Source organism: Mesoplodon densirostris, chromosome 9, assembly GCF_025265405.1.
Source record: "Mesoplodon densirostris isolate mMesDen1 chromosome 9, mMesDen1 primary haplotype, whole genome shotgun sequence".
NCBI classification, from domain to species: Eukaryota; Metazoa; Chordata; class Mammalia; order Artiodactyla; family Ziphiidae; genus Mesoplodon; species Mesoplodon densirostris.
Window position 1 is genome coordinate 98,853,313 of NC_082669.1, and position 287,659 is coordinate 99,140,971.

At 40.5% G+C, this 287,659-nt stretch overlaps 5 protein-coding genes across 6 annotated transcripts; 2 read left to right on the forward strand and 3 right to left on the reverse strand.

The window, feature by feature from the left end:
* Positions 1-22,268: 22,268 nt before the first annotated feature.
* Positions 22,269-118,762, forward strand: TRIM24 (tripartite motif containing 24). Of its 2 annotated transcripts, none has more exons than XM_060108160.1 (19): positions 22,269-22,869; positions 63,418-63,536; positions 66,872-67,019; positions 70,615-70,747; positions 76,723-76,839; positions 79,975-80,089; positions 82,552-82,698; positions 89,451-89,568; positions 92,088-92,356; positions 97,240-97,413; positions 101,008-101,181; positions 104,791-104,926; positions 106,414-106,486; positions 107,816-107,984; positions 110,054-110,382; positions 111,433-111,565; positions 112,550-112,624; positions 114,208-114,357; positions 115,108-118,762. In XM_060108160.1, the coding sequence occupies exons 1-19, from the start codon at positions 22,506-22,508 to the stop codon at positions 115,315-115,317; spliced, it is 3,153 nt and encodes a 1,050-aa protein (XP_059964143.1). In that variant the 5' UTR covers positions 22,269-22,505; the 3' UTR covers positions 115,318-118,762. The 2 variants fall into 2 exon arrangements, with proteins under 2 accessions (XP_059964143.1, XP_059964144.1); XM_060108161.1 differs by having other exon boundaries at positions 92,088-92,254.
* A 10,864-nt stretch (positions 118,763-129,626) lies between these two features.
* On the reverse strand, positions 129,627-180,085 carry SVOPL (SVOP like). The gene is given in 15 exon segments (XM_060107743.1): positions 129,627-129,680; positions 130,091-130,204; positions 159,931-160,020; positions 161,939-162,020; positions 162,739-162,850; positions 163,519-163,569; positions 163,572-163,624; positions 163,626-163,721; positions 165,063-165,228; positions 169,729-169,798; positions 171,988-172,110; positions 173,702-173,773; positions 178,134-178,232; positions 179,735-179,826; positions 180,004-180,085. Coding segments are annotated over 15 exon segments (1,356 nt in total).
* LOC132496431 (nucleolar protein 56-like) lies at positions 133,861-136,929 on the reverse strand. The gene is made up of 3 exons (XM_060108811.1): positions 136,921-136,929; positions 136,236-136,298; positions 133,861-134,346 (listed from the first exon to the last, which is right to left on the reverse strand). Exons 1-3 carry the CDS (start codon positions 136,927-136,929, stop codon positions 133,861-133,863), a joined length of 558 nt encoding a protein of 185 aa, XP_059964794.1.
* A 10,723-nt stretch (positions 180,086-190,808) lies between the features above and the next one.
* On the reverse strand, positions 190,809-237,900 carry ATP6V0A4 (ATPase H+ transporting V0 subunit a4). The gene is made up of 20 exons (XM_060107499.1): positions 237,784-237,900; positions 235,910-235,988; positions 235,537-235,631; positions 227,919-228,044; positions 227,298-227,392; positions 225,965-226,091; positions 223,470-223,552; positions 223,170-223,263; positions 220,742-220,954; positions 217,570-217,720; positions 216,538-216,677; positions 214,937-215,094; positions 211,525-211,618; positions 208,027-208,145; positions 205,804-206,020; positions 202,593-202,694; positions 198,137-198,265; positions 194,411-194,528; positions 192,666-192,837; positions 190,809-190,902 (listed from the first exon to the last, which is right to left on the reverse strand). Exons 1-20 carry the CDS (start codon positions 237,898-237,900, stop codon positions 190,809-190,811), a joined length of 2,523 nt encoding a protein of 840 aa, XP_059963482.1.
* Positions 237,901-260,084: 22,184 nt separating this feature from the next.
* Positions 260,085-264,756, forward strand: TMEM213 (transmembrane protein 213). Its single transcript, XM_060108956.1, has 3 exons — positions 260,085-260,229; positions 263,642-263,713; positions 264,587-264,756. Exons 1-3 carry the CDS (start codon positions 260,085-260,087, stop codon positions 264,754-264,756), a joined length of 387 nt encoding a protein of 128 aa, XP_059964939.1.
* Positions 264,757-287,659: the final 22,903 nt, after the last annotated feature.

The following is a 287,659-nucleotide window of genomic DNA, read 5'->3' on the forward strand; positions in this document are numbered from 1 at the left end:
CTGCCGAGGGCCTGGGTTCAATCCCTGGTCGGGGAGCTAAGATGCCGCAAGACACACAGCAAAAAGAAAAAAAAAAAAAGAATTATTGCTGTGAAATTTGGAAGAGAATCTGGTTGCCTTGATTGTGAAGTGGTTTTTTTCATTTCTTGCTGAAGCTCACCCTTTCTTGGCCCTTTCTTTTGTAAATTGAACTAAGCTATTACTATGCTTCTATTCTGTTTCCCTCCAGCTTATAGAGGTCTAGTGTCAGAGTGCTGACCTAACGGATACTGTGAACAATCAGTATTTGTTGATAGATTGAAAGCTCTGTTATTGTTATCTTTATAGTAATGCATGTTTTAGTCTTCCCAAGTTAAAAAGAGCTCCCTGAGAAAGCCTACTCACAGCCCACATGCATCATTTCATTCTCCTATGTGCTACTTAATGAATTTGGCTTTGCCAAATTAAGTGGTGTGTTAGCTTCCCTTTGGGTTATGATTTTACTCATGACTGTAAAACTGTAAACACAGAACAAAGGGTGTTGCTCGCTACCCAGTTATACAAAGATTAACTCACTGCAGTCGCTGACCAACAGTACACTCAGTGCTCCAGACAGAGGCAATGAAGATGATAACACGATGCTCTGTGCTTTGGACAAGCACTCCCCTTAGATAGTTAGATGTATATCTCAGGAAGAATTTTTGTGAACCCAGAGTCTTGCATCTTCCCACACATAGAAAAGCACTGAAATCATTAACTTGAGATACCTGTTCTTTATGACTAGTAGCATCCTTTCCTTTACCAAGATGTGTACCTGACTGCACATATTCCCCAGCCAAAACACATATAAACAAGCTTCTCTCCCTACCTCTTTGAAACAGCTTCCTCAGAGTTACTGAGTGGCTGTTTCCTGGGTTATAGTCCTCAGTAAGTTCCCTGAATAAAACTTAAACTCACAATCCTTATGTTGTGCAGTTTCCTTTAAATCAACATGACTTTAGTTACAACTACCATTATCCTGACCCACAGGGCTACCGTGCTTCCACGTTAACTTGCTGGAGCAAGAATGGACAAAAGCCTTTTTCCCTTCAGATAGAATTGAAACAGATGGAAATATTTTAGGTAACTCACAAAATGAAAATGAGCACAGAGTACAAGGAACATCAGTGGTCTTGCTGACAAAGAAGAGATATCATATTTTGCAAGCCAGGGTTTTACATTCCTTTCACATCCAGTCTGAGAGATTTACTGTATTTCCCCCTAATTGAATAGCATTAAGTGTCTTAAAATAGCCTCTCATACATAAGGTGATCTTCTTATAGTAAAGCTCTAGTAGTGTGATATTATAATGCAATAATCATATATCAGAATGATCCACAAAGAAAGGAAGAAGATATAGCACTTCAGCTGAGTATTACATGACCTGGATTGTACTAATCTTTCTTCCAATTATTCAGGTAGAACTCTCTGACTTTGGGAAAGTCAACTTTTCTGAATCTCAAATTTCCTTATCTAAAGAATGGGCATGCTAATATTTACACTACCTATCTCTCCAGGTTGTCCAAATAATTGTCAAGGCAACAATTTATTGCAAGCATAGTCAAAGTTTCTTTCAATCTTGTTCAAGGGAGCTTGAAGAAAGTCATTTCATAGATTTCTTGCATAGGCAATTTTTCTAACAAGAATACATAGCTAGATAACATTTTTAGGAAAAATAAATACAAGGAAAAATGTCTGGGTACAGTTTATCAGGCTCCTCATATGCAAGTTACTCCTCACAAAACTGGGTGGGGAGATCTAGTATGTATATAGGCTCTTTATTTTAAAACATTTTATTGTAGTTCAAATATACAGCTGATCCTTGAACAGCTCAGGGTTAGGGGCACTGACCCTCCACACGGTTGAAAATTTGTGTACAGCTTTACAGTTGGCCCTCCCTATCTGTGGCTCTACATCCTCAGATTCAACCAACTGCAAATCTCACAGTACAGAACATATTTATTGCAAAAAAGTCATGTATAAGTGGACCCATGCAGTTCAAACTTGTGTTGTTCAAGAGTCAACTGTATACAAAATTAAGGAGAATAGTACAAATCACCTTACTTTAGTGGGTATCAACACACAGTCAATCTTATTCATGTACACTCCTATCTACTCCCCTCCCAAACTGGATAATTTTAACGTGAATTCCAGATTTCACCTATAGATGTATAGGAGATCAGAACATGTCACCCCAAAATATGCCACTCTGGCATAAGGATTATTTTGAGCTGAAGACTCAAATGAGCTCTCAGCCATCCTCCTATGTTCCTGAAAACAACATAAATTCCCCTTTTTGGAGGTGCCTTCCCCGACTTCCCATATGAGGAAGAGAATAACAACCTTATCACCCAAGACAAGATGGCGCTGAAAAACAGTCTGCATAAGCAAATCTTACTAACTAGCCTTTATCTACCACTAGTTTCCTCATATATTTGCCTTCTTACAATTTGCCACCTCTTGAAGCTCCAAGTCCCTTTCCTTTGTCTTGTCACTTCTCCTTAAATGTAACCTCTTTTGGAGAATGGTATAAATGCTTCCAAGCCTAGCTGTTTCTTTAGGGGTTTTCTCTTTTTATGAAGTCCCTTCATGCCACATAATACTTTTATTTTATTTTATTTTATCTATTTATTTATTATTATTATTTTTTGCGGTATGCGGGCCTCTCACTGTTGTGGCCTCTCCCGTTGCAGAGCACAGGCTCCGGACGCGCAGGCTCAGCAGCCATGGCTCACAGGCCCAGCCACTCCATGGCATGTGGGATCTTCCCGGACCGGGGCATGAACCCGCATCCTCTGCATCGGCAGGCGGACTCTCAACCACTGCGCCACCAGGGAAGCCCCACATAATACTTTTAGCATCAAATAAATGTGTATGACTTTTCTCCTGTTAATCTGTTGTCAGTTACTTATGCAAAGCCTGCTGGAGAACCTATGAGAATAGAGGAACATTTTCCTCCACAACAGAAACCTGTCTGATGTTCTAAGATAGTCTCTCCCTTTCTCTTTCTTTTTCTCTTTCTCTGTCTCTCTCTCTTCTTCTTCTGCTTCTTCTCTCCATCTCTCTGTCTCTTCATTTTCTTGTCGATGTTGAAGAACCCAAGTTGTTTGTATTTGCACAGAATTTCCCATGTTCTGGATTTGGCCAGTTCCCTCTCCACGTTTGTTCCCCTGACATGTTCTTCAATTCTCTGAATTTCCTGTAAACTGGTAGTTAGAGGTAGGGGCTTGATCAGATTCAAGTCCGATTTTTTTCCTCAAAATAGTTTACTGGTCATACTATACATTCTCTATTGCATTACATCAAGAGGCATATAATAATTAATGTTCTCTCTTTTTGTGATGTTAAGACTGATCTTTGGTTTCTGTTGATACTGGCCTAATCTATTCATTATAAAGCTTCCCACCAACTTTCCACCTAATGGTTTTAGCAGCTATTGACAATCATTTCCTAGATCCATTACTTCATTAAGGGATGAGTGGTAATATCATAATTTTTTCAATTCTTCTATATTTATAATCTAGAATTCTTCTATAAGGAAGATTTTTCCCACATAATTTCCCTGAGGGGGGTGATAACTTTTTATTAGCTGTATAAAATATAAACTTATTATAATTAGGCATATTTCCAATATTTTAAAGAAGATGCAATTAAGAGAGTAGATGAATAAGAAGAGAGAAGCATTAGAAAAGTGATTAACAAAATCTGGAGATTAGTTACTAGATCTATTAGTTTGCCCAGCACAATACTAAAGCTTTAACTTTTCCCCCTTTAGTCTTTTCTATTTATTTATTTATTTCTATTCATTTTAATAGACTTTCATTTTTAGAGCAGTTTTACATTCGCAGCAAAATTGAGAAGGTACAAGAGTCCCCATATACCCCAAACTCCCCACACAGGTATAGCCTCTCCCGTTATTAACATCCTCTGATGAACCTGCATTGACACATCTTTATCTTCCGAAGTCCAGAGTTTACATTAGGGCTTGCTCTTGGTTGCTTTGACATTTTATTTATTAAAATCTGCTGCCTGAATTTTTAAAAGCTTGTTTTCGTCTAAGATCTTGGAAAAGCAGAAAAACACATATAAGAAAATAAAAATCACCTGCACCCTCACTCAGGAAAAGACCACAGAAATATTTTGATATACGGATTTCCAGGTCTTTCTGTTCTTCCTCCCTTCTCCCTTCTTTCCTTATTTCTACCTCTCCTTCTCCCGTTCTTTCTTTCTTTCTTTCCTTCCTTCCTTCCGTCTTTCTTTTTTCTTTCTTCCTTCCTTCCTTCTTTCTGTCTTTTGTAACAGTTTTTCACCTATTTTCATTTTCCTATGTTGTTTTCTGACAGGAGTATTTTTAGTGGCTATATAGCATTTCATCACATAGATACAATACAGTTTAGTTAAGCATACTCAGTACTGGTTTGTGGGTTGTTTCTGCTTTTTTGGCTGTTATAACTATTGCTGTGACTTGTTAAAAACTGTACCTATGCAATCATTTAAGTTTGTGCATGCTTTTCTCTGTAGCATAAAGTCCTAAGAGTAGAATTTTGGGGTCAAATGTATATAAATGTACATATTTCAAATTGAACTGATTTATACTTCCACCAGTGCACTATACATAATGAGATTATGTTTTTAGGGCTTCCCTGGTGACACAGTGGTTGAGAGTCCGCCTGCCGACACAGGGGACGCGGGTTCGTGCCCTGGTCCGGGAAGATCCCACATGCCGCGGAGCGGCTGGGCCCGTGAGCCATGGCCGCTGAGCCTGCACGTCCGGAGCCTGTGCTCCGCAACGGGAGAGGCCACAACAGTGAGAGGCCCGCGTATGCCCGCCCCCCAAAAAAAAAAAGATTATGTTTTTATAAAAAGAAATAGGAAAAAGCAACTACCAGTCATGCAGCTGACGGCTTGTAGAGGAGCTAAATCGATATTGCTTTCCATTTCCAAGGAATGGGTGGTCACCAGTGTAAGGGATAAACTGGATTCATTCATTGTACAATTTAGAACAAAAGGTATACTTGAAGCTCTAAGAAGTTCTGAAATCAAGTATTCCAATAGAAAGCGAGAGTCCGTATTGCAGTTTTTATTACCAAATCTCATCTGGAGTGATTCAATTCAAATATTTATGAGCAATGAATAATGAATCGAGTGTAATAACTAGTTATTTTTCTTAATGATTGATACTTATGTGAAAGAAGGCAAATATTCTCAGGGGATGAAGTGAGACTGGACCTCATGATTTCAACATGAATTTTTGTTTCCTATGCAACAAATTATGGTTTTGCAAGAACTTTTACTGTATTCTTATGTACTACAATACCTAGCACATAGAAAACACACTAAATATTTCTTGAATAGATTAAATAAATAAATAAACGATGTTTGGAGAAATAAAAAAGCAAGACCACATCTATGACTGAGGATGGGGATTCCTCTGAAGGTCATGGAATCTATAGTCTGTTAGGAAGAAGTCTGTCCTGGGAGAGAGAACAAGAATATAGGATATGGATGAAGGGAAACTGAAATCTACTCTGAGCTTCAAAGCATTTGATGTCTGGACTGTAGGCACTAGCGTGTTAGAGCTGGCTTGTACTGGCTAGCAAGAACCAATTACTAAAATTTTCAGGAATCTTGTGAGCTTGTGGTTAAATTGTTAGTAGCTTAAAATTGGCCATGGTCAGACTATTTACACCATGGAAATCAGTAAACACATAAATGGATACACTCCCTATTCCCCCAACCCCCAAGCCAGTTAGACCTGTACTAGCACATCACTGACTCCAGGTAAATGAGACAGACTCACAGTACAGTGACACCCTAGACATCCCTCATCTGCCTGGGGCAGTCTCACTGGACACCAATTTTCCTGAGGTTATTATTAGTAGCTCCCCTTTCACTGTTGAAAGTATCTAGTTTGGACAGTAAATATTTGGGTATTCTAGCTCAAGGGTATTCCCTTAAGGAGAGGTAGGCTGGCCCTGCAGGCCAGGTTCAGGGACTCCCAGTTCAAGACCCCAACTAGGACTTGGACCTATGGAGTTTGAGGAACACCATCTACAATTATCCTTTTGTTTAACATCTTTAATTCATTTCTCCAAACACTGGTGTTAATTAAAAATTCATTTTCAGAAACTTTATTTCTTTAATTTTAATGGGAAAAATTATGATGCCTTAAATCTCAACCCAAGGGCCCATATAATTTTGGCAGAAAAATGTAATAATTAAGTAATACAAATAATTGTATATAAGCAATAAACAACAATTTGAAAATATATACACATGATTTGTATATAAAATGAAATGTAATGAAAGTTTCTTGTACTTGCCAAAGGACGAATTAAAGACCTGGTGGTAGATGGTGGAGGAAGAAGAGGAGTCCTTCTGGGAAGGTAGTGAAGAGGATACAAACGGACGTTCATATGTTCAAGACCAGAGTCAGATGCACAGCACAATTACCTCTTCTTTCTTGAGACTGATGCTGGAAGCAGCTCCTTGATCAACTTTCCAGCATGTACGACTGATTCAGAGTTTTTCTTCATCTTCTCACCATTTACGAAAATTCTTACACACAGTATGGTGAGCTCCCCTTAAAAACGTTTTAAGCATTTTATTTTTTCTACCTTTTCATTCTGTTTACCACACACCTCTTTGTTCAATGGTTAGTATTCTTTTTTCTTCTTTCTGTACCATTTTCTTCCCACCAGTATTTGAACCATTTGGAGGCTTATACTACTTTGCACTTGAGATGCTCTTAAAAATAAAGTTATGACACAGAAAAAACCCTTTAGGACAAAATTAAGGCTAAACAGAAAAGCCCTTCAAAACAGACCAAAGAGTCTCTCTCCCTTAATGCACGTGAAATCATATGCAATACAAAAATCAAACATAGCACACAATTCAGATTTGTTCCACATGATGTTCTTTAACTAGAAACTGTTGTGTCAAGAATATTGGTGATTGGGTCTTTGTCTGAAATCGTAATGTCAAGGTACTGCTGCTTATAGAATATTGCTTTAGGAGGTTTTTGAGTGAAAAAAACAGTATACTGGAAGAATGAGTTGTCAGAAAAAATGACATTATGACTATTGTGGTGAAAAGCTGTAGACTAAAGAGTTACTGTGGGTTAAGAATGATAACTAAAGGGCTTCCCTGGTGGCGCGGTGGTTGAGAGTCTGCCTGCCGATGCAGGGGACACGTGCCCAGTCTGGGAAGATCCCACATGCTGCGGAGCGGCTGGGCCCATCAGCCATGGCCGCTGAGCCTGTGCGTCTGGAGCCTGTGCTCTGCAACGGGAGAGGCCACAGCAGTGAGAGGCCCGCGTACCACACACACACAAAAAAGAATGATAACTACAAAAAATTTAGCCTTGTACACAACAATAGTAATGATGTGCTGCAATTCCCTTCCGAAATCTTTGAAGTATTTAGTAAAGTCTTGTTAAATGCGCCAGCCAAGTCTTGGCGCTCATCATTGGGAACAGAAGGAAGTGTGAGTGCCCATGCTTCAGATCAAACAAGAGAGAAGGGAGAGGGAGTCTACTTAGAACATGCAAGTGATGAGACATCCTATAAACTTCTAAAGAAAAACAAAATCAGACTTCTCAACAGCCACACAGGAAGCTCAAAGACAATGGGGAAAAGCCTTTAGAATTATGACGAAAAATTATTACCAATCCTGAAAAGTTTTCTATGTTATTTTGATTTTTAAAAAGATAACATGAGTTCATAGCTTTCTGCTTACATGTATTCCTAACCACTCTCCACCCTGAAAAGGGATCTCATGGGAACAACGTCTCTGTCCTATTTTTTTTTTTTTTTTAATTATGATGAGATGATTTTTTTTTTTTTTAGATGTTGGGGGTAGGAGTTTATTAATTAATTTATTTATTTTTGCTGTGTTGGGTCTTCGTTTCTGTGCAAGGGCTTTCTCTAGTTGTGGCAAGCGGGGGCCACTCTTCATTGTGGTGCGCGGGCCTCTCACTATCGCGGCCTCTCTTGTTGTGGAGCACAGGCTCCAGACTCGCAGGCTCAGTAGTTGTGGCTCACGGGCCTAGCCGCTCCGCGGCATGTGGGATCTTCCCAGACCAGGGCTCGAACCCGTGTCCCCTGCATTAGCAGGCAGATTCCCAACGACTGCGCCACCAGGGAAGCCCCCTCTCTGTCCTATTTTTAATGTTATAATCATAATAATGTGTTACATGTTAAGAATTGAATGACTGGTTGCCCTAGAAAGTTCTGAGGTCTTCCTTGAGCAGCCCTACCCCCCTCGTACCTGCCTTCCAAGAAGAGTTTTTTCCCCTTTCCAGAACTCCAATGTCTTTTATTTTGTATCATGATTAATTGTCTCCTCATTGGAGTATGAGGGTTAGGAGCTCAGCTTAACTGTCTTGCTACAATTGCCGACACAGGACCTTGCCGTCACAGGACCTTGAACCTGGGAGGTGCTGAAGAGCTCTGTGTTGAATGTTTCTACATCTTGAGTAACCTTATATCTTTGGAAATCTTTCTAAAAACTTTTCCAGTATTTCAGACTCCCTCCCCAACACCATTCCTACTTCAAAGTAAAAAAAAAGGAAACGTTTTTGTAAAACCATAATTTGCTGCATAGGAAACAAAAATTCATGTTGAAATCATGAGGTCCAGTCACACTTCATCACCTGAGAATATGTGCCTTCTTTCACATAAGTATCAATCATTAAGAGAAATAACTAGTTATTACACTCGATTCATTATTCATTGCTCATAAATATTTGAATTGAATCACTCCAGATGAGATTTCGTAATAAAAACTGCAATACGGGGCTTCCCTGGTGGCGCAGTGGTTGGGAGTCCGCCTGCCGATGGAGGGGACACGGGTTCGTGCCCCGGTCCGGGAAGATCCCACATGCCATGGAGCGGCTGGGCCCGTGAGCCATGGCCGCTGGGCCTGCACGTCCGGAGGCTGTGCTCCGCAACGGGAGAGGCCACAACAGTGAGAGGCCCACGTACCGAAAAAAAAAAAAAGAAAATACTGCAATACGGACTCTTGCTTTCTATTGGAATACTTGATTCCAGAACTTCTTAGAGCTTCAAGTATACCTTTTTTTCTAAATTGTACAATGAATGAATCCAGTTTATCCCTTACACTGGTGACCACCATTCCTTGGAAATGGAAAGCAATATAGATTTAGCTCCTCTAGAAGCAATCAGCTGCATGACTGGTAGTTGCTTTTTCCTATTTCTTTTTATAAAAACATAATCTTTTTTTTTTTTTTTTTTGGTGGGGGGCGTACACGGGCCTCTCACTGTTGTGGCCTCTCCTGTTGCGGAGCACAGGCTCCGGACGTGCAGGCTCAGCGGCCATGGCTCATGGACCCAGCCGCTCCATGGCATGTGGGATCTTCCCGGACCGGGGCACGAACCCGCGTCCCCTGCGTCGGCAGGCGGACTCTCAACCACTGCGTCACCAGGGAAGCCCTAAAAACATAATCTTATTATGTATTAGTGCACTGGTGGACGTATAAATCAGTTCAATTTGAAATATATACATTTATATACATTTGACCCCAAAATTCTACTCTTAGGACTTTATGCTACAGAGAAAAGCATGCACAAACTTAAATGATTGCATAGGTACAGTTTTTAAAAAGTCACAGCAATAGTTATAACAGCCAAAAAAGCAGAAACAACCCATAAACCAGTACTGAGTATACTTAACTAAACTGCATTGTATCTATGTGATGAAATGCTATATAGCCACTAAAAATACTCCTGTCAGAAAACAACACAGGAAAATGAAAATAGGTGAAAAACTGTTACAAAAGACAGAAAGAAGGAAGGAAGGAAGAAAGAAAAAAGAAAGACGGAAGGAAGGGAGAAAGGAAGGAAGGAAGGAAGGAAGGAGAAAGAAAGAAAGAATGGGAGAAGGAGAGGTAGAAATAAGGAAAGAAGGGAGAAGGGAGGAAGAACAGAAAGACCTGGAAATCCGTATATCAAAATATTTCTGTGGTCTTTTCCTGAGTGAGGGTGCAGGTGATTTTTATTTTCTTATATGTGTTTTTCTGCTTTTCCAAGATCTTAGACGAAAACAAGCTTTTAAAAATTCAGGCAGCAGATTTTAATAAATAAAATGTCAAAGCAACCAAGATCAAGCCCTAATGTAAACTCTGGACTTCGGAAGATAAAGATGTGTCAATGCAGGTTCATCAGAGGATGTTAATAACGGGAGAGGCTATACCTGTGTGGGGAGTTTGGGGTATATGGGAACTCTTGTACCTTCTGCTCAATTTTGCTGCAAATGTAAAACTGCTCTAAAAATGAAAGTCTATTAAAATGAATAGAAATAAATAAATAAATAGAAAAGACTAAAGGGGGAAAAGTCAAAGCTTTAGTATTGTGTTGGGCAAACTAATAGATCTAGTAACTAATCTCCAGATTTTGTTAATCACTTTTCTAATGCTTCTCTCTTCTTATTCATCTACTCCCTAAATTGCATCTTCTTTAAAATATTAGTAGTGTTATCAAAGTCCAGAATATTCAGTCTTGAATAAAACCATGTCCTATCAACAGTCTAGTCTATGTCAAATAGCACCAAGATCAGTGTAGTTCCTTGGACAGTTTTTCCTCGCACATGAAGGGATGACCAGGCCTGCATATTGTTTCAGCAGTCTCCAGGGTTTATGTGATTTCCTGTGGGCAAATAACAACATAAATGATATAACTACAGATATGGCCCAAGAATACGCAGAAGTGATTGCATGGGACAACTGGAAGCTAGGAAATGAACATTTCTCTAAATGAGAATCTAAAGGAAACAGACTACACAATTCTGCCCAGCATTAAGATAAATGTTATAAAATTATGAGGAGCATATTAGCTCCTAGACCACAGCTCCATTCCAAAAAGGTCTTTACTTTGCATTTGCACAAATAAAGCAAAATTAGAATGGTTTTCCTGGAACTCAGGGATGATTGACCTTAATGTAAATCGAGTCTCTCCCTCTAGGAGGCAGATGATTGTTTACATATTTTAAGTGACAATTGTTTTCAGTGTCTACTCCTGCTGTTCCCTGTATTAATATAACTCACCTTCCTACATATCAAAACCAATTACTTTTCTCTTTCCTTAATGCCATCCCAAGGCTCTGGGCTATGTACTTGGCACTAGACTACAAAGAGAAGTCAACACAAATGCTGCCCCTGGGAAGCCCACACTTCTTTTGGGGAGAGAGATACAATTATATATATAATTAACTATAATCAAAATAAGATTGAGAAAAATAGAGGTACAAACCAAAGACAGAATTAATGGTTATGACACAAACTAAGGACATAAGAGTTATAAATTAATTTTCTGCTAGCCATTAGCATCTACATGCCATCTGCTATGACTGCTTTCGAAAATGCACATATACACTTTGAATTTTGCATCAGGCCTATGTATTTTCTGTTCAAAACTAGATAATTGCATTTTTTAAATCACAATTAGATTTTTTATAGAACTTGATAAGCTGATTATAAAATGTATGTGGATAATGATGTGATACCTTTTAAAAACTGCTTCCTGATTGTTTAAAGTTTCTGTGATAGGTCTTGACTAGAATATACACGAAAGTGCAAAAAAAAAAAAGTCTTTGTATTCTTATTCAGATTGCTTCTGAGAAGCAAAATTCCTTAAATACATTATGGAAGATAATAAAGGTACTTCTTTTTCTTGTGAAAAAAATGTATATGGAATAGTAGACATAGAATAGTCTAAACAAGGGGAGTGGGAGTGAGGGCAAAACAGGTGAAGGGAATTAAGAGATATAACCCTCCAGCTATAAAATAAATAAGTCACAGGGATATAATACACAGCATAAGGAATATGATCAGTAATATTGTAATAACTTAGTATGGGGACAGACGGTTGCTAGACTCATTGGGGTGATTGTCTCACAAAGTATGCAAATATCAAATCACTATGTAGTACACCTGAAACTAACATAATATTGTATATCAACCATATTTACAAATTAAAAATTTTTTTTAATAAATAAAAACTATGATCATATATGAGAAAAAAAGAAACTATGAATATATCTACTCAATAAGTTATAGTCATATAAAAGAAACAAAAGTATAAACAATTTAAAAAGAGAAATAAAAGGGAGAGTGGGCTTACCCTCTTAGATAGCAATATATATTATAAAGATACAGAAATTAAAATAGTATTCAGGGGCTTCCCTGGTGGCACAGTGGTTAAGAATCCATCTGCCAATGTAGGGGACACGGGTTTGATCCCTGGTCCAGGAAGATCCCACATGCCGCGGAGCAATTAAGCCTGTGTGCCACAACTACTGAGCCTGCGCTCTAGAGCCTGCGAGCCACAACTGCTGAGCCCATGTCCCACAACTACTGAAGCCCGCACGCCTGGAGCCTGTGCTGCACAACAAGAGAAGCCAACTCAGTGAGAAGCCCCTGCTCGCCACAACTAGAGAAAGCCCACGCGCAGCAATGAAGACCCAAGGCAGCCAAAAATAAAATAAATAAATAAATAATTAATTTAAAAAATAGTATTCAGGAACAATCAACAAAACGGTATCTGAAGCACACCCATGCATATGTGGAAATCTGATCTAAGCTACAGGTGGCATATCAAATGAGGAGGAAATGGATGAATCATTTAATGAACATGATTAGTACCACTGGTAATCCACATGGAAACAAGAATGAATTTGGTTTTCCCTCCTCTCATCCCCCCAACTAATAAAATGTTCATGTCACGGAGTTGTTACTATATTATGTGGTTGTTAAAAAGAATGAAGTACATTCATATGTAAAAATATGAAAAGATCTTCAGGCTGTAAAGTAAAAAGAGCAAGTTACAGAAAAAACATCTCTACAGCACAGTCCTATATATGTGTGCTTGGGTGCAGGGGAGGACAAACCTGAAGCCCCAAATACACATCTGTATATGAATACACATTTGTAGAAAAAGGGTGTAGAAGTATATACAACAAATTGCTACCTCTGTTACCATGAGGAGTCACGTTAGTGCTGGGTTTCTTATACATGGGAGGCATTACCCTTTATTCCAGACTTCCATAATTGCTTAATTTAAAAATAAATAATACTATGAAACAGTCACTTGGAAAAGCTTGTAAAAATTATAAATTACTAAAGAAGTATGTAATTATTTAGTAAATTAATCTGTTCAGCAAGCTTTTATGAAAAGTCTTTTAGCTGCTAGTATCGGGCTGTCACAGTGGTTCTCAAAATGTGGTCTGAGAACTCTGAAAGCTCTCTGATGCCCTTTCAAGGGAGCCATGAGGTCAAAACAATTTTTACAATACACTAATATGTTACTTGCCTTTTTTGCTCTCATTCTCTCATGAGTTTACGGTGAATTTTCCAGAGGAGGAGGGGGGTCATGAGGTTAATGAGACAGAAGAGGTTGGGTGTAATAGCAAGATTTTTTCACTATGTAGCTTTATTTTATTTTTATTTTTTAACTATATGAATATGTACCTCTTAAAATTATACCTTAGAAAGTAATATAGGTGAATACTTGTATAATCTTGAGATGGAAGGCATTTCTGAACATGTCACAAAATCAAAAGCCATAAAGAAAAAAGATGATAAATTTGACCATAAAAAGTCAACAATTCTGTCTAGAAGGAAAAAAAATCCACAAGATTAAAATACAAATGATGCATGGTAAAAAAAAATTGCAACATATGGTGTGAGATAAACAATGATTCTTTCAAAACAATAGAAAAAAAGATGAGCATGCCATAGAAAAAATAGGCCAAGGCCATGATCAGGCAATCACAAATGAAAAAGATACAAATGCTCCCTAAATATATGAAGATATGTTCTGTCTCAGCACTAATCAAAGAAATGAAGATAAAATTAATAATAACTTACCTTTTTTAGACATTCAGATTGCAAAGATTAACTAGAATAATGGCAAAAATGCAGGGAAATTGGTATTCACATATAACATCAGTAGGAATGTAATAGAAATTATTTCTGAAGGGCAGTGTGGCGATACGTTTAAAGATATTAATTGTGCAACACTTGATCTAAAAATTCCACTTCAAAAATTTAATCTAAGGCCACAGAGATAAATGAAATGCAGCAAAAAATCCTAAGTCAGATTACTAATTTCTGCCACATCCAACCTTCCTTTATCCTTTTATCCTGTTAGTAATAGAATCTCCACTCCCCTAAGTTTTAGGATACATGACTACTCCACTGAAGAGGACATTTCCCAGCTGACCTTGAAGTTTCCTGTGGCCCTGTAACAACATAATGGAAGTAAATGGTCGGTTTCTGTGTCACCTGATGAAAATTGCCAGTTCCTCTTTTTTTCCCAAGTGAAAACATGATGTTTGTCAGTCAGATCTAGCCATGTAGACAAGGACAACATTTTAAGGGATGGAAGAATAACAAACTAGAAGGAATCTGCTGTCTTGAATGAGCACAGAGCAGTGGTACATGTTATACGAAAGAGAAATAAACTTGCTATTGTTTGAGCCGCAGAAATTTCCACACCAGCTTAGCCCATAACTTAACTAATATGAGTTTAAATGTCTGTCAGTATAGTTTTTTCCCATAAATTTTGTTATAATGGAATCATAGGCAGTCATTAAAAGTGGCTTTATAAATCTATAGATGTCTACATGTATTGTTGGGTTTCTTAGTCTGCTTGAGTTGCTATAACAAAATACCATAGACTGGATGGCTTATACAACAAAAATTTATTTCTCACAGTTCAGGAGGCTGGAAAGTCCAAGATCAAGTTTCTGGTCAATTAAGTTTCCAGTGAGAGCTCTCTTCCTGGCTTGCAGATGGCCACCTTGCTAGGTCTTCACATGGCCTTTCCTTGGTGTACATGCTCCAGTAAAGAGAGAAGGAGAAAGCAGGATGGCATGCACTGCACTCTGGTCTCTCTTCTTATAAGCCCGCCAATTAGATCAGATTAGGGCTCTACTCTTATAATCTTATTTAACCTTAATTTACTCCTAAAGACCCTATCTCCAAATACAGTCACATCCAGGTATAAGGCTTCAATGTGTGAATTTGAAGGGAGACACAAATCAGTCCATAGCATTGCGTTTAAAAAAATTACTAAAATCATGTATATTGTGATTTCGATTATGTAAAATTACATATGTGTGGGTGTGTACATATAGAGTATGTTTACCTAGATAGAGTCTGAAAAGATGCTCCCCAGTAGCAATGAAATCTGTAGGTGGCAATGACAGGCATCTTTAGGCTGCATTAAGAACAAATTGTAGAACAGAAAAGCAGGCATAACTAATAGTGGTTAATTATATCACCACCATAAAAGCAAACAAAAGCTATGTAACAAATTAAGATTTGTTTCAAATAAATAGAGTTAAATTTTTTTTAATAACCCAAAAGAATGACACTTTTCAGAAGTAGAAATCTGTACAATGAATTATACTATCAAGTGAAATATTTCTTGAAAAGTAGAAATTTCCTGTGCTACTGCTGTGCTTTATGTTGAGTTGTGCCAGGATAAATGTTTTAGAAATTTTTTCTTAAGAATAAACCAGGGCTTCCCTGGTGGCACAGTGGTTGAGAGTCCGCAGGGCACACGGGTTCGTTCCCTGGTCCGAGAAGATCCCACGTGCCGCGGAGCGGCTGGGCCCGTGAGCCATGGCTGCTGAGCCTGCGCGTCCGGAGCCTGTGCTCCACAACGGGAGAGGCCACAACAGTGAGAGGCCCGCGTACTGCAAAAAAAAAAAAAAGAGCTTGACAAAAAAAGAATAAACCATGTCATCATCTTCAGAGTCCTTTCCATCTCCTGCTTTGGTCCAATCACTCATCTTTCACTATTTGCCCCTTCTTCACAGAGGGTCACAGATCTCCTCATTCTCCTTATAGCTCCTAGTTACTACACTTTTCCTTTTCTTCTCTTCTTATGTTACCTGTGACAGTTGTTGCTTTTTCCCTTTATTCTGTTTGTTTTCCTTCATTTGTTCCTTTATTATCTTCCTTGTTCTCACCCTCTTTTCTTTTTCTTTTTCTTGGTCCTCTTATTGACCTACAGTTTTTCATTGCTTTTTTCTTCTTTTCCCCCTCTGCAATCCCTAACCTCATAATAAAACCCAATACAGAAAAACAGACACATAGGTCAATAGAACAGAAATAAAACCATGCACTTATGGTCAACTAATCTACGACAAAGGAGGCAGAAATATACCATGGAGAAAAGACAGTCTCTTCAATAAGTGGTGCTGAGAAAACTGGACACCTACATGTAAAACACGAAATTAGAACATTCTCTAACTCCATATACAAAATAAACTCAAAATGGATTAAAGACCTAAATGTAAGACCAGATACTATAAAACTATAAAACTCCTAGAGGAAAACATAGGCAGAACACTCTTTGACATAAATTGCAGCAATATTTTTTGGATCCATCTCCTAGAGTAATGAAAATAAAAGCAAAAATAAACAGATGGGACCTAACTAAACTTAAAAGATTTTGCACAGCAAAGGAAGCCATAAACAAAATGAAAAGACAACCTATGGAGTGGGAGAAAATATTACAAACAATGCGACTGACAAGGGATTAATTTCCAAAATACGCAAACAGCTCATACAGCTCAACGTCCAAAAAAAAAACCCAATCAAAAAATGGGCAGAAAACCTAAATAGACATTTCTCCCAAGAAGACATACAGATGGCCAACAGACACATGAAAAGATACTCAACATTGCTAATTATCAGAGAAATGCAAATCAAAACCACAATGAGGAATCACCTCACACTGGTCAGAATGGCCATCATCAAAGAGTCTATAAATAATAAATGCTGGAGAGGATGTGGTGAAAAGGGAACCCTCCTACACTGTTGGTGGGAATGTAAATTGGTGTAGCCACTATGGAGAACAGTATGGAGGCTCCTTAAAAAACTAAATATTTATTTATTTATTTATTATCATATGATCCAGCAACCCCACCCCGGGCATATATGACGTCATTTATATGTGGAATCTAAAAAAAATGATACAGGGCTTCCCTGGTGGTACAGTGGTTGAGAGTCCACCTGCCGATGCAGGGGACACGGGTTCGTGCCCCGGTCCGGGAGGATCCCACGTGCCGTGGAGCAGCTGGGCCTGTGAGCCATGGCTGCTGAGCCTGCGCGTCCGGAGCCTGTGCTCCACGATGGGAGAGGCCACAACAGTGAGAGGCCCGCGTACCGCCAAAAAAAAAAAAAAAAAAAAGATACAGATGAACTTATTTACAAAACAGAAATAGACTCACAGACATAGAAAACAAACTTATGGTTACCAAAGGGGAAAGGGGGGGTGGGGGGCAGGGATAAATTAGGTGTTTGGGATTAACAGATACTTACTACTATATATAAAATAGATAACCAACAACAGCCTACTGTATAGCACAGGGAACTATATTCAATATCTTGTAATAACATAATGGAAAAGAATCTGAAAAAGAATATACATATATATACACATATGTCTGTGTATGTATATATATATATATATATCTGAATTACTTTGCTGTACAGCTGAGACTAACACAACATTGTAAGTCAACTATACTTCAATTAAAAAAAAAAAGTGCCTTCAGAGAGCAGGCAGACTATTAACATGTGGAGCTTCTCTCTGCCCCCAGATAGTCCCAGAACAGTTTGCTCAGGTATTGTTTCCAGTTCTTCTTTTTTTAAAAAAAAATATGTATATATTTATTTATTTGGCTGTGCTGGGTCTTAGTTGCAGCACACAGGATCTTCACTGCAGCATGCAAACTCTTAGTTGCAGCATGTGGGATCTAGTTCCCTGACCAGGGATCGAACCCGGGCCCCCTGCATTGGGAGCACAGAGTTTTAGCTGGACTACCAGTGAAGTCCCTGTTTCCAGTCCTTAAGCTGATTCACTCCAACTATTCAGAAAGGTAGTAAGTTGACTAGAGCCTCATGAGTGAATATTCAGTTTACAGCCCTCTGTGTTTCACATGTTCTTCAAACAAGGGGATGAATATACCCCTTCTCCTATTACTCTCTAGCCCGTACCCAACTTCTTTTCTTCTGCAGGTAACATTCTGAAAACATGATTTACCTGGAAGAAAAAAAACATTGGGGAGGGGAGGTGTTCAGGGAAATGGAAAATCACCTGCAAATATCTGTCATGGACCTTACTTACTCTTTTGCAGATGGCTCACAAGAGCGAAAAATTTGAGGAAAGGAACCATAATCAAGGCAAATAGTTGGAAAGGAGGAGAGAATGAGAGGACTAAAGCAAGGGGAAGCAAGCTCTAGATTTTTGGCCTCCATGAAATATGTGAGATATTAAGGGAATACAGAAGAGAAGAAATGGTTCTTAGCCTCAAGGAATTATAATCTAGTAGGAGAAATAACATGCCTTTTGTGTTGGGTGTCCCCAAGATCACCCTCAGTTTCAGTGATTTGCTGGATGGACTTTCAAGATTCAGAAAGTTTCTATACTCCCAGTTGCAGTTTATTACAGCAAAAGGATACAGCTTAGAATCAGCAAAGGGGAAAGGTGCATAGGCAAAGTCCAGGAGAAACCAGGAGCAAGATTCCAATTGTCCTCTCCCAGTGGCATCCCACAAGTAGCCTTAATTCTCCAATCAACTACATAATAACCGGTGCAAAATGTTGCTAACCAGGGAAATTCACTCAAGCCCTGATATCCAGGATTTTAATTGGGGGTAAGTCGTGAAGTCACGCAGCACCTGTGTGAATTATCTTAACTACTTAGTCTCCAGCCCCTCAGAGGTCAAACTGACACAGCATGGCCCAGGGCCTCAGGTATGCAAAAACTGGTGTTAGCCTTGTTAGTATAAACTATCAGATCAAACTGATAGAGTATGGCCCAAAACTTCAAGCTTACAAACATACTCTTATTAGGTAAGATAACAGTTCAGAGATCATCTCCCAGGAGGTATTCAAGGGCCAGTTCTTTCTCTGGAATATGTAGGATGATTGTGTAACCCACCCTCACTGAGTTAACCCTTTACTGCATCACCAAGTAGTATGCAGACTATAAACTTTTTCAATTAAAAAATTATTTATTTATTTATTTATTTATTTTATTTTGGCCTCACCTTGTGGCTTGTGGAATCTTAGTTCTCCAAACAGGGATCGAACCCAGCCCTCGGCAGTGAGAGTGCAGAGTCCTAACCACTGGACCACCAGGGAATTCCCTATAAAGATTTTTTTAAAAATAACAGAATTTAACATTTTTCTGATAGCAGAAAACTTAATCTAGTCATATTCTCAGTTACTTTAGGTTTTGTTTCTATTTTGGTTTTGGTCATCATTTCAGATTTTAAGTCAGTCAATACAATATTCATTCTCCCTTCTATCTAGGGCCAATTTGAAGATCCGAGGCCGTAATAGGGCCATGGCATATGTGGGAGAGACACTGGGTCCTTGGGCATCCTTGGTTTACAGTGGCATACATAGAATGTGCCTTGCCTCCATTGGTTCTCGACAGCTGACATCTCTCCGGAAGCCGCTGAGGTAATGCAGGACAGTCTTTGGTCCCTGCACACTGCATCCTCCTTGTCCTAACAATGAAGCCTCAAGTCATCCAAGCCTTTGGACTACTACTGAAGGGACAGCAATCTTTACTTTGTTCCTTTAAAGCTATAGGAGATTGAGCGAAGGGGTAATCTCAGACTCTTCTTGTCCAGACCTGTGTCACAACCTCTGAGAGTTCTACTCAAAAATAATTTTGTTAAACTTCCTTGGAAGTTCAAGAATTTCCATCCACCTTTTAAGGGGTGGGTGTGAGAAATCCTCACCAGCATCTAATGCTCTTGCTGTCCTTGCAGACTCCCTTCTCTTCCAGCACAGGCAACCTGTATCTCCTCTCTCAGAAGTGGTGATAGAAGTGGTGCTGGTGAAGTTTAGAAAATGACAAGCCATCCAATTAGGCTGAAGTTTAGAATGGGTATGGGAAAGCAGTAAGGATCAGGCAGGAAGATCGAATGAGGCTATCAGGCAGGGATGAAATTGTGGAGAGCCTTGGGTGCAGTGGGGAGCCAAAGAAATTATAGAAAAAGAGAGGGCAATAGAGAGAGGTGTAATTAAGGAAGAATAAGAGTGTGGATCTCTGTGAAATATTTTTGCAAGACATTTGGGAGGACAATATAGAGATAAGATAATTGTGATTAAAAAACCTAAAACAATAAATCCATTTTCTGGACTTAAAAAACCCCAGAAGCCGTATATATTTGAACAAAGTAAAACATGATTGTTTTAATTACATGAGACTAGGAAGTCTAAGAATATGGAAAATAGTTTTCTCTAAAACTGATTATCCATGATGATTTGAGAAACTGAACTATGGGTTGTATTAAATTGCATGGAATTCTCTCCAAACAAGCCTCCCCAATTTACCTTTTATTCTTTTCTTCTCCACTGCCATCATCTGAAGGAATACAAGGCACTTGTCTTTCGTCTGCTTGAATCCTGTATACCATCTCTACAATGAGTTATTAGCATATTAAAAGCATTACTTTTAATACAGAATTTGCTTTCCTACTATATGAAGATTTTCAAGGTACAGCTACAAAAACATAGGGTACAGAGGGAAGGGCATTTCAAAACAAAGGGAAAAGCTTGTGCAAAGCAGGGAAGAGTTAAAATTGCTGGAGCATAAAGTAGTGAGAGCTTCAGCTTGAGAGGTGTATGGGGATGAAATTTGGAGGGATAACAGGTGGGATAAGAAACTTGTTGCTCTGGGCTTCCCTGGTGGCGCAGTGGTTGAGAATCTGTCTGCCAATGCAGGGGACTCGGGTTCGAGCTCTGGTCCGGAAAGATCCCACATGCCGCGGAGCAACTAAGCTTACTGTGAGCCACAGCTACTGAGCCTGCGCGTCTGGAGCCTGTGCTCCGCAACAAGAGAAGCCGGATAGTGAGAGGCCCGCGCACCGCGATGAAGAGTGGCCCCTGCTTGCCACAACTAGAGAAAGCCCTCGCACAGAAACCAAGACCCAACACAGCCAAAAATTAATTAATTAATTAATTTAAAAAAATTGTTGCTCTAAAGCTTTTCCTGGACCATCCACATCACAATCAGGAGATGCTGCTAAAATTGAATATAGGGAGGGGTCCAAGGATCAATGTCTAAGTAAATTTGCCAGGTGATTCTTACGCAAACTAAGGTTTAAGAAACTACTACTATACAAAATAAATAGCCCTTGAATATCATTAAGAAGGAAAACTTCACTCTGGAGGCCTATGGAAATTGGATTTAAGGATCTGTTTGGGAAAGAGGCTGCTAGGAGAGGAATAATTTGGGAAAGGTAAGGTCTTGAGGGAGAGCTAGGATGCCTAGAGTTTGCCCTTTGGCCATTTTTAGAGTGAAAATATGTGTAACTTCTGATATAAGTGTGGGGTGGGGTTGGGGGGGATGAAAAAGAATATTTTAGAATTATTTGGCTATCAGTATTGACATTTATTTCTATTTCTTGTAATGATGCCATGTTTATGCAATAAAACACTTTCAAACAATCTTTATATATTAACTCCTTGGAAAATGAACCATTTTTATTCACTTAAAAAGCAAATCACTGACTTTAAAAATTAATTTCCCCTTTTTCATTGGGGAAACCCTTTAAAAATTCCCGACTTGCAAGAGAACCTCCCCTCTTACTCTTCATGCTCGCAATTCATCAGAGAAGAGTAAATTCAGGTGGCAAAATCCATGCCTCCTCCACAACATCTTTTCTACACAACATTCTCCCGTTTTTTATAATTCTTTCCTTTGCTTTTTACTCTCTCCACTTCGTCATCCTTCTACCCTCCCACCATATCTATTCCTCCTACAGGACCCCTGTCTGCAGTAGTAAAATGAGTTTTTCGTAGCAGTTGCTTAATTTACAGTGTCGGTTAGACACAGTGAAACCCCGCCCCATAGGAGGAGCTAACACAGGCGGACCGAATTAGGTGGTCGATCGTTAACAAATGAACCCTTAATCTTTTTAGAGGAGCCAAACACACACAAAGGCCCAATCAGAGGCCGCGGTTCCAGGAGCTCGGTGGGCGGGGCTGGGCAAGCTACCTCCCACCTCCCAGCCTTCCACAGCGGCCGTCCGAGCCTCGCGGGCTTCCGCACGCCCCGCCCCCCGACCAGGCGCGGCGGCTATTGGGCGGCGCACTCCTTGCAGTCGCCTCGGTTGCTGGGAGAGGGAGGGAGGGAGGGGGCGGGGCCTGAGGTGGGTCCGGGGGCCCGAGAGAAAGGCGGTTGGCGAAGCGGACGGGGCGCAGCCTCTCCGGTGCGAAGAGCAGTCCCCACTGACAGATCCCCTTCTTCCGGCCGCGCCACCCGGGAGGCGGATCCCCGGGGCCTGAGGAAGCTTCCTTGGCCCGGGCCTCCCTCCCTCTCCTACGAGTCACCCGGGCGGCCTGGGAGGAGAAGGAGGAGAAGGAAGTCGTCGGGGGTGGCGGCGGGCAGAGAACCTGCTCCTCCTTTCCCGGCAGCGGCGGCGGGGGCAGGACAATGGAGGTGGCTGTAGAGAAGGCGGCGACGGCGGCCGCGGCGGCTTCGGCGGCGGCCGCCGGGGGGCCCTCGGTTCAGCCGAGCGGGGAGAACGAGGCCGAGAGTCGGCAGGGCCCCGACTCGGAGCGCGGAGGCGAGGCGGCCCGGCTCAACCTGTTGGACACTTGCGCCGTGTGCCACCAGAACATCCAGAGCCGGGCGCCCAAGCTGCTGCCCTGCCTGCACTCCTTCTGCCAGCGCTGCCTGCCCGCGCCCCAGCGCTACCTCATGCTGCCCGCCCCCATGCTGGGCTCGGCCGAGACCCCGCCGCCCGTCCCCGCCCCCGGCTCGCCGGTCAGCGGCTCCTCGCCGTTCGCTACCCAAGGTGAGAGGAGGGTGCGGGCGCGGTAGGGGGTGGGGAGCCCGGGCAGGCCGGCGCCCTGGAGCGGCGCAGCGACCCGCTGTCATGTCGCCGCCGCCCGGGGTGCGCGGCGGGGGAGGGGCGAGGAGGGTCTGTGCTGCCGGCGGTGACATGGAGGGCCCGCGCGTTGTGCGGCGTACCGCGCGCCCCGCGAGCAACTTCCACCGGCGCTGTAGACTTGGCTGCGCTACTGCTGCTGCTCCCCAGCATTCTCCCCCCGGGTGCGTGGCCCATGCAACCCGCACTTTTGAAAACCTCTGTCGGAGTCTGCTGTAGTCTGTATCTCGGGTCCTTTGACGACTGCATCTAGTTAACCGCTGCCCTCTGCCTCCCCAAAGCTTTGTCCAGGTCCATATGATCCTAATCATCTTGTATGTACCCATGTTATTTGAGCTGGAGAGGGGGAGGGAGGGATAAAGATGAAGTGATGGTGACTTTCTTTGATGATTGATTACAGATTGGATGCCGTCTATTTTTCGTCTTGCATGTTTTGGGTTATTTACCTTGATGAGCCCCCAGTTCTCTCCTCTCCGATGCGGACAAAGGAACTAAGAGACGGTGTTTTGTTGTCCTTCTCTTTCGGAGATTTTATTTTGAGACTGTAAATGGTAAAGAGAAACAGAACAAAGTGATTTGGGGTGCCGCATTTTCTTGTATTTTGTGGACAGCAGCTGGAAATGTTGAAGTTACTGTTCTCTTTGTGGTGTTTGTTACTGTATAATGAGACTTTTGACAGGTAGTTCCCATTGCTAACGTTAACAGGTTTGAAACACTTAAAGTAAGCACAGTAAATTGTTTCTAGTAGAATAATTGAGGTTTTAAATGTTTATACTGCAAATATTTGAGCACCTCCGTTTAAAAAATACAAAGTAAGTGGAAGTAATTCGTTTTTAATATATACTGCCTTTTTTAAAGGGACTGGTTGATTTAATTAGAGATAAAATGCAGATTAAACAGTTGAGCTAGGTCAAAGAACATATGAAATTGATGCTTTTAAATAGGTTGTAGTGTTAGATTCTTGATTTAATTATATGTTAGGAACAGTGTCTAGTTGACAGAGACAGTTTTCCGTGGGTTTCTCTGTTTCTGCAGGTCTTACCAGGGGAGGTACTGACTGCCCTTTGTTTCTGTTTTTAAAGGATGTTTATATAAGGAAGAGCCTTGGAAGGTAGAGATAGTGTCTTCCACCAGAGCAAAGAATAGCCATGCATGTGGTGCAGTATAATAAAGATAGATGTCTCCTTCTGGAGTGAAAGGCAGGCATGCTTATTGCCCGTCATAAAAGATGAGGGTTCCCTAGGCTTAGGTTTCCTCTTGTGCAACACAACCCATTGCCTGTGCAAGCATCAACTGCCCCTCTTCACCTTGCCAGGTGGGAACTGGGCCTCTGGAAACCAGTGCAAAAATGTTGACACTTTGGCTTATATTATTACTGGAAGTAACAAACTGCCCTTTGTATCTGACCCACAAGTCTCCTGTCTTCAACCAGCATCCATGGTAAGCTACTTTGTTAGCTTACAAGTTGGGTAAAATCTTCACGCTGATTTGCTCTGACATGGCCCACCTGTTGGCAAGTTAGTACAGGTGAAACTTAAATTTTAGTTCTTAATTTTTAGACACGTTTAAGGGTTTCTTTTATTTATATTTTAAATGATTAAATGGACCAGTAGCCAATTAGGAACTAAATTTTGCATAATTCTAGAATTAAGATGTATTGTGTGCCACGTCATGACATTTAGATCTGAATGAATGAGAACGTGGGTAAAAAAGCTCTGATCCTCAACTCTGAGGCAAGTTTGCAATTATATAGAGTTCTCAAAATGTTCCAGTCTCCAAATATTTTTTATCTTTGTGTTTGTATTGTAAGCAAGTGTTCAGGAAAGCATTTAAATTGGAAGATAATGTTTTTGTTTTTATACTAAGAAAGAAGAAGCCTTTGTTAAATGATACTTTCACATACATCTCTAAAAAATAGTTAGGGCTATCTTCAATAAATTAAAAATACTATCCTGAGTCTTAATAACTTGAATATTTTCTCCCTTCCTCTCTCCTTGCAAACTTATTTTAATACTAGCTGTAACAAAAGTTTAGGCAATATATTTCAGAACTACACTTGACCCTTGAACAACACAGTTTGAACTGCAAGGGTGCACTTATACACAGATTTTTTTTCAATAGCAAATACTAGAGTAGTACAAGATTTGCAGTGGGTTGAATCTGAGGATGCGGAACTGGTGATAGGGAGGGCCGACTGTAAGTTATATTCGAAATTTCAGCTGCGGAAGCGTCAGCACTCCTAACCCCAAACTTGTTTAAGGATCAACTGTAAATAAATAGGGTTCATTTGATTATCTCTGTTCTTCATTCTCCTAATGAACTTGTGGGTACAGGCATCATAGGTCAAACTACAGTACCTTCAGGAGCTAAGCAAGTAATTGAGATGGAGAACTAAGAGCCTGGGGTAAAATAATAGGGAATGGTGGGGAGTGAAAGGAAAGGGGAGCAAACTGTACGCAGCTCCAGCAGATGGTCCTGTGATAGCGCAGGGCCAGGGTTGGAGGATCTTTTATTTATTTATTTTTTAACGAGAAGTCTGAAGTCTGGATTTTATGTAAGGTTTCTCTAGTATTAGATATTGGCAAGTAATTAAACACACACACACACACACCCCCCACACACACACACCCCACACCCCACACACCCCACACCCCACCCCCGTTCTGTAGGCCAAACAAAACAAGTTTTGTTGAAGCCACATGTGTTGCAATTATACTCTTTTAGATTTAGATAGGGGTTTTCAAATTTTAGCTCTACTAGAATCACCTGGTATGCTTGTTGAGAATCTAGATTTCTAGGCCTCTCACCCCAGACAGCCCAATATGTCATAGTTGTAGAGTTCTAGAGTATAATCATAAACCCTAGTTTTTTTTTGGGGGGGGTGAGTTTTTTTTAGCTCAAGCTGTATTATATTCCAAAGTACAGTTGATCAGAGAGGATTCTTTAGAAAATTAAAAATTCAAGGTGTAATGTTCTCCACAGTATCAGACCTAGTTTCCTTTTCTCTTAAGTACTTTTTGCTGCTCCCTTTGTTATATCCTAAATGAACTTTATAGAAAGCAAGTCTTTTTCTAACACGTATTTTTTACAAAATCAACATAATGGTTTGCCTGTTTTAAAGAAGAAACAAAGCTAACTTATAGCAACAAACATATAATTTGTAAATGCGTAGACACAATTACACTGGCCACCAAGCCTCCATTGAGAACATTGGTTTAAACTTTTGTAAGGCTACCAGTTGGAAGGAATGAGGGTGAGTGACCACAAGCTAAAGTTGGTTTACTACCTCAGTCCTGACTTTCATTTTCTAGTATGCAGTAATGTCCAGGAAAGGGGGAAGAGCTTAGAAAACATTTTCTTTAGGTACATATTGGTACATGAAGTGAGGAGACAAACTGATCTTGGAGAAATGTTACAACATTGTGCACTATTTTGTAGTGTGGATGTACTGTTCAGCCAAAGAGTAGCAAGCTCTAAGAGCTATTTTTAAAGAATACTGAGAGCACACTTTTGAAAGGGGTCAAGGGAGAGTAAAATATGAGTCCATCAGTTCTCTTTATTAACTGGCAGTCTGTAAGATATAACTATCAATTCTGGGAGCTGATTTCTTTTGGTTCTTGGAGAAGGGTATTAATCACATTTCGAGTACAATATATAATGACAAAGGATTTAAGATTTAAGATCTGTATACAATATTCACCTGTTGATGGAAGTTACTATTGATTTCAGTTTGGGGTTGTTATGAATAAAACAGTTATAAATATTTGTAGACAAGTTGTTATGTGAATGTTTTCATTTCCTTGGGTAAATACTTAGAATTGGAATTCCTTGTCTGTGTCATAAGTGTATGTTTACCCTGGTGTACCATTTTGCGTTCCCTCCAGCAATGTATGAGAGTTCCCATTAATGTCCTCACTAATTTGGGTGGTAGTCTTTAATTTTAGCCATTCTAATATGTTTGAAGAGGTATCTCATGATTTTAATTTTCATTTCCCTGACGCATAATAATGGGCATCTTTTCTTGTGCTTATTGGCTATTCTTACTTATTTTTGGTAAAATTTCAGTTTAAGGCTTTTGTAGATTTTTAAAACTAGGTGATTTGGCCTGTTACTGAAAAGTAAAAATTTTTTATATATGTCCAGTTTCCTGGCGCTCGTCTACATACATATAGTGCAGGTATTTTCTTCCACTCCTTTTGCTTGCTTGTTCATCTTCTTTTTTTCTTTTTTGTTTTTTTGCTGCACCATGCGGCATGTGGGATCTTAGTTCCCCGACCAAGGATCATACCTGCGCCCCCTGCATTGGAAGTGTGGAGTCTTAACCACTGGGCCACCAGGGAAGTCCCTCATTTTCCTTTTCTTTTTTTTTTAAACTTTCTATTTTATTTCAGAGTATAGCCAATTAACAGTGTGATTGTTTCAGGTGCACAGCAAAGGGACTCAACCATACATATGCACGTATCCATTCTCCCCCAAACTCCCCTCCCATCCAGGCTGCCACATAACATTGATGAGTTCCCTGTACTGTACAGTAGGTCCTTGTTGGTTATCCATTTTAAATATAGCAGTGTGTACATGTCCATCCTAAACTCCTTGACTATACCTTCTTATTGATGGTGTCTTTTGAAAAGCTGAAGTTTTAAATTTTATCTAGTTTATAATTTCTTTTTCTTTTATGGTTAGTGATTTTAGTGTTCTAACAATTCTGTGCCTACTCCAAGTTTACTTAGATTTTTCTCCTGTCTTTTCTTTCAGTACTTTTATAGTTTTAGCTTTTATATTTAGACCTGTAATATATTTTGGGTAATTTTAGTGCTAGGTAAGGATTGAGGTTCATGTTTTTAACCGTATGTTAAAGCACCATTTATTGAAAAGAGTACTTTCCCCATTATATTACTTTTGGCATTTTTGTAAAAAGTCAGTTGAACATATATGTATGGTTCTGTTTCTCTACTCTCTATTCTATTCTATTGATCTATTCATTCAGTACTAATAATTTTTTTTTTAATTTAGCTTTTTAAGCAGATTTTGAAATTGGACAATTTTGTTCTTTTTCAGAATTGTTTTGACTCTTTAAAGTCATTGCATTTCTTTACAAGTTTTTAGAATCGAATTATCAATTTCTACACAAAAGTCTGCTATAATTTTGATTGGAATTGCATTGAATCTAGATATCAATTTGGGGAGAATGATCTTAACGATATTGACTGTTGCTATCCATGAACATGTTTTATTTCCCATTTATTTAGATCTTTAATTTCAGTACTCTTATAGTGGTCTTGGGCAATTTTTGTTAAGTTTATTCTAAAATATTTTATGATAATGTTCTTTAACAATATTGAAATTGGTGTTTTAAAATTTTTCATTTCCAATTACTTGTTGCTAATATATTGAAATACAATTGGCTTTTGTATATTGATTGTATGCTACTCTCTTGCTAAATTCAGTTATTAAATCTAGTAGTTTTTTGTAGATTCCTTAGGAATTTCTACATAGACTATCATGTTACTTGCAGGTAGTTTTACTTGTTTCTTTTCATCCTTTATAATTTGTGACATTTTCTTCCCTTATTACACTAGCTAGGACTTCTGGTAGCATATTGAATAGAAGTTTAATTTCAGTATTAAACGAGAGGTGACATCCTTTTTCTTATTCCTGATCTTAGGGGTAAAACATTGAGTCATTCACCACTAATATGTTAGCTTGTTTGTTTTTTATAAGTGCCCATTGCCAAAATTAAGAGGTTCCCTTCTATTCCAAGTGTACTGAAGGTTTTTTTTAATCATGAATGAATGATAAATTTTGGTCAAATGCATTTTCTCTATCTATTAAAATGATCATATGGTTTTTCTCTTTTTTTTTTTCTGTTGCTGTGGTGAATTACATTGATTTTCAGATGTTAAACCAGTCTTGAATTCTTGGTGTATACCCCCCTTGGTCATGATGTATTATCCTTTCTGTGTACTTCTGGATTTGAATTGCTAACACTTCAAGGGTTTTTTTTGGGGGGGGTTGTTTTTCTTCATGGGGAACATTGGTGATTTGGTTTTCTTGTGTTTTTATCTGATTTTGGTATCAAGGTAATACCTCAAAATGTGGTGTGAGGTTTTCCCTCCATCTCTATTCTCTAAAAGAGTTTTTGTAAAATTGCTATTAATGCTTCCTTAAATACTTGACAGAATTCACCAGTGAATCCACCTGGACTTGGAGTTTTCTTTACGGGGAACGTTTTGATTAGGAATTCAGTGTCTTTAATAGAGATAGGGCTATCAGATTTTTTGTTTCTTCTCAAATCCATTTTGGTAAATTGTTTGAAGAAAATTATATGATTCAGCTAGTTTGTACATTTACTGGCATGAGTTTGTTCACAATATTTCCTTATCCTTTTAGTGGTTTCAGGAATTGAATGATGTCCCCTCTTTTGTTTCTATATGTAATTCATATTTATTCTTTTTCTTGCTTACTATTACTAAGGGCTTATCAACTAACTTTTGGCTTTGTTAATTTTATTTATTGTCTCTGCTTTAAAGGTACAATTTTTTCTCTAAGCAAGTGTTAGCCACCTCAAACAAATTTTGTGTCATGTTTTTATTAACATTCCATTAAAAATTTTTTAAATTTCTCTTGTGATTTCTTCTATGACCAATGGGTTGCTTAGAAGTGTGTTAATTTATAGGTATAAGGGGGATTTTCTAGATAGCTTATTTCATTGTAGTAAAAAAATGCTCTGTAGGGTTTAAATCTTTTGAAGTTTATTGAGACATTTTATATTCTAACATATCATCTATTTTGGTGAATGTGCACTTAAAGAATTTAAATTCTACCGTTGTTGGGAGTAGTGTTCTGTAAATGTCAATTAGGTCAAGTTGGTTGATAGTGTTGTAAAAAAATTATATTTTTATTGTTTTTGTTGTTGCTAGGTTTGGTTTTTTGTTTGTTTTAAAGCTGTACATATTTTAAATTTATCTATTTATTTTAGGCTGCATTGGGTCTTTGTTGCTGCGTGCAGGGGCCACTCTTCATCGTGGTGCGTGGGCTTCTCATTGCAGTGGCTTCTCTTGTTGCAGAGCACGGGCTCTAGGTGCACGGGCTTCAGTAGCTGCGGCACGCAGGCTCAGTAGTTGTGGTTCACAGGCTCTAGAGCACAGGCTCAGTAGTTGTGGCGCATGGGCTTAGTTGCTCTGCGGCATGTGGGATCTTCCAGGACCAGCACGTGTCCCCTGCATTGGCAGGCGGATTCTTAACCACTGCACCACCAGGGAAGTCCCTTTGTTGTTGTTTTTGTTTTTGTCTGCTTGTTCTATCAGCTATAGAAAGAAGAATGTTTAAATCTTCAATCATGATTGCTGATTTCTCTCTTTCTTGCTTTAATCCAGTTAGTTTCTGCTATAAGTATTTCGAAGCTTTGTCTTACTGATGAATTGCCTGCCCTTTTTAACACTACGAAATGTTCTTCTCTATCATTCATACTACTATTTCATGACCTATGCATTGTCTTATATTAATATAGCTACCAGTTTTCTTATCTTTGCATTTAAATTGTTTATTTTTCCATCCTTTTACTTTTTTTTTTTATTAGTTTCTGCTTTATAACAAAGTGAATCAGTCATACATATACATCTGTTCCCACATCCCTTCCCTCTTGCGTCTCCCTCCCTCCCACCCTCCCTATCCCACCCCTCCAGGCAGTCACCAAGCACCGAGCTGATCTCCCTGTGAGCTGATCTCCCTGTGCTATGCGGCCGCTTCCCACTATCTATCTACCTTACGTTTGGTAGTGTATATATGTCCATGCCTCTCTCTCGCTTTGTCACAGCTTACCCTTCCCCCTCCCCATATCCTCAAGTCCATTCTCAAGTAGGTCTGTGTCTTTATTCCTGTTTTATCCCTAGGTTCTTCATGACATTTTTTTCCTCAAATTCCATATATATGTGTTAGCATACGGTATTTGTCTTTCTCTTTCTGACTTACTTCACTCTGTATGACAGACTCTAGGTCTATCCAACTCATTACAAATAGCTCAGTTTCATTTCTTTTTATGGCTGAGTAATATTCCATTGTATATATGTGCCACATCTTCTTTATCCATTCATCCGATGATGGACACTTAGGTTGTTTCCATCTCCGGGCTATTGTGAATAGAGCTGCAATGAACATTTTGGTACATGTCTCTTTTTGAATTATGGTTTTCTCAGGGTATATGCCTAGTAGTGGGATTGCTGGGTCATATGGTAGTTCTATTTGTAGTTTTTTAAGGAACCTCCATACTCTCCATAGTGGCTGTACCAATTCACATTCCCACCAGCAGTGCAAGAGTGTTCCCTTTTTTCCACACCCTCTCCAGCATTTATTGTTTCTAGATTTTTTGATGATGGCCATTCTGACTGGTGTGAGATGATATCTCATTGTAGTTTTGATTTGTATTTCTCTAATGATTAATGATGTTGAGCATTCTTTCATGTGTTTGTTGGCAGTCTGTATATCTTCTTTGGAGAAATGCCTATTTAAGCCTTCTGCCCATTTTTGGATTGGCTTGTTTGTTTTTTTGCTATTGCGCTGCATGAGCTGCTTATAAATTTTGGAGATTAATCCTTTGTCAGTTGCTTCATTTGCAAATATTTTCTTCCATTCTGAGGGTTGTCTTTTGGTCTTGTTTATGGTTTCCTTTGCTGTGCAAAAGCTTTTAAGTTTCATTAGGTCCCATTTGTTTATCTTTGTTTTTATTTCCATTTCTCTAGGAGGTGGGTCCAAAAGGATCTTGCTGTGATTTATGTCATAGAGTGTTCTGCCTATGTTTTCCTCTAAGAGTTTGATAGTTTCTGGCCTTACATTTAGGTCTTTAATCCATTTTGAGCTTATTTTTGTGTATGGTGTCAGGGAATGATCTAATCTCATTCTTTTACATGTCCCTGTCCTGTTTTCCCAGCACCACTTATTGAAGAGGCTGTCCTTTCTCCACTGTACATTCCTGCCTCCTTTATCAAAGATAAGTTGACCATATGTGCGTAGGTTTATCTCTGGGCTTTCTATCCTGTTCCATTGATCTATCTTTCTGTTTTTGTGCCAGTACCACACTGTCTTGATTACTGTAGCTTTGTAGTATAGTCTGAAGTCAGGGAGCCTGATTCCTCCAGCTCCGTTTTTTGTTCTCAAGATTGCTTTGGCTATTCGGGGTCTTTTGTTTTTCCAAACAAATTTTGAAATTTTTTGTTCTAGTTCTGTGAAAAATGCTAGATGTAGTTTGATAGGGATTGCATTGAATCTGTAGATTGCTTTGGGTAGTAGAGTCATTTTCACAATATTGATTCTTCCAATCCAGGAGCATGGTATACCTCTCCATCTATTTGTATCATCTTTAATTTCTTTCATCAGTGTCTTATAATTTTCTGTATACAGGTCTTTTGTCTCCTTAGGTAGGTTTAGTCCTAGATATTTTATTCTTTTTGTTGCAATGGTAAATGGGAGTGTTTTCTTGATTTCACTTTCAGATTTTTCATCATTAGTGTACAGGAATGCCAGAGATTTCTGTGCATTAATTTTGTATCCTGCTACTTTACCAAATTCATTGATTAGCTCTAGTAGTTTTCTGGTAGCATCTTTAGGATTCTCTATGTATAGTATCATGTCATCTGCAAACAGTGACAGCTTTACTTCTTCTTTTCCAATTTGGATTCCTTTTATTTCCTTTCTTCTCTGATTGCTGTGGCTAAAACTTCCAAAACTAAGTTGAATAAGAGTGGTGAGAGTGGGCAGCCTTGTCTTGTTCCTGATCTTAGTGGAAATGGTTTCAGTTTTTCACCATTGAGGACGATGTCGGCTGTGGGGTTGTCATATATGGCCTTTATTATGTTGAGGAAAGTTCCCTCTATGCCTACTCATCTTTTACTTTTAACCTTTATATTTAAAGTGTGTTTCTTGTAGAAAGTGTATGGTTGTGTGTTGCTTATTTATCCAAGTTGTAAAATTTTGCTTTTAATTGTTTAATTCACTTACATTTTAAGTAATTTATTAGTATGGTTCAGTTTAAGATTACCATCTTTTTATTTATTTTCTCTTTGTTCCTGCTGGGCCTCTAGTATCTTTGCTACTCTCTCAATCCCTTAGCAGCTGCTCTCTTGTAGACTTCTGGTAAGTCTCACTCTGCACATGCATGGTAGACTTCAGCCAAGAATTTGGGGAAACCCTACATAGACTATTGGCACCCTTCCTCTGTGCAGTTCCCTTCTCTCCAGTGCTTATCTGTTTCACAGCCCAAATTTTCCTCTGGCTCCTAAGCTGTGTTCTGCTGAGCCTCTAGTTCCCTGTACCATGGTCAGGATATAGTCCCCAGGCAAAGAATCAAGATATTATAGGGGCTCGCTTCCTGAGTTTATTCTTCCCAGTTGCATATAGTTATTCATGTCAGGCAAGCTTGTCTTGGTATTAGTTTCTCTGTCCTGGTGAAAAGTTTATGTCCGAAGACCATTTTTTAATCACACTGCACTTTTGTCATATACTCAAATGTGGGTAATCAGCAAACTTTGGTTCTTAGATCCTTAGATTTGTCCCTTTAATTTTTCTTAGAGACCGCACCAATTTATCACCTAGATGCACACATCTCTCGTGGCTTCCTGTTACCTTGACCCCTTTCTCAAATTTTACATGCATTTTCAAGTATGCACTAGACCTAGTCTCTAAAATGGGATGTGTGCTGCATTATGAAATAAAATTCTAGTGAGGTGAGGGAAAACATTAGAACTTATTTGCATAAATTAAGCTGGAAAGTACTTGATGTGTAGATTGTTGTGGTCACATGAATAAGCATGTTAACTGGCTACACTGCACATATTGTACACAAAGTATCCTGAGGGAGGAGTCAGGGCTGCTGCAAGTCCAAAAGGTACCTTTGTGTGTGTTAGAAATAAGCGTGGCATATGTAGCCCCGGGGAATACATGGCTTAGCAAATGGAATGCGAATAATCCTCATTTGCCCTCTAAAATTAGGCAGTCCCTTGTGCTGTATCTGAATGGGTCTCCCCTCATCTACCCACCAAGTTTAAGTGTGCTTAGAGCCCTGGAAAATTGGGACCTAGAACTAGGAATAAATCTTCTCATAAAAGAAAAGAACAAAACTATACACAGCTGCCCTGGAGGTGATGGGATTTCTCTACTGCAGACTCCGTTGTGGTTTTTTTTCTCCCACAAATTGTAGCACAATTTGGATAAGTAAGTTTATGGATTTTCACATCTGTTTTTAACTAAAATGACAGTCACAAGATTGAAGATCATGGTAGGCCATTACCAGGACCCTAAGTGAAGTTAGGGTCTAATCTCCATTCCTAGAGAAGTTCCATATGGATGCCACTCAAAAAATCCCCTCGAGGGGGCTTCCCTGGTGGTGCAGTGGTTGAGAGTCCACCTGCCGATGCAGGGGACACAGGTTCGTGTCCCGGTCCGGGAAGATCCCACGTGCCACGGAGAAGCTGGGCCCGTGAGCCATGGCTGCTGAGCCTGCGCGTCCGGAACCTGTGCTCTGCAACAGGAGAGGCCACAACAGTGAGAGGCCCGCGTACTGCAAAAAAAAAAAAAAAAAAAAAAAAAAAATCCCCTCGGTTTCAGCAGTCTGGAAAGTCCCTAAATTATAAGATGTAGGGCACATGTGCAATAGCCATAAAAAATGATCACCCCCCACATCTATGGTCAATTAATATTCCACAAAAGAGTCAAGAATATACAGTGGAGAAAAAGTCTCTTCAATAAGTGGTGCTGGGAAAACTGTACAGCTGCATGTAAAAAAAAATGAAATTAGAACATTCTCTTAATGCCATATACAAAAATAAATTCAAAATGGATTAAAGACCTAAACATAAGACTGGATACTGTAAAACTCCTAGAGGAAAACATAGGCTGAACACTCTGACATAAATCGTAGCGATATTTTTTGGATCTGTCTGCTAGAGTAATGGAAAAAAAGCAAAAATAAACAAATGGGATCTAATTAAACTTAAAAGCTTTTGCACAGCAAACGAAACCATAAACAAAATGAAAGCACAACCTACAGAATGGGAGAAAATATTTGCAAATGATGTGACCGACAAGGGATTAATTTCCAAAATACACAAATAGCTCATACAGCTCAATATCAAAAAAACAAACAACCTGATCAAAAAATGGGCAGAAGACCTAAATAGACATTTCTCCAAAGAAGACATACAGATGGCCAAGAAGCACATGAAAAGCTGCTCAACATCACTAATTATCAGAGAAATGCAAATCAAAACCACAATGAGGAATCACCTCACACTGGTCAGAATGGCCATCATCAAAGAGTCTACAAATAATAAATGCTGGAGAGGATGTGGTGAAAAGGGAACCCTCCTACACTGTTGGTGGAAATGTAAATTGGTACAGCCACAGAACAGTATGGAGGTTCCTTAGAAAACTAAAAATAGAGTTTTACCATATGATCCAGCAATCCCACTCCTAGGCATATATCTGGAAAAGACGAAAACTCTAATTTGAAAAGATACATGCACCCCAATGTTCATAGCAGCACTATTTACAATAGCCAAGACATGGAAGCAACCTAAGTGTCCATTGACAGATGACTGGATGAAGAAGATGTACATATATACAATGGAATATTACTCAACCATAAAAAAGAATGAAATAATGCCATTTACAGCAACATGGATGGACCTAGAGATTATCATACTAAGCAAAGTAAGTCAGAGAAAGACAAATACCATATATCACTGATATGTGGAATCTAAAACATGATACAAGTGAACTTATTTACAAACAGAAATATACTCACAGACATAGAAAACAAACTTATGGTTACCAAAGGGGGAAAAGGTGGGGGGATAAATTAGGTGTTTGGGATTAACACATACACACTTCTATATGTAAACTAGATAAACAGCAGTGTCCTACTGTATAGCACAAGGAACTATACTCAGTATTGTGTAATAACCTATAATGGAAAAGAATCTGAAAAAGAATATATATATATTTTATATATATATATAAAACACTGAATCACTTTGGTGTATACCTGAAACTAACACAACATTGTAAATCAACTATACTTCATTCAATTAAAAAATTATAAATTAATTCTTTTTAAAAAAGTGATCCCAATTCTAATTAGAAGTGTAGAGATAGTTCCATTTAAGTCTGTAATCAGGGTTGGGTACTGTTGGCTTGGTTCTTACCCAGTTTAGGAAAATACAGAAAACTGAGCCCAGAGAAATCAGGGCTGCTCATATTTAATGACTTCTTCAGTGTTTTGTAGGGGGATAGATACTTGCATTCTTGACACCTGAATATGCAGTCAATGGTGGATTAGCACGCAAGGAGATCCATGTTCTATAGAAAGCTTGTAACCTTTGCTGCCTCATTTTGTGTTTAATTTTATCAGGTGTATGAGTTGATGGAGTTGTGATTTTTCCCACCAGGCTTAAATTACTTGAATCTTTGAAGTCTCATATTCAGCTGTGATAAAGATAATGCTAATTTTGCAAGCATAGCAGCATAGAATGGCAGAACTGATCCTTTATAGGCTCTTCATCAGTCTTATTATGAAGTTCAGCAATGATTAACTAGGTCTAACAAGAATTGGGCCTAAAAGTTTCAAAACTAATAAGAAGACTCTTTGAAATTGATTGACGTCCTCTATGTTAATGAACTGTGCCGTAAGTGTATATCACATCTTGGACCATTAGCCAGTAACGGTATGAAGTTTTCATGATTAACAATACATCTAAAAGCATGTATTTCATTCTTTACAAATATATTTATGTGATTTACTATGTACAAGACACACTAGTACTTTAGCACATGTACATAATAAATATATATGTAGGGTGCATGTTCAGATATTTGTTTAAAACAACACGTGAACATATAAATATCAGCTGAATTGCCTCAGTGTTTTTGCATGTTTACCTAGTCTTTAAAAACATGTTTCAAATTCTCTTCTTTGAAGTTGCAAAACAACCCTATTCCTCAAAGAACTACCGGAAGATCTTTGGTTATGGATAAATAGTCTCCCTGGGATCTCTTGACTATATATATTCAGCCTTAAGCATAACCAGGAAGAGAGCCTATGGCACATGAGATTCCTAGTGTCTGTCTGTCTCTGTACTGGTATATGTTGATTTACGTTTCTTCCTGTCCTCATCAATCTTCTAGACGTGCTGTTCAAGTTCTCCCACTTCCCTCACCCTTCCTTTTTGGTCTCCTTGTTGTCTTCCCTCTGTTTCCTTCCCTTCTACTCTTGGAAAGTAGAGTGTGGAGATCACCTAGGACAAACCTTTAGGAATTTTTTTTTTTTTTTGGCTGCGTTGGGTCTTCGTTGCTGTGCACGGGCTTCTCATTGCAGTGGCTTCTCTTGTTGCAGAGCACGGGCTCTAGGCACGCGGGCTCAGTAGTTGTGGCTCGCAGGCCACAACTCTTTGGGTAGAGAGATAGAAGGGAAAACCATATTGGGGTGGGTGGGAGGTAAAGAGATATAGATGGAAAAGTTTACCAACTCTGTTAAAAAAAAACAAAAAACAAAAAACAAAAAAGTTTGCTTCTGAAGGGAGGGAGGAAAGGGATAAGGCAGTACCTGGGGAGAAAAAAATAGGAGTTGAGGAATATTTCTTGTTTATTTTTTTGTGAATAGGAAAGGCTTAAGCATGTTTATTATTTATACAATTTTTAAAGGTCACTCTTCATTTACAGTTATTACAAAATATTGGCTATATTCCCTGTATTGTACAATACATCCTTGTAATACTATCTTACACTCAGTAGTTTGTACCTCCCACTTCCCTATCCCTATATTGTCCCCGACCCCAAGTGGTAACCACTAGTTTGTTCTCTATATCTGTGAGTCTGCTTCTTTTTTGTTTTTTCACTAGTTTGTTGTATTTTTTTAGATTCCACATATAAGTGATATCATACAGTATTTGTCTTTTTTTTTTTTTTTTCATGCTCAAAATACTTTTACTGATATGTACACAACCAAATGAGTTTTGAGATTGCTACTAGAGATGATGGGTCACCACTGAAAATTTTGGCCAGGGAAATGACATGATGAAAGGAGAATTTGGGGAAAAACAATCTAAAAGCAGTATAGGGGTTAGACTGGAAAGAGTAGATGTTGAAGTTAGAAAGACTAGTTAGGAGGCTATTGCAAGAATCTAAATATCAGCTAGGGTGGTGACATGGGGGAAGCAGAAAACCATACAGATGTTGTAAAAGAAGAATCTTAAATATTACGAATGAACAAATGTCAAAGAATAAGTGGAAATTTTGAGCTAGGCTGGCTGGGAATAAACAAGGGGAATCAGTTATGAGACGTGAACCACACTGTAATTGCCACTGACAAAAAGGCCCACATAAATAATGTAGAATCTACAGTATTATCTTCTTGAACAGGAGAGTTAAGATCCTGAAAAAGTCCATAGTAGGAGATACATAGTTGAATAACTTAAGACCTTATAGGAAAAAAACAGAATTGTGGGGCAAGGATTGTACCCAAACTTGTGAAAGCTGTATGAATTTTTTTTTCTTTTTTTTTTTTTACAGCTTACCCTTCCCCCTCCCCATATCCTCAAGTCCATTCTCTAGTAGGTCTGTGTCTTTATTCCTGTCTTACCCCTATGTTCTTCATGACATTTTTTTTTCTTAAATTCCATATATATGTGTTAGCATACAGTATTTGTCTTTCTCTTTCTGACTTACTTCACTCTGTATGACAGACTCTAGGTCCATCCACCTCATTACAAATAGCTCAATTTCATTTCCTTTTATGGCTGAGTAATATTCCATTGTATATATGTGCCACATCTTCTTTATCCATTCATCCGATGATGGACACTTAGGTTGTTTCCATCTCCGGGCTATTGTAAATAGGGCTGCTATGAACATTTTGGTACATGTCTCTTTTTGAATTATGGTTTTCTCAGGGTATATGCCCAGTAGTGGGATTGCTGGGTCATATGGTAGTTCTATTTGTAGTTTTTTAAGGAACCTCCATACCGTTCTCCATAGTGGCTGTACCAATTCACATTCCCACCAGCAGTGCGAGAGTGTTCCCTTTTTTCCACACCCTCTCCAGCATTTATTGTTTCTAGATTTTTTGATGATGGCCATTCTGACTGGTGTGAGATGATATCTCATTGTAGTTTTGATTTGCATTTCTCTAATGAGTAAAGATGTTGAGCATCCTTTCATGTGTTTGTTGGCAGTCTGTATATCTTCTGTGGAGAAGTGTCTATTTAGGTCTTCTGCCCATTTTTGGATTGGGTTGTTTGTTTTTTTGTTATTGCGCTGCATGAGCTGCTTATAAATTTTGGAGATTAATCCTTTGTCAGTTGCTTCATTTGCAAATATTTTCTCCCATTCTGAGGGTTGTCTTTTGGTCTTGTTTATGGTTTCCTTTGCTGTGCAAAAGCTTTTAAGTTTCATTAGGTCCCATGTGTTTATTTTTGTCTTTATTTCCATTTCTCTAGGAGGTGGGTCAAAAAGGATCTTGCTGTGATTTATGTCATAGAGTGTTCTGCCTATGTTTTCCTCTAAGAGTTTGATAGTGTCTGGCCTTACATTTAGGTCTTTAATCCATTTTGAGCTTATTTTTGTGTATGGTGTTAGGGAGTGATCTAATCTCATACTTTTACATGTCCCTATCCAGTTTTCCCAGCACCACTTATTGAAGAGACTGTCCTTTCTCCACTGTATATTCCTGCCTCCTTTATCAAAAATAAGGTGACCATATGTCCGTGGGTTTATCTCTGGGCTTTCTATCCTGTTCCATTGATCTATCTTTGTTTAGTATTTGTCTTTCTCTATCTGACTTATTTCACTTAGCATAATGCCTTCCAAGTCCATCCATGATGCTGCCAATGGCAAAATTTTGTCCTTTTTTATGGCTGACTAGTATTCCAGTGTGTGTGTGTGTGTGTGTGTGTGTGTGTGTGTGTGCGTGTGTGTGTGTATGTGTATACACACACACACACACACGCACACACACACACCCCACATCTTCTTTATCCACTCATCTGTTGAAGGGCACTTAGGTTGTTTCTGTATCTTGGCGATTATAAACAATGCTGCTATAAACATTGGGGTGCATATATCTTTTTGAATTAGTGTTTTTTTTTTTTCAGATCTATACCCAGGAGTGGAATTGCTGGGTCATATAGTAGATCTGTTTTGGGATCCAGTCAAGTGAACTATTGAATATACAAAAGAAGAGATTTGTGAGTGTGTGAGCTTCTGAGAAGGCAGGGTAGGATTGATCCAAGGCATGGTGGAGAGCTTAGTGACTGGATAGGAGAAGAAACGTTTTCTTTATTGTGAACAGGAGAGAAGGCAAGAAAAGGCATAAATATAGAAGGTTTCTTCTCTGTGTGTCCTCAAAGTGGGTGGCATTTCCCAGTAAAACGTAGTATGATTACAGACCATGTTTGCTGCTAGAGGTCAGAATTTATAGTGATACCTGTATGCATTCTCTGAAGCAGCAGAGTGTTTCAGGGTAGTGCTACTCAATGTGTGGCCCACAGACTATTAACATGGGTCTGAAATGAAGCAGAGTTTGCCACAGGAAAGTCTGGGGGAGCTAGGACAGCCTGGTACCTGAGGTTCTTGGAAATATTCAGTGAAAAGAACAGAGCCCCACGCTGAGAAGAAACTGCTGCAAATAAACACAAGTTGACTAGGATAGGAATTTAGGGGTTAAGAAGAGAGAAGTTTCAGATACATGTGGGAAGGGGGACTGGAGGAGGCAGATTTCAGAAAATATTAGAGAAGTGGTTACACTAAGGTACCATAGGTTTGAATACTTTGTGGTAAAAATGTAAGAGGAAACCTTAGAACTCTGAATCTAGGAAACAACCTCTACATAGGAAACTTCTCTTATAAATACAGGAAAATCCCTTAATATGAATTATGGAATCTACTGTGGTTTTACACCATTCAAAGATATTACATAAGAAAAAAGGACAATAGCCCTCAATAATAGATCTAAAGAAACTGAGATAGCATTGTACCTAGGTCTTAAAGTAGAGATATAATGAAACCTATTTCTACAAATAAAACAGTATGTTATGTAAAAACAACATAAGCCATAATTACAAAAGTTTAGAAATGAGTTGGCTGTGCTATAGGATGTCATGAAAAGAAAAACTGACAGTTAAGGAATAAAATTAGAAGTATTTCAGAAATGAAAATAAACCAGAAAGTTCTTGAATGAATAGACACTCTAGAAACTACCATAAAAGAAGTAAAGGATGGGGGCTTCCTTGGTGGTGCAGTGGTTAAGAATCCACCTGCCGACGCAGGGGACATGGGTTCAAGTCCTGGTCCGGGTAGATCCCACATGCCGCGGAGCAACTAAACCCGTGCGCCACAACTACTGAGCCTGCGCTCTAGAGCTCGTGTGCCACGACTACTGAGCCTGTGTGCCACGACTACTGAAGCCTGTGTGCCTAGAGCCCGTGCTCCGCAACAAGAGAAGCCACTGCAATGAGAAGCCCGTGCACAGCAACGAAAAGTAGCCCTTGCTCGCCTCAACCAGAGAAAGCCCATACACAGCAATGGACACCCAACACAGCCAAAAATAAAAAATAAAAGTAAATGAATTTTTTTTAAAAAGTAAAGGATGGAAAAAGACAGATAAAAACAAATCAAACAAGTAGAGAAGGAGATCAAAGAAATTCATAGAGAAAGTGACAAGATCTTATATTCACATACCCATAAATAAATGGATGTTTATAATATGAAGAGTGCTAAAACAACAGAACAGAAGAAATATTACAATCCGAGAAAATGTTGAAAGGATGATAAACATCTATATTAAAAGGGCTTAGCATGTGCCTAGTAAAATTGAAACAGAACAGGCACCACTGAAACGTGTTCTAGGGCTTTAAAGAAAAAGAAAACACTTTGGACAGCTATACAAAAAGACTACATCACTTATAATGGACAGAATGTCAGGTTATCATTAGACTCCAACATCAGCATTAGGGTCCAGAAGACCGTGGAGTAAAGATTTTAAGATTTTCACAGAAAGAAAATGTGAGTTGAGACTATCCAACCAACTGATTTTCAAGCATAAAGACCACGTGTAAGAACTTAGCAAGTATCGTTCTTATGTACCCTTACTAAGGATACCAGATTTGCTATATTTTCTTTAAATTTCTCATGTTAGTAAACTTAGTTTTTTTTTTTCTGACCCATATGAGTAAATTGTAAATACCATGACCCTTCAGCCCTGAACATGTCAATGTGTCTCTGAAGAATAGAGATTCTCTATCTCTTTCTAAACACTTAAAAGTGCTTTTAAGCTTTATTGAGATAAGATTAAACATACAGTAAGCCTCACGTATTTAAAATATACAAGTTGATGAGTTTTGACATATGCAAAGATAATCTTGTATGTAAGCACAGTATAGTTACCAAATTTAGGAAATTTGACAATGATACAACACTGTTATCTAATACGTAATACATATTCAGATTTTACCAATAGTCCCAATATTGCCTTTCAACAACAACAAAAAAAAACCCAGTTGTGGGTTTTTTTGTTTGTTTGTTTTTGTTTTTGGGTGGAGGGGATGTTGTGAGGATCCAAGATACAGATTGCCAGCACATTCCATAGAATACATTTGTGGACGAGTTCCAAAGACTGGATCTCCAACAAATCCCTCTGGTGCAGCACCAAAGTTCAAGCCTTCGCTGTGCCTTCTCCACCAAAGTCTAATATCAGCCCTGGAGGGAAAATACTTCCTCGGGCATTCTGTCTCAGCCTTAGAGGTAGTGGCTATTATGCCATATCGTATCATATCATGTCTGATATTATACCTGTATTCTTTAGAGTTCTCTCTGTGTCTTACTGACCAGTTCTTGTTAACCCAATTCCTTCATGTGGTTAACAATTATGTATATTAAACTTATTTTTTCAAACTCAATGTATGGTTCCTCTCTCCTTATTGTAACCAGACTGAAGCAGCATTTTGGGCATAAATGATGTGTCCTTTTCAGTGCTTTACCTTAGGAAGCTATGATCTCATTCTGTCCCATTATTATTGGTGTTGGCTTTGATCACTTGTTTAAGGGGGTGAATGCCAGATTTCTCCACCTTAAAGATGTCTTTTCTCCCCTTTGTAATTAATACGTAACATCCTGAGAGGTACTTTGGGGTCTGTGTGAATATTCTGTTCCCAAAAACTTTTTTGATGGGCATCCACTGCTGATTCATGCTTTCATCAGTTATTACTGTGATGTTGCAAAATGGTGATTTTTATATCATTCCATGCTTATCGGTTGATCATTTACTGTTTCAGTGACATTTTCCTTTTCCATTTATTTATCATTATGGGCTTATGAATTTTTTAATTTAATATGTTATAATCCATTTCTTTAGTTTTTTATTTTGATAATCAAATTGTTCCCATTTGGGTAGTACAAATCCTTCAAGTTGACATCTTGTCCTTTGACACACCCCTGTTGATTTTTGAACACTTCTTACTTTCTGGCAAAACAAAGAGTTTTTAGATTCATCTCATGTTGTTTGTATACCAGCCTTAGTTGTTCCTTCAAGTATCCCCAATTTCTTATTTTGATAAAGTCCAATTTATCTTATTTTAATTTTCCTTTTGTGCTGTATCTAAGAGATCTTTACCTAACACAAATGTTTTCTCACTGAAGTTTCATAATTTTAAGTTTTACTTTTAGGTCAATGATCTATTTTCAGTTAATTTTTATATGTGGTATAAAGCATGGATCCAAGTTCATTTTACATGTGGATATTTTAATTTTTCCACCACTGCTGCTGAGAACGCTATTCTTTTTGTACCACACTGCCTTTGTCAAGCGTCAATTTAATTGTCCATGTATGTCTGGATTTCTGGCCTCTCTGTTCTGTTCCATTGATCTATTTGTCTTTATGCCAATACCATGCTGTTGAGTCTGTATATTAATGTCTTATGCCAAGAAAACAACAGGGAAGATGTTCTGCAGGGAATTCTTATGTCTAACTGTAGAACTGAATTTAATAAGTGGGAGAAAGGGTGACAAAGTAGTATGTTCTTGTTATATGCTCTGACAATGTAGATATATTACAGTTATTCAAGAACTTAAGGAATATAGTTCACATAAATCTTTCCTGAGAAAGCTATTAGAGAATAAATTTCAGACAACCAAGAAATGATTTAATAGACTCATTGATTGCCTTATAGAAATTCACCAGGGCATCAAAGAATATTATTACTTTAAATAGATGCCGGGGGTTGCAGTGCAGAGATGGTATGAGAGGAAGAAAAGAGCTAATTTCTATATTGTTTATACTAGGGAATCAATAGACAGTATTTAAGAGAGAACTAAGGTTATATATAAGTATTCACATAAAAAGGGACCATTAGGACAAAAACCAAAACCTTTCTAGATACCAAAAGAAATATGGAAGGGGAAAAAACGAACAAAGGAAATAAACACAGTGAGATCATTTATATATTCTCTCTGACAGAATTGAGACCATATCAGGCATATCATTAAATGAGCTTAACTGGCTTCTTAAGAGAAAAAAGTATTTTCGGGTTAATTAACATAGCGAAAGCCACCTCTGTGCTCTATGCAAAAGATATAACCACAAAACTGAAAGACTCAGAAAAGTTAAGAATAAGAGGTTAGGCAAAGATATGCCAGACAAATGAAATAAGAAAACAGAGGTCACTATTTTGATGTTGCACAAGGTAGAACTCAAGCTAGAAATCATTAAAGAGGTAACATTATAAGGTTACAAGCTGCAAGTCTTAATGAAGATGTATTATTGGATACATGGATATTAATGACAACTTGATTTTTTTAAAACAGTTTCAGGAGAGTCAATAAGAATTAGTAAAAGAAGACTTAAAATCTCAGTTGAAGATAGGTCAAGTGGACAGAAATTTTATAAGGCTATTTAAGACCTAAATAGCACAACCAAAAGGAGGATCTCGTGGCTGTATATTGCATATGGGAGAATACACCATCTTTGAAAAAGCGTGTGGAGCATTGATGAAAAAATGATTTTTTGTTGACATATAAAGAAAACTCTCCAAAATTTCCCCCCCAAATAGATACAGCATTTTTGGACTAAAAATCAGTACAAAAAATTGAAAAAAAGGCCCTTCCACCTGGAAACTAACAAACATACTGCCAAACCGCTCTTGGCTTAAAGTGAAAATTCAAGTAGAATTGTTAGGTTACTTGACATGACACATCAGAATCAATACATTATAGCAGGGGTCAGTAAACTGTTTTTTTTTTCCTCTTTTTACAGAAGGATGGATAGTAAATACTTTAAAGTTTGCAGATCATATGATCTCTTGCAGCTTTCAGACTCTTCCATTGTAGTGTGAAAGTGGTCGTAGACAATATATAAACAAGTTTATCTGGCTGTTCCAACAAAACTTTATAAAAACAGGTGACAGACTGGATATGCCACATGAGCATCTGTGTTATAGCCAAAGCTTTTATCATAAGAAAATTCTTAGCATCAAACGTTTACATCAATGAAAATGAAAATAAGTGAATACTCAAAAAGGTAGAAAGACAACAAAAGAAAAGAATGCAGAAGGAAAGATTTAATAATGATAAAGAGTAGGTTTTAGATAACAGAAAAGGAGTAGAAGTAATACATTAAACATGACAATATGCTTATAATAGTAGAAGTACAATTTAAAACTGTACTGAAACACCATGTTTTCACTTAATAGAATGGCAACCCCCCCCCCCCCCAATATTTGGCATTATACTTTTTGGGTGAAACTGTGGAGAAAGTAAGACACTCAGTGGTATTGTTGGCGGGAATGAAAAATGGTAAAACTCCTAAGGAATGGAATTTGTCAACATCCAGCAAAATGGGAAATGCATTTCCTCACTGACCCAGCAATATTCACTTTTAGGAATACATCACAACGGTAGAATTGCAAAAGTATAAAATTATGTATGTGCAGGGTTGTAGCAGCCGTGCTTGCAAAAATGAAAAATTGGAGTGACTAGCAGTAGGTAACTGGTGGAATACACTCTGATGTATTACTGTGCAGACGTAAAAGAGGAGGGGAGAAGATCTCCATAGGCTGCTATGGAGTGAATTCCAGGATGTATGGTTGAGTAAAAAATGGCAAGATGCAGAAGACTGTAATGCTGACTTTGAAGAAGTGGAGTGAAGTTGTGTCAGTGTGCGTTTCTTACCCCTGTCCACTAAAATGGCCTAAAAGCAATATCTCAGTAACAATAAGAAATAAGAGAGAGGGAGAAAGAGAAAAAATTGCACTGGCCAGAAAGTTCTTTTGGGCTTTTCCATAATGAACTTTTTGGCCAACCCAATACATGCTTATATTTTTTAAAAAAATAATAAAAATCTGAAAAATGACTACCAGTGGAGGCAAGAGGGAATGGAGAAGGGATAGGCATGAAAGCAGACCCATTTATGTAACTTGCATTGCAGTATTGATTTTTGGAACAGTGTAAGAGTGTTATATAATAAAAACTAAAGTATTAGCCCCCTCCTCCCCCAAAACCACCCCGAAACAAATGAACACATGAATATAATCAACCAGGTACTTTTACTAACATAGTAAAGGATTTTTTTTCAACTGATTTTAAATTACAACATTGACTGTGCATCTCTAGTATGCTATTTCCCTAAACAGAAAAATTAATTTTATATTTCATTCTGTGGCTTATTTTTAGTTATTATCCTGGTATAGTTACTTGGAAACTTTCTATTTCATTGGCATAAAGCAAATAGATAATTATGTTAATGTCATCAGGCAAAAGAATTTGCAGGATAATGGTGAAGGAAAGTCCAGGATAGCAGCTTGCAGCATGCTTGAGGAAGACTGGAGCTGGAGTAAGGACTTCTCAGAGAAGGACACATCTGAGTAAACGAAAGTAAAGTTCATAGACCACTTGATACACTTGAACACATTGAAAGGGATTTGTTGGAAAGCGTGGGGCTGATTTAGTGATGAATACCTAAAAACTAAGCGAATTGTAAAATGTAGGAACTGTTCATTACTATGAACAAAATTGTTTGAGAAAGGAAATATAAATGTAATATGTTCTGTGGCTCAGTTGTGAATATTAGTAAAGGCTCATAATGGTTTGATTTAATGGAAAACTAACAAATAAATGTTAGGATGATAAAGAGGGAGTTTTGGATGGGGGCTTATCCATCATCTTCCATTGTACAGTTGGACAGGGGACTCCTGTTTTTTATAATAACTCTTATACAGTAATTTAAAAAGTACTTGGTGTCATGTATTAGTAGAATTAAAGAAAAAACTGGGAAGCATGATGATAAGTCAGGGCAAATTACATTATTTTAAAAGTAGAAAAAATTCTCTTAAAATCATACCTGTGGCAGTATTTAGTTAGTAGAAGTCAACTTGTTTAAATAATATTTAATTTGATTGTGGAAATGTCCATTATTTATATGTTCTTTTCCTATATATTCAATATGTGTTTAAAAGTACTAAGCTAAAAGTTAAAGCTTCTTCCTTGACTTTTTAAAGCTACCCTCCCAGACAAATTCTGTCAACTTTCCTTTTTACATCTGTCAAAAATCTTGTTCCCTTCTTTTTATCTTCTTAGTTCAGGCCTTCTCTGTTTCTTAGGGTCATTTCAGCTACTTCCTAACTGTTCTTGCTGCTTTCTCAGTTTTGTTGAATAGGTTCCACCCCCGCCCAAATTAGGACTTTTAAACTTTTTAAAGTTGTGAAGAAAACACATGTGCAGTTAACAGATTAAGTGAACACTCATGTAACTACCACCCAGATCAAGAAATGAGCATTGCCAGTACCCCGGAAGTTCCTTGTGTGTCCCTTTTTCATCACCCCTTCCTGTCCCATAGATGGAGTCGATTTGCCCGTTTATGTTAATCACTTCCTTCATTTACTTTATGGTAAATATAATTTAGCCTGTTGGGGACTTTGTGTAAAAAGAACAATTTTGTTATATTTCATTTCATTTCTTGCTATTTTCATTAAACATTGGACAAGTCATACATGTTACTGCATATAGCTATATAGCTCATTCATTTTTAATGCTGTGTAATAATACATTATACAAATATACCACAACTTATCTATTGTTGCTGGGCATTTGAAATGTTGCCCATTTTGGACTTTTTAAAGCAATGCAGCTATTAACATTCTTGTTAATGTATCCTGCTGTTCATATATAGGAGTCCTGAGTTTTGTTTTGTTTTACTGAAAAGCAGAATTCTGGGTCATGGAGTATGTAAATAGTCAATTTAACTTTTACCAACTTTCATATACCCACCAGCAGCTAACCTGTGTTCCTGTTGGCTGAGATGTGGATGCTCACCAGCGTTTGGTGTTATCCTTTTTATTTTTTGGCAATCTGATGGATGTTTCTTGTTAACTTCTCTGGATCTGATACGCATATTGACCATTTGGATTTCAGCTATTGTGAAGTGCTTGTTCAAGTCTCTGTCCCATCTTTATATTGAGTTGTTTATCTTAATTTTTTTTTTTTTTTTTTTTTTTTTTTGTGGTACGTGGGCCTCTCACTGTTGTGGCCTCTCCCATTGCGGAGCACAGGCTTCGGACGCACAGGCTCAGTGGCCATGGCTCATGGGCCTAGCCACTCCGCGGCACGCGGGATCTTCCCAGACTGGGGCACGAACCCGTGTCCCCTGCATCGGCAGGCAGACCCTCAACCACTGCGTCACCAGGGAAGCCCTAATAGCCTATTCTTTATTCCATTGGTGAGGGCAGGACTCCCATCATAAGAATGGCCCTAACCCTAGACAAATGAGATGGACAGTAGTGTATTAGTCACATATACTCACAGCCCTAGGGAGGAGGCCACTGCATGCCATTCAAGGCCACACAGGGACAGAGTGAACAACTAGGTACTGTGGGAGGCAGGCTTTGTATGCACTATTATGAAAGTAGGGTGCCCCCTGGTTCCCACAGGAGGATGTGATTGGCGTGTTTGAATAATTCTGTAAGCTGGCAAGGAACTGAAACCCGCTATTTAAGGGTAAGCAGAAACTGGTCCCTTTGATAAAAGAGTAATTGTTTGTTAGGGGATCTTATCTGTGGTAGTAGAATGGGGAGGGATACTTGCAGTTAGGCTCTCCCAATTCTGCCAGAATTGAGACGGAACAATATATAGGCCTTACACCACCTCATTTATTCCTAATATCCACAAAAGGTTTTCGGTTTTTGTTTTTTCCTTAATTGTGAATAAATTTTTTTTAATCAAACACTTCATCTAGTGAGGATAATTTTTTTCTTTATTATGTGGTGAATTCTAAGATTTAATTTTCTAATAATAGAATAACTTGCATTCCCAAGCAGAAGGCTACTTAGTGATGTTATATTATCCTTTTATGCATTGCAGAACTTGGTTAGCTGATATGTTATGATTTTTGCTTCTACATTTATGAGAGAGGTGGCCTATGATTTTCCTTTTTTATATTACTTGTATGAAGTTTTCTTTAGAGTTATGCACACTTCTCTAGGTGTCAGTTCCTCCACTGAAACAATTTTAAAAAAATACTGGAAAAAATTACCAGAATGAACTATTTCAGACTCTGGACCTTGCTCAAACACTTGAAAGAACCAGGGGAGTGCTTGATGAAGGGAGAGGCTGCTGCTCTTTGATAAGAGGGCTCCAAAACTTGGGGGTTGTATGTTTTGGTCAGTCTCACAGATCCTTTAGGGCTAGAGGGCTGGACTCTGTCATTTGCTGAGATATAGAGATGGTAACTCTCTCCCCTTTTGGATCCAGACATTTAAGGACATCTTAGTCAGGTTACTGGCTGGCTGCCAGATAGTATGGAACAGAAACTTCAATGACCACACTCACTAGGAATTCATACACACTTTACAAAATAGTTTGGAAAAGTCACAAATGGACTGCTCCGGCAATCAATGAGCAAAATTCAGCAATCCCTGAGGAGTGGGAAAATTAGAGTTCTAGAGTTACCATAATAAACAAGATCTTTTTGAGTTTATCTTGCTCGGAGTTTGTTGAGTTTCTTAGACATGTATATTCATGTTTTTCATCAAATTTAGGAAGTTTTTAGTCATTATTTCTTCAAATATTTTTTTCCCTGCCCTTTTCTCTCTCTCTTCTTCTGGGACTGCCATGATTTGTATGTTGGTACGTTTGACGGTATCTCACAGGTCCCTCAAGTTCTGTTCATTTTTCTTCGAAACTACTTTTGCAAAGCCTTCCTTCTTATGTGTGTTACTGACCTGTTATCTCAGCCTACAACCTCTTAGAGATTTCTTTAAATGTGTAGATTTATTTATTTATTTATCTTTGGCTGCGTTGGGTCTTCATTGCTGCACGCGGGCTTTCTCTAGTTGTGGCAAGCTAGGGCTACTCTTTGTTGCGGTGCGCTGGCTTCTCATTGCGGTGGCTTCTCTTGTTGCAGAGTACAGGCTCTAGGTGCGCAGGCTTCAGTAGTTGTGGCACGTGGGCTCAGTAGTTGTGGCTCGTGGGCTCTAGAGCGCAGGCTCAGTAGTTGTGGCGCACGGGCTTAGTTGTTCCACGGCATGTGGGATCTTCCCGGACCAGGGCTCAAACCTGTGTCCCCTGCATTGGCAGGTGGATTCTTAACCACTGCGCCACCAGGGAAGCCCCAAATGTGTAGATTTTAAAGTGTGTATACCTCTTTAAATGTTCTGATATGTGCTGCCAGAGAAGCAACTGCAGCCCAGGGGAGCTGAATAAAGCCAAGCATCTCAGCTGACCCTCAGAGAACCCCCATGCTAACTAAATCACGTAATCCCCTAATTTTTGAGTTCAAGATCCTGTCCACCTGGCACTAGCCAGCCACTTCAGGGATGTGGGCTGCTGTCCCCACTTTGCAGCAGAATTAAGGAATTGGGCATGGTAGCTGGTTCAAGCAAGCAGCCCTCTTACCAAAGTACAGCAGCCCCTTCCTTCATTAAGTTCTTCCCTGATTGCTGTAAACGTCTGAACCAGTTTCAAAATTCTGGAATAGTTGATTCTGATAGTTTTTTCCAGCTTAATGGTTGTTTTGGTAGAGAAACCAACCCCCCAAGCTGCCATTTTTTTAATGACATCCTTTGCTGCCATTTTTGCTACTTTAAAGTAAATCACAGATTTGGCATTTCATCCTTAAATAGTTTAACTTGCATCTCCAAAAAATAAGGAAAGTAACCTTGATAATCCCAATATCATTATTAGCATGGACAACTAAAATAGCTATTATTTCCTAGTGTTCTAGTACAAGTCCATCCTCACATTTACCCCCCAAAAATGTCCTTTAAGCTGTTTTTTTTGTTTGTTTTTGCGGTACGCGGGCCTCTCACCGTTGTGGCCTCTCCCGTTGCAGAGCACGGGCTCTGGACGCGCAGGCTCAGCGGCCATGGCACACGGGCCCAGCCGCTTCGCGGCATGTGGGATCCTCCCGGACCGGGGCATGAACCCGTGTCCCCTGCATCGGCAGGCGGACTCTCAACCACTGTGCCACCAGGGAAGCCCCCTTTAAGCTGTTTTGTTCAAACCAGAATCCAGTCAAGGATTAGCTATACAGCATGATTTTGGATATCATGTTTCTTAAGTCTTTCTTAATCTAGAATAGTTCCCTCTTCTATCTTCATTTCTATAATTTGTACTTGGTGGAGAGAACCAGTCAGTTAGATTATAAAATATTTTGCATTCTGGATTTGTGTGGTGTTCCCTCATAGGCTTTTTAAGTCATTCCTCTCAACTAGTAGTTTAGTTGATTAAATTCATGTTAAACCTTGTTAGGTAAGAATACTCCATAGAAGATGCTATATACTTTGTATATAGTAGTTTGCTAGTTTTTGTATTTGAAAAAAAGTATTTTTTCAAAAAGAACTTTTGTGGATAGAAAAACAGAGTTACTTAGAAGGATAAACCACAAACATGGTTTAATAAAAATGGTTACCTGTAGGAAGTGGGGTAGATGGAATGAAATGGATAAGAGGGATAGGGATGGGAGTGAAATCTGGTATACTTTCTAATATAGTTTTTGACTTTTGAACCATGTAAATATTTTACATATTCAAAAATAATTATATTCCAAAATAAAAAAGTAAACTTTTAAAACTGAAAATATTATTTCTTTATCTAAAGAAACAAAACAGCTTGGAATAGAAGTTGTGAGAGTGGATACCCTTGCCTTCTTCCAAATCACACCAGAAAGCATTTCATCATTAAATATGTTAGGTGTAGGATTTTCATACATGGTCTTTATCAGGTTGAGGAAGTTTCATTCTATTTCTAGGTTGCTGAGAGGTTTTTTTTTTTAATCTTGCATGAGTGTTGAAATTTTCAAAGATGATCATATGGCTTTTCTCCTTTATTTTGTTAATATAGTGAATTACTTCAATTGATTTGAATGCTCAGCCAACCCTTCACTTCTGTAATAAACTCTACTTAACTGATGTATTATCAATTTTATGTGTTCTGAATTTGATTTTCTGATATTTCATTGATGAGATATTGGTCTGTACTTTTCTTTCCTTGATTTTAATATCAGGGTAATATTGGCCTTATAAAATGAGATTGGAAGTGTCCCTCCTCTATTTTCTAAAAGAATTGTTTAGAGTTAGTATTATCTTTAAATATTTGATGGGATCCAGTGGTCCCTTTTAGGTCTAGACTTTTCTTTATGGGACAGGTTTTAAGTATGCATTCAGTTGCTTTAATTGATATATTCAGGTTTTCTGTTTCTACTTGAGAAGATTCTGATAACTGTTTCTTTTAAAGAATCAACACATTTAGTCAAGTTGACAATATTCCCATACTTTTTTAAGCTCCATGGAATCTGTAGAAATGGACTCTTTTACTTTTGATTTTGGTCGTTTTTTTTTCTTTTTCCTTGATCAGTCTAGCTAGAGGTTTATTAATTTTTCCCACACCCCCAAGAACTGGCTTTGGTTTCATTGATTTTTTTTTCTTTATTGCCATTTTCTTTCTTCTTCATTGTATTCTGCTCCTTATAATTTCCTTCCTTCTACTTTTTTTTTTTTGGTGGATTAATTTGCTCTTCTGGCTTCTGGAGGAGAATGTTTAGACCATTGGTTTTTAGACCTTTCTTCATTAATACATAGGTTGGTTGGAAGTAAGTTGTTCAGTTTCCAAATATTCGGGGGTTTTCCAGTTCTCTCTGTTACTGATTTCTAAGTTTACCTCATTGTACTCATGGAACATATTTTGTGTGTTTTTAGGTCTTTTAACCCATACTTGGTTTATTGCCCAACGTATGTTATATCTTGGTGAATATTCCATTCACACTTTAAGAATATGTATTCTGCTAACATTAGGTGTGCTTTAAACATCAATTGGATCAAGTTATTTGATTCTTTTGTTCAAGTCTTTTATGTGTTTACTGATTTTCTATCTATTGCTCTATTGATTACTGAGAGGAGAGTTGAAATCTCCAACTATCATGTGGGTTTGTCTGTTTCTCTTTAGAGCTGTATCAGTTTTTACATGATGTGTTCTGACATGTTAATTAGGTAATTGAGCATTTAGGATTATATGTCTTGGTGAGGAATCAAGCTCTTTATCATTATACACTGTCCTCACTTTATATCTGGTAATAGTTCTAGTTCCGTAGTCTGCTCTGTCTGATACTATTATAAAGTCCTCAGGGTTTCATATGCTTATTATTTGAATGTGTATCTATTTCCATCCTTTCATTTTTTTAAACCTGTGTGTGCATTTAAATTGAGTTTCTTGTAGGTAGCATCTAATTGGGTCTTTTGTTATATTCACACCCATATGCTTAAGTAGCAAGCCGTCAATGGTATTGACAGGACCACGGACAGAGCACTATTTTGCATTACATAGATCCTCTCCTTTTTCTCCCATGGATGTTGAAATATAGTTGCCTGACTGGTGGTGCTCCATCTCATGGTCCTATCCTTCAACTCACTTACGTCTGTGATCCACAGTGTGTAATAAGAGGCTTTGAAGCCACATACGTCTCTTTTATGGAGATGGGCAAAGAGTTGCCAGCCATTCCTAGTACTTAATTTCAAAGCATAAGCCCTGCATTATGCTTAGGTTTAGACACTAAAACTTCACAAAGGAGATAACAAATCATATTTACATCTCAAAGCCCCAAAACTGTAAATATTTAATTCGTAGAATAAAAAGAATAAAACCAGATCCTAGTAAGTTTAAGTCCAGCTACTTTTATAAATGTGTAATTTATGATCTATCATTAATCTCTTATATCAGTCATGTTTTTATGACCTTATAATTAAACATCTTTCATGATTTCATTTGGCAAGCACAGAAACTTACATATAACTTTCAGCAGTCCTTTTCCTTTAAAATACAGATAAATATAATACTGAATTGTTAGTTCTTTCAACTTGATTAATAAATAGTTGATATCCTTGTTTAGCTTGTTCCCAGCACATATTCTGGCAACAGCAAAGAGAAGCAATTTGTAGCATTTGTACTAGTCTGTTTGCTTTACTTTTCTCTTGAATTAAAGTTGACTCCCTGCTTGCCTTTCCGATTTCAAATTTTCCCTTTTCAAAAATGGGAATTTTATTATGTTTCTGAAGTATCCCCACCCTTTCCAGGATAGTGTGTCAAAGAATCACTTTCTTCATATAGGCATTCAGGTATTTACTGTATAATATGCAGTGCCTTATTTTTTCTTCTACTGACAAGGTACATCTTGAGCTTGGGAATGAAGTATGGGTAAAGTTGCAAATTTGAGATTTACCAACATTTGGCCTCACTGTTCCTTGTTAGGCTGAGGTACCTCTATGACTCAGAGTTCATTTGTGTAAGTCTTAGTAGATGATTTGAAGGAATGAGGTAGGTGAGGTTGTGCTGGTCCTTTCAGAAGGAGTCAGCTGTTACCTGATTTTAATTGGGGGCATAGAGTATGATGTACAGGTTTACCAGGTACCAGCCCAGCATCGTTAGGCCCTTTTTATACATTTATTAATATAATCCTTATAACAGTTCTGCCTCAAATTTGTTCTGTTGAGCATGGAATATTTAGCACTATAACCTGAGCACAGTAAGTTCTCAATATGGTAACCATTATCATGATTATCATGTACTGTTACTTTACAGAAGAGGAAATAGAGGCTCAGAAAGATTGTTTAGGGGATATAGAACAGTCAATAAAGAGGAATAATATAGGTCTATATAGCTTTAAAATCCATGCTATATCCTCTTTATTTAAATAGTTTCCATGTAGAATGTACGTAAGATGTGTACACAGAATTCAAATTCCAGAGTTGCCAGTTAGTAGTTGAATGACCACAGGCAAGTCATGGTGCTCAGTTTCCTGATCTGTAAAATGGGGATAATACTTAATGCACTAGAACTGAGTAGCTGCTTACTAGTCCTCAGGCTCTCTTTTAACCTTAGACTGGGCATGAGATTTCATTGGCTTGCATCCTATTTATCTCCATGTGCTCTTAGGCCTTCGAAATGGTTTGGTTCAGGAAAGATAGATGGGCTTGAAATTAGTATTGGAGGGGAGCTGCTTATTCTTTCCTCCATCCTAGGCATAGCCTAGCCACTATCCAGAATTTTGTGTTAATCATTCCCTTGTTTTTCTTTACAGTTTATCAGCTATATATGCTTTCTTATATATTATTTTTCAACTTTGATAGAGTATAATACATATTCTTCTGGGACTTTCTTCACTTAACATATTTTTGAGGATTCAGCCATCTGTAGTTTACATGCATTGATTTTATTGCTGGATAGTGTTCTATTATTTGAATATACCACAGTGTTTTTGTTCTGTTGATGGACATTTGGATTGTTTCTATTTGTGGACTTTTCTGAAAAATGGTGCTATGAACATTGTTGAGCATGTTTCCTGATGCTGAAGAGTTTCTCCATGGTGAAACTGTGGATCACAAGGTGTGTGCATCACTAAGGGAGTTCATTCACTCATTCACCAAATATTTATTGAGTACTGCTATGTGCCAGGTACATGTTTAGGTGCTTTGGAATATCTGTGAACTAACCAGACAATTTACATTTTACTTGGGATAGTCAGACAATAAACAATAAATATAAATAAATGAAACTGAAGGATAACTAGCAGAGAGAAAAGAATTAGAGCAGGATTAGGGGAATCTGTTGTGCAGGAAGGTGGATGGGGGTGCAGGCATCATCAAAGGTAACATTTGAAAACAGACTTAAAGGAGGCTATGCACCATTTAAAATTTTTTCAACCCACTAAATAACAGAAAAAAACAACCATGGCCATTAAGTACACAGTGATGAATGATTGAAGAAAATATCTACACACTTCTCACAGAATTATTTTTCTTTAATCAGATTTTAATCACTCTAATTTCTAGAAGGATATATTCCAGATGCTGATCTCCACCAGTCTGTATAGAGGAACTTTAAATGTGCTCAGACTGGAACAGAAATTACATTTTCCCACTAACTTTTTATGGGTAACAAAGTATTGTTGAGCTAGCATTTGTTTGGGTTTAAATTCATTTAGGTCAAACTCATCACCATACATAAACGGGATTCTTTCTTCTTTTTTTAATGTCTTTATTAGAGTATAATTGCTTTACAATGTTGTGTTAGTTTCTGCTGTACAACAAAGTGAATCAGCTGTATGTATACATATATCCCCATATCCCCTCCCTCTTGAGCCTCCCTCCCACCCTCCCTATCCCACCCCCTAGGCTTCACAAAGCATCCAGATGATCTCCCTGTGCTATGCAGCAGCTTCCCACTAGCCATCCATTTTACAGCAAATGGGATCCTTAATTCGTGGACTAATATCCTATCTGTCAAAATGGTGCAATCTGTGAACCCATGGCTTTCTAAGACATTTTTGTAAAGTGTGGTAGTACACTGCACTCTGGGGTCAGTCAGCCGTGGGTTCAAATCACAGCTCCACTAGTGTGTGACCTTGGTCAAGTTAATCAGATTCTCTGATCTCCATTTCCTCATTTGTATGAGGATAAAGCAGTACATATAAGGAGAGCACTAAATAGATGTTCTTTTTAGGGGTTTTTTTTGACTTTTTATTTTGAAATAATAATAGATTCATGGGAAGTTACAGAGAGAGCCTTTGTACCCAGTTTTTTCCATTGATTACTTCTTATATAATTACAATGCAATATCAAAACCAGGAAATTAACATTGTTACAATAGTGAGTATAGGTTTAATGCAACTTTAGCACATGTGTAGATTCATATAACGTCACAATCAAGACGCAGAACTATTCCAACAACAAAGCTTTCCCTCTTGTTACCCCTTTATAGTCAAACCTACCCTCTCTCCCCACACCCCATTGTCCCTAATTTCAGGGAAAGTAGTAGTCTGTTTCCCATCTCTATAATCTTGTCATTTTGAGAATGTTATGTAAGTGGATCATTCATAAGACCTTTGGAAATCAGCTTTTTAAAAAACTCACACTAATGCCCTTAAGATCCATCCAGTTTGTTGCATATATCAATAATTAGTTCCCTTTGATTGGTGACTGTTATCCCATGGTACGGATGTACCACAGTTTATTTAACCATTAACTTATTTACAGAGATTTAGGTTGTTTCAAGTTTTGGGCTAATATGAATAACACTGAATTACAATATTTGTGTTCAGATTTTTGTGTGAACCTAAATTTATTTCTGCCCAGGATTGAGATTGCTGATTCATATGATAAATGTTATGTTTAGCTTTTTTAAGAAACTGCCAAACTGTTTTCCACAGTGGCTCTATTATTTTACATTCCCAGTGGGAATATATAAGAGATCTAATATCTCTACATTTTTTGTCAGCATTTGGCATTGTCACTACTTTTTATTTTACCTGTTTTAATAGCTTTGTGCTGGTATCCCATCATGATCTTAATTTGCATTTATTTACCTGATGGCTAGTGATGTGGAACATCTTATCATGTGCTTATTTGCCATGTGCATATCCTTATTGATGAAATGTCTCTTCATGTCTTTTGCCCATTTTCTTTTTTTTCTTTTTTTTTTTGTGGTATGCGGGCCTCTCACTGTTGTGGCCTCCCCCGTCGCGGAGCACAGGCTCCGGACGCGCAGGCTCAGCGGCCATGGCTCACGGGCCCAGCCGCTCCGCGGCATATGGGATCCTCCCAGACCGGGGCACGAACCCGCATCCCCTGCATCGGCAGGCGGACTCTCAACCACTTGCGCCACCAGGGAGGCCCATTTGCCCATTTTCTAATTGGGTTTTTGTTTTTTTGAGTTTTGAGAGTTCTTTCTATATTGTAGATATGAATCCTTCGTCAGATCTGTGGTTTGCACTTATTTTCTCCCAGTGTGTAGCTTGTTTTTCCATCTTCTTTATAGGTCTTTTGCAGAGCAAAAGTCTTAAATTTTGATGAAATAAAATTCATCCATATTTTTCTTTTATGGATTGTCTTTGATATGTCTAAGACCTTCAGCAAGTCCTACATCCTTAAAATTTTCTCCTGTTTTCTCCTGTTTTCTTCCAAAGATTTTATAGTTTTATGTTTTATATTTAAATCTGATCCACTTTGAGTTAATTTTTATATAAAATGTGAAGGTTAGTTTGAAGTCCAGTTTTTGCCTATGAATATCCTGTTGTTTCAACAATTTGTTGAAAAGTCTTTCCTTCCTCCAATGAATTGTTCTCATACTTTTTGTCCAAAATCAGTTGCGCTTACTTGTGTGGGGTTTGATCCTTGGTCCAGGAAGATCCCACATGCTGCGGAGCAACTAAGCCTATGTGCCCACAGGTCACAACTACTGAAGCCTGCACGCTCTAGGCCCTCATGCCGCAACTACTGAGCCCACATGCCTAGAGCACGTGCTCCACAACAAGAGAAGCTGTATTCTGTTCCATTCATCTGTGCATGTATACTGCCAATACTACCCTGTCTAACTCACTATATGTAAGTCTTAAGTTTGGATAGTGAGTCTTCTCACGATATTTTTCTTTTTTCAGACTTGCTTTAGCTATGCTAGTTCCTTTCCTTTTCCACATAAATCTTGGAATAATCTTGTGTATATTTACAAAGAGATCTAGCTAGGATTTTGATAGGAATACACTAGCCTATAGATCAATTTGAGGAGAATTGACATCTTTATTGTGAAGAGTCTTCCAGTCCATGAACACAGTATATCTCTCATCAGCATTTTGGACTTAATCAGTATAAAGATGCTTTTGCACCTCTGTCAAAAATCAGTTGGCCCTACTTGTATAGGTCTGTTTCAGGTCTCCATTCTATTTCATTCATCTGTGTGTCTCTTCTTTGGTCAATAACAGGCATTCCTGATTACTGTTGCTATATAAGTCTTGAAATTGGATAGAGTGATTCCTCCACTTTATTCTTCTTTCCATTATCGATTCAGCTATTATAATGCATTTGCCATTTATTTATTTATTTGTTTGTTTACTTATGGCTGCGTTGGGTCTTAGTTGCTGCACATGGGCTTTCTCTAGTTACAGCGAGCAGGTGCTACTCTTCATTGTGTGCGGGCTTCTCATTACAGTGGCTTCTCTTGTTGTGGAGCACGTGCTCTAGGCATGTGGGCTCAGTAGTTGCGGCATGAGGGCCTAGAGCGTGCAGGCTTCAGTAGTTGTGACCTGTGGGCACAGAGGCTTAGTTGCTCTGCGGCATGTGGGATCTTCCTGGACCAAGGATCAAACCCGTGTCCCCTGCATTGGCAGGCAGATTCTTAACCACTGCGCCAACAGGGAAGTCCTTCATTTGCCTTTTAATATAAATATTAAAACAATATTGTCTATATCTATACAAAAATATTGTTGGGTTTGTATTAGGAATTCTGTTAAACTAGTAGATCACATTAAGGATAATTGACCTCTTTACTACATTAGTTATCTCTATCCATGAATGTTGTCTCTCCATATATTTAGATCTTTTTTGGTTTCTTAATTTTGTAGTTTTCAGCATACAAGTAATATACATGTTTGTTAGTATTTCATTTTGTTTAGAGCCGATTTCCATGTAGTTAAAAGGCTGTTCAAATTATTTCATATTTGTTTGTGCCTTTTGAGGAATTGGTCCATTTTACTTATGTTGTCATTTTGTGTGAGTAGTGTTAATATTTCTCTGTCATTCTTTTGCTGTCTGTGTGGTCTATAGTGATATCCCCATTTTTATTCTTTATGTTTGGTAAATTGTGTCTTCTCCTTTGTCTTTGTCAGTCTTGCAGGAGGTTTGTTAATTTTATTGACCTTTTTGAATAATGAGCTTTTTGTTGAATTGACTTTTCAGTTTTCAGTTTCGTTCACTTCTGCTCTTATATTTATTATTTCCTGCCTCCTGTGAGGTAAAGGTTGAAGTCTAAGTTCCCCTTGCTGCATCCTTTGATATCCTGAGAGGGAGGCCCTCCTCCTTACTGGTCAATGGTGTGGAAGTTGATGCTCCCACCAGGCCTCTGTTGATACCTCCGTGGCTAGTAGGGGTATGGGTGCCTACTTACTGCTTCCCATGTGTTCTTCATTGACACATCTAAGGAGTGGGGATATAGGGGCGAGGGAGGTTACTGGTAAATAGTGATAAAAGTCCAGACTTTCCACTACCCTTCAGCATGGAGGTGGAGGGGTACCTCATTACTGTCCTGGAGTTACAAGCTCAGGCTCCTCACATAGTCTCCACTGACACTGCTGGGGGCCTCATTACCACCCAGTGAGGACCAAAGCCCTAACTCCCCACCAGGCTTCTCTGACACAGCCAGCAGGAGATGGTTGGGGCACCTGGTTTCTGCTTGGCCAGGGTAGAAGTCTAGGCTTCCCACTGGGTCTTTGTTGGTGGGAGAGGAAGCACATTTTTTTCTGTGGTGTTTTGCTGGAGTAGTTTTCTTTCTTGCCAGGCTGCCCTTTTCCTGTCCTCTGGATAGAGGGAGCAGGCTTTTGTGGACTTTTTTTTTGTTGACACCTGTTGATATTTCTGATATGGTAGCTTCATGAGCACCTACTTTGGCATATATGAGGCTAAAAGAAGACCCAGTGAACTCACCATTGTCATTCCTTGGGTTCTGAGGTCTCTAGACAGTCTGCCTCCTGTCTACCTTTCTCAGTTTTATGTAGAATGTCTAGAGTCTTTAGCTGTACTTATCTGGAATAAGGAAAAACATGTTTACTCAATCTTTCTATTTTGTGAAATGCATTGTCACATTTTTACAGATTTTAATTACTAATTTCTTGTCAGTGCTATGTGTCAGGTATATCTTCTCCCAATCAGGGGCTTATCTTCTCACTTTCTTCATGGTAATCTTTTGTCTAACTGTAGTTCTTAACTTCTTTTTTTTTTGCTGTACGCGGGACCGGGGCACGAACCTGTGTCCCCTGCACTGGCAGGCGGACTCTCAACCACTGTGCCACCAGCGAAGCCCATTGCTCTTTGTTTCTTGATTGAGAAATTTATTCCACCTCTAAGGTTACACAGATACTCTCCTGTATTTCCTCTTGAAAGTTTTAAAGTTCTTAATCTATCCTATCCAAAATAATTTTTTTTGAATTTTATTTTATTTTTTTATACAACAGGTTCGTACTAGTTATCTATATTATACATATTAGTGTATGTATGTCCATCCCAATCTCCCAGTTCATCCCACCACCCCACCCACCCCCGCTTTCCCCCCTTGGAGAATTATTTTTTGAATTAAGGAGAGATCTGATTTCATCCTCCTCCCACTGTAGCGAACTGTAGCACCCCTTTTCCACCAGTTTCTAGTGCCACATCTGTCTTGTGTTTCTGGTACATATATTCTGTTCCATTTTTGTTTATCCTTTCATAAATATCACACCATCTTAATTACCATAGCTTTAAATATTTACTGTGTTATTTGTTAGACATGTTCCCCCAGCTTGTCAAAACTCTATTGCAATCCCTGTTGGTATTATTATTAAAAACTGCATTGAATGTATAGACATGTCTGGGGAGAACTGGCATCTTTACCATCAAGAACATGGTGTTTTCATTACTTAGATTTTTTTTTAATGATTCTAAATATAGCTTAACATTTTTCTACACAATGGCCTTATACATTTTTTTTTTTTTTGCGCTATGCGGGCCTCTCACTGTTGTGGCCTCTCCCGTTGCGGAGCACAGGCTCCGGACGCGCAGGCTCAGCGGCCATGGCTCACGGGCCCAGCCGCTCCTCGGCATGTGGGATCTTCCCGGACCAGGGCACGAACCCGTGTCCCCTGCATCGGCAGGTGGACTCTCAACCACTGCGTCACCAGGGAAGCCCGCCTTATACATTTTTAAAAATTTACTACTAAGTACTTTTTTTTGTTGCTATTGTAAAATAGTTTTTTTAATTAAAATTTTTGTTTATTTCTTGTATATACAAATGAAATTGACCTTTGGATTACTTTGTGTTCATTCTTATGCATTTCATTTTGAAAAAAATGTATCTGGGAACCTCATTGCAGTCTCCTTGGTACAAATTGCTGCATCAAGTTTATATTAAATTTTTAATTTAATTAAAAATTTAGATTTTAATTCATTCACAATTATTAATTATTTATTGTTTTACCAAGCACTATGAAAGATTCACGCTCCCCCCACCCAAAAGGAACACTATTTGCACTTGTTAACAGAAGGAGATTGGTGTTTCTGAATCGAGATTCAGAACAAAAACAAACATAAACAAGATGGGTATGTCTGCATTCCACTTTCAGAAATCCTGATTCCATAGGTGCAGAGAGAACCAGACTCTCATTCTTTTCAAGTCTCCGTATGACTCTGCACATCTCTATTTGAAAAACACTGTGAGCGAAGTTGCTAAACAATAAAAAGAATAGTCAGAAGGATATTTATTTGGAAGGGTATCTCATTTAAAATTATGAGCATTTATTCATCATTTAATAGACTACTGTGGGACATATACACATACACACCACATGTATACACACACGTGTGGGTGCACACACGCATCTAAAACCCCTATATATACATAAATTGAATTGCTTTGTGTTAAGTAATAGGTATGAATTTGAAGAGAGTGGACATTCACAGAATCCATTCACAGTTTGGATGAGATGTGTTGGGTTAGGACTCAGTATGTTTGTATTAAAACTTAGGATGTGAGCTCATGGATATAAAGAACAGAATTGGTGGTTGCCTGAAGTGGGGGGGGGGCAAAATGGGTGAAAAGGGTCAAAAGGTAGAAATTTCCAGTTATAAAATGAGTAAGTCATGGGGATGTAATGTACAGCATGGTGACTATAGTTAGGAATACTGTATTGTATATTTGAAAGTAGCTGAAGGAGTGGATCTTAAAAGTTCTCACCACCAGAAAAAAAAAGTTGTAATTGTTCATGGTGACAGATGTTAACTGAATTTTTGTGGTGATCATTTTGTGATATATACAAATATCAAATCATTACGTTGTACACCTTAAGCTAATTTTAATGTTATGTCAATTATACTTGAATTTAACCAAAAAAAACTTAGAACACAATTTTTTCTTTCCCAGTGGGAGTCATTCGATGTCCAGTTTGCAGCCAAGAATGTGCTGAGAGACACATCATAGATAATTTTTTTGTGAAGGACACTACTGAGGTTCCCAGCAGTACAGTAGAAAAGTCTAATCAGGTAAGTGTATTAAGTCTTGAATCTTTTGCCTCCTCTTAATGAGGCAGCCTGAAATGCTGGAGAACTTACCATGCATTTGGTTGGTTTGTCTCAAACATATCTTTTAATTAATTTCAGATGCCCCCTTCACCTTGCTTGGCTTTCTTTTTCCTTCCTTTTAACATATTTGCTGGATAAACTGGGTTGTTAGTCCAGTAGAGTTAGCCTTATTCTGAATTTTGCTGACCTCTCCTTAAGTCATTTAACATGCTTCCCTGTCTCCTGTATTTTGTGTAAACTGGTGATAAAAATGTAGAGGCTGTTTCATAAGAATACTTTCATCCATATGTCTGTGTGTATTTCAAGCAGGAAGCCTATGATGTCTGGTGGTCTTTTTCCTGATGTTTGTGGTGTTAATGAGCACTGCCAAGATTCCATATTTCATTAGGACTTTGAAAAATGGTGACATTTTCATTCTATCATTCCCCTTTATTTCTCAACTGGAAGAGAAAGAAAAAAGCTTCCTCCTTCTATTCTTAGGTTATACAGGAAAGGTGGTTAAATGCTTGATTCTTTCCCTTTAGTTGCTAATTATTAGAGTAGTGACTTAGTTTCTTAGCATTCTTCAGAGGTGGCTAATGAGTGGTGTGTATGTGTGTTTATTGTTATGAACTCATGGATTTTTAACATAAAATGTGTTGTAGTTATTCTTATTGGTCCTCAATTTGTGCCATCTTGGCAGTGAGGATTCCTGAGCCCTTCTGATACAATCACAGTGTCACTGTTATCTCCCTTGCTTTCTATTTTGACAAGATATTGTTCATTTTCTGTTCTACACCTGGAACCAGCAGGTAGTTGGTTCTCCTAGGAGCCTTGGTTCCTTTTAGTCTGAAATGGTATTTAGAGAGCACAATACGGATACTAGGGGTGCTCATCACCATTGAGTTGGTCATTTTTCTAGGGCTTTCAGGAGAATGATTTAACAGATACTTTCTATTTTTAAAAAGAGAGAAAGGGAAAATATAACAAGTATATATTGACATTTTGAAGTTGAATCTAGCATTGTAGATGTTCACAGAAAACTCAAGCAAATAGGAAGCCAACTAAGACGATCAAGTCCCTTTTTCCTCTGGCATTGCAGTCTTCCTCCAGCACCACCTATTGCTAGAATCTAATGTGGAACCAGCTCATTAGGCATAATTGAGCCTTGCAGAGTAAGAGTATAGAAGAATAGAGTTAGTACTGAAAGTGGAAATTATAGCATTATCTCTGTCAAAACAGAAAACAAGAAGACAATAATTACTATATGTGTGTTCTGGAGATATTCATCAAATCATCATGTTTTAAAGTTACTTGAAATAAGTAATTCTTCTCTGTATGGTTAAGCCACCCACTTGATAGGCAGGTTCATTAGTTTCATTTTGCTTTTGTTTAGGGCTTTAGTTTTTTTTTTTTTTTATTTGAAATTTGTTTAACTACATATAGAACATTCATATACTGGTTCTGAAATAAAATCTATGAAACAGAGTATATTCAGATAACTCAGACTTCTATCTCCATCTCACCTGCCCCTCTACCTTATTTTTTCTCTACCTTATAGCTAACCATTTAATTTCTTTTATGTTTTATCCTTACACTTTTAATATTATTTTATAATCTAAGTGATTTTATGTTATTTTTAAGATTTAAGCAAATAAGTCATCCCATCCCATCCCATCCTCATCTTTCCTAGGTAAGCAGTGGTATGATATGCTTTAACACTTGCCTTTTTCCTTTTACTTTTTATACTAGAGGTCCTTCCTTAACATTATGTATAGAAATCCCATACTCCTTTTGCTGCATAATGTGGAGATTAAGTTTTAGGTGACATACTTATAGAGGTGATAGTTGAAGCCGAGGGAGTATGTGAGACCAATCCCTAGACCTAACAAAAATCTACAGAATCAGAGGAGAAAGAGTAGTGGTGGGGTCCAGAGAGGCAATCTGGGAGATAAGAGAATCTGGAAGGGTTAAGGAATCCAAATGATTTCTAGGAAGTAAGAGTCAGTGGCATCAAATGATGTTAGAAAGGTAGAAGACAAGAACTGAGAAAGGGCAGGTTTTTGTTTATGGAAATATCATCCAGGTATTTGGAATTTGGCTAATGTAAACCACTGACTGAGGGGAAAATTTTTTTTCCCAACCACAAATGATATCATGAGGACTGCTTATGTGTTGTGTAACCTTAATACCTGTTCTCAGAGAATAGTGCCACCATCTACACAGTTATATAAGCTGGAAAAAAAGGTGCTATCTCTTTTTCATTTCATATCCAGTGCATCCTCCAAACCAGTCAGTTTTACTTCCCAAATCTCCTTCATTCATCTCCACTTCTACCACTGCAAAGGGCTCCTACCTATCTGTGTGCAGAAGCACTTGCCCTTTTTCTAATCTCTTCTCTACATTGCAGGGACAGTGATTTTAAAAATGCACATCTGGCCATGTCACTTACTTACTTAAAAGCTTTTAGGAGACTTCTGGAGACAAAGACCAAAATTGTCATCTGATCCTTCTTGATCTGGCCCTTGCCTTGCCACCAGCTCCTTCTGTTGCCAGTTTTCCCCTTGATCTCTCCGCTTGAGTCCTACTGGCTTTCTGTCACTTCTTTGAACCTGCCATGTTCTTGCTGGAGGCTTTGGTACATGCTGTTCTCTCTGCCTAGAAAGCTTTCATCAGTAATTGATGACTCAACTTTCTTATCTTGGTGCAAATATGATCTCTTTAGAGAAAGCCTTGCCTGGGTAATCTCTCCTCTCATTTTCCCCAACCATTCAACCCCACTAAAAACAGATCACTTTCCCCCATCATATGTTCTTCTAGCTTCTCATACTTTTTCCTTTATGGCACTTCTCAATTTGTAGTTATGTATTAGTATTATTGTTTCAATAATGTTTGACTTCCTCACAACCACTCAGTAAAATTTATGTTATTACCCTTATTTTAAAGATGAGCATTCTAAGTAACCTGTCCAAGACTACTCATCCAGTAAGTAGGGGAACTGGGATTTGAACCTACACTTCATCTAGGAGACTGGGTGTCATAAGGGCAAGGATTGTGTTTGCTTTTTCTGATGGTTATATCCTCAGCAGTTAGCATAGTGCCTAGAATATTTGATATATTGAACTAAGGGCAATGTCCTTATATTTCCATTTCATATGTTTATAATCTAAAACATAGTGTCAGTTTAAATTTATGAACAGTTAAGAAGATAACTGATAGAGTCAAGTATAGTTGGTATATCATTTATGTAGGATTAGTCATGTGACCGACCACCTTTTCTTTATTCTCAAAAATTGATGTGACGTTTCTTTTATTAGGTATGTACAAGCTGTGAGGACAATGCAGAAGCTAATGGGTTTTGTGTAGAGTGTGTTGAATGGCTCTGCAAGACATGCATCAGAGCTCATCAAAGGGTGAAATTCACAAAAGACCACACTGTGAGACAGAAAGAGGAAGTATCTCCAGGTAATAAATTAATTTTTAAATTTCGTTTTTCTCTATCTCTCCCAAGTCATTCTTTCTTTCCCATGCTAACTTGTTTTGATACACTCATAAGCATTAAATATACTCTTGTCTTTTACTACAAGGAAGTCTGTATTATGGCTGAATTTGAATACTTGTAAATGTTGGTCAGTATGAATAGATACAGAATTCTGCTTTATATTTATACTCACAACCCTCCTTCTCCTATAAATGCCTTAATTTGGTATGAATGTACAACATGTGAAAAAGTTGCCTTTAAAACTTATTTTTGGGGCTTCCTTGGTGGCACAGTGGTTGAGAGTCCGCCTGCCGATGCAGGGGACACGGGTTCGTGCCCCGGTCCGGGAAGATCCCACATGCCGCGGAGCAGCTAGGCCCGTGAGCCATGGCCGCTGAGCCTGCGCGTCCGGAGCCTGTGCTCCGCAACGGGAGAGGCCACAACAGTGAGAGGCTCGCGTAACGCAAAAAGAAAACAAAAACAAAAACTTATTTTCTATATACACTATTGATACTATGTATAAAATAGGCAACCAATGAGAACATACTGTATAGCACAGGGAACTCTACTTAATGCACTATAGTGACCTAAATGGGAAGGAAATCCAAAAAAGAGGGGATATATGTATACCTGACTCATTTTGCTGTACAGTAGAAACTAACACAACATTGTAAAGCAACTATATTCCAATAAAAATTTAAAAAATTTTAAAAACTTATATTCTCTCTTATCTCTTATTTTTAAGATGATAAGGGGTGGGCTTAAAAAAAGTTTTACAACTCTTTTCTCTCTGATATTCTTGTAGTAAACCTGTTTCATGATATTTGTTATGTAGATAACCAAAGAAGCTTTGCTTTTTATGTATTTAATTATGGTTTCTGGGTTCTTATTGTGTTGCTTATAATGTAAAGCTCACTAATAACATTTTTTGTATAGTAAAATATGTGTAACTTAAAATCTGACATTCTAACCATTTTTAAGTGTACAAATCATTGGCACTAATTGTATTCAAAGTATTAGGCAACCATCACCACCATTTCCAAAACTTTTTTAGCCCTTCCAAAAGAAACTGTACCCAATAAATAATAATCGCCCATTCTCCTCTCCTCACCATTCCCTGCTAACCTCTAATCTACTATCTGTCTCAATGAATTTGCTTATTCTAGATATTTCATACAAGTGGAATCATATGGTATTTATCCCTCAATGTCTGGCTTATTTCACTTACCACAGTAGTGTTTTCAGGTTTTATCCATGTTGTAATATTTATCAGCATTTTGTTGATTTTTATGGCTCGTTAGTATATTTCTGTTTAAAAATGAATCCACTGCTTTTTATTCATTGAGTCAACCAGTGTTTGTATGCCTATTCTATATTCCAGGAACTTTGCTAGATTAAAGAGATGAAAAAGTGAATAAGATAGGTACTTCCTACCCTCCAGGAGTTATTAGTATGATGAAGACTATGAACAAATTAGCAATCATAGTTTAGCCTCATAAGTTCTGTAGGAGCACATGAAAGGAGTACCAAACTCAGATTTGGGGATTTACATTGAAGGCCACATCTGGGACTTCAAGGATGAATGGAAGTTCATCACATAAATGAGAAGGGTGGGGAAAACTGAAGCACACGCACAAATTTTCAGAGGGGGAATGTTGAGTGTAGCTGGAGAGAAGATGCAAGAAGAGGAGAAGTAAGAGATGAGGCCAGGAAAAGGGGGATATAATTTCTGAGAACACTGATGAAGAAGAGACACAAAAGAGAAAAGGCCAGGTATATACTCAGGTAAATTTAATAGATTAGTTCTAGAAAGACTTCTGTTTTTCTTTAAAGTCAGCCATCTATTGAAAAAGAGAACAGAGGAAATAGGACTGAAAGGTAAGAAATATGGAGGATATTTGAAATAACTCCAGTTGAAAGAGAGCTCTAGCTTTGGAAATAGGATTGCTTGGTAGCATCAAGGTTACATTTGGTATAGTCCTTAAAACTTCCTCTATCAGTCCTCGGCAGTCTGATATAGTTATAGAGAAGAATTGAACTATTTAGGGTTGGGGTTTAGCCGGATCAACATTCTAGAAGTTCCACAGGATAAGAGATGTGGATATAGGCATGTGTTGACATGAAGAATTTGGGGATTTTAACTGTATAAAGAAAGTGAAGTTGACAGTGTCAGTTGACAGGGCGAAAGAAATGGTTACGGACTAGAAATATCAGTGAGGTACAGTGAGAGTAGTTTAACTAAGAATTGGGAAGTTAGAAAGTAGAAGTTATTAGAGTGGGATATTTGAATTTATGATTAGAGAAATGGAACAGTAATGGACAATAAATCTAGGGTGGGACCATGGTGTGTATGAAATGGAATAAGTAGCTAAAATGAAGTACAGGTCTCTAGAGATGAAAAGGTCTGAAGTCTTTATGTGGTACTCTCTGTGGACCTCTGAATCATCCAGGATGATGATGAGACTAAGGGCTAGGAGGATGACTATGATTCAGGATTGAAGTTCTTCATGAATAGAGGAAGTCTATAAAGGGATGACATGATGTCATAATTATCTAAATCAGAAGCTCTATAAATAATTATTCCTGAAGAGCAGGTACAAACCAGGATGTCCCAAGCCAACTAAGGATGTATGGTCACCCATCATCTGTGATGCCCAGATGATATGAACCTCAAGGAGAAGGGTGCAAGGAGCTATGACAATAGTAATATTGAACCATTTTTGCTTTGCTGGAATTAATTCCATTTGGTCTTGATGTGTTGTGCTTTTAGTATTCTTTTAATACATTGCTAATTTTCTCTATCTGGTTGTTTTCCTATTTTTGTTCAGAATTTTATATAATTTTCCCTTTTTGATATGACTAAATAGTAGTTTACCTTTTTGTTTTTATCCCTAAATTTATCTAATTACCCTCGATATATTTTTTAGTTCATTAATTTTATTTTTAATTCCTCTCAGCTTACCTTGGTATTGTTTAATCAGTCATTGTATTTATTTGTATTCTAATTTTTCTATTTAACATTGTAACATAAGCATTGCCCAGTTTTATCTCCACTCTAGATAACTATTAAGAAGTTATGTGGATGACTACAGTGTAATAGTGTAAACTTTATGATTATCTCTGTGTTAATGGGTATCCTCTGTTAGGAATTTTGCAAAAGTGGGGAAATAATTGTTCTACCACCTCTTTTATACATTTTTATTAGATTTTTCTGCATTGCATTAAAAAAAAAAACTTTCACATTTGGAATACAAAACATTCCAGTTGGTTCCGTTCACTTATCTGGGCTATTAAGATTTTTTAATTTCATAAAACATCTTTTTAGCTACACACTTTCTTTTTCTCCTGAATTAATTTTAATTTTTACACTGAAAAGTGGAAAGCTCATTTATCTTTTCCTCCAGAAATGCAAAAAATACTTAATATTTTATTATCTGTAAAACCTGCTGGGAATGGTGGTATCAGTGAAACTGTAGCTCCTTTATATCTCAGTGGACTTGAATTTAAATGAACAATCTAATAATTATTTACTATTCCGTTATGTTAACTTTCTTCTTTTGCCTCCCATTGTCTCTACAGAGGCAGTTGGTGTGACCAGTCAGCGACCAGTGTTTTGTCCTTTTCATAAGAAGGAGCAGCTGAAACTTTACTGTGAAACATGTGACAAACTGACATGTCGGGACTGCCAGTTATTAGAACATAAAGAGCACAGGTACCTGCATCTTTCCTACATACATAGATTTATAATACAGCTTTATGAGGACTAGACGACTGCTGGCACCTCAGCCAAATGGCCATCTGCAAATAATGTTTTGTTTGGCCATCAGTATGTTGGCCTAGTTCAAGACTTTTCAACTTTGGTGCTGCTGCCTTTGTTGTGGGGGCTATCTGGTACATTGTATGGTGTTTAACTGCACCTTTGACCTCCGTTTACTAGATTTCAGTAGCATTCTCCCAGTTGTGACAACCAAAAAATGTCTCTAGACGTTGCCAACTGCCCTAGGCAGCAAAATCACCCTAGCTGAGAACCACTGGCTGACGCACTTTTTAAGACTATATGGAATTAGGGCCTCCCTGGTGGCGCAGTGGTTAAGAGTCCGCCTGCCGATGCAGGGGATACGGGTTCGTGCCCCGGTCTGGGAGGATCCCATATGCCGCGGAGCGGCTGGGCCCGTGAGCCATGGCCGCTGGGCCTGCGCATCCGGAGCCTGTGCTCCGCAACGGGAGAGGCCACAACAGTGAGAGGCCCGCATACCGCCAAAAAGAAAAAATAAATAAAATTAAAAAAAAGACTATATGGAATTAGTTGCCAGCGTTGTAAATAAGATTTTACATTTAAAAAAACATTTAGATCTCTGGCTTTGGTTTTGTTTTTTGTTTTCTGGTTTTTTTATTTTGTTTTTTAAGAAAATTGAATCTGTTTTAGCCCTAGGTCCCATATATTCAACACTTTCATGTCAGTATTTGACTGGAATTGACTTTAGTCCTCTTTAGGATGGGCATGCTCTTCTAATTCATCATAGTTCCTACCAAAGCTTACTTTTAAACCTGTCCTCCATAGGCATTTGAATTAGCAACAACTGAATTAAACAGTAAGATTCTGATAAACTGATACAGATATAATTGGTTGAAAAGGGTCTCCCAATAATGGCAGACTAGGTAATTTGGACCAGCCATACCAGTGAGGGTAACTAGAAAACATGGAAAAAATACAGAAATCATTGATAAGATATTTTTAGAGCTTGATAATAAAGAATTATTGGACCAGGATTGGGTTGGATTGGGGACAGAGAATGGTACAGGCTTTTTTCCCCTTGGAAGCATTTGCCTAGAGGTTGAGGGGTGCTTTTAATATGCTCACAGGGCTGAAAGACAGGGATTGGAGTTCAGGGTCACAGGGGTTAAAGGCTTCTTCTTGCCTTGAGTTGGGATTCTGAAAGCCTACACTATTATGGTAAAGATGAACGAGCTAGTAAATATTACAGTTCCTCACTGGAACTAAAGTGCAGAATCAGATCTTCTCAGTACCCCAAGTTGGATTAAATTGAAATCTTATTGCTTGTGCCCCAAGGTACCTGGTAGAATAAAATGTAAATCCTCCCTGGAGGAAGAAAACATCATCCTAGACCTCAGATTTATTTAATAATGAGTTTTACAAAATGGTTCAGCACACAATTAGAAATAACCAAATATGCTAGGAGATAAGACAATGTGAACAATGTCTAGAACTTACATTACAGTAACTGAAATTAACTCAATAGAGGGTTTAAGAGAAGATCTGACATGCCAGGAAATGAGAATTAATGAACTCGGAGAAAATTAAGCAAACATCAAAATGAAGCATGATAAACAGAAAGATGGAAAACGGAAGAGGGATCAAGAAGATGTAACACAGGGTATAATTGAGGTCCAAGAAAGAGAGAGAAGAATGGGAAAGAAGCAACATTTGAGGGCAGAATATAATGGCTTAGAACTTTGTAATACTGAAGAAAGACATCTAGCCCATATTCAAGAAGCCCCATAACTCCCCAGCAGGATAATTAAAAAATAAAGTAATATTTTTGAAGTGCAAAAAGAAAATACTATAAAACTAAAATTCTATACCCAGTGAACATATTCCTCAGAAATGAAGGTTCATAAGAAAGACATTTTCAGACAAAATAAACTGGGAGAAGTTATCCGCAGTAAACACTCACGAAAGCACACATTAGGCAGAAGAAAAACGGTAGGTGATGCATGATGGAAAGAATGGCTAATATGATAAGTATGAGTAAATCTAATTGTTGACTTAAACAGTAATGTCTTGGTGTGTTGTGTGTGTTAAATATCACACAGACATGTTAGGAGGATATGGAGTTCACGTTCTAAGGTTCATGCATCACTTAGGAAGAAGGTAGGAAACTACAAGTTATTCTTAGATGATAAGATCTGCATTTTTTAATGCATAGAGTAGTCACTAAGCAAATAGTAAAAGTCAATATGATTATCAAGATAACAGAGGGAGGAAGTAGAAAAATTAACAATTAATTAGTCTAAACACAGGCCAAAAAAGAGAATAGGAACAAAGAACAAATGGGATTTATAAGTTGGTACATCTCTAAATATATTTGTAATTATAATAAACGTGAATGGATAAAATGTTCCAAATTGAAAGATTCCAGGCTGGATAAGAAAGCAAATAGAGAATCTGCTACTTGCTTTTTGTGAGAGAAACATCTAAAACCTAAGTATATAAAAAGAATGATGAGAAAAGCTATGCCATACAAACACTAATCAAAGGTAAGCTGCTATATCAAAGTACATTATTTGAGATAAAGAGAGAAACTTTATAACAATAAAAGGCTCTTTTTATCTAAAAGATATAATAGTTCTAAAGTTATATTCCTCATAGCCTTACAACATATAAAGAAGAAAGACAGAGACAAATCCACATAGTGGGAAATTTAACATATTTCTCTCAGTAATCGACAAAACAAGCAGACTAAAACTCAGTAAGGATATTTCAGTAAGAGTCAAAAAACACAATTAGCAAATGACCTCATGGACATTAGGACACTGCACCCAATAATACACATTATTTCCAGACATAAAAAAGGAAAAAATCAATTAACCATATGCCAGGGCAGTTTTACATTTCAGAAGATCGAAATCATATAAATTCTTGTGTAAACTCAATGCAGTCAATCTAGAAAACAACAAATGAGAAAAATCTCCATATATTTGAAAATGAAGAAATGTAATTCATATCAAAACGCAATGATGTATGATCCTGGACTGTATTCTGGACTAGAGAGGGGAAATGATATAGAGGACATTATTGAGACAAATCACATAATTGGAGAATGGTCTGTAGATTAGATGAAAGTATTATCTCAATGTCAGTTTTCCGGTATTTAGTAATTATACTGTGGTTACATAGTAGAATGTCCTTGTTTTTAGGAAATGCATACTAAATATTAAGGAGTTAAAGGACTTTGCTGAGGAAATATTTGAAAATCTTTGTAAAGATATATGTGAGATCTCTGTGCTATTGCAAATCTAACTTTGAAATTATTTCAAAGATAAGCAGTTAAAAATAAATTTAAATAAAGCATCAAAGAAGAAATTCCAATGAATATTAGAAAATATTTTTATCTGAATGATAGTGAAAATACTATCCTTGACGTATCCTGCTAAAGCCATGATTAGAGGAAAATATATACCGCTAATGCATATATTAGATATTAAGGATAAAAAGTAAATGTCCTGGGGCTTCCCTGGTGGCGCAGTGGTTGAGAGTCTGCCTGCCGATGCAGGGGACATGGGTTTGTGCCCCGGTCCAGGAAGATCCCACATGCCGCGGAGCAGCTGGGCCCGTGAGCCATGGCCACTGAGCCTGCGTGTCTGGAGCCTGTGCTCCACAGTGGGAGAGGCCACAGCAGTGAGAGGCCCGCGTACAGCAAAAAAAAAAAAAAAAAAAAAAAAAAAAAAGTAAATGTCCTAAACATTTATCTCAAGTTAGAAAAAGCAGCAAATTAAACCCAAAGTAAGTAGCAAAAAGGATACGATAAATACAATGCAGAATCAAAGACAAAAATTGGATCTTTCAAAAGATTAACAAATCTCTTTATGAATGATTAAAAAGAAAACAGACTCAAAAAACCAATGCCAGGAGTGAAAAGGGGGGGCATCACCACATTTTCTACAGGCATTTAAAAATATGAAAAGGTTTTTTGTCAATAGATTTGAAAATTTTTACATGAAATGGGATAATTCTTAGAAAATACACTTACCAAAACTAGCACAATATAAAATAGAGAATCAGAACAGTCCTTTAATTTAGTGTAAATCCCACAAAGAAAACTACAGACCCAAATGATTTCACTGATGAATCTACAAAATAGTTAAGGTTAAAACAATGCCTTTCCTATACAGTCTTGTCCATAGAACAGTAAAGAATGAATTCTCTCCAACTTGTTTTATGAGAAATCAAAATAGAAAACTATAAACCAGTCTTACCTATGAAATGAACTTAAAATTTCTAAGAAATACATTAGGAAACCAAGTCCAGGAGCATTGTGATTTTTGGATAATATAATCACAACTAAGTTAGCCTTATTATAGGAGTACAAAGTTCATTTTACCTTCGAAAATCATTCATGTAATTCGTCCTGTTAAAAGAATAAAGGAAAAATTATATGACCATCTCCACAGAGGCAGAAGAAACAGTCAAGAAAAAATGTATGTCCATGATATACAATCTTAGCAAACTAGGAATAAAAGAAAATTTCTCAAACCTGATAAAGATTATCTATGAAAAGAGCTAGAAAACATCATAATGGAATATTGTAAATTTTTTGCATTGAGTTTAGGATAAACCTAAATAAAGATGACCAGTTTGATCATTTCATTTAATAATTACATTGTATTAGGGTCCCAAAGAGTGTATAACAAAAAAAAATTTACTAAGATAAAAAAACTTGCACCTAAGAAGGAATTTTAAATGTCATTATTTACAAATGATATGATTATGTACAAAAGAAATCCAATAGAAATATTATTAAGTGTGTGTTCCCCCTTTTTTCTAACTCTGGCAACCCTACTTATAATACTTACTGATTTAATTACACTCACACTTTTAAATCACATTATGTAAAATAATGTATTTTGTGCATTTTATGAAAAACTTTTAATAAAACTTTTTATGTATCTTACACATCATCTGTTTCTCTAGAGCTCCTTTGGAGTCATCTTACATAGTTTGTCAGAGGTTGTTATCTTAACTTTCAAGTCAATTTTTTTTTAAATTGAACTATTTTATGATATTGTTGCTTGAAGCTTTGTCACATGCAAGGCATAACATCAGGAGTTTTGCCCCCATCCCCTCACTTCCCCCCATTTATTAAAAGCATGCCATATTTGTTATTTGTGACCTGTAGCACAACTACCTGTTATTTAAAAGTGATCTTCAAAATATTTGTTTACAAAGCATCAAACTTTCATAATTATGAAATTGCAAAATAGTTAATAAATCTACATAGATATTTATCTATAATTACTTTTTGCCAGGTCCGCCAAGGGAGCCTGTTAAGCTTGTAAAACTGTGAATGATTGAATGTGTGTTTTTCTCAGATTTTAAAAATTATTTAAAGAGTGTCCATGGACTTACCTGGTGGCGCAGTGGTTAAGAATCCCCCTACCAGTGCAGGGGACACGGGTTCGAGCCCTGGTACGGGAAGATCCCACATGCTGTGGAGCAACTAAGCCTGTGCACCACAACTGTTGAGCCTGCACGCCACAACTACTGAAGCCCACATGCCTAGATGCAGCAAGAGAAGCCACCACAATGAGAAGCCAATGCACCGCAACGAAGAGTAGTCCCCGCTCGCCACAACTAGAGAAAGCCTGCACACAGCAATGAAGACCCAACACAGCCAAAAATAAATAAATAAATAAATAAATTTATTTTTAAAACAGAAATTAAAAAAATAGAGTGTCCATGATTAATATCTGTAAAGACTCCCCCTTTAAGAGAGAATCTGGGTGGGGGAGCCTGCCTTCTATGGATATATTTGATATTTTTTAAAGATTATTATTTATATCCTGTATACTCATAAATAGTTTCCTATTAGTTATTTGTTTGCTTTGGGGCTTTTCCTCATTTTAGGCAGACATTTGTGTGAAATAAATTGCTTATTATTTTTTCAGATATCAATTTCTAGAAGAAGCTTTTCAGAATCAGAAAGTGATCATAGATACGCTAATCACCAAACTGATGGAAAAAACAAAATACATAAAATTCACAGGAAATCAGATCCAAAACAGGTAAATTTGTATTTATGGTATTACTTAAATCATCTATATATAATGTGTTAAGTATATTAACTTTAAGAACAGACATTTTACTTAACTCATGGTGAAGTACATCCAAGTAAGCTGTCAGATGGGTCTAATAACACATAGTTGATAAGACTTTTCCAGAAACTTTGGATTTCTGGGAAGTTTGGAAAGTTCTTTTCAGCCATGAAATTTCAAAACTATTATGGTAATAAGCTACATTTAATAACAGCTCATCTATCAGGTAAGTATTAATAATTTTTAATTATTTTGTGTTTTCCAATTATCCAAGAAATGCCAGGATTTAAAAACAAAACAATTTTTATAGTACTGTAAAATATTTTAACACTTAATTAGATAGATAATTGCTATTTTAAGGATTGCTAGACTTAGAGATGCCTCCCCTGAGCTGTCAGCTTTTAACTGCAATGAGGCAGAGATCATAGAACACCAGGAGACAGGGCTTGTTGAACTGTTTCACATACCTTTTACTCCTTGTCAGATACAATACTTTAACAGCTTCTACATATTGCTTGTTATACTGTTTGTCCTCCAAGGGAGTAAATCATCAACTGTCCAAAGGCTCATGTCCTAAAATTCAGTGATTGGAGAGCAAACCATTGACCTCTGTGGGGAGGAGGGAGTTTGCCTAGTACCCCCCTTTGCATCCCATTTGAGGCACATGCTGACATTTTACAACACCTGTGAAATCCCATGTCCCCTTTCTTTTGTTGTTTTGCACATGAAAGTAACATGTCACTGCTTAAATAGATAGAAATGCTTATTAGAAAGAGCCTGAATAAGAGAAGCCTTGCAGGGGCTTTGAATGTTGTTCATAGGGAAAAGTATATCAGCCTTTTTGTAGTTCATCTTCCTTAAGATGAGTCGTCACAGTCTGTTACTCTTATCATTTTTCAACATGGCTAGGGTGGGGCATTTGGTACTTTTTTCCAAGGAATTCCTTGGCTTACCTGCTTTCCTTAAAGGAGATTTTAAACATCATTTAACCTTTTCTTGACTCCCTGGTGTTATTATTACATCTATTATACATTGTGATAATAAAAGTTCTGTTGTGTGTCTTTTAGTTTCTATTATTCTTTTGTTATCAGCTCTCATTTCATTTTACCTTTCTCTTTCACATGAGAACTGTAGTTGACCAAATACTATCTCCTTTGTCATATTCTAATAACAGTACTGTATTTTTGCCAAATTGATGTAATTGGTGGGTTTAAAATTTTGTATCTGAGTAATTGAAAATATATAATGAATATTTATGGAATGATAAGGGTAGATAATCTCTACCATCTAGTGGCAAACAGTAGTAATTGTAAAATAATTTTATATAAACGATCCACAGTTGATGAAATTCACCCTTTTGACTTTTTTCTTACTCTTTCACTGTGTATATGGTATGACCTATGGGCCAGAGTTTACTCTTTTTTTTTTTTTCTTTTAACATATGGATATTCATTTGTTCCAACACTTGTTCTGTTTGTTGAAAAGATTATCCTGTTGCTATTAAACTGCCTTGGTACCTTTGTTGAAAATCAGTTGACCATATATGTGTGAGATTATTTTGGACTCTCTTTCCATTGTGCTTTTCTTTCTTGCTAATACCCCACTTTCTTCATGACTAGAGCTTTTTATAGTAAGTCTTAAAATCAGATAGTGTGAATTTTCCAAATACTTTTTTTACCTTTTTTTTAAAGTAGTTTATGCTCTTTTTATAAAATAATACATTATGTTGTGGAAGGATTTTAGTTTTTGAATTGTGGTAAAAATTAAAGACTCTTTGGATTAGGTGCTAATTCTTTGTATCTTTATAGCTACTTGATTATAGAAGGATTAAATTTACTGGACTGACTTTGCTATTAATTCATCTTTATGCATGTGCAAACATGGCATTACTTGTCCCTTTTTCATCCTGTTCTACCATCATGAGGATTTAAATTAGTTGGTTTTTTTGTTTGTTCGTTTGTTTGTCTGTTTTGAGATTGTTTGCTTCCTAGACCTATCTGGTTTCCTTGATCCTCTAGCCAATATTGATGTCAAATAATTATCTTGAAGAATTTCCAACATTGGTGGGGGGGGGGTGATAAATTAAGAGTTTGGGATTAATATATACACACTACTATATATAAAATAGGTAACCAACAAGGACCTACTATATAGCACAGGGAAATTATACGCAATATTTTGTAATAACGTATAAGGGAAAATAATCTGAAAAAGAATATATATATGTATGTATAACTGAATCACTTTGCTGTCCACCTGAAACTAATACAATGTTGTAAATCAACTATACTTTAATTAAAAAAAAAAAAAAGAATTTCCAACAGAGAATAAAATCCCTGCCCTCTTCATCTTAAGTTTTGGAAGATATGCAGACAGAAGAAATGAAGCCTTTTATTTATCTCAGAATGTTTGATGGTGGATGCCTCATTATTCTTTTTCTGCTTTTATAAGATATTCTGGTATAATGCTATGTATTTTTTTTCCTGTCCATCTTGATCTCCATGAAAATAGCATTCCCATTTTCTCTAATCAAAGGAAAAAATGTATATGCTGGTTGATAAAAACATATAGTTACTTGGCTGCTTATTTCAAGACAAATGTATTATTAAAAGTAGCAAACTACTATTATTGTCTTTCTGCTTTTATTCAGATATAATGAATGGGTAACAGTTCAGATGACTAAGATAATAGTGACACATTTAAGCTTTTCTACTTCTTAGTTGCAGTGAGTACAGTAGAACTCATTCAGTCCTGGTTTTCCTTATCTTGTTTATAAATCATTTTTTTGTCCGTCCTTTTAGGCTGAGAATTTTTCCAGGTGTCATAATCTTTCCAAATAATGTTTTCTTAAGATGTGTTCATTCTCTTGCAGTTTTATACATTTTGATTTTAATATTGAATTGACTATGTCTTTTGGAAGAATTAATATTTCTTCTATCTCATCTTCAAGAAAGTCTATTTAAACTGAAGGACCCTTAGAAAAAGCTGAGCTTTTAAGATGAAAACTTTTTGGTCTAATTTAGGGCTTAGAAAATCAATATTACATATTGTAAAACAATTCTTCTGCCTTAGATTTTAGACTTCCCCCTTTTGTTTAATTTTCAGGATAATTGAAGTAAATCAAAATCAGAAGCAGGTGGAACAGGATATTAAAGTTGCCATATTTACATTGATGGTAGAAATAAATAAAAAAGGAAAAGCTCTACTGCATCAGCTTGAGGTAAGTTACTGTTAATGGGACAGTATGTTGTAGTGATTTAACGTAGTATTTTCTCATGTATTTGTGAATTTGAAATCACAGCCTTTTTCATATAATTGTTTACATTTGATTCAGTAATATTTTTCTCCATTTTCAGGCTCTACCTTGTAGCTGACAGTTTACGCCTTTATGATACAGTAGGAATGTCTTAATCCTATTGATTACTTCAGAGCACAAAGCATAATGCCTTGCTTGAAGGAGGAGCTTAGTAAATATTAAACAGATGTAAAGAGATGAATCTTTTCAGAGATTCATTGAATTGACAGCTTTAGGTCACCAAAAGAGTGCAATTGAGCAAAGTTTTTCAGAAAGTTACATTAAGTTAGTTATATTTAGTTCTCAAATATATACATTTAACCTTATGAGAAATTAGGTAAAAGGATGTGCCTTTTACCTCAGCAGTCTTAATTGTGAAAGCAGTACTCAGGGAGAGATGCTCAAGGCACTTAAGATAGTTGTTTGTCACTGCAGGTAAGAAAAATATTACTAACTTAATCAGCTTTCTTACATTCATGAAGGTCAAGATCCAGAGTCAGTGTTTGACTCAAATAACATGAGGTTACAACTTCTACATGGTATCTTAACATAATATTAATTGCATGATATTTTGGTATTCTTTTAATATATTGGTGCAAAAAGAATTTAACAGTAGAGATGCAAATTAAGAAGAGAATAAAAGAATCCTGATGTTCGAAGATTTTTTAAAAAGCCTTATAGAAAAAATTTAGTTCAACATCTTTATTTTATAGTTGACAAAATTATAAGGTCTTGGGGCTTCCCTGGTGGCGCAGTGGTTGAGAGTCCGCCTGCCGATGCAGGGGACACGGGTTCGTGCCCCGGTCTGGGAAGATCCCACATGCCGCGGAGCAGCTGGGCCTGTGAGCCATGGCCGCTGAGCCTGCGCATCCGGAGCCTGTGCTCCGCAACGGGAGAGGCCACAACAGTGAGAGGCCCGCATACCGCAAAAAAAAAAAAAGCATATATATATGCTTTCAGTCTTCATACCCAGTCTCCCGGTTCACAGAATCCTTCTTTAAGGCGAATAAATGTAGTCAGTATTTACTAAGACTCAAGACCCAAATAGTTTGTTACTATAGAAGACCAAGAAACTTGGGCTTCTGATTCTCAATTTGCAACATCCCTAAAAGTCAACAGAATTTCTGTTCTTTCTAGAATGTCTCCAAAGTAACGCTTAGTTTTTACAGAGGTCAGAAATAGCCTAATAAGTAAATTATCTCTGGACTTAAAATTAGATATGACAAAGCCACTGATAGTCACTGCAATGACTTAATTCAGTTTAGCATATGTGTATTTTCCAAATTTGAAACCAACTAGGGCCAGGATCTAGGTTCATTTTCTCTATTGAGGATATAATTTCATATTGGAGTGTAGCAATGTTACTTTTAAACTTTTTTTTAGAGCTAGTAGAACGTCCTGTTCTCTCCTTTCCTTGCCAGGTAAAGGAGATTTGGGGTTAGAGACCGTTAAAACAGCACAGGTTCAGTGGGTTTTTCTTCCACTTTTGACTAACCTGTGTTCTTGCTTGTATACTTCCCTTAGAGAAATTCTATAGTCTGCTTTTCTGTAGTTTTTTTGAGAGTGCATTGGTACCATTAGTCACTATATCAGTTGGTTCCCATGGTAATTTTCAATAGACAAAAATTACATGCTTCCTTTTTTTACTACACACAACGCATAAATGTTGTCTACCACGTGGCATGACTTAGCACAAACTAGTTGCAATCAGGATAAGAATGCCTAAAAGGTGAAATCATGTGCTTGAGTAAATCATGTGATCTGGTAACTTTACTTGATTGCTGGATGGTACATCTATTTTATTTGTGAGTATTGAATTTAATGGGCATTTACTGTATTATAGCTAATCCACGGTTTTGTACCTCTTTGGATACTGGAAGATGCATGAACAGAAACCTGCATCCCAAAATATGTACAACCAGACCACGGGCCTTGGAGAGAAGGGGCAGGCAGCAGAGGCAGGGTGGCGTCGGTGGTGGCTGCAGCGCTGGGGGCACGGTTTTTACTTCAGTGAGAATGAGCCTTTGTACCAAGGGATAAGTTACTATCACCTGGGTTCTTAGAGGTGGTGGTTATTCTAATTGGGTAATCTGAAGATGACCATTAAAATATATGTTACATGCAGAACTAATTTTTTATTTTTTATTTTATTTTTTATTTTTGCGGTACGCGGGCCTCTCACTGTTGTGGCCTCTCCCGTTGCGGAGCACAGGCTCCGGACGCGCAGGCTCAGCGGCCATGGCTCACGGGCCCAGCCGCTCCGCGGCATGTGGGATCTTCCCGGACCGGGGCACGAACCCGTGTCCCCTGCATCGGCAGGCGGACTCTCAACCACTGCACCACCAGGGAAGCCCTACAGAACTAATTTTGAAACTATTTTTTTTCAGAGTCTTGCAAAAGATCATCGAATGAAACTTATGCAACAGCAGCAGGAAGTGGCTGGACTTTCTAAACAGTTGGAACATGTCATGCATTTTTCTAAATGGGCAGTTTCCAGTGGCAGCAGTACAGCATTACTTTATAGCAAGCGACTGGTAAGACGAACGAAGTGTGGCATTTAACATACTGTCAAAATACAGAGAGAAACAGTGGAGTTATTAGAATGCTTAAAATTTAGAAATGTTCATTAGTCTGTTTGTACTTAAATGCTTTTTACCTTTTTCTAATGTTTATCAATCAAAATATTTTGGTTTTCAAAAACCTTATATTGCCATGATTGAGGCGTATCTTCAATTTTAATCTACCATCATCCCTCCTGTTTTGTTCTTTTCCAAGTTTTCTCTGTCTTAGTGACAGTTGAACTTAATACTAACAATAATGATAAGAGTAAACATTTCCTGATCACCCGTAGTGTGCCAGGCACTAATCCTAAGCATTTCCATGTAACATTTTATTTAAACATTTATATCATTTTTATGAGATAGGTATACCTATCCATCCATTGTATGGGTGATGAAACCAAAGCACAGAGTTAAGTAACATGCCTAAGGCCACTCAGCTTGGACACCTGAACCCAGAGGCTGTGTTCCTTTTGTCTGTACTACGTTGTTTACTCTGTCAGTGATATATGGTGCTGGATATTTCAACCCCATTGCTAGAGAAAAGTGGCTCTCATTTGTTCAGCTGTTTTCAGAATAGTCTAGAACCTTGCTACTGAAAATACGGTCACTGCATACTAATCAGGTGGTTCAGTAGATGTGGAGTGAGGCCAAACTCTGTAGTTCTGCCAAGCTCCCAGGTGATGCTGCTGCTGCTGCTCCGTAGACCACACCGTTAGTAGCAAGGATCTAGAAGACATTCAGCCGTGGAAGTCACACCATATAAGCATTCTTAAAAACTCCTGCTTTACTCTTATTTTATTAAAGATTCCACAGAGATTTACACTTTGAAATCAAATTATGACATCCAAATCTGTTTTCTGTTCACCCACTCAGTTTTGTGAAAGGAATTTTCTATGACCATTTTGTAATAAGGAAATGCACTTCAGGATAAACTTCTGTAAACTAGGTTCAAATATTGAGTAACTTATTAGAAAACTGATTTGTAACTATTCCTAATCATGAATTGTATTCAACTCTTAAGATTTTTTTCTTTCATAATTATCAATGATGTGGTCAATCTTGAGTCTTTTTTTTCTTTTTCTTCCTTTTTACTGCTTCATTGGTCTAATGAAAAACAGCTTCTATACAGTACATACCTTCTCTGTTACTTATATTTTCCTGTAAGTCAAACGAAACAGGGATAAAAGGAGAAAATGAGAGAATTGTCTTTTTTTCAACTAGACCCATTATGAATATTTTTATTTGTATGTGTGTAAGAAAACATGTTATTCACACAATCAGATATTCCATCTCCTTATCAGTTTAAGAATTTGTTTCTCTGATTTTATTCTATGATTTTGTTTGTGATTATAATACAAAGAAAACAGTAAAAACTCGAAGATGGGATTACTTAATCTGCACAATGATCTCTTGAAATAGGAGAGAGGAAGATTGTTCTCTATATTATACACAGGAGAAAATAAACACAGTGAAGCGTAAGGAACCAGTATTACCAGCTTCCTGATTTACTAAATTGTGTTTTTTAATTTTTAAAAGCCTGTGGAACCCAAGCGCATCACTAGCAGCAGATATAGCTAGCAAAATAATTTACCTATAGTGAATGCAGAGCTAAGGCTTGTGATTACTTTTAAACATTTAGAAGGATTTTTAACCTCAGAAAATTGGAAAGTCACTATATTATGCAACTCTGTCCTTTAGAGCTTCTATGCTTCATAAATATAGCCATGTTTACTAAGGTTTTTTTTTTTTTTTTTTTTTTTTTTTTTTGCGGTACGTGGGCCTCTCACTGTTGTGGCCTCTCCCGTTGTGGAGCACAGGCTCCGGACGCGCAGGCTCAGCGGCCATGGCTCACGGGCCCAGCCTCTCCACAGCATGTGGGATCTTCCCGGACCGGGGCACGAACCCGTGTCCCCTGCATCGGCAGGCGGACTCCCAACCACTGCGCCACCAGGGAAGCCCCTAAGGTTATTTTTTAATGATGGCTTTTATATGCTTAAAAATTAAAAAGAAACGTCTTACTGGCCTGAAATTTCAAGCTTAGCTTGTAATTCTTAGTTCGTTTTTTTTTTGCTATAGGAATTATAATCAGTAAAAGACCAAACCCATTGGAATAGCAGGATCCTTTCAGAAGTCCAGTTTTAAATATATTTTAAAACATTTTCACAGTACTTCCTTAGGATTCTTCTGTCATCTGTTAAACATTGAGTTTATCCTTATATTATTTAGAAGGAAGGCAAGAAATACCGACAGAAGAGACCAGGAGAGTAAAACACAGTTATTCTTTTTACTAGCAATAGATATTTCTATAATACTAGTGATTAGGAAGCTGTTACGGTATAGGTAGTAAAAGGGAAATCCACAATCCTTTTTACTCCCTTCCCCCTGTCCTCCCATATAATTAATCTTCAAAGACTTTCTTTATGTTTTCTGAATATCTCATCGACAATTCTTTGCTTTTAGTCCTCAGGGTTCAGAATGTCATGATCTTTTGCCTGGGTACTGTTACCCTTTCTTAGAATGCTTTTTCTTTCTCTTGAGTAGATCCTCATCTTTGTAGAGACTACCAGGTTCAGTTTAGATGTGTCTTCCTTTCCTTTTGGCAGCCTTCCATGACCAACACTGGGTTGGATTACCCTTCTCTGTGTTTACAAAGCCCTTATGCATATATCCATCATACTATTACTGATTTTTATCTACTCTTATTACATTTACATATTTTTCTGTGAATTTCATTAGACTTTTTACTTCTTAAAGGGTAAAAATTTTGTGTTACCCAGTGCTTGATATATAGGAACCCAATGAAAGATTGATGGTAAATAAATAAGGTAGCAGATAACATCTCTTGTCAGAAGCTATAAATAAGTGTAGACAAAACCTTATGTTATATTTTACAGGACTGGAAACTCGAATACTAAATTTCTTTTTTAAGTTTATTTTAACTTGAGTAGAAAGGAGATAGTATACAGTATTGCCATCTGAAAAGCTGTTTTGACATCTTCCATAGTTTTTTAAATAATTTTGTCCTTTGCTTTTTGAACAGTAGCTAAGTTTTCAGTGTGAAACCTGACTTTAAGTTCAGATACATCTGAAGGGATCAACAAGTATATTTAATTAATCCTTATTTATCTTTTACAGTAGCCAGGGTTTATGACTCCTCATAGGAAAGTTTTTGCCATAATTCTTTTCTTAGCATATTATGAGCATGTTTTATAATGAGAAATATTAGAAGATGCAAAAAAAAATTAAGAAAGGTAGAAAAACTTAGGCAAAAGAACATTGTGTTGAGTGCTGTTTGCTAAACACTGTGCCATGTATTCTACATAGTCCCAAAATAAATACGTTTTTTTACACAGAATTTATTATAGCTATTTAAGATAATTTAGCAATTGAATGAAGCAAACTTATTTATTCAAAAATTATTTATTGAATACCTGTTATGTATCAGGTGGCATTCTGAGTACTAAGGGAACAGAAAACAAAGCAAAATCTCTGCCCTCAAGAAGTTGCATTTTTAGGGACTTCCCCGATAGTGCAGTGGCTAAGACTCCACACTCCCAATGTAGGGGGCCTGGGTTTGATCCCTGATCAGGGAACTAGATCCCACCTGCCTGCCACAACTAAAAGTTCGCATGCCACAACTAAGGAGCCTGCCTGCCACAACCAAGGAGCCCATGTGCTGCAACTAAGGAACCCGTGAGCTGCATCTAAGACCCGCACAACCAAATAAATAAATAAATATATTTTTTAAGTTGCATTTTAATGAAGAGAGATAGACAATACCAAAATAAGTAAAATATGTAGACCATTGCATGGTATTGAGTGCTCTAGAGAAAAGTAAATTAAGGGAAGAGTCTGGGAGCATTGGGGTAGGATTGTGATTTTAGATATGGAATTCTATCTAAAGAAGGTGATATTTGAGCAAATACCTGAAGAAAGTGAGGAGGCAAGCCATGCACATACTCAGGGAGAGTATTCAGGCAGAGCACAAGTACAGACAGCAAGTGCAAAGACTGAGGTGGGAGTTATTTGTGATATGGACAGCAAGTAGGCCTAAGAGGGTGGAACACAGTGAAAGAGCAGACAGTAGGATGAGTAAAGTCAGAAGTACTGGAAAGCCAAATAGTATGAGCTTTGTAGTTGATTATGAGGACTTTGGTTTTTAATCTAAGTGAGATGAGAAATCATTGGAGGGACTTGAGGAGAGGAATGACAATATGATTTACAGTTTAACACAATTACTCTGGCCGCTGGAAAAAAACTGTAGGTGGTTGAAGGCAAGGGAGAAATAAGGGAGACTATTTATAACCTTTCTGCAATGAGGTGGCTTTTCCAGGATAGTAACAGTAGAGTTGATAATGGGAGAATTGGTAGGATTGTCCATATCTTTTAATGATAGAGCCAACAGGATTTGCTGACAGGTGGAACGTAAGGCATGAGGAAAAGAAAGGAACCAAGGACTAAGCAGTAGGAAAAATAGTGTTGCCAATAATTGAGGTGGGGAAGATCATAGGACAAGTAGACTTGAGGAGAAGGATCAAGAGTTCCCTTCTAGACATATTAAATTTGAGGTACCTGTTAGAGAATCAGGTAGAGATATTGAGCAAGCCATTGGATGTGCAAATTCATAGAGGGGTCCAGGCTTGAGATATAAATTTAAGAGTTGGATAAACGATGAGACTGGATGAGATCACTTAAAGTATGTGGGTGCAGGAGAAAAAAGCAGTTGCAAGACTGAGCCCTGGGACATTCCTGGTGTGGGAGATGTGAAACAACCAACAATGGAAACTGAGATGGTACACTGGGACGCAAACCTATTCTCAGCGGCCTTAAAATATAGCAGCTGGTGAAATAAGGGGGAAACCATGAGATCATAGTTTGTTCAAAGCCAAGAGAAGAAAATGCTTCCCTGAGGGCCAAGTGACCACCTATGTGAAAAGCTACTAAGCCTAAATGGTTTCAGGGAAGAATGGGAGGAGAGGAATGGGGGACATTATAGATGAGTCTTTTGAAGAGTTTTGCCAGAAAAGAGAGCAGTTGATGGTGGGAGAAAAGGAGCCAAGAGTTCTGTTTTTAGCTGGGAAAAGTTAAACATGTTTATGTATTAATGGGACTGATGCAGTAAAATGGAAAGCTTGATGGATACAGGAGAGGGGAGAAAACTGCTGAGCAGTGTCTTTGTGTCGGCAAGAGGGTGTTGGGCACTATTGCACGAGTGCAAGGATTGGCTTTAGCTAGAAGCATGGCCAGTTAATCCACTGTGATAGGAGGGAACGCTAATACTGGTCAGTGGTGGAAGTTTGTGGAAGTTCCCTGATTGTTCCTGTTTTTTCAGTGAACAGTAATCAGGACCATCAGCTGAGACGGAGAATGGGGGAGGAGATGCTGGAGATATGAAAAGAGAAAGGAGGTTTGAAATAGTCGTTTAGGAGAGTAGGGACGCGAAGGACCAGAGGCCCGTCAACCTTAGGGCCCTACCTAAAGTAAGCAGGCTGTGTTTGAAGTTTGGTCAGTCCCTTTATCAGTCCAATCATAGTGAGTCAAAAGTTAAATTTAACCAGTGTTGTTTGTTGGTTGTTGTTTGGGGAAAAGGTTGAGGAGAGGGAAGGAAGTATGTGTAGTTTGACATGTGAGAGAAAGAGGTGTTGAAGGTATATACCAGGAAATGATTATGAGGATTAACCCTGGGATTTGAGCTGGATAAGGAGAAACTGAGGGCTAGGGTAAGGGTATTGGTAAGATGAGGTCGAAGGACAGGGAACATTTTACGAGCAAAGGTTTATAGGACCTTTAGGGTTTGTAGGATTATTGGTATCTGGGCACTAGAAGGGAGTAAGCTGGAAAGAAAGATCATCTAGTTGGATATAAAATCATCAAGAATTAAAACAGGAGTAATGTTGGCGTTGGTGATGGTGAGCCAGGAGCTAAAATCTTCAAGACTGAGGGAGAGTGACTGAGTATTCACTGAGGACTGCAGTGTGGAGGAGATGGGGGTGTGGTGTGATGACCCGAGATTCACAGCATAGGAGCAAGGAGAGCCATCCCACTAGTAGGCCTAGTTATGAGCTGAACTTATGTTTCCTGAGCAGAGAGTAATTTGTATTTTCTGTAATTCATTAGCCACCTAATCTCAACTCTGCATCCTTCTTTGAAAGAGTAAGTAAAATAACTAAAAGAGCAGAATTTGTGAAAATTTTTTATTTTACAAATACTTGGTTGGTGCTTCTGTGAAGTTTAAATAATTCAAAAAACTAACTTTAAGCTAGTTAAAGTTAGTTTTTTGTATTCAACAGTATAGCTAACTGAGTTGTACCTCAAAACTTACATGTTTTGGAAGGAAAACTGCATTGTATGTCCACTTTTTTATAACTTATATATATATATGATTGCTTATTTTGTGTTAGCATACATTTGATACAGAGACCATTTTTTGTGTATTTATTGGGAACTTAATAAATTATTTGCCTAATAAAGATTTTTTTTTTTTTTGGCGGTACGTGGACCACTCACTGTTGTGGCCTCTCCCGTTGCGGAGCACAGGCTCCGGACGTGCAGACTCAGTGGCCATGGCTCACGGGCCCAGCCGCTCCGCGGCATGTGGGATCCTCCCGGACCGGGGCACGAACCCGCGTCCCCTGCATCGGCAGGCGGACTCTCAACCACTGCGCCACCAGGGAAGCCCGCTAATAAAGATTTTGATGTTTAGTTGTCTCTCTGCTTTCTTCTAGATTACATACCGGTTACGGCACCTCCTGCGAGCAAGGTGTGATGCTTCCCCAGTGACCAACAATACCATCCAATTTCACTGTGATCCTAGTTTCTGGGCTCAAAATATTATCAATTTAGGTAGGCTGTTATGTACATTTTCTCAAAGTGCCATTTGTTTCTGGAACTCTTAGTGATTATGAGATTATTGAAAATGTATTCCCTTCCACCCCCAAAGTGTGTTTATCATCTTGTTTTAAGTACATGGAATTTTCACTAGTATTTCATTAGTGTGTGTATATGCGTGACACATGCATGAATATAAACACACATGTAAATATGTGGATGATATGAAACATCCTTTATATTGACTCACAGGGTGTCTAGATTTCTGGATTTAGGAGGTTTTTTTTTCTTTCCCATTGAATCTTGCTTGTACTGTTAATTACATACTTATCAGAATGGTTGATAAAACTCTTGACTTATGACTGCCATTAATATAGGATTTTTTATATTTAGAATGTTTTCTGTTAAAACAGGACTTCTCATACAATTATTGGCTTACTTACTCTTGAGAGCCAGTCATCAGGCACCTAATGGTTCATTTGCTTTATCTAGCTAGGGAAGACTTCTCATTTCTTCTTTTGCCTTTTATGTAATTATTATATAATTTTTAACCTCCTAACTGAAGTGCACCATACGTACAGATAAGTGCCCAAATTTTAAGTACTAGAGTGCACTGAGTTATCACAAAGGGAGACTACCATTATGGTATCATTTGGTAACATCAAATATCCTTGCAGGCAGTACTTGCTACATTATGTGCTAGTAGAAAAAGTCTTCAGTTTTTGCCTCCTTTCTTAATTTCTCACAGGGAGACTGTAGAAACAGAAATTTAAGAATTCCATATACATTCTTCATCAACCACCAGTATTCCCTTTGATGACAGTTTTTGGGCTCATTGACTTTGTTTCAAAATCTTGAAAGATGGTTGCTCTCTCATTCCCTAAGCTAGATTTTGGGTAAGAAAGCAAGAAATGGCTGGAGAGAGAGCCAGTGCTCTCAGAACACACCAGGAAAGGAAGAAATAGGCTTACACAAACCTCATTCATACATGGGAAGAACAGAAGGAATGGTAGTATGGTGACCCTTTGAAGGAAAGGTCATAAGTTGACTCCTGCAGCTCAGTCTAGAAGCACATATTTATTGATTGATTGATACATAGCAAGCAACTGGAATCATACACACTCTCACCTATGTAACTAAAAAGAAGCATCTTAATACAAAGCGTGTGTATAAGTTAACTATCTCCTACCCTCCACCATACATGCAGCTATATAGAGAACCTATCACAGTTATATATCCACACAAATAGTCATATGTAGAACTATATGTACTTATAAGCATATTATTTAAAACATAGACCACATAATGTAAACATAAATAAAATTAAGAATATGTGTAACTGTATACACATAAATGGATATATAAGATATATATATATAGATAAGTCTACAGCAAAAACAAAAACATCTGTTTGTGAGGAGTTTGTAAAACAATATCCTTTACTGTAGGACTTCTCAGAGCTGTCCTATACAGCTCTGTAAATTGCCATTTACAATGAGATTTACATTTTAAATCTTCTAAGGAGACAAGTTTCCCAAACTTGTTTATTTATGGCTTCTGAGAAACATGTTATAGAAGACTGCAAGGGAAAAATGTTGATTTGGATGAATATTCAGTTAGCGTCTTTGTGACTTTGGGTAAGTTGTTCAATCTCTCTGAACCTTAAATCCCTTATCTGTACAGAGGACTTTAACAATATACATAGACCTACTGTCGCAGTATCTAATACAGAGTAAGTATTTAATGAATGATAACTATTTTTTAGGATGCATATGTTTATTAAATCAGAAACATTTAACTGAGTCTCTGCTGTTGAAGAAATCAAGCTTTGCCTTATACTTGGACCACACCTGTTAGAGGTACCTTTAAACTCTAACAGTATAGTTATAAGGCAGAGTATTCTCCATCAGAGAACTAACAGTATACTCTGTGAAGGTGTAAAGAACTTGAGAGATAACTAAATCAGAAATACTGTGGTATTGTTTTTAGATCCAATGTCAGGTTTGCTTGTTTTGTTTTGATATGCAACAGCAGTCCTCAAAGTAGGGTCTGAGGCTCCTTCAGGTGATGACAGAGGCCTCCCGTTTCCAAGTACATATCCATGTATGGCTGGATTTTCTTCATATATTTAAACAATATATTAGATAATACAGAAACAGGTATGAGAGTTCAGCTATTAAGCCAGACATTTAAAGAGATGTTCGAAAATGTAAAATAGCGCCACTCTTCACTACATTTTTTTGAAAATAAGTATTTTTTCATAAAAATGTGTTATTATGGCTTGTCACTTTTAAATGAATTAGTGAGGAAAAATGTTTTTAATTCTCATTTTTAGTTTCGAATATGATAAATTTTGATTGATAGAACCTACATAAACAGAAGCTCTTTGGGGTTTCTATTTTTAAGAGTATAAAGGGTTCCTGAGAGAAAAAGAAGTTCCTTGGCAATTCTGAAGATCAGTAAAAATAACCCTACAAAATATGGTATTTCACTACCAGAAAATATTTAGAACTTAACCTTTTCTCTTTAACTAGGTTCTTTAGTAATCGAAGATAAAGAGAGTCAACCACAAATGCCTAAGCAGAATCCTGTCATGGAACAGAATTCACAGCCACCAGGTGGTTTATCTTCAAACCAGTTATCCAAGTTTCCAACACAGATCAGCCTAGCTCAATTACGACTCCAGCATATGCAGCAACAGGTAATGGCTCAGAGGCAACAGGTGCAACGGAGGCCAGCACCTGTGGGTTTACCAAACCCTAGAATGCAGGGGCCCATCCAGCAACCTTCCATCTCTCATCAGGTAAATTTGGAAGCAGGCCTGTCCTAACTTAGATAATTATAGTACAGTTGTATTCAGCAGCTCCTAAAATAACCAAGGCATCTTTCATCCATGACTTAAATATATGAATTTATAAAAATTTATCACATTAAGGATCCCTGATTTAACTCTAGATTTTAGCCCTTCTCAAAAAGGAATTAATGGTTTATTTAATTGGGACATCTATTCTCATCTGCTCTCTTTCATCTTCAGATTATAAGAGGATAAATGATTCCATTCCTAAATAACCAATGCATATGATTGATGGGAAAAGTTGTGTACCTGTAATTCATGATTCTTATATTAGTGCTTCAGGACGACTAATACTTTAGGTTATCTGTTCTGTGTAAGGATGCAGTGTTTAGAAAACCACATTGCATCTTAGAAACTAGGACAAAATGAAATAGAAAAGGGCAAGGGTGTGATTCGTTAGAAGTCTACCATTTTCAAACTTTATTTCTGAGCAAATGTTCCATGAACCATTCTTATTTTAATCCATACAAATTGTTATTTTCAGTTACTTTTATTTATTAATTTATATTCCCTATTTCTCAGAAGAATTTGAACTGATTTACAGTAAATGACACAAATGAAATGGCAGAGGGATTAGTAAGTGTTAAGAATACTCAAATAAAGCGTGCAGAGCTAGGCTAAGGGTTATGCTAAGGGTTAAGGTCATTATGCTTGAGAGCAAGACCTAGCTCAGTTTTTTGTCAGCCAGACAAAAAAGAAACAGGAATAATATCTATATTATTTGATTAAAAGGAGCATGCCATTAGAGTAGAAATTTTTTACTAGTATTTTTCTAGGACTAATAGGAATATATAATGTGGTTCTTTATGAAAAAAGCAATTAAATGGCATAATAGCATTTTTTGGTAGCAGTTTTACAAAACAGATGATTTTCATAGGACTCTTCTTTCAACCCTGAATAAAAGTTGTGGGCATATGTAGATACTGATTTTGTTAAATTGCTTCTGTGAAGGCCTGAGGTGTGATGTATTTGAAGTTTATGGCTGTCTAGTAATTTGATTAAGAAGGCATGTCAAATCCAGGAGAATATTAGTATGACCAGTTGATTATTCCTCTTGAACTTTGTTTTAACCCAGGTTTTAAAAGGAAGTAAATAACAAGCAATTTAAGAGGTCTTTGTTTGGTGAGGGTTCAATGGGAAAAGACATGTACGCTTTCGATATCAGGAGTGCAACTGGCAGCGTTGAGATTTTGTTAAGAAAATTGAGGAATAATTTTGTCACTACCTCTGCAGGCTGCAGGGTGACATGTTGCAGGTAGACTGCAGGGCACCCAAATTGTTCTGAAGATGAATGTGAAGAGGAAAAGAGAGAGAAAATAATTACTTGTCGAGTGATGAGTGCTAAGCATTTGCATGATTGTTATTTATCTTAAGTGTCCGAGAGATGTTAAAGGTGGTTTTTTATTTAATACTTAACCTGAAATAAGATAAATCCATCATTTGTATTAATTCCCTTTTCACTAAGGAGGGAAGAACTGAGGTGTTTTAATAGATACTACGTGACTTGGTCACATTCTCAAACAGTTTTTTATATAAGCAGTGACAAACCAGAAGTGACCTTGATCGAGCCTTTAGCCTGCTTATCTCAGAAATTTGCTTTTGATCTTACTATTTCTCTCTAGGATTTACTGCTATATGATATATATAACGTACAGTCTTTATTATGCAGCCTAATTTTCCCACTTATCAATACATTTGACCCTTGAACAATGCAGGGGTTAGAAGCACTAACCCTCCATATAGTTGAAAATCCACGTATAACTGATAGTTGGCCCTCTCTCTCTGTGGTTCCTCCATATCCACTGTTCTGCATCTGAGGATTCAGCCAACCACAGATTGTGTGGTACTGAAGTATTCACTATTGAAAAAAATCCATGTCTAGGTGAACCTACACAGTTCAAACCCATGTTGTGTTGTTCAAAGGTCAACTGTAAAGTAATTTTCTCACCTTTTGGTCATTACCTCACACACCGCTCTTCTTGTCTCCTCTCAGTGGCTCCTGAGCTTCCTTTCAGTACTCTCATCTCTCATTTTATCTTTTCTGTACCAAATACCCACTCCTACATTTTTCACTCATCAATTTTCCCTCATCTGTAAACTTTCACACTGCCGTACCCACCTGCTTTCTTAGTTTTCTAACAGTTTATTTGCATACATATGTGGGAAAATATCTGTCTGTAAGCAGGGTGTATGTGTACCTCTTTGTGGGTGTGTTCAAATCATACTCTACATCTATCCAATAGGACCCAGGTCAATTTAAAGGCCTGCTTCTAAAAATCACTTATACAATAGTTCCCTGTTTCTTCTTCTGAAGATTAGCAGTGTAATCTGAATGATTAAAGAGTTGTGTGATACAGAGCTAGAATACATAGTTATGTGACTGAGTGGTACAAACTTGATAAACATTATGCATCTCTGTTTATTGAGCGGTGTACGGTATACTCTGTCATACTCTAATGGACAGGTCTAAGTTTGTTAGATCTAAGTATGTTATTTTATACATAATGGTTGTCACTCCCGGGCTAGATTTACTGCTCTGGAGATAACTCTCATTCATATGTATACATTAATTTCCTAAACAGTGGGTGGATGTTAGAAGGACATCTGCTATGCTTCATGGTTATACTGACCTAGAATAAAACTAAAACCTGTAATAATAGAAGTATTTAGAGTGAAGGTGAGGATAGTGATGATTATATGTCAGTTTGCTTGAGCTCTCAATTCTCTATTCTCTCCCTTTTTTCCTTCTTGCAAATTAATTGATTCCATTTAATTAAAATAGCACTGTTTTTGCTATTTCTTTTATGCTCATAACTAGTTGCTAGTCTTATTCTTTCAAGTTGCTTTTCCTGTCACAGGGTTCTTAGAAATTAACTCAATCAACTATAACAGTTTGGGAGAGGAAAGAAAAATCACCTTACATCTTACCACACTGGGATTCCTTGATGGGAGAGTCAACATCCAGTCCCACACTGATTTTTCACAGAGTACAGTACTCTGGCATCAAGTGTCATTTCTTGACTGAATCAATATATACATCTCAGGGCAGGGGTATGCAAAAGACTTCTATAACTACTTTTGTTCTCCCTTAAGGATCATTTTGGGTGCTTTTCCACTTTTTAAAAAATTGTCTCTTTGATTAACTTAGAAGTTTTCCACTATGATTCCCCAGTTCTTCTCTGTTTGTGTTTCTATGATATAAAACCCTTCAAGTCACAAAACTTTAATAGAAGAATCAAAGAGAATTGCTGTGGCTTCAGGCTTACGCTTCTATAAGATTTTTTCATTTTCTCTTTTTCTCTAATATTTTTCTGTTCTTCACCCAGAAGAATAGAATTTCAAGAATTTCCCTTGATCTTGAAATAGTGTCTAAATCTACTTTTCATTGGGTCTGTAATTGCTGTTCACTCTTGAAAGTTATTGACGGTGAACCCAGTGCCAACTAATTTTCAAGAGAGGGGAAAGAGAAGTAATTTACCCAGGAAAGGAGATGAATTCCAAAAATGGGAGAAGGAAAAGAACAAAAGGAGGGCAGAGCTACACTTTATGGCTGTCTGCCTTCACAGTGTCAAAGTTTAAGATGTTGCTCTTTCAGCCTTTATAAATTTCACATTTATTTTTCCCACCTTGAGTGTGGGAGTTAATAGTTCCCTTTCTGAGAAGTTCTTATTCATATGCAGTTAAGATAGCCTGAAAATAAGTATTTACTTTGCAATAAGTTGCCAACCTTAGAGAGAATTGGGTAGTCAAGGTGAGACTGGCATATACGGTTACCTTTTTCTAGAACACTGGTCTCAGTTTCTAGGGCTAGCATTTATTGAGCAAACTAGGCTTGCCTTCCCAGCCCCTACCTGCCCTATAATCAACCAGTGTTGTCCTTGAAGGGTGTCCTTTCAAAATCTATTTGCTTTTAGAGAGACTCATCCTCTGAGCTGTAATTAGTACCTTAACCCCCAGCTAAACACCAAAACATGTTTGGGTAATGAAATGGCAGACTAGTTTTGGATTAAAGCCTTAGTGCTGCCTTTAATGAGCCGTGTGACTTTTTTCAAGTTATCCCAGCTTTTTAATGTTTAGTGTCCTAATATGTAAAATGAGGAGAGGGTAATAATGAGATAACATATGTAAAATGCCAGTCACAATGCCTGGCACATAGTTTGATCTCAATAAGATCCGATTCATTAATTTTTAAATGTTATTAATATTCATCTGTTCATTATTTATGTTTTACTGCTTGGCGCCAGAGGACTTGAGTTCAAATCTCAGCTCCATTCCTCCTATCTTTGTTAATCTTGGACAAGTTATTTAAATTCTCTATATCTCAGTTACCTTTTTGGTAAAACAGAGGTAATCTCTACCTTAGTGGATCATTGTGAAGCTTAAATGGGTTAACACATGTAAAGCACTTAAAGTAGTACCTGACGTGTAATAACTACTCAGTAAATGTTAGTAATTATTCTACCATCACATTATTTTAGGAAGATTGAAGAGGGCAATTCTTTGTAGAATATAATCATCAGGGACTTAGAAGAATACCAAAGACAGATTTTCCCTACTTCCCAGTGTGGCGTAGATCTAATCCTAGTTTAACCTACTTGCAGCTGGAAAATCCTCTCCCAAGGATCTTTCCTAATAAAACTTCTTTTCTTTAAATTGCTTATACACATTCTGGAAGGCTGTCCCCTCCCCCCGTACCCTTACTGTAATTTTAATAAATGATTCATCTGTGACAGAATTGCTGTCTTTCTGTAAAAGTTATAAAATGGAGTTCTTTACACTTTGTCTTTCAGGAGATGATTGTCACTGAGTTGGTTGAATTTCTTTTTTTCCAGCAACCTCCTCCACGTTTGATAAATTTTCAAAATCATAGCCCCAAACCCAATGGACCAGTTCTTCCTCCTCATCCTCAACAGCTAAGATATCCGCCAAACCAGAATGCGCCACGACAAGCAATAAAGCCCAACCCCCTGCAGATGGCTTTCCTGGCTCAACAAGCCATAAAACAGGTATATATATTTACTTCTCCACAGTTGCTTATTCTGCTTCTCTCTACTTCCAAATCACATTGAATTTATGGATAGAGCAATGGTGATAAAGAGCAAGAGTAAGCTTTTTCCTTTTTTAAATAAATGTGGATTACAAAGTTTATTACAGACTGCCCTATAGAGAGAGGCAAAGCTAAGAGAAAGGATCTTGATGCTTTGTAATTAACAAGAGAAATCAAGCCACTTCTACAGAAGTGAAGGATCAGGATAATCGGTGAGTCATAGGTATGAATTTTTCATTGTTAATGTGTGTAGCTTTTAGGTGAGTGCATTAAATTTCCTAAGACAGAATTATTCTAACAAATACAGATTGCATACTTAAAGAGAGACCAATAAAAAAATCTTCAAAGTGTTTCAGGGAGACTTCTTGGACACAAACCTTAGTATCACACAGTTTTAATATGTAGTACATATACATCTGATAAAGTTTAATATTTAAGGTTATATATTGACTCTTAGAAGGTTTAATGTTTAAGTTATAATTTATATTTGTATTATATAAATTTATAATATATATTATATATATTATATATATATATTCTTAGTGTTTTTCAGGTAAAAATATTTTTTAGGTATTACACTGTTTTAAAAAGTTCTCCCAGTGCTTTATCTTCTCCAAGTACTTGTGTCAAGCCTTTCCAGCTTACGACTAGTAGATTGATTTCAGTTTAATTTTTTTGCCAAGACCGAAATAAAGAATATGATGCTATTCCCATAATTCTGTGACATTCATTTTAATCAAATGATTTGAAAGTAATATTCTAAAAGTACATATACTAAGAGTGTGTGTATATGTTTATAATTTGTTTAGTTTTGATAAAATATTAATACTTTCTAAAATAATATTTTAATTATTTTCAATAAAATTTATACCTATCTCTGTTTCATCATTAGAGGTGAGATGAAAAGGGACCAGACTGCAGTTTGGTCTTAAATTCTGTTTATTTTCCTAATACTTCTGTGGCCTTGTACAAGTGTACTCTTTAAAATCTCCTTTGCCCCCACTATAGAGTGAGTGAGTACCTTGCAGAGTTGTGCTGAGACTTAGTGCTAGTGTATATAAAAGCACCTGGCACATTCTGGGTACTCAAATGTTTCCTCACGTATTCCCTATGTATTATTTTTAATGGGTAGACATGCACTCTAAGAAGGTTTTTAAAAATGTTTCCTGGTCAAAAGTCTAAACATGAATGAATAAATGAACAAGCTAGGATAAAAGATAATGGGGAATTTGTTTTAATTGATAAGAGTAGCTTAACAAATTATAGTATACTTGTACAGTGGAAATGCTTTTTGGCTATTAAGAAAAGGCAGTAATCTATATATGATCTCCAAAGTATATTACACGGCAAAAAACTTTGTCGGATTTTTTTGTGAGTTATTCTCAATTTTGTGGTTTTGTTTTTGTTTTTTAAATCTCATATATATAGACAAAACCTGGAAAGATACACATCAACTGTAACTGCTTATTCTGGGGAGGGTAGGAGGAAGATAGAGAGACACAGACAGGTGGATGGATACGAGGGGTGGGTAGGTGGTAAAGATGACATTCATATTCACAGGGTTTTTTAGTTTTTTCAGTGGAGCATGTAAATTAGATTTTTCAAAGTTAGAATATTTCCATCACTGTCACTCTATATTGTGTAGTCCATATATAAATGAAACTGAGTTTGGGAGTTTTTTCCCCTGTATAGTCTTAAGATACCTCTTAGTGGCTTTTTTCCCCCCAATATTTTATTATAAAAATTTTCAAACATAGTAAGTTGAAAGAGTTGTATAGGGGACAGATTGCTCTATTTGCCTTCTCACTTATTATCCATATACCCATTTATCCATCCATCTGTCAATCAAACCTTCTCATTTTTTGATAGGTTTCAAAGTAAAGTATAGATAGCAGCATGGTTCATCTCTGTATACCCTATAGCAGCATGGTTCATCTCTGTATACCCTATAGCATTCCTTTATTAATGTGTTTATTTCAGCCTCTAACATAAATGACAAAGAGTTTCCTCAGATGTTTGTTGATGCTTAATTACCTGTTTGTATATGAGAAATGGGTGTTTAGAGAAAAAAAAACCCGAAAGCCAGGGTGTGGGGCTAACGTTTGATTGCTGAATTTCACTCTTACATGAGGGCTGCTAGGCGTCTTTATTAGGAGAGTTACTAATGTCACTGTTTATAGGTAGTGGTCCAATTCCCAAAAGATCTTTCTGTTTCATGCCTGAAATGCAGGACCTGGCTGCTCATTGAAGCCAGCTGGGGGAAGAAGATTGTTAGCAGGCCGGAGGCAGAGTGGGCAGGAACCTCGGCATTCAGTGTGTGTATGGTTTCTTACTCGTCATTTTCAGTGCAATGCTTCTTTTTTTTTTCTTAATTAATTAATTAATTAATTAATTAATTTAGTTTTGGTCTTTTTTGCTGCACGTGGGCTTTCTCTAGCCGTGGCGAGCGGGGGCTACTCTTCCTTGCGGTGTGCCGGCTTCTCATTTCGGTGGCTTCTCTTGTGGCGGAGCACAGGCTCTAGGCACGTGGGCTTCAGTAGTTGTGGCACGTGGGCTCAGTAGTTGTGGCTCACGGGCTCTAGAGCGCAAGCTCAGTAGTTGTGGCGCATGGGCTTAGTTGCTCCGTGGCATGTGGGATCTTCCCGGACCAGGGCTCAAACCCATGTACCCTGCATTGGCAGACGGATACTTAACCACTGTGCCACTGGGGAAGCCCAAGTGCAATACTTCTGCCTTCAGCTGAGCCTGATGCTCGTCAGCCCAAAGACTGTTTTACCTATTCTAGAAAATTAATTTCCAGCCTTCTTTTGCAGAGGTGGAGGTAGTCCTTATTATCTTGGGGTAGCTACAGGTAAAGTAGGAAACGAACGTGAGATTTCATCCTTCTTAAACATACTCTCAACAGACCATCCTGTTTTTAGCCCCAGTTTCACCTCTTATGCTTCTAATTCCCAAGCTCTTAGGGGTTCTGCAATATATACTGATTTGCTTCTCTATTTTTCCCACTGCCAGCTTAGATTTCAGCTTTATCCAATTGACTATGACTAATTCATTTGCTTTTTGTCCATTTGCCTTCCAGCTTCCAAAATGTGATTTCTGTCTTCTCCCCTGTTTTCTTTGTCTTTATAGGTCAATGCCTTTTTTAAAAAAAAAATCCCTTAATTGTCACTTTACTTTCAGGTGTATCAGGTGGGGACAGAAGAAAACGTATGTTTTCAGCCCTCCATCTTTACCTTGAAGCTGCTTTGTACATGTTTGTATTTCTTTTCCAGTATGTGTAAGCTTTCCAAGATTGGGTGCTGTGGTTTTCTCGTGAATACTAACTGTTGTCTTCTGGTAAAAATCAGTTCTTTTTATTTTTTATGTTTGGACAGGATTCATGAAAATCATATATACTTGTGTCCTCTCCCCTTTCCATTAAAATTACAGTTGAATTCAAATAGCAGGCTGTGTCTTTTACTTTGTGTTGTGTCTGGAACAGGGATTAGCTGGACATTTTATGTTACAGGCCTGCTGATAGACCACCTTCCTTCTTTCCTTCTTGCTACCACAGTGGCAGGTCAGCAGCGGGCAGGCCACCCCCTCCGCTGCCAACAGCACGTCCTCTACTCCTTCCAGCCCCACCATTACTAGTGCAGCAGGATATGATGGAAAGGCTTTTGGGTCGCCCATGATTGATTTGAGCTCACCCGTGGGAGGTCCCTATAATCTTCCTTCTCTTCCAGATGTAAGTATACATAAAATTTATACTAAGAACCTGTTTCGAAAATTTTAAGTAAACTTGGATCTGGTAAAAGGCATGGGTTTGTTGGATTATAGGCTGTGCGTTTGTGTTTAGAAGTTGTTTTTATCCTTTAGAAATATGGTAACAGCAGGAATAATAAAAAGATTAGCACTTGAACATACCACAGAATGTCTTTCAGGGCACTGGAGTTAAAGTGTTTGTAAATGAATGATTATGGTGATGGATTATGGAATCTAAGCTGGGAAGGAAGGGGTGAGGACATGGGAGGAGGTACTGGAAGGTTGAATTGCTGGAATGTGATACATTACAATAGAATAAGGTTAGAGAGGGAGTCTAACATTTAAGACACCAGAAGAGGTGGAGACAAGTTTAATAATAGAAATGTACCCTGAGAAAACCATAATTCAAAGAGTCATGTACCACAATGTTCATTGCAGCACTGTTTACAATAGCCAGGACATGGAAGCAACCTAAGTGTCCATCGACAGATGAATGGATAAAGAAGATGTGGCACATATATACAATGGAATATTACTCAGCCATAAAAAGAAACGAAATTGAGTTATTTGTAGTGAGGTGGATGGACCTAGAGTCTGTCATACAGAGTGAAGTAAGTCAGGAAGAGAAAAACAAATACCGTATGCTAACACGTATATATGGAATCAAAAAAAAAATTAGTTCTGAAGGGCAGAACCTAAGGGCAGGACAGGAATAAATACGCAGACCTACTAGAGAATGGACTTGAGGACATGGGGAGGGGGAAGGGTAAGCTGGGATGAAGTGAGGGAGTGGCATGGACTTATATACACTACCAAACGTAAAATAGATAGCTAGGGGGAAGCAGCCGCATAGCACAGGGAGATCAGCTCGGTGCTTTGTGACCACCTAGAGGGGTGGGATAGGGTGGGTGGGAGGGAGGGAGATGCAAGAGGGAGGAGATATGGGGATATATGTATATGTATAGCTGATTCACTTTGTTATAAAGCAGAAACTAACACACCACTGTAAAGCAATTACACTCCAATAAAGACGTTAAAAAAAAAAAAAAACAGACTCAATGAGCTAATGCAAGTAAAGCCCAGTGCCTGGCACAGGAAAAGCTCCCCTCAAATAAAAATCATAATAATAATAATAGAAATGATAACATTTACTAACCAGTGCAAAATTACCTCTGATTTCATTTTTATTTAAATTAAACACATTTACCCTCTAAGCTGTTTGTCAGTATGACTTTTTTTTTTTTTTTTTTTTTTTTTGCTGTCCTCGGGCCTCTCACTATTGTGGCCTCTCCCGTTGCGGAGCACAGGCTCCGGACGCGCAGGCTCAGCGGCCATGGCTCACGGGCCTAGCTGCTCCGCGCCATGTGGGATCTTCCCGGACCGGGGCACGAGCCCGTGTCCCCGGCATCGACAGGCGGACTCTCAACCACTGCGCCACCAGGGAAGCCCTAGTATGACTTTTTAAAAAATCTTTTTCAAAGGCAGAAAATATAACATTGAATAAACAAATCTTTATACATAAGTTGATACTTGTTTTACCTTTTCTCATCTTATAAGCTTAAGGTAATCACTCATACAGACATTAAAAACTTTTAAGAAATCTTGTAGGATGTGAAGGAATCTAAAATTTTGTATTATTTAGTTTGTTTTTCAAGTTACTGAGATCAACTAATATTTCCTAAAAGTTGCATCATTAACCTTACCAGAGTTATTTCATTTTTAAAATAATTGTTTATACTTTAAATGGGTAGAGTACATGTATTTTTCATGCATAGGCGATCGATAGGAAGCTTTTTTTGTGTCATTCCTATAATTTTATTTTAGCTTTTAGGATTATTCCACAATGTAAATAACTTTTTTTACATTAAGATCTAACAAATTTAGTTATTCCAGTACTTTTTGCACTCTCTGAAAAGTATTGGCCAGGGTAGTGCCCAAAGAATATTAAACATAAATAACCCTGTGTACTTCCTCCTTCCCCTACTGAAAGAGGACCCACAGAAAGTAAATTTTCCTCTGCAGTCCTCAGATACAGATGACCCTTTGTCCACCAGCTTTCTCAACTGAAATTCCTCATCTGAACCACAGAATAAAGAAACTGATTTGAGTGACTATTTCCTCAGTCCTCCCAAGGATGGTTCATAACTAGAACCATTCTAGATGCAGAGTTGAGAAGTAAATTCATTATATACAGTCTATGCCCTCGGACTGTAGGACTTAATTCTCTTGGAGAATCTTGATTGAGAAAAGCTGGAACTATTGGATTTTAATCACAAAAACATTCTTGGGGAATAAATGGTATATTTAAGCATTAAAAAGGGGGGTGGGTGAGGGTTGGATTGAGAGTTTGGGATTAGCAGATGCAAACTAGTATATATAGAAATGGGTAAGCAACAAAGTTCTACTGCATAGCACAGAGAACTATGTTCGGTATCCTGTGATAAACCATAATGGAAAAGAATATGAAAAACAATATATATATGAATAACTGAATCACTTTTCTGAACAGAAATTAACACAACATTGTAATTCAACTATTCTTCAAAAAAAGTTTTTTTTTTTAGTATTTGCATCTAAAGTATTAAAGTCTTATTCAGTAGAAATTTATCAGTATTTTAGCTTAGCAGTCAATTAGGAAAGCAGTCAAGTATTTGTATACCTGTTGCATTAAAGCAGGAATCTCTAAGGGGTCAATTTTTTCCTACCAAACATTAAGAATGTAGGGGCTTCCCTGGTGGTGCAGTGGTTGAGAGTCCGCCTGCCGATGCAGGGGACACGGGTTCGTGCCCCGGCCTGGGAAGATCCCACATGCCATGGAGCGGCCTGGCCTGTGGGCAATGGCTGCTGAGCCTGTACGTTCAGAGCCTGTGCTCTGTAACAGGAGAGGCCACAACAGTGAGAAGCCCATGTACCAAAAAAAAAAAAAAAAAAAAAAAAATGTATTTAAGTGAGGTTAGTGTTCTGAAAATGTGTTATGCGTAGATTTGTTTCATCAATCTAGTGCATACCAGAGCATCGGTTCTCAAAGTGTGGGCCAAGGACATGGGGGTTCGTACAACCTTTTTAGAGGCTCTACAAGGTGCTCTCTGTGTAAGACCAGATTTTCTTCTTATTCTTCAGCCAAAAGCACACATCTCAGCAGACTGAGTAAGATACAAGTTTCCAGTTGGCTGTTACTAAGCCAGACAATAAAGAAATTTGCAAAATGTGAAACTATGCTACTCTTCTCACCAAGTTTGCTTTTTTTTTAACTGGTACCTTTTATTATTTTTAAATAAATTAAGAAACATTATTAGAATTACTTTTTATAATTTTGTTTTAATTTTTAAGGGTGTAGCACACAATACTCTTTTCTCCTGGCTCATGACTTCTGAAATAGTGTGACTCAGTATATTTACTAAGGTGAAATATTAAGAAGTGTGAAAGCTTTTTTTCAAGGTTGATTATGGGGAAAGTATGGATCAGAACTTCTCAAATATGATATTTACATGTTTCATTATCTGATAATAATTAAACTATTAAAGTTTTCTTATAAATTTAAAGTAGCTTTTAACTTGCAAAGTCACAATGCCATGAAATAATTTCTTATCAGATTGACTGTTCAAGTACTATTATGCTGGACAATATTGTGAGGAAAGATACTAGTACAGATCATGGCCAGCCGAGACCACCCTCAAACAGAACCGTCCAGTCACCGAATTCATCGGTGCCATCTCCAGGCCTTACAGGTAAAGTGGGCTTTTTAAAAATATTATTAGTGTTTTTTTTTCAGTTTTTATTCTATTTATAATAATTTAAAAAATAATCACCCTACGCCTCCTCCCTTTTTCTGTTGGATGATTAAAATGGGTCTATGTTTTGGGTACTCTTTAAAATTAATGTACTTTCGAAGTGGGAAGCAAAAGTTAAACCTCTGTACATTTTCAATTTGAACAGAACTTATGGGCACTATAGTGCTCCCAGGAGGAAATTAGTATTGTACTTTCTCTTTTTGATAATTTGCCTGTAGTATCATCTCTTTTTGCATGGAATTTTCCTAGCATCAAAATTTATCAGTGGCAATCACTCTTTTTGGTGGTTTTTTCGCTATTGTGTTCAAGGATTTTGGACACAACTACTTACTTCCTCCAAGAGAGAAGCACTCTGACTAATGCTACTCGCAGAGACCTTGGCAAATTAGATGCCTTAGACCAAAATAAGGAAAGAGGAAATTTTCTTATGCCATTCACCAGTCATACAAGCATAATTAAGCAGTTGTCGAATTTTAAAGGAGGTACTTATTTAAAACATAAACAAACTGAAAGGAAATTGTTGACAAAATGTGGTAGAGAAACTTTAATTATGTAACAAGTTCATACAGATTAATAAGGAAAGTACACAGTATTGCAAAAGGACATGAGTAGATTATTCCCTAAAGAGGAAATACATTTAGTCAGTAAAACAGGGGAGAGGAGGAAAAATGGGTGGTTCCATCTCACCAGTAGTCATTATAAAATCAAAAAGACATAATTTCTAACTATTGAATAAGCAAAGATTTAAATAGTAAAAATACTCATTGATGAGGATATGATGGGACAAACGCTCTGATACATAGCTGGTGGGAGTGTAACTTGACGAAACATTTCTGGAAACCATTTTGGCACTATTACTAAAGCTAACGTTTATCCAGCACTAACTCTGTGTCAGGCAAGGGACAAAGTATCTTCTATGCATTGCTTCAGTGTCTTCCGTTCATTAGCCTCTGTGGGGCTTTCTCTCTTGGACTGCTTTTATACCAGCCCTGCCAACTTTTTATTGTCCTCTGTAGCTTTTGCTGGCACTAGTGTCCTCACTAAGCTCCTACCCTGGTTACTCTAACATGGGACATTCGACAGTGTTTGGAGACATTTCTGATTGTCACACCCCTGGATGCTAAGTATGTAGAGGTGCTATGGCATCTAATAACTGTAGAGGCCGAGGGTGCTGTTCAACATCCTTATGATGCACATACAGCCCCCCACATCAAAGAATTATCTGTCCCCAAATGTCAGTACTGCTGAGGTTGAACAGCCCTGCCAGTTTAGGGGGACTTCAGACTGTGCTGGGAGTTCAGCAACTACTCTTGTTTTATATAGTTTCATTATGTGTTTCCAGTTTCAATGTAGTACTAAGTGAGAACATTCGGTAGGAATTAAATACAGTTATTAATTCATTTTACGAATGTGTATGATCTCAGGACCTGTTACTATGACAAGTGTACACCCACCAATACGTTCACCTAGTGCCTCCAGCGTTGGGAGCAGAGGAAGGTAAACTGACTTAACTTATTCTCTAGTCTATAAAATCTGTAACTAGATTTCTCTCACCAATGTTCAGCATGCTTTGGTACTCAGTACATTTTAAGCAATTTCCCTTATTTTTAACTTTTAAGTTAAATGTTTAATAATTATTTATATTATATGTTAATGTAATAAATCAATGGGTTTAGTAGAGTACAATTTTATCTTTAAAGATACAAAAATGTTTATTTGTTGAAAATAAGAAAATACATTTGACTTTAGTATAATAGCAAGGAAAAAACAAAAATGAAGTCTGTGTAACACACTGCACTATATAGTAACATGCACAAATAAAAACTTAGGGAAAACAAATAATAATTTTATACTAAAATTGGTGTTCTGACATTTCTAATAACCAAACATTGATTCTGTTTTACACTTGTTGAAACTGTATTTTAACTTACTGTGTTACACACCCACTCATAATGCTTGCAAATTTCTCCTAGATAGTGAACCCAATTCTTACTTTCCTAATTGTATGGAAGTAGCATACTCTGAAGGGGAAAAGTTTGCCTTTAATCCTATGAGAACATAGTAGCTATCTGTAAACGGCTTTTTTTTTTTTTTTTTTGCGGTATGCGGGCCTCTCACTGTTGTGGCCTCCCCCGTTGCGGAGCACAGGCTCCGGACGCGCAGGCTCCGGACGCGCAGGCTCAGCGGCCATGGCTCACGGGCCCAGCCGCTCCGCGGCATATGGGATCCTCCCAGACCGGGGCACGAACCCGTATCCCCTGCATCGGCAGGCGGACTCTCAACCACTTGCGCCACCAGGGAGGCCCTAAACGGCTTTTTTGTTGCACTACATTTTTTAAAATAGCAGAACACCAGTAAATTATGAACCTAGTTAATTATCTTCACACTTTGTGACAGTAAATCGTTAATGTGAGCCGAGACTTCTCTTTGTCACTGACTAGAGAGGAAAGGAAAATCCTAAAAAAAAAAGATGCTAATTCTAAGATAGTTCTAAGATCTGGCTGCCCAATTTTAGAGCCTCAGGATATTGAAGTCAGTTTTAATTCAGGTTTTATTTAAATTTATTTAAATACCTTTCCAGGTATGTAATGTAACCATTTTGATAGGTTAATATGTGGAACATTTTTATACATAAATGAAACTGTTTTGCATACAGCAGATGCATTTCAGTTATGTATCATTTATTGCTGATGTAACATAGTTACCATTGCTGTGAAGATACAGCATTACTCCGAAAAGCTATAATTATACCTTGTTTTAAGATACTTAAGGTAGCTTTCTTAGATTTTTTTTCTTACTTTCTTTCTTTTTTTCTTATACTTATAGCTCTGGCTCTTCCAGCAAACCAGCAGGAGCTGATTCTACACACAAAGTCCCAGTGGTCATGTTGGAGCCAATCCGAATAAAACAAGAAAACAGTGGACCACCTGAAAATTATGATTTTCCTGTTGTTATAGTGAAACAAGAATCAGATGAAGAATCTAGGGCTCAAAATGTAATTATATTATGATTGCAATACTACTCCTACTTGAGGGATAGGATGAGAGAAACTTTAAATAGCTCGTAGGAGAGAAAAACTATTATATTTAAATCTTTCAGTAGATCAAAACAAAAAGATGGATGGCAAACAGGGAGAAGAGTTTGAAAAGTCAGAGGTTAAATGAGGAGGTTGGGCATTTGAAAGAGAGAAAAGAGTAAAACACATGGAAGGTAATTGCCAAAGCAATAATACAAGGAAACTTCCTGTAACTGAAGGGCATGAGCATCTGAATTGAAAGGGCCTACCAAGTACCAGAACAATTAAATGAAAAAAAGACTCAAGTCATATCCTCATCGATTTCAGAATACCAGTATTCTAAACAGGTTCTAAAAGCTTCCAGAGGAAAAAAACACCTTACATAATGGATCAGACATCATAGTGTCACCAAGTCCTCAACACAGACTCTCAAAGCTGGAAGCCAATAGAGAAAATATCAATATTGTGAGGAAAGATATTTTGTAGCCAGGATTCTGTACCCAGGCAAATTATCAATTATGTGTAAAGATTAAATAAACATTTTTAGACATGCATGCAGATTCTCAAAAACTTAATTCCATGCATTCATTTGAGAAGATATTTGAGGAAGATATTGAGGAAGATATTTGAGAATATGCTTCATCAAAAATGAATTAAACCAGAAAGAGAAAGACGTAAGATCCCATTTCTGGGATCTAACACAGAAGAGAGGCAAAGAAAAGGGTAGTTAGTCCCCAGTACAACAGCTCCTCCAGTACACCCTGTAGGAGGAGGACAGAAGACTCCATTAGGAATGTATGTGGCAGGAGAAAAATGCTTTGACAGTATTGAGAAACGTTTTATAACCCTGGTGGGGATTGTGAGAATGACTTAGATATCTAGAAAAATAAGCAGATGGACTAAATTTTAAAATATGGTAATTATGGACTCACAGGAAAAACAAAAGTTAGACAAAAAGAAAGTGTAGTCATAGTACATTCTGTGGTTATGCAATGAACAGTATATAGTCATAATGATATAAACAAACACCTGAATACAAATTTAAATAAAAACAAGATATAATCAGGATATAACATGAATATGCATTTGACCAAAAATTGATTTTTCAGGATATTTAACCAGTACAGCAATGATACTGACCAGCTGGAATAGATGCTGGCTATAAACAGTTATACTGGCGCCTACCAACTAAAAAGAAATCAGTGTTTAATAAAACTATGTTCAGAGGATGGTATGAATGGTGTGTGTAAGTATAAGGAGGGTGTGGAGAAACAGGAAGGAAAAATCTGATCTTCCATAGAAGGGAAAATATATACATTTAAAACTGAAAATATGTTTAAATTTGAAAATCTGAAAAATTATAGTATAAGCATACTGTTTAGAAGTATAGAGGTAAAAAGCAGAGGAAAAAGCTAAATAATTTGAAAATAATTGCCTCCAAGGAATGATATTATATACCTGTGCTTTTAACTAAATCTACATTTATTACTTCAAAAATTTTTTAAATGTTTAAAGGAGATAATAGATTTTGTTATTAATTTGAAATTTTCACCATTCTAGGCTCAGACATAACCTTTAGGTTCATTTTAAAGTTATTAATGGCACTTGCAGAGGTGAAATTACTACTAAGAATTAAAGCAGTATACCTTTTTATGAATGATAAAAAATCTATAGTAGGCCTGTTTTGTGTTTGGATATACTTTGAATTAACAGCTTCAGTAAAGTGTATTTATAGTTCACGTGGTTGACTTCTACACTACCCACCCGTTCCTATAGCCATCAGCAGATTCAGAGATTTTCCCTATGTTATCCACACCCTGTTACCTCATCTTCTGTTTTGAAGATATTTTTCAGGAGGGGTCCATGTCTTCTTTACCATTAGGGACAGTTAGCAGTAAACGTATTCTGGTCTCATGCAGATTCACAGACTCCTTTGAAATGACCAGGTGCTCATGGGTGAGCAGACTGCAGTCCAGAATTGCAGTAGTACTAATGAAGGGTGGCGGTTTAAGATACCCATATGCATATGTTAACTCTTTCCACTGCAGACCAACTATCCAAGAAGCATACTCACCTCCCTGCTCTTAAATAGCAGTCAGAGCTCTGCGTCTGAAGAGTCTGTGTTGAGATCAGATGCCCCTGATAGCACAGGAGATCAACCTGGACTTAACCAGGAAAATTCCTCAAATGGAAAGTCTGAGTGGCTAGATGCCTCGCAGAAGTCACCCCTTCACGTTGGAGAAACAAGGAAAGAGGATGACCCCAATGAGGACTGGTGTGCAGTTTGTCAGAATGGAGGGGAGCTCCTATGCTGTGAGAAATGTCCCAAAGTATTCCACCTCTCTTGTCATGTGCCCACATTGGCAAATTTTCCAAGGTAAGATGGTGCTTGCTTTCCTTTCTTACGTTCTTTCATTATAAATAATAACAGCAATAAACTTTTGATGATCACTGTAACATAAAACCTTTGTAAAAACCTAAATAGAAGTCCACTTGGCATAAATGCATACAGCAAAACTTTCAGCACAGGGTTTCCCATACCCTGCCTCCCATTCCCTGTGCTTCTCTCAAAAACCTAGTCTGTTATGACACGAAAAAAAAATAACTGGCCCTTTAAATTATTACAAGGGAAGTACCATAAAGTGTTATCCTTATGCACAACACTGCCATAATTTAGCCCTGGCATCTTATTTGCCAGGCATTGAGCTGTATTGTTGACAAATATCTTGAGTAAATTCTCAAACAAACCCTATGAGATGATGATGGTCATAGAGAAGAGCCATTGGGTTGATATCTTAGTTCTTCAAAGGCTGTAGGTTTTGTTTGTTTGTTTGTTTAAGTGAGCCTTGTCCCCAAGACTTTTTTTTTTCATTTTTTTAAATTTTTTAAAATTTTTTAAATTTATTTGGCCGTGCCGGGTCTTAATTGCAGCGTGCAGGATCTAGTTCCCTGACCAGAGATCGAACCCAGTCCCCCTGCATTGGGAGCATGGAGTCTTAACCACTGGACCACCAGGAAGTCGCTTCCAAGGCTGTACTTTTAAATATTTATAATTTCAAACTTAAAGTTATAAGAACAGTACCAAGAGTGCTTCTTTTTCTTAAATCATTTGGGGGGAAAGGTCAGTTGTGCCTCCCATCAGCCATAGATTAATGTGTGTGTTTATTTTTTTATTTTGTGTATATTTCATGCCTCCTTAACTAGGCTAACATTTACCACTTAGGCCTGTGAACTCTATTTCTGCTTGCAAGCTCACTCAGCATGGGGCCACATACATAGCAGATGTGTGCTAAATCCTCAGTGATTAACACTGATGCCAAATAAGTAATTCTGCATAATAGATGGCATAGAGGGAGGTGGGAAAGGGAGGTGGTGAAGAGAGCAATGATGCATTAGGAACTCAGCCAGATACTTTATTCCCCAACAGTGGAGAGTGGATTTGCACTTTCTGCCGAGACTTATCTAAACCAGAGGTTGAATATGATTGTGATGCTCCCATTCACAACTCAGAAAAAAAGAAAGCTGAAGGCCTTGTCAAACTAACACCAATAGATAAAAGGGTAAGTTTCCAACCTAGACTGTTAAACAGTTGTTTTGGTTAGATGCCTTACTGTAATGCAGATGTGCCTTCATCAAAGAAGTGTATATTCAGTCAAATTTTATACTGACTTTTCTCTTTAGTATTCTTTTTCCACAAAAATATAACAGTCTTAAATAATGGCAGATTATTTATGTGGCCTGGACTTTTAAATTTAGTCTGCCTTTAGTCAATTTCGGGTTTGATTCAGATATGTTTTCTTCCTCAGAATTTGTTAAGAATTGGCACCAAAGAGATGGGTTTTTCTGTTTACTCTTCCTGGAAATAATTACATTCTTTCACCAAATGGTACTAGATTTATACCTCAAAGCTAGCTAATATATTTAACTGTAATTAACATTTAAAGCTACTAAGTCAACACTTCTTTATCACTAAAGAAGCTCCTTTGCTAAATTATTAAGTAGAACAATCAGTATGAAAGTTGTCATGCAAGAGAGAGCTGAAACATGCACTGCCACTGCTACACAGTGTTTATCGGGGTAAACTTGTAAGCAGAGAAGTAGCAGAGTACATGATGGAACCATCTGCATTCAGAGAGGGGTCCTTAGGACCCAACACACCATGGCAGGGGCTCCACCTCTGGATCTCAACATATGGATGTTCTTCTATTAATTTGTGTACTATTAATAATTCAGTACACAAATTGGAGAGAGAAGTGGAAATATATTTTTAAAGAACTTCAGATAGGTTTCTAGTGATACTGCTTTTGTTCCTGTAATTATAACGACTGCTCTCATATATGACATACACCCCAAAATGTCAAGCAGTACACTGTAGTAAATGATTGAAATGGACAGCAAAGCTCCAAGTATCAATATTTTTCTTGTATTCATCTGGTTTTAACTTTTATTCTGATACTTTGAGACCTGTAACGTTGTTGCTAAAAATTAGCCGTGACTTCATTATTTCATTATATTTTCATTTTATTTATTTATTTATTGCTTAGAAGTGTGAACGCCTACTTTTGTTTCTTTATTGCCATGAAATGAGCCTGGCTTTTCAAGACCCAGTTCCTCTAACTGTAAGTATGGATGTTATTTTGTGCTTTTCTTGTACAGTGGGATGATTTTTCTGAAACTTGATTTATGACAATCTAGTTTCTGTACCATTTTTCAATAGTAAGTTTCTTACATTAATCCAAATCTTAAAGCTTATTAATACATACTGCATGCTTTAATCTTAAGCACATTTTAAGGTTAACAAACTGGCCCAAAACTTCTTTTCTGATATATTCTTTCTTCTCATCTCATGTATTTTACCTACTATTCTCTGGGGTGATTTCTATCAATTGTTTCTCTCTCAGGGGTTTTAGGTATATATCCTAAAGCTGTTGGGATCAAAACTTGCCATTTGAGATAAAGACCTCTCCAAATCTCTGTACATATTTTGATTTATAGGGTAGACTTTAACAGTAGAGGAAGAGGTGTGTGTTTGTGTGTGTTTACCATTGACTTCAAAAAGCTTCATATTTAAAATTTGATGTGACTTCAGTGCATAATTTTAGAGCGCTGGAAATGGCCTTCTACTCAAAATGTGTTCTTCTCTGAGGTCTGAAATTCCTTTAAAAAGCTAATAGATTTGTTGAACAGTTCAATAAATTTAGAAAATTTAATGCAACATTAGAAAAGAAAACAAGCTTAGCAAGTACATTGAGCTGATAAACAGTGAACTTCTGTCCTGAAAACAAGTTTTGAGAAGCTGAGATAGGAAAAAGGAATACAGTTGACTCTTAGAACAAGGCAGAGGTTAGGGGCACCGACTCTCTGCACAGTTGAAAGTCTGCAAATAACTTTACAGTCAGCCCTCTGTATCTGCAAATTCAACCAACCACAGATCCTGTAGTAATATAGTATGAATTTAGTGAAGAAAATTCATGTATAAGTGTACCTGCACAGTTCAAGAATCCACTGTAAATAGTTTTTAGGGGGAAGGGCCCTTTGTACCCAAAAGAGCCAGGGCAAAAATATGCCTGTAGAGACTTTATTCATTTAAAAAGTTAACCTAGAATTCGGCACTTTTTATGATGTTGCCTTATAGTTACATTTGGCATTAATAACAGCAGCAGCAAAATAGCCCCCTTTTTCTTAATATATATCATCTTATTTAGTCTTTACAAAATCCTATGAGATTGGTAGAATTATTTCTATTTGAAATATGAAGAAACAGGTTCAGTGAAATGACTGAACCCAGTAACTTACCCAGGAGAATGCTAGTGAGTAGCAGAGCTGGGGTTCAAACCCAGATTCAAAGCCCACTTGCTATAACACATGCAGCAAAAGCTTGTCAAATCTTACCAGAAGTAATACTTTTTCTAGTGATTGCTTTTTGTTTAATAATGAAGGAGAATAGTAAGAGGGAAAATGCGGTAAGTTTTTTTCATTAAAAATAACTGGTGAAGATTTTTGATAAAAGTAACACTAAACATTTACCAATGTGTGGAAGCATTTAGGCACTTGTAAATTTTGCTGAATAGATTTCCTTATCAATGACAAAATAGAACAGAGAAAAGCAATGAGCACAATCTGAATTTTATACTACTTCTTATAGGATTTATATAGGACCAGGTAGAATTTATTTATTATAGCATCTCATATCTTTTGAAAGGTGCCTGATTATTACAAAATAATTAAAAATCCAATGGACTTGTCAACCATCAAGAAAAGACTACAAGAAGATTATTCCATGTATACAAAGCCTGAAGATTTTGTAGCTGATTTTAGATTGATCTTTCAAAACTGTGCTGAATTCAATGAGGTGAGAAGAAAAAAAAATAATAGCAATGTGAAAGTAATGTTAAACCAGACACCTTACCAACAAACGAGGAGGTCAAGATATCTATCTGTGGTAGCATAAATAACCAAAAGTTCGAGTCTGTCAGGGAATGAAAGAGGTAATTAGGAAGACTTTATCTACATGTATATTCAACGATTTATTATATGGTGACAACTTGAAAGCAATTTAGAAAATATTTTTATATAACCCAGAAGCACCTTTATTTCTTGAAATATGGCACTTCACCAGACTTTAGTCTTTGTGATGTTGATATTAAAATATTAAGAATGTGGTTTAGATAGTTCTTAATTAAGAATTTTCCCAAAAACTTTATCATCTGTTAGTTTATCTAAACATCTATCAGACTTACAGCCTTTTGTTGATAGTTTGTCCTTTGTATTGGCTACTCATTCCAGAGTTCCACGTTTCATTTAATTTGTTCTAAATGTACCTGTTAGATGATTCTCTGATTATGGCATCTCTGTGATATCTCTTTGGTAATCCAGATGAGTCAAAGCTTTTTATTTACTTCTTATCTGATCTTCTCTAGATTTTGTCTAGCCCCAGACTTTTGTTTACTTTATATCAAAGCTATACATAAACATTTTTTCCAAAATAATCCGCTGATATTCATAATCTTCAGTTAGAAGGGAACAAAAATGTGAGAAATCCACGACTTTTTTGACTATCTAAAAATTTTTTTTAATTCATATTTTTATTTTTATTCAACAGCCTGATTCAGAAGTAGCCAATGCTGGTATAAAACTTGAAAGCTATTTTGAAGAACTTCTGAAGAACCTTTATCCAGAAAAACGGTTTCCTAAAGTAGAATTCAGGAATGAATCAGAAGATAATAAATTTAGTGATGACTCAGATGATGACTTTGTACAGCCCCGGAAGAAACGCCTCAAAAGCATAGAGGAACGCCAGTTGCTTAAATAAGCAACACCACTGGCGTGTGCTGGTTTTTAGATTTTTTTTTGTTTTCAAAAAACATTTTGTCAGTAATTTAACATCATTACCAAGAAGAGCTTGTGACCACTTTAAGTTTTCAATGTTTACTAGACTCTGATTTCCTTAATAACCCATTTCTTTTAACCTTCTTATTAAGAAAGAAAGAAAAAGAGGGAGGAAGGAAGGAGAAAGGAAGAAAGAAAGAAGCATCAACAACAAAATAAAAAGACATTCTCCCCACTTATTGGATTTCAAACTGCAGTCTGGAGTGATAGCAACTATAGAAAGGAAATAGACTTTGTTTGAACTCTAAGTTGAAAATTTAATGTGGTTTGGATGTGTGCGTTAATCCATTTTTAGAAAATACCACTACTCGTTAACTATGGACCAACCATGAGTTAAGTATACTGTACGTAAGAGCAGTACTCCAATGAATATGAGTGGTAATAAGAGTTCTATCCTAGGATGCCCACTGGTGCAACGAAAAAGTAGATTAGATGCTATTAAGAAGGCACCCAATAGTATATTATGTAAGATGGCAATTGTATTAAAGAAAAAGGAAAACAGATGTTTTTGTTTTTGTTTTTTTCTTGTCTATAGAGGTGTGTTTGGTATAGCAGGTTTTCAAGCCCATTTTTCGTACATTTCTAAACCTACCTTCTTCCACTGAGGAAGTAAGTGTACTCGTTTGGTTTTGCTGTGTGTCTATGTGTGGTTTGTTGTTTGCTTTTTAACTGTGCAGGTGATCCTTTTATAACAAGACTCATTGTTTGCAGTATGGCTTTTAGTGGAGCTATCCAGAATATGCAATACAGCATTGTGTGCCGTATTTGATGTAAGGATTCTTCAACTTATACCCTATTGGGCATTAAATATAAATTCCCCTGAAAGGGACCAGTTTTTGTGGTTTTCATCTGTCTTCATAAATTGGAATGAAATGTGTTGTGGAATTTGGGAGCAGGCAACTGGAGGAAATCGAGTGAAATTTACATTTTTTTCTGAAGCATCTATTTCCCATTCTTCAGAGTCAGAACCTCAAACTGAATCTTTTCATCTGACTTAATTCTGGACTTCATTTTCATTCTCCTGATAGAGATACAAAAGACCTACCTTCTGAGGGCAAGCATGTTCTTAATGGGTCAGACCTAGCTAGTTTACTGACTTTCATTTATTCCTTTTACTTGTTGGTCAGTATCAAAGAAGGAAACTAGGTTAAGATAGAAGAAAATTATTGTGCCATTTGCTAATCTAACATTTGACAGTATATTTATATGTGAACTTTTTTCGTTTGCCAAAGTAAACCTTTATTTATAAAACATTAATTGGCTGAGGAAATATTCCTCTCTAGGCTGATAGAATAAAGATATAGCTGACTTGAAAGAATTTTGTCCTTTGGATAGTGTCATCTTCCATGAATTAAACCTAGAGGATTTGCTTGTATCCACATGGCATTAGTTCTTAAAATGGACAATTTGAAAATATCCTGTGACTAAGTCATTGGGTTTTCAGATACTGCTAAAGATAAAATGAGAAAAGAACTTACTGGCAAGAGCATCTCACTTTCTTTGTAGACTTAGGTTTAGTCCATAATATGTCAGTTATGTAGTAAAGGTTAAAAAGTCTTAATCACTTTTCCAAATATGTGTTTCAGGGTAGTTGTTGTTGTTGTTGTATTGTTTTGAATATGTGTTTGACATTTATTCTCCAAAGACTTGAACAAATTTTGATAATAGTGCATATACCACCAATTGTCTTCTTTTGCTCCAGCATTTTTAGCACAGCAGCCGTGGAGCTTTTCCTAATAAGTTTATTGTTTTTATCTTAGAATACTATTCTTATGATAGTTTTTTCTTCGATATTTGTCTCCTGAGTTAAAGCAGGGCACCGCAGGTAAATTTTGAGGATGATCACAAAGGGAAGTAGCACTTAAGAGAGAAAAATTATAATTTCATAAATGCATCTGAGCCAGAATTTCTACTAATGTACCCAAAACTTTCACTGTTATTATTCAGTGCCATATTAATCTTTTCAAACAATATTTTTCTTTCACCTTTATCATTTTTTTGCAGAATGAAAGGCACTTGAAAACTATCTTTCCTGTAATCATACATAATATATACCAAAAGTGTTTCTCCAAGTAACATTTTCTTAATGGTCTTAAAATTAAAGTCCTATGACCTTATTAACAGGTGCCTGTGTGTCCAGGTGGATCCCAGCAAAGTAGTCCTTAAATTATAATAGTAGTAAGCTATAAGATGAGCCTAACTATACCTCATGCCCATTTGGAGAGCATTCCTTTCAAAAGGTCAGTGCAATTCAAGCAACCTTGACCTAAACTTTAAAAACTCCAGTGTTTACCTCTGATCAAAAACTCCAGGAGATTACCCTCTGGATTTAGAACCAATAGCCTCATGTCATATCTGCAAGACCCCCCCGTGCTGAATGGGATCACATGATGAGCAGGCCATGTGGCAGCTAGAATATACTCAATGCTGGGAAACTCATCAAAAGCTTTCCCAGGTGCCAAGCATCTGATCTTCCCAGCAAAAAGGAAACCCAGTACACAGTTAGTGACTTCCATGGCTTTGGTAGAAGTATAAATGGATAATGTATACCATTTTAAATTCAAAATACTATTGTACATCAGCACCTGGCAATGCAGTTATTTTGTCCTTTGAATTAACAGGCCCTGCTTATCTTTTCTGAATGAAAGCATAGGAGATTGGAAGGTCCTGAGAGGAAACTGTCCTCTTCCCTTGGTAGCTTTACTTTCTTTTCCAAGCTAAAGAATAGGCTCCACATTTTACTACTACGCCGTAGTGTAGATGTAATACAACTTAGGAATGCTTTCAAAAAGATTCACTCCACAGTCAAAAGGGTGAGTATATAGCCGATTGCTCTATTTATGAATTTGCATTTCAATTTTCTATGCTGTTACAGTGTTTAAACTTTTAAATTGGGGTTCCATGGAGAGACTAGTTAGACAGTGGAAGGAGGGACTCCTCCTTTTGTTGAGGCCTGATCTACAAGTGAATGTGAATCCCAACAGTAGGTTGCTGCACTGAAGCAAAAGGTTTTTAGGTTTAAATAGAAGGTATATTTATTTTCTGTTTATCTGTATCTGTTAAGAATGAGAGAAATTGAGTGATCTGATTGACCATTAAAATTATGGACATAACCATGAGTTCAACCATCTAATTATTGAAATAGAGGCCCTCATTTTAAATAACCATGCATATACATATTTTTTAAAGTACTGTATAACCTCATGTAGCTTAAGAGTTCATGTCTTTTTATTTATATCGCCCCTTCATCTTTGGTGTGAATTTTTGGTGGCTCATGCTCTTGAGTGAGAATGATGCTAGCCAATCAGATCACAGGTTTCTCTGCCCATGAAGGTTTCGCTTATCGTGAAGGATATCTGATACAGTAGTCTTCATTGTTGGTTTTAATTTGCGGGAGTCAACTGGTGCTTCTGATTTGAATAAAAATCAGCTTTGATGAATTTTTACTGTGAATATTTTACCACAACAAGGTATTCTTAATGGAAAAACTACTGTATGTCATGCAGTAGAATATTAACTAGTTCGGGTCTCCATTACTGCCTTTGTATGTTCCTCTATAAAATCAATACATATAGGGATGATCTACTAGTCCATAAAGTAATAGGAAAACTTTTTTTTAAAACTCTAACACATGGATTTCACCAGCTTTAATAAGCAAAAAATTAATTTAGCAAACAGGAAGGAAGAGGGTGATAGATATATTCAATCTAGGAGTCCCACCCTCCCCGAAAGGAGAATCAAAGATGCCATGAAAAATTCTACTTGTCTGAAACCTATTGGAAGAGGCAGGACTTGGGGGGGGGGTAAGGGGGGGACACAAAAAGTGGGGAATTTACAAGTCACTTTGAAAGTTTGCCTATGTTAGTTTCACCTATAAAGTTTGGAAAGTTCTGATTCTCAGATAATACAACTATTTTAAAAACTCTGTTTTGAATATTTTCTAGATCTTACATTGATGGGGGTGGGAAAAGCCTTCTCTTTGATTCTTAAATGTGTTTTTAACTAGAATAATAGTCCTAATTTGAGCCCTAGAAAAAAAATCGTTCCTTAGAAGTTACAAGTTAAACATTTAGCAAAATTCTATCTTTCCCACATTTTCAAATGTGGTGTGGAAGAAAGGCTATTTTAATATCGTCTGCCATATATGAGCATACTTGTGAATGTGAATTCTTTACCCATGTCCTCTACTGCCTTTAATCCAAGACAAGTGAGCCAGAAAATTCAGTCAGAAAACAGTGGCTGAAGCCTAGTTCTCACTGAGGGGAGGGGATAGAATGTAAGGATCAACCAGGGTTAAACAAATGTCTCAGCCTTGGAAGGGGAATGTACTGATTTGAGAAGTGACATTATCCCGAAGAAAATCAGGCCGTTCTTAATAGGAAAGACAACAAGCTCAGTGAGCCACCAGGTCCCATGCTTTGGCAATGATGCTGGTTCTCTAATCTGATTGTTTAAGGCATTTACTGATAAGGGTGTATGTTAGAAAAGCCCAAAATACAAAAATTCCAGAATAAAGGTTTTGACGTTCATCTTACAGGAGGATTTTTTTTCTTTTTGCCACTATAGACTGTGCTCTGAAGAGACTTACAGAAATCAAATTCCCTTCTATACATAAAACTATGGATTCAGACAAATTCCACCTCTGTCCTATTGCAGAAAGCAAAATATGCTTGTATAGAGATTCCAGTTGTTACTGTTTTTAATACCTCAACCAGTATTGTCTTTTTTTTTTAACATCTTTATTGGAGTATAATTGCTTTACAATGTTGTGTTAGATTCTGCTTTATAATAAAGTGAATCAGCTATACATACACATATATCCCCATATCTCCTCCCTCTTGCGTCTCCCTCCCACCCTCCATATCCCACCCCTCTAGGTGGTCACAAAGCACCGAGCTAATCTCCCTGTGCTATGCAGCTGCTTCCCACTAGCTGTCTATTTTACATTTGGTAGTGTATATATGTCCATGCCACTCTCTCACTTTGTCCCAGCTTAGCCTTCCCCCTCCCTGTGTCCTCAAGTCCATTCTCTACGTCTGTGTCTTTATTTCTGTCCTGCCCTAGGTTCATCAGAACCTTTTTGTTTTTTTTTTTGTTTTTTAAGATTCCATATATATGTGTTAGCATACGGTATTTGTTTTTCTTTTTCTGACTGACTTCACTCTGTATGACAGACTCTAGGTCCATCCACCTCACTACAAATAACTCAATTTCATTTCTTTTTAATGTCTGAGTAATATTCCATTGTATGTATGTGCCACATCTTCTTTATCCATTCATCTGTCAATGGACACTTAGGTTGCTTTCATGTCCTGGCTATTGTAAATAGTGCTGCAATGAACATTGTGGTACATGACTCTTTTTGAATTATGGTTTTCTCAGGGTATATGCCCAGTAGTGGGATTGCTGGGTTGTATGTCAACCAGTATTGTCTTTTAGTGGGCTGCGAAACCAATCCAAAAAAGTTCTTACAAGTAAATGACTTAAAATTTGTTGACTTCCATTTCTACTAGTGCCTGATACTATTAAGGTAAGCAATATATATGAGTTTATAAAGGATTTCTGAAATTTAGTGTTTGAATTAAATTATGTTGATAAAATTTGCTATAGACTAATGTAGTGTCTTCTAGGAAGCCTGGGTACTAGACAGTATTAGACAACATTGTAAAGTATCTTAAGCCTGGATACCTCCACAGGTATTGAAAGTTCCTGAAATCCTTGGGAAGGTGCTTAAGCATCAGTTTTATCAGTGGTTGACCGTGGTTTTCAATCACTGCTATCCTTTGGTTTTAATTATAAATTGCTGCTAACGTCAGCTTTGGGGTTTTGAATTAGTTTGTCATGGGTTGTTTAACCCTACATGTGTAGCCTAGACATCTTTGCATCAAAAATATTTTAGCCTAAGACTTTCTAATAACTAGACTAAGACAGGTCTGCAAACTATTTAAAATGATTAAAGATGACAATTTAGGTAATCCAAACAAACTTCATTTAACATTTCATGAAGAGGGCAGTCTCCATTTGCAGGGGTTCGGAGAACAGCAAAACAGGGTGGAAGGCAGGAAGTTTTTATGGGGTAAAGAATAAGGAGCAAGGCAGTAAGTACAGAGACCAGAGTTTGCTTGGTATTTGGTGATTGGCTGACTGGATATACAGCGTTTCTGGTCAAGCGGAGCATTTATTGGGACATGAAAGTTATTAAGTTTTTGGTTTGCCTAGGTGGCACCCCCAGCAGGAGTGGCTTTGTCTTGGGCCTAGAATGGGCCTAGTACCACCTTTTGATCATCATCTTGACCATCTACGTTATCTTCAGTTTGCTTCTTTATATCAGGGAGAAGATCTTCAACTAAGGTAAAAATTAAAAGATTCCTATGTTCTAGATTTAGAGTTGTTAGGAATATTTTTTTCTCCCCTCTGGGTACATAGTTTGATTTTTAGCTTGGGGGTGGGGGAGAGGAGAAAGCCTAAAAAGTTTCTGTCTCGCTCTGAATATCAGCTTCTAGTTCAGCCAACTTCTGACCATAAAGTTACTTAAAAAAAAAAAAAATTTCTTTCAAATACCTTATCAAGTTTCAGACTGGACAAACAGTAACTATTCCTGGCAGCACTGAACACCACCAAAATATACTACCCTCCCAAGATCTAGAGCCACTCCCAGAGATAGCCAAAAGAATGAAGTACTTGGACAGTTCCTCAGAGCTGGCAACAGTTGGTAGGCTGCGAATGGGATACAACCCACATTTCTGTCTAACCATATTTTGGGGCCTGATTGTTGAGCTGCCTCCATACATAAGAACCAACAACCTGCATGTGCCAGCAGACAGAAAGCCAAGCCAAGTTCTCAGGACACAAGAAGGCAATAGCTATCCCTGGGAGAGAAAGGATCAATAACCAATGAGTTCCCAAAATCAAATTCCCAAGGGTTTGAATTTGGAAAAGGACGGACGTGAAATTTCTCTCTTGACCAGCAACTACAGGGTTCAGGAAGAGCTGACGTTGGTAGGAATTCTCACCTCTGGCTGTGGCTTCTGCCAGTTTCCCCCGAACCCCATTCTGCAGACCCCAGAGAGTGGAGTTTACAGTGAAGAGTGTAAGTTCTGGTATGTACAAGAATTTGACAAGGTTTTCCATGAGTTTTAATTTTAGTTTCCGCTTGGCTGTTTCAGGGAATAACTGATAGGAATTTATCAGAATGCTTCAGAGTCCCATCAACCCTGGGAGGGACCCACATGAGGGCCCTCCTTTGAGAGTAGATACGGAGGTATTCAAGTTCAGGGGAGGGGGATGGGTATTATTATCTTAGGTTTCTGGCCTTGGAGCTGCTGCAATTTGAAAACCAACTTGATGAATTTTTGGTTTTGGTCTTGTCTCTTCAGAATGGAAAGGCAATTCAGGTAAGAGGATTAGTAGAATGTGAGTACTTGGGTAAAGGAAAATAGAGAGGAGTTTTAGGAGTCACGTCGGTCTTTTTTTTTTTTTTTTCTTTTTGCGGTATGCGGGCCTCTCACTGTTGTGGCCTCTCCCGTTGCGGAGCACAGGCTCCGGATGCGCAGGCCCAGCGGCCATGGCTCACGGGCCCAGCCGCTCCGCGGCATATGGGATCCTCCCAGACCGGGGCACGAACCCGTATCCCCTGCATCGGCAGGCGGACTCTTAACCACTGCGCCACCAGGGAGGCCCCACGTCGGTCTTATAGTCGTTTCGCTCTTTAATTTTTCATTAGCCTTTTGCATTGAATCTTTCAATGAAGTTGTTTTGGAATTTTGAAGCCTTTTGGAATCTAATGCATACCAATTAAAATAGGTGTCCCATTCTGGTTGATTTGGAAACACTTTCAAGTGTGGTTCTTAAACAATATGTCTAATTGGAATGTTCCCCATGATAGCCATTGTAATGCTAGGTTGTCTTAGTGAGATTTGCCATTTTTGTAGATGTCTACAGCTTCCAGGACCACAATTATTAGACAAAATAAGCAGGTGTGCCGGAAGGTGGAGTGCTCAATTCTTTGAAACTCGAGGATCCCGATTCTTAGGTAAGCATTGGATGTTTGAGAACCAAATTAATACCTAAGAGAGGTGTACTGCTAGGTTGGGGATTTTGTGGTATTTTACAGTGTACCTTGTTGCACAGAATTTTTCTTGAGGTTGTCAGGTGGCCCAGTGTCAGTGTAACCCGTTGCATGACCAACTTAGCACAGGAGTCTTAGATTTAGGTGACGAGTACTTTAACATCTTTTAAGTGTTTGATCCATGCCCACCAATTTTGCAGCTTTGGCTTCAAGATTCCCATTAGCAATTGATCTATTTAATCCTTAAATGAGAAGATTTCTTTATGAAAGTGGCAGTCACCCTAATGACTTTAATAGTATGACTTGTGCTACTTAGATTTTGTTGTGCCATTAGTTCAAATAGTACTAATTTCTTGTTTTGGTTTTCCAAGTCTCCCCGTGCTGTATGCTGTGGACTTACCTTTATGCTCCCCTAAGTGCTGCCACCCACTGTAGGCTCCCATTATAGCTGTCCTGGAACTTTTCTGGGAAATATATATAAACATGTGTGTTAGTGTGTGTGAATACACTTTGTTTTTCCTCACATAAAGTTGGTTTGGATCAGAGCTGTGTGTGGGGGATCAGAGGCTCAAATCCAAAAGTGGCTTGCCCTCGGTTTTGATGAGAAAACAATGAATGCAAAGGGTTCAGTGAGTCGTTCGCCTGTGCATCTTGTCCCACAGGCCATAAGCAGTCAGCTTTGGATTCCATCTTCATCACCAGAGACTGTTAAAGGTGATCAAAGAAGACAATTTAGGCAGTCCAAACAAACTGACACTTGATGAAGCAGGCACTCTCCATTTGCAAGGGCTCAAAGAACTGCAAAGGGGGGCTGAAGGCGGGAGGATGAAGAATAAGGAACAAAGAGGTGAGTAGAGAGCCCAAAGTTGGCTTGGTGTTTGGCCAACTGGATATACTGTGTTTCTGGTCAAGCGGAGCATTTACAGGGACATGAAGGTTATTTAAATTTTGGTTTGCTGAGGCCACACCCAGGCAGGAGTGGCTCCATCGTGGGCCTACAACTTATTTCAACAAAACTATGGCCTGTTAGACAAATTCAACCTATGGCCTGCTTTTATACAGCCTGAGAGCTAATAATGTTGTTTACATTTCTAGAGGCTGGCGGGGGCTGTTGACAGAGACCATATGTAGCTCAAAGTCTGTAGTGTTTTCTCTGGCGCTTTATACAAAAGGTTTCCTGACTTTAAGCCATTTGTGCCTGTAGTTCAAATAGGAATGCTTTGCACCCCTATTGCAGCAGGGGTATAAACCTGTCATACGCTTAGCTTGCTAGTCCAGGGACACTTCATCATGGTAGCAGCAAATTCTTTTTCTTTCCACTGCAAAATGGGAGTGGAAGGAGTTAGGGGAAGAAGTAGGTGAGTCAAGTCTTTGGGGATCCCAGTTTCAGAAGTCTCTACAGTAAGCCCGAACAGCAATAAAAGACTAAATCAAAATGTAAAACCTGTGTGAACAGGTATGATATCATGCATGCAAGTGGTTGCTGAACAAAGGGCATATGATTACACTAGGTAGAAAAGCTTGATGTACTCTAATTTTTTTTTTTATTGCATCCTGGGAATCAGATTCCCCCTATAAAATTAATGAAATTACAGTAGAAACAGAGACATTCTCTGGGGAAAAAATAATTTATTCCCAGCTTCTTTGGTTATTATATACAAAACTGCAATGAGTTTAAGCATATTATTTTATGAATATGCAATTTCATTATAAAGTATGGAGGTCACAATTTACATATTCTAATTTTAATTGTGAATTTGATGACTTCTATTTGTTTTTTTGGGTTTTTTTTAAACATCTTTATCAGAGTAATTGCTTTACAGTGTTGTATTAATTTCTGCTGTGTAACAAAGTGAATCAGCTATACATATACGTATAATCCCATATCCCCTCCCTCTTGTGTCTCCCTCCCACCCTCCCTATCCCGCCCCTCTAGGTGGTCACAAAGCACTGAGCTGATCTCCCTGTGCTATGCGGCTGCTTCCCACTAGCTATCTATTTTATGTTTGGTAGTGTATATATGTCCATGCCACTCTCTCACTTCGTCCCAGCTTACCCTTCCCCCTCCCCATATCCTCAAGTCCAGTCTCTATGTCTGTGTCTTTATTCCTGTCCTGCCCCTAGGTTCTTCAGAACTTTCTTTTATTTTTACGTTCCATATATATGCATTAGCATACGGTATTTGTTTTCCTCTTTTGGCTTACTTCACACTGTATGACAGACTCTAGGTCCATCCACCTCACTACAAATAACTCAATTTCGTTTCCTTTTATGGCTGAGTAATATTCCATTGTATATATAGGCCACATCTTCTTTATCCATTCATCTGTCGATGGACACTTAGGTTGCTCCCATATCCTGGCTGTTGTAAATAGTGCTGCAGTGAACATTGTGGTACATGTCTCTTTTTGAATTATGGTTTTCTCAGGGTATATGCCCAGAAGTGGGATTGCTGGGTCATATGGTAGTCCTATTTTTAGTTTTTTTAAAGGAACCTCCGTACTGTTCTCCATAGTGGCTGTATCAATTTACATTCCCACCAACAGTGCAAGAGGGTTCTTTAATTTCTTTCATCAGGGTCTTATAGTTTTCTGCGTACAGGTCTTTTGTCTCCTTAGGTAGGTTTATTCCTAGGTGTTTTATTCTTTTTGTTGCAATGGCAAATGGGAGGGTCTCCTTAATTTCTCTTTCAGATATCTCATCATCTGTGTGTGTAGGAATGCAAGAGATTTCTGTGCATTGATTTTGTATCCTGCTACTTTACCAAATTCATTGATTAGCTCTAGTAGTTTTCTGGTAGCATCTTTAGGATTCCCTGTGTATAGTATCATGTCATCTGCAAACAGTGACAGTTTTACTTCTTCTTTTCCGATTTGGATTCCTTTTATTTTTCTTCTCTGATTGCTAAAACTTCCAAAACTGTTGAATAATAGTGGTGAGGGTGGGCAACCTTGTCTTGGTCCTGATCTTAGTGGAAATGGTTTCAGTTTTTCACCATTGAGGACGATGTTGGCTGTGGGTTTGTCATATATGGCCTTTATTATGTTGAGGTAAGTTCTGTCTGTGCCTACTTTCTGGAGCATTTTTATCATAAGTGGGTGTTGAATTTTGTCAAAAGCCTTTTCTGCATCTATTGAGATGATCATGTGGTTTTTCTCCTTCAATTTGTTAATATGGTGTATCACATTGATTGATTTGTGTATATTGAAGAATCCTTGCATTCCTGGGGTAAACCCTGCTTGATCATGTTGTATGATCCTTTTAATGTGCTGTTGGATTCTGTTTGCTAGTATTTTGTTGAGGATTTTTGCATCTATGTTCATCAGTGATATTGGCCTGTAGTTTTCTTTGTGACATCCTTGTCTGGTTTTGGTATCAGGGTGATGGTGGCCTCGTAGAATGAGTTTGGGAGTGTTCCTCCCTCTGCTATATTTTGGAAGAGATTGAGAAGGATAGGTGTTAGCTCTTCTCTAAATGTTTGATAGAATTCGCCTGTGAAGCCATCTGGTCCTGGGCTTTTGTTTGTTGGAAGATTTTTAATCACAGTTTCAATTTCAGTGCTTGTGATTGGTCTGTTAATATTTTCTATTTCTTCCTGGTTCAGTCTTGGAAGGTTGTGCTTTTCTAAGAATTTGTCCATTTCTTCCAGGTTGAATGACTTATATTTGTTTTGAAACGCTTAATGATACCACCTCAAATTCAAGTCTTAGATACAAAATTTCAGTCCAATTTTTGCTATAAACCTCAACAGACTTGATGCCAAGGAAGGAAAGCCACCTTCCCCCTACCCATCTCTCCTAGATATACATTAAAGTTGGCAAAGTGTATTTTATAAAAGTCCTCTATTGATCTCTTCCCTGAGACAATATATACAGCTAACCTACTGCATTCTCATGTCTTATTTTTCAAAAATACATATTTCTTAACTACCAAGTAGTATACTGAAATTAAACCAGGTGTTTTTATTTATTTTTTTATAAATTTTATTTATTTTTGGCTGTGTTGGGTCTTCATTGCTGTGCACGGGCTTTCTCTAGCTGCGGTGAGCAGGGGCTGCTCTTCGTTGCAGTGCACAGGCTTCTCATTGTGGTGACTTCTCTTGTTATGGAGCACAGGATGTAGGTGCACAGGCTTCTGTAGTTGTGGTACAGGGGCTTAGTTGCTCCACAGCATGTGGGATCTTCCTGGACCAGGGCTTGAACCTATGTCCCCTGCATTGGCAGGCGGATTCTTACCACTGTTCCACCAGAGAAGTCCCAAGCCAGGTGTTTTTAAATGTGCCACAGCTCTTTGTGAAGATAAAAATATATTTTTCTTCTTTGGTAGACATAGGTTTGCAGGTCTTTATTTAATTCATTTAAGTTGCTGGAAAATGAGTAATTTATTAGATAATACATTTAATTTTTTTAAAAGTCTTCTCCATATTCAACTATCTGGCACTAAAAACTAGTAACAGAAGGTTCTTTAATAAGCTTATAAGGAATTAAGGGTCTAACATTTACCTTTGTGTACCTGAGAGTGCAATAGTATTCTAGTGCAATACAGACATCATTCAGGAAAAAAGTCACATTATAAATACTTCTTTCAAGAGTTTTTTGATTATTTACCGGGTTCATCAAAATAAAAGAGCTTTTTAGAGTCATTCTAAAGAGGAATTACTACTATTAAACTATTGACCAGGTTGGTTCATCCAAATTATTAGGGATGCTGTCTGTGCTGTTGAAAGTTAAATTTTTTGGCATGTTTTAAATATTTCTAGAAGTTTTAGTGTATCAGTCACCAGACAGTTTCATATGTTAACTGCTCACAACACTGAGATACACACAGATACCTTTTAAGATTTGCCCAAAGACATATAGCCATTGTGTGGCAGAGCCATCAAGGGCTACATGCCCATACGATTGTATTTATTGTATCTGCATGTTAAAGTGGTAGGGACTGATTAATGTCTTGTAAATATACATGCAAAATAATTTCACTGCACTCCTAAAACCAAGTCCCAGTCAACAAAAGAGGGAATGGTCTTCGTAAGTGGATAGGGCTTGAATTGGAAATCCATAAAGCACGTGAGATGAGACAGGTTTCATTTTATATGTATTGTTACTACTTAAAAACAGCCACCATCACAGAAAATTAGCATAAGATTTAGCATCACTTACTTTTGCAATCTAATTTAAATTCCAGTCCGACAGTATGTAGTGTGTTCCTTTATACGAGTTACTCAACTTTCCTTTTGCCTTAGTTTTCTCATCTGTTTGAAGCATGTGATAATCCTTTAAAAGGAATCATTTGAATCACCTAATTCAATCCCTGGCTTCAGGTATTCAATGAATGGGTCACCTCTCCAAGTAAGGAATCTAAACAAAGCCCTAAATTTATAATTACATAGCAGGTTATCTATCTGTGATTAAAATGAGTATTACCTTAAAGATTAAAACTTAGGGGGAAAACGGAAAAACACATTTTGGATCTAGGGCAAGCAAAAAATATTGAGACTGGTGTAAATCGGGGTTTTTTTTAGTTTTGCTCCCCCCGCCCCCTTTACTCGAAAATACTTTCCAACTACTCACAGACATTAACAAGTGTCCCTGGTTCACTATAAATAGGATATGGGAGAGAAGGCAAGCCAGTTCAGCCAAAGGAGCACGATGACTTCACAGTCCCATTTAGATGCGGCAGCTCAGATCAGACTACAGTTAACCCTTGAATAACATGGGTTTGAATTGTGCGGGTCCACGTTTACATGGATTTTTTTCCAATTGTAAATACTCTAGTACTATACAATCCACGATCCGTGGTTGGTTGAATCCACAGATGCGAGTAACTGTGGAGACCAAAGGCTGCCTGTAAGTTATACTGGCATTTTTGACAGCCTGGAGGGTTGGTGCTTCTAACCCCCCTGCTGTTCAGTGGTCAACCGTGTACAGCTAACCCCAACTGTTCTCCCCCTTTTCCATGTGGGCGTGTGCACGCGCACACACACACACCCTTGCATACCAGCAACAAGCTTTGCATTTAAGGCAGGGAAACAACAGAGCCACCAGCTGTACTTTGAGATGGAGCCAACCTTAAGGGGGCTAGGAGAGGCCATCTCTGATACAGCTTTGCCCTCGGGAGCATACCTTATACTTCTGGGATATCCTTTTTTATGCACTTTGTGTCTGTTAGTATTGGATGACAACTGGGGCATTTTTTGCCTCCAGTCCTACCACAGGCAGCTGATAAAATTGGGGGAAAGGTGGCTGGACCAACAGGAATGACTCTGTGATCCTAAGGGCAATGCAAATAGCTGTTTCTGATCCTCTGGCCACATTTAGCTCTGCAGCAATGCTTACAAACAGTAAAGTGGGGAGGGTAGAAAGCTGTGGTGTCAATAATATCATTCATCTTAGTCAACTTTTACAGGAAGGAAAGGTTTGAAGTGAATAATCGGTTTGCTGCTCAAAGTTATATGCAGGAACACTGGATACCCAGTTTTTCTACTGGAACCCGCTAAACAGATGTACCATTGTGTTAGCACAGACTTGGGCATCATCCTCTGCTTAAAAGAATTTCCATACTCCAAGCTTATTTCCTTTGCTCAAAAGGTGTTAGTTGAGAATGCTTAAGAGAGGCCTGCATCACTTACCTGTAGGGCCCATCCTTTGGTCTCAATAGGGAGAGTAAATGCAGAAATGGCACACACAACACAGACAGATGAGAAAAGACACAAGGCTCCCAGAAATGATGCACTCATGAGAACCTGCAAAGCACGAGGAATGACTAAATAGATTGTGCCCCAGTCACTTTTAAACTGACTTTTATGCTAAAGGGAAAATAAGAATTCACTTCACCAAATACGTAAACAAAGGGCTTTGCAGCTGTTCTGTAACTTGTGCATTCCTGACATCCTAGGTCTATTATTTATTTGGGCCAAGCTACTGTAGGCAATTTTGTGCGACTCTTCCATGAGCTGCGAGTGACATTAACGTGCACTGGTCAAGTCAGACTTCTCCCTGCATTCACCCCTCAGGCTTCTCCAGAGCAACCCAGCACCTGGGGAAGATGGGAGAGCTGCCTGTTTTCCTACCCCCCTTCCATACCAATTCAGCTTGTTTAACTTGTAACCCTCTCCTTTCCTGCAGCACCCCCTCTGCCAAAAGTCTGCTTTCCCTCTTCAGTTCTGACAAGATCAACCAGGAGGAAGTCTTTTGGGAATAGATGTAATTTCCTGGGCTCTGAAATGATAACATGTCTTGTCTGTGTTCATGATGCTTCCTCGGTCACAACCAATCAAAACTTACCGTAGAAAAAATGGACACCATTCTCATCCTGATACTGGTTAGTTTACACCAGGGGTCCCCAACCCCCGGGCCACAGACCGGTACCAGTCTGCAGCCTGTTAGGAACCAGGCCGCACGGCAGGAGGTGAGCGATGGGCAAGCGAGCGAAGCTTCCCCTGCCGCTCCCCATCGCTCGCATTACCGCCTGAGGCGTCTCCCCCACCCACACCCCCATCCGTGGAAAATTGTCTTCCACAAAACCAGTCCCTGGTGCCCAAAAAGGTGGAGACCACGGGTTTAGACACTCCATCTCACACATCAGTTTCCCTAGGACTTTGCCCAAAGTTAGCAAAAAGCCAAGCACGTGGTAGTTGTCAACTCACCTCACAAGGATGGTTAACTGAAATGATGAAGGAACAACGAGGCTCTCTAGAGTCACAGAACATTGCAGTTTGGAGACCCAGACGCTCGTCTAGTCTTTGGTCTAGTCCAACCTCTTCACAGATAATCCTAGAGTAAGGAAGGGCCAAGTGACTACTTGTCCAAAGTCACAGATCCCTACTGCCATCACCACCACTAAGGTTCCCCTAAGATACACAGTTTGAGAGCCCATCCTGTGTATAAGGCCTACTTGACCTTTTTTTTGGTTTTTTTGTCTGTGCCGCACGGCATGTGGGCTTAGTTCCCCAACCAGGGATCGAACCCACACCCCCTGCATTGGATGCGCAGTCTTAACCACTGGACCACCAGGGAAGTCCGCCTACTTGCCTTCTAAAACAGTAAATCATTCCACTTGTCAGGCAAACAGAACCCATGATATTAACCACATTTACTATTTTGTAGTTGACCTAGCAAGTGAGTTATTATTTTCTGATTTTATCTCCCCAAATAAAATATGTTACAATTTTTGGCAAACAGGAGTTTTGGGAAACCAGGATGATAAAAGGGAAAAGGGGTAGAAACCAAAGGAGACCAGGCAGTCTGAACCATGACCAAATGATGCCACAGTTAGGCATGTGTCTAGGTTCTGCCACTTCTGTTTTGACACCAAACTTCTCACCACCACCAGGTTGAATTCTAAACTAGCTCTACTTCATGTTCTTTGTACCAGATTCAAAGTCTGAAATGGTGCGAGAGCCTGATGGTTAAGTTTAGGTCATAAAACTTTGTGCTCTACCAACTAGGATCAGGGAGAGCAATTCCCTCATTTCTTTGGCTTCCCTACAGGGGTTTACGGCTCTGCTTCCTAGCAGGACTCTAGCAACCAAGTCAGTGTTACTGGATATTCTTTCAATAAACTCCTTTCTGGGATGTCCCTGGCGGTCCAGTGGTTAAGACTCCGCACTTCCACTGCACGGGGCACAGGTTCAATGCCTGGTGAGGGAACTAAGATCCTGTATGCTGCACAGCGTGGCCAAAAATAAAATTAATTAAAAAAATAAAAAATAAATTCCTTTCTGCCTAAGTTAACCAAAGTCAATTTCTACTGTTTGTAAGCAAGAACTCTGAGTGATACCTAATTATAAAAATCATCCGGCCAAAGAGGAAATGCAGATGGCTAACAGGCACATCTGCATGTTAGCAGGTGCTCAACATCGCTAATCAGGGAAATGCAAATCAAAACTACAATGAGATATCACCTCACACCTGTCAGAATGACTATAATCACAAATAACACAAATAACGTGGCGGGGATGTGGAGACAAGGGAACCTTTGTGCACTGTTGGTGAGAATGTGGCCACTGTGGAAAACAGCATGGATATTTATCAGAAAACTAAAAACGGAACTACCCTATGACCCAGCAATTCCATTCCCGGGTATAGATCCAAATAAACCCAAAACACTAAAAATCAGCTGGGAATTTCGTTAAAATGCGTATTTTCAGGCACCACTCCAGATTCACTGTATCAAAAAACAGATCTATAAATCTCTACTTCTAAAAATCAGCCCAGACCAGGGACAAAGAGGGATATTACACAATGATAAAAGGTTCAGTCCAACAAGAAAACAGTCCTAAAGGTTTATACGCCAAAGAGCTTCAAATTACATTCTTTCAGAAAAAACTGAAAGGAGAAACAAATCTACATATAGTTGGAGACTTCAATACCCCTCTCTCAATTGACAAACTACTAGACAAAATCAGCAGTATATAGAACTTTATGACACCATCAACCAACAGGATCTCATTGACATTTATAGAACACCCACCCAACAAACAGCAGAATACACATTCTTTTCTGCCCATGGAACATTCACCAAGATAGACCTCGTTCTGGGCCATAACATTAACCTCAAAGGATTTAATAGAATTGAAATAATAGAATGTGTTCTCTGACTCAAATGCTATCAAAGCTAGAAATAAAGATGACAGCAAAATCTCCAAACACTTCTAAACAATCCACAGGTCAAAGAAGTCTCAAGAAAAATAAATAACATTGAATGGAATGAAAATACAGCATATTAACTTTGTTGGACACAGATAAATAGGAACAAAAAAAAAATACTTAGGAATAAACTTAAGAAATGTATTACATATATGAAGATATTTTTCATGTCCTTACTAAGGGACATGAAAAATTGAATAAATTTGTTTAGTTCTTAGAAAAATGCAGTGTTGTTTTAAAAAATGGTTCTCAAAGTAATCTGTAGTAACTCTAATGGATTCTCAATCAAAATCCCAGTAGTATTTTTGAGTCAATCTCGGGGGGAAAAACTGATTCTAAAGTTAATTTGAAAGCATTAACATGTCTAAAAAAATCAAGACACTTCTAAAAACGTGCGGGTGAGGGAATCTGGGGAAGTTATTCAGCTAAGAGGCACTAAACAAAGTTCCAATCATCAGCGATATGATATCAGTACCAAAACAGATCAGTAAAACAATGAGTCACAAAATAGATCCAAGAATTTATGGAAATTTGGTTATTATAATAGGGGCATGTTAAATCAACCGAGAGGAGCCAGACAAAAGGATGATTAATGGCCTGGGAACAACCGGCTAAGCACTGTTTTGTTGCTTTGTTTGCTTGTTTTGTTTTGTTTTTGTTTTTATTGAGCTCTAGGGGATGGGTTGGGAAATACATCTGCAAGTTATGCCCTACTAGGGAAATGTCCATTCTCATTTTCCTGGGAGAGGTTTCAGAGCTTTTTCTTTTTCTTGGAGCTGCTGCTCTTGCTGGCAGCAGCCTCTTCAGGTCCACTGCTGAGTGGCTCCTCCTTGGAAGAGAATTTCCTCTTTTGCCTGGGGACCTTGTTTCCTGACTCTTGAGGGTCACTAACTGGTTCCTCTTTGGGGAAAGATTTCTTCCTCTTGGTGAGACTTCCACTGCCAGCTGTTTCCTCAAGATCACTACCAACCAGCTCCTCCTTGGAAAAAGATTTCTTTTTGGGGGGGTTTGGAGAAGGACACAGATTGGTCTTCATTCCATTCTCCTGAGGAGCCTCCTGGGGCTTTTGCTTTTGCTTCTTTTTGGCTCTTTCGCTTGTCCCCTCACATTCCTCCAGGGTCCTACTGCTGTTTTCTGAAGGTGCCAGAGCAATCGCAGCCAGCCTTTTCTTTTCCTTCTTCAAGTGTTTCTTCTGTTTCTCCAGCTTCCTAGTAATCTCAGCAGCCTCTTCCTCTGCCTGGCCAAAGAAAAGTGCTGAAAAGGCTTGAAGACCTCTGGTTCCCCAGTTCTCTCTCTTGGCTTTATTGAATCAGGCTCATTAAATCAGTTTGTTTTGTTGCTTTTTAAAGCTGGACCTTTACCTCAGGTCTTAAGCATAAGTAAATTGTGAATAAATCAAAGAATTTAATGTTTTAGATGAAACATTGAAAGCCTTTGAACTTTCAGTGTTTAAGAAACATTTTTAGAAATATGGATTAATGAAGGCCACTAAGCATGACCCAAAACACTAACTCCTTAAGTGAAAATAATTGGTAAGTTGACTACAAAAAATTTTATATTTTGAATGCCAAAAACTTTGATAGTAACATCATAAGGCAAACCATGAACAATGAAAAAATATCTGTAGTATAATAATAAATAGCTAATGGCCTGAAGAAATTTTAGCAAATCCCATAAATAAGCAGTTTACCAAAAAAATACAAATGGATAATGAACAGATGAAAGATGCACAGCCTTACTAATAAAAGTACAAATTAAGGATGAGATATGATTTATTGTCCACCATATCAAAAAAGGTTTTAAAAAGGCTTTTTAGAGATGATGGAAAGAAATAGGGATGCTTGTTTAAGAGTGTGTTAATATATCAAGGAGTATATAAACTTTTTAAAAAGATCCATTGTAATTTAAAATATGTACACCCTTTGACCTCAAAATTATTCAGTAGGCTTTTTCTACATAAGAATGCTTTTCCTGGGCTTCCCTGGTGGCGCAATGGTTAGGAATCCGCCTGCCATGCAGGGGACACAGATTCAAGCCCTGGTCTGGGAAGATCCCACATGCCGCGGAGCAACTAGGCCCGTGCGCCACAACTGCTGAGCCTGTGCTCTAGAGCCCGCGAGCCCAACTACTGAAGCACGCGCTCCTAGAGCCCATGCTCCGCAACGAGAGAAGCCACCGCAATGAGAAGCCCGTGCACCACAACGAAGAGTAGCCCCCACTCGCTGCAACTAGAGAAAGCCCACGCGCAGCAACAAAGACCCAATGCAGCCAAAAATAAAATAAATACAATAAATAAATTTATAGAATAAGAAAAAAAGAATGCTTTTCCTTAGACATACTCTGTGGTCATTCGCACATGACTCTGCCCTATTGTAGAGGCCCTCCCTAACCACCTGATATAGCAGACTGCTCCCATCACCATCTCCTTCCCCTGTTTTATATGTGTTTATATCAGTAATCATATTGAACATGTTAGCAAACTGTTTGTCCCTTGTCTATTCTCCACTAGAATGTCACTTCAAAGAATCTGGGGCCTGGGTTTTCACAGTATCCGGAACATAAGAGAGCTCAATGACTAACATAGTTGCACAGTTACAAAGTTGTACGTAATGTTCAGTTCCTCGTTGTTTGTAAAAGCAGAAAGAAATAACATTAGAAACAACTTCATCAACAAGGTAATGGCTATCTAATTATACACATCCCTACAATGGAAATCTATGCACCTACATAAGAGAATGAGGTTGATCTCCACATACTAACATAAAATGATTATTAATGACAAAAGGCAGTTGCAGTATGTAGATATATATGGTATGTGTGGATAGACGGATGGATGGACAGGTTTGTGTATGTGTATGTTTGAACATGGGCCTATCCACACGTGTACTCACACACACGTGGATACATAGTGTAAAGAGGAGTCTGACTCTACTTGATGACTGTGGACAGCCTTTAAGCCTCACCCTTCCCTCTTCCCCTTGTACCCCTGTTTCTGAACAAACTGGTAAGAAAGCCTGGATGCTTCATCCTTTGGTACTGGCAGGAGATTCAAACCACACAAGCCCCTGCCCTAGCATGGAAACGCTCAAATCTGGCCTCAAGAAAAACCCCAGCCAATCTCCTTACCTGCTCTCTCAGGCCATTTTGGATCTGCCTGAGAGGGCTACCCTGCTCTCCCAGAGATCTCAGCTATGTAGTTAAACAATAAACCTTTCATACCCTCTTGGTATGTGACATCAGTCTTGACATCTGACCCCCAGTTTTTTGGGGGGGTGGGGAGGAGTGGAGGGAAGTTCCATCTGTCTCTGAAGGTGACCATAACAGGTAGATATATAGATAGATGTTGATATTTATTAATTAAGTCTATCTATGTATTTGCAAGCCTCTAGTATAATATGTATGTAATAAGCTTATAGATACACACATACAACTCTGGTATATTACTGATAATAACAGATATACCAAGAGAGACATAATATATATGCATAAAAAAGCATCTGGAAGAATATACCCCAAACCATTAAGACATACACTGGTGGTTATCCCTGGTGATAGAATTACAGAGAATTATTCCTTTCTCAGTTACACATTTCTGTGTTTGAAATTTTACTAGCAGGTAAGAGTACAAGATGGGGGCCTCATTTCTACAGCCCCATAGTACATGTTGAGGATTTTGGTCTTTATTGTTGAGGAATGGCAAGGGCAAGATGATAAAGTTTAATCACAAGAACAGTGTAAGATCTGCACGGATGCGGTGAGGAAAATGAGTTGAAGGAGAGTAAGAGCATACAGAGACCAGGCAGGACGCTACCTTAGCCATCCAGGGAAAGGGGATGGTAGTTCAAACCAGAGTGACGCTGGTGGTGGAAAAGGGGATAAGGTTAAGGATTCAGCATCTATTATTAGGATGTTAAATCCACATGGTTTGGGGACTGGCTATGATGATGAGAGAGAAGGGAACAGCAAAGGACAGTTCCAGGTTGGGTAGTGATGCCATGCACTGATGGAAACTGTGAAGAGGAGTGGTTATGGGGAGAAATGTCATGATTTTTATACTGGATGTGGTGAATTTAAGGTGAGTTTGAGACATTCAAGCAGAAATGTTGAGGAGGTGAATGGATGTATGAATCGCAGCTCAGAAGAAAGGCCTAGACTAGAGATATAAAAATGGGAGTCATGAGCATATAGTTGGTGATTTATATCATAAAAATGGGTGAAATCACCTAAGTGGAGAGTAAAATATGAAAAGATGAGGATCTAATATTGAGCAAAAAGAATCCTCAGTGGGGGGGGCAGGGATGAATTGGGAGAACATACACTAATTTGTATAAATTAGGTAAATAATAAGAACCTCTGTATAAAAAAATAAAGAATCCTCAATAATAAAGAGTAAAGGAAGGTGTACCACAGAGAGGTTGAGAAAGAACAGTGGAAGATGCAGGAGGAAGACCACAAAATGCAAGGTGACGATGCCGTAGGAAGGGGTCAGAGCACGAGGGTGGGACCATCAGAACCGTATGTGAAGGAGAGGTCCCGCAAAATGGAGGGTTGAAACGGCATTTGGATTTAGAGACGTGGCGCTCACAGAGACCTTATCAAGCATTTTGTTGGAGTCAGGAAGGTTGCAGCCAGTTGGAGCGGGTGGACGAGTGAGTGGGGGGAAGGAAATGAGGACAGTGAGGAGGAAGAACTCTTAAGTAGTTTAACAGGAAAGAAGAGGAAAGAGTGAGTCAGTGGAGTTCACATTACAGTTTGTAAGCTATGGAATCTTAACATTAAAATGCTGACCAGAAGGATTCAACACGAGGGAGAGACTGAAATCACAGGACAGATCAATGATAAACCTGAAAAACTCAGAGACTCAAATGAAAACCCATCAGAATGAGTTCAGTAAGCTGGCGGTTTGAAAATCAATAGGCAAAAAACTTAATAGCCTCTCTAAATACAAATAGCTAGTTAGAATGTTAGACTAGAAGTTATAATGAAAGAAAATCATCTATTTGCAATAACAATGAAAAGCCTTAAAATGCCTAAGAATAAACTTAACAAGATGTGCAGGATCTATTTGAAGAAAACAAAATCCCAGCAAGGAACACAGAAGAAACATTGAACAAATGGAGAGAAGAACCTTGTTCTTACATGGGACGACAACACTAAGAAAAAAAGTCAATTTTTCCTAAATTAACTGATACCTTTAATGACTTAATTAAAAATCTTAATAGGATTTGGGCAGACAAGGGAGGCACATTGCAAATGATTCTAAATCTTATCTGAGAAAGAATAGCAACGAGGTGGAGCTTACACAACCAGTTTTGAAAATGTACTATAAACCCCATCTGACTAATGAAAAGAATATGACAATGATGAAACCACACAGATCAATGGACTAAAATAGCAAGGCCAGAAACAGACCAAGTGACTGTGGGAATATAAGCAGACATTTCTAATCCATGAGTAAAAATATAGGTAAATAAATGAAATAAATAGTTAAATAAATAAATAGTATAGGGACAACTGGCCTGCCATATAGGAAATCATAAAGCTGTTTCCTGCATTAGACCTCACACTTCGATACTATGATGGCCTGAAAGAGGGCACATCAGGGATTTCTGGGTCAGAATTTGGGATGCATTTCATTTTGAGAAGATTGATTAAGTTGTACACTTATGATATGGCTACTTTTATATGTATGTCATATTTCAATAAAAAGTTTGCACACCTTTTCCCCCAAAAAAGACAAGGCCAGGGAAGGACTGGAAGAAAAGAGATATGTACTCACAGAATTCTAATCATGAATATTGATACATTTGAGTGTCTATGAACCTTAAGTTTCTGTACAGAGAAAGAGGACCATAAACAAAAGGAAAGACAAACAAGAAGTTGGGAGGAACATTTGCAGTATGTCAGGAAAATGATTAAAATCCTTTATATATATGAAGGACTCTATCAATGTATTAAAGACAAAATTGAAAAATGGACAAGGACCTGAGTGAACAAGCTAAAAAAGATAGCCAATTAAAATATGAAAAGAACATTCAGTTTCATTCCTAATCGAAGAAACGTGAATTACAGTATCAAAGAGATACCATTTATTGCCAGTAGTATTGGCAAAGATGGAAAAGACAAAACTAGTTGGCCAGTATGTGAAGCAGCAAGGCCTGACATGCTGGTGCAACCTTCCCAAAGAGAATTTTAGCACAATGTATCAAAATGGAAAATAAGCAGACCCCCTGACCTACCAATCCAATTTCTAGGAATTATCCTAAAGAGATAATTGCATAGTTGGATAAAAATGTAAGCACAAGGATGCTTATAACTGTTGTTTATAATAGACAAATATCAAATAGTCTAGACATTTAACAATACAGAACTGACAAAGTTCTTGAAAGTAATTTTTGGAGTATACATATGACATTTTTCAGCATGAAAAAGGGCTTGACTTTTATTTTTATCAACATGAAAAATGTCTGTAACATATTGTTGCATGCCAAAAGCAGGCTATAAGAAGTCCATGAAGGTTTGGGTTCAAGATGAACCCACCTCCTCTCATGGACACACTGAATCTACAGCTACATACAAAATAATATCCTCTAAAAGAAACCCCAAAACTAGCTTAGTGACTCCTACACATCAAAATGGGTGGAAGAGGCTGAGACACAATCTTACCATGAACCTGCCCCCAGTTCAGTGACACACAAAAAGAGGGGAACTCACAACCTTGAGCTTCTCCATGAGGAGTGACGGGTTCAAACCCCACATCTGGCCCCACAACTTTTAAGACCTGCACCTGAGAGAGGAACCCTCAAAACATCTAGTTTTGAAAGCCAAGAGGGCTTGCATCCACTACAAGACAAGGCTATAGCAAACTGAGCATTGTCCTTAGAGGGCTCCCAGGGACTCACCTGACTACCCACCTGGGGACCCGTGCAGAGTCAGCCCACTGAAACACATCCAGTCTTTCTGTGAAAGAGGCTTACTTGCTTATTTTAAACCATCACCTTGTGGGGCAGGCATCTACTTTAACATACATCCAGGAGCCTACTGAAATACTCTGCAAAGATGAAGGCTGGCAGGTGCCATCTTTGTGCTGTCCCTCTGCCTTGCTCCAAATCTCTGGTATCTCCCAAAAAGGAGTTTGTGTACATGTATGGTGTCCCAATTTTTGTGGCTTCTGCCCAGGGAACACCCCTTGATCACCTGGCTCTGGTGGCCAGTAAGGTTTATGTTTATGGGTCCCGCAAGACAGTAACAGAGAAAGAGTTGTGAAATACCTACACCCCAGGGCACAGAAGCAGAGAGCCAGCAGACTGAAACACCTTCTTTCTGGGAAAGAGGCCTGTAAGCTTATCTTCATAGCTGCAACCTGGGTGGCAGGCTTCTAATTAAACACACATCTAGGCACCAACTATAATCCTCTCCAGAGACCAGAAGACTGCCTGGTACCATCTTCCTGCTCTCCCTCTGCCCACTCCAAAAGTAGTAAAAATAACTATAAGTACAATAATGTGTTAATGGATACACAGGATAAAAATATGTAAATTGTGATATCAAAAACAAAGTGTGGGTGGGGAGTAAAAATGTAGAGCTTTAGAAAGCATTTGAACCGGAGCTGCTATCAAATCAACAGTTGTATCTCTAAAATGTCTTATGTAAGTCTCATGGTAGCCACAAAGCAAAAACCTAGAGTAGATACACAAAAGAGAAAAAGAAAGAAATCCAAGCTTAGCATGACAGAAAATTGTCAAATCACAAAGGGAGGGTAAGACAAAAAGAAATGAACCAAGGAACAAAGAAAACAGTCAGAGAAATGGCAATAAGTATATATCTGTCAATACTTACTTTAAATGTAAAAGGACTAAATTCTCCAATCAAAAGACAGAGTGACAATGGATTTTTCAAAAAATAACAAGACCCATCTATATGTTGCCTACAAGAGATTCACTTCATATGTAAGGACACACACAGACTGAAACTGAAAGGATGAAAAAAGATACTCCATGCAAATGGAAACCAAAAAGAAAGCTAGGGTACCTACACTTTTATCAGACAAAATAGACTTTAAGTGACAAAGAAGGTCATTACATAATAATAAAAGGGTCAATCCAACAAGAATATATAACATTTGTAAATACTTATGCACCCCATACAGGAGCACCTAAATATACAAAGCAAATATTAACAGATCTCAAGGGAGAAATAGATGTCAAAACAGTAATAGTAGAGGACTTTAATACCCCACATTCACCAATGAATGAATGAATAATATCCAAAATATAAAAAAACTCATACAACTCAATAACAAGAAAACAATTCAATGTAAAAATGGGCAGAGGACATGAAGAGACAATTTTCCAAAGGTGACATACAGATGGCCAACAGGTATGTGAAAATCTACTCAACATTACTAATCATCAGGGAAATGAAAATTAAAACCACAGTGAGATATCACCTCACACCTGTTAGAATAGCTATTATCAAAAAGGCAAGTGATCACAAGAGTTGGTAAGGATGTGGAGAAAAGGGAACACTTTTGAACTTTAAGACCCCACATTCACCAATGGTGGGAATATAAATTGGTGCAGCCAATATGGAAAACAGTATGGCAGTTCCTCAAAAAATTTAAAATAGAACTACCATATGATCCAGCTATTCCAGTTCTGGGTAATTATCCAAAAGAACCAAAAATACTAACTTGAAGAGTTATCAGCACTCCCATGTTCATTGCAGCATTATTTGCCACAGCCAAAACATGGAAACAACCTAAGTGTCCATCAGTGGACGAATGGATAAAGTAAATGTGGTATGTATACATGCAGTGGAATATTATTCGGCCATAAAAAAGAAGGAAATCCTGGCACTTACAACAGCATGGATGGACCTTAAGGGCATTATGCTCGGTGAAATAAGCCAGATAGAGGAAGACAAATACTGTACTATCTCACTTATGCAGAATCTAAAACAAACAAACACTGTTACAGGTACAGAGAACAGATTGGTGGTTGCCAGCAGCAGGAGTGGGGGTGAAATGGGTGAAGGAGATCAAAAGGTACACATCTCCAGTTGTAAAATAAGTCCTGGGGACGTATGGTACAGCATTGTGACTATAGTTAATACTGTATTATATACTTGAAAGTTGCTAACAGAATAAATCTTAAAAGTTCTCATTACAAGAAAAGAAAAATGTGTATGTATGGTGATGGATGTTGGACTTATTGTGATCATTTTGTAATATATACATATATGGAATCACTATGCTGTACACCTTAAATTAACATTATATGTCAGTTATATCTCAATTTAAAAAGTACATGGGGGGGCTTCCCTGGTGGTACAGTGGTTGAGAGTCTGCCTGCCGAATGCAGGAGACACGGGTTTGTGCCCCGGTCCGGGAGGATAACACATGCCACGGAGCAGCTGGGCCCGTGAGCCATGGCCACTGGGCCTGCACGTCTGGGGCCTGTGCTCCGCAGTGGGAGAGGCCACAGCAGTGAGAGGCCCGTGTACCACAAAAATAAATAAATAAAAAGTATATGGGGATGGGATCAAGATGGTGGAGGAGTAGGACATGGAGCTCACCTTCTTCCACAAAAACATTAAAAATTGATCTACAAGTAGAAGGATTAACACAGAACACCAGCAGAAGACCTCAGACTTCTTGCCCAAAAGGGCAAGGAAACCTCCATGTAACCAGGTAGGACAAAAGGAAAAAGAAAAAGAAAGGAATTGGGATGGGGCCTGCACCCCAGGGAAGGAGCTATGAAGAAGGAAAGGTTCCTACACCCTGGGAAGCCCCCTCAGTGGCGGGGGAGATCAGCCTGGATGGAGGGGGAGCTTCAGAGCCTTGGAGGAGAGCGCAGAAACCGGTTTGTGGAAGGCAAAACAGAAAGTAAATTGCACAGAAGGTCAGCACTGCCATCTTGCACTCCCCAGGCTGAGACACTCATCTGTTGCTGCAGGTAGGGGCTGGGTGCTGAAGCTCAGGCTTCAGAGGCCAGACCCAGGGGTAGGACTGGGGTTGGCTGTGCAGAGACAGCCTGAAGAGGCTGGACTGTGGCAACTGAGGGTGTACACAGAAGAAGCCTGGGCACACCAGAGAGGCAAAGCTGCCATTATTGGGGGGTAGACAAGGAGAGGGGGCAGGACCACCGTAAGAGGTTCTTTCCCTACAAGCATTCTCGGGCAACAGGACACTGCCAACAGGGGCAAGGCATAAGTCACCGCCACTGCTACAAGACCCGTGAGCAGTTGCCAAGAACTGCCCTCCCATCCTAGGAGTGTGCCAACTGCAGCTACCCCTAGGAAACCCACAAGCAGACACCAAGCCCTGCCCCTGCTGTCCCAGAAGTGCACTGGCCGCAGCTGCCACTATGAGACATGTGAGCAGGTGCCAAGCACTGCCCTCCCATCCCGGGAGTGTACGGACAACAGCCACCCCTAGGATATCCACAAGCAGGTGCCAAGCCCTGCCCCTGCTGTCCCGGGAGTGCACTGGCCACAGCTGCCACTATGAGACCTTCAAGCAGGCGCCAAGTGCTGCCCCCACCATCCTAGGACCGCACAAGGGCCACCACACCTGCACACCCCATATCAAGTGGATAAGGGCCAGTACACACTGATGAAAGAGGCAGCAAGCATCCAAACTAAAAGCAGCCCCTTGATTCTGGACAAGATGGCAGAGTAGAAGGACTTGAGCTCACCTCCTCTCCTGAAAGCACCAAAATAACAACTAACTACTGAACAACAATCAACAGAAAAGACTGGAACCCACCAACAAAAGATATTGTACATTCAAAGACAAAAAAAATTCACAACAAGACCATAGGAGGGGTGCTTTCATAACATAATCAAATCCCATACCCACTGGGTGGGCAACTCACAAGCTGGAAAATAATGATATCACAAAGATTTTCCCACAAGAGAGTTCTGAGCCCCACATCAGGCTCCCTAGCCTGAGGGTCTGGCATTGGGAGGAGGAACCCCCCCAGAGCAGTTGGCTTTGAAGGCCAGTGGGGCTTGAGTACAGGAGCTTCACAGGACTGGGGCAACAGAGACTGCACTCTTGGAGAGCACTCACAAGGGTCCAAATACACTGGGACCCAACACAAAGCAGTAACTCCATAGGATCCTGGGCTGGACCTACCTGCGGGTCCTGGAGGATCTCCTGAGAAGGCAGGGGTCGGCAAATGCTAACAGCCAGAAAAGGAGAAATCAACAGTAATACAATAATAGTGGGGGACTTTAACACCCCACTTAAATCAATGGATAGATCATCCAGACAGAAAATCAATAAGGAAACACAGACCTTAAATGACACATTACACCAGATGCACTTAATTGATATTTATAGAAGATTCCATCCAAAAACAGCAGAATACACTTTCTTCTCAAGTGTACATGGAACATTCTTCAGGATAGATCACATCTTGGGACACAAATCAAGCCTCAGTAAATTTAAGAAAATAGAAATCACAGCAAGCATCTTTTCTGACCTCAGTGCTATGAGATGAGAAATCAATTACAGAAGAAAAAAAAAACCGTAAAAAACACAAACACATGGAGGCTAAATATGTTACTAAACAACCAATGGATCACTGAAGAAATCAAAGAGGGAATCAAAAAATACCTAGAGCCAAATGACAATGAAAACATGATGATATAAAACCTATGGGACACAGCAAAAGCAGTTCTAAGAGGGAAGTTTATAGCAATGCAATCTTACCTTAGGAAATAAGAAAAAGCTCAAATAAAAAACCTAAGCTTACACCTAAAACAACCAGAGAAAGAAGAACAAACAAAACCCAAAGTTAGTAAAAGGAAAGAAATCATAAAGATCAGAGCAGAAATAAATGAAATAGAGATGAAGAAAACAATAGAAAAGATCAATGAAACTAAAAGCCTGTTCTAGATAGATTTAATTGATATTTATAGGACATTCCATCCAAAAACAGCAGATTACACTTTCTTCTCAAGTGCGCATGGAACATTCTCCAGGATAGATCACATCTTGGGTCAAAAATCAAGCCTCAGTAAATTTAAGAAAATTGAAATCATATCAAGCATCTTTTCTGACCACAATGTTATGAGATTAGAAATCAATTACAGGGGAAAAAAAGGAAAAACACAAACACATGGAGGCTAAACAATACGTTACTAAGTAACCAACAGATCACTGAAGAAATCAAAGAGGAAATCAGAAAACACCTAGAGACAAATGACAACAAAAACACGACAATCTAAAACCTATGGGATGCAGCAAAAGCAGTTCTAAGAGGGAAGTTTATAGCTATACAAGCCTACCTCAAGAAACAAGAAAAACCTCCAATAAACAATCTAACCATACACCTAAAGGAACTAAAGAAAAAAGAACAAACAAAACCCAAAGCTAGTAGAAGGAAAGAAATCATAAAGATCAGAGCAGAAATAAATGAAATCGAAACAAAACAATAGCAAAGAGCAATAAAACTAAAAGCTGGTTCTTTGAGAAGATAAACAAAATTGATAAACCATTAGCCAGACTCATCAAGAAAAAGAGGGAGAGGACTCAAATCAATAAAATTAGGAATGAAAAAGGAGAAGTAACAACAGACACTGCAGAAATACAAAGCATCTAAGAGACTACTACAAGCAACGCTATGCCAATAAAATGGACAACCTGGAAGAAATGGACAAATTCGTAGAAAGGTATAACCTTCTAAGACTGAACCAGGAAGAAATAGAAAATATGAACAGACCAATCACAAGTAAGGAAATTGAAACTGTGATTAAAAATCTTCCAACAAACAAAAGTCCAGGACCAGATGGCTTCACAGGTGAATTCTAGCAAACATTTAGAGAAGAGCTAACACCCATCCTTCTCAAACTCTTCCAAAAAACTGCAGAGGAAGGAACACTCCCAAACTCATTCTATGAGGCCACCATCACCCTGATACCAAAACCAGACAAAGATACTACAAAAAAAGAAAATTACAGACCAATATCACTGATGAATATAGATGCAAAAATCCTCAACAAAATACTAGCAAACAGAATCCAACAGCACATTAAAAGGATCATACACCATGATCAAGTTGGATTTATCCCAGGGATGCAAGGATTCTTCAATATATGCAAATCAATCAATGTGGATACACCATATTAACAAATGGAAGAAGAAAAACCATATGATCATCTCAATAGATGCAGAAAAAGCTTTTGACGAAATTCAACACTGATTTATGATAAAAACCCTCCAGAAACTGGCTATAGAGGGAACCTACCTCAACATAATAAAGGCCATATACGACAAACCCACAGCAAATATCATTCTCAATGGTGAAAAACTGAAAGCATTTCCTCTAAGATCAGGAACGAGACAAGGATGTCCACTCTCACCACTATTATTCAACATAGTTTTGTAAGTCCTAGCTACGGCAATCAAAGAAAAAGAAAAGGAATCCAAATTGGAAAAGAAGAAGTAAAACTGTCACTTTTTGCAGATGACATGATACTATACATAAAGAATCCTAAAAATGCCACCAGAAAACTACTAGAGCTAGTCAATGAATTTGGTAAAGTTGCAGGATACAAAATTAATGCACAGAAATCTCTTGCATTCCTATACACTAATGATGAAAAATCTGAAAGAGAAATTAAGGAAACACTCCCATTTACCATTGCAACAACAACAACAAAAATACCTAGGAATAAAGCTACCTAGGGAGATAAAAGACCTGTACACAGAAAAGTATAAAACACTGATGAAAGAAATTAAAGATGATACCAACAGATGGAAATATATACCATGTTGTTGGATTGAAAGAATCAATATTGTGAAAATTACTATACTATCCAAAGCAATCTACAAATTCAATGCAAATTACCAATGGCATTTTTTACAGAACTGGAACAAATCATCTTAAAATTTGTATGGAGACACAAAAGACCCCGAATAGCCAAAGCAGTCTTGAAGGAAAAAAACGGAGCTGGAGGAATCAGATTCCCTGACTTCAGACTATACTGTATAGTATACAAAGCTTTGTATACAAAGCTACAGTAATCAAGACAATATGGTACTGGCACAAAAACAGAAACATAGATCAATGGAACAAGATAGAAAGCCCAGAGATAAACCCATGCACCTATGGTCAACTAATCTATGACAAAGGAGGCAAAGATATACAATGGAGAAAAGACAGTCTCTTCAATAAGTCGTGCTGGGAAAACTGGACAGCTACATGTAAAAGAATGAAATTGGAACACTCCCTAACACCATACACAAAAATAAACTCAAAATGGATTCGAGACTTAAATGTAAGACCGGACACTATAAAACTCTTAGAGGAAAACATAAGAACACTCTTTGACATAAATCACGCAAGATCTTTTTTGATCCACCTCCTAGAGTAATGGAAATGAAAACAAAAATAAACAAATGGAACCTAATGAAACTTCAAAGCTTTTGCACAGCAAAGGAAAGCATAAACAAGACGAAAGACAACCCTCAGAATGGGAGAAAATATTTGCAAACGGACAAAGGATTAATCTCCAAAATAAATAAACAGCTCATGCAGCTCAATATTAAAACAAACAACCCAATCCAAAAATGGGCAGAAGACCTAAATAGACATTTCTCCAAAGAAGACATACAGATGGCCAAGAAGCACATTAAAAGCTGCTCAACATCACTAATTATTACAGAAATGCAAATTAAAACTACAATGAGGTATCACCTCACACCAGTTAGAATGGGCATCATCAGAAAATCTACAAACAACAAATGCTGGAGAGGGTGTGGAGAAAAGGGAACCCTCTTGCACTGTTGGTGGGAATGTAAATTGATACAGCCACTATGGAGAACAGTATGGAGGTTCCTTAAAAAACTAAAAATAGAATTACCATATGATCCAGCAATCCCACGACTGGGCATATACCCAGAGAAAACCATAATTCAAAAAGACACATGCACCCCAATGTGCATTGCAGCACTATTTACAATAGCCAGGTCACGGAAGCAACCTAAATGCCCATCGACAGACAAATGGATAATGAAGATGTAGTACATATATACAATGGAATATTACTCAGCCATAAAAAGGAACGAAATTGAGTCATTTATTGAGATGTGGATGGATCTAAAGACTGTCATAGGGCCTCCCTGGTGGCGCAGTGGTTGAGAGTCCGCCTGCCGATGCAGGGGATACGGGTTCGTGCCCCGGTCTGGGAGGATCCCATATGCCGCGGAGCGGCTGGGCCCGTGAGCCATGGCCGCTGAGCCTGCGCGTCCGGAGCCTGTGCTCCGCAACGGGAGAGGCCACAACAGTGAGAGGCCCGCATACCGCAAAAAAAAAAAAAAAAAAAAAAAAGACTGTCATACAGAGTGAAGTAAGTCAGAAAGAGAAAAATAAATATTGTATATTAACACATGTATGTGGAACCTAGAAAAATGGTACAGATGAACCGGTTTGCAGGGCAGAAGTTGAGACACAGATGTAGAGATCGCCAAGGGGGGAAAACCGCGGTGGGGTGGGGATGGTGGTGTGCTGAATTGGGCGATTGGGACTGACATGTATACACTGATGTGTATAAAATTGATGACTAATAAGAACCTGCAGTATAAAAAAAGAAACAAACAAAAAGAACAACTAACACTAAACTTTCTTTGGGTTATTTGTATGGAAATATATTAATATAAATGTTTCAGACATTACATGAAATTTCTAAAAATCTCATATGTTCTGGTATGATGTTATAAGTCATAATTCTAGTTATTACTTTAAAATGTATATCTCAGAAATAACTAAATTTCCTTGTCTACTGCATTATTATGAACTTTCATCAAATCTTTAACCATGGTCATTTTTAAGTCTTTTGTCATTTACAGACAGTTCTGGGTGTACTCTGATGCTTTTGCAAAAATGTTCCCATAAAAGGGTTTCATCTTCAAGGAATTCATGGAAAAGACTCTGACAAGTACAGGTTTCTGGTAACTGACTATACTGCTGAACTGAATGAATAAGCATTTTCAGAGCTCTAATGGAAAACTGATGAATTCATAAAAGTGCTAACAAAAGATCAAGATAAAAAAATTAATACATGGGACTGAGTGAACTGATAAGGATTATAATTTTTGTGACTTTCTGTTTGAATAAAAAAACAATCCCACAAGGACTCAGAGGCAAAAAATACACAAATCAGTTTTCACTGCAAAGTAAAGGAGCTGTTACAGTGGAGGATTACTGGACTGAATGTCAATATTATGACATAGTATGAGTGTGCATCGTGTTTGGTAATTGCAATCAGTGTTGCTTTTGTTGTGGTCATCCATTTACAATGCTTGGTGTCAGTTTATTTATCTCTTGTAAAAATAAAATACAGTGTGTGTGTGTGTGAAAAAAAAATGAAGCAGGGGATTAGGTTGCAGGGGATTAGGTTAACTCTTGGGACTGGGATGAATAACTAATCTAAAACATACTGAGGGTAAAGCAGCTCTGTAAGAGAAAATATTGTGTTTATATATGAACCTTTTGAATTTGAAGTACTTGAGGGATACTTAGGTAGAAATGTAGAGCAGGGCATTGGTTTCAAGTTTCTGAAACTCAGAAACAAGCTGTTGGCCAAAAATACACATTTGGGAGTCACTGATTTTATTTGAAGTTATAGGTTTAGGTGGGGTTAACTAAATGTCATAATTATTATGATGTTATCATGATATTTTAAAGTTAACTCCCTAAATGGACAAAGTACTCTATTAAAATAATAATTAAGCAAATGCCCTGCATATTTGCCTTATAATAAATTACAGAATAATTATGTATTTTTTTATAATGTAAGTGCTTTCAGCATCATAGTGCTATTGGTTAATTTGGTCATGCCCCAAGTATTAAAAAGACTCCAGGGCCTCCCTGGTGGCGCAAGTGGTTGAGAGTCCGCCTGCCGATGCAGGGGACACGGGTTCGTGCCCCGGTCTGGGAGGATCCCATATGCCGCGGAGCGGCTGGGCCCGTGAGCCATGGCCGCTGAGCCTGCGCGTCCGGAGCCTGTGCTCCGCAACGGGGGAGGCCACAACAGTGGGAGGCCCGCGTATCGCAAAAAAAAAAAAAAATAAAAAATAAAAAAAAATAAAAAGACTCCAAATTTAGAAACTGCGAAAACATGGTAGAATGATAGTGCCTTATTAAGAAGTTTTATGTATATCACACCTCTGGATGCCCACTGTACTCTAAGCTTTTTGAAATCCAATCAATCAAATCAATGTGTCTGAATTCTTCTAGCAGAGTCTGGTACATAGTAGAAACTCAATAAATATCTGTTAAATGTGTGACAAAGACTGTGTAGCACAAAGTTATATTTTATTTGCATAGATCAAATAAATAGCCTTATTTTTCTTTGTTCAAAAAAAAAAGACTGTGTAGCAGTTGAATGAGACTGGAGATTAAATACATACATAAATTTTTAAAAATAAATAAAAAATAAAAGCTGGTTCTTTGAAAAGATAAGCAAAATTGATGAACTTTTAGCCAGACTCATCAAGAAAGACAGGGAGAGGACTCAAATCAACAAAATTAGAAATGAAACAGGAGAAGTTACAACTGACACCACAGAAATACAAAGGATCATAAGAGACTACTACAAGCAACTGTATGCCAATAAAATGGACAACCTAGAAGAAATGGATAAATTCTTAGAAATGTAGAACCTTCCAAGACTGAACCAGGAAGAAACAGAAAATATGAACAGATCAATCACAAGTAGTGAAATTGAAATTGTGATTTAAAAACTTCCAACAAACAAAAGTCCAGGACCAGATGGCTTCACAGGTGAATTCTATCAAACATTTAGAGAAGAATTAACACCTATCCTTCTGAAACTCTTCCAAAAATTCCAAAGGGAGCAAACACTCCCAAACTCATTCTATGAGGTCACCATCACCCTGATACCAAAACCAGACAAAGATACTACAAAAAAAGAAAATTACACGCCAGCATCACTGATGAACACAGACACAAAGATACTCAACAAAATACTAGCAAACTAAACCCAAAAATACATTAAAAGCATCATATACCATGATCAAGTGGAATTTATCCCAGAGATACAAGCATTCAATATCCACAAATCAATCAGTGTGATACACCACATTAACAAACTGAAGAATAAAAACTATGATCATCTCAATAGATGCAGAAAAAGCTTTTGACAAAATTCAACACCCATTTATAATAAAAAAAAAAACTCTCCAGAAAGTGAGCATAGAGGGAACTTACCTCAACATACTAAAGGCCATATATGACAAACCCAGAGCTAACATCATTCTCAACAGTGAAAAACTGAAAGCATTCCCTCTAAGATCTGGAACAAGACAAGGATGTCCACTCTCACCACTTTTATTCAACATAGTTTTGGAAGTCCTAGCCACAGCAATCAGAGAATAAAAAAGAAACCCAAACTGGAAAAGAAGTAAAACTGTCATTTTTTACAGATGACATGACACTATAGAGAATCCTAAAGATGCAACCAGAAAACTACTAGAGCTCATAAATGAATTTGGTAAAGTTGCAGGATACAAAATTAATACACAGAAATCTCTTGCATTTGTATACACTAACAATGAAAGAGCAGAAAGAGAAATTAAAGAAATAATCCCATTTACCACTGCATCAAAAATAAAATACCTAGGAATAAACCTACCTAAGGAGGCAAAACACCTGTACTCTGAAAACTATAGAACTCTGATGAAAGAAATCAAAGATGACACAAACAGATAGAAAGATATACCATGTTCTTGGGTTGGAAAAATTAATATTGTCAAATGGCTATACTACCTAAGGCAATCTACAGATTCAATGCAATCCCTATCAAATTACCAATGGCATTTTTCACAGAACAAGAACAAAGAAATTGTAAATTTGTATGGAAACACAAAAGATCCCGAATAGCCAAAGCAATCTGGAGAAAGAAAAACAGAGCTGGAGGAATCAGGCTCCCTGACTTTGGACTATACTACAAAGTGACAGTCATCAAAAAAGTATTGTACTGGCACAAAAACAGAAATATAAATCAATGGAACAGGATAGAAAGCCCAGAAATAAACCCATGCACCTATGGTCAATTAACCTATGACAAAGGAGGCAAGAATATACAATGGAGAAAAGACAGTCTCTTCAATAAGTGGTACTGGGAAAACTGGACAGCTACATGTAAAAGAATGAAATTAGAACATTCTCTAATGGGACTTCCCTGGTGGTGCAGTGGTTAAGAATCTGCCTGCCAATGCAGAGGATATGGGTTCGAGCCCTGGTCTGGGAAGATCCCACATGCCGCGGAGCAACAAAGCCCGTGCACCACAACTACTGAGCCTGAGTCTAGAGCCCTCGAGCCACAACTACTGAAGCCCATGCGCCTAGAGCCCCTGCTCCTCAATGAAGAGTAGCCCCCTTTCGCCACAACTAGAGAAAGCTCGCACGGCAACGAAGACACAATGCAGCCAAAAATTAAAATTTTTTTTAAATTTAAAAAGGAGGGTGGGAAGGTAGGAGATGCAAGAGGGAAGAGATATGGGGATACATGTATATGTATAGCTGATTCACTTTGTTATAAAGCAGAAACTAACACACCATTGTAAAGCAATTATACTCCAATAAAGATGTTAAAATAAATAAATAAATAAATAAATAATTTTAAAAAGAAAAAAAAGAACATTCTCTAACACCATATGCAAAAATAGACTCAAAAAGGATCAAAGACCTAAATGTAAGGGCGGACACTATAAAACTCTTAGATGAAAACATAGGCAGAACACTCTTTGACATAAATCGCAGCAATAACTTTTTTGATCCACCTCCTAGAGTAATGAAATAAAAACAAAAATAAACAAACGGGACCTAATTAAACTTAAAAGCTTTTGCACAGCAAAGGAAACCATAAACAAAAAGATAACCCACAGAATGGGAGAAAATAATGTGCGAACGAAGCAACCAACAAAGGATTAATCTCCAAAATATACAAATAGCTCATGCAGCTCTATGTCAAGAAAACAAACAACCCAATCGAAAAATGGGCAGCAGATCTAGTGGGGGTGGAGGTGCCACACTGCGCTGCACACAGGATCTTAGTTCCCTAACCAGGGATTGAACCCGTGCCCCCTGCACTGGAGGTGCAGAGTCCTAACCACTGGACTGCCAGGGAAGTTCCAGGCAGAAGATTTAAATAGAAATTTCTCCAAAGAAGACAGCCAGATGGCCAAAAAGCACATGAAAAGATGCTCAACATCACTAATTATTAGAGAAATGCAAATCAAAACTACAATGAGGCATCACCTCACACTGGTCAGAACGGCCATCATCAAAAAGTCTACAAACAATAAATGCTCGAGAAGGTGTGGAGAAAAAAGGGAACACTCCTGCACTGTTGGTGGGAATGTAAATTGGTGCAGCCACTGTGGAAAACAGTATGGAGGTTCCTCAATAAACTAAAAATAGAATTACCATATAATCTAGCAATCCTACTCCCAGGCATATATCAAGGCAAAACTATAATTCAAAAAGATACATGCACCCCTATGTTCATAGCAGCACTGTTCACAATAGGCAAGACATGGAAACAAACTAAATGACCATCAACAGATGAATGGATAAAGAAGATGTGGTACATATATACAACGGAATATTACTCAGCCATAAAAAAGAATGAAGTGATGCCATTTGCAGCAACATGGATGCAACTAGAGATTATCATACTAAGTGAAGTAAGTCAGAAAGAGAAAGACAAATAACATATAATATCACTTATATGTGGAATCTAAAATATGACACAAATGAACCTACCTATGAAACAGAAACAGAATCAGGGACATAGGGAACAGACTGGTGGTTGCCTAGAGGGAGGGGGTGGGAGAGGGATGGATTGGGAGTTTGGGATTAGCAGCTGCAAACTTGTACATATAGAATGGATAAACAATGAGGTCCTACTGTATAGCACAGGGAACTATATTCAATATCCTGTGATAAACCATAATGGCAAAGAACATGGAAAAGAATGTATACATGTGTATAACTGAGTCACTTTGCTGTACAGCAGTAATTAACACAACACTGTAAATCAAGTATACTTCAATTAAAAAAATAAAAATAAATAAATTGGTATAACCACTATGGAGAACAGTATGGAGGTTCGTTAAAAACAAAAAATAGAACTGCCATATGATCCAGCAATCCCACTCCTGGGCAGGTATCCAGAGAAAACCATAATTTGAAAAGATACATGTACCCCTGGGGCTTCCCTGGTGGCACAGTGGTTAAGATCCACCTGCCAATGCAGGGGACACGGGTTTGAGCCCTGGTCCGGGAAGATCCCACGTGCCACAGAGCAACTAAGCCCGTGCGCCACAACTACTGAGCCTGCGCTCTAGAGCCCACGAGCCACAACTGCTGAAGCCTGGACACCTAGGGCTCATGCTCTGCCACAAGAGAAGCCACCGCAATGAGAAGCCCGCACACCACAACGAAGAGTAGCCCCCACTCACCGCAACTAGAGAAAGCCCACGCGCAGCAACAGACACAACTCAGCCAAAAATCAATTAATTAATTAATTTTAAAAAAAAAGAAAAGATACTTGCACCCCAATGTTCATTGCAGCACTTTTTACAATAGCCAAGACATAAAAGCAACCTAAATGTCCACAGGCAGGGGAATGGATAAAGAAGATGTGGTACATATATACAATGGAATATTACTCAACCATAAAAGAGAACGAAATAATGCCATATGCAGCAACATGGATGGACCTAGCGATTATCATACTAAGTGAAGTAATTCAGACAGAGAATGACAAATATCATATATTACTCATATGTGGAATCTAATTTTTAAAAATGATACAAATGAACTTATTTACAAAACAGACTCACAGATTTTGAAAACAAACTTATGGTTCCCAAAGGGGAAATGGGGAAGGGATAAATTAGGAGCTTGGGATTAACATAAACACACTACTATGTATAAAACAGATAACCAATAAGGACCTACTGTATAGCACAGGAAAATCTACTCAGTATTCTATAACAACCTATATGGGAAAAGAATCTGGAAAAGAATGAGTATATGTATATGTATAACTGAATCACTTTGCTGTACACCTGAAACTAACACAACATTGTAAATCAACTATACTTCAGTAAAATTTAAAAATTAATTAAAATAAAAATAGATCTCATTAAAGTGGAATCACCCTATGAATAATGTTACCATAAATATGCTAACAATTGAATTCCAATAAAGTATTTTAAATCTATTAAAAAAATAAAAAGTATATAACTATGATCATATTTGAGTAAAATGTATATGCATATTTATATGCACATATGCTTAGATATATTGCAAGGGCTTCATTAAAATATTTATATTTGTTATCTCCAGTAAAATATTAGGGTGGTAAAAATTTTATTTCTAGTTTTCAGCATGGAAGAAGAAAAAATCACGTGGTCAAAATTGCCTTTGGAAATCTCTTAAATCACTGAAAATACAATAAACACAAATGTATTTATGAATCACACTTGACATTGACAAAAACTTTCTCCTTGACCAAACCCTAGCCAGGCTTTTCTAAGCTGCGTCTCACCTAGGCCTCAATCTTGGTATATAAACATTTGAACAAAGACTAACAGTTTCTAACAGCTCAAAGCCACACCCCTCGGATGACCCTAGCTCTCTTAAAAGTGCCTACCTGAACATACTCAAGGCTTCCAAAAAATTTACTGCTTGTTCCGATCGATACCTGGAGATAGGGCTCCTGTCTGGGTTTCACATGGACCAACCCCTCTGAGCACTTTTTGCCGATTTTCACTTCCCTTGCTCTATTGAGACCTTCCTTGTCTTATTCTCTCTTCTCCCTTTAAAAAGCCCAGTCACCTCCGTACAAATCAAAGCTGAATTCAGTCCACACTGGACTCTTTTTCCTACTGCAATAATTACTAATCAGAATCTGTCCCTACCACTTTAACTAGTGTCTGACTTTATCTTGGACAACATAGTTTCTCAGTAAGTTTACTGCTTACTAGAAGTCACTAATGAAACTATGAAATGGATATATTTTTTATTCCCATTAACTGGTGAAGTTCTGTGTATCATCTTATGCGTTGATTCATTGTTTCCATGCTTCTGGGGAAGGTCAGGCATTCAACAGGACAACAAAATCATTGTTCAGCTGTGACAATTCAATTAGGGTTTTTTGAAACCCTTGAAAAGTAAAGGTTTGTCTTTCATCCTTGTCTAGTATTTTTTTTTCCTGGGCAGAAATTAAAATTTTTTATGTATTTCCCTCTATAAGAGAAATGGTTTTCCAGAATTCTGAAATCTCCCTTTTCATTTGAGTACATGGAGATGTGAAATTAGAGTCTTATGATAAGATGGTTCCCCCCTTGCCCTCTCCCAATCCCCTGCCAATTCACTCTTCAGCAACCAGAGTGCTCTTTGTAAATTGCAAAACTGATCATGACACTGCTTAAAACCTTTCAGTTACTTCCCACTCCTCCTAAGAAAAAAAATCCAAAGTATGCCTGCAAGGCACACTCTCTCCCTGTACTTCTCTGCACTTTGCTCATCACAGCTATTTTCTATTCCGAGAACACACCAAGCTCTTCCCATCCCCAGGACTTTGCACCAGATGTCATCCCACCTGAAATGCTGTTACCCTTTACAAGTTGTCAGCTTCTTATACTTCAGGTCTCAACTCCAAAGTCACCTACCCAGAAGAGGACTTGCCTCTTTTTATAATTTTTTTAAATTGAAGTACAGTTGATGTACTTTATTACATAAGTTACATACAGGTGTACAATACAGTGATTCACAATTTTTAAAGGCTACTCTCCATTTATAGTTACTCTAAAATATTGGCTATATGAAGCCTTGTCTTTTAAAAAGGCCTGTCTCTCATGGAGTGTATGGATTTTAATTCAATTTATCTTTCAGTAAAGGAATGTTGAGCCAAAAGAGGGGGTGGGGGGAAGGCCTGTCATCCCTTTCACTCATTATCATTGCCTCCCAACATACTTTCAAGTTGAGTGCTTTACAGATATGCAAATAATTAAGATACGCAAATAATTAATTTGAATCATCTTAATTTTGTGCATAGAGTAAGCCTCTTGAGAGCAGGAATCTTGTGGTGGTGTGCTGCGAAATGTTTAACAGGCTTTCCAGAAACAGTCCTGATGGTAGCATTTGCCTGTGGCCATGGGATAAAAACCACCAACGTGCTAATTTCAAGCTACAACGTGACATCAACTAGCTTGCAAAGTAATTTCCTGAAAATTTAACAATCAGCTTTCACAAGCCAGTGCAGGCCAGTTCCAGCACACCACTGGACCCTGGTCTGGCTTATTTACTGCTGTAAATAAAGAGAACAATGTCAGGCACAGAGTAAGCGTGCAATAAATGTTGGCTGAACGTTGAACTGGGATAAATTCTTCTTATTTTTGGCCGTGCCTCGCGGCATGCAGGATCTTAGTTCCCCGGCCAGGGATCAAACCCCCCGCCCCTGCAGTGGAAGTGTGGAATTCCCTTATAAATTCTCGCTTCTACTCTATCAAATATAGATTGTAGCTTATGGAGTCCTTTTTGGCATTCTAACTGCCAAACTGTGAAAGAGGCAGTTTGTAGAATTTGTAGAAATTACCCTGAAAACAACTTGTCGAATGAGTCACCAAAGTAAGTTCCTAAATGAAGGACAAAAGAAAGAGGAGGAGAAAGGAAAGGGGAGCGAGAAGGGAAGGAAGAGGAGGAGGAAGAATTAAGTGAAAGTCAGGTCAATTCCCTTGCTGATGGCCACACCTCTCATTGGTCCCTAGACCAATAGCATCAGATTCACTCTGGATTCCTGCTAAAACTGTAGGTGATGGTCCCATATACAGAATCAGAATCTCTGGGTGAAGTCCAGGAATCTTCACGGTATCAAGTTACCCTAGTAACTCTGATATGCACTGAAGCTCGAGAACCGCGTCCAAGGGTACACTGACTGATGAGCTCATGAGAGTGTCACCAAGCTCTCCTGTCTACCTGGAGCAGCCGGCCCCACTCCAAACCCAGGCAAATATTCTACGAGCAAACACAAAGCTTCCCAGATTCTAACTTCCCATCCTAAACCTGGTGAGGAAAGCAAAACATTCCAATTGCATAGTGATTGAAATAACTCAACTGGACTTAAATATTTCTCAGTAACAGAAATACTCTTATTTGAATATTTAGCATTTGGCCTTGAGGCTATTGATCATCGTTATGGTTATTAGCTAACACTTATTGAGGGCTTACTATGTGTCAAATGTTGGGCTCAGTGCTTCGTATGTATTAATCTCATGCAATACTGAGAAGAAACCTACGTAGTGGGTGCTATTGTTTATCTTCATTTTACAGATGAGGGGGGCATAGAAAGTTGGGTGACTTCACTGTGAAGAGTTGAGAATTCCCCGAGCAGGATGCTAAGCAGAACAAAGCCCTATGCCCCAGGAGACCTGGTCCTAGTTGAGATATTTCCTGGTCCACAAAGTCGCCAAAAGCAGGGTGGCCTCAAAGATAAACGCCCACAAATACCCAGAGAAAATGTTCCAAGTGGTTGAGAACCAAGAGACTCTCTTCCTAATTAAAGCTTGGAAAATAAACTCGACCTCGGTCTGATCATCCAGAAATAGGATCAATATTTTAGTGCTGCCTTTCACCATTATGTTCTTTTCTGAACATGCTGAAATAAGTACAAAAGAACTGTGAAAAGCAAAACTGCAAGACCAAAACTGCCCTCATTTTTAATTAAGTAGGCAAAATATTCCCAAAATAGTTTTAATAAGGGTGGTAGCAAAATCCCATTAAATTATAAGAAATACACATTACAGTCTGTTTAGCCCATGTCAACCCCCTTTCTCTGAAAACTGCCCCTCCGAGGGTGCATTCATCCATAAATCTGACTCTTGGACACAACTGATTTAGCTCAACTATGAACAACTGACCAGGCCTGACCAGTGAGATGCCAGAGAGAGCATCCTTCTGGGATGCAGAGAGTACTTTGGTGCCTGGAACTAAGGTTAGATGTTTGGGATTTGCGGGGCGGCCATGTCCGTGGACAAGTATAGCACACTGGTCTTGAGGGAGTACAGCCTGAAAGCTCAGTGACCCTGGGCCCCAGACAGATGTGAGGAGGACACAGCCTGGGTCTCTGACAGCCCTCACTGCCTGGATCAGGCCCACCCAGGGCCCAGCCTCACTCTTGTCTTTGGCTGCAGCCAGCTCAGGTGGATTTCCATTTCTCGTGGCCGAAAGAGAATGATCAGGGCAGAGGGACAAGCTGCTTGGCCGTCTGAGGAACCATGACCCTGTGGGTCACCACATCTGCCTCTGCTTCTCTCCTGAAACAGGGCCCATCCAACGGTCCAGATCACCCCTGGATTTTCTCCCAGCCTGTGCCTGGTTTGTCCAAATGCTGGACTTAACCTGCCCAGGGCCACGTCCTTGCACCCTGGTGCAGCCTCCCTGCACTTCTGTGCTGTTTTTCAATTGCACCCTTGACAGTGTCAGGGTTGGAGCTCACTGTCGTTCAGCTGCCCCAGCGCCTTGTGTCATCCATGTCTTTTGCATCTTCCCCCAACAATGTCCAGCAAAATCTAAACCCTGCATGCAATGCATTACATGCTATTCACTGGAAGACTGGAAGACCCAGCCAAATTAACCAGACAATGGGAAAACAACACCTCAAGGAAACTCAAGTAAACAAATCCTTGGTTAAACCCTTAACTTGAAGGGAGCCAGGTCCCTCTTTCCCCACCTCCCTTAGACATATCCTCCCTACAGAGACCCCTGGGCTGTACCTAGGATATAAATGGCGCCACCATCGCACCAATGCGACACAGGGAGCCACTGGTCCCCATCCCCAAAGTGTGCGTCATTGTGGGGTAGACCTGCAGTGAAGGAGTGTAGAAAGCATCTGTTAGCTTAAACCCCTCTTTCCCAAGTCCTCTGCCTTTCCCTCCACAGGTCAGGCTTTGGTATACATAAAAGGCCAAATATTCTATATGGATATACAGGATATAGAAAATGTTCATTTTCTCAGGTACACAACTTCGAATTTTAATATCAGAAAATAAACACTTAGAAATTATCCATTAAGTGAGCAAATTCCAAAGTAGGTGTTTAATATTCCAAACGTAATTTTAGAAAGGTACTTGCAGTCAGACAGAAGATTTCCACTTTAGAGCTATAAACGTATAAAGGTGGTTCTACTGAATGGAAGGAAAATACTCCCCAAATAACAATCCAACCAAACCTTTAATACAGATACAGTGAAAAGAATCGACGAGAGTGCCACATACATGCTACACCATTCACCATGTTTGTGTTGTAAGATCGTATGGTGCAGTCTACTTTCTTGCTGCAACTTTCTTGCATTTATAGTAAAACCTCATTAATCTGTACTTCACTGATTCAGAGTTCTTGATAAATAAGCAAATAGTATTTAATAAAGAAGATTTTAGGGAGAATATATGAAAGAATGCTTCTTTTAATTTTATAAAATTTTCTCTTAATGCTATAAATACTGATCAGTTTTCAACAATTCACTGAAGCAAAGCACGTGGCCTCTTTACTTGGCCACATCGTGTTAGCCACCATCTGCCAAATGCAAAAAACAAGACGCTTTCCTGCCCTGAGGGGCACTGCTATATTTATAAGAATGTCTGGGGGTGGAGTGCCTTTTCACAGAGACTTTTTCCTTTTCTAGAAAATTAGGCTAGTGGCTATTGAAAACAATGGATTCAGATACATACAGATGATCTTTGCTCGAATATCAATTTTTTTGGTTCATTTTTGACCATTCTAGGAGATGAAATAATAGAAGACAAGCAACTTCAGGTACACATCTTTTTTTTTTTAAGCAATAAGTATCAGGGAAAAAATACTTAGGAATGACCCTTTAAATGAACACATTCCAAAATACATTAAATTGAATATTCCAAATATAATTTGGGGCACACCACAATACACATAGACATTTAAGTGCACAAATTCACAATAATTTTAGAAGATTGTTAATGGAACTAAATGAAATACTACATATATGTCAAATGTGTCATAATTTCCTATTTTTATCTATGTGAGGGGAAAAGAATCTTTTTCTCTGTGGTTTTGATATGTCATCTGTATTCTAAACAGACTTCTACGTTTTCCAAGATGAAGATGAATGCAGCTTTAGCAGTCCCTATAGCACCACTTTCTCCGGCTCAGTGAAAGGCAAAACCAGTTAAAATACGAAGTTTCCTACTCAGATATTGCTTATTTCTAGGAATATTTGCTCTTTAAAGTGGTGGTTTCTGAGAAGCTCCTCAGAAGTGATGTATTAAGTAGATATAGTAATTCAATAAATTAAGAATAAATTACTATTATGTTCGAATTTAAGCTACCTACAACAGACAGAGTGGGGTGTGATCTTTCAAAAGAATAAAGGTGAAAAATACATTCTAATTTTAAAAAGGGAGAAATAGGGTGTTTTACATTTTATCAGCAACCTGCAGGTACTGGGCCCTATCCCTATTTCTTTGGGAAGCATGGTATGAGGGCAAGAGTTGTTTTTTACATGGATGCAGTTTAGTGAGAAAGGGAGAAGGTCCTATCTTTCTTCTCAGAGACTGGCTTTCACTAGACCCCATGGGGCAGGAGAAAGGCCACATCAAATAAACCTTCTGGTGTCATTTTAATAGGATGTTTTTAGAAAATCATCAAAAGTCAACAGAAGCCAGGGATGCGTGATCTATAGACAGACACCTGCTCTAAGTAGCTCACCTCGCACACCTTGATGTAACCAACCCCTTCCCCAAAACTAACCTCATCGGTGTAAATACAGATGGTGTTGAAGTTGGACGCCACCAAAGCCCTCAGCATGAAGAGGACGCCGATGAGGCCGGCACTAGGGAACCAGAAGCGAGACGTTACCAAAGGCGACACGGAGGGCCTTCTGGGGCCCCGATCCCAGTACATTACAGACGCCAATACACATCCCCGAAGACCAGGTCCCCAGGGAGGTGCTGCTCCTCAGCTGGCCTGACTGTGGGGTCCTAAAGCAAAAGCCTGACTTAATCCTTCAATCCTGTTCCCCCAGAGTGTGCCATTCCAGCCCAGCCCCCACCCCCCGCAGAGATGAGCACACCTCTGCCACCACCCTTGGAAAATGGTACAGACGGTTTTCAGAATAAGTCATATATATTATAAATGAGGCCCACTCTAGGGTCACAAATTCAGAGTGCAATGAATTTTCCCACCACGGGTATGCTGTCTACATCCCTATCTTGACAACGGTGCAGATCATTTGGTAAACAACCAGAGTCTCCATTCTCCAGGAAGCTTTGCATAAAGATCCTAAATATCTTGGTAAGCGAACTGAATACTCCCATGCTGGTACCCATGTCCTGTGAGTGCTGAAGATGGACCTGCTCAGGAAGAGGGGAGGGGCAGGGGCAGGTACCAGGGGCTTGTTTGATCGTTCTAGTCAAACAAGCAGCCTGTAACTCTACTCTTGGTGAAAGGGACTTGCCCCTAACCTCCACTGAAGGCCATCGGTCAGGAGACCTCATTTTAAAACCACTGCACAAAACTAGATTGCTTTAAAGCAACCAGACAGCAAATACCTTGAAGTGCAAATACTGAGGAGAAGAAAGAATAAAGCTGTGCATCCCTCGGTAATAGAAAGGCTCAGCCGTCTTCCCAGGAAATCCATGCCCAGGATATTTAAAGAATTCACTAGGAAAAAAATGACAAAGGCAATTTTCAGAACCTTGAAAGCAAATGGCATTCATTAATGGCATGGATTCCTCCCTGTCATTTCAGAAAGAAGCAACTTAATCCAAACGTCATGCATATTCCAGCCAAGACCCAGTCACACTCTCATCGACTTCATGACTCCTTCAATATGCTTTTCCCACGGGGATCCGAGAATGACAAGCACTGGAGTATATGAAGGATATTTTACGCCCAAGATGCTTATTACAGCACGCAGGTCTATTGTAAACTGCCAACTTGCTAGACCTATATTTTAAATGTTTTATACTGTTTTTCAAAGTCAAGGTACCATTGATTTTTAAGTACCATTATTTTATGTCTATTAAAGCAGAAACAGTGCTTCCAGCTGAAATCTAACATGCCATTGTGAGACACATCCCAGTTTCAGAGACGTTACAGTGTAGGGGAATGCATCTTAGAATTGATACATGCACTAATTCAAAGCTCCACTCCTCCAGACTTCTCCCCACACTGATCTGCACTGGAGACACCTCAGCATGATTTGGGGACTCGTCCATTTCTACCAGGCAGTAGTCAAGTGTATGACAGGTCACTCTTCTCTCCTCTGAGACTCTGAGTTGCACATCCCCCACCCAAAACAGAGAGCCACCCAATAGAGAGACACTTACGAGCAATTTCACCAATGGTGCTGATAATCATGGTCTGGTAGTCGGAAGGGCAAACACCTGGCAGTGGCAGGGGCTCTGGCTCTCCTCCGAGACCCCTACGGTCACCTGCCTCAGACTCTGGCCGCGAGCCACAGGCCAGGTCCCGCTCCAGCAGCTCCGCACTGGCCAGGATGACCCCGTAGTAGGCGAAAGAGATGCCCAGCCTGGAAGCAAGAAAAGATGGACATTAGGAAAGGCTGTCACCAGGCCTGAAGGAGGGGTAGCACCGTGAGAGGTGGGGAGAAGTGGGGAGAGCTTCTCAGGTGGAAGGCACGGTGTAGGGAGGGGAGGGGGGAGGAAAGCGGGGACACGTTTCAAGGGGACACTAGGGGGTGGCCTTCAGCGGAGGCTGTACGGTGGGAAATGCATTTGCAAGAAAAAACAGGATGGAACTAGATGGCGGAGGACCCCTCAGGCCAGGAGGAAGTTTTGTAAGAGGCAGAACAGAACTAACACTGCGTTGAAACAGTCTCCCTCATTCTACAGCTTATGTACTGTAGCCCTGACCATAAAGAGTTAAATATTAGAGAAATGTTGCTTGTGCCCAAACAGCTCATTAAGTTCCCTGAAGAAAGTTCCCATCCCAGGTGGTCCCTGTTAGTTATGGCTACTACTTGTAGATAAGTTCGTTTTCAGCTAGCAAACAAGCAGAGGTAAGTGTGGTAAAGTAAAAATAACTGCTAACGACTTAAAGTTTTGCAGGAGCCTCGGGATGCAGCCTTGTGAGCAAGCAGAAGAACAGAGAAATGTTCTGCTTCCCTTGAAGGCCAGGTGGCTCCAGGAAGTCTGCAACCCACCTTTAATCTTGAACCCTCCCGCTTCCCCTTTTCCCTTAGCATAAAAGCAGCCTGAATTCTCTTCCAAGTTAAGATGGCTCTTTAAGAGTTTCGTCCACCATCTTCTCCGCCTGCTGGTTTTCCAAATAAAGTCGATATTACTCGCCCCAACACACTGTCTCTTCTTGGCCTGCCATGCGGCAAGCAGTAGGAGCTTAGACTCCGCAGCAGCTTGTTTTCTGCAGCTGCTGCCGCAAGTTAGCACAAACTTAGCGCTTTAGCACAGTATCTCACAGTTCTGGAGGTCAGCAGTTCAGCAGCTCTGGCTGACTTCTCTGCGCGGAGTCTCACGTGGCAGACATGATGGTGCAGGCAGGGCTGCTCCACTTTCTGGGGAGGAATCCAGCTCCAAGCTCCCCCAGATGGTCGGCAGAATCCAGCTGCACGGGGGTGTAGAACTCGTGTCCATTTCCTTGCTGGCTGTTGACCAGTGGTTTTCAGCTTCTGCAGGCTTCCTTCACTCCTTGTCTGTGAAGCCAGCAACAGCAGGTCGCGTCCTTCTCATGCACTGAAGCTCTCCTTCGACCTCACCTCACGCTTTCTCTTCTGCTGCATCTCTGATTCCAGCTGGAGAAATTTCTCTGCTTTTAAAGACTCAAGCGATACTATTGAGCCCACCTGCCTAATTCAGGATACTCTCCCTGTTTTAAGGCTCGTAACCTTAATTACATCCACAGTCCCTTCACATCTACATCCAAATTAGTGTTTGATTGAATCCCCAGGTGTTGGAACTCTTGGGCATCATCTTTAGAATTCTGCCTTTCGGACGCCATGAAGCTATGGAGGGTTTTTACTTTTGCTTGATGTTTTCTTACTATCTTTTCTTCTGTCTGTTCTTTAATAGATATTTTTATTGAGATATAAACATAACATACAGAAAAGTTCCTATATCGAAGTCAAGAAAAAGAATATCAGGAGAATTTGCTGGCGGTCCAGTGGTTAAGACCCTGTGCATTCAATACCGAGGGCCTGGGTTCGAGCCCGGGTCAGGGAACTAAGATCCCACAAGCTGCATGGCCAAAAAAAAGAAAAAGAATATCAGCCTCCCAGAAGCCCCCCTCATGCCTCTCTCATTTTTACAGAAATGGTTGTAAAAGCCATGTGTAAAAGACATATGGGGACAATCAAGGAAAATCACATATGATCTGCAGAGTGGATGATATTAAAGTGATGATTGTTAATCTTGTTGGTGTGATTTTAGGATTGGAATCATCTAAGAAAATGTCCTCAAGTAGTTGAGACTCTTAATGAAGTATCTGGGGATGAAATGGCATGAAGTCTAGGGCCTGCTTGAAAATACTTCAGAACAGAAAAAAACAGCTGAAGTAAATATGGGTAGATATCAGTGATTGTCAGATCCGGGCAATGAATAAATCAGAGTTCATCATAGTATCCTCCCTACTTTCATGTGCATTTATAAATTCTCATAATGAAATATTTAAGAGAAAGACAATAATCACAATATTTCTTCTTGTTATTAAGGTAGCTTTGATTTTTTTTTTGTTTAATTTCCAAATATGAAGTATATATATTTTTTGGCCACACCATACAGCTTGCAGGATCTCTGTCCCCCAACCAGGGATTGAACCCAGGCCACGGCAGTGCAAGCACCGAGTCCTAACCATTAGTCTACTGGGGAATTCCCCAAATGTTAAGAGTATGTTAAAAATTAAAGAGTCTCAAGAGGAGACGCCAACCTATTTTTAGTGATTATATCTGGGAAAGGCAGATAGACAACCACTTTCCTGAATTCAAACACTATAGATTAGTTTCTACTGTTTTGAATCTTTATATAAATGGAACCACATAATATAATATGTATTTTGTGTGTCTTTCTTTGCTCATTATTACATTTGTAAGATTCAGCCATGTTGAGCGCAAGCACCAGTTTTCTCGTTTTTATTACTGTGTAGTGTTCTATTTTATGAATATAACAGAATCTATCCATTATACCTCTTGATGGGCATATGGGTTGTTTGTAGTTGGAGCTGTTACAAATAATATAATGCTATTTTATTTTACTATGCATTTCTGTTGGGTATAAATCTAGGAGTAGAATTGCTGAGCCATAGGCTATGCATACTTCCAACTGTAATAGAAACCTCTAAACAGTTTTCCAAAGTGGTTGTACTAATTTGAATGCCAATCAGGAGTGCAGGAAAATTCCAGTTACTTTACATCCTTCCCAACATGGTCAGTCTTTTTAATTTCATTTTTTTTTAAGTTATCTTTTCAAACTTTTTTTTTTAAATTTATTTTTGGCTGCGTTGGGTCTTCGTTGCTGCATGCGGGCTTTCCCTAGTTGCAGCGAGCGGGGGCTACTCTTCATTGCAGAACACGGGCTCTAGGTGTGCAGGCTTCAGGAGTTGTCACATGCAGGCTCAGTAGTTGTGGTGCGTGGGCTTAGTTGCTCCTCGACATGTGGGATCTTCCTGGACCAGGGAGAAGACCCATGTCCCCTGCATGTGGAGAAAAGGGAACCCTCTTGCACTGTTGGTGGAAATGTAAATTGATATAGCCACTGTGGAGAACAGTATGGAGGTTTCTTTTTTTTTTTTTCTTTTTGCTGTACGTGGACCTCTCACTGCTGTGGCCTCTCCCGTTGCAGAGCACAGGCTCCGGACGCACAGGCTCAGGGGCCATGGCTCACGGGCCCAGCTGCTCCGCGGCATGTGGGATCTTCCCGGACCGGGGCACGAACCTGTGTCCCCTGCATCGGCAGGCAGACTCTCAACCACTGCGCCACCAGGGAAGCCCTGGAGGTTTCTTAAAAAACTAAAAATAGAACTACCATATGACCCAGCAATCCCACTACTGGGCATATACCCTGAGAAAACCATAATTCAAAAAGAGTCATGTACCAAAATGTTCATTGCAGCTCTATTTACAATAGCCAGGACATGGAAGCAACCTAAGTGTCCATCAACAGATGAATGGATAAAGAAGATGTGGCACATATATACAATGGAATATTACTCAGCCATAAAAGGAAACGAAATTGAGTTATTTGTAGTGAGGTGGATGGACCTAGAGTCTGTCATACAGAGTGAAGTAAGTCAGAAAGGGAAAAACAAATACTGTATGCTAACACATATATATGGAATCTAAAGGGAAAAAAAAGTCATGAAGAACCTAGGGGCAAGATGGGAATAAAGACACAGATTTACTAGAGAATGGACTTGAGGATATGGGGAGGGGGAAGGGTAAGCTGTGACAAAGTGAGAGAGTGGCATGGACATATATACACTACCAAACGTAAAATAGATAGCTAGTGGGAAGCAGCCACACAGCACAGGGAGATCAGCTCGGTGCTTTGTGACCACCTAGAGGGGTGGGATAGGGAGGGTGGGAGGGAGGGAGACGCAAGAGATATGGGGATATATGTATATGCATAACTGATTCACTTTGTTATAAAGCAGAAACTAACACACCATTGTAAAGCAATTATACTCCAATAAAGATGTTAAAAAAATAAAAGATTCTTTGGGGGGCTAATTAAGGGGTGACTATTTCATCACCAAAGAATTCTATTTTTTTTAAAAAAAGAATATTTCATAAAGTGACAAGGCTATGAAAAAAAGAAAGTAATGTGATGGAGAGTGACTTTTAATGATCAGGGATGATCTTTTTGAAGAGGCAACCTGTAAGAAGGCCAGTAATAAGCCATTGCAGTAGATCAGGTAAGAGGTGATGTGGTGTTGAAAAGGATTTTAGTAGTGAAATGGGAAAAAAAAAATTTTTATCTGATGGATTTGGCACACATTTTGGAGGTAAAGGCAACAGGATTTGCTGATGGACACTGCAGTTGTAGGTCCACTAATAGGGGGTAAGTCAGTGGGGCTTGGTGATTGATTGAATGGTGATGACGGAAAGGGAGGGGTCCAGGACAGATCTTGAATGTGTGGCTCAGAAAACTGAGGGGACAGAGCTTGCTATTAACGGACAGTGGAAACGTGGACAGAAGAGGCTCCAGACGAAGATGAAGAGATCAGGTCTATGAATGTTGTATTTGAGGAACCTGCAGGATATTCAAGTGGCTATCAGGTAACTGGCCACCTGGGTCTGAAGTTCAAGGAGATGCTCTTGGTTGTAGATAAATTTGGGGGAGGTAATAGGTACATAGATAGTTAAAACCACTGGACTCCTCAATTATCAGTAGATGACCCCAGGAGACCTGGAAAATAAGACCAGCAAGGAGAAGGCATAACCAGGAAACATGACAAAGAATGAGTAGCAGGTGGAAGAGACAATGTTCACAGATGAGCTTGAACAGGATTATGCCCATTAAATAACATTAAGTGTAAAATCTAGCCCCTAACTATTGAAAGTATGCGTGTTCATCTTAACAAAGATCAGAAGAAGAAAGCTGGGAAGAATGTAAAGAGTTAGTGTTCAGTATTTATTAGGGTCTTTCTAATTTTTTTTGTTGCCTAAATTTAGTGTCAGAAAAATTAAACATAAAATTTAGGACTTCCCTGGTGGTCCAGTGGCTAAGACTTCGTGCTCCCAATGCAGGGGGCCTGGGTTCAATCCCTGGTCAGGGAACTAGATCTCACATGCTGCAAAAAGATCCTGCATGCAGCAACTAATAGACCCCACACGCGGCAACAAAGATCCCACATGCTACAACTAAGACCCGGTGCAGCCAAATAAATAAATAAATATTAAAAAAAAATTTTTTAATGTTCTCCTACTGCCTTATTTATTGCCAAATATATAATGCTTCAGTGGGAAGGGTCATCACTTTCTTGGGCTCTGAAAGTCAGGGCTTTTGGATAACGATGACATCAAAGATGGTACAAGGGCGCCTAGATTGCTCTGGATGCAAAACCTCTAGTCAGTAGCCAGCAGGGGTCTGAGGAGGGTGGCAGAGCATCCCCACCTTCTCACCTGGACAAATGGCTCAGCTGGGAGGAGACAATTACAGAAGTTCCCACAGGCATGAGCCAGTTATGGAATTGCAGACCCGAGTATCCACGAGGGAGACTCTAAAAGGGGTGGTAGCTGTGTCCCTCCACTGAAGACCCAGTGGGGAGAGAATGTTCATCCCAGATGCATTCCTGAGCTTCTGTCATTCTAGTGAAACCAGCCAGCAGAAGGTTTCCTGAGGAAGGGGTTACGGTGTTCTAAATGCTGCTGCTGGATGATATACATCCTGGCTCAGAAAACCTTGGAATTGGACTTCTGGTGTCAAGCATCCCTAATGCTCTTTGGTTGGTACCAAGTCATAGGAGTATGCTAATCAAAGAACAATCAACCAACCAGAAGAAACACCATGTACACCATATCCTACAGGTTCAGAAGACTGATCAGAAGAATTCCCATTTTACCTTACCTGAGACAAGGGGAGCATAGAGCATATAGCCTTGATATTTTGTAGGCAAAACTTCAGTCTTTATGAGTAGCCTAAACAGGAAGGGGGAAAAATACAATCATGCTTTGATAAAACCAAATAACTTTTTTTAAAAAAATCATAATTTTTCTTGTCACAGGGCTGAAGAATTCAAAAACATAAATATTCATCATTGTAACATGATAAGAAATAGGTGTGTTGGTCTCTGTCCCTGGTTCCTGCTAACCTGGAAACCTTGGGATTTCCTGGGTGACAGGAGCATCATTTGTTCTAATGCAGTGGCTCTTGATGAGCCCTTGATGGGGGCTGGTCGAGAAAAATCAAGCCATGATTAAAATCTTGGAACTTTCAGCCCTAACCTCCACTCCTCTGGAGAGAAGAGCGGGGCTGGAAAATGAGTTAATAATCAATCATGCCTATGTGATGAAGCCTCCATAAAAAATTCCTAACATACAGGGTTTGGAGAGCTTCCAGGTTGGTGACCATAGCTATGTGCTGGGAGGTGGTGCACCACAAACTCCACGGGGACAGATGCTCCTATTCTTGGGATCCTTCCAAACCTCGCCCTGTGTATATCTCCTCCTTATTTATGTTTCCTTTAAAATATCCTTTGTAATAGACCTACAATTAGTAGACTGTTTTCCTGGATTCTCTGAGACACTCTAGCAAATTATTGAACCTGAGGAGTTTGTGGGAACTTCCAATTTGTAGCAAATCAGACAGAAGTTGTGGGTAACCTGGGGACCTACTACTTGTGATTGGTGTCTGAAGTGGAGGACAGTCTTGTGGGACTGAGCCCTAAACCTGCGGGGTCTACGCAAACTCCAGTGAGGGTCAGAATTGAATGGAATTATAGGACGCCCAGCTGGTGTTGGAGAATTGGTTGGCATGTAAAGAAATCCACACGTTTGGTGTCAGAAGTGAAGTATTGGCAGAATTACTGAGTGAGTGTGTAAAGAAAAACAGAAGAGAGATTTTTCCCCGTACGATCATACACCAAAATACAATTATTAACCCATGTAAGAGAACAATATAAAATGAACTTCTAAGTGCTCTTCTGTTTACATTTTTATTCCCAAAGTTATTTTAAACCTTCAATCATTTAAGAGATATTAGCCTCATTTCTTTCACCAAGAGAAACACTGTCAAAATATTTTGCCAAGCCTGATTCCCTTTTCTAAAACATATGTGGGAAATTAAAATACGCCCAAGAGAAGGCAAATAGTTTCTCCAACTAATGATGACAGTCAAAGCACAGGTTTCTAATTAAGTACATATTAATTTTTTTAATAGAAGAACAAATGGACTTATATCTCATCTGTTTTCTAATTGTTCTCCTCTGTTGCAGTTATTAACCAGGGTTTGGAGTTTTAACATATTTATTGAGCTGCTTCCTAAGGGATGTTTTCAAATTCTACTTAACTTCTCCACCTTTAGGGCTCCAGAGCACAGAGTGATGCTTAACTTATGCCCCCAGAGAAGAACGATTCTTTCCCTAACACATTAGGGTAATAATTAGGTGCTTTGACATCTCCTAATATATTCTAAGGGCAACTTGCTCCAAGGCACCCAGGAGAAAATAGCTTGAGGAGCCTTGTTAATTTAAGGGAGGCTCCCAAGTTGCTGAACATTTAGCATTACGACTTTCACGTCCCTGAATGATGAGGTATTACACACCTATCCCAGGGCATAAAAAAGACAAGCAGCTGCATAGCTGTTTCAATCTGTCTCACCTGCTCTGCAAATTCACTTTGACACAGTCTTCACAGTTACAGGGCCATGGCACTTTAAAATAGTTATTCCTGAATGTTACAGGTGCTGATGGTCAAACTAAAGTCTTCCAGAAATTCTCAAGAAATTAATGGATTGTGTCTGGGTTGACATTTTTGTTACCTACCTCGTACGGCCCTTTTTGTTAGCATATAGTCTAACAAAATATTATTTATCTAAAAAATGCTGATCAGCCTTAGGAACAAAGAAATTAACACATGCTCAATCTAGCACCCTGCTAGCCTCACCATCAAACAACATTTTGAGGGGCAAAGAGCTCCTAGTGGAATAAGCAGCCATCACTGGGGGGGGAAAAAACTCAAAAATGATTAGCACAGGTGAAGTCTATAAATTTGCAACTTATTGATGCTCTTAGTCTATTAACCACAGTGAATGTGGTTAACAAACTAAGTAGATGTGTCTCTGGGTGTTCACGTATCTCCCCCTGGAGTCCTCTAGGTGAGGTCTTTAACTTTGGGCATGGCCAGACACGCCACAGACCACCATCGTCCGCAGGAAGACAAACCAGATGTACGAGGGAGAGAATGGGGTCAGCAAGAAGTAGACTCCCCACAGCAACGAGATGAGCAAAATCTGAAACAACAAAAGGAGACATTAATGGGGCCCGCCCCCATGGAAGGTCAGGAAGCAAACCTAACTTCTGAAGGTGACTTTTAGTTTCATCCAGATGTTTGCTTCTCTGTGGAGCTAATCTTTAGCGAGCTTACTGATCACTCACAATCATCAGACAATACAATCCATATCATTTTATTGTCTGAAAGCCCAGACATTCCAAGTTTAGACCATTCTTCAAAACTCCCCACAGCCTCCACCCTCACAGGTGGCAGGAACCTGAACTTGTAAATCAGAATGCAGAACCTTGTCCTCCCTGCTTACAGGGATGTTGGGAGCACAATGAAGCACTGTGCTGGAATGAGTATAAGGAGAAAATGTAAGGATTTGCTTTTTCTCTAATTGTAAGAACAATACAAGTTTATAGTAGAAAATATGGAAAAAAGAAAAAGATATAAAAATATTTAAATCACTTTTGATTCTGCAACCCAGAGAAAATACTATTAACACAGTTTTATCCTATTTTCACTGATTATAAGGGAAAACATAATCTTAATAGCTGCAAAATATTCCAGTGAAAAGACATACTATAATCCATGTAATATAATGCATAAACCTTTCCCCTCTGGTTGAATGTTGAAGTGGTTTCACATTTTCTATTAAAATCAGCTGTGACAATGTCTGTGCATAAATCTTTGTGGTTCTCTGATGACCTAAACAGTCTAGATTTCTGGAAGACAAATTATCAGATGAGGAGAATGGATATTCTCAAGGTTCTTGGCTTATGCTACCAAATTGATGGTCAGAAAAATTACATCAATTGTATGTGAGGGTGTCTAGACACTTGCAGACTTCTTTAAGAAAAGTAAAACTTCCTTATGGATTTGGTGTTTGATATGGCTTTGATAACAGGGAAAAAATGATATCTTGCTATGTAATTTTGCTTCTAATAACTCCTGTGATTGAGTTTTTCAAGGTTTCTTGACCATTTGTCTGTCTTTTTGTAAAATGCCTTTTTGTGCTCTCCACATTTTTTTGAGATACTTGTGGTTTCATATTAATTTGTAAGAATCTATGATATTTTGTGCACTTCAAAACATACATCCAAGCCTATTACTGTTTTGTGGGGGACTTCTCCCTTTGTATTTACACCTAGAGAGGTCTTCACCACCAGAAATCAGATAAGAAGAGAAGAGAGACCTGGGTTTATCATCAGAAGACATAGTTTTATGTCTTGATGTTGAATCTCAATACATGTGTGACATCAAGCAAGTGGGTTAGTTTCAAAGCTACACCCAAGTTAACTAATGTGAAACCGCTTATGTTTATACATGCAATTTTCACATTCTACCTGCTATGTTCTAACTATGCTCATCCATCAGCTGTACACCTGGACTATGGGGACCAGGTATGGGGACAGGTATCTCGGGGAAGGATGAGAAAGCAAGAAGACAAGCCTGGAATTCAGGCATGTGGTGTCAGAGAAGGATGTTTCTGTACTTTCTAACTTGGGTATTGATAGAGAAATGTCCACAAAAGAAAAGCAGTGGTGATGTCACCACAAAAGAATACACAAAAGAAAATTCTAAATCATCCTTCAAAGCCAACCTACCTTCCAGCGGCCATATCTGTCAGCCAAGAGGCCAAAGAGGATGCTGAATACCATGTAGCCAAAAAACACCATCTGGAGGTGGGGTGAAAAGAAATTATCCTCTAAGCAGCGTTTTTATAATATGCTAATTACTACCTTAAGCATTCACCCACCTGAACTAAAAGAAGACAGGAAACGTGGGAGGATTGGAAGCTGAAGAACAGGCTTTCACAAGGCTCTCTCCTGACTCCTGTATAACACGTTCAGGGCTTCAGAGGTTGATGATGCCCACACCTGAAGTCACTGACACCAGGTAGAAACAGGGGTCCTAGAAGCAGGTAACTGCTTTGCCTCTGATCCAAGATGACGGCACTGGCCTCATTTCACTCAGATGTACAATTGTGAATTTCCATTTTAATAAGAAGACTCAAAAAGTCTATTCATGCATGCTCTGCCTTATTCCTCACACAAGTTAAGATGTCTAGAAGCAGTCTTCCTTTAGGTTATTACAGGGAAACCTAACTTTCAACAAACACCAAAACCAGTCATCCATTTAGAAACATTCTTCATCACTAATATAAACCTACTTTTTTCCTTACTTGTTCTCACAATAGCTTTTCCTTGGTAAAATTCAAGAACTTGGGTATGATACCAGCCATGTAACTCAGCCTGAGCTGTACTTTTATGTGTATGCCTTTAGGTGACTTATTTTTCTGCCTTCAGCAGTTCCAAGCTTTACTTAACTCTCCTTTCTAGGAAGATCCCTGACTGATTGCTTCCAGAGTAATCAAAGGAAAGGTGTTAGCTGGCATTTCTAACATTTTTTTCCGTGAAAAAGCTCTTTCTCCCTGCTGCCTGCTTTGCTTTTTCTTTTTCCCCCTTACTCTTCATAAGGAAGACTCAAAAGCATTTCTTTTACAGGGAACTATAAAAAAAATCATATTTATACTTGAACAACAAAAGCCATACTTTTCCTCTGTGCACTGTTCTCTCTAGGATAGAGTTGAAGGAAGGAGAAGCCAATATTTTCAATGCCCAGCCTGGGATAGATGCCGCACCGTAATGAAATCTAGTCAGTCCTCAGCAAAATGATAAAAATGAGGACAATGGGACACATTCTGCATAAATCCAAATTTATTCATTATGAAGGGCTCTCTTTATTCTGGAATAATTTTCTTTCTGATTGCTGGTATTAACATGCCCTTATCATTTATTTTTATTTGTATTTTTTGAAAGATGACGGTAGTTGATAGCAAGATTTTCTGCCTCTTTCTCTTGGTTGGAGGTCAAATCTTTCCTCCTACCCTTCTACATTCTTTGGCTGGTCTAATAATTAAATTGATTTACGACAGATTGACGGGAGAAAAGCAAGTTTAAGTTTGTATGTACAGGAGTCCCATAAAAATATAAGACCCAAGGGCAAGTTGGACAGTTGAGGCTTATATGAGCTGAGGAATGGGAGGGGACCTGGGGCTTCAAGGGGGGGGTGGTAATTCACAGGACAATAAGAAGAGCAGATGTTTGGTAATTAGATATTTGCCTTGCCACACAGATAGGTCATTCAGATGAAAGTCATCTCTGGGAATAACTCTCTCTCTCTGAGCCAGGCCCCCTATCTAAATTCTTTTAGGTAGTTAAGGGAAATGTAAAAGTTTTTCTTGAGTCGGCTGGGTCTTGATTGCCTTCAGCTCAAAATAATCCACATGCCAAAGGGGCATACTTTGGGGTCACATGTTCTGCTCCCTTTTCCTCTTCTTCTGATGGCCTTCCTTGTCAAATATATATATTTTTAATCTTAACCCTATGTCAGCCACTCAATTTTTTTGAAAAGTCATATCAGTTGGTGAATCTCCAAACTTTGGGTCTCCTGATATAAGCAGTTTCTATTGTGGAACCTGAAATTATCAAACTCCCTCCAAGAAGGGAAAGGTGAACTAACTTTTCTTTTCTTTTCTTTTCTTTTAATCAACTTGAATAATAGGAAACAATAGACAAACTGCCTGTGGCAGGGAGGAAATTAGTTCTTAGGACTTAAAATACTTTTGTTTATTGAGATGCTGTGTTGTGTTAATAACACTGTATTAAAGTGAATTAGCTGATTAATAAAAGTAAAGGAAACAGGGACTTCCCTGGCAGTCCAGTGGTTAAGACTTCGCCTTCTAATGCAGCGGGTGCGGGTTCGATCCCTGGTCGGGGAGCTAAGATCTCACGTGCCTCGTTGCCAAAAAACCAAAACATAAAACAGAAGCAATACTGTAACAAATTCAATAAAGACTTTAAAAATGGTCCACATCAAAAAAAAAAATCTTTAACAGCAACAACAACAAATAAAAGAGTCAAGTAAAATTAAATTCAAATTTTACTCTGTTCTCTCGCATAAGTGACAGATTTTTACTCCTTCTTGGTTTCTTTCCATTCAGTGTAAAAAAGTGACTTTCCTAAGGCCGAGTTCTTTACTATTAAGACTGTCTAGAGAATAAACCTTAACACCAAGCCTATGTGAACCCCAAAGCTTGTGAACTCTAATCCTGGGGACCACATAGAGACGTGGATTAATATCTCTCCCTCTCTCTCTCTCTCTCTCTCCTCTCCCCTCCCCCTCCCCTACCTTGGAGGGCCTGCTCTTTTCTACAGTTTTGTTTCTCCAGCACTAACTCTCTTATTCACAAAAAATGTGAGGGACATAATTCACCCACAATCCTTAAGGCCTTAAGTCTTCATGGCCAGACCATCCAGAAAGTGGAGCTGAAGTTGGGGGAAGGGAAGCCTGGGAGATGGTGAAAATGCTGCCTCTTTGTTAAACCAGTCTGAGCCCCTCCTGTTAGCAAGGTTGTGGTCAGTGAGCCCAGGGGACAGATGGGACTCATAGCCAGGATGACAGAGACTAAATGACAGGAGGAGGCAAGGAACTTGGAGCAGGGAGCAGTCACATCTTGGGTGAGTTGAATTACCTAGAGAAAAGACTTGTGAGCTGTGACCCACCTAACAAGGGAAGCCATGTTACTGCTGACATCGAGGAGCCTCTTTAGGCACCAGTAGGAACAGCATAAAAGCAACCAACGAGATGTGAGCTGTAAATATAGAAATGGTACCATAAAATATAGTTTCGTGACAGTGGCAGATGCAAACACCACACCTGGACCACCAACATTCTCAGGAATGAAGACGTGCAGACCTACAAACCAGCTGTGGTACGCTGATAACTACACAAAACGTTACAGCAGTGACGCTAAAGCTACAAGGATGGACAAGGTATGCTTTCACAACTGTACATATTTTATACGTAAAAGAAAACAAAATGCAATGAGTCACTTAACTATTGGTACAAGCCCTAATAAGGTCTTTAGTTATTTTTATTTATACCCTCTCTCTCTTCTAAAAGTATTAGGAAAACTTAAAAATGGAACAAGTGCAATTTTAAAGAAGGAAACAGAGCTAAAAGAATAAAGGCAGATTTGTACATTTGCTGCCACGATTAGGCATAAAATTGGGCTCCAAATTTCCTGGCCTCCAGGACACAGAAATAAACACAACTGGGCATATAATATACATTATCTGGGAGGAGAACAGAGATCAGTTCCTCAGGTGAGGGGGAATTTTTCCTAGTACCCAATACAGGTGGGAATTCCCAGGTAAAATTTGGTTAAGGCAGTAAGTGAGAGGGTAGGGGCCCCCCTTGCCCCACAGCCTTCTGTAGCCCCCCAGGGGTTGGGGGTGAGGGAGGTCTTAGTCTCTTGTAGCCTTACCCTCCTTCAAGGCCTCTGCCATCTGATTGTCATCCTCTACCCATCACCAACTACCTACCTCCCAGACGTTCCCCTCCTTCAGCGAGGAGTTGGCATCTGGCTCATGGGATTTCTCTCTGTTAAGTCTCGCCTTCATGAAAACCAGCTTCAATACTCAAGTAAATGAATGCACACACACACACACACACCACACACAGTGTGCTGGCAATTACTTGGTGCTTAATAAATACCTCTTGAAAGAATGATGAGTAACATCCTTAAATCCATTTCATAGCAAAACTTAGTGTTCAATTCATAAAGCTATTCATGATGGTCTTTGAGAAAAATTTAACGCATAACACACACAATTCATTGAGAGTAAGTTGGTGATTGGTTAGGTTACTATGGCCTGAGTAGGCTGTCAGTGATCTGACTTGAACCATGACTAACCCATGGCTAAGGCTCACTTTCTCTGATTTGCAGCTGTCTCTTCCGGGCTCTTGCTAGGGTCTGGAAAATGAGCAGTTCAAGGTTATGCTCCCTAGAGGAAACGAGAAACAGGAGAAAGGCCTCAAATGCTACTTTGGGCCTGCAAACGCATGAGTTTGGGAAGCCACCACACCAAGTGGAGATGGATCCTGTGGCTCTCAGCCCAGTGGGATCGGAAAGGAAACAGAAGCTCTGGGTCCTCACCTGGTTTATTCTCAGCACAGGAAGCAGTCACTTACCGTGGTCACTAACGCCACCTGCCAGTTCTCCAGCTGCCATTCACAGCAGATGACAGGAGACACAACCGCTATTAACATGATCTCCATGGCCTCAGCAACCTTAAAGAAGGAGGGAAAACACCATGTCAAAGAGCTAGCTTGTCATTACTTCTTCCCACATCTGTCTGTCCATCATCCTTCTAGTCCTAAACTCCTCCTTCCCCTACCCCACATAGGGAGGACCTATTATGTACCGATTCAGCACTGCTAGTTGGATAAAGAAGTACAGAAGAACTTTGGTTTTCATGGATGTAATATTTATGGTTTGAACAATTTGAGAGTATCCCTCAAGATTTATGACACGTATTCCCTTGTGACGTTGTTGATCTATGTTTTTGCATTTAACACTATGAAGGTGTTGTGTGGGAGCCACTTAGCTGGCAGGTGACCCTAGCTAGCCACCAGCATCCACGTCAACCCAGCATTGCTGTTTTATACTCATCATCATCAAGATCTTAGAGCATATCCCTTGCAAATGGATCTTTGAAATAGTCCCTGATTTCAAGAAGCTGGGATGGAGAGGCAAGATTCATGAAAGCTAGCAAAAAAGCAATGAGTACAAAACAATATGAGTTCATCATCAGGAAAGAATGACTATAGAGCAAAATTAATGCTAAAGTTAGTGCTACCCTGGGTAGGAGTGTGGAGGGATAAATTAGGAGTTTGGGATTAACAGATACACAATACTATATATAAAATAGATAAACAGGGCTTCCCTGGTGGCACGGTGGTTAAGAATCCACCTGCCAATGCAGGGGACATGGGTTTGAGCCCTGGTCCAGGAAGATCCCACATGCCGCGGAGCGGCTGGGCCTGTGCGCCACAACTACTGAGCCTGCGCTCTGGAGCCCGTGAGCCACAACTACTGAGCCCGTGCACCTAGAGCCCGCACTCCACAACAAGAGAAGTCACCGTGATAAGAAGCCCACGTACCACAATGAAGAGGAGCCCCTGCTCACTGCAACTAGAGAAAGCCCGCACACAGCAATGAAGACCCAACGCAGCCCAAAATGAATAAACTAAACTAAAAAAAAAAAAAAAAAAGATAAGCAACAAGGACCCACTGTTAGCACAGGGAACTACATTCAATATCTTGTATTAACCTATAATGGAAAAGAATCTGAAAAAGAATATATATATTCATATATATATACACACACACACATATGTATACATAATATATATAAAACCGAATCACTTTGTTGTATACCTGAAACTTATACAACATTGTAAATCAACTACACTTCCATTAAAAAAAAAAAAAAAGATTAAATGTCAGACCCAACAGAAACTACAGGAGAAACAGAAGTTCTATAGCTAGCAAAAAAAAAAGGGGGGGGTATTGAATTCCCAGAAGATAGAACACAGATATTCATTTGCTCGTAACCAAACAACTGCCGAAGGTGGAAGCAAAGTATTTGGGGATTATCTACCCCACAGGGTTCCTGCTCCCTCTCACATCCCTCCCTGAGCGGACAACCCCGAGCTGGAGGGAAGTGGAAGACTCTACGTGTCCGACGATGAATTCGCTTTGGAGACTCAGAGGATCCCCAAGCACTCACTCCCATGCTGCCCATGATCAGAAAGAGGGCAATGTGGAAATGTCCGAATCCAATGGTCTCCACGGCGTCCTCCATGGTGAATGTCTTTGAGTCTAACAAGGAAAGGCAAAGTGAAAGCAACAGCCTCTGTGGGAAGGGAATGTATGCAGATTATCACTCACCCCAGAGGATGTTGGAAAACCAATTTGTTATTATAAAAATAGTAAATACAGGGAAGAGGGGGAATTAAACAGTAACTTGAGGACCAGAGATTTCTATGATCTCCTTACCTTTTGGCTGTGGCTCTGGGGTCCCCAGGTTCAACTCCCAAAGGCTAATGATGGTGACCAGCTCTGTCCGTTTGGCTGCCATCTTCTAAATGGTTCAAATTCCCCACACAGCTTCCCTGCAGGAAACAGGGGAGGGAAAATGCCGGAAACAGGGGAAGGAAGAAGGAAAGAAATAAAATATAGTGTATATTCTCCTTTAATCTTCATAGAAAATCAGTGAAGTAGGTATTATAATTTATCACTATTTTACAGGGAAAAACCTGAAACATGGACAAGTTAAATCATGGAGAGATTGAATGGCCAAATGAGAGAAATGGGTCCTGGTGGCTAGTAATCAACCTGGAGAGGGGGGCCAGGTGAGCTCTTGACAGTTTAACCAATAGCGTCCTCTGACTGGGAATGAAGGTAGGCTTTGCTACAGAAAAATAATCACAATAGCCAATGCTTTACACCTTCATAGATCCTATGGTTTACAGTGTAATCATATGTTATAGCGTGCTTTCTCACCTTATTTTCATTTAATTCTGACAGAAACCCATGGAGCACTTCTTTTTATCTCCCCCACCCCCACCCCTTTTTGGGTATTTAATCCTAAAAAAAAATCTTAACCTTAAAAATCAAAAGAAAAATAAAACAAGGAAAGCTGAAATTAGTGAAAAATTTTTTTCAAATGGCTTTAACATAGTAATTTAACTCTACATCCCTAGTGGGATAAACAGATATCCTAATCTGTTCTCAGTAATTATACTGTTAGTAATAATGTTGATATCATTATTTTGATACTAGTACATATTATAGGATAAAGCAATTATGTTACAATTAATAGGTACCAAGATTTTCAGTGTTAGAAGACACAAAAATCAAAGAAGTTATATAAAGACTTTATATCCTAATTTTGAATTGCAAATATCAATATGAGTTCATTATGTATCATACACACACACACACACACACACACACACACACAAAGAAGAATGGTTGCAAAGAACTGAAGCCCATCAAAGATATCAAAATTTTAGGATTACTAAAATGATAATCTCACTGATCATCTTCGGAGAATACTAAGAAACCAACTCATTATTCTGAAAACTAGTAAATATCTTGCCTTTCTTGTACAGATTGTCTGTATTTCGGGGTAACCAAACAGTTGGTGAAAGAAAAGTATTTTTTAATTTCAGCTAAAACATCCTAAAGAAGGATAGAATTAAATTATGATTTTACAACTCCTAAAGAAATAATGGATCCAGGCAATGACCATCAATGGCTGATAAACTACTAGGTGAAAGGCTGAGGGATGAATTTACTCAGATGGAGAAGACTTATAACATCTGAACCCAACAATGGCTCCTCATGCCACGGAAAGAGATGCTCAGATGTGATGTTGTTCCTGATGAGATGCACGAAGAAGGAAGTACACAACATCACCAGTGAGGTAGTCTCATCAAGAGAAATTGAACATGAATCTGAACAAGCCCCTAGCTCTAACTACCAGTTTACACAGGGGATGAAGAAACATGTGAAACTATACCATGTGGATGCAATAAGAAAAATCCAGAATGCTATAAGTTCTACAGGTTAATGACCCAACTTCTTCAATAAATAAATGGAAAGAAAAAAAGAGGAAAGGAGAACCTATAGACTAACAGAAAGGAGACAAACCAACCAAATACATGAGTTAATTTGTTTGGATCCTCATTCAAACAAACCAATTGTAAAACAACAACAAGAAAGCAAAAGAGATGAAAAAGAGATGATAGAAAATCAGGGAAATGCAAGCAAGTTTGAAAGTTTGATATTAAGGAATTACTGATGACATCATTAGGTGTGACAATGATATTATGGTCACAGTAGAAAAAAATCCTTACATTTTAGAGATACCTGCTGAAATATTTACAGATGAAATTTGATGTCTGGGATTTGTTTTAAAATAATTCAGTGGTGGGTTGGGAATAGAGTGCAAAAGAAGGAGATGGGTGTATAGATGAAAAAAGAATGGCCATATGGTGAAAATTATTGAAGGGGATAGTGGGTATGAAACCGTACACCTCAGATTGGGACTTGAACCCATGTGGCCAGGACTCAAACCTGGCCAAAACCCAGACTGGGTCTTGAATCCATGCAGCCGGGACTCGAACCCGGCCAAAACCCACAGTCTTCCAACTGAGGTCACACACCTGGTTTCAGGACTTAATGAAGCTCAGGTTCTTGATGTCTCATTACAGAAAGAGTTCAGTGAGAGACAAACGGATAGATAAGAAGTGGATTTATTTAGAGAGAAACACACTCCATAGACTGTGGGCCATCTCAGAAGGTGAGAAAGGCACCAGGTATGGGGTTGTCAGTTTTTATAGGGGTGGGTAATTTCCTAGGCTAATCAGTGGGAAGAATATTACAGCTATTTTAGAAAGGGGTGGGGATTTCCAGGAACTGGGCCACCGCCCACTTTTTGATCCTTATGGTCGGTCTTGGAACTGTCATGACTTCTGTGGGTGTGTCATTTAGCTTGCTCATGTGAGTGTGTGCTGAGGCTCAAGGTCTAGTGCAGTCGACTTGTCTGCATCTTGGACCCATTTGGTTCTAATCATTTTATGTCCTGTCCTCGGGCTATGTCATTCTTTCAAAGGTTGTGCCCTACCTCCTTCCCTCGTTTCAGGTACATTGGGGTTTATTTGACTATCCTCTGCTTTTGAAGATGTGTAATATTTTTCAAAGTAAATAATTCAAAAAATGAGGTTCTGAGATTCTTAAGTAACTTTTCAAATGTCAGACCGCTAAGAAGCAGCAGAATCAGAACTCAAAGATCCCCTTTCCCCAGAACACAGAAATAGCTGCAGAGTGGTTGTAGAGAAGCACGTCAAGGTCATCAATGTTTGCCAAGTGCCAGCTCTGTATCTTGTTGTGTGGGCTCCTGTGGAGACTTTGTAGGAGGGTCTGACAGTGTTCCCTTCCCTAAGAAGTTTTTAGTCTAGCTGGGGACACAAAAGATACACATAAAAACAACTATACTGTAAAGTAGATATTATTTGTTTTCTTAAAACACTGTCACAGAGACACAAATATTCACAGATGGGAGAGAAATCAATAACGCTCAGAAATGAGTTCATGAAATCCTCTCTACCAAGGGAGACCATGAAAAGTACAAAAAGCTGTTATTTTCACAGAGTGGAAAAAGTAAAAATGAATGGTCTCTCAGCCCATCTGAGAGGCTGAAATTCACAAAGATACACTGTTCTAGAAACTCCTACTGCTCCCTTTCCAGAAGTTGTCCAAATACCCTTTGGAGGGGTGTTCTTTATCTGGTAACTTTTAAAATAAAGTAGTTATGAGAAAAATCAGCTTAATTTGATTATAAAAAGGACTTCAGAACACATTAAAAATTGGCTATGACTATCATGTTTTGAGATGATAAACTACTAACTTAATCAAAATATGAAAATGAGGTCATTCAGTAAGAATTAGATGGTGGTGATGGTTGCACAACCTTGTGACTATACTAAAAATCACTGAATTATACACTCTAAAATGATGAATCTTTTTGTATATAAATTATATCCATTTTTTTCTGAAGAATAGCCATGCCAATCACAGTAGCCAACTTAAAAACCAAAAGTGATTCTGGCCATTTTTAGTGTTAGAGAATAAAAGAATTTAGTTTGGTGGGAAAATAATTTTTTTAAATCGCAGTAAGTTCATCTTAAGTTCAGTTACAACTAAAATGCTTAGCAGTAAATTCAATATTCAATCAACACTTAATCTCTTCTACCAGTCAAGTTTTACGACTTCTCATAGCAGTCTAAACATGTTTTACAATTTTAACAATCATGAAGGCTTACGTTTTAGAGAGTAATAAAACAATCTCCAGCAAGTCTGTTGCTAAAGTATTGAGTGGCAAGAAAAGAAACCCAGGAAATCTGCCACTTACTATTAAGTTTTAATTTGATGTGTGTGTTTTAGCTGATTAGGTAGCTCCATGGGTCATAAACACCCTACATATTTTCCTTCTCTTATCAGCAAAGAGAAGTGATTCATCACAGAGCTCCTGGAGAGAAAGGTGTTAGGTCCAAGATAATTGCTTCAGTTTCTCTTCAATTAAAGCTGAGGGAATTCCCTGGCAGTCCAATGGTTGGGACTCCACGCTCTCACTGCCGGGCGCCAGGGTTCAATCCCTGGTCGGGGAACTAAAGTCCCATGAGCCAAGTGGCATGGCCAAAAAAAAGGAAAAGAAACAAGCTGATCGCAGGAAGGGAGGCTCACATTTGCGATTTCATATGTTTCTTGATTGAAGAGACTGATATTATTTGGTTTCCATAATATGAAGAGAACTATGCCTTCAAATTAAAGTGGGTTATTTTCCTCTATTGGATTTGCAAAAACCTTAAAGATCAATTGTGCCCAATGTAAGGGAAACAGGCACTGATATTGGTGGGAGGGTACGTGGCTACAACTTCTCCAGAAGGCAGTTAGGCAAAGATGAAAGAATGTTGACTAGGCAATTTCACTCCTAGGATTCATTCTATGAGGTAATCAAAAAGGTGAATGAAGATAAAGGTGTATGAAAACTCAACACACTGTTGTTTTGACAACAGCAATGAAAGAATTGGGTACCACTTAAATGCCAACCAGTAGAGAAGTGACCAGACAAATTATAATACACTCCTGTAACAGAATGTCATTTAAAAGCTCTTAGGTGAAAGGCTATTTGGTGCTGAAAAGCATTTTCCAATATGTATGTACCTAATGTATGTATACAATGATCCCAATTCATAAAATCTCATTTAAATACATACCTGCATAGAAATTTCAGGAGAGATGTCTGAAACTGTGTTTTGTCTTTCAACAAATATTTATGGAACACTACTATGTATCAGACAATAAAATATCATGAAAAGGGTTCCTGCCCCCAAAGCACTTACAGTCTAATGGGGGATAAAGGCAAGTATTCAGGTGGGAACCACATGGTCCCAAGGGTAGCAGAGGTTGCTCTGGCGATGTAAGGGAGGCCCTGCTTTGCCGAGTCCTGGGATCCAGGGAGGCGAGTCCTGAAAAACTGAGACCTGGAGGACGAGGAGGATTTGGCCAAGAGAAAAAGGTAAGGAAAGAATTACCTGGCAGATGGAATTTGGGGTGGCTTTTTCTTTCTTCTTTTATACTTTTCTGCATTGTTTGAACTTTTAGAAAGGCTATGTCTGTTACTATGAAAATTCTTTCTGGAAGAAATGAACCCACAAAGATGCGCAGTTGATGTGTCACAGTGCTCCGTAAGCCACTGTCCCCTGGGCCATGAGCCCCGCCTGCCCTCTATCACTGGCCTGGACCTCCTGGGTCAGAATGGGCACTTGACCTGGAAACAATCAAATCACTGACTGGCCACGAGTGCACAAGGTGCCTAGCCTTTGCTAGCGGGGGGTGGTTGCACAACATTGTGCAACTAAATGGTAAAACTAAATGCCACTGAACTGTTCACTTTAAAATTGCCGTAATGGTAAATTTTACGTTAGGTGTATTTTACCACAATCTCGAAAATTAAAAGAACAAGAATAGCCATTATATATGCAGTAGATGTCTGTAGTAGATATAAACCACAAATTACAAGAAAAAAAATTAAGATCCTAATGGATTAATGGGAACATTATATGAACAGGTTATTCACAAGAGGATATAGAAATTGCAAACAAAACTGGAAAACTGTTCATCTTCTGTAATAACTGACAAAGTTATAGTATTAAAAATCCTTAGGTATTCTTTTATCCCTACTAAATTAATAAACATAGGAAGGAAAGAAGGAAGAAAGGAAGAAGAAAAGAAGGAAGAGGGAAAGAGGGAAGGAGGGATGGGGAGAGGAGGGAAGAAAAGGAGGGATGAAGGAGGGAAGGAATACGGAAGGGAAGGGGACGGATGAGAGAGGGAGAGAAGGAAGGAAGGGAGGAGAGAAGAGGAATTAGAGGTGACAAGGAGGGAAGAAGGAGGGAGGAAGAGAGGGAGGGAGAAAAGGAAGGAAGTCAGCGACCGTGGTGAGACCGCGACTGAGACTCTTCTGTTCCCTCATCTGAAAATAAAAATAATACCAGCTACCTGTGGGAGAAATAGCTTGCTGCCTTCCCAGTAACAAGTCTTCCCTTGGACCTTGCTTATGGGGTGGCCACCGAGATACAGGTGGAGGTTGTTAGGGAGAGCTTCTAAGAAAGCCCTCTTTTGCCCCTTTGCCTCCTCCCCGGATGATGGAGACATGATGGCTGGCGCTTCAGCAGCCATTTTCGGTGGTGATACAAATGTGAAGTTGGAGAGATGGAAACTCTCAGCTAAGACTGGCAGAGTGTAAGCTAGAAAGAGCCTGGGACCTGACGATGAGGATGTGGAGCTCTCCTACAGCCTTGAACGGTTCACTTCCAGACATATTTTCCATGGGGAAAAAATAAAGCTCTCTCTCTTTGTGTGTGTGTGTGTGTGTGTGTGTGAGTGTGTGTTTTCTTTAGGCTACTCAAGTGAAGCAGTGGGAGTAGAGAAGGAACAAAGAAATCTGTAACTGTCTGTGATCAACTGTAAACACCACTACACTCGGACTAGCCAGGTATGTGTGATTTTTAACTGATAAGCTTCCTTCTTTTAAGTGTGTTATGAGGATTAAATGAGATAGTGCTTGTATAATATGGCACAGGGCTCACTGCAACATAAGCCCTCATGGTAGCACTGTTTCTCATCTCTGAATAAAGGTATCAACTGAATTTCTAAAATTTCACCATAATCACAAATCAAATACACTCAGGGTTAGTTTTTAAGCATCTACAGAGTTATCAAATGTATATCTCTCCAAAGGCAATTATTGCTAATACTTGGCCAACATGAAAACACCTTGGATTCAAATTAAAAACCACCCAAATAGGGGGGAGGAAAAAAAAGTTGCTTGTTTTCTAAAATAGATTGATTAAATGTCAAGGGTCAGCTTAAGTGGTGTTAAGAAGCCCTCACATGTGCCATATGCCTATTGGAACATAAGACCAAAAATAACCTCTCTAATCAGATATGTAACAGTGATATCCACCCAACCCAGTCACCTTATACTTACGAAGAGCACAACAAAAGGGGTAATTTTCACTAAAAATGCGCTTGTTCTACATTGCTTTCAATTGTAAAACAAGCGTATTTTACAGAAAGAAAATCCTTCTGAACATGGAATGGCCTGGTTGGTGCAGGGGTGTGATGCTGGTGGACAAAAAAGCTGGCAGTCACGTGTGACCCAGACTCCACTCAGAGGAGCAAACCCATTCAGTTTCGCCAACTGTAACATCAATCTTTCTAATGCCCAGCCCTTGAAGATGGTCAAGGCTCAGGTGCATTCCCAATGTCAGGGGAGGTTGCCAAGGGATGGAAAAAACAAACATATAAACTACCCACAACAGAGAAAGTTCTCATTCCTGCCCTAATAGGTTATACGGGGCCTTCAACCACAGGATTCCTTGGTGGAGGCATGTTGGTTGTAGGGGTGCAGGGTTGTTGATAGGATATTATCAGGATTTTGTTATTCACATCTGTGAATTATAAAGGGGCTTACAGGGCTTCCCTGGTGATGCAGAGGCTAAGAATCTGCCTGCCAGTGCAGGGGACATGGGTTCGAGCCCTGGTCCAGGAAGATCCCATATGCCACGGAGCAACTAAGCCCATGCGTCACAACTACTGAGCTGTTCTCTAGAGCCCGCGAGCCACAACTACTGAGCCCACGTGCCACAACTGCTGAGCCCACAAGCCACAACTACTGAGCCCACGTGCCACAGCTACTGAGCCCACGTGCCACAGCTACTGAAGCCCGCACTCCTAGAGCCCATGCTCCTCAACAAGAGAAGCCACCACGAGAAGCCCGCGCACCGCAACGAAGAGTAGCCCCCGCTCGCTGCAACTAGAGAGAGCCCGCGGGCAGCAATGAAGACCCAACGCAGCCAAAACTTAATTAATTAATTAAAAAATAAATAAGTAAAAAAAATAAAGGGGCTTTCATTCTAAGTCATTAAGAGGACACTCGAATACTAACTCAAAGTTAACAGATATGGAAAGTATTCTCTTACTATATTTTCTTGAGTTCCAGCCAAAAGTTTCATTTAAAAAGTTTTTATAAAGAGGACAAAATATTTTGGAGATGAATATGAGGAAAGTTACTGAGAGATAGAGCTTGTAATCTCAATGCTGAAATAGAATGTTGGAAAAGCTGAGTTGGCATCTTCTGTTCTTTGGCTCCCTAAGTCATTCTAAATCCCTTCTAGCCTAGGAAGAGGACGGATGGATGGATAAATGCATGGAGGGATGGGTAGATGGATAACCAGTCAGACCAATTCAAGAAAATAGGGACTAACATGGGGAAGAACGCTCCACATCCCTCACTATCATTCCTGAAAACCTACAATAGGAAAGTAACCATTGCCTGCCTTCAAAGAACTGACATATTGGGGATTCACTGTGAAACTCAAGGGCTCAGATGGAGTTCAGGCTTCATTCAAACAATTTCTAAGGAACTGATGGACATTTTATTCTACTGCATTTGGCTACACTTAATTTTTGAGCCAAAAATAATTGGGCCATGTAGATCTTTTTAAAACTGAACTGTGTGTGTGTGTGTGTGTGTGTGTGTGTGTGTGTGTTGTAACTTGTTTTGCAATATCATCAGTAAGAAGAGCCAAATTTTTATACTCCATCTGTATTCAGCCAAGTACTAATGGTCAAATCCCCTCGGCCCCCAGAGTCGAAAAAGGAACTCCAGTTCTACGTTGCCCATCGGAGTTTCTTACCTCTCTCTCTCTCTCTGTATTTCCTGGAAAGCTTTCCAGTTTCGGGCTCTTCTGCTCTTCTTTACTGCAGCTGAGGCTCACACAGACGTTGGACCACTGATGGCCTCTTGGGGGCTTCTGGACTTCTCTTCCCAAGAAGCCTGGCTCGCAGGTCTTCTCCTCCCCTTTCAGCTTAGTTCTGTGAACAGGATTCTTTAAGGAACAACCCTGCATCCTGGGCGACTGAGTGACATGCCGGTCACACACTCTTCTCAGCAGCCCTTCACCCAATCCCTTTTTAAGGGGGAAATTACCTCTCTCATTAAGACAGAAAGAGGCTGCCAACCCTTGGAGGAAACTACTATGTTGTTCTCAGGAAGGCCGGGGATCTCTGAAAGAACAGGGGTCTCGGCAGGCAAGGCGCAGAGGGCAGCTTTGTTTTTTCATGCCTTTTCTCACAGCCATCATGGTTTAGAATTAAACGGCGAAAGGCTGTGATCCATCTAGGCACAGCGTATTTTTAGATAGCCATTGAGAAGGGCGGTGATGAGCTGAGAGAACCTTGAAACTCTCTGGTGACCTTGGCAGCATGGGGATTTATGGACTTCCAAGAACCATTTACATACTTTAGTCTGTCCTTTTCTTTGATCAATGCCATTGGCTGAGTACCTCATCCATGCTTGGTGCTCTCTGACCCCCAGCAATGTGTGGCACACTCCAGTTCCTGCCCAAGAGCACACATGATGAAGTATCAGAGTTGGAACTCATAGACAAGGAGTCTTCTGACTCCAACTATATCATTCTTGAGCTCAACCCGTTTTAATCATTAAATGAATACTTGCTGAGCACCTGCTTGGGCCTTAAATTGTGCTGCACAAGCCAGGACACCAACGTGGAAGGTGACATGGACGTTTCCTTGGGTTTGAACAACAACACTTGAACACGAACACTGGTCAACCCCACTACATGGAGGGGCAGGTGGGAGCTTAAAAAAAAAATAGAGATCTGTCCAAAAGGCGATTTTGCATTTGGTCAGATCTTCTGGAAACTTATTACAAGCTAGATACTATGTGAAACTGCTTTGTAAACTGTAAAGCACTACACCAATGTTAATGACACTTAATTCTACCAGTAGAGTTACCAGAACGATGGTAATTAACCTGAATACAGGCTGTTCAGACTAGTCGATGGAACACATCTTCTTCTACACCTGGCTCTTGGAAGTTTGCCAGTGAAGATGCATAAGAAGTGACTCTGGGGCCAGCTGACCCAGAGAGCATCAGGGTAGACTGTTTGGCAGCCTCCTTTCCGGCAAGCCATTTTCCAGAAGTTGCTGAAGCCTACAGATCTCTTTCTCCAGTTAACTCCAGCACAATGTGCACTGAGAAGAAACAAAATCACTGATGATATCATGTTGTCATACTTCATTCCACAGGATTTAACAATTCGAGCCACGAAGGGCCAGCCCTCCATCTGAACAGAGAACATTATCTGTTTTTCCTCACCTGGAGTGAAAATTCTTGAGAAAGTCCCTAATCCTATAAAACTTAGCCCCAGACAAGAAAAAAAGGTATTTGAGGAAGGAGGAAATGAGGAATAAAAAACCATAACCTTTCTCTAGGGTTACTTTGTGTAACTCTATTGTTTAGCTTTGGCCTATAATTATCAATATTAAATTTTACAGAATAATGTTGAAAAAAGACACCTTAATAACAAAGTGAATGGCCCAGAAGTTTAATTACAAGAAAACCTCAGGTTGGCACTCCCCTCTCCCCGTTTCTCAATCATTCTAGGATTTGACGATTAAGACCCCGCATGAGGTTGAAATGACTTGCATGTGTAGTCTCTCTACGACATGGTTAAGTCATATCAAATCCCAAGGCTTACAGATACAATACATGGCTTCCTCCCTCCGGTTAGCGAGAACAATCATTCCATGGACTGCCTTATGCAGGCTGACATTAAAGACAAGACGAAACTTCTTTCATTGGCACAGAGACTGGTGCAGGAGGTGACCGATGGAAGAGGTGGCTGCAGCCACCAGATGTGCAGCTACTGCTCAGCTGTCCCATCCAGGATTTGTTTAAAGGAGAATGGAGAAAACTTGTAACCAGCCCCGACGTAGAACTTGTTCTGGAACTCCACCCTGTCGTTAGGGGCAAGGAGAAGGGGGATTGAACACATAAACGAGAGGCTGGCAGCTGGAGGGGAGAGGCTGAGCATGTGTAAAATGAAGCACCAGGTGACGAAGGCGCCCCAGGCTGGCAGCCACCACAGGAACCCTCTGAGGCTTTTTTTTTTTTTTTTTTTTTTTTTGCGGTACGCGGGCCTCTCACTGCTGTGGCCTCCCGCGTTGCGGAGCACAGGCTCCGGATGCACAGGCTCAGCGGCCATGGCTCACGGGCCCAGCTGCTCCACGGCATGTGGGATCTTCCCGGACTGGGACACAAACCCGTGTCCCTTGCATCGGCAGGCGGACTCTCAACCACTGCGCCACCAGGGAAACCCTGAGGCTTTTTTTTAAAATCCTTCTCTTGCCTCCCTCTTACACCTTCCCCTCCCCCGACCCCACTTCTTCCAGGCCTTTGCTAGTGGCCTCAAGGACCAGAGCATGACCTCCCCCAGCTCCCACCAGACGAGAAGCCCTTGCTAGGCAGTACCGGATGAGGAGCTGGTGATGAGACAGCGTGTCACCAGGTTGTACGAGGTTTTTCGTTTCCATCCTGATCTTAAACTGCGGGGCTTACGTGATTGCAGAACCACCAGAGCCTTGACTTATATTTTTATAACTTACATAACAGATATCATGTATGATCATTTCCGCTTTATTATATTGCAGAGTTCATTTCTTTAATGACACGGGGAGAAATGACGTTATAGCCTCGGGTGGGGGACACTGTGATTCTCTCAACTCAACAGGTGAAGTGTGAAACCTTTTCTTTATGAACAGTGGCTACAGAGGGAGGGAGGAAGCCCCAGGGTTGCTAAGGACCGTCTGGTTCAGGATGCACAGGAGCTCTGATGCTTCAGTATGGACAGCACACTCAAAACTCTCGGCTGAAACGTGACTTGGGAGAGAGAGAAGCCTAAACAAATGTTTTCATATTCATCAGCCCAGTGATGGCTGACAGTCTCTGGACACATCTGTGAATGTCAAGGGCCTCCAGTGAGCGCCTTCCTCCTGCTCGGTACCCTCCTTCTGTTTCCACTTTCCAAGAGTTCAGTCGCGGGACTTCCCTTGTGGTCCAGTGGTTAAAAATCTGCCTTCCAATGCAGGGGACGCAGGTTCGATCCCAGGTCAGGCAACTAAGATCCCACATGCCACAGGGCAACTAAGCCCATGAGCTGCAACTACTAAGCCCACACCCCACAGCTAGAGAGCCCGCGTGCCACAACTAGAGAAGCCCGCATGCCACAACGAAGATCCCGCAAGCTGCAACTAAGACCCAACGCAGCCAAATAAATAAATAATTAATTTAAAAAGGGGAAAAAAAAAAAGAGTTTAGTTGTCTGCTCTGTTGGTATAACTCCAGCACTCAGCAACAAAGGCCAGACATCCGAGATTTGCTCAGCATTGCCCTCTGTGAGCCTTTCAGATCCGTCATCTGACCAACAATTGAAGCCAATTATAATAACAAATGAACATCTGTTATTCTGAAGCCAATTATAAGAACAAATGACCATTTCTAACATGTCTTACAGAGCAGTCACTGTATATGTATATATGCTCCCAGGTATTACATCATTTAATATCATACCAACAAGAGGACTAAACTAAGGTTCCAAAAAGGTACGTGAATTGCTAATGTCACACAGCAGGTCAGGATTTGAACCCAGCTGGCTGGCCCTACAGCCCATCCTCTTTCCCTAGAGCACACTGAGAGCATCTACCCTACAACCAGTTCTTACCAGTGCAGCCGCAGGGCATGCAGGAAAGCCGAGAGGCCCTCCATGATCAGAAGGATGGCTACCGTTAGAACAGCAAATATGGCAAAAATGATGAAGACCCCAATGAGTCCTCCCCAGCCTTGCACGCGAAGGCCAATGTTCATCACCATGGTCCACAGCACTTCAGACAGTTCTGCAAGATGCAAGAGAAACATTCTCAACCACACGGTTTATCTGGCAAATGCAGATTATTCTTACACCATAATCCTGGACCTGCACACACTACGACTCAGCAACTCCACTCCCAGGTGGAGAACGCGGTCATGTGTGCCCTGGGGTACCTGCGTGAGACTGTCTACACAGCTTTGGAGGAGCTTCCATCAAGAGGACAAGTATATGGTGGCATATTATTCACCAATGAAAGTGAGCAAACCATAGCTACTGGCAGCAACGTGAATAAATCCAAGTAACATCATCTTATGCCAAAGAAGCAAAACACAAAAGAATACATGTACTATGATTTCATATGCACTGAATGTTTGTTTCTCCTCCAGCCCCTCAAATTCATATATTAAAGCCCTAACCCCAAAGGGATGGTACTTGGGAGATGAGGGTGGGATCCTCATGATGGGATTAGTGCCCTTATAAGAAGAGATACCAGAGAACCCCCCCACCCCTTCCAGGGAGATACTGTAATTACAGGAGTTTGTGCAAGGAAACAAACACAGCCAGAGCAGTCAAGACCACACCAACGCTGAGCACTTGCTTTTTGCTGTAAGTCAACAATCAGGCTCACTTTCGCTGCTTTGCTTTCTATCCCTTTAGCACACATTTTGGCCTGGCTTCTCTGTTCTTGTCATTATGCCCAGTGCTGGGAATGCAGAGATAAAAGTCAGGGTCCTTGCCTTTCAGGAGCTGACAGTCTAGTAGGGAGACAGGCTAATGAGACAGAATTACAATCGGTGCTAGGATAGGGGCACCTCCAGAACCCAGGGGAAGGGCACCTTCCAGACTGGGGACCAGGGAGGAAGACTACCCAGGAAAGGTGCTAGCCAAGCTGAGTTCTGAAGGAAGGATGAGACATCAGGTGGAGAGAGAGTTAAAGAAGGGAAGAATTTTACAGGCAAGGGAGCTGCAGGGCAAACACACAGAGGGGCCCAGCTAGTGTGGCATCTTTGGGAGCCTTGGTGCAGTTCCTTGTGGCCACTGCACATGAAATGGGGAAGGGGGTGGGGGTAATCGGGAGCCAGTGGGGCATGGAGGGAAATACCAAGAGACAAGACAGGAGAAGCAGGCAGAAATCAAGAGGGGTTTTACAAAGTAAGCTGATGAGTCAAGATTCCAGACTTAAGTCATTCTTGGGGCTTGAATCTTTATACCAAGGGATGCAAGGGGCCTGTAGAAACTAGGAAAGGCAAGGAAATAGATTCTCCCCAAGAGTTTCCAGAAAAAACAGACCTGCCAACACCTTGTTTATAGGACTTCTGGCCTCCAGAACTGTAAGATAGTCAATTTCACAGTGTTCTGAGCTGCCACATATGTGGTAATTTCTTACAGCAGCAACTGGAAGCTGATACAGAGGGAAACCATTCCAGCAAGATAAAGCCAGACCTACTGAAAAAAGTCACTGCTACTATGAAAGAAGAGCCATTCTTCTGGCCAGCACACCAGAAATGACCCAGAAGTCACTTTCACCTAAAAGTACATTCCAACTGTTTCCAAAGGGACAGGCGATGGTGGCACTGCCATGCGGCCCGCTCACTCACGTGCATGCGCCAGGCTGAGGGCCCAGAGCCGGAGGTAGGAGGCTGTGTTGGAAATGCAGCCCAGGCAGTACTCAATCGTGTGGATGGCCTGATGCACAAAGATGTCTCCAAAGTTGAACTGAAAGAGAGAATTTGTAATGCTATTTCATTAAGTACTTTCTACTCAAACGTATTACAAATGATACAACGGACGAATAAGGCCTGGACTCTGCTGTTAAGACATTTCCAGTTGAACGAGGGGGAAATAGGAATTAATATACTTGTAGAAAGAGAATGAGCAGCCCAAAGTAGGATATGGTGTGTGTGCAGTAACATTTCCCAGAAATGGTTGAAAAGAGCTCAAAGCAGCAGAGTGGTTGGTTGGTAAGGGGAGCTTTGTGCTGAGCCGTGAAGAACAGGGAGGGAAAAAGAGAAGCCAGATCATTCTTGGTAAAGAAAATGACTCCAGGTAAGGAAAAGGCAGGTGGTTGGCAACATCATGAAGGTAAGTTTGGGAGAAAAACCATTTGGCTCGACTGGGAGCTTGCTGAGGTGAGGAGAGTCAGCTGTGGAAGCTGTGGGAAAGGCAAGGATGGACACAATCGAGAAAACCACCTGGAGTCATGAGGAACCAGTAAAAGTATCTCAATAAAATAAAGAAATATTGGAGGCAAGATTAATCTGGTAGAAAAATGGATCAGGGAAAGGATAGCCCATAAGCAAAAAAAGCCAACTTGTTGATTACCTTAGTAATCCAGGTATGAGGGGGAAAGGAACAGTGCAAAGACAACAACAGATCATTCTTTTCTTTCATGTACTCTGATGTTATGAGGGAAACTATCTGACTGGCACCATCCCTGCCCTGAAGCAGCTCACCGCCCAGCAGGGAGAAGATGCAAACAGACAGTTACCACACATCAGCATGGGAACTGCAATAACCAAGAATGCAGGGGTGTCATGGGAACACAGAGAAGGGTCCCTCACCCAGCAGGGCCAGGGTCATACAGGGCTCTGAGGTCCCTGAGTCCGAATGGGTGAAAGAATGGCACTGGCAGAAATGAATAAATTGGAGAAGGGGAGTAGCTGATGCCCAGATGTGTTGCGTTGCAGGTGATAGCTGGCCATACAGGCTGAATCTCTCAGCACAGACCAGCAGAGGCAGAACAGGCTCAGAGGAAAAGTCTGGACTGGAAAGGGACACCTGGGACCATACCTGTGCGAGGAGTGAGAGTGGGAGCTGAGAGGACCGAGAAGATGAACAAGGGGAAGATGATGAAAAGACCACCTGCCACCCTTAGGAAACATCGCAACTCAGAGATAAGAAAGAAGGAAACTGATGATGAAATGAAAAGGTCAAAGAACTGGGAGCAGTCACAGGGCTGCGGTCCAGGACGTCAAGGATGGAGGGATATCCAGGAAGAAATGGGGGTTGTGGTCACTGGGGGCTGTAGTCAGATGCTATGGGGAAAGGACCAAAATCAGTGCCTCCCCTCCCATTCATCAGTGAAAACAGCAGGGAGGAACGGAAGGGGTGGGGATGGGCAGAGATGGAGAGAGTGGGTAGAGAGAGTCACAGTAACAGAGGAATGTCTGGTGAAGAATTAACCTCAGCCAAAGAGAGGTCTGGCTTTGCCCTGGCTCCTGGGAGGCAACCTCTAAACGCTTGGCATTTCCCAAGTGAAAGAGACGTCTGATATTCATGGTCCGTCCCTGGGACCACACCTCACCACTTTTGCTAATGAGGTGTCTATGGTTGGGCACTTGGTAGTTTAAGTGGGAGATGGCTTCACGTGGTTAGAGAGTTGAGACTTTCAGCCACACATTATCAACCCAAACACATCTCCAGGCAGGGGACAGAGCTGGAGATTGAGTGCAACCACCTGGACTGCACTTGGGTCAATCACACCTACATAATGACACCCCAATAAAACATCAGACACAGAAGCTCAGGGGAGCTTCCTGAGTTAACAATACGATAATACTGCCACATGTCAATGCCGGGAGAGTCATGCATCCCTAAGAACACAGAAGCTTTGCATTTGGAACCTTCCCAGTGTCAGATTCTGCTTACTTGTGTCTTCCTCTGGCTGGTTCTGATTTGTAGACTTTTGTTGTAAGTAAAACTGTAATTGAAAGTATAGCATTCTCCTGAGTTCTGTGAGCTCTCTACAAATGACTGAACATGAGGGAGTCTGAGGGGACCTCTGAACTTGTGGCTGGTGTCATAAGTGTTGGGTAGACTGGGCAGTCTGGAGAACTGGGCCCTTAACCTGGAGTTTGGCTAACTCCGGGTGTGAAGAGAAGTGAGACAGGAGCTGGAGGCGGAAGCAGAGTCGAGCCTGTATGTGCCTTGTGCTGGGAGACCCAGGCATGATTGTACTTGGGGAAAGAGCCGTCAGATGGAGCCTGAAGCCACCCCCAGTGAAGGCAGCTGGTTCTCGAAGGATGTGGCAGGTGAACGTTGACCGGATATATACCGAGGCCACGAGGAGGATGGATGAGGAAGGTTGTACTGGACAGGCTGGGACTTGATGAGTCAGAAGATGTGTGGGTTGGATTCTAAAACATTCCAGCAGGTCTGGCAGACCTAGTAATACCAATCGCCGTGAATATGGGTTACTGTCTGTACCTGGAATCTTGTTGGGAAAACGTTCCATGATCCAGATTTTTCATTAATTCTAATTGACTATTCATTGGTGCAAATGAATACTTGTTGGTTTTTTTTTTAAGTAGTTAACACCACAGACGGAGTTGTTTATAGCACTTCTCAGGCCTCAGGAACCCTGTCCCCACTCCAGAATTAGAACAGAGCTCGGGTTAAAACCCCCCGCCCGGGGTTCAGGACTGTGGGTGACTTCAGTCATGGTATAAAAACAGCCAGCTGTCTTGTCTGAGAAAACATGGTACATTCCTGAGGGGGGAGTGGCTGCCCTTGGATGGAAAGGGACAGGGAGGGAGGAGAGAAGAACACATGAATTTGTGACTTCACGTGAGAGGCAGACAATGTTACAAAGATAAGTGAACAAAGAAGAGACTGAGCCAGGGTTGAGGCCAGAGGTGGCGATGGCGTCTGAGTGTGCTTACGCTGGGGAGGAGGACTGGGAATAAATAACCCACTTCTTGCTTCAATATAAGGGACCAGACTTGGCCTCTGCTCTCATGAGTGAGGGTCACTGATGGGAAAGATCATCATAAATGTAGCAGACTCCCAGGGGCACAGTTCTGAGCCAAGGAGACCTCAGTAACATTTAGGACCTTCTATGTCACTAAACGTGAGGCTGATATTCACCTCATACTCACAGATAGAGCAGCACCTGGGTGTAATTATTTAAAATGCTCCCTGATTGGCTGGTAAGTAGCTGTAAACTTAAGTGCCCCCCCTTTCCTGGGACCTCCCCAACTTCCCATGACTCAGTGACGACAGGATTGCCACCAGCAGGGTCCTCCCAACCCTCCCAGCTCTACTGCCTAAATCTGTTCTGATTGGCTGGTGCCCACACGCTACTGGTTGTTAAATACGTGAGCATCATCCCTGACTAGATCTGGCTTCTAGAATCTGTACAAACTGGAAGTCTTCATAGGGTGTCAAGTCCCAAATACCTCTTCCCTCTTCTTTAGATAAGCAATTTTTGGGGGGGCCATGCAGCTCGTGGGATCTCAGCTCCGCAACCAGGGATCAAACCTGGGCCCCGGGAGTGACGGCACCAACTCCTAACCACTAGGCCACCAGGGAACTCCTCCAAATACCTCTTCATCATGGTCATCCTGAGCCCCATGGGCACCTGCAGAAGCCCTGGGACCAGGGCTCACGGAAGAATTGGAGTTGTCACCTTCAATGTCCTCGGTGGCATCTTCTTGGATCCTGGAGGCCTGTAGCTTTCAGCAAATAAGAAAATGCAGTGTCAAATTCACCCTTAGAATGACAAAAGTTCTATATAAAATAAAGGCTCTCATTAAATATTTGCTATGTTCCAGATACTGTTCTAAACCCTCTATTCAATCTTTTTATGTAAGCACCCCATTCTACAGAGAAGTAAACTTAAGTAACAGAAAGGTTAAGAAATGAGCCCAGGACTGCACAGCTGGTAAGGCTAGTTAGTGGCAGAGCCAGGATTCAAATCCAGGCAGTCTAATTCCAGGGCATGTGCTTTTCTCCACTGTGTTCCAGAATGTGCCAAATTAATCACACTCTTTACAGTAAACCAATCATCGTGTGACCCAAACAGCCAGATTTCTACAAGCAAAATTAGGAGGGATTAATGACTGCTATGGTCTGAATGTTTGTGTCCCCCCACAAAATTCATGTTAAAATCCTAACCCCCAAAGATGAAAGTATTAGGAAGTGGAGCCTTTGGAAGGCGCTTAGGTCATGAGGGTGGAGCCCTCGTGAATGGGATTAGTGTCTTATAAAAGAGGCTTCAGAGAGCTCCCAAGCTCCTCCCATCAGGTGAGGACACAGAAAGATGTCAGCAGTGAACCAGGAAAGGGGCTTCACCAGAAGGTGACGATGCTGACACCTTGATCTTGGACTTCTAGCCTTCAGAACTGTGAGCAATAAATTTCTGTTGTTTTAGCCACCCAGTGTGCAGTATTTTGCTACAGCAGCCCAAACAGACTAGACAATGACTTTTCCAACACAAACATACTTTTTAAAATAAAAACATCACTTTATAAAAATAGCTGAGAAAAAAATTCAAGGAAAAAAAAATCTAGGTGTAGTCACCATTCAATTTGGCCTGGTTTTCTCCTTGAATCTGAAGAAAATATTTCTTTCAAGTCACTGTGAAATTTCATGTCCCACATCCAAAGTTCTTCCTAGAATGATTTCACAGGTGGCATATTGCAAATTAGGCATTAAAGTATCTTTACCTTTCTTTCTTCAGCAGGTCTGAACCTGATATTTGCAGATCTTTGGGCAAAGGTACAAATGAAAGCCCACATGCCATATGTTTAAATATTTAAAAGTTATCAATCAAGCCAACAAACTCCTAAATAAAATACGTTCTGGCCTCTGTCTTGATAAGTAAATTCTCACAAGGACTTGGAAGACCAGGTTCAAATTCAGCATCCCACACCAGGACATGGCAGCATGAGAGAGCTGGCCCTGCACCCCGGCGTGCGACCCTTCCCTTCTCACCTGTGATTTCATCTCACAGCACAAGGGCTGTGGCCTCGTGTGCACATGCGTGGACACTTCCACCCAAATGTCTACGTTCCACCCCCACTCCCTCCTTGGGAGTGCTGCTGTCCCTTGGCCACACCAGGGTCAGTGGTACCCAGGCCAGTGCTGTGGTTGGCCCTTTTTATGCCCTGGAAGTGGGCTTGTGTCCATGTGGACAAGAATTCCAGGGTGTTGGGTACCAAGATGGGGCTCTGGGTAAGCCTTTCCCCTTGGCCCATGGTTCCTTGCCCCATGGTGAGGAATGGGGCTCAAGCTAACATTACTTTGTCTTCTTGAAATCCTATTTTCTCTCCCCATCAACTTAAGGAAGAAAATACCAAAGAAGAAACAGAAGACAGTTTTTCCATTTCCATCTTTAAATGCTAGCCTTTTCTGGTCATATCCTGAAATTGGTTCAAATGAGTATAAACAACTGTGTAGAATCGTGACACTGGGACTTTGTGGATCTTACTGACTCTTCTTCCCATTCAAAATATACTTTGCAATCCCCCTAACTAAACATCTCACAATGTTTGAGCTGGATGCCGTCTGAAATAAAATAGTAATCAATTTTAAATTAGTTACTTGCAACTTTCTAAAAACACGTAAAACACGTGTGCACAAAGACAGACACAAGGATGTTCACAGCAGCACTATTTGTAATTACTAATAACACTGGAAAAAAGCCAAATAGCTATCAATATATGAATGGATAACCAAATTGTGGTATATTCATGCAAGGGAATACTATAATACATAGCTATCACACACACACACACACACACACACACACACACAATCTCTCAAACATAACACTGGATGAAGGAAGCCAGATCCAAATGAAGGTGTGGTGTACGGTTCCACTTACATAAAGTTCAAGAGCAGGGAAAACTAACCTATGGTGTTAGAAGTCAGGATAATGGTTGACCTTGGGGTGAGAGTGACCGGAAGGAGGCACACAGGGACTTCAGGGTCTGATGGTGTTCTGCATCTCTATCTGACTGCTGGTCACACAGATGTGATCATGTTATACTTCACTGATCTGTGCCCTTATCATTTGTTCACTTTGATGTATGTAGGTTATACGTCAATGAACTTTAGCATAGAAGACACACATGTAAATGTAAAGATTTTAAACAGAAATGCAAAGTTACTTCACTGTGACCTGGGTCACGGAGTGATAGGAGACCTGGGTCCACAGCAGCAAGTCAGAAGAGGAAGCAGAATGTGGGTGGTCCAGGCAGTCCAGGGGGCTGGCATGAGTAGTTCTGGGGAGGAGGTGTGAGCTCACTGGCTGCCTACAGGGTGCGTGCTAAAAGGGCCACATCACAGGTGGCCCTCTAGGGAAGGGGTTTCCAAACCATGTCCTGCAGGGACCCAGGGCTACAGGGTTACAGAGGAGCCTAAGGAGATGGGACCTCTGCTCATTTCCCCCCGAGGCCCATCAGAACAAGTCTGTTTATAATCTCTATATACTGGGCCTCCTTAAGGTTTCACAGGGGGAATTGAGAGGAGGCCAAATAATTCCATGATGGAATCACCTCTTGGATGGAGGTGGAAGGAAATGTTTCTGACATGAAAAAGGACCATCTAATCAGCAGCCTAAGGAGTCAATCGACAGCTACACATCCCAGGGGCCAAGGAGGCAGGCCTCCAAGCAGTCTTTGGGAGCCCCTGTTCCCCTGAATCAGCCTAGGAGGTATCGCCCAAGATGGCCGACTACAAAAGCACCTCTACCTCCTTCCCTGTCATACAAGTCATCCATGGGGAAAAGGGAGAAATCCGTCACTTTGGGCTCAGCTTCTATTTAAACAGCTTTTGTGGAGCAAAGAATAAGACAAGCTATGGTTTGAGAGTCCTGGGACTCAGGCGAGCCAGCAGGAACCTAGTCCTCGACTTACGGACAGGTTGAGTTTCTAAGAAAGACAGTTGCACCTATTTCTGCAGAAAGGTATTTGCCACCTTCCTTTGAAACACCAGTTCACCTATTTGGACAGTGGTCCACCTCAACTCTCCTTTACCATCTTGGTCTCTCACCTATTTACCAAACAACAAACAAGTATTCTTTGGTTTGCCTTCCTGTGTATTTGTATCCCACATAAATTATATTTCAGACAGGTTTTGGATCTGGTCAAGGCTGGCAGGAAATAGTGGGAGAGGCAGGTGATTTACAAAGAGAGCGCCACCTAGAGACGAACCTCCTGAACTCCAGCCTGGACCCACCTAGGTCCCTGACTCTACTGTCAGCCACGTCTGAGTTTAGAAAAAAAGGTTTATCTGAAAATATTTCCAACCACTTAAAACATAGGTGATCTCAGCATAGACCACTTAATCTTTTGCACTAACAGAGGGAAGCAGAGACCCATCATCTCAAACAGTGCCTGTGTGTCCTTTCCAGACTCTAATGCTCCCTGGAAGGTTAATCTTCCCAAATCCTATTTGATTTAGGCTGACAGTAAACACTTCGTCACCCCCTGAGTAAACCTGAGCCTCAGGAGAAGTTTAGACAAAAGGAGGAAGTGGGCTGAAACTCGTGTTTGACAATAGGGTGAAAATCAGAAAAACAAGAACAGACTTATTTAAACGTGTTTCCTCCTCTAGTTCCCTCTCACCATCTGTAACATAATACAGTAAAAGCCCACAACTTTACTTTTTTCCCCACAACTTTAGAATCCTGATGAAAACAACTTTCAACACTCATTAACACACTAAAACTATAGTAAAAGACTCTTATTTTCAACTAATAAAACAACCACATTCAGAGCCTTAAAAGTCATTAACTACCACTTGACTCAGCACACACACCCCAAGCGCGGTTTGCAGCACGTAAGATTTAACTGTGACCATTATGCCGGAATCAAGAAAGCCCCAAGGAAAAGCTGAGCTCTACAGTAGGAAGCATACCTGGGGTGGGCCAGTTCCTCACCACACCAGGTCCTTCAGGCCCTGGTAAATGCGGTGTTCTCTCTAAACCCCAACTTACATTTGCAGGGAACCCACATTCCTACCCACAGTGAGTGAATGGAAGTGGATGGTGCTTACCTGGGATTTCTGATGACTGGCTCTAAGAATAAACGGCTTAATCAGAAGCATCCACGGCACAGAAATCAAAGCCATAATAACAAAGAAGCTCTGGACTTCTTGCTGTAAGACCAAAACAGTAAGATCCTATCATTTCAAAGTGATTGCACAGCACATTTCATATGATACAAATGGTAAATATGTATCATTTCAGCTGCACTTTATTTGGAGTGATCTAAAGCATTTCAATGGACCCATTCACCCTCCCATCTTGGGCCATTTCCAGTGCAGAGAGAGAACTGTCAGTCTGGTGGTACGGGGTGTCCACTCATGGTGGACACTGGAGTCTCCCTCTCTTTATTCCTTACTCTCCAAGTGGTCCCGTATCATACACCCACACCATGTGGAGCCTGTCATTGGACAGAAGTGCTCATGAGCCACATCATAAGGGCAACTTCATTTGTCCCTCGTCCCCTTGACTCTGTTCCATGGGGACAGTCAGCCCTGGCCCTGGACAAAGAGAAGGCCTGGCACTGCACTGGTCACTCTGGAGTGACCAAAAGTCCTTGGGTCACTTTAAGTCACAAACTGACTGTCTCCATCAGTAACCTTGTATTTCCAGTACTACTAAGCCCTCTTGCTCTCTCTTGCAAAAAGAATCATCCCCTACTCGCACAGACTCACTGTGGGTGAGTTACCTAACGGGTCCTGGGATGCCTGGGCTGAACTCTCTTTTGCTGTCTCTCTCTCTGTCACAGTTCACTTTGGAGTGAGGCGTCTATGGTCTTCATGCCCCGCTGAAGCCCAGGAGTTGTCCAATTTTATCATCCTGTCACATATTTCCTTTCACATCCTCACCCCCAACTCTTTTTCCTACCCTCCCGAGTCACTGGGTTTGAGGACTGACCCAGAGCTGCTATGGTCTGAAGAACCAGGACTCCTGGGAAGGCTTCATCAGAGCCATTGTAAAGGTGTAGAAATGGGGTGCTCAGAGTAAAAGGGAAAACATTTCTTGAGCCCTCACATTTCTTTAACTGTTCTGGCCAAGCTCCCAGTGAGACAATTTATTATCATCCCAATTGTAAAAAGATTTACCCCGATAACGGTGGAAACATTTTATCTTCTCCATCTCCTACCCTCCTCCACTCTTTTTTTTTTAATAAATTTATTTTCTTTTATTTTATTTTTGGCTGAGTTGGGTCTTTGTTACTGGCCACGGGCTTTCTCTAGTTGTGGTGAGCGGGGGCTACTCTTCATTGCGGTGTGCGGGCTTCTCATTGTGGTGGCTTCTCTTGTTGCAGAGCACAGGCTCTACACGTGCGGGCTTCAGTAGTTGTGGCACATGGGCTCTAGAGCGCAGACTCAGTAGTTGTGGTGCACAGGCTTCAGTAGTTGTGGCACGCAGGCTCAGTAGTTGTGGCTTGAGGGCTCTAGAGCGCAGGCTCAGTAGTTGTGATGCATGGGCTTAGTTGCTCCGCGGCATGTGGGATCTTCCCGGACCAGGACTCGAACCTGTGTCCCCTGCATTGGCAGGTGGATTCTTAACCACTGCGCCACCAGGGAAGCCCTCTCCTCCACTCTTAACTGCTCCCAAGTAGGGGGAGAACCACGGGAACACACACGGCACTTGCCAGTCCCAGGCCCCTGTCCTCAAAGCTACCTCGTTGCCATTTGCCCATTTAGATATCATGCTTTTTTCCCCTCACAATGTACAAAGCAACCAGAGATGTCTACTTTTCTGTTGCTCTTCTTCTTTGATATTGAAACATGGCACGAAGCAACCAGGGCAGTGTTTGTATTAGTAACTTACACTGTCTCTTCCAGCTGCATGACGGGAAGATGAGGTTATGGAAACTGCAAACTGTGTCTAGATAATCAATCTTCATTCCAGGGTGTGGAAACCAGCCAACTCCAAATAACATTTTTGAATGGAAAAAAGCTGGAAAAGCCATTCACTGTTCAATGTTCAGTGCACTAAGACAGGACTTTAGTCTTTAGGAAAAGAATCAGCACATGAACTATGTGGCGAATCTGAGTACCGTGCCTCAAAGAGAAGACTTGTTTGGGAAATCCAAGTGAACTTTCGTTTAGACTCCAGCATTGCATAAACGAACCTTCCAGATACATTCATTTAATGCCAGTAGTCTAGGGATGGTTCCTACACCATCGATGTATAACAAACAGGTGCAACAATAGTAAGGTGGGATACAAGAGAGCTTTCAGAGCTATATGTCGTCTCTGATTATTAGCTAAAATCATTCCTTACTTTTTCTTCTTCTTATTTGCTGCTTCTGTAGGGGAGGAGAACACAGCTAGGATTCAAACTCATGAGGACGTGTGGCTGTAACTGGGACCCAGGATGAGTGGTCACTGGCAGGTGCCATGTGCTCCAAAGGGCCACCTGGTATTGGGAAATCTAGCCCTAGAGCTTGATCCAGAGGCATTAGAACCTATATAAGTGGGTTCTCCCTTAGTGAAAATCTACCAGCAAACAATATGATCAGGTTATCACTGGGAGAGGCCAGAGGAAAAGAACTATTTGTGTTACCAAAAATTAGCCACTGAGATATTTTTATACCCACCTCTCATGGGACATTGATACTTTTTTAAAATAAAATATTAAGTTGATAATGAGGCTGAAAGAAACAGAAGTCAGAATGGCAATAACATCCAACTGTTGGAAGGTATCATCCATAGAAGAAGAGCCCAAAGAAAAAAAAGAAAGAAAGCATCTCCAATTAGCCATGGAAGCTCATAGGACAGCATGAGTTTGGTTCAGTTTTCCAGAAACTCACTCCCCATGTGAACAGAGGGATTCTTCTTCTTGACTCTATTTCAATTTTCTTTCTTGTGAACCTTAACTACAGTTTACTTTTATAATAAAAGATTATTCATTTTTAAGGTGCTATTTAGAGCATTTACAGTTTCAAGCCAATCAATCTGAAGGATTATTGTTTTCTTTCTTCGCAGACAACGTACAAGCTAATTTTCAACCCCACAGCAATAATCCCTCCCATGTATTACCCAGATAGGAATGGCTGGAGCCACACCACAGCACTGCCCTCAGCACCCAGACGTTCATCCAATAAGACCTTCTGAATTTGAAGAACCTAACACATCGGGTGCTGAGATGGCTCAGCCTTGCAAATAATTACTCTCTGCAGTACCCAAGAGTAGGAGAGAGATTTAACATAATCAAGTGCGTAAAAGAAGAAAAAAGCCCCATAAATACCTGATGTCTGTATAGGGGTGCATTCGAAGGGTCATTATAGTTAAACAGGAACATGTTGATGAAGTGGATGAGGATGCTCGGCGCTCGCTGGGACACAGATACATCGAAGGAACACCATTTGAAAATGATCATGAAGACCAGGTATCCAAAAAGACACAGGATAAAAATCATCTCGGGGATGAACTGCAGAATGATGTTGAGAGTGTTTCTGAAGAATCTGAGCGGGGGGAACATACACACATACAAGACAGAACATTGAAGGAATACCAACAACTCACTATTCTCTCCAAATCACCAAATGTTCATTTCTTTGAACCCTGCATCCACTCCCCAGGCAAGCGGCAATCATGCATGGCTGGAGAAGATGGGAAAGAAAGGTGCTTTTGCACAAAACGTTCAGAGAGAACCAGGGTCTAGAAGATAAAGTCTGAGGCAGAGGGCAGGCTCACATAGACAACTGATGATCTGGCCACAGCTTCCCATGCAGACCTAATTCATATCAACACAGTTAATGGTACAAGGATACAGAAGCATGGCTTGGCAGCTTTTCCCCTAAGGATGCCCTAGGACAGGGGTGGGTCAACAATGGCCCACAGGCCAAACTGAGCCCATCACCTAGTTGTGTACAGCTTTAACTGTTAACATCATTAAATGGTTGGGGGGGAAAAATCAAAAGAATATTTGATGACATGTGAAAATTATAGGAAATTCAAATTTCAGTTTTCATAAAGTTCTATTGGAACACACTCACACTCGTTTGTTTACATTTAGTCTGTGGCAGCATATTCACACTACAACAGCAGAACTGAGTAGCTGTGACACAGACCATCTGGCCTGCAAAGCCTGAAACATTTACTATCTGGCCCTTTACAGAGAAAGTTTGCCAACTTCTGCTCTAAGACATAGAGAGAGTCCCGCAAGACTAAGCTGGGGGACATCCAGTTAAAATGTCAGAAAAGGGCCCCAGACCCTTTGTCAATTGTAAGAGTTATTGGAGGGAAAAATGGAGATCCCATGATAAAGCAGGATTACTAGAGATAGTTGAGGCCAGCCTGACCCACGATGTCAATCATAGTCCAGAAAGCACTTCCTGGTTTTCTCTCTCATTTAACTCTCACAGCACTTTCAGGCAGGCAGGAGTACCAAGGCGCTGTCATTCGTTTACTCACTAAATAGTTCTTATTTTTTAAGTAGAATCATACATCTATTGGTTTTCTGACTGGAGGTCACCATGTGACTGGCTCTGGTCAATGAAATGGGAATGGAGGTGGCATGTGTCACTCCAGGTGGAAACTTAAGAGTCAGTGGGTAACTGACCACACTCTCCTGTCACAGCAACGGGCAGCTTCCAGGTGGTGGCAGCCCATCATCAGCTCTGGTCCCAGTGTGAGGATGAGATGAGCAGCGCCCCTGGTGGCCCACGATGACACGCATCACGGTCATAAACCACTGTGATTTGGGAGCTGTTTGTTACTGCACAATAATCGACCCGTTCTGACTCCTCTATTCCCATTCTACAGCAGAAAATGATCTCAGAGACGTTAAGCTACACATCTATGATCACACAGCTATAAAGAGTTAGAACCATCAGTCAAATCTCTGACTCGAAACTCTGTACCATTTCTTTGGCACTGTGCTGACCTCCTGGCAGATGGGTTTCAGCAATACCTACAAGCTGCCATGTCCACAAAAGTATCTCTAAATAGGCATATTTGAGGCTGTTTTCAAACATTCACAACTTTAGCACAAATATGCAAGTTTGAGAAGCTTTCTAGAGATCAATCTTAACAGAAAGAAAAGATGGGAGAACGTTAACAGTCAAAGAAATGAGAGAGAGGCTGCTGTCAGCAGGAAGAAATTATACCAAATGGAATTCAGAATTTGAGGGCACTTATGTCCCCATTTGCCCACTGGTGGGAGTTAAGCCTGGATCTAGCACCAACGGAGGCCCTGCAGGCTGGGAGGACACATAGCACTGTGGCCTTGCACTCTTTCTGAACCCTCAAATATTTCTGAGGTGAAAGGTGCACTCAGCTCAGGAGAAACAGAGGTGTCATTTCTGGCAAACCAGCTTGTCTGAGCTCAAGCCAAGAGACCGGGGAAAGCAGTCCCCATAGGAAGGAAACTTGCATGGAGGGGACACAGGAGCAAACTGGTGGCTCTGCCACTGTTCATCCCCGACATAGTCAGACCAACAGGCAGAAGGTTCATTGTGAAACTTACATGTGATTGAAAAGGCTGAGAATGACACCAAAAACCATCTGGACAATTCCCAGGATAACTGACATCTTCATCTTATAGGAGTTCAAGAATGTTAGCTTGTTTGAAGCCAAGTTCCAAACCTGGAAGGGAAACGTGACAAGAAAGACATGAGACCAGAGTCTAGAAGTTCTCCCAGAGTCAGGGGCTAGAGCTCGATTTCCCCTGAAAAAGTCGCTCTGGGAACCACATTTTCAAATTTCTGTCCAGTTCAGCACGTGCATTTTAGGCTCAGAAAAAAAGAAAAGGACCGAACCCCTTATAAATGCAACTCTCATGACAAATGTGTTGGAACCAGTAGCGCCATTAGTAAAACATTAAGTAACTGGAAGAAAAAAAAAAAAAACCAACATGATTTTTCCCCTGTTCTAAATGAAAAGACATTCTGAAACATTATGGAGAGATCTCAAACTTGCCTGGGTTCCCACATTAATGGTGTAGATCTCTGGCCCATGAATTTAGCCAAGCCCCTCTTAATAATACCACCTTTTACTCTGAATTTCTATAGCGCTTTACATTACAAAGCATTTTCCCAGGCCCTTCTCAAGAAGTCACTCCTGTAGCCAGCATTTATTGGCACAGAGAGGGACGCGTGTACCTGTCCTGCCCACACAAGACGGGCACACAGAACAAGCACTCAGCGGCTGGGGACTGCCATGGCCTCACCCTGGTTAATGGCCCCAGTCACTAACGCTCTTCTTCCCCACAGAAATCTCCAACACCAACCCCCATGCGAATGATTCAAGTCCTTGCTCCCACCTCTGACCCCTCTGGAACTTTAGGCATCTGGAGGGTTTGCTCCTCAGAACCAACAAAGCCACAGGGTCTTCTTTTCTTTCCTCCTAAACTACTTCCTCCTCCAAACTCCTCTGCTTCTGCGAAGGGGTCGACACCCACCTAGTGCAGCCTCAGTGCACAGTTACCTTCCCCGCCCCCATGCAGGAACCACCTCTCACTGATTCTGTCTCGACAATGTCCTGAGCGGCTGCCAGCTGAACAATCACTAAGGGGGCTGCTGGGAAGATGGGGGAAAGGGACTCCTATAACAGGTGCTCAGACCCCAGAGGCACCTCCACTACCCTCTCCATCTGCCCTGGCATTGAAGCTGCACCAGGCTTGCCCTCCACCCTCTGCTTTTTCCCTTTGCCCTCCTGGTTGGCCAGTCTCCACAGAATCACTCAACACAGTTAAGGGCAGGGTTACCAGTACACCTTAGACCCAGCTTGGAAAAACTAAAAAAATGTTCACAGTTAAGTACCAGGTACATACTAAGCTCTTTAAGTGTATTTATCTCATTTAATTCTAACAAAAACTCTATGAGATAGTTATAAGTATTCCCATTTTACAGATAAGGGCATTTATCAAAATCTCAGAGAGACTAAGTTACTTACACACCCAAGGAGAAATAATATAACAGCAAATGGAGCATTTATTCTGTTTACGCACCAGACTCTTCTGGGTGTTTTACCTATAAAATTCATTTACTCTTCTGAACAATTCTATGAGGGCTATTATACCCATTTTACAGATGAGGAAACACAGACCCAGAGATGATAATTTGCTCAAAATCACATAGCAAGTAAATAGAAAAGCCAAGATTTAAACGCAGCCTATCTGATTCTAAATCATGGGCTTGTAAGCATTGTGTAATGTTCATTTATTATAAAATATTTACAGACGCCTTTAGAAAGCCCCCTCAGCTCTGATGCCCGAATATTTTGTGCTCTGATTCACAAACAGATCCTCAACAGAGTTAATAAATGCAGCTGTAGAAATTTACATTATGTAAAAATCAAACCCTTCATTAATATATATAAGTGCTAATATAAACACAGAAATGTTCTATTAAAGAGATTATCTCTGGGCAATCAGATTGAAGGAAGAGGAAAGGTAAGAAAGGCAACTCTTTCTTTTTATTTAAAAAAAATTTTTTAACATCTTTATTGGAGTATAATTGCTTTACAATGGTGTGTTAGTTTCTGCTTTATCTTTTTATTTTTTAATAATTTTTGTATTATATGGGTTTTTAATCATATATATTATTACTTTATAATGTTTAAAAAGACCAAAAATCTTCAAAAATCTAAATGTTACTAGGAAAAAATTAACTATTTTCAACACATCACCTTCCCTTTCACCCTCACATTTTTCTTTTCTTTTCTAACTAGTGGGCAGATGACAAAATTGCACACAGAGTAAAGACTGGACCACTCAATTCTGAATCGTGAAATTTGCTACCCTCCCTTTGTCCATGAGGACCAAAATTGGGTAGACAGGATTTGCTGATGCATTAGATGGGGGCTGTGAAGAGAAGAGACAGGACAGTAGGAGCAATGAGATTCAAAGGAAAGGAAGGTCAACCAGACCCTAAAAATCACTCCCCTCTGATACTCCTCCGCTGCCTGTTCGCTAATCATGAAATTCCTTGGACTGAAGATAAAGCCTTCCAGTCTACAAAAATAACAACTTGCATTTCTCTTTAGCACTTTGCAGCTTACAAACAGGACTTCAAGGACTTCGCCTCTTTTGATAAAACTTAGAATGCAAGTGCCCCTGGGTGGCAAGTATAAACCAATCCTGGGTGATGTTTGCTGTTTTTATGAGACAGGAGGTGGGCAGCAAGTGGGAGGAACAGGAAAACTGAAGAGATGACCCACAAGACAGGAGAGACCAGAGAACCAACTTTAGGGCCAGTGCTATTACTCTCAACTGTCAGCCAGTAAAACTGTGGTCTCAAGTTCTCTTCCAAAAAAATGAGCGTACAGGAAACTTTTATGAACCCCATGTGCCAAGTTCAGTTCCAAACACTTGTGCTCATTTGGAGCACAAGACCACCACCTGGTGGCAATATGGTGATAAGCCATCGTGTGAGGGGTTTTACCCAAATAGGGATGCGTCTTCTTGACATCTCTTTGTACCTGCAGGCTGGGCGAGGAAGCACCTTTGTTTGTTTGGCTCAAATCCAATTGAGGTAGATATAACAAACCATTAGAGTTAACACATTTTTTAAAACTTGTATAATTCTATGCAATAAAATAAAGCAAATATAAAAGCAAATCCACACTTTTCTAGGAAAAAGAGAGATGCTAATCACTGCAAGAAAACGCCAAAGTTGGGAACTTGGTTAGGATGCTAAATTGCTTATCTAATATGCATATTTTCCAAGCAACCAAGGGCCTTTTAAAGAAGCAACTGTAAACCACCAGGGGTATAACTGAGAAGAAAGAGGCAGATGTTTGGGAAGTTGCATGGAAAATGACCCAGGGGCTGGGTAAAGGGTGCAGGTAGGACATTTACTTGAATCCATTGCAGTGTGTCACAAAAACCTCCAGGACATGTTATTCTATGTCAGTACAAGTTGGTGGATTTGACAGGTTCTGGCACTTTCGTCCCCTCCACACAGACATCTCCTCAGCGAGACATTTTACAGAATAAATATTTAATCTCAGAAGACGTTATTACCGGATCAATCCCAAAAGGGTATGGATTTCCAGAGTACACTCCCGGAACGGCTGGGTCCAGCTGTAAATATGGATTCGTTTCCATTACTTGTGTACTACAGAGGGAGAAAGGAAAAACAAAACAAAACCAATGATCAACTAGAGGTAGGAAAAATACTACAGTACCATCAGTCAGCCACTTGCGAGCCAATCAAAGCCTAACTGTTGGTGCAACTCACCAATTGGTTCATTCAATTATTCCACAAATGGGTATTGAACACCTACTATGTGCTGAGTATCACCCTAGGTACTGAGCTACAGATATTACCATCTGGCCCCCAAGGAGGTCACAGTCTGAGTTTCCAAAGGGCTCTCAGCCTGACTGGGTATAGTCAAGAAAAAGTTATACTACATCAGAAAAGAGGCAGGGGGCAAAGGTGACAGGAGTATAGAGGAAATAAAACCCAGCCCTGGGACCAGGCTGGGAAATCTCCCCTGGGAGCACGAGAACTGATCCTGGAGGAGTGAACTGGCTTTCACACGTGGTCCCTGACCTCTGGGAAACTCAGCCCCTAAAAGCTGTGGTCCATTAACTGCCTTTAAATCTGTGTCCCATTCTCACCCAGAAGCACAAATGTCAATGGGCAGGAATTTCTTACCATCTGTGCAAACCTGAAGGGGTTAAGAACATTAGGGCTTAATTTTTCTTTTTTTAAGAGCACACATCTATGGAGGGGCCCAAGGATGAGTATTTGAAAGGATGAAGAACAGAATGTTGGCAACGTGGAGAGGCTACCAAGAAATACACTCCCTCCCTCCTGCAGCTGGGCTGTGGTGGGTATTTGGTAGCACAGGGGAAATGAGGAAGCCTGACTATGCTGACCAGGCCCTCAGAGACAGTGTAAACTGCTAGCCCTGACCAGCCATCTCAGACCTAGACTCCGGTCCTAACAGCACGCCTCAGTGCAAATGGTTGGATCTAATGATCAGAGATGTGTTTGTGTGTCAACAAAGAAAAAAGAGGGAACTGGCCTGGCGCCCACAGCTAAGCCATGGTATCTGTTGCACAGAACAACATCAGACAAGGCCACCCTGTGACCATCATGGATCAAGACAAAAACAAGACCATTCCACAGTCATATCTGATATCAAAATACGGACAGTTCAAAATAAGGATGTTGTCCAAACCACAAAAATGACCAACATTCCCCTTATCCTCCCAGAGGCCAAATCCTCTAAGCCCTTCTAACACCCTCTTACTGAGATGCTCACCATCCCCAGAGGGCACCATCTCCCTCACTGAGTCAATCAACCCAATTTTGGTGACAACACACGTGATTCTTGTGGTCTGTGGCTGAAGGATGGTGTGACAGTATCTCTAGCCCACTGTCGGGGAAAGCAGGCCCAAGACCTAGCTTGTGGCCAGTGACAAAATCAGCCCGCTGGGCCCTCTGCCGCTCTGATGGATGCCTACGATTTCCTTTCGCCTCCCTGCTGAAGAGGGTGTGCTTCATACCATCCATGCTTGGGCGTGGGGCTGAGCTTGGGGTCTCTCCGACTAGGCTTGGCCTCCACAGCCTGGAACTGGGGCCAGGGTAATTTACATGCACACAAAAGAACAATATTCCAACCCGTGTTTGCAGAGTAAGCCAGTTGACTCGGACTTTTCCCAGTCACACTACAGGGCAAATTAAATTTTGTGTAAATAGTTTGCTGAAGTTATGCTGATTTAACACGTTTCGGGATCCATCACTGTGCTTATGAGTTTAAAGCTGAAGAGCAAAACTCAGCAATTTCTCTCCAAATGTTATGACAGTTTTGTTCTTCTAGGCATCTCTTCAGGATACTAATTGCAAAGAAAAAACAAACAAAACCCCATAGACATAGCCATCTATAATTGTAGCCCTGCAAAATGTTTTCTTCTTCATTTTTATTTACTTATTTATCGTTCAACATTCCTGTCCTCTCCTACAGGGCACTTGGACCCAGCAAAGGGACTAAAAGGAGAGGCACGGAGCCTCTGTGACACACCCACCTGTACTACGATAGCCCCTGAGCCCCGCTGGGCCCTCAGTCAGCACCAAGCCCCCAAATGCACTTAGGAACATTCACGTCGAAAGGAACCCTGCGTTGAATCTTTCCTAACTGAGAAATCCTCGGATGAGACGGATGGTGTATTCTCTCCCCCCACTTACGATGTGTGGTGCAGATTTTGGTGAGCATATAAGACCCCTGACGTGCCTTAAATAGAAAGTCCTACCATGCTTGAGAGAGAAAAGATGGAAGCAAGGTTGCAGATACGGTTACACACCACCGCCTCCCCTTTCTCGCGGTGCTCTCCTGTCACACTTCCCACTGGACGTTCCAGAAGAGACAGAGAAACCTGAAGCTGCCCTGAAGCAGGTGAGTGGGCAGACGTGAGGGAACATCACCTGGGACTTTTAGGCCTCGCAAGGAACCCGGAAACCACTGTGGTTGTCTCAAGTGTGTGATGCAGGCAGCCGAAGGTGCCCCAAAGATCCCAAGGGAGCCAACATTCTCTCTCGAAGCCCCTGCCCCCTCCACTGCCCTCCTCTTCTCCCCCAATTCATCACACTGACCCGCCCCCCAGACTCGAAAATCTTTCTCCCTCCCCATAAAGGTCTCCATTCCGAAGTGCTGACTCCATCCTGATGACTGTGTGTCTGACACACTGCATAATAACTGGGGATGCCTGCGGAAGGTGTGGTGGGTGGGGACGCAGAGAGCTTCCAGGTCTCTCTCCTGCAGCCCAAACTTCTCACCAGCCTGCACATCCTACCCTCTGCCTTCCTCACCCCGTCACCCACAAGTACAGGGAACAAGTACAGTAGCGCAAAACTAACCGTCTCCTCCTTTGCTTTCAACATTCAGTCAAGCTGCTCTGAGCAGTCAAAAAAATAAAATGCCCTTCTGGTGGGTCCGGGCTTTGAACATGGGAAACCAATCACTTATATATAGTTCAAACCTGCATCAGCCTTTCTTAAAGCAAAGCCTTCTGTCCTAAGTATGTGGCTGCATAATTTCACTCTATCCCCGATTCCCTGCCAAGCAAGGTATGTTTCAAACGCCACCTCCTTCTCCCGGAAGCCTCACCTCCACGACTGCTACTCGGATGCCCAGTTTATACCTGCCCCACCGTTGTTTTCGCAACAGTGCCTGGCACATGGGATGCACTCCAGGATACCTACTTAATTCAGCTGAAGTTTTAAAAACTCTTTCCGTGCATTACAGTTACCAGCGCAGTTACTGAGGAAGTGGTACAAGGTCTCACACTCAATAGACAAAACCAAATTATTTGTTGAAGTGGTGGGCGCACCTCTGAGCAGAGCCAGGCGTAGAATCCCCCGGCCACAAGAACTGTCACTGAGGCCACCTGGATGGCCACTGAGTGACCCAGCTCTGTCTCAACTTACTTCCATGTGCCATTTCTGAACATGGGTTGGACGCTCCAAGAAGAGCCAAAGATGTTGAAAGACTTGGAGAAGCAGTCGTTGTAAATCAAGCCCGTGTAGATGGAGAAGATGCCCATGAGGAGGATCAGGTAGCGTCCGTGGAAGAAGGTGTTCCAAATCTGGCCCCAGGGAGACAGAGGACGATTGTCAGTGGGCTCTGAACCAGACCCCGGGGACGTGTGTTACAGGATGCCTCCAGCACCACTGGGACAGCCACTGCAAGGCACACGGGCATCCCACCCAGAGGGGACATGTGACCAGGCAGGCATCAAAGTGATCCAAACAGACAGGGCACACACATCCTGATTTTCCTGAGCTTCTACGGGTGATTCAGAAAAGTCCTAGAATGGTAGCTGTTACTGTGGAAACAAAGCACTATAAGCTTCATACTCTTTAATTCAGCCTTGGTTAGAAAACGTAACCGAAGAAGAAGCTGAGGCCTCCCTTATAAAGGAAGGGACTTGAAAGTGGGTGGGGGCTGCCTCAAGTGCTTCTGGGACCTGCCTCCTATGCTGCTAAGTTTTACAGCAAGTGAAGTCTACACTCATTTGGGGTCTTGTTATAACAGTGAGTCTCTGTCTAAGCACATCCACCAAGAAGAGTAAAGCGTTTTCTGTAGGACAGGATGATGTGTATCAGCCGTTCTCAGAACTGCTGAAGTGTCCACTTGAGACTTTAAATATTTATTATAGAAAAGCACAGCTGTTAAGATGCTTGTCATGGAAAACTCTACTGGTCACAGGTTGATTCTCCCACTAACGCTGCTTATGACTGACTTGCTATGACATCATTGAACTAGCTCAACTTAAGTCAACTTGTATTAAAGATTGCAGATATTCTTAAAATTCAGAACAGAATGAAAAGCATGTTTCTGGTTTATAAAATGTATTACAGTGGACATAAAGTGACGTTAGCTGATTAACTTTGAAACAATGCGGGCTTGAATTGTCTTAATCTTCACAACGCCGTGCAGGGATTTCACAGAAAATGTGGAAAGTTCAAGTGTGCAAGTGAAGACCCAATATTCAGGATTTCTCAGCAGTTCATAAGAATGCTGATCATGGGCTGATCGTAGAAGGGCTCTGCCATAAAAAAGTATTTGTGATATTTTGAGTGAAAAAAAAAGGAAGCTACAAATTAATATGCACTATTTCATCCCAATTTTAGAAAATTATATACCTGTTATAAGCACAGAAAAAAAAACATTAATTGTGATTTTCTCTAGGTAGTGAGATTATTGTATTTTCCCAATTATTGCAGTGAACATATATTGCTTTTATAATCAAAGGAAAAAATCAATGTTAAGAAAAAAAAGTAAAGGAAAAAAATCAATGCCTTGTCAAGTAATGTACAAAAACCAAAGATGCTACTGCACCAAACCATCCAAAGGATTTACCTTTGGCCAGGAGTTTTTATGTTGAACTCTGGTCCTTTTTTACTTTCCATCTTTCTCTTACTTTTTATAACAACATGTTATTTCCATGGTGAAGACAATATACACATTTTTAATATTCTACTTATAACCTCCAAGAAACGAGGCGAGACATTTGATGAACACTCACCTCATTGGTGGTCTTCTGGGACAGCAAGCGTCTCTCATTAAGGACCATCCAAAGGGCTGCCAGTAGCATCACAATTCCGTGACCACAGTCTCCAAACATCACAGCGAACAGGAAGGGGAAAGTGATGATGGTGTAGGGAGCTGTAGAGGTGAGACCCACAACAGCCTGAGTCCTCCCAACATTCTTTGGGCCCCACATCAAAGATTTCTCTACCATGTTCCACAATCTACAAGCTGGTTCCTTGTGTCTTTCTGATTCTGTCTTCCCTCACCATCCCCACCCCGACACTCACTTACCTCCCCCATACATTAACTCATCAATGAGTAAGTATTATTATTCCCCAGTTTACAGATGAGCTGAGTTTTGGAGCAGCTAAGTGACTCTCCCCATGATCACAAAGCTTAATGGGACTTAAAACCAGTTTGCTATCTCTAAGTGCTTTCTATACTCTTTCTACCACCATCTTTTGTCTGTTTCTCCATTCCATGCACCACACACCTCCAGCAGTTACTCACAGGACCCTCAACCTTCCGGGGCCCCTACAGTATGGGTCACAAATTAGATTGGGACTCAGGCTGGAGAAGAACAGCACCATAAACTGCTTGGCTTAAGGACATCTGGTCTATTTTACAAATCCCCTTTATTTTACAAATCAACTTAGTGACACAGCTTGTGACTCCAGTCTTCTGACTACAAGTCCTATCTACGTCCATCTCCATCTCTCCCACACAACACCCATGGGTCTGTGCAGATGCCTACAGATGACCCTCATTGAATCAGTAAGGAAACAAGAACTGAATTTGGCTGCCTGATACCTCTACGGTTTAAGGGAGAACAGGTGAAATCTTGACAAAGAGCAAATCTTTCACTAATCATCATTTGCAAAAGACAATGCAGGGCATTAGGAAGCCAAAGAAGATTTTAGGAATGTCACAGTTCAAAGTGATTAACTGCCAAGGCCACCGTAGGGGTAAATCTTACCCAGTTTTCATTTTCAAGCTGCCTAGTTGCACAACACATCGGTCCCTTTACCTGGGTTCATCTCCCGGTAACTGCCTACACCATATGCATCTACAATATTCTGGAAGCCAGCTGTGAATTTATTGGTCCTGTTAAATGTGGGAGGAGCTGTTTTAGATTGCACTGCTGTCATGATGGGGACCATGGAGGAGCCACTTAGTTCCTGCAAAAAGAACATATAAGAAGATGTAAGGAAGAGAGCCATAGGCTAGGTGTCAGCAGGTGCATCACAGTCCACCTCCTGCCATCCCTTACTGGGTGAACTTGGGACAATTTTCTGACCTCTCTGAGACTCATGACCTCATCTGTAAAGTTAGTACTTATCTAATTTCTCTTACAGGAGAGTTGTCGAGAGAATAGAGTTCCTCCTGATTCTCTGGCAATTTCCATTCTCCTGCTCCTGCAAATGTTGTGCACAGTTCTGAGCCCTCCACTCTTCCTTCCTTCCTTCCCACTTACTCTCTCAAGAGTTCATTCACTTTCCTAATTCTGTGCCTATATTCCCAATGGCCCTGACCCTCTCCGAAATTTCAATTCTCTTTTAATTGCCTGCCTAGGCTTTCAAATACTCATGTCTCAGCAACCCCCCAAAAATCCAGGAGCCTAAAACTGAACTCACCAACTTGCCCCATAGCCAGGTCCTCCCCTGACCTCTCAGTAATCTCCAATCTCCAGATTCCAGAAACTTTGGAATCATGAGACTTGTCCCTTCTCTTGATTCAATTAATCACCAAATCTTGCTAATCGTCCCCTTTAAGTCCCTCCTCTGCCCATTCCCACAGCCACCAGCCTGGCCCCGAGCCTCACCATCGGACTCCAGTCTCTTTCCCTTCCATTTAGTGCCTACTCCAGACTGCGTAATCCTTCTTTTAATAAAACAAAATAAACAAAAAGCACTACTTTAGTCATGTTACCCTCCTACTCAAAAATCTTCAAAGGCTTCCTACTACCTAAAGAATGAAATCAAATCTCTTTGGTCTCATAATCCAGACTTCTTTACAACACTGATTTAATCCTCTATTCACACCTTCACCTGCACTACTTCTCCATGGAAATCAGCCAACTCCATACTAGGCTTCTCTCTTCTTCCCTTCTCCAAGTATTAACAATTCTCCAGCTCACCCCCCAGGAGCCTTCTGGTCACTCCAAACTCCAGCAGTGCTTTTACCACCTGAACACTCAGTACAACTTAGCACCAACCAAATGAGTGCTCAGCCATCCTCCTAACAACTCGATGACGTAGGCATCACCACAAGCCTCACTTTACAGATGAGGAAACTAAGGTGCCGAGAGATTAAGTAACTTCCCCAAGGTCACACAGCAAGTCGAGGAGATCCTCACTCCATTTTTATATGCCTTTTCGTACGTGTGATTATGATCTCCTTGAGGGCAAGGACTGTGGCTTCCTCCTTTTTTCTAAACATGCCCTCCAGGAGCTGACACCATGCCTGCCATGGAGTAAGTATCTTTTGCTTATGTGATGATGATAATGATAGCCACCCCCTTCCACTTCTCTCCTCACCTCCTACCCACACAGGTCCTCCACTCCGACCTCGCGAAGTAATCATCTCAGAGGACTGGAGATGCTGTAGAAATGGTCCCAAGTAGCCCTGTAGGAGTCTGGCCCCTTCACGATGACAGGATGTCACTGTTGGGTGCAGACCCCTGCGTTGGGGCAGCCCTCTCCCACAGCCCGGCTGTCTGCCCCACACGGCAGTATGCCTGTGCTCCGGCACAGGAAGACACACCACTAGAGAGTCCGTCCACCAGCACCTGCCCTGCAGTCTCTCCCCGACCTTACTCGAAGCCTTTCAACTTGCCGCGCCCCAGCTCCAACCACCGGCCACCCCACCTCCCTCCACCTGCCCACCGACCGCCCTTCCACGGTTTCCTCGTCTGTACAGAGGGGATAAAGATAGCTCCTGTCTCCTCATCCAACCCGACCTCCAGGTTGGGTCCCTTCAGACCCTTCACCGAAAGCTCTTCCTCCCACCCTGCCTCGTCTTCCCATGACGTGCAGGAAAGTCTGCTCCAGTGCCAGCTGCTCAGAGGGGCCTTCTCCCCAGCAGCCCTAGCACGGTATTAGAAAGGCCTAAAGCTTCAGGGCCCCAAAGGCCGAGCCATGCATGCCTCTGCTCCCACCAGCTATGCCACCCACTTAACAGGAAAGGCTCCCCACCTAGCCAGTTCTCCCAGCAGCCAGACCAACGGCACACTGCCCAGCCTTCAACCTGATGAGTTTCACCTCCCTGCCGCCCCAGATCATTCAAACAAGCTAATAATCACATTCTCCCATGGAAACAGGGGTCCCCCTATCCTCCTGTCACTGTAAAGCCTGCCTCCCCTATAGCTCCTGCTGATTCATTCTGCTCCCAAGTGCAGGTCCCAAGTGCAACCTCCATGTGGCCCTGTGTGACGTGCAGTGTCCTCCCCTGGGCTGTGAGTATATGTGACTAATAAACTGTGGCCAACCTCACCTGTCCAGTATCAGGTGTCGTGTGTTTGGCCACCTTGCGATATTTAGGGCAGAGGGTCCCTTCTTCACCAATGGGGTGAATAGGTGATCGGAGAGGCCTCTTACTCCCCACACCCTTTCTTTTCCCTCTGCTTTACTTCCCGTTCACCATGCATCACTGCCTGAAATCACATTAGTTAGGGACAAGCCTGCTGTCTATCTCCCTTTCGAGAAAGTCTATCAGAGCAGGGCTTTGTTCTGCCAGCACAGCCCTAGATCAGTTCCTGGGGCACAGTGAACACCTAGAGGGATGACTCAAGAGCGTGGTGAGAGTTACAAAAGGTGCGCTGAGTGCCCAGCACAGCGGCTGGCACAAGGGAGCAATCCACTCCCTGCGTTCTGGCTGTTATCGCAGGTGCCTGGTTATTTGTCTTTCCAGCTAGACAAAGGTGGTATCTACAGGTATAACTAGCAGAATGACATCACATCAGTGCCCAGTACACACTCGCTAAGATCAAAGAAATGTTGTATGTTTATCAAACACTGAGAAGAGCGGGAGTTTCTGACATGCGCCCACGCCCTGGGTAAGGACCGAAGGCGCAAAGATAAAGGAGACAATCCCACCAGGTGAGGTTCACTTGACTTAGGAGGCTGACAAGCTGAGTGCCCGGCAGAGAGGCTGCTCAGGCTGGACGTTGCCACCCGCCTCCTGCTCCACGCACCACGCACCATGCCCTGCTCCAGTGCCCTCCTGATGCGCGCAGCGTCTGCCACCGGGAACCAGATCTCAGCGATGATGCACTGCTGGGTGACGTCGATGTTGCACATGTTCAGAATGTGGTAAACGGCCTTCATCTTGTGCACTTTGATGACCCAGGAGTGCCAGTTGGCAGCTGCTTCTTGCAGGAGGTGCTGACGGTGAGACTCTGTCTGTGTTATGACCTGGGCAAAAAATACCAACAGCAAAACAAGGGGCACTCATGGAGATGCCGGACAGTGTGGTAACAATGGAGGCTCATCGGCCATGGAGGCGTCCTCTGCTCCTGGCCCCTCTTCTGGCCTGCAGCTCTCACCCGGCCTTTAACTCTCACGAGCAGTTTATGTCCCCCACTAGAGGGTAAAACCCTCAGGCACGGACTATATCTTCCTTTTCTTCTAAATTCCTTATAGTACTATTGCGATGTATTGAATTGTGTCCTTCCCAGAAGATATGCTGAAGTACTAACCCCTGGTAACTGTGAATGTGATCTTATTTGGAAATGGGGTCTTTGCAGATATAATCGAGTTAAAATGAGATCATAAGATGAGGAGTAGGGTAGGCGCTATTCCAGTATGACTGGTGTTTTTATAAGAAATTTGGACATGGAGGCACACAGGGAAGATATGTGTGATGCAGGCAGACACCAGAGTGATGCATCTACAAAGCAAGGACCATCAAGGACTGCTGACAACCGCCAGAGGCTAGGAAGATGCCTTAGTCAACTCGGGCAGCTATAATGAAATACCATAGACTGGGTGCCTTATGAACAACAGAAAGTTTTCACAGTTCTGGAAGCTGGAAGTCTGAGATCAGAATGCCAGCACGGTTGGGTGAAGGCCCTCTTCTGGGTTGCAGACCTCAAATTCTAACTTCACGTGGCAGAAAGGGCAAGCAAGCTCTCTGAGGTCTTTTTTAGAAGGACACTAATCCCATCCACGAGGACTCCACCCTCACCGAAGGTCCCACCTCCCAACACCATCACCTTGGGCATTAGGTTTTTGACATTCAAATTTGGGGGCAATACAAACACTCAAACCATAGGAGAACAGGCAAGGAAGGATCATTTCCTAGTGCGTTCAGAGGAAGCCTGGCTCTGCTGACACCTTGATTTCAGACTTTTCACCTCAGAACTGTGAGAGAATAAATTTCTGTTGTTTTAAGCCTCGCAGTTTGTGGTAACTTGTTATAGCAGCAATAGGAAACAAATACACCAATCAAAATGCCTTACATACATAACCTCTCCAATAAATGACAAATGAACTAATGAATGAAGGAATGAATAGGCAATTTGGCCCCCACAGAATTTATTTAGTGGAATTAGTTTTTGTTCTGGTGATACAACACAGAAACCCTCTTCAGTAACCTCTACGGGGCTGCTCAAGTCATCCGAAATATAAGTTTAGCATAACTTCCATTCTCCTCATGCAGTTTTCATAAAATCCAGCAGAGTATTTGGGGGGAAAGGACTTCAAGGGTAATTAATTGCTTCAGGGAACCACAGTCTCCCTGACAAGTGACAAAGAGGGAACAGAGAGGATTAGAACAATTAAACACAGCTTTTTCTGGGAAGATAAAGATGTTTGCTAGCCTAGGAGTTTCAAAAAACACACACACCTAATTTCTAAAGATACTCATTGAAGACCTAGAACTGTGCTGACCAATATAGCAGCCGCATTTTATACAAATAAAAATCCCGTCCCCCAGTTGCACTAGCCACGTTTCAACTGCTCAGTGGTCACGTGTGGTCCATGGCTATCGCACTGGACTTGCAGGTTATATAATATTTTCACCACCACAGAGAGTTCTATTGGACAGGGCTGATCTGGAATAGGCGATTTGATGTAGGCCCAGCTCCTTTCAGTGATTACTTGCAAAGCTTATTGAAGAAAATCATATGTGTTGAGAGCCATCCTAGGTGATGACAGATTCGACAAGAGGATATGAATTGGGGGCGTGTTCATATGTGAAACTAGACCCACTGTCTTGATAGAATTAATTGCTTGGCTCCCACAACTGGGCAATTCCGTGGGAAAAGAATTAGCAGGACTGGCTGGTCGACTTAATTGGCTAGTGAGTTATATCACAGATGCGGCCTAGGCCAGTCTGTCAATAAAAGGCTCCTTTTATCAGACTGGGGTGGGCACCTGCAGGTTGACCAGGGCTGTGGTTAATTCTAAGCCCAGGCAAAGCATCACTGACATGCAGAATCATCACCGTGAGCTTAGTGAACACTGTTTCCTAATTATGAAGCCTTCTGCCACAACAGCCAGAAGAGCATAGCAGACATTCCAGCCAGCCTTGGAGCAAGGGCCCTGGGAGACAGGACTTATAAGGAAATGGCAGATGTGGCCCATCGGCAGCCCCCACTCAGGTCACCAGCCCGAATGCCTCACTCACAGTGATTAAATCTTCCAGCCTCATGTTGACACCATCCAGCATCTCTCTGCGCTCTGACGCCGGCTCTGGGCAGGGGTATATGGTGGCTCGAAACCTGTGTTTCATACATTTCAAAGGTCACACATGGGTTATTGCCAAGAAGCATTCTGCACATACTTTTCCGCTAACCCATCGTTTGCCCACTTTGGTTAGATGACCGCCTTCCCCTAGGTTCTACGTATTGTATTCAATGTATTGCACACACCCTGACCTAATGCTGACCCAAATTGCTGATGAAAAGAGCCCTTAATAGCCACTTACCCATCACAAATCTTCTTGATTTTCTGCCTGAGCTGCTCTCCTTGATAAAATATGATGAATATATTCTTTTTAATTTCTTCTCTCTGGAAAATCAAAACAGTAAAAAATATATTTTTAGAAAATTTTAAAATTTTCTAAATTTAAAATTGGAAAACTTAAACTTCTCCCAGTTGATTCAAGTTCGTAACTCATGATGGTTGAGGGCAAGGCCACTGAGGCAGGCTGGGTGGGGCCCCCAGGAAGGCTGATACAGCCTTAAAGGGACCACCTTGCTGTTTGCTACACTATTTGGATCACAGCTGAGCCTTGTGTTCAGCTCTAAGCCCTGTGCTTAAGAGATGTGTTAAGAAAACATCCAGAAGAGAGGGACCAGGATATTGCAAGGTTTAAAATAAAAATAGCTGACCTAGCTCACCAGAGTTAGCTCATACACAACATTTACATCTCAGGGGGGAGTGGGTGTTTGATATTTAACAAAGGTAGAGCCAGGTCTAATGTTGGACTCACACATTCACTGTATGCCCGTAAGAACCCTGATTAAATGCAATTTAAAAGTCCAAGTTTGACATTTCACAAGAAAGGAAAAAATATGCATTTCACAAGAATATATGGAAATGTTCAACTTTTACTGTAAGCATAGAAATGTGCTGTTTTACTCTTATTTAGTTTGGGATGGGGGGTAAAGGCAAAATGAAACCCATTGTTGGAAAAGTGGTAACAAATGCAACGCACTCATCACACACCACTCAGGTATCATGTATCTTTGGAATCAGGTACGACCCCACTGAAAAGCCACTTGTCAGGACCTATCAAGGGTCATGAAAATGCTCACACCCTTTAAGCCAGCAATCCTATTTCCTGAATTCATACCATGGAAATAGTTCAACATAAAAATCCACATGCATGAAGATGCTTATCATAGTGTCTATATTCTGGAGAAAAATTGGAAATAACGTGTCTAATAATAGACAGTTAGTGTCACATCAACTCAATGGAAATATGAGGCACCAACTGAAAATAATATCAGAACGAACTGTCTCTTTGGTAGTTGCTCATGGGAGCAGGGAAGGAGTATTTCAGGATTTGGGGAACTGCCTGCTTTACATTATTTGAAGGAACAAAGGTTCCTTCAACCATGGAGTTCACCCCTAGTCCTTTGCTGAATCTCTCAGATCTTCTTGTCTCTTGATCCACCAGAACCAGGAATCCATTCTGATCTCATGCTATCTGTTCAGTGATCTTCAATGTCATCAGGCTAAAGTCATCTTACTTTGTAAAGACTCTCTCTACCACCATGACTATCCCATGTCAAAACATGATTGTGAAAAGTAATGATTCAATGTCGAATTTTAAAATAATATTTATAAATGGCACATAGTAATACAGGAGGGCATTTATATTATCTAAAATCAAGAGAAGGCCAAAAAAATGATTTCCATGTTACTACTACAACCATATTAAATTACATCTGCCTACGGCTATGGACTAGAGAGAAAGAGGACAAGAAAAAAATAAAGACATTAGATTGGTAATGCGTTTGTTTTTTTAAACAAGTGCTTTTTTCTTATTTTAAATTGTATGTGTTTTAACAATGAAGTTGTTTTCCATGAAATAAAACTTAAAATTACATTTTTTAGCCTCACTCTAGACAAGATTATGACTCTTTTAGAAATAAGCCCAGCTTCTTGGAATTAAAAAGTAAGTGGGGCTTCCCTGGTGGCACAGTGGTTGAGAGTCCGCCCGCCGATGCAGAGGACACGGGTTCGTGCCCCGGTCCGGGAAGATCACACATGCCATGGAGCGGCTGGGCCCGTGAGCCATGGCCACTGAGCCTGCACATCCGGAGCCTGTGCTCCATAACGGGAGAGGCCACAACAGTGAGAGGTCCGTGTACCACAAAAAAAAAAAAAAAAAAAAAAAAAAAAGTAAGTGGATTTAAATACTAATCGGAAGGGTGGAGGAAGCATACCCTACAGAATTAGTAGTGATAACCGTGTGGCACTCAGTGAAGGGGACCCTCAAAATCTTTGTTCGAAGTGTGTGGCCCATTGACTTCCAGCAACTAACTGCAAGCTGATTAGAAATTCGGGCTCCCGGGCACCACCACCCACTGAATCAGAATCTGTCGATACATTGAACAAGATCTCATGCTCCCATGAACACTGGAGCTTGGGACGCACTGACCTAAATCAGTTCTCAGTGCTTTGTGATGAAGACACAGCTGCCATTCCACCTGACACTACTACAGCTAAGTTTCCAGGAACTGGTATAGCTACGGTATTTGGAGGAATGAACACTTACAAGGTGTTAACAAGACTCAGTCCTTTCATGGGTATTTTTTAAAAGGAGGGGTTGGGGAGGAAAAAAGAAAAGAAAGGAGGAAAAAAGGAAATAGATATTAGCTTCATAGAGCTAAAGACTCAGTGTTTGAGAGAACCTTCTGGTGGGGCTACAGAAAATTTCAGAAAACATTTCCTGCAGCCTGAGATACCCACTGTAACGGGATCTTCCAGAACTGTGTCCATCTCACTGAACTTTAAGTAGATGTTTCCTCGGCAAATTCGCCACAGCAGCCTTTCAAAGGAAGCCATCCTCTCCCGGTTGACCACACCAGCCGTGAACCTGGGCAGTCAGAAGAGAACATATTACTGAGGCACAGGGAGCGGGGTACAGGGAGAAGCCCCTGTAGGATAGGAAGATGTGCAATCACAAGGTGGAGGACCACCTTCCCTCTGAGCAGGAGGTAAGGATATCGCCCTGATGGGCAGGGGCCACAAGGCCACTCTGGATCCCAGCCCCAACTGTCCCCAAGTCCCTTTTGACCTCCTGTTTCCTTTGACATGTCTGGGTTTCCTTAATCATCCCAATACTCTACATTCACTTATTTGCAATTAAAAATATGATAGACCATTCATTATAGCACTGTAGCTAAAGGGAGCAAGTGTTCAATCTGCTCAACAATGGTCTCTATAAGTTTATACAAATAAGGTACTAAAACTGAAACATATATATTGATTTCTATACATCTCTGCTTTTACAATCATCTAGGTATCTAGATAATTTCTGATCCGAAATTTTCAAATGAACTTTAGAATGGTTACTTTCACTGGCCTGTTACTTTAAATGTACATTGATTCTGCATTACCTTCTGATCAAATATTTTCAATACATATTTTCCTTGCCATTTCAAATTCAATGTCTAGTGCCTCAAATAGCAGGCCCCCAAGTACCTATTGAATAAAAAACTAGAATTCTAAAACTCACTTTCATCAGTTTTACTTGGACACTGAATGAAATCCCACAATTTTGAATCACCACACATTTTGGTGGGTATTATCACATCCTATTACCTCTACTTGTGGAAGACACGATTGCATAACTACCTCATCGCTAATTACACTCAAACTTCACACACCAAATCTATTTTATTACCAAAACAGTATTTCAGAGACAAGGGGGAAAAAAACATGTATCCCATAGCCTTGTTCCAAAGCCAGGGAACAGTTGTGAAACCCCATCCAAACAATTATCACTACATCCTTCCCATGTGGAGACAATAGACACATTACACGCTTCAGACTCAAGAAGGTCAGTATCACCATAAACAAGGTAACACTACCTGCAACTCCACTAACCTGGTCAGGTTAGACTTGGGTTTATTACTGGATGGAGGGAGGCCTTACAGTCGTGTGAAAGAGTCCTCATGCCAGTCGCTATTTGTCCATTCATTCATTCACTCACTCAGGGAAATGTACCACGCCCCGGGCACTGAGCTACGGACCAGGGAGCCATCTACACATAACCTTCAGAGCAGGGAGTTTCACTAACCCCAGCTTTCCACTCATGTATGCAGGTGTAGGTCTTAACTCCAGGAGACCAGAAGTGTCTTCCATAAAGAAATCATCAGCTAAATTGGTTTCCGTCTGAAAGTCAAAGAATCACTATTTTCATTTAAATGTATTTAGACTACCTTAAAACCACACCTCATGGTTTTGTCTGCTTTTAATGATATTTCAATTGTCCACAAATAGTTAGAATTCAAAAGGTAGACTGCTTAGACCTGATCTATTTTTCTGTTTTAAATAAAGATTTATGTGTGTGTCAAAAAAAAAAAAAAAAAAGAGGCGGAGTGCTCCTTGCCAGATCAAAAAGCTTCCCCAGTCTCTTCCTACCAAAATCCCAAATCTGCTCAAACTAACTTGTGCTTTTTTCTGACTTCCACTTCTGTCTGGGCCATTTGGGGCACACACTTTTTAGTGAGCACCTTAATATTTTTGCATTCATTGCAACCAATACCACATGCCACCCTAACCCTCCCCCTCCCCCTCAGCCCAGCCATGTGACAGAAACAGCGCAATTTATTCATATTCCAAACCAGCCAGTTGTCAATATGGAAATTAGAGGTTCTGGAGGAAAAGGCCCTTGAATAAATAGTTCCCAAATTACAACCTCAAAGAAGTCCTGGGTTTTCTTCAGGAGATGTTTGAATTCAGTCAGTTCTAGGAAGCTTTTCTTCAAAGCCTGATAGTTCTGATTGGCTTCCTGTAACTCTCCTTCCAGTTTTTCTAGAGCAGTCTATGCAGGAGGGAAAAGAAAGTAAGCCAGGCAGAAAGCACTATGACACTTACTGTACATTAACAGTAACGGATAACTAAATATCAAAGCAGTATTCAGTGCATCACAAGGTAGCTTGAAGTTGAGAGGCCTATTCAATCAAACTCAGCAAGATTGTAGAGCTGTAAGTAAAGCCACTCACAGGAGTCTCACAGTCTCTCATCAAATGCGGGGGATCAGAAAACAATCTGGGGGAAGGGACGTTAGCTGCATGAGGAAGTGAAGGCATTTCAGCAAATCACGTCTCTTCCCCCATTTTAAACACTGAATGGTGAAGCTGGAGTAAATTTACATGTTGAGAATTCCTTCTGCCCCAAACACATTGTAATGATAAAATACAAAATATATTTTCTCATAAAATATAAAAAGAGAAACCACCAGTTCTGAGTTGGGGGGCCTGGAGAACCAGGTACAAGCAAGTGAAAAAGGCAACACAGAGAAGGGTGAGCACAGAAGGCAAGATGACAAAAACGAAGAAGAAACCAATCTCCCTCTCAAGTGAGGCTACAAAAAGAATATGGCTGGGCCTCCCTGGTGGCGCAGTGGTTGAGAGTCCGCCTGCCGATGCAGGGGATACGGGTTCGTGCCCCGGTCTGGGAGGATCCCATATGCCACGGAGCGGCTGGGTCCGTGAGCCATGGCCGCTGAGCCTGCGCATCCGGAGCCTGTGCTCCGCAACGGGAGAGGCCACAACAGTGAGAGGCCCGCGTACAGCAAAAAAAAAAAAAAAAAAAAGAATATGGCTCATGAAGAAGTCTAATGACAGGAAAAGTCACCAACAAAATCAACAACCAGAACACAAAATCGCAGTGGGTGGAATTATTTTTACAGAATAGTCTGAAAGAGTTTTGAATGTTCGAAGAGATAAACAAAGGTATTACTTCCACTAAAAAGTAAAACAAGAAATTACTAAACAAACATGTCATAAAATGAAAGAACAGGAAGTATTAAAAAAGAACTACTTAGAAATCTTAAAAATGTAACATACAGCTACTGAAATTCAAAATCCAATAGGTGAGTAGGGACTTCCCTGGTGGTGTAGTGGTTAAGACTCTGCACTCCCAATGCAGAGGGCCTGGGTTCGATCCCTGGTCAGGGAACTAGATCCCACATTCATGCCACAACTAAGAGTTCACATGCCACAACTAAGGAGCCCTCAAGCTGCAACCAGGACCCAGTGCAACCAAATAAATAAATATTAAAAAAAAAATCCAATAGTTGAGGATCAACTCTCTACTGGACACAATTTGAGATTTAGCAAATAATGTTAAAATATGAAAGCTCATTTCTCATTCATCCAATATCTATCAACAATAGAATGGATAAAATGTGGTACCTTAAATAAAAGAAACACTACCCAGCAGTGAAAATGAATTTATTTCAGAAACATGAAAAATACAAAACTCAGGTAGTGATTATCTCCAAGGGAGGAGGGGAGGGTTGATGAGGGGCACACAGAGGGCTTTAAGAGCATCACTGTGGTCACTTTTCATCTTATACAGGGTGGTGACACTTGATATTTGCTATGTCATTATTCTTTGTACCATACATGTTATTTTCTAAAAATCCTAATACACCAATTATTTAATAAAAACAATTACAAATAAATCCATACTTAAACACATTGTAGTGAAACTATAGAACAAAGACAAAACCTTAAAGGCCATCAGGGGGAAAAAAGACATATAATCCACAAAGGAAGGAGCATTGAACCAGCAGCAGATTTTATGGGAAAAATTTACTAAGCATGTATCTCCAGATGTTAAGCTTAACTATAATCTATAGCTTTCAACCCAAGAGAAGGGTGAAAAGGGTTGAAGGGTATTACAGAAAGGCAGGAAAGGGGAGAAAAAAACCAAAGGAATGGTATAACAAAGAGCCAGTAACTCAGTAATCACAATACATGAAAATGGTTAAGGTCACCTATTAAAAGACTGACAGTATCATGCTAGATGTTTTAAAAATCCATCTAAGAGACACCCTTACCAAAGAAATTAAACAAACAAAAAATAAAAAGATATCCATGAAAATGTTAGTTCCTATCTTCTAAAAAAGCACCTTAATATCAGACAAAATTGAATATTTAACATTTTTCAAACATACTTTAGTAGGGAGACTACACAATGAACCACACACTGGTCACCCAGCTTCAATTGCATCCCATTCCTTCCCCTCTCAAAAACAATCACTACCCTGAATTTTGAACACTGACTATAGGTGGCACAAGTTGGGGGAAAAAATGAAATCCTCATTTCTTTTCTTTTCTTTTTTTAAAAAAATAAATTTATTTATTTATTTATTTTTGGCTGCGTTGGGTCTTCGTTACTGCACGCAGGCTTCAGTAGTTGTGGCACGCGGGCTCAGCAGTTGCGGCTCATGGGCTCCGGAGCGCAGGCTCAGTAGTTGTGGCTCATGGGCCCAGTTGCTCCGCAGCATGTGGGATCCTCCTGGACCAGGGCTCGAACCCATGTCCCCTGCACTGGCAGGCGGACTCTCAACCACTGTGCCACCAGGGAAGCCCCGAAATCCTCATTTCTTAACCATCTGCTCTTTCCATTTAATGATTCCATTAAAAGTAATGTTGCCATTAAAAATATTTTGGAGAGGGCTTCCCTGGTGACATAGTGGTTGAGAGTCTGCCTGCCAATGCAGGGGACACGGGTTTGTGCCCAGGTCTGGGAGGATCCCACATGCCGCGGAGCGGCTGGGCCCGTGAGCCATGGCCGTTGAGCCTGCGTGTCCGGAGCCTGTGCTCCACAACGGGAGAGGCCACAGCAGTGAGAGGCCCGTGTACCGAAAAAAAAATATATTTTTTTTGGAGAACTACGCAGTATCTAAGAAGTGGTTTACAACATGATAGTAAATGGAAAAGTAGAAAACTATAATGTATATTATGGATACGTAGTTATAAAAATACAGCTGGCAAGAATAAAAACAGAAAAATTAAGGCCATTTATGCTGAGATGGTAGATTTGTGGGTAGATTTTATTTCCTGAATTATTATTCCCTCTAGGATTGCTATGAAAACCTCTTTAGAAATTCTACAAGGCAAGGGCCCAAGCCACTGTGTACTATTGCCAGGATTCTCCTTTCTAGTAATGTGGGAGGAACACTCAAGTCACTGCCAGATCAGCTGAATCAATTAACTAATCCCCGTGATCAATGGTAAGACAGATATTACTCTCATAAGCACACGTTGTTTTAATTTCATCTTTACAATAAATAGTATCTAGAAGGAAAATGCTGAGCAAAGACTGCTGGCACACATCTGACTGCCCCTTATCTAACTGGTTATTATTACAAATGTGTACAGTTTCAAACCAACCAGTCAGCCCACAACAAACTCATTGGGGTGCAGTGATTTTTTAAGCTCCTGTCTAAAACATATAACCAATGTCAATTTGGAAATAAAAATACTTGTTACCTGTTTAACAAAAGCAAGAGTCTCCATGCGTGTCAAGTTTCAATGTAATATCAAAGAATATCTGCAATTATTTGAAAAGGCTATTAAAATTCTCCTCCCTTTTCCAACTACCTATTGTGCAAGGCTGAATTCTCTCTACATACTTCAATGAGAATAACATATCCCAACAGATTCAAAGCAGGACACGAGAAGTCAGTCTCCTATTAAGCCACGCATTTTAAAAATTTGCAAACAACATCACTCTTTTCACTAAAGTTTTTGTTTTGGAAAATACAATTATTTTTCGTTAAAAAAATGTTAACATGTAATGAGATATTGTTATTTTTAAATGAGTTACAGTAAGTCACCTACTTACCAACAAGTTCTGCTCCAAGAACGCGTTTGTAAGTCCAACAAAATTAACCTAGGTACTCAACTAACAACACATCGGCTATGTAGTACTGTATTGTAATAGGTATATAATACTTTTCACACAAATAATACATGAAAAACAAACACACACACACACAAAAAATTCTTAATCTTACAGTACACTACTTTGAAAGGTACAACTGTACAGTACAACAGCTGGCATACAGAGGCTGGCATCGAGTGAACAGGCCAAAAGAGTTACTGACTGGAGGAGGGAGAGGAGGTGGGAGATGGTAGAGCTAAAGGATTGTCAGCAACAGGAGACGGAGGGCAAGCTGCAATTTCACTCACGCCTGACGCTGATGGCACAGGTTCTGGTTCTTTGCTGGAACCAGATGCACGTTCGCATCTTTGAAAGTTTGCAACTTGAAGGTTCGTATGTAGGGGGCCCACTGTAATAAATATTTTGCTTTTTTTCAGTTTTAGTTCCTAATGCAGTAATATCAGTAAATATAACCCTCATAAATAAAGCTCTTTGGGATCCTCAATATCGTATAAGAGTATACAATCAAGGGACCTGCCCGAGGACAGTGGAGGACTTGAGAGGTAGGTCAGGGCTGAGGAGAACGGGCTTTGCTGCCAGGATGGGCCTGACATAGGCAAGAAGGGAACCATCGTACATTCTCAAGCAGGGAAGTGACAAGATAGAGCGACACCATGACAAAAATTAGGCTGGCGGTAGGGAGGCAGAATGGACTGGAATGAAAAGTGGATGAAAAAGATTATACATATGGATAACTGAGCCACTTTGCTGAATGCCAGAAACTAACACAACATTGTAAAAAAAAAAAAAAAAGAATGAAATAGTTAAGAAGTTGGAAAACTAGGAAAACTTCTGCCAAAACTCAGAAATAAGATTAGAGTGATTTTGCAGCAACATGGATGGACCTAGAGATTATCATACTAAGTGAAGTGAGTCAGGCAGGGGAGGAGGGATACATTAGGAATTTGAGATGAACAGATACACACTACCATATATAAAACAGATAAACAACAAAGTCGTACTACATAGCACAGGGAACAATGTCTTCTAATAACCTATTATGGAAAAGAACCTGAAAAAGAATATATATGTGTATATGTATAACTGAATTCATCTTGCTGTACACCAGAAACTAACACAACATTGTAAATCAACCATACGTCAATTAAAAAAAAAAAGATAATGGTAAAAACATGAGCCATTAAGATATCTCACAGTCCACAAGATCAGCTCTAGGTGTTTAGGAAGGTGAGGGGGAGGGGAGCTGTTAATTAACAGGGCTGGTATGAGAAGACTAGTGATAAGACTGAAACTGGAGATGATTTTATGGAAATCCTATTCATATGGATTAAAAACGGTCTCCCAAAATATCCAGATTTTAATAAGACAAGATCCAAAATATTTTCTAGGGGAGTTGCCAGTCTCATATTTCTGTTAGAGGATCTAGATTTGTACTACTGATGGCTTCAACAATTTCAAGAATTTTAAGTTATCTTAAAAGAAAACAAAAAACAAACGAGAAAACCCAGCCAGAGATAAGGTTCAACTCAGTGAAGCTCCTCCTTACCCGCACGCCTCCCTTAGGGAGCCCTTCCTCCTCTGACAATAAAAAGTCCAATTTTTTTTTAATCAAGATCTACAGGGCTGGGACTTCCCTGGTGGCACAGTGGTTAAGAATCTGCCTGCCAATGCAGGAGACACAGGTTCGATCCCTGGCCCGGGAAGATCCCACATGCCTCGGAGCAACTAAGCCCGTGCGCCACAGCCACAACGACGGAGCCTGCGCTCTAGAGCCCGCGAGCCACAACTACTGAATCCGTGTGCCACAACTACTGAAGCCCGCGTGCCCAGAGCCCGTGCTCCACAAGAGAAGCCACCGCAGTGAAAAGCCCGCGTACCACAATGAAGAGTAGCCCCCGCGCACCGCAACTAGAGAAAGCCCGCGCGCAGCAACAAAGACCCAACGCAGCCAAAACTAACTAACTAAATAAATTTATTTTTTAAAAAATATCTACAGGGCTTCCCTGGTGGCACAGTGGTTGAGAGTCCGCCTGCTGATGCAGGGGACACGGGTTCGTGCCTCGGTCCGGGAGGATCCCACGTGCCGCAGAGTGGCTGGGCCTGTGAACCATGGCTGCTGAGCCTGCACGTCCGGAGCCTGTGCTCCGCAACGGGAGAGGCCACAACAGTGAGAGGCCCGCGTACGGCGCAAAAAAAAAAAAAAAAAAAAAAAAAAAAAAAAATCTACAGGGCCTTCTGGGATCTGGCTCTGCCTACCTTTTAGCATCCTCTCCCTCTGCCTCACCCTGCCTTCTCCACCACCTGCTCTAGAGGGCTCCTAGAGGGTAAGGCCATGTTTCACTTCTCTCTAAGGTGCCCTGTGCGTGGCAGGTACTCAGTGTTTTATAAAGGAACTAGACAGAAAGGGGAAAGAAAGAGGAAGGGCCCCACCGGCCACAGTGACCTTGGCTAAAGAAAACTGCTGTCTTCTCACACTTGACCTCAGGAGCCAGTCTGAGGAGAGGCCTCAATCCAGACTGGAACAAATGCATCAGCTATTTCCCACCAGACACATAATTAGGAAACAACCCATTGGATCCAGCAATTCCACTTCTGGGTATTTATCCAAAGGAAATGAAATCACTATCTTAAAAAGATATCGACATCCCCATGTTCACTGCAGAATTAACAATAGCCAAGACATGGAAAAACACAAGTATCCACCAACAGATGCGTGGATAAAGAATATGTGGTACATATACACAAAGGAATATTATTCAGCCATAAAAAAGGGAAGGAAATCCTGCCATTTGAGACATGGATGTACCTTGAGGGCATTCTGCTAAGTGGGAAAGACAAATACTGTATGATCTCACTTACATGTAGAATGTGGAGCCTAAAAAAGAAACTAAACTCAGAGATACAGAGAATAGATTGGCGGTTGCCAGAGGCGGGGTGAGGGGGGGGTGGGTGAAATGGGTGAAGGGGATCAAAAGGTGCGAATTTCCAGTTATAAGTCCTGCGAATGTAATGTACAGCATGACGACTTTCGTTTTAAAAAAGAAGAAAGAAAAAAAGAAAACATCCCCCGTGCCAGCGTGAGGTCTGTTCAGTGGCATCATATAGACAAAACTTTGCTACCTGTAAGAATCTTATGTCCCAAAGGAAACCACTCGGGCTTCCCTGGTGGCGCAGTGGTTGAGAGTCCGCCTGCCGATGCAGGGGACACGGGTTCGCACCCCGGTCCGGGAAGATCCCACATGCCGCAGAGCGGTTGGGCCCGTGAGCCATGGTCGCTGAGCCTGCGCGTCCAGAGCCTGTGCTCCACCACGGGAGAGGCCACAGCAGTGAGAGGCCCGCATACCACACACACACAAAAAAGGAAACCACTCCTCGAAGTGGGGTGAGCTTCCCTAGGGCTACGTTGAGAAAGAGAGCTCTCTCCTGGATCAGGGAGAGTGACTCTAAAAATTGCACCACGGGATTTTCCTGGGGGAGTAACACTGAAAAGTAGACCAACACATAAATCCGCCTCCCCGCCTTCAGCAACGGGGTAAAGGACCCACGAGAGGCTTGCAGAGTCCCCAGGAGACAGACTTCGGGACTGTCCTTAGTAAAGTTGCAAAAGAACCTACCTCCAGGGTAATCATCTCCCGTGGGAGAGGGGTCGATGGGGACTTCTCAGGCACCTGAATCTCAATCTCATTTTGCATCTGATCTTCCAGAAAACCTGAGGGACAAAACCCCATCAGAGAGCCCGAGGTGATTGTACTTTCTCATACCTACAAAACGAGGTCAAGCAGGACAGGTGCCTTTCCCAGCTCAACTGCCTGAATTGCCCTGGGGACCTGCCACAGCACCTGGATCCCATCTCTAACCTCCCCGACCCATCTCCAGAATCACCTAGAGTAGCATTACAAATAGGGGCATATTACAGGACATCAGCCCTGCAAACCATTTCCCTCCCTTCCAGTTCACTTTTAGACAACAAGCAGAAAATTGGCTCACGGAGGATTCTCTCCAGCGATTCACACCTTCTGACTTCATTCACAAATTTCCTTTGGAAGCGGCTCTCATTCACATTTAACTAGGCGGGGGGAAGAAACCACAAGGCACGTGAAACCACAAAGCACACATTAGTAGCAACTGCTGCCAACATATTCACTTTGGTTATTTTATTATTATTTTTTAAATGCTGGAGAATGTTGCTAGAATCATCTTAGGACTAGATACTTCTGTGCACAAGACAGGAGAGTTCCAGGCAAAACACACCTTGATGTTCTCACACTCAACCCCCCAAATGCCTTAAGCTCTGGCCTCCTTATACTTCTAAGAGTCCTCTTGTAGCTAAGGTTTCCTTATTTTTAGCTGCACTGACTATCCAAATTGCCTTGAATTCCTCAATGGAGTCATGCATATGGCAGGACCTTGAAAACTGCACAGCTCCCTGCAATGTATCCCTGTCTTCAACAAAAAGTCAGCGTCCTTGTGGTGGTGACTTCACAGCTCAGCCCAATAAATGTTATTGAGGAACTGCCCCATATCAGGTCCTGAGCTAGGAACTAGGGCCACAAAGAACAAGACATGACCCTTCTCTGCAGGGCTTACTTTTGACCCTGACCTTAGTGAGAAAATAGAGTTCAATTTTCTAAATTGGATTCAAAAGATTTTTTTGAGGATCTAAACTGCCTCTGGGAAATGATAACCCAACATCATACTCAAAACAGTCCAATGGGGCCTCCCTGGTGGCGCAAGTGGTTGAGAGTCCGCCTGCCGATGCAGGGGATACGGGTTCGTGCCCCGGTCTGGGAGGATCCCATATGCCGCGGAGCGGCTGGGCCCGTGAGCCATGGCCGCTGAGCCTGCGCGTCCGGAGCCTGTGCTCCGCAACGGGGGAGGCCACAGCAGTGAGAGGCCCGCATACCACAAAAAAAAAAAAAAACAGTCCAATGGTGACAGATGGTTAACAGACTTCTCATGGTGATCATTTTGAAATGAAAAGAAATATCAATATCCTGGTATCACTGTATACCGGGAACTAACATAGTCATAGGTGTAGGTCAATTATACTTCAAAAACAAACCAACTCAAAGAAAAAGAGATCAGATCTGTGGTTACCAGAGGTGGGGGGTGAGGGAATGGAGAAATTGGATGAAGATAGCCAAAAGGTACAAACTTCCAACTATAAGATAAACAAGTACTAGGGATGTAATGCACAACATGGTAAATTATAACTAACACTGCTGTACGTTATATATGAAAGTTAAGAGAGCAAATCCTGAGTTCTCATCACAAGGAAAAAAAATATTTTTCTATTTAATTTCGTATCTACAGGAGATAATGGATGTTCACTAAACTTATTGTGGTCATCATTTCATGATGTATGAAAGTCAAACCATTATGCCGTACACCTTAAACTTACACAGAGTTATAGGTCAATTATATCTCAATAAAACTGGAAGAAAAAAAAAAAGAAACAGTCTAGCCCAAGAATGTTACTCTGCAGAGACTGTGGACTCCAGGATACTTTTTCCTCAGACTAACTAGTCAGGAAGAACTGGTTTCTGCCCTGAGAACAAGGTTGGTAATCCATGTGCCCATTGGATATATCAAATGTTTTGAAGATGGTACATCAGAAAATAAAATACAGTGCCATCTTTGTGATTAGAGTTTCAAAACATTCCTATAGAGGAGACACATAGGGAGGAAGGGAGAACATGTTTGCAAGTCACTCGCCCAGTGTTATCGCAAATCCTAGCCAGAAGAACTAGAAACACCGAATTCCATCTATTCCAGCCCAGGGCTCTTCTCCCTGAACTTTGTTCACTGCCAAGAAGTGGAAACTCCACCTTCTTCTGGTCTCCAAAGAATGCAGTACTTACATCTTTGAACTGAACCAATCCAAGCTCTCCAAGCTCAGCTACACAGCAATATGCAGCCTCAACCTGGAGGAAGAGCTGTGACAAACACATCTCCTCACTTCGGAATACGGACGCCATCTTGACCCAGCCTTGGTCTGCAGGAGACAAAGGTATTTGAGGTAACAAATGGGTGAAAACCTTAGGACGAAAACTGGTTTTAGTTGCGTCAAATTAAAACCCAACAGAACTAAAAAATGCAACAGGAATCACTCCTGATTTTAAAAATATTAACAAAAACAAGGTAGCACTTTTCACCACCTATCAGATTGGCAAAAGATTAAAAGATATGATTAAAAACTCACGTTTGTGGAGGGTATGGGGAAGCAGGCATTTTCATACACTTAATACTTGAAGTGTTACATTTGTACAGCTTTTTAGAGAGCAATTTGTCAATATCTACCAAACTTTATATTACTCATATCCTTGACCCAAGATTTCCACTGCTCTTCACCCAGATAAACTTGGAGATGTATGGGGAAATAGACTCACAAGGATGTTTCTGATAACATTGTGTATACTCATTATAATAAATAGACCTAACCTAGATATCCATCAACAGGGGAATGATTCAACTGATACAACAGAACCCTGTGCAGTCAGCAGGAATTTAAAAAATCTGTATGTCCTCTATAAGGAAAAAGGATATTCACCTAGAATCCATTCTCATCCAAGACCCAATAGACTACCCTATTGCTGCCAAGCCAAATTGTCTTCCTCGAAGTCCAACCTTTTGGAAGAACTGTCACACATCCCAGAGGGAGTCCCTTTTCCTTATCATTTTATAATATATAATCTACTATTTGCCAGACACTGGGTTTATCCTTCCTGTTTTAATCCTTCCATTGTCCCATTTTCCCACAGGATAAAGTCTAAAACCCTTGACGTAGCCAACGAAGGGCTGCGTGCATCTCCGGCCTCGGCCTTCCCCTCCAGCTTCACAGAATTTCTCCTTCTTACCCTAGATTTAAAACCTCAACTGCTTCCTCCCCACCCTGCATTCCCCGAACCGCGCATACTCCTGTCATTCCTCGCTCTGGGTGTCAGGATCCTCTTCCCCCATAAGCTTTCCCATCCCCAGCACTCCCAGTGAACTCAGCCCCCTCCTATATATTCCTCCCAGAATATAATCATCTGCAATTACTTGCTTAGTGTCTGTTTTGCCCACTAACCAGAAAAATCCATGAGGTCAGAACTCTGTTTTTCACTCCATCACCAGTCTAGCTCAATGCCAAAGAAGGTGCTCAAAAAACGTTTCCCGATTTATGGACTAGAGGCTAACCCTCATCCCTCCCTCCAGAATGCAGAGTCTGGTTTTCCATTTTTGCCTTTTGACACCGAGATGAATGAATTTTTCATCCTGCCCATTCTGGTAAGTACGGCGATGTTTTCATAGAAAAGAGACGGAAGACATTAGCTTCTTGCAGACCAAAGAGCACAAGGTAGACACCCTTCCTTCCTACCCAGCCTTGTCCGAGCAGGTCCTGGGCGCGGGTCTCCCGCGGCTTCCTTCGCCGGACCCCGAGCAGGCAGCGCGGGCCGGGTGTGTCGGGCTGGCGAGCGGCGGGCCGGATGGGACCAGCCCGGCCGGGGACTCCGCAGGCGACCTCCCTGCGGCGACGGCCGAGCCCCTCCTGCGGCTTCTCCTCCCCGGGCGCCCGCAGAGGCCGGGAGGCGGCTCTGTTGTACCAACACCGACCTGTCCGGGGCGAAGACAAACCTGCCCCGCCGGCCGGCCCTGCTCAAACCCCCTCCCTCTCCCCGCCCCACCTGTGCCCTCGGCCATGACCTTGGGGCCCCACCAGGAAGCAGTGACTTTCCTCCCTAAGGAAGAAACCTACCCCACAGCGAGCGGAGGGTTTGGGAAGAGGTTGCTCGAGCCCTCAGAAGGGCCCCAGAGACAACTTCCTGCGTATCTACTGAGCACATCAAAACACTCCTTTTCGGTGGAGAAATGAAATAACATTTAAAAATGGTTTTGGGAAAACAAACAAACACACACACACTACCTTACCAACAATTTCAAAAACACTTACTTTCAAAGGAGAATAGACAAACAAATCCATCTATATAGCCTATGGCTAAAATTCAGCTTCCAGGTGGCCCAGGTAAAGAGACGGAGCCAGTCGAGAGATTTATTCTTTTCTGACTGAGGTTTGCTGTCTTTCCCATTTATCTGGTGGAGGGGTGAGGGGCAAAAGAGTGAGCCAATTAGATGCGTTTCTCTGCAGGGGCCACCTGAGTTCACTTTGTGAGGTGAGCATATCCCTCACGGAGGCCCCGAGTGCCTGGAAAATGTACCCTAGAATGAGGAGCGTGCTTTTTGTTTCTCTGCACTTTGTTATGGAAAATTTCAAGCATCTGCACAAGTACAGAGGATAGTATAAGAACCCCCCATGTACACACCAGTCAGCAGCAACAGTTGTTGAATTTTGTATCGTCTAATCCGCACCCACTTCTCCTACCCACTCTGGGCTATTTTGAAGCAAATCTCATACATCACATTTTTCTTTCAAAATATTTGAGGGCTTCCCTGGTGGCGCAGTGGTTGAGAGTCCGCCTGCCGATGCAGGGGACATGGGTTCGTGCCCCGGTCCAGGAAGATCCCACATGCCGCGGAGCGGCTGGGCCCGTGAGCCATGGCCAAGGGGCCTGCGCGTCCGGAGCCTGTGCTCCGCAACGGGAGAGGCCACAACAGTGAGAGGCCCGCGTACAGCAAAAAAAACAAACAAACAAACAAAAAAAAATATTTGAATATCAAAATATTCAAAAGATAAGGATTCTTCCGTGTATATGTTGTACACACACACACACACACACACAATACTATGGTCACACCTAAAATTCAACAATAATTCCTTATTATCAAATATCCCATCAGTGTTCACACTTCCCAGGTTGTCTGAGATGTGCCTTTTTAGTCAGCCCCTCAGGTGATTTTTGTGTATGATCGAATTAGAACCATTGCTTTTGAGAACACAGGGTGAAAAATCTAACTTTAGCCTGGGAGGAAGCAGAGGGAAGCAGGGTGTAGGCAGTTTGGAAACAATCGGCTAAGAAGCAGCAGCAATTTTGCACCTGGGGCAGTGGAGGACCGGTATTAAGAAGCCAAACTTGGCCACACCCACCCACCTCAACAGGGCAGATCCACTCAAGAGTCCAGACTCACCTGGGCAAAGTTTCAAAGACTGAACTCAGGATTCGCAAAGCAGAGCAGGAAGATTAGAACCGAAAACTTCCAAAGGCACCATCAGTGTTGACTCTGCCTTTCCCATCAGATAAGCTCCGGAGGCAAGACGAGCCCCTGCCCCACTCAGTGCCTCCCTCTTCTTGCCCCTCCCCCCGCCCACCGCCCTTCTGCTCTTCACCCCAGCTGGGAGTGCTGTGTCTTCCGGTCAGTGGGTGGAACAGTAGCTCCCAAAGGTCCTGGTGCCCAGGAGTCACTGAGAAGCATATAGAGAAAGAAGTACATCCTGGGCTTCCCTGGCGGCACAGTGGTGGAGAGACACGGGGATCCCACATGCCGCGGAGCGGCTGGGCCCGTGAGCCATGGCCACTGAGCCTGCGCGTCCGGAGCCTGTGCTCCGCGACGGGAGAGGCCACAGCAGTGAGGGGCCCGTGTACCGGAAAAAAAAAAAAAAAGTATGAAAACTAGGGGGAGGGGAAAGAAATAAAAAACAAATTACTCTGAAAGCTGCATGAAGAAAGGATTAGTAATGGACAGGAGAGGAATCTAGTTTGTCAGGAAGAACTTTGAAATGATTTCAGTGAGAGCAAGTGGTTTGTCCTTACACTGTAATTGGTAAAAAGAATGATGCAGCCTTTATATCTGTCATGTTATGAATTTTTGATTATTTAATCTTTTTGTGATAGGCATACATAATTTTATAAAAACAAATTGCAAAACTTTGGGGAAAAGATCTTAAGAAGTTAGAAACAATATAAATGTTCAACATTACAGAACTGGTTAAATAAATTATGACACAGCTGTGTGATAGAATACAGTGCAGCTATGAAAATAGCACCAAAAGCATTCTACTGACAAGGAAATCCCTTCTTGGTACACTGTTGATGAAAAAGTATTTTATGAAAGTGTATATATAGTACTGATGACAAATTGAAATTATAATGGAGTGATCACAGTTCAGGCAGACAAAAATGGAGCCAGGTGGCTATTGAGGATCTGGTCTCAGACATGTCTCTGGACCACTGAGAACCTGAACTTTCTTTGAACTATACCAGATCCAAGGACACTACCAGCTATATTCCAAACAACACCTGCCAGCTACACCCTTATGGTCTCAAGGTCTCCCCTTGTAACTATGCAACCATTTTGGACTCCAACCAATCTTTAGTCAACAAGCACCCTTACTTCTTGCCAGCTCCGATTGTAATTCTTGATAAACCACTGTAACCTTGCCATTTTTGCCTAAGTCTCCCCCATTTTGTAGTCCAGCAGAACACAATTCACGTGCTTCTTGAATTTGTGTCTCCCAAGCTGCAGTCCTAACAAACCCCAAATCAACACCTTTTAATTTCAATCAGGTCTCTGTTTCTAAAATTTTCTGTTTCTAAAATGAATATACTTGGTGTAGCCGGCAGGATTCAGTGGCAATCGGCACTCCCTCAGATTTGGTGTAAGGACCTACACAGACCCATTGGGTCCAGCCGTCTCATCAGCTGCATCAGGTCTCCTGGCCGGGGTCCTTCCGGTTGAGCTTCAGGCCTTTATTTGGGGGTTTTACTGGTGTCGACACTAGTCCCCCTCCCTTTCTGAGAGTGGGGTTTTCTTGTTTGCTTATTTTTCTGTCTTGAGATGTGGGTTTCATGTTTCCACGAGTATTCGGAATAATGGGACGCTCTTACAGAGAGAAATTCAAAGAAAGATGACACACCCACCCCCAGAAATCCCTGCTGGCCTTATGTTTAACATCTATGGACCCTCATCCTGTAACTACTTATCAAAATGGGTCCATTTAAGCTGGGATGATTTACATTGCATTGGCCAAAATGGCGAACTTTCAAAATTCCCAAATTAGTCTATCTTCATGCATGACTAAAAATGTTTCAGAAACAGACAAATAATAGGAAGCATAGTTTAATTAGTGTCTGGAGGCCTCTAAATGTAATATCAAGAAAACTGCTTCCCTCCAAGCTGTAAATGAAAAGTTGACTCAGACTGTCTCTAAACTTGAAAAATCAGTTGAATGAACTCTCTTGCCCCCCTCCTACCCCCTCCCAAAGTCTGCATCTTCTCTATCCTTTTATGCACCTTTTCCCAAACTCCTTTTCTTTCATCTGCAAGACCCCCCTCCCTTCTCCTTCTCCACCGGATCCCCTTCCTCCTCCTTTCCTCCCCTCTAACCCCCCTCCTGGCAGGCCCTTTTAAAACTAAGCCCTCTGGACAAGAGAAAAGACCTGCCCTGGCACCTCAGCAATTCCCCAGGCCCTCCTACAAGTAATCAGGAAATAAATCAGCTGTAAGCTAATATTCAAGGGCTAACAGAAGCAACTGTTTTTGTTTTGCAAATCTCTACAACTACTACCCACCTACCTTCACCAGCCCCAAGGCCTCACCTATTCCTCTCAAAATGATTATAGATATTATAAAAGATCAGGATATCAGAAAAAAAAAGTCCTGTACTTTAAATTTTTTTAAAATAATCATCATCCTAAGACTTATAATAATAGATACATTTTCTTTCTCTGTCCTATAAAGTTATAAATCTTATCATTTCAATGAAATGTAAACACAGCCACATCACCTGAGACTGCAGCCTTAGCTCAATCAGTAGAACCCAAAACTAAAAAGAGAAAAACAGGGAGAGAGACCGTTTCAAACACAAACTTCTAAAAGGACCCTCTTGCTGAAAGAGGCCCCTTAAAGTTGCTTGTCAAAGGCAAAGACAGATCTTAAGTCTTCTCCATAAACTATAAAAGACTTTAGCCAACTGAGCAAGTAATCTAATTATCTAATTTATTCCAACTGTTATTTATAAACTAGTGAGTTTTGTAGTGCACCAATTCATGACTAAAGTTTTATTTATTTTTTAAATTTTATTTATTTATTTTTGGCTGCATTGGGTCTTTGTTGCTGTGCGCAGGATTTCTCTAGTTGCAGCAAGCTAGGTACTCCTCATTGCGATGCACGGGCTTCTCATTGCGGTGGCTTCTCTTGTTATGGAGCACGGGCTCTAGGCACGTGGGCTTCAGTAGTTGTGGTTTGTGGGCTCTAGAGCACAGGCTCAGTAGTTGTGGCGCAGGGGCTTTATTGCTCTGCAGCATGAGGGATCTTCCCGGAGCAGGGCTCGAACCCATGTCCCCCTGCATTGGCAGGAGGGTTCTAAATCACTGCGCCACCAGGGAAGTCCCCAGTGACTAAAGTTTTTTTGTTTTTGTTTTTGTTTTGGCTGCACTGGGTCTTAGTTGCTGCACATGGGCTTTCTCTAGTTGCAGCAAACAGGTGCTACTCTTCGTTGCAGTGCGCGGGCTTCTCACTGCAGTGGCTTCTCTTGTTGCGGAGCACCAGCTCTAGGTGCACAGGCTTCAGTAGTTGTGGCACACGGGCTCAGTAGTTGTGGCTCGCGGGCTCTAGAGCACAGGCTCCGTAATTGTGGCACATGGGCTTAGTTGCTCCACAGCATGTGGGATCTTCCTGGACCAGGGATCAAACCCATGTCCCCTGCATTGGCAGGTGGATCCTTAACCACTGCGCCACCAGGGAAGTCCACCAATGACTAAAGCTTTAAAATGAAAACTATGAAATCTCTGGTTGTGTCAGTCTATATCCAGATGGTATGGCCAAAATTAATTTGTAAAAGAACTCTATTTTGGGCTTCCCTGGTGGCGCAGTGGTTGAGTGTCCACCTGCCGATGCAGGGGGACATGGGTTCATGCCCCGGTCCGGGAAGATCCCACATGCCGTGGAGCGGCTGGGCCCGTGAGCCATGGCTGCTGAGCCTGCGCGTCCGGAGCCTGTGCTTCGCAACGGGAGAGGCCAAAACAGTGAGAAGCCCGCGTAACGCAAAAAAAAAAAAAAAAAAAAAAAAAAAAAGCTCTATTTAATTGACTTAAACAAGTAAGTGCTTATAGAAACTCTCAGAAATATAATAGAAACTAACCCAAATGAATTTCAGGTTCTAACGACCTGAGGAAATATGCAGTATTAAAGCTGATTTAAGGGACTTCCTTGGTGGTGTAGTGGTTAAGACTCCATGCTCCCAACGCAGGGGGCCTGGGTTCAATCCCTGGCCAGGGAACTAGATGCACATACATGCCACAACTAAGAGTCGCATGCCACAACTAAGGAACCCGCATGCCACAACTAAGGAGCCCACAAGCCACAACTAAGGAGCCCTTGAGCTGCAACTAAAGGAGCCTGCCTGCTGCAACTAAGGAGCCCATGTGCTGCAACTAAAGGGCCAGCAAGCCACAACTAAGACCTGGCACAACCAAATAAATAAATAGATAAATAAATTCTTTAAAAATCAATTTATTTATTTTTGGCTGCATTGGGCCTTCGTTGTTGCATGCGGGCTTTCTCTAGTTGTGGTGAGTGGGGGATACTCTTCATTGCAATGCACAGGCTTCTCATTGAGGTGGCTTCTCTTGTTGAGGAGCATGGGCTCTAGGTGCTCGGGCTTCAGTAGTTGTGGCATGTGGGCTCAGTAGTTGTGGCTCGTGAGCACAGGCTTAGTTGTGCTCTAGAGCACAGGCTTAGTAGTTGTGGCGCATGGGCTTAGTTGCTCCACAGCATGTGGGATCTTCCCGGCCCAGGGCTTGAACCTGTGTCCCCTGAATTGGCAGGCGGATTCTTAACCACTGTGCCATCAGGGAAGCTCAATAAATAAATTTTTTGTTTTGTTTTGTTTTTTTGTTTTTTGTGGTACACAGGCCTCTCACTGTTGTGGCCTCTCCCGTTGCGGAGCACAGGCTCCGGACGCGCAGGCTCAGCGGCCATGGCTCACGGGCCCAGCTGCTCCGCGGCATGTGGGATCTTCCCGGACCGGGGCACGAACCCGTGTCCCCTGCATCGGCAGGCGGACTCTCAACCACTGCGCCACCAGGGAAGCCCAATAAATATTTTTTAAAAAGAAAATAAAAATAAAAATTACTACTTGTTAAGTTTTGGTGTAGTATTAAAGAAAAATATCCACAACTATCTGAAAAAGCTGGTAAAATATTTTCCCCCTTTTGAAACTACATATCTATGTGAGGCCAGACTTTCTTTATATACTCAAACAAAAATAACAAATAGCAACAGATTGAACGCAAAAATAGATACAAAAGACAAAAGCTGTCTCCTATTGTCAGACATTAAAGAGATCTGCAAAATAAAACAATTGTCACTCTTCTCACTAAATTGTTGTTTGTTTTGGAAAATAGAGTTATTTTCATTAACCTATATATTATATCAACATACAACAGGTTTCATATTATTTTAGATGAGCTAATATCTAAGTATTCTTAGAATTTCTCAGTTTTAATTTCTAGTGTGATAAATATCAGTGGATAGAATCCACATAAGCCATAGCTCTTTGGGGTTCTCAATAATTTTTAAGGGTATAAAGGGCCACCTAGACCAAAACATTGGAACTGGCCTGGGGAGAGAACAGAGGGGTATATTAGCTTGCTAGGGCTGCCCGAACAAAGTACCACAAATTGCATAGTTTAAACAACAGAATTTATCATTTAGGAGTTCTGGAAGCTAGAGTCCAAGATGTCAGCAAGGTTAAATCAGCCCTTCTAATGGCTGTGAGAGATAATCTGGTCCATGCCTCTCCCCTAGCTTCGGGTGATTTGCTGGCAATCTTTAGGGTTCCTTGGCTTGTAGAAGCATCATCTGATCTCTGTCTTCATTTTCACATGCATGTGTCTGTGTCCAAATCTCCCTTTTTTACATGGACACCACACATACTAGAGTAGGGGCCCAGCCTACTTGAGTATGAGTGTGACCTCATCTTAACAAATTACCTCTGCAAAGACCCTATTTCCAAATAAGGTCACATTCTGAGGGACTGGAGTTAGGACTGCAACATATGAATTTGGGGGTGTACACAACTCAGCCCATAAGAAGGAGGAAGCAATAAAGTCAGGCCTGAGCATGGGAGAACTCAAGGTTTCAAGACAGGACAGAGTAGATGGACAAGAAACAGAGAGGGAGAAGGATAATCCGAAGAAGGGGAATTCTAAAGAAGAAAGGGTCTCAAGAACCATGGATTGGTCATGCCAGAGGAGGGCTGAGAAGCATCTGGAGGTTACTGATGACCCCAATGGACTTACTTCAGTGGAATGAAAGGTGCAGAATTCAAAGTAGACTGTGGCCTTGGGAAGTCAGCGGCTGGTGAACAGAAGATAGATAACAACAATTCTTTCAAAATATCAGGCTAAGGAAAGGGAAAGAGGGACCACGGCAGTAGCTGATGAGAAAATAAAGCATCATGGGAGGTTTCATTTATTTTTTTAAGGGCAGAGACAGTTGACTATCCAAGAGAACTCTGTGAGCTCTAGTTGCACTCTAGAAAATAGCAACTTCTACTTTTTCTCACCCACTAAACACATTTGAGACAATCACTTTGAACCATACAAGGATATCACTTAAATTTCTCTGGAAGTTTCCTGACTGAGCTCAATATTTTATAGGCAACTTTTCATAGCACTGCTGACTCATGGGAGGTTGAAAGAGAAGGTGTTAGCAACCACAGCCCAGTTAGTCTAAAACCAAAGTAAACTTTATGAATTCTCTAGCCATACTGTAAATCTCCACAGTGAAGGAAGGAGAGAGAGAGTGAGAGAAGAACCAAGCCCAGCTCCGGCCCTAAAAGGGTTTTGCAGTGACTGGTAGAAAAGAACTGAGATTTACTCCAATCCACTCACTGGAGTGGAGGCCTGTGAGGCTAAAAGATTTACCAAAGCCACATAGAACACTCGCATTTCTTTAACTATTTGTGTCACTGACTTTTTTAAAAATGCAAGTAATTCTCCTATTAATCATTAAATACTATATATTTTTAATATACTCTCAGAATCCCCAGTAACACTTAAATTTGGCATTAGGTCTTGAGAGAAACTACGTTCTTAGAGCAGAATCAATCCCCTATATTATCCAAATGAACACTGTTTTTGATACCGAGTGTTTAATACCACAGTCCCCATTCTCTAGACAAGTCTGGGGCACAATGCCAGCTGCGGCCACTATACACTTGTCCGTGCAGGTTTCTGGCAAGACACTTTCGTGCCCTGAGGACTGTCTATAAAATGGCTCTTGAGGAGCTGAAGAGGGAAGCCCTCGATTTACACCACTTCAAAGTGGACATTCCTTTCAACAAAGGGCCTCCTTTGTTCTCATAGCCCTGTACCCAGGATTAGGACGATACTGGGAACAACCACATGTTCAGCTGTACAAGATCAATTTACAGGTGATCGTCACATAATTTAAAAAATGAAAAGGGGTAAGTGGAAAGCAAGCCAAAATCCTTGCAAGAAATTTACGTCAGCAATTCCAAAAAAGGTAAGCTGCAACACTAACAACCTGATTTTTCTAAAACAGTGTCTAATTTTTCTAAACGGAATCCCAGCCAGATCACCTTCATTCAAAGAACTGATTTTCCCATCCACTTACCTAGCATTTGTCCACCACAGGCCAGGCACTGAGCTCACCATCCACCAGCCTTCACAACAGGCTCTAACAGAGAAAGTGCTGGAGACAGAAAGAGAATGATTTGAGGTTGCTCAAAAGAGAGAGAATGACATCCAGCTTCACAAACACACACACACACACACACACACACACACACACACACACGATTAGGTGCAGTTTGTTGACAGTAACATTCATGAGATCACGAGTCTGTGCTGTCAGCACACTGAGGATGATATTATGTATGCTGGAGCCAGGACCGTCCCCTGCCGTGAACATCCCCACTCCCTCCTAGCCTCAGACCTTCTCCAGTGATGGGTCTCAGGGTGCGTTGGTGCCATCCAATGTCCATTTGGCCCTCACTGTTGTTCTACAGCTTTCCATCCTCTAGATCACGCCCGGAGAGAGAGAGTCCTCCCAGGGACAGCCACTTTCTCTTCCACCCTCCATCGCATCCCACCTCCCTGCCTCAGCACATGGCCGTCTCGTTCCCGAGGCAAAGACCCTCCATCATGGTACCCTCCGGCTCCCTTTTCTCCACCTCAACATGCCTTGGTCTTGTCTCTGTTTCCTTTCTCTCCAGAGCAGAACTACTTTACATCCCTTTCATTCCTGTCTTCACTTCAAGTCACAGGCTGACTGGGAGTGAGATTTAGGGAAATAAAATTTCATCATGAAGAGAACAGAACACCTCTAAGTTTGTCACTGGCTAACTTTACCCATCACCTCTCCAAGTTTTTCACTGGGGAGCATTTCCCCAGTTATTCACCTTTTCTGTAATAATATTTACTCTAAACTCTATTAGGGAGTTTCTTTTCAGCATGATTCTACCTCTACTTTCTTAAAAAAAAAAAGACTTTACTAGCTCATTTCTCTTCTTTCTCCATTTAATATACAATACTGAGCACAGAGTCATAGAATCGTGCCACTGGAAGAAAACTTAGAGGTCTAATCCAGTCCCTTTACTTCAGAGGTAAGGAAACAAGCCCAGGGAGGTGAAGGAATTTGCCTAAGGTCACACAGCTAATCAGTGACCAAGCTGGATGCAGAACCCAGGGCTCCGGACACAGGGTTTTCGCTTCATCCTTGTAGCTTCCCAGTTTGTTTCTCATGGGAGTTAACATCCCTTTGTGTAGGCACCATATGGAGCAAAACCCCTTCTGGGGATAATTTATCCCCTCTGGGGAGTCCGGAGGATCCCAGACAAAGGTCATCCCACACAGGATTGAAGGCAGCATTTCCCTAGATTTCCCCCCCTATATCCCCCTCCCAGAGAGACGCCCACCATCTTTCTTGGGTAACATCATCAGCAAGGTGATGTGACTCCCCCAGGGTCTCACGGGAAGTGACTACATGAAAACTGGAATCCAGGACTCCTGACTCAGGGTTGGTTTTGCTGATCCCAAGGGGCTCTGGGCAGCCTGGACAGGAGAGATGAGAAAATGAGAGAGAGAGTGAAGGAAAGTCATAGACGAGACTGGAAGGCCAGGGAGGAGAGAAGTTAGATGTTGGGAAGAGAGGACCAACAATCTCTCACTTGGCTACCTGGTCCTTTTTAGTTTCATGTGGACAAAACTGGAGAAGAAAAATTGGCCAAGTGTTTATTGCAAACATGCAGCTTATTTCCCAAAAACCTTAGCTTAAAATTACTTTGGGGGAACACACATCTCTGTTTATTAAACAAAAGATGAATCTGACCACAAACGCTGTTGTACCAACAGAAACATTTTGCACAAATGGTCAGACTGGGAACTGAAGGGAGCCAGAAATTGCTAATCACAGAGGCCCGGAGCTGAACAGGATCTCCCCTCCATTGCTGATTAACTTCACCTTAAAATGCCCTTCCCTGCTTCATGCTAGTAACTTACTAACATTCCCACAGCTGGAGCTATCCCACAGTGGACATGGCTGCCTTAAAAGTTAGTAATAAACCTGTCATTTAAGGCATTTTAGCAAAGTCCAAGTAACAACCTTGAGAAGTCAAATGCAGCAATACCAAACTCTAACCTACTACGTTGTTTGTAGGAGAGAATTCTTACGGGTTAAGGATTGGGCCAGGCGGACTCTAGGTGCCTTGCCAACATTGAGATTCCATGTTGTCGTTGTTGTTGTTTTTCCCATGTCTTATTTCTAGTCTTCTTCTTGTCCTGACATTCTTGGGTTTGTCTGCACTTTCTGTTATACACCTTGGGCACCTCAAGAGCAGAGGCTGTCAATAAGCAGTTCTCTGTACCATATGCAACTTGAAACTTCATTAAGATTTTTTTTAATGGAGAAGATTTCCTGACATTGAAATTTTCCCCAAGCAGTCAAACATTGCAAACTGTAGTCTATCTGCTCCATTGTGACTACATTGCTTTCCTGTGAACTACTCTTTAAAAAAATGTATTAACTTGATTTTATTTCCTGACTATAAGAGTAATACACATTCCTTGTAGAGGATTTGAAAGACATAAAAAAGTATAAAAAAGAAAATAAAAATCATCAAAGTGTAATTTTAGATATGACCACTGCTAACATCTTGGTAAGATGCTTTCCAAACTTTTTTCTTTATATATGTGTGTGCTTACAAAACTGCAGTGATACTGAATATACAGTTTTATATCCTGCTTTTTCTGCTTTGTATTATATAGCAAGTGTTTTCCCAAATAATAAATGTTATTCCAAACATATTAATTTAAAAAATTGTTTAACATTTTATTCCATTATAAGTTGCTTCTAAGCTTTTATTTTTACAAATATTGTAATGTTGAGATAGAGAACCTTGGATATATATTTTGTGCATGTGTGTGCTCATCTCTAACTATTTCCTTGGGGAAAAATATTCCAAAGAGCTGCTCTATAGAAGGAAAAGTGACCAAAATAAGCTGACCCTAACAAAATCTACAACTTAGCTATAAATCATCTCAATTACTGAGCCTGGACTGACATGACGGCACATTGTTATTGCCCCAAGCACCTGATTAAAGCAACCAAAAAAAAAAAAATCATGTCTCATCCTAGGTCATCCTAGGTCACAAGTTATTTCTACAAACAATTGTATGCAATTACAATTTTTCACACAATAAAAAATAACCAGGTACACAGGGAAACACAACAACATGAATGGAAACCAACAGAAATAATAGACAACAGAAACAGACCAATGGGGGTGGGCAAATATTGAAGTTGTCACACAAAGATTTTTTAAAAATTATGTTCACGCTGTTCATGAAGATGAAAAACATGACTGAATAACAGAAAGCTATTTTTTAAAGTACAAAATGAAAATTTAAGAACTAAAACTAAAATAATTGAAATTAAGAACCCAATGGGTAGTTATAAAAGTGGATTAGACACGGATGACAAGAGATTTAATAAAAGATAGGGCAGAAGAAAATATCTAGAATAAAGCACATGAAAACAATAGGATGGAGAATAGAAAAGAGGGTAGAGAATTAGAAGATTCTATGGGAAAGCCTAACATGTGTAATTGGAGTCCTGGAAGGAGAGAAAAGAATGGGAGAGAAGTAGTATTTGATGACTGAGAACTTTTCAAAACTGATGAAAGACATCAAACTCCATATTCAATTGCCTACAAACCTCAAGCAAGACAAATAAAAGGAAATCAATACCTGAGCATATCAGAATAAAACTGCTGAAAAGCAAAGACAGAGCAAAATGCCTAGAAACAATCATAGAAAAAGGAGACAAATTACCTACAAGGACACACCAACTAGATGGACAGCTCTCAACAAAAACAATAAAAGTCAAAAGAAATAGAAAGATATCTTCAAAGCACTGAAAGAAAATATCTGTCAACCTAGAATTCTACACGCAATGAAAATATCTTTCAAGGATATCTTCAAGAAAAAAAAATATCCAGATAAACAAACACTGAGAGCATTAACCACTACATTGAGGGAATACTAAAAGCTGTTCTTCAAGGAGAAGGGAAATGATCCCAGATAGAAGAACAGACATGCAGAAACGAGTCAAGAGCAATAAACTGGCTAATATGGGGATAAATTTAATTTATTTTTTAAAATAGTAGCAATGACTTAGAGTTAAAATGTATGTATAGAGTTAAAAAATACATGACCATAATGGGATAAAAATCAGGAGTTGATAAGTAAAGCTCCAAAGTCTTTGCATTATCTATGAAGAAGGTAAAAGTATCAACTAATAGTGACTCTGATAAGACCAGAATGCATGCTGTAACCTCTAAAAAACTGAATAATAAAAAACTCAATCCAAACTTAGTAAGAAAAAGAAAAAGTGGAACAGATGGGAAGACAGATGGGAAAACCAGACAGCACTTGGTAAGATGGTAGATTAAAACCTAAACCAGGGCTTCCCTGGTGGCGCAGTGATTGAGAGTCCGCCTGCCAATGCAGGGGACACGGGTTCATGCCCCGGTCCAGTAAGATCCCACATGCCACAGAGCGGCTGGGCCCATGAGCCATGGCCACTGAGCCTGCGCGTCTGGAGCCTGTGCTCTGCAACGGGAGAGGCCACAACAGTGAGGCCCGCGTACGGCAAAAAAAAAAAAAAAAAAACCTAAACCAATCAGTAAATACAGTCAATGGGAATAGAGCCATTGGCCAATTAAAGACATAGATGGTTAGAAACGGTTTTTTAAAATCCTATACTATGTTTTTATAAGGTACATATCTAAAAACATAATAAAAATTTAGGAAAGTTGAAAGAAATGATGGAAAAAGATATAGCATGCAAAACTAAGCAAAAGCAGAGGGTGGGATGAATTGGGAGACTGGGATTGACATATACACATTAATATGTATAAAACAGATAACTAATGAGAACCCGCTATATAGCCAGAGAAGTCTACTTCACTTTGCTGTAGAAAAGTGGGATAGCTATAGTAATAGCAGACAAAGTAAACTTTATGGCAAAAAGCATTACTAGAGATGAAAAGGGATGTTACAAAATTATTTTTTAAAGGAGGTTCAATTCACTGGGAAGGTGTCATAATTCTGTGTTTGTATGAAGTCTAATTACAACCTCGAATATTTCATGCAAAAATCGACAAGACTACAAGGAAAAGACAGAAATCCACAATCATCTATCTCAGTAGTCAATAGAATTAAACAAAAATAAAACAGGAAAAATATAGAAGATATGAACCACACAATTAGTACTCTAATAGACCTACGTAGAATACTGAACCCCACAACTATGATAGTCTTTACAAGCACCATCAACCATTTACAAAATTTGACCATATGATGGTTCTTAAAGAATACACAAAATAAAAGTCATTCAAGTGTGTTTGCAGATCACGATGCAATTAAGCTAGAAATCAATAACAAAAAGATAACTAGAAAACCTCCATATGTTTGAAAATTCAGAAATATACTCTGAGAAGATGTGAAATAATGAGATCCAGGGCAGAGGTGGAATATGGCCTTAGCCAAGCGGAAGTTCCATTCTTTTTTATTAAACCCACCTCTGTCCTGGCCACCGTATCACCGCCCTCTAGTGCAACTGTGGATTAAGGGCAAGATGAGTCACCCTGGAACAGCTCAGAGATGGTTCCAAATGGGGGGCTCCAGGCCTTGGTCACTTTGTTCCTTCTATCAGCTCTATGGTATGATCTCAAATTGGACGCTACGTAGTTCTCCATTTTTCTTACAAGGGTACTCCTCATTCTCTCCAAGTCCTACACCTATAACTGAGTGGCAGTGGGTGAGGTTAATCTCCTCCACAAACTAAGTGCTGCTCAGGGGAAGGTCTAGATGTTCCAGTCGCATGAGCAACTAGAGACTGACGTTATTTTGTGAAAACAGATCCCGACAAAGCTGCATGCAGGAAGAGCCGCAGACCCCATCTCTGCTCAGAAATTAGGGAATAGCAGGCACAGGCGTGGTCAGGGCCATGATTCTCACAGTGGATGAACCGGAAATGAAAGCCCCAAGTTCAAAGCCAGTGGTCTCTTCCCAGAGATGGAGAGGCGGTTAGAGGAGGAGATCAGAATCACAAGGGGGGTTAGGGAGGGATTCACTGGGAGTATGGGATTAGCAGATGCAAACTATTATATACAGGATGGATAAACAAGGTCCTACTGTATAGCACAGGGAACTATATTCAATATTCTGTGATAAACCATAATGGAAAAGGATATGAAAAAATTGTGTATATATATATATATATATATATATATATATATATATCTGAATCTCTTTGCTGTAGAACAGAAATTAATTATACTTTAATAAAATAAATATAAAAAAATAAATTAAAAGAATCACAGGGCTTCCCTGGTGGCGCAGTGGTTGAGAGTCCGCCTGCCGATGCAGGGGACACGGGTTCGTGCCCCGGTCCGGGAAGATCCCACATGCCGCGGAGCGGCTGGGCCCGTGAGCCATGGCCGCTGAGCCTGCGCGTCCGGAGCCTGTGCCCCGCAACGGGAGAGGCCACAACAGTGAGAGGCCCGTGTACCGCAAAAAAAAAAAAAAAAAAAAAAAAAGAATCACAGAGGAAGTCCCCTCAACATAAAATCCTTCTAGAAGGCAAAGCCCATTCCAGGCCACAGAATGCTGGTTTTCAATCATTTAGCACAGGAAACCCTCTGTCCCCCTCCTTCTCTTTTTCACATGAAATTATATCAGGGAAAACAGATAAAATTGGAGGCAGTGAGGGCCCTGGAACCCCATGCTCTAGGCCACCCCAACCTCAACATGGAGCCTGGTCACAGACATTTTAACTTGGACTTTAAAGTATGTGTAACCAAACACCTGTCTCAACCATTAAAAAAAAAAAAATCTTGAGAAAGTTCCTGCAGAATGTCTAGCTTTGAGCAATGCAACTTCCTGGTATACTTTCCAAAGGAAACCTGATGTAAAATGAAAGAGTTACCAGGTGAGGTAACCACCTGCATGGAGTTACTCGTTATAGACATGTTGAAATGAAAGACAGCTAATAATGGTGACACCCGTAAAACAGTTGCCACGCGGCCCTTCCTTTGGGAATTAATGAGTGATCAGAGACCAGTCAAGTCCATCCTATTTTTGAATAATAAAATCCTTTCATCTGTCAATAAGAGAATATTTGTCTTTTAAACTGACTTGCAAACACCTAATCTAAAACAACCCCCAATCAACTAACAATGTGTTTAAAAAAAAGAGAGAGAGAGAGAGAGAGAGAGGACAGATCATTGCCTGTCCCCTTTACATCCACTGCTTCCCAGAATTACTTTCCATTGTATGACTTGATAGGATGCTGTCAGTTTAGACAGGTGCATGCTCTTTAAACCCCCATCACAACAACCCCACACAGGGCTGTTTCGAATCTATGTCCCAGGCTCTCACTATTTTGGAGGGACATGCTCTGCTCACATCAAACCTATTAAAATACACCCAACATCCTACATTAAATTGTTTCTGTTTAAACGTTTGAATTGTATAACTTTGCTTATGAAATAATTTTTTTTCCTTTTTTTTTTTTTTTTTTTTTTGGCTATGCCACAGCTTATGTCAGCTTAGTTCCCGCCCAGGGATCGAACCCATGACCCCTGCAGTGGAAGTGCCAAGTCCTAACCACTGGACTGCCAGGGAAGTCCGGAAATACATTTTTTGGATTGCACAGGTTTTGTTGCTGTTGTTGTTCATATTTTGAACCTGAGAACATTTTTCAGGTCTCAAACATTTTGGGGGCCCTTGAAAATTCCGTGGACCACACACACTGCTGTTATCTCCACTGCCCTTTGGATAAATCAGCCCTAATCTGTGAAGCTCACTGAGGGGTGTACTGTGAGGAGAATGTCGAAAACAGAGATCAAAAGACAGGAGAGGGACTTCCCTGGTGGTGCAGTGGTTAAGAATCTGCCTGCCAATGCAGGGGACACGGGTTCAATCCCTGGTCTGGGAAGATCCCACATGCCACGGAGCAACTAAGCCCATGCGCCACAACTACTGAGCTGGTGCTCTAGACCCTACAAGCCACAACTACTGAGCCCACATGCCACAACTACTGAAGCCCGTGTGCCTAGAACCCATGCTCCACAACAAGACACCGCAATGAGAAGCCCGCAAACTGCAACAAAGTGTAGCCCCTGCTCGCCACAAATAGAGAAAGCCCGCACGCAGCAACAAAGACCCAATGCAGCCAAAAATTAATTAATTAATTAATTTTTTAAAAAAAGATAGGAGAAAAAAATCAAAGAAAATGTTCATCCTATTAAGTAATGTCATCTCTGTGGGCACCCAAGGGGAAATGGTATCAAGAGCATTTATCTGGTTTTGGTATCAAGAGCAGTTGTGCTTTTAACAGATACACACGACTGTATATAAAATAGATAAACAACAAGGACCTACTATATCACAAGGAACTATAGTCAATATCTTGTAATAACCTGTAATGGAAAAGAATCTGAAAAAGAGTATATATATATATATATATATATATATATATATATATATATGCGTGTAACTGAATCACTTTGCTGTACACCTGAAACACTGAACATCAACTATACTTCAATAATGAATTAATAAATAGCAGTTGTACTTCCCCTGTTGTTTTTGTCTTGTGAGGTCATGAATCATGTATGTGATCATGTGATCCTCTTCGCGCTGGCTACCAGAAAGCTTAGAAAACATGCATGCCATTTTTGTGCTCTAAACTCACTCATGGATCCATCTTATATTTCCTATCCTAACTTTCTCTTTGCCTCATTTCTTCTTGTTTTATTTTACCTAGCTTAATTAATGCATGTAAGCTTCCTTAAACCCTTTTTGGACCAAGGCAGGATATAAATAAATGAATACATAGATAGCATTATTTTTCCTTAAAACTGCCTTTCTCCCATACTTTCTACTTATGATGACCCTTCTATCATAATGATGTTTACCACTGGCTGAGTACTTACCATCAGCCGGCACTGGGCAACGCACTTCACGTAGATTACTTCATTAAGTCATCACAACAACTCCTGAGATAGGAGCGCCTCCGATTATTCTTCAGATGAGGAACCTGAGGCTTGGATGTATAAAGTAAACTGCCCAGGGCCCCTCAGCCAATAAAACACAAGGCTGTGATTCTAGCCCAGCCTGGCCTCATGGCCACCCAGTCACCCCAGCTGGAAACCTTGCCTCCACCCTGGATGCTTTTTTCCTGGATTCCTTTCTGTTGATTCGGCCTGCTAAATGCCTCTTGATTCTGTCCACCCCTCCTCTATCCTCAGTCCAGCTGCTTATTTCAGGGCTCTTTTGAGGTCTGTCTGGGACTTCTGCAACAGCTTCTTCGATCATCTCTCTGAATAGAGACCTGCCCTCTCTCCTCCATTTTTCTGAAATACAAAGGTGGCCACATCTACAATTTCCTTATAGGGTGCCCCAATCATAAGATGAGAGCCCAGTTTCCTTAGTCTGGCATGCAGGTCCATTTACAATCTGTTCTTAGTCTAACCAGACACACCATGACCCAGCCCATGCCCCGAGGACAGTAATTCCTCCCCAAGCAAGGGGCACACGGTCATGCCTCAGAGACCAGGCACACACTGGTCCCTTTTCCCGTGCCTGGCGAACTACATATCTCTCAAGTTTCAGGTCGAGATGCCACTTCCATTGTGAAATGTTCTCAGGATCCGCTAGTCCTCAACCCTCCTCGCCACACTTATTTCACTGTGTTGTCATTACTTATTTGTCCATCTTCCTCACTGGACTCTGAGCTCCTTAAGGACAGAGGCTTTGTGGCCTTACCTATGTCAAAGCCCCTCCCTCATACCAAGGGCCTGCATACACCAGCTACTTGGTAATCGTTGAATATTCAACCAAGTGGTAGGCCTAAACTGGACTTTTGTACACTGCCTAAGATCAGCCTTCTTAAAGCTCTTCTGCCCCCAATCCCCAAATCCAAGAGTATAGGGCCACCATTAATTAGTACGTTTGGGCGGATTAGAAAAAAGTGCCCCCTCCAGGTTGATGTATAACAATGAGACGTCCTTATTCTGGGCTTACACATGGCTTATACTACTTCTGTTAGGGAACCGTGGACCGAAACCTTCCCTGAAACTAACCCTGAAGAATTCAGGAGGGGCCAAAAGGAGGAGGGAGGAGAAAATATGTCCTGCCACCCTCCCAGAAGCCCTCACACTGGAATCCGTCTTGGCTGAGAGATGCACGCCACCAGGAAGGACCCTGAGTCAGACCCAACTATGGGCAAAGCAAGATAATTGGCCAGAAACCACCCGGAAACTAACCCCCTTACCATCAAAGCCGAGACTGTGAGTCACGTGGCAGAGCCGTCCTCCTGGGGTCCCTGACCCGCCTGCCCTCCACCCGGGCGCCCCCCCCCCCCAATAAAGTCTCTTGCTTTGTCAGCACGTGTGTCTCCTCGGACAATTCATTTCCGAGTGTTAGGCAAGAGCCCACTCTCGGGCCCTGGAAGGGGTCCCCCTTCCTGCAACACTTCCACTGAGCTTTGAATGAGCTTCAAAGCTCATCCCTCACTCTCTTAGCCAGACCCAAGCTTATTTAGGAACATAATATACGTATCCACACGTGGTGGCCGGCCAGCATGCACACATGCTGCTATTCTCCTGCTATTCCTTGTACTCAGAAGGCCCATCACCTCCCACCCGCATATGCAAACTTCAATACCCAGCCCAAAGGTCACTTCCTCTGTGAATCTCTCCTCCACTGCTCTCGGGCAGACTTCCCCCTCCCTCTTTTATATCCCCATCACCGGGGAAGATACCCATACTGAGTCCTACCATATTGCCTCCCAGTTCTTTCTTCACTGCCTGGTCTCACCGCTGTACTGAGTAGGAATCAAGAGGAGGGGTCACATCTTAATCATCTTCGAGTCTCGAATGCCTGGGATGGTGCCTTTACAATACGTGGTTGGCATTCAACAAAGGTCTTAGACTGAAGGCAGAGCTTCAATCAAGTTACTACTCAATTCAAAATCTTCACAAAGCCTCCCTTTGGCCCTCCTGACTGTTTCAAACCCTCCACCCCCAGCCTGGCACATCGGATGCTCAGCCTCCTGGTCACAGCGGATTTCTGAGCGCCTCTTACCTCCGGGCCTTTGCTCACCTGTCCCTTCTGCATACGATGCCTTTTTCTCCTCTTTGCCTGTCAAAACCGTATCCATCCTTCAAGGCCCAACCCAAATGCCACCTTCCTCATGAAGCGGCCATCAGGAGGTGAGGCCTCTTACTGCTGAGAAGCAAAGTGCTTTGTCCTTCACTCCTGAAACACTGCTCTGTGCTTTAAGGAGGTGTGCTTGTAATAAAGCACTTGGAGGGCAGGTATTTCCAGACTTGAGCAGAGGGTAGTGCACGCAGTAGGCGCTCGGTAAATATTGGGCAGGATGACTACGCCTGAAGGTGGAAGAGGCAGTAAACTCATCTTCAAGGAACCAGCACGACACAGATCTCCTGCCCTGTCCTCTTTTTTCTCAGCAGGGACAAAATGTGAGCTAAGGAAGAACCAACTAAGTCACCGACCATTCCTCCCCCAGCCAACGTAGCTCAGCTTCCCTCCTGGAGAGGTGAGAGCCCGGTGTGACAGCCCAAGTTCCCTTTGCTCCACCCCCTCTCTTTCCCCCAAACACAGAACAGAAATTCACCTCTGCCAGCGTTGTTTTCAAGTTCCTGCCAGCCGGGCCACACACAGGACTCATGGCAGGCGGCCCTCAGCTCGCCCCTGCGGGGACCGTGATCACAGAAGCCTCTCTCCTCAGCATGAAGCACCTCAGCTCTGCGCCCTGGGCCGCCCTGGTCCTCAGCCTGGCCTTTGCCTCTTTCCACCCGGCTTGCTTGGCAGGTAGAACTGTGAGCTTTATTCTCGCCACGCTGGGAAGAGGAAGGGAGGGGAGGGGGGGAAAGAAGGAGGTCGGAGAAGGATTCCTTGGCTAGGGTTGGTCCCGCACAGAGGAAAGAGGAAACAGTACTTTCTCATCTGAAGGATCAGGCAAGAGAGGGTAGGGTGGGATGGGAGTTAACTTAACACCAGCCTCAGCCAGGATGGGAGTCACCACCTCTGCTGGCCTTTGCCACAAAGAGTCTCTCCCATCAGGGGACCAAACTGGACTAAAATGATCTCTTTGGGTTGCTGTTTCTCAATGGCTCCTTGTCAGCATTAATTGTGTTGCAATCCCATATTTCGTGGTTGTCATCCTGCTTTTGCGTGCCCTCTTCTCACCTAAGGACCTCTATCCCTCCCTTGACCCTGTGCGCCCTTTGCAACTTTCACAAAACCTCAACACACAAAGCTGTCGTATGCTGTTTAACCTTCTCCCACCTTGCCCAGCTCAGGAGATGTTGGGTTATGTCCCGATTTTCTTGTGGAGGCTGAAAGGGGATGTTAGGTGGCCTCCCCTGTCTTGCTCTCCCAGGCTGGGCTCTGCACATCAGGGACCTCGGTCACATTCTCATGCTCCTGGTTTCTGCCTCTGGCTTTGATCTTGCTCCTCAAAACAGTCTGCCCTACTCTCTGACAGATAGATTCTCCCTGTCTTGAAACCAATCCTCGCCGTCCCCCCTCCAGGCTGTATCTATCTCTCCCATCCTCACGGTCTCTCCTATGGAGGTTCAGAGCATGGGCTCTCAAGCCACTGAGCCTCAACTCAACTCTGGCTTCCACAACTTACTAGCTGTGTGACCTTGAGCAAATTACTTACCCTCTCTGTGCTCCAGTTTCCTCATTTCTAACATGGAGATAATCATAGTGCTTATATATAGGTTTGTTGTAAAGATGAAATAGGTTCCTGAATGTAAACAACTTCTAATAAAATAGCACATGGTAAACCCTCAACGAATGTTAACACATTCCTTTTATTTTCCAATTCACCCCTCCCCAGATAAGAGTGTTTTCTGTTTACCTGGCCATGCTTAAGAGAGGGCCTCAAACACTTGACAAATTTAACTGCAATGAATGGTTGGGTCTTGCCAGCAGCCTTTACTTTGGAAGTGACTCTAAGTGGGACCAGTCCCTAGCTGGCTTTGTTTATGAGGGAGGTGGGTGATGTTTAAATTCTTAAGAATTTGTAACAGGGTATTTAGTTTGAACCATATAAAATTTCTGATTCTGAATAATTTTTGACCTACAGAAATGGCAATTTCATATGGTTGAACCTAATATTAGTATTCCATTAACTAGGTTTTTTTCCATTCACTAGCTCTAGACTGGGACCACTTCCATTCTAGGGTAGAGGGGAGATGAAAGTCAGGGTCAAGGAAGTTATTTGGGTAACAAGGGAAATTAAAACATTGAGGAATCAATTTTTCCAAAGCAAATAAAGACCAAGCTCTAAGGCATTTAGCTGTAAATAATTTACAGTAACAATCAGATTGCATCAAGGTAATTACTATACGTAAGCAGGACATTGGGGTGGCTGGGGGTGCGTGGCATAAAATTAGTCTGAGCAGCAATTTCATGGCTTTGGCTAAACCAGAAGTTTCCTCCTGACTCGTCCTGCTATGTGACAACAAGCAATTTTGAAGGACATGTTAACCTAGAGTCAGTGGGGCCTGGAGAGTTCCAAACATTTTTTTTTCATTCCCAAAGAAGCAGATTGAACAACAACATAATTTCAAGAAATATTCTTTTAAATGGTCTCTTGGTTTTGCTCTACCTAGATCAGCACTGTCTAACAGAACTTTTTTTTTTTTTTTTTTTTTTGCGGTATGCGGGCCTCTCACTGTTGTGGCCTCTCCCATTGCGGAGCACAGGCTCTGGACGCACAGGCTCAGCGGCCATGGCTCACGGGCCCAGCTGCTCCGCGGCATGTGGGATCTTCCCGGACCGGGGCACGGACCCGTGTCCCCTGCATCAGCAGGCGGACTCTCAACCACTGCACCACCAGGGAAGCCCATAACAGAACTTTTTTGATGATGGAAATGTTCCATATCTATGCTGTGCTTCCAATATGGTAGCCACTAGTCACATGTGGTGATTGAGCACTTGGCATGTGGCTGGTATGACCAAGTAGCTGAATTTTTCATTTAATTTTAATAAACTTAAACAGCCACAATAGTTAGTGGTCACCGTGTTGAACAGAGTAGACTGAGAACATCTACCTTCTGTTTTTTGCTTTTGTTTTTAATTTTTGGCCACACCCCATGGCATGTGGGATCTTAGTTCGCTGACCAGGGATCAAACCCGCACCCCCTGCATTGGAAGGCAGACTCTTAACCACTGGACCACCAGGGAAGTCCAATCATCTACCTTCTTATTCTCAGTGATGAGAGGGAACATGGGCCATGGTTTTCTCCCTTGGGGATCCTTATGTTCATCTCCATAACCCCTCCCCACCCCCCAAACTCTGATATTTCTGCTAAAGTGCTTTTTATCATTGTGCTCCTTGCTTATTAATCAAGGGACAATTCTAAGTGCTGCATATTCTAGAAACCTCTCAACTTGCTTGTAGGGTGTTTAATTAATTTTTTATTAAACCCTCTCTCTGAGTAATAACATCATACCCATCATAAATAATCAAGGTCAGACTTAAATGTTTATTAGTTCAAGTTTTTGAAGGAAATTGAAGCTAGTTATGAAAAGACATTCCAGATTTTTAAGTGATTGTGTTAATATATACTAGAAAAAAGTTTATAGATGTACCTATCTGCATGGAAAGCAGCTAAAGGAGAGTGTTTAGAGGCCCTTGGTGACGGAAGGGACATGAGATATGAAGATAAAGCATCTCTGAATGGCACTAGGGAGTGATAGGAAAAGGGGAGTGTGTGAGTTTGCTACCCAACAAAATACCACAGCCTGGGTGGCTGAAACAACAGAAGCTTCTTTTCTCACAGTTCTGGAGGCTCCAGGTATCACCAGGTTTGTTTTCTCCTGAGGCCCCTCTCCTTGGCTTATAGATGGTCCCCTCTGTGCTGGGTCCTCATGTGGTCTTTGCTGTATGAGTTCACATACCTGGTGTCTTTTCCTCTTCTTACAAGGACACCAGTCATATTGGATTAATTTAACCATTTAACCTTAATTGCCTTTTTAAAGCCCTATTTCCATAAAATGGGTTAGGACTCCAACCTACGAATCTGGGGGACATAGTGCAGGCTATAACAGAGGGTTAGCTTTGTTGCATGAAATTTCAATGTACCTCTACCTGAACTTCTATAACGCTTTCATAATACTCACTACTGATTCAAAAAAAGATTGCAAACTCTATGCCTGAGAATGGCTCCTTCTAATGCCTGAGACTGTCTTCTGTCTTTTCTTCCAGAAGCAAGCAGCAGCAGCAACTCAACCTTGACTGTTCACCATCCAGGCCTTGAGACCCTGGAGCAGTGCCCCAGTAAGCTTCTCCTGGCAACCTCCCTAACCCCAGGGCTCACCCTAGAGCGGGGAGGGACACTTAAGCCTCCTTGCTTTCTGCTCATTGGCATCGGGTGGCTGAGCACCTGCCTGGCCCTCCTGTGCACCGGCGTGGTTGTTCACAGCCCCAGAACTGTCTGCAGCGCACGTCTAAAAAGCTCTCTTGGGCTTGGTCCCCATCTAAGCTCACACTCTTTGGTGCAGGTGGCTTTAATGGCCCATCCCCAGGACAGCAGTCAAAAACCCCCTGACTTCAAATGCTTATAGAAATTTACAAGTGGAAAGACCCTAGACATCAGCCAGTCCAACTTATGCCCAATGCAGGAGCTTCATTTTGGTACCCTTCGCATATTTGTGTTCATCCTCTATTTGAAGACTTCCAGTGGCAAGGAGCCTACTGCTTCATAAAGCAACCATTGCTATGCGTGTCTAATTAACAGGAAGTTTGCCTTATTCAAAGTTTGGCTCCTTGATTCTGCCTTCATTGAATGACCAAATGTGTTTACTTCTGAGCATTTACAAAGGAGGGTAATAGGCAGTAACATGTAGAGGTTATGAACATGACTTTGGACTCCTACAGGCTTGGGTTTGAATCCTAGTTCTGCCATCTCGTGACCTTGCACAGGTGACAGCCTCAGTTTCTTCCTGTCAAACAGCAGGAATAACTGTGCCTATCACTCTGTGAGGAATAAATAAGGTAACGTGTATAGAGCACTGAGCCTAGTACATGGCGTGCTTTAGTAAAGGGTGGCTATTCTATCATTACTGGTCTCAATGTTATGAATACTAGAGAAGAGCTCGGGGGAGGGGAGGCTGGTGGGATGCTGCCATTCTTGCTCTCTCCTCCCACCAGATGTCGACTTCTGCCCACAAGCAGCCCGGTGTTGCCACACCGGAGTGGATGAATACGGCTGGATCGCGGCTGCCGTTGGTTGGAGTCTCTTGTTTCTCACCCTCATCCTGCTCTGTGTGGACAAACTGATGAAGCTAACTCCAGATGAGCCCAAGGACTTGCAAGCATGAGACTTGGAATCTTTGTCCCAAGAATGTCAATCACCACCAAGCTGTTGGTAATAGCAGGCAGGGATAGCGCTAATGTGATTTCCATTACTTTAAAGTCTTTTAATCCTTTTTTGTTTGTTTTTGCTTTTGTTTTTGTTTTTGTTTTGGCCGGCGCCCTGCGGCTTGTGGGATCTTAGTTCCCCAACGAGGGATCAAACCCGGGCCCTCGGCAGTGAAATTCGGAGTCCTAACCACTGGACCTCCAAGGAATTCCCAAAGTCTTTTCACCCTTAAACTTCAGTTAATTTTAAAAGGGAAAGAAGAAGGAAATGGGGATCCAAGGAAGACAAGACCAGTGCTGCTGCCGTCACACCTAATTTCAAAAAGCACTTGGGCCCTTTATAATCTGATATCTCCCTGATCATCTCCTTTCTCAAGATGGCCCCCATGAGAATTGCTTGTAGTTTAACCATCGCCTTCTTCTGGCTTCCAAGGGTGTGGTACACGAGAAACATAAGCTTCAGTCTTTTAGTCAACACATTCGAAACAGAACTCAGAACCTTCTCACCAAAAACAAGGTGTTGTCCTTTGTCCCTTACTTCAGTCAAGGGCGTCATTGTCATTTCAAAATGTGAACTTCACCTTGGACACCCCCAGCTTCCTCACCCCCGTGTCCGATGCTTCTCCAGCTCTTGTTCTTTCTCTGATGCATCTCCCATGGCTGTCCTACCCATTCTCCCTGCCGGCACCCTAGTTCTGGCCTTCACTACACCGTCTGACCATCATGTCAGGAATATTTCATTTCATTCTCTCTGCCTTCAGGATCTGCACCCCCAGCTTGTCACTCCCCTCATCCCAATGTCTTCCACTTCTCTGCTGTCATTCCGTCTTCTAGGGTGGCTACTTCCACCTCCACCTCCAGAATGAAGGCCATTCCTCCAAGTCCAGCTGTAATGCTTGCTCTGCCTGCAGCCTTCTCTGCTCGTCTTTGGGAGACCAGAAGCTGGTGGTCTTAGGGCATTTCTGTGCTGCCCTGAGCGCAGCCATTGTGAATGGGCCTCTTCACACTCTGAGACATAATGTTTTCCAGTGAATGGATGAATAAGCCAATGAATGAATAAGTTCTTGCCCTAGATGAATTTATGATCATCGCTCTGCATTCAGAACCACTGTTTTTCTATAGATGGTTGACACAACTGACCTCTGGAGGAGCTACTTGGTTCCTGCTCACTCAGGGAATCCCTCACGACCGGGTGTCCCCCATCACTGTGCACTCTTCCAGCGGGAGTCAGGAGGGTGGGTTCATGAGAAGGAAGAAAGGACAGTGACTCTTTCTTTATGAAAACATGTCTGCCCTTTGAGAGCAAATATGTGTTTTGAATGGATAAAGTCTAAATAATCATAATACAGAAAAAAAAAAGAAAAGTCAGAGGCCTCTGAAATAGGAAGAAACATTTGCTAGAGGTGGCAAATGACCCAAAGCCCACCGATTGCTCTTTCAGGAAGTCTGAATAAATTTCCCTGACAATGGGAACTAAAGAATTGCCTGGCACATTTTGCTGTCTTCTGAAGAGCCAGATAGTTTCATAATCTCAGTTGTTTAATCAGTGAAACGGGATGGACTTATTGTTCCTAAGGGTTAATCGTGTGGACACAAGTGTCTATGTAAGCCCCAAGCGATGTCATGGACAAACACGTGGATGTGTGTTCCACTTTTTTAGAAACTGAAGGAAAGCATTTCCACAATACATGAATGGTTTAATTCCTTCGAGATGAAAAGATTCAGCGTGGAGCTCACTTAGATTTAATATCTGTGAACATTTTTGAAATAAATCAGTGTGCAATAGTGATAAGAGCACGGGCTCACAAAAGCAAAAAAAAAAAAGAAGGGAAATTAAGATTTATTTCTAATGAATGTGAATAGAATTGACTCATGTTGCCTTGCTGAGCTTCAATTTTCTAAGTGGAAAATGTAAGAACTGGACCGAATACATGGTTGCAAACTAGGTTCCAAAAGCTCAGGGAGCTATTCAAGGTGCCTCATGAAAGCGGGTGTGCATGAGGCCCTTCCTTGCAACCAGAGCAGCAGGGCTCTAACCTGTTTTACACGTTTGTGGACCTCTGTGGCAAGATTGCATTTGCTGCCTTAAAGAACGGACAGTCAGAGCACCAGGTGGCGCCTGGGACAACGTGTAGATTCTTTGACTACATTGAAATGAATTGTGTGTGGTTGCTGCCACTGTCACAATAAAACTTAGGCATTTTGTGGATTGCGTTTCTTTCACAATAGGAAGGATAGATCAAATCCAAACAATCACTTTTTTCTTTGAGACTGGAAAGAAAGATGGTGATATAATTTGATGGTTATGCTACCCAGATGCTGTCTCTCGGATCCACCCGCAACATGGAATCTCTTTATTCTAGCAAAGCAAAGGTTTGTCAGGAAATTAAAAAGGAAAACCTGAGGGGGAAAACTGAGGATCAACATCCATCTAAGAGCTTCCTGGGATAAGGCAGCAGGACCTGCCTAACAGTAGATGTACTTTTCATTTAAAAACTTTGCCCTCAGTAACCAACGCTGTCCTCAGCACCATTACAGGTGACACAGGGCACATCCAGTTTGGGGCATTTCTAAATATCTCAAAATGCTCTACACAGAAATAGAATATTTAAACATTAAGGTGTAACACAATTATCTGGCTTTTAAAATCATCTTCTTTAAATCTATTCATTTTTAGATGCATGATACCCAAGGACAAATAAACCAAATATATACTTTTCTTTTATGTATAGAAACGTTATGCCATGCAAAATTAATTAAAAACAAGTCTTAGGGTAACTTGGGCCTCTTTTCCACAAAAATATATATAGACATATATTTAAACTTAGAGAAAGAACAATCTAGAAATTTTTTTGATGAAGAACATTTCTTTCTGTTGGAGGCCTGGCTTCTATTTTGAAGTCACATATACAGACAGTGACATTCCACGGGTCTTCATCAGTGTGTGGTAGGAGTGCCTTGTAGACAACCTCTACCCGACTGTCTACAACCAGCCTTACCTGGCTCAGCCCATCCTCCACACTTCCTTCCAGAGTGATCTTTCTAATCCATAAATAAGGGATCGAATCACTCTCCCCTGCCTAAAATCCCCCAGTGACTTCTCACATCTGACAGAGGAACCTCCATACTCTTACCTGACCCATAAGACCCTCTCTAGCTTTACCTGTTCTATATTCTTCACACACACCCAGTTCTGAATTGTTTCAGCTCTCTCACTATCCTCCAAACCTTCATTCTTGCTGTTCACACAGCCTGGAACATACGCTCCCCAAGAGGCAGATTTGCCATGAACCAAGAGAAGCTAAAATTTCTGGTCCCCTTTCTTGCATGCCCCCCAACCCAAGGTCCTCTACCTAATTTTGTATTCTAAATCTTGTATGTTTTCATTTTTTTTAAAGCGGGAACTCTAATTGCATACGTTTTAGGTCGTAAAACCGGACCTGCTCTTGCTCTTCCCTCCCCTCTCCCTCTCCTGATTGGATTCATTTGGTTTACTGGGATTGGTCCTCCAAGTCAAGTTATCCCTCCTCCCTGGATGGACACACACACACACGTGCAAGCACGCACGCACGCACACCCTACCTCAATGGCCTGTGCTCACCTCTAGGGCAGCACTGTGAAAAAGACTCTCTCCTTAAGGGAGTGGAGAAAAAAGAAACCCTCCTACACTGCTGGTGGGAATGTAAATTGGTGCAGTCACTATGGAGAACAGTATGGAGGTTCCTTAAAAAACTAAAAATAGAGCTGCTATATGATCCTGCAATCCCACTCCTGGGCATATATCTGCAGAAAACCATACTGTGAAAAGATACTTGCACCCCAATGTTCATAGCACCACTATTTACAATAGCCAAGACATGGATTCAACCTAAATGTCCATCAACAGATGACTGGATAAAGAAGATGTGGTACATGTATACAATGGAATACTACTCAGCCATATAAAAGAATGAAATAATGCCACTGCAGCAACATAGATGGACCTAGAGATTATCATACTAAGTGAAATAAGTCAGAAAGAGAAAGACAAATATCATATGATATTGCTTATATGTAGACTCTAAAAAATAATACAAATGAACTTATTTACAAAACAGCAACAGACTCACATAGAAAACAAACTTATGATTACCAAAGGGGGAAGGCGGAGGAGGGATAAATTAGGAGTTTGGGATGAACAGATACACACTACTATATATAAAATAGATAAACAAGGACCTACTGTATAGCACAGGGAATTATATTCAGTATCTTATTAGAGCATATAATGGAAAAGAATTTTTAAAAAGAATATATATATATATATATATATATATATATATGAATCACTTTGCTGTACGTCTTTAACACAATATTGTAAATCAACTACACTTCAATCTTTAAAAAAAAACACACAAAGACTCTCTCCTTGACCAAACTCCTTTGTGCCTTCTTGTCAACTAGACCTCATCCTAGCCTATAAAAACCACAGACTCTCAACACAAATGATTTCATCCCCCCACATTAAAGGCTTGAACAAACACTAACATATTTTCTAACAGCTCAAGGCTGCATCCCTAGGATGACCCTAGCCTCTCTTTTCTCAAGGCTGCCAAAAGAATTTGCTGTTTGTTCTAACCAATGCCTGACAATAGGTCCCTGAGCATATTTTCTTAGAACATTTACTAAAAAGGGCTTAGTTGTGAGTCCTTCCACTGTCCCTTCGAGATATCTCTCTCTCCATCTATCTACCTATCCATCCATCCATCCATATCTCCTACAACTCAGGACCTGAAACCTGTTCCTTTAAAATTTATTCATCAAGGATAGGTCCTTGGGCTTCCCTGGTGGCGCAGTGGTGGAGAGTCCGCCTGCCGATGCAGGGGAGACAGGTTCGTGCCCCGGTTCGGGAAGATCCCACATGCCGCAGAGCGGTTGGGCCCATGAGCCATGGCCGCTGAGCCTGCACGTCCGGAGCCTGTGCTGCACAACGGGAGAGGTCACAGCAGTGAGGCCCGCGTACCGCAAAAAAATTTTTAAAAAAAGAAGGGTAGGCCCTCTGGCCCCCGGTCTCTGTGGGAGGAAAGAATCCTAGCTTCAGTGTCTTCCAGGTAGCAGGTAGAGCTGGCCTGATCAGCATTTACACTGACCAACTCTGTAATTTCCCAATTCCCTGACTCTCCTGAGCCCCACTCACCTCTCCCTGTAAAATGCCCAGCCACCTCTGTACAGTTGAGTTCAGTTCATCGTGGCCTCTCTTATCTATGGCAATAGTTATAGTTCTTATTCAGATCCGTCCTCACCACCTTAGTGTCCAGCTTTGTTTATCTTTGACGACTGAGCACTTTGGACTATAGTATCTACATGCTTGCCTTTCCCACTGGTCCCTCTGAAGGCAGAGACTGTGTCTTTCACCTCTGATTCCTTCCGCCTAACCGGTGTGCAGCAAAAACTCAATAAACATCTGATGAGTTAGTGAATCAGAGGAGACCCACGAGTGTGGCCTGTGTAAACCACAGTGAAGCAGAAGAGCTGTGAGGACAAAGAAAGAGGCTCTTGGGAAAATTTGAGGTTTCAAGGTTGGGAAACATTTAAATTATTGTTTTCATAAGTTCCTAAGTATACATAGTTAAGTCACTTGTGGAAACAAGTATCTGGCAGACCTCCGCAGAAAGTTGATTCCATGATAAAAGACTAAATATACAAATGGACAAGGGCCAGACCATATATAAGAATAGAACTTTAACCCAGAGTCTGCAGCAACCAGTCCAGGAAGCCAACCCACTACCCTCAGCAACTAGTCCAGGAAGTCAAACAACCTCCATAGCAATCGGCCCAGACAGCCAGGATTTGGTTAATAATGGACAGCTTCAGACAGTTTAATTAATCAATTCTTGCCCCAACTTCCAACTTGGGACCAACCACAGAAAGCCAAATAAGTACCCCTGACCAATCACATAGGATGCCCTGCTCCTACTTAGCCCATCTACAGCCATCCCATGCCAACAGCCTCCGATGGGGCACACCTGAAGACCTGAAGTCTTCCCCCTTTCACCATCAAGCTCTCCCACCCCACTGCCTGCCTTCGAGTCTCTGCCAAATGTAAATGATGGTGGCCGACTCCCCGAATGAATAAATAGCATTTGCTTGTTTTCAGTTGGGTGGTCTTGTTTATTTCCACCGTGACTATTTGTTGAACTCTTTGTTGAAACATTTGTCCTGTTCTTTGTACCCTGCAGGACATCTTTTTACCTCAGAGATTCCTGTTACCAGGTCAAAATGAGAGAAGCTATTGAGAAGGAGTGTTAGGCTGAGTTGTGTGACCCCCAAAATTCATATGCTGGAATTCTAACCCCCACCCCGTACCTCGGAATGTGACCTTATTTGGAAATAGGGTCATCGCAATTATAATTAATTAAGATGAGGTTACCCTGGAACAGACCTCTATTGGGCCTTTAATCTGATCTGTCCTTATATAAAAAAGTTTTTTTGACACAGACACACACACACACACACACACACACACACACACAGGGAGGACAACGTGTGATGAAGGCAGAGATCAGGATGATGCATCCACAAGCCAAGGAATCCCAAAGGTCGTCAGCAACCACCAGAAGTTGGGGGGACGGAGCTAGGCCTGGAACAGATGCTCCCCACAGCCCTCAGAGGGAACCAACCCTGCCGACACCTTGATCTCAGGCTTCCAGCCTCCAGAACAGTGAGACAGTACATTTCTATTGGTCTTAGCCACCCAGTTTGTGGTATTTTATCAGAGCAACCATAGCAAACTAATACAAGGAGTATGGTTTTTTTAAAAAAAGAGCAGTTTCAACTTGAAACCAAGGGGAGTCTTGTGCCCAGGGTTTGCAATGCCTGGACCACAGACATGAAGTGATTGAACGTGAACAGATAGGCAGGATGGTTTCCCATGGAGCTTCAAGCTGTGGTCATGTGGAGTGAGTGAGTGAGTCACACTTGGGGACCAGAGACCCAGGTCGTCTTCCCGCACCTCCCCATGGCCCAGGATGGCTCTCCTCTCCCACACCACACGCTACCTATTCAAGAACAGGTCAGGAGGGTGGAGATGCTGCCTTGGAAGACGGGACGACTAGAGGTGGCAGATGCTAGCCCCAGGGTCACACACATCCTGTGCATGGCACAAAAGCACCATTCCATCCAGACTTACCTGCGTGAGGGCTGGGAGTGGCCAGGGTGGAGAATGCAGGACTTGAGGGCTCTCATGTAAGTCCTGGGGTAGCAGGAAGCCCCCTTCTAGAAAACCCTATAATAAACCCACACTGCACCCATGGCTGTGCACACTGTCGCCTTGTTCTGGCCACACCTGGGACCCCTGAGCTCGCTTCCCTCACCGGCCCACTCCCTACTTACCGCCTGACACTGCCACGCTTTGTCCCCTCCTGCCCCACTGCCCCCGTCTGACTCTGAATGTTCCTGGGCAGAGGAACACGGAGTGTTTGAGAAGCCAACGCAGGGCGCCTTGGGAGCACATGAGCGGGAGAGCGAGTATGGGGCCGAGGCTGCTGCCAGCTGGGATCAGGAACGCTCTTCTAGAGTAGCTCCGGTTGATCATACACACTTACTCAGGTTTCCTTGAGGAACGGGCACCTTTTAAAAGTTGCATAGAGGGCCTCCCTGGTGGCGCAAGTGGTTGAGAGTCCGCCTGCCGATGCAGGGGATACGGGTTCGTGCCCCGGTCTGGGAGGATCCCATATGCCGCGGAGCGGCTGGGCCCGTGAGCCATGGCCGCTGAGCCTGCGCGTCCGGAGCCTGCGCGTCCGGAGCCTGTGCTCCGCAACGGGGGAGGCCACAACAGTGAGAGGCCCGCATACCGCCAAAAAAAAAAAAAAAAAAAAAAAAAAAAAGTTGCATAGAGGTGGCCTAAGGGCTGCCAAAACCTAAGAAAAAGGAAATGACACATAAGATGTAACATTTGGCTTCAATTACAGGCTTGTCTGGTACAAAACACACTTGCTATATAGCATATTTGTAAATGCATTGTTTAAACTGTACTGAAATGGGAATTCCCTGGCAGTCTAGTGGTTGGGACTCTGCACTTCCACTGCAGGGGGCATGGGTTCAATCCCTGGTTGGGGAACTAAGATCCCACATGCCGCATGGCACGGCCAAAAACAACAACAACAAAAACAAAGACAAACTGTACTGAAAAGGCTAAAGTTAAAAAAAAAAAAAACTTGATCACAAACAATACTCCATAATGGCCAGGCTGATAAAGCGCCATTGATAAAAAAGGCCACAACACAGATGCGACACTGTCAGTAGACTACAAACGTGCAGTTATGCAATTTCCACGGGCAAAGAAGCCATTCCTATTCCTCACTAAAGCAGCCAGGCCCACAAATGCAATTATATTTCTTCTGTGACATGTTCGTTTCTCTCAAGAAGGAATAAGAGCTAAACTGATTCTATAAAGGTAAGCAACTATTTCTCTGTTTTCACTGGTTGAGCAAGTAGCTTACTTCTCAAATTTTGTATTGTTATAAGCAGTATATGAAATACAGAGAAAAATTATACTTTGAAGATGCTGAGATCAAATATTCTTTTTAAAAACTGAATTATAAGTTATCAAGCTATGCAAAGACATAGAGGAACCTTAAATGTATATTACCAAGTGAAGGAATCCAATCTGAAATGGCTACTTATTAAATGATTCCAGCTATATGACATTCTGGAAAAGGCAAAACTATGGAGACAGTAAAAAAATCAGTGATTGGGGGTGAGAAGGGATGAATAGGCTGGCTGGTCACAGAGGATTTTTAGGGCAGTAAAACTATTCTGCATGATGCAATAATGTAGGATACATGTCATTACACAGTTGTCCCAAACCATAGAATGTACGCCAAGAGTGAACAGTTATGTAAACCATGGACTTCGGGTAATAATGATGTGTCAGTGTAGGTTCATCCATCGTAACAAATGTACTGCTCTGGTGGGAGATGCTGAGGGCCGGGGAGGCTATGCATGTGTGGGCAGGGGTTATGTGGGAAATCTCTGCATCTTCTGCTCAATTTTGCTGTGAACCTAAAGACCTAACCTAAAGAATAAAGTCTCTTTTTAAAAGTGGATTTACAAGTATCTGGGAGAATCTTAGTACTCACTCCAGAGAAGGGTGGTTATTTTATGCATCAAATTAAATATCCTTGAGTTTAAAATCTTGAACAAAAGGCTACTTATATAAGGATAACTTCCGTACCATATGCACTAGCACCAAACTTTAATGCCTAACTTATTTTATCAAGTCCATTCTTAGGATCACTGAATAAATCAAAATTGTAAGTACTTGTTTACTCTTAAGATAACTGTACTCATTTATTTACTTATTTATTTGTGGGAAAATGTCTGATAGCCAATGGTCAACCCAGCTTTTCTTCATTTTACTCTTTATTCACTTTTACCCCCATTTCTCTCTCTCTCATTCTCCTGCGCCCACCCTCTAAGGCAACCATATTGGTCCCTCTATGGACTCCTATAAAATATGAAGTATTATTATAAGTTTAGGTACTTTGAATTCACATAAGCTAGATTTCATCCTGCCTCTTACTTTGTTCACTTGCTAGTAATGTTTTGAAGATCTGTTTCTACTTCTATGTCCATAAGTCCAGAGCTTCTAGCTGCTACACAGGATTCTACTATGTGAGCAACCACGGCTCACTTCACCATTTCCGGGGAGATGGACACCCAGGTTGGCTCCAAGCCCACCTCCACATCACACTGCCACGAAAATCCTCAGAGGCTCCCATTATGGGCTTGGGAATGTATTCCCCAGGGCAATACTGCCAGCTGCAGTAACACACCGTCACAGGAGAAACACATTCTTAATTAAACTAAGTGTTACAGGATAACTTGCTTTTTAAATCAACATACAGATATTTCATTTTGTCCCAGAAACTGAAACTGACTTTTCATTGATTCTATCTCCCTGTTCCAGGATAGACATCAATCGTATCCACGCCTCATCCAAGAATAATACACATAACATTCCCACTGTTAGATATTGAATTTGATTTATTGAATTCAATTTTATCTTGAATATGAAGACAGCACTGCTAATCGATTTGTACCAGAGTTAGCATTTTTCTTTTAAATGTGATTTTTTAAAAGGTTAGCTATAACAGAAACTCTATGCAAGTGTGCATTTTAGCTGAATTGAAAAATAAAATTTACTGCCCTGTTACTCTATTCCTGGCTCTGGAGCAGATTTCTCACCTTCAGATATACCAGGCTTGTGCCAGGATTGGGGAAATGTGGAGAAGCTGTGTTGTTCAAGAAAGCAATTCTGATGGACCTTTTTAGAACTATGATGAGACCTCAGTGTGTTTTTCCCAGAAATGAACCAAAACGTAGCTTCGACTGGTCAGTTCTGAAAGTCTGTCCCAGACAGTGAGAACAAACAGCAGAGTGGGCTATGAATCTGGATGACACCTGTGTTCCATACTAAGATGGTGAGGAAACCTCAGACATCGTGACTTACAAGGCTTATACTGAGGGTATTTCAGATTCTATAAAACACTAGAATGTAAATGTCAGAGAGGCAGGGGTTTTAATAATTTTAAATCATTTTTAAAAACACCTTTATTGGAATATAATTGCTTTACAATGTTGTGTTAGTTTCTGCTGTATAACAAAATGAATCAGCTATATGCATACGCATATCCCCATATCCCCTCCCTCTTGCATCTCCTTCCCACCCTCCTTATCCCACCCCTCTAGGTGGTCACAAAGCACCAAGCTGATCTCCCTGTGCTATGCGGTGGCTTCCCACTAGCTATCTATTTTACATTTGGTAGTGTATATATGTCAATGTTACTCTCTCACTTTGTCCCAGCTTACCCTTCCCCCTTCCCGTGTCCTAAAGTCCATTCTCTACGTCTGTGTCTTTATTCCTGTCCTGCCCCTAGGTTCATCAGAACCACAGTTTTTTTTAGATTCCATATATATGTGTTAGCATACAGTATTTGTTTTACTCTTTCTGACTTACTTCACTCTGTATGACAGACTCTAGGTCCATCCACCTCACTACAAATAGTTCAATTTTGTTTCGTTTTATGGCTAATACTCCATTGTATATATGTGCCACATTTTCTTTATCCATTCATCTGTTGATGGACACTTAGGTTGCTTCCATGTCCTGGCTATTGTAAATAGAGCTGCAATGAACATTGTGGTACATGTCTCTTTTTGAATTATAGTTTTCTCAGGGTATATGCCCAGCAGTGGGACTGCTGGGTCATATGGTAGTCCTATTTTTAGTTTTTTAAGGAACCTCCATACTGTTCTCCATAGTGGCTGTATCAATTTACATTCCCACCAACAGTGCAAGAGGGTTCCCTTTTCTCCACACCCTCTCCAGCATTTATTGTTTTTAGATTTTTTAATGATGGCCATTCTGACTGGTGTGATAACTCATTGTAGTTTTGATTTGCATTTCTCTAATGATTACGGATGTTGAGCATCCTTTCATGTGTTTGTTGGCAATGTGTATATCTTCTTTGGAGAAATGTTGATTTAGGTCTTCTGCCCATTTTTGGGTTGGGTTGTTTGTTTTTTTGATATTGAGCTTCATGAGCTGCTTGTATATTTTGGAGATTAATCCTTTGATTGTTGTTTCATTTGCAAATATCTTCTCCCATTCTGAGGACTGTCTTTTCATCTTGTTTATGGTTTCCTTTGCTGTGCAAAAGCTTTTAAGTTTCATTAGATCTCATTTGTTTATTTTTATTTTTATTTCCATTTCTCTAGGAGGAGGGTCAAAAAGGATCTTGCTGTGATTTATGTCATAGAGTGTTCTGCCTATGTTTTCCCCTAAGAGTTTTATAAGCTGGTTTGGTGGTGCTGAATTCTCTTACCTTTCGCTTGTCTGTAAAGGTTTTAATTTCTCCATTGAATCTGAGTGAGATCCTTGCTGGGTAGAATAATCTTTGTTGTAGGTTTTTCCATTTCATCACTTTAAATATGTCCTGCCACTCCCTTCTGGCTTGCAGAGTTTCTGCTGAAAGATCAGCTGTTAACCTTATGGGGATTCCCTTGTATGTTATTTGTTGCTTTTCCCTTGCTGCTTTTAATATTTTTTCTTTGTATTTAATTTTTGATAGTTTGATTACTATGTGTCTCGGTGTATTTCTCTTTGGGTTTATCCTGTATGGGACTCTCTGTGCTTCCTGGACTTAATTGACTATTTCCTTTCCTGTATTAGGGCAGTTTTCGATTATAATCTCTTCAGATATTTTCTCACACCCTTTCTTTTTCTCTCCTTCTTCTGGGACCCCTATAATTCGAATGTTGGTGCATTTAATGTTGTCCCAGAGGTCTCTGAGACTGTCCTCAATTCTTTTCTTTTTTCTTTATTCTGCTCCCTGGCCATTATTTCCACAATTTTATTTTCCAGCTCACTTATCTGTTCTTCTGCCTCAGTTATTCTGCTATCGATTCCTTCTAGAGTAATGTTAATTTCAGTAATTGTGTTGTTCATCACTGTTTGCTCTTTAGTTCTTCTAGATCCTTGTTAAAGGTTTCTTGTATTTTCTCCATGCTGTTTCCAAGATTTTGGATCATCTTTACTATCATTACTCTGAATTCTTTTTCAGGTAGGTTGCCTATGTCGTCTTGATTTATTTGGTCTTTTTACCTTGCTACTTTGTCTGCAACATATTTTTTTGTCGTTTCTTTTTTTTCTTTTTTTTTTTTTTTTGATGGGTGGTGCTGTATTCCTATCTTACTGGTTGTCTGGCCTGAGAAGTCCAGCACTGGAGTTTGCAGGCAGTTGGATAGAGCTGGGTCTTGGTGCTGAGATGAGGACCTCTGGGAGGCCTCACTCTGATTAATATTCCCTAGGATCTGAGGTTCTCTGTTAGTCCAGCAGTTTGGACTCAGAGCTCCCACCACAGGAGCTCAGGCCCGACTTCCAGTCAGGGGACCAAGATCCCACAAGCTTCGTGGCATGGAAAAAAAAAAAAAAGAAAGAAAGAAAGAAAAAAGGAGCAGTACAATATCAAAGAATAAGAAAGAAAATAAAATTAGAAAGATAAAAAATATATTAGGAAAATGAAACTATAGAAACAACTGCAACAAGGTAAAATAAAAACACAACAGAAAAAAGAGAAAAAAAGGTAGGGGGGAACAAGCCAAAAGGAGAGAGAACTAACAAAGTATAAAGAATAAAATAAAATTAGAAAAATAAAAGATTTATTAGGAAAAAAATATAAAAGAATCAACAACAATGAATCAACAAGTTAAAACAGAACCCCAATCTAAAAGAAGAAAAAAGAAAGAAAAAAAAAGTGCCTTGGCTATGGGGGCGGAGTTTAGGCAGGGGTGGAACTTAGGCAGGGGCAGGGTTTAGGGTGGGGTGGGACCTAGGCAGGTGCAGGGAGTGACGTTTCAGCGTGGGGTGGGGCCTAGGCTCAGGACCCACGTAGCTGTAAAAGGCCCTGGGTGGGGTGACGTTCAAGCATGGGGTGGGGCCTAGGCTCAGGACCTGTGCAGAAGGGGAGAGGCAGCAGGTGGAAAGGAGGGCCTCTGCAGTGTGGAGTTCTGGAGTTTGAAGGTAGGGCCCTGAGTGAGGGTGTGTGGGTGGGGTTTAGGCCCAGCAGGTTGGAGGGGGTCTCAGAGGGGGTCTCTGAGTGTAGAGGTAGTGCCCTAGGTGGGGTGTAGGGGCGGGGCTTGGGCTCTATGTGGCAGGAGGGAGCTCCGAGGGCAGAGGAGTAGGCCCCAGAGCCCAATAGGCTTCCCCAGTGCCTAAGTGGACAGGGAAAGGCTGGCCTCATTCCCTTCTGTTCCTTTGCACCCCTCCCCCACCATCTCCCCCAGGGTCTCCCCTTAACCTTGGGTGGGTCCCGCTGGGTGTAGGAACTCCTCCCCTCCCCCAGCCGCCCCTCAGGGGTGCTGTCCTAGAGGTCCAGCCTTTACTTTTGCTCCCCCTTCCCTCTCTCCTACTCCCTCAGGACCCACACGGCTGGAGAGGGCCTTGGTGGGCAGAGGATCAGGCCCGGGATCTCAGCAGGTTCCTGGGGGCCCCAGTGGGCAGGGGAAACCTGGCTATGCTCCCTTTTGATCCTCTGCCCTCCCAGTGGTTCCCCAATTTCCTCCTTTGGGTGTGGGATCCCTTCTCCTCCCCCAGCCACCCCTCAGGGGCGCCAGTCCCGTCCCACCTCCACTTCTCCTCCCCCTTCACTCCCCCCATACCCCACATCTTACCTGGTCGCTGGGGGTTCCTCCCATCCCCTTAGGTGTCCGTGGTCCCCCACTGGTGCCTGCTAGGTGCCCTAATTGTGAGGAGACGTGAATTCTGGGTCCTCCTAGTACACCATCTTGACTCTGCCCCTTAAGAATCATTTTTAATATATTAAAATAATTTCCACAGACTTGATATACCATGGCAAGAGTTAAAATTTTCCAGGGGACAGACAGAACCTCCCAGGGTACCCCAACATCTCCAATTTGCATTCAGAGTTGTCAGCCTTCCAGCCCATCTCTGGATAAAGCCACGTGGAAGGCAGCCAGCTCAATAGGAGCAAACAAACCTCTCACTTTCAGCTTCCCAAGGGCAATTCCCTTTGAAGAACCCTGGGGGTGAGAGGTTAGGGTGGGGTTGGCAGGGAGCCAGGTGGATAAGATCTGTGCGATGGGAGGAATTTGCATGTAAGGCAAATCAGACCTCCATGATGGTCTGAGGATGGTAACATTTTTTTCAGCTTCCTTGAGGTATAATTGACAAAATTTGTATATATTTAAGGTGTACAATGTGACAATATTTTAAAATTTTTTGCCCAGAGATGTTTAGCTCACCATTTAATGTTATCTACATAAATTATTTTTACAGGCATCTGTGGGTTTCAGTGAAACTCAAGGAGATAATGTAAGCTGACCAAAGTCACATCACTCTAAGTAGCTCAGCTTGGATTAAAAATATTAATAATAATAAATCTGATCTTCTCCAGGCTTGGAATTCTCTGCTTTAAGTCCTCATCAGCAAGACTGCCTGGGATACTGGGACAATGTAATGAGTCGCAGAATCGGAGTTGGAAGGGACCTTAGAGGCCAACAGATTTTACCTCCTCTTTCTCTCTCACACACACACATGCATTTAACCATACCTCAAGAAAGATGACCTCTCTGTTTGGTGACCTCCAGGAAATGATGTTCATTGCATTATGAAAGAGCCCCTTAGGACTCCCCTGGTGGCACAGTGGTTAAGAATTGCCTGCCAATGCAGGGGACACATGTTCAATCCCTGGCCTGGGAAGATCCCACATGTCGCAAAGCAACTAAGCCTGTGCGCCACAACTACTGAGCCTGTGCTCTAGAGCCCACGAGCCACAACTACTGAGCCCTGTGCTGCAACTACTGAAGCCCGTGCCCCTAAAGCCCGTGCTCCCCAACAAGAGAAGCCACTATGAGAAGCCCACGCACCAAAACGAAGAGTAGCCCCTGCTTGCCACAACTAGAGAAAGCCCACAAACTGCAATACCCAACGCAGCCAAAAATAAATAAAATTTTTTAAAAAAAGAAAGAAAGAGCCCCTTAAAATCCATGTATATTGAAAACATAATAATTCAAAGGAAAAAAAAGCTTAGGAAATAATCTGGGAAAGTAGTACTTGTGTAATGGAACCTACTGAGAAAAGAATACTAAATATCAAAGAACAAGGTCAAGGAAAGATAATATGACTATGGAATATTATATAGATGTAAAATGATAACTATGAAAAGTATGTGGAAATTTTTTATTGGTCAAATTATAAAATATTAAGTATATATAAAAATACTCTATTACTCAATGCTGGTGAGGGTACAATGAAATGTATTCTCAAAGTGGACCTTGGGGATATAAATTGGTCCAGGATTTCTGAAAAATAATTGATAATATGGAATAAGACCCTTTAAATCTGTTCAGACCATTCACCTCAGTGATTTCACCTCTAGGAATTTATTCTAAGGAAAGGATCTGAAAATTAGACAGTTTATACACAAAGATATTTAGCACACCATTATGTACAAGAGCGAAACATTAGAAATAACCAAATGTTAAACACTGGGGGAATGGTTAAATTATGGTAGATGCAAAGAGAGGAATATTATGTAAATAAATAAATAAGTGTGTGTGTGTGTGTGTGTGTGTGTGTATCCCTTTTTGTCATGTGAGGATACAATGAGAAATCTGCAACCGAGAAGGGGTGCCTCACCCCAGTAGGCTGACACACTGATCTTTATGAGTTCCACCTCCATAACTAATTACACTTTTCATATTTAAGCAAGAATGGTGAAGGAGCCAGGAATTCTTCTGTTGAAGAGTCAAAGGGAATGCAAGTGACAACCACAAAACTTTACAAAGGAACAAATACAATCAAGTTGCTAAAGGAAAAAATGTTTTTAGTAAAGAAATTAACTCAGATACATGGAAGCTATAAGACAATGAATTATACAAGAATTTGGGGGAAAATGTCTATTTAGACATAAAATGATGGGTAAAAATAGGTCTTCAGTGACATGGGAAAATGTTTATGACAATGCTTAAGAAAGAAAACAGAATAAAAAATTGTATATAGAGTATATCCCTCAACTAGGTAAAATAGGAGGCATATGGAAAAGTCTGGAAGGAATCTCACCCAAACGTTGAGAGCTGCTTGAATAAGCTGCATAGTAACCTCAGGCAACAAAATAGAGGGGAATATGTATGTCTGGGTAGCACGTGTATATGTGTTTAATTGTGAATTAAATACCACCATGTCTTCCAGCTTCAGTAAAACTTGTAAAGAGCTGAAACTCTGTTATAAGGTACTTGTATCACCTGTGAAGCAGTACAGTGTCATTTGCAAGTGGACTTGGATGAGTCATAAATATGTATTGCAAACTCTAAGGCAATTTCTTAAAAGAATAAAAATAGAAGAAAAATTGAAATGTTAAGAGAGGAGAGAAATGGAATGATATAAAATGTTCATAAAACTAGAGAAGGCAGAAAAAAACAAAAAAAAAAAACAGAAACAACACAATCAATGAATGAAAACAGTAACAAATATGGCAAACATGTCCACAATCACTTTAAATGTGAATGGCCTTGACATGTATACACTGATGTGTATAAAATTGATGACTAATAAGAACCTGCTGTATAAAAAAATAAATAAAATAAACTTCAAAAAAAAGTGAATGGCCTATATAAACCAATTAAAAGAATATCAAAATAGATAGTAGAAAAAAAACAAGACCCAACTATACATTGTCTACAAGAAACCCACTTTAAATATAAAGACATACATAGATTAATGTAAAGGGATGGAGAAAGATATACCACGCTAGCACTAATCGAAAGAAAGTTGGCATAGTTGTTTATTTTAGAGCAGAATTCAGAGAAGGAAATTTATCAGGGATAAAGAGAAGCATTATAAAATGATAAAGGGGCCAATTTTCCAAGAAGATATAACAACCCTTAATGTGTATACTCCTAACAACAGAGCAACAAAATATGTGAGGCAAAAACTGATAGAACAGCAGGGAGAAACAGATGAATCTACTATTATAGCTGGAGATTTCAACATCCCTCTATCAGTAACTGACAAAGCCATCAGGCAGAAAATCAGTAAGGACATAGTTAAACAGAACAGCCCCATCAATCAACTGAATTTAATTGACATTTATAGACTACTCCATCCAACCACAGCAGATTACACATTCTTCTCAAACTCACATGGAATATTCACCAAGATAGACTATATTCTGGGCCATAACAAAGAGAAGAAATAGCTCCGTGTCACTCAGTCATTATGTTACCCCAAAAACCAGACACTATTAATTTGAATGTATCTTTCTAGCCATGGAAAATGAAGCAGAGTTCGTCTTTGAAAAAGCACAAAATTATACAATCTACCATGAAATAATATTTTTGCTGCCTATTAAAAAAACCCCTAAGCTAATAAGTCTAAAGAAATGGTAACATATTAACTTGAAATCAATTTTTCTCAGAAAAAGAAAGGTTGTCAGTTTTTGCATCTCTACAGACTGACATGAATCTGGGCTGTGTTGTTTTCCCTCCTTGCACAATGGGAAACATCCCTGCTCCTCCGAACACCAATTCCCCCATTATGCTCTGAATCCCAGCCCTTCTCACTCTCCTCTCTGTCTTCACTCCATGGGCCACCCCCATCAGTGCACAACATGTCTGGTATCCATGATTTTAAGGGTGCCATATTTAGCAAATAAAAATACAGACACGGGGCTTCCCTGGTGGCGCAGTGGTTGAGAGTCCGCCTGCCAATGCAGGGGACACGGGTTTGTGCCCCAGTCCTGGAAGATCCCACATGCTGTGGAGTGGCTGGGCCCCTGAACCATGGCCGCTGAGCCTGCACATCCAGAGCCTGTGCTCCGTGACGGGAGAGGCCACAACAGTAAGAGGCCTACGTACAGCAAAAAAAAAAAAAAAATACAGACACGTAGGTAAATTTAGTAGGAATAAGTGAAACTTTGTTGATGTTCTTTGCCTGTGTTTTAGCTTATCAATATCATTTGTAATTCTGACTGTCACCCATCACAATACCATCCTTCTACATTTTGAGGCATATCAAATTCAGTAAGTTACTCTGAACTCATTCATGTGAAGAGCATACAAACCCTAACTTCTGAGGTCCAGGGGACAGTAACCTCAGAAGACAGAAACCTTAATTATCCAGAAAGGGGTTGAGACACAGAGGACTTTGTCATAGGCCAAAGCAGACTTTTGACCCTGCAGAAATACTTGAGATATTACTCCTGGTGGGGGAGAAAGAGGTAGGCAGCCTGGGCAGGAAATGCGTTATGGAAAGTTGATGTGTGTGCCAGTGAAGGGAAAGACACCGAAGCAAACACTTTTCACAACGGTCCCCCCAAGGCAGTGTGCAGAAGCTTTTAAGTTACCTGCATTAAAGCCGAGGCTAGAAATGGAATATGGCTTTCTGGACCCAGCCTCCCTGTCCATGAACTCCTCTATCTCAGCTACAAGCACTGGGAAGTCCCTGCAAAATGCCATGAAATATGTCAGGAGGTCAATCGGCCAGTGCCCCCCAGTGGAGCACAGAATTAGCCACAAAGGGGTGGGGTTCTCAAGGTCATGGTGCCACTTCCCTCCAGCAGCTGAAGAACCCCAGACACATTCCCCCATCCTTCTTCCCAGATTACATCCTGCACCAGTTCTAATCTTTTTGCCCTCTTCCTGACCTAATCTATTTAATTATAAGATCAATTAGAAAGCAAATCATCATGATCAGTCCCAATCAACAAACAAGATTAAATTAGCTGTCTGGATGGGAGGGAAGTTTGGGGGAGAATGGATACCTGTATATGTATGGCTGAGTCCCTTTGCTGTGCACATGAAACTATCACAACATTGTTAATCAGCTATACTTCTATATAAAATAAAAAGTTTTTTTAAAAAAGATTAAATTGGCTGATTAAAATTTGATTAAAATTTTGATTGCAATATCTCTGATGCTGGAGTTATAGTGGTTTTTATTTCCTTTTTTGCTAATCTGAATTCTTCCAGAAAGGGTAAAATTAAATAGATTAGGTTTAATGGGCTACCTATAGTATTGGGTTGACCAAAAAGTTCATTCGTTTTTTTCCATAAGATGGCTCTAGTAGCACTTAGTTGTCTTTTTCATTCAAAACAATTTTGTTAGAGTGTATGTGACAGCTGTCATCTGAACATGCATTTAAAAAAAGACTTATCAAAATTGGTGAATATTTGTGTAGCCATTTGAATATTGAAGATGAAAGAAAAAAGCAACATTTTTGACGTATTATGCTTTATCATTTCAAGAAAGGTAAAAATGCAACTGAAACACACAAGAAGATTTGTGCAGTGTATGGAGAAGGTGCTGTGACTGATCGAACATGTCAAAAGTGGTTTGCAAAGTTTCGTGCTGGAGATTTCTCACTGGACGATGTTCCAAGGTCGGGCAGACCAGCTGAAGTTGAGAGCCATCAAATCAAGACATTAACTGAGAACGTTATACCACATGGGAGTTAGCCGACAGACTCAGAATATCCAAATGAAGCGTTGAAAATCATTTGCGCCAGCTTGGTTATGTTAATCGCTTTGATGTTTGGGTTCCACGTAAGTTAAGCGAAAAATACCTTCTTGACTGTATTTCCACATGTGATTCTCCTTAAATGTGACGAAAACTTTCCATTTTTAAAATAAATTGTGACAGACGATGAAAAGTGGATACTGTACAACAATGTGGAATGGAAGAGATTGTGGGGCAAGTGAAATGAACTACCACCAACCACACCAAAGGCTGGTCTTCATCCAAAGAAAGTGATATTGTGTATACAGTGGGATTGGAACGGAGTCCTCTATTACGAGCTTCTTCCAGAAAACCAAATGATTAATTCCAACAAGTACTACTCCCAATCAGACCAACTGAAAGCGGCACTCGATGAAAAGCGTCCAGAATTAGTCAACAGAAAACGCATAATCTTCCATCAGAATAACACAAGACTGCATGTTTCTTTGATGACCAGGCAAAAACTGTTACAGCTTGGCTGGGAAGTTCTGATTCATCTGCTGTATTCACCAGACATTTCACCTTCAGATTTCCGTTTATTTAGGTCTTTACAAAATTATCTTAATGGAAAAAATTTCAATTCCCTGGAAGACTGTAAAGGCACCTGGAACAGTTCTCTGCTCAAAAAGATAAAAAGTTTTAAGGTGGAATTATGAAGTTGCCTGAAAAATGGCAGAAGGTAGTGGAACAAAAGGGTGAATACGTTGTTCAATAAAATTGTTGTTCAATAAAATACGTTGTTCAATAAAATTTTCTTGGTGAAAATGAAAAATGTGTTTTATTTTTACTTAAAAACCGAAGGCACTTTTTGGCCAACCCAAAAATATGATGTTCTGATTTAAATTTGGTTAATTACATTTTTCAAGAACTTTACTCCTAAACTTGTCTTGCAAGGAATCCAGAAAGAACAGTAGCAGGGAAATGTAAAACAGCATTCTAAACACATACCGGTTCTTGGACCTCAAATCCAGGCAGTACTCTCTCTCTCTCTCTCTCTCACTTAAGCTTTAGGAATTTCTAAAGGGAATAGCTACTTCTGAATTCTGCTACAAATAGAACATCTCGGCCTTTCTTCAAAAGCAGCCACAACGCCGAATTACTCTGGGGGAAAAAGACCAACATTCATTTGTACTAAAATGCAGCAACTCCATTTTAGCTTTTAAGCCATTATTTAAAAAACAAAAACAAAAACCCCCAACTCTTTGTACTGTTTTCTTTAGAACAATCTCAGCATTGTAAAATGATGAATGAAAGACACCACTGATTTGAGGCATATCATCACATCACAGAATCAAAGTCTAAATACTTACACTAATGCGTATTTTCAGGGTACTGATGTAACCACCTAGGAACCAGTCACTCTAAAACAACTTTACAATAGCTTTCCAGATATGTTCTGTCTCATGCTTCTGTAATGCTATCCTTTGGCACAAATATGACACATAGTAGTTTAACTACACGAATATGGGCTACCTAAAATTGTGACTACAATTTTACAGTCTCCCAACACCAGAGACATCAAACACACACCACCTCTAATTATTCCCCCAGGTGGGTGTAGCAAGGAAGGTGTGGGAGATGTTTAGAGGAAGAAAGTTACTGGATAAATAGTGCATGGTCCAACAACAATAAAAACATTTCATTAATTATCTAACCCAGGCAGTGGACCAAAGGATCTCTCTTATTTGTTATTGTTTCTTGTTTGCTTTTTACCTTAAACCGTGCTTGGCAGGTGCAATGTGGAAGAGGAGAAAGAGGGACAAGAAATGCCAACTATGGTTTAGTTCACATTCACGTCAACCCAGTGGTCAGGCTCTGGGTGTGGAACCAGCCTGACCTTCCTCCTAAGCCTTAGCTGCTTCTCCTAACTCCTTGTTCTTCCACCATTCTGAACCTTTTTACATTCCGAGCATGTAAAATCTCTTAGGGAAACGAGGTGTACCAAGTAGCCCACACTGTGTTTTTGTTTTAATCTGAAGTAAAGTTATTAAAACATAATATAAAGATATATTAAAACTATATTTCTTCAGCTATGTCTAAAATATTGGAGTATCTGACACCATTGTGTGAATATATGTATGTTTTTAAATCCCTTTTTCTTTCAAGGATTAATTTTTGGTTTTCTCAAATGTGCTTAAACTTTCCTGATATCCTGTCCTTCTCGTTTTTTTTTTTAACCTCTGTAAACAGCTGTAACACACATTAGTTTCTTCATAGTGGTGGGAAGTTCTGATTCATCTGCTGTATTCACCAGACATTTCACCTTCGGATTCCCATTTATTTAGGTCTTTACAAAATTCTCTTGATGGAAAAAATTTCAATTCCCTGGAAGACTATAAAGGCACCTGGAACAGTTCTCTGCTCAAAAAGATAAAAAGTGGAATTTTTAGGTTCTAATTCTCCTTTTGGTTGATCCTGTGAACTCTCCTTCATGAAGGCTTATTTTCTGCCAAGACTTGCAACTGTTAACTGTGGTTTCCACTTCAGCAGGAGCTGACTGCCTTGAGAAGCAAGGCAAGTTCTGGGTCATGGATGCCTACAGCAGGCTCTTATTAGCCTCTGCAGGGGCCTATGGGCTTTATCTGTACCAGATTAGTATTTAAATTTTCAATTAATTTTAGATTTAGAGAAAAATTGCAAAAATAGAGTGTTTCTGTATACCTTTTACATAGCTTCCCCTAATATTAAAGTTAGCAGAATCAATAAAGGAACCTCTGTACAATACTGCTAACTACACTATAGACTGTATTCGGATTTCACCATTTCTTCCACTGATAACTTTTGTTGTTCTAGAATCCTATCCAGGT

Coding starts and splice junctions, on each gene's coding strand:
- TRIM24 (XM_060108160.1), top strand. CDS start 22,506: ATGGAGGTGGCTGTAGAGAAGGCGGCGACGGCGGCCGCGGCGGCTTCG. Junction 101,182..104,790: donor ATCTTCCTTCTCTTCCAGAT/GTAAGTATACAT, acceptor ATTTCTTATCAG/ATTGACTGTTCAAGTACTAT. Junction 112,625..114,207: donor AAGACCCAGTTCCTCTAACT/GTAAGTATGGAT, acceptor ATCTTTTGAAAG/GTGCCTGATTATTACAAAAT.
- LOC132496431 (XM_060108811.1), bottom strand. Junction 134,347..136,235: donor AAAATGGCCTGAGAGAGCAG/GTAAGGAGATTG, acceptor TTCTTTGGCCAG/GCAGAGGAAGAGGCTGCTGA.
- ATP6V0A4 (XM_060107499.1), bottom strand. CDS start 237,900: ATGGCGTCCGTATTCCGAAGTGAGGAGATGTGTTTGTCACAGCTCTTC. Junction 217,721..220,741: donor GGGCACTGGAGCAGGGCATG/GTGCGTGGTGCG, acceptor TTCTTTTTGCAG/GAACTAAGTGGCTCCTCCAT. Junction 194,529..198,136: donor AGGATGACCATGATGAAGAG/GTATTTGGAGGA, acceptor TCTCTCTTTCAG/TTCAACTTTGGAGACATCTT.
- TMEM213 (XM_060108956.1), top strand. CDS start 260,085: ATGGCAGGCGGCCCTCAGCTCGCCCCTGCGGGGACCGTGATCACAGAA. Junction 260,230..263,641: donor CCACCCGGCTTGCTTGGCAG/GTAGAACTGTGA, acceptor CTTTTCTTCCAG/AAGCAAGCAGCAGCAGCAAC. Junction 263,714..264,586: donor GACCCTGGAGCAGTGCCCCA/GTAAGCTTCTCC, acceptor TCCTCCCACCAG/ATGTCGACTTCTGCCCACAA.